Source organism: Sebastes umbrosus, chromosome 4 (genome assembly GCF_015220745.1).
Source record: "Sebastes umbrosus isolate fSebUmb1 chromosome 4, fSebUmb1.pri, whole genome shotgun sequence".
Classification (NCBI taxonomy): Eukaryota; Metazoa; Chordata; class Actinopteri; order Perciformes; family Sebastidae; genus Sebastes; species Sebastes umbrosus.
This window is the reverse complement of record NC_051272.1, coordinates 6,682,950-6,931,645: the sequence shown is the minus strand read 5'-3', so window position 1 is coordinate 6,931,645 and position 248,696 is coordinate 6,682,950. Positions and strand designations below refer to the sequence as shown.

Sequence of the window (248,696 nt, the reverse complement as noted above, 5' to 3'; positions counted from 1 at the left end):
GTCCGTGTGAGGTCCTATATAATAGAAAATAATTCATAGAGTGAATTTTAAGTTGCTAATGCAAAACTGCATTGAACAGGATTACATTTGAATTGCAATTCCTGTTAATTTTGAAGATTTTTTTTGCCAAAGTGTTGGTGTACGATTTATTATTTTAATAATAAATAAGAATTCACTAAATGTATATCTATTTATTTGTTACATTTTGTTTTACAAAGTTCGTAAAGCAATGTTTAAGTCAAGCCTGATGTTGCCTTACACATGAAAGAATGATCCCAGTCACTTCCACACAGTGAGGCATACAGCTTATTAATTAAAGACTGTTATCAGATCGGTACTCGGTAACGGCGAATACCTAAAGCTCAGGTATCGCTATCGATATCGGAACTAAAAAGTCGGATCGGTGCATCCCTATCCAAGACGAAACTCACAAAGAAAAAGCCACAATTACAAATACATCTGCTACTTCAGCACCACGGACAGCGCCACGGTTTCTTCAATACACAGTTAGGCTACTGGTATTTCAGAGCCGTGGTCGAGGTCGTAGATTCTAACTTGTACAAACCTCAGTGAGAGAAAGGATCAATGAGTCAGGCAGGCTAGACTAATATATTCAACTAAACAACCCCTCTGCCCCTGGACTCTCTGCTACTAGGAGATGGAGAGGAGGGGTGGCAGGTTAACAAGGGGGATGCATTTTGGTCATTTTACTATCAAGGAGCATGACATCTTCCCTCTCCATCGTCTACTAGTTATATCTAGCTTGTATATTCTGTACAAATAAACTAGATGTGGGTGAGGGGGTTATGTGCAGGACTATTTCTTGGCTAGAAACCAGAAGAGACTCCAGAAACTTGTGTGTCCTGTCAAGAAATAGGTTCAAAGGGAGTCAGACTGGTTTAGGTCACGGATTGATGAGGGCTTCCAAGGTGATTTCAAGCAAAGTAATAGTCTGCCTCTTTGAAAAAAATGCCTATTGCTAGGCTCATTCTTTCAAATGTTTGTGTTAAAATGATTTTATATTCACTTTATTAAAACATTTTTAACTAAAAATCTTACAGAACATTACTGTTTTCTTGCACAAAAATATATTAAAAAAGTCAAATGTCTAAATACTCCTTTAACTTTTTTTTTTTTTATCTCTCCACTGTCTGACTGAACATGAGCCAAATCCAATCAATCTCCCTTCTGAGCATCTGTCCCAGGACTGTTGTGAATACTGTACCAATGAGTATCTTGAGGGAAAGGCGAGAGGCGTCCCTTAGATGATTGCCTGTATCGACTGTATTGACTTTCATCCTGTAAAATTACCCGGCACTGCTTTTTTATTTGACACCCAGTCACCTCCGGTGATAGATACCCGGTGGAACCTCCCTCTCGAGCTGCAGCCAAACATTATCCCTCTTGCTGGGGACATGAGACCAGACCTATCAGGGGACATCTAATAAAGCACTTTGTTGCTTCATTGCACAGTCGTGCTCTCAAGGACACCAAGCCGCTACAGCAGACCAGGAGTGATGTGTCCTTCCACTGAAATACCACTGCTCTAGTAGTGTTTAGCAGGGCAACAGTATATCAGCTGCCTCAGTCGGACGCTGTTTGCTCTCTACATCACATATGTACAGTGTAATGAGGAATATTTAAGGTAGGCTTTCATCAGCAGGACCAGCTGTGGCCGAGCTCAGCTGTTTGCATCAGTTCGGTTCTTGCTTGAGGACACTTGGCTGTTGGGGGACTGAAATGTCTCTTATCATTTAGTTTTCGTGGTTTGGTTTTTGAAATCCACTCTTGTGCAGAAAATGAGTAATGTCCTTTATAATCTCATGCAAAAATATTAACTTATAGGGCTATTCAAAGAGTGAATATTTTTAAACAAACATTTGAAACAGTTAAAAAAGATTGTGGTCAAGCAGCAAACATCTTTATCAAGGCAGACTTGTCTGTTTGCAAGTCTCAATATTAAAGGCCTCTAAAGGGAACAGTATGCTGCGTAAGAACTGCTTGTCAGACGGTCAAACAGCTGAAACCTCCCAACCAAAACATCAAATGTGTCCAACCATTTCTTTAAACTGTTCACTTCATGCTGTGATCGGCCAGCTGTGCGGAGGTGAGAGGAGTTTGATCTTCTCTCTCTAGCTGTTTTTCCTTCCTTTACACAACATTTTTTCATGTGAACAACCTCTCACTGATGACTGTTTTCACCCCGCCTCTGAGTGTGGCCTCCGGATCAGATATAAACACTCAATTTCCAACACAGTCGGACAACACGTTGTGCAAACCACTTCTTTTCTAGTATGTAAGTCCTCAGGAGAGCCAGTCAGTACTCAAGTTATTACGCCTTGACATAAACCAATCTGTAAACACTGACTAAAAAACACACTTTAAGAAAATGCATTAACTTAAAAATCCACTCAGTCAACCAAAAACTGATTTTGATACCAAACAGAAATGATTGAGTGGGAGTACAGTATACCATAAATACAGTACATATAAATTTGTGTTATTGTGATGGGGCTCCGTTAACGTTTAACTCCGATCCTGCGTCCATTCAATGTCCCATTTGAAGCTCCCAGTTAATATTCTGACCTTCGACCTCTGATCCAGAGGTTTCCACTCAAAAGATTGTTGTTCATTCGCCAAATGAAAACTGTGAAATGGGGTTGAGAGTGCAGAAAACTTGTAAGGGGACCTTTGAACTTAGATTCTCTGTCCTCAGTTAAACGGGAAAAGACTTGATATATAAATAGACGCAACATGGTGCATCTAAGCTTTAAGAAAACATTCTCACAACTGAGTGTAACCTTACCTTTCAGATTGACACGTTAAAGCTGTTTACCACACAGGTGTTTATGTAATGACAGGTACGGTTCAGTGCGTCCACAGATGTACTCTGTCATCATGAATTAGGGCCAACCTGTGTGGGCGGCAGAGTGTAAATCTAAAACATTGGATGTCATAAAAATGCAGCTTTTCGCCAGAACCTTTTTGTAGGAATGCTAAAATAATGACACAAATAAATGTTTAATTATATAGAAGCCACAAAAGCTTGTTTACGCCTAAATAAACAAAACAGGAGGTAGTCACGTTGCTGTGTTTCAGAAATGTATTGGATTTTGTGCTGGCATTTTTACTAGTTGAAAGCCTAAATGTGGGACTTTTAACAATTGATTTAGCACATTAAACTCTCAGGCCACCGTCCAACTCCAGTCCGTCTGGTTGAGTGTCAACAACTATAATTTATGTGCCCTTGAGCATGGCACTTAGCCCCCAACTGCTCCAGCAAAGCGGCCAGCAGCACATGATCATTGTAGATGCGGGTATTGGCAAATGAATAATGTGTAACACATCCTCCCCCGCAGTTAACTTCCCGAGCTATTTGTGTAAATAAGAACATGTTCTGGATAAATAAAGGTTTAACAACAGTGATAAAAAGAAGACACAAAGCCAGGATAAGGACATTTTACACCAGAGATAACATTGAAATTGTTTGATAACTTGCCTTTGATCAAACGAGTGACGGCGAGAGACTCAGATGGTGATTCAGTGCCACGGGGGCTGCTGCCATGAAATCTGAGTGACAGCATCATGTCTCATCTGAGACAGCCTGTAGCCAAACAAACAGCAGCTCATTACAGCATCAGTTTGGATCGCCTGCTCTGAATAGAAGAGAGGTGACATTGGCTCATAATGTGTGTGTGGAGAGGAGGGGGCGGGGGAAGTGTGCAGCCATAAATTGTTTAATGTTTCTTTACGTCTCAGCGGTCACGATGTCAAACCAAAGGTACTTGAACTTTGGATGCACTGGCTCTTGAGTATCAGATTAAGTCAACCTCATGAGAAGCTGCAGCCAAGCAATCTGTTTGTTTTAGAGATGTGATCCAGACACGCAAACAATTTCCAAGAAGCAACACTTTACCACAACAGGCACTCAGCTGACAAGTGAGAGGACCAAAGTGGTTGCTTGAAAGCATCGTAGAGGCCTACACGGGGCTGCATTGTGCTGTTTCTCCATTTGTGAACTGTAATCCTTAAAACATTTCCTTCCATCTGTCTATCTATTTCATTTTTTTTATTCCAAAATTTAATTAGAGGATAAACCCCTTGAGATGCGCCATCTAATTTTCAATGAGGTCCTCAGGCACAAAACATGGAAATTAAACTTTTAAGCACATGAATAATAATAATGATAATAAATCTAACAAGTTAACGATGCAAAACAATCGACATAGCAACAACAACAAGGACACACACATAAGGGCTCTCCCTCCATTTTATCCCAAACCACACCAACATAACATGACAATAATTAACATAATAATAAAATTACACTATGTCAAAGTACTGAGTCTATTTATAAACTGAAAATGAAGGTAAATACAATCAAGAACAAGAACACAGGGATTCAAGATAAACAAGCAAAAAGGCCTTGAAGTTGTGGAAAGAAGTGATTGATCTGAATAATTAATCTATCCATTTACAGACTCTTATCTGTGTCCAGGTCACGGTGGCAGCAGGCTAAGCCAAGTTGACCAAATTACCTGCTTATTGTGATTTGAAGTGATCAAGTTTTTACTGAAAAATTATTATTTTTATATACTTATACTTTTTTTTTACCTTTTTCAGACTTTTTTCAGACTTTTTTTTTTTTTTACCTTTTTCAGACATTGTTTAGACTTTATTTTTCCAACATTTTCAAATCTTTTTTGGAAACTTTTTTTTCAGTCTTTTTTCAGACTTTTTTTCAGACATTTTTTAGACTTTATTTTCCAACATTTTTCAAACTTTTTTTTTAGATATTTTCTTCAGACATTTTTCAGACTTTCTTCAGACATTTTTCAGATTTTTTTTTTTTTTTTTTTTACCTTTTTCAGATATTGTTTAGACTTTTGTTTTCGAACATTTTTCAAACATTTTTTTTCAAACTTTTTTTCAGACTTTTTTCAGATTTTTTTTTTTTTTTTTACCTTTTTCAGACATTGTTTAGTTTTTTTTTCAAACATTTTTTAAACCTTTTTTTTCAAACTTTTTTTCAGACATTTTTCAGACATTTTTTTTGTTTTTCTTACCTTTTTCAGACATTGTTTAGACTTTTGTTTTCGAACATTTTTCAAACTTATTTTTCAGACTTTTTTTTTTTTTTTTACCTTTTTCAGATATTGTTTAGACTTTTGTTTTTGAACATTTTTCAATCTTTTTTTTTCAAACTTTTTTTTCAGACATTTTTCAAATTTTTTTTTTTTTTTTTTTACCTTTTTCAGATATTGTTTAGACTTTTGTTTTCGAACATTTTTCAAACTTTTTTTTTCAAACTTTTTTTCAGACATTTTTCAGATTTTTTTTTTTTTTTTTCTTTTACCTTTTTCAGACATTGTTTAGACTTTTTTTCAAACATTTTTTAAAACCTTTTTTTTTCAAACTTTTTTCAGACATTTTTTTTGTTTTTCTTACCTTTTTCAGATATTGTTTAGACTTTTGTTTTCGAACATTTTTCAAACTTTTTTTTTCAAACTTTTTTTCAGACTTTTTTCAGATTTTTTTTTTCTTTTACCTTTTTCAGACATTGTTTAGACTTTTTTTCAAACATTTTTTAAACCTTTTTTTTTAAAACTTTTTTCAGACATTTTTTTTGTTTTTCTTACCTTTTTCAGATATTGTTTAGACTTTTGTTTTCGAACATTTTTCAAACTTTTTTTTTCAAACTTTTTTTCAGACATTTTTCAGATTTTTTTTTTTTTTTTTTTACCTTTTTCAGACATTGTTTAGACTTTTGTTTTCCAACATTTTTCAAACTTTTTTCTTCAGACTTTTTCTTCAGACATTTTTCAGACTTTTTTTTACGGACATTTTTTCCAGATTTTTTTTCCCAAAAATCCCAATCATCCAGTTTTTGTCCTTTTTGTCCTAGTGGTATACTTACCTGCCAGCTGCCTCCGCTTCCTGCTGTACCTACCTGCTCACTCTCCAACATCATTGCTTCCCCTCGGATCACAAGTGGACTGGAATCACCATCTGGAGGATCATTGGAACCCCATTCCCCATGCTCCTCGCTCCCTTTAACACTTTTAGTCTTAATCCCAGCCACGTCGGACTCTGAGAATCCCAGCTCTGTCCACCGTTCAAATGTATTATTATTAATAAATTCTTATATTGTTACAACTTTAAACTTGACTAGTGTGTGCTGCTTTTGGGTCCATGTTTTGTTTACCAGAACATAACATATACAATATCTGTTTATCCAACCTTATCACCAGACTAGGACATTAATATTGGATAATTCTGTAAAACTCCCCAACATGTTCAACATTGTTTGATTCTAGGCCAATGCCAACATTTCTTTTTGTTTTTTTTATTGCATTCTTCCGTATTTGCGCATGGCAACTACATTATTGTTACGGTTAAGGAACCATTGTAATTATAGTAATTTAACTGGATATAGTATAGTAGGATTAGTCAGAGACCATGGTTGTGGTTAATGATGGGGAAATGGCTTTTTTTCATAACAGACATTATTGTCTGAAATTAATAACATTAAAAACAACTCCATTTAAGGTGAGGTTGTTCCAGGGTGATGGGGCCAGTTGCATAAAGATAGACCAAGTCTTTGTCTTAAATATAACTTTAAGTCAGAGTTGCTATAGACACTTAAATGTACCTGTTGTATAAAGCTTCCCTGTGAGTGACTAATGTAAGACTGACTTAGAGAGCCTGTTGCACAATGCATTATGGGTGAAATAAGATACTTCACAGAGGAGATCAAAAGGCGGATGCAACAGCAAAAGTGACAACCACACCAAGTATCAAGTTGTGGCAGCTGCCAATTCTCTGGTGCTTGCTGTTGTTTCCCTTTTCCCTGGTGTTTTTTTGGTTGAGTTGCTGAGTGATTAGAGGGTTATTCAGTTCACCTGTTGCGCAGGGTGTGGGGACTGGCTCTTAAATGATAGTTGAGAGCAGCTTGGTGCATTCCCCTCTTGGCCAATCAGGGTGTAACGACGCCCTTTCTGTAGGGCTTAAAAGAGGAGGGAAACTGCACACCCAGTGTCATTCTGATCTCTCCTTCACTCAATACAACATGTGTTATCAGCTTTACCAGAAACTCTGGTCTGTTTTGGGCCCTTTTGGGATTCTGTGATCTTTGTGTTTTGTTTGTTGAGAGTGTTGACTCTCCTAGTTGGGGAAACAAGTTAAGTGCCAACCAATTGGGTTACCTGCACTGGGACGTTTAGGTACTATTTGTGCAATGATCTGGCTTGCCTTACAATAGCCTAACGCCTGCAGGCTGTATTTTTGTATTCTATTCATTTGTTGATTTTCAATGAAACCCTTTATACCCATTTCTTTTAGTGTATTTTATTTGGGAAAACTTTAAAGGAGGGTAAAAGGAAAAACACAAAGCAATATTTCAGTTTCCTTAATTGTTTGTTAATATAGAGGCATTTGTTCATTATTGAAGAGGCATTTGTTCATTATTATTATTAAGAAGGCATTTTATTTTATATTATTATGTGGATGGGAACTGTTTTTCAGTCTTCTGACTGAACAACTAAAGTCTGGGGAACTCAGTACCGCCACAAAGTGTGAGAGAAAATAACAGAAAAGGTTAACAGCATAAATGCAATGGTTGTTGAAACAATTCAAGAAGAAGGTACTAGAATCCAAAAAAGGTTATAAGGTTAGTTGAAAGTTAGTTAGCTAAAAGATAAACGTAATGGATAATAGTTGAAATAGTTGGCTAATTGACCTTCTAACAGATTGTTGCCATGCTGTAGCAACAAATCTCTCACCTCAGGCTTAGCCAGGTAGAGAGGTGGCTAACTTTCCTACCTCAAATTCAGTCAGTGTTAATATTTATGCAACAACGCTTAATTAGATTAGTCTAAACTGACAATCTAAGACCAAGACTAGTCTTAAACTAAGTTTATGCAGCTGGTCCTTGGTATTGTGCATGCTGGCTCACTGTCATTGTTGTTAACTAAATTTTGTTTCACCTGTGCTTTTCCTGTTGTGACAAGTCAAAAATGTCTGCCGTGAAAAAGGTCTATAGTTGTGTGAAGGATGACAAAAGATTGCTTTAGGGAGAAGTTCACATCCACACCTGGCTAATCGCTACATAAAGTCGCCATGATGGTTGGATTGATGTTTTCAAAGTTACAAAAATTGCCAGACGCAGCTCCTCCAATTCCTCTGTTGGTGAGGTGGTTTCGGATATTGTGAAATTACTAGACAAGCACTTTGTGTGGGCCACACCGAGGCCTTTACACTAATGTGGTTAAAAAGACACTTGGTTGTGTGTGCTCAAAGTTTTTCTCCGAAAAACTAAATGTGTCATCCATAATTCATAGAAGAGTAAATGGAGGAAACCCGGTGAGACGAGAGCCACGTCCATCACCGCTCTGTTATATATTACTCGCTCAGATGAGTGAGTCAAACAAGCCGCTGGGAGTTCTGCTCTCTCGCAGTGCAAAAGCTTAGCGTTACTTATTGTAGGACATTTTCATTCAGGTCCCCGAGCTCTGATGTTTTGCTTTTTCAGCGTACAGTTACAAATGTGGCTTGTTTACAGCATCTTTGTTTCATCATCTTATTGGGTGCTTTAAATGAAACATACATGAAATATTCATTACCGTCAGCGCAATACACAAGTAGAAAATTACCCTAATGTGAATAAAACACAATAGTGTTATTTAAGTTGTATGAAATGCTATGTTTTAGGCAAAAGTAATACATGTTCTACAATGGATTTACTCAGAAATAGTAAAATGGGTCCTTGATGTAGTACAATGGTGATACATCTCAAACAATGGCTTCATTCAAGAGGGAACACGTGCACTGCTTCTCTTCAAACAATAACAAGTAGGAGGAATTCATTATTCGCTGTTATTCATATGCAAATTCAAACTTAGCCCCTACAAGAACGCCCTCCTCTTCAGTCTCCACTTTGCCGGGTGCTCCAGCTTTGTGTATGTGTGTGCTCGAGTCTAGGGGGAAAAAAAAACATCATCACATCCCATATCAATTATGTTGAGTGGTCTCTTCACATTGATTACCAGATAAGAGGTTGAGCCAAATGCTTTGTTCCAGAAACATACTGTAGGCAGATGAGTTGGTGTATGTCGGTGAAAAGGCTGTGGAGGACCCTCGAGGTTTGATGAGAACAGAACTCGGTGAAAATGCGTCACCCTCGAAGTGAAATGTCCTCTGTGTTTGGCTGTTTCCTAAACTTGGACAGTAACTTGCTTTACCGAATGTCACTTTTTTACACATTCAAAGCTTCAATTGAGGTATTCAAATTAATTTTTATTTATTAATTTCTATTTAAAAAATGGGCTTGAGTGCTCTTTAAAAAAAAAATCTAAATGTTCAATGTTTATTTTGATAATAAACTCATGGATTCAGATGTGTAATCAGCAGCTCATTTGCGTTTTCTCTCAAATGTTCTTGCCTTTCAATGGAAATATTTTTTGATTCATGAGTGAGAATTCAGGTGAAAATCAATCGAAACCAAAAACCTCTAAAAAAATTCCTAAAATATAATCAAGAGCCTTGTGTATACTTGACATTTCAAATAATTTCCTTTCAGCCATTCCTTTCTGTTCATTTACAAAAGGTGTGAAAACCTTGAGTCAAATAAGCCTTTACAGTTAACATCATGACAACACCGTCAAATACACTTGTGCAGTGATGATGGTGAAAGTATCGGCTGATTAGAAAGTCTGTTCTGTATTATTATTATAATAATATAACATTATTATATAACACAACAGAATATGTTCACAGCAATGGCTGCTAGAAAGAAGGAAACAGATTTTTTTAAAAGTCTGAAAACAAAGGCATGCCTTAGAAAATGGTATGAGATTTATAGTAAAAGGGATAAAACATACAAAACTACAAATGGAACAATGTATGAATTACAACAATGCATGAAAGCAAACTATGATGTGCCAGTGAAGGCATGGTGAGCCTCAATTCATCAGCAGCCAGTTACAGTTTGTCATCCTCAAATATATGACTCACTCGAGAAAGACAGAGCTGGTATTATGGTAAGAAAACATGATATTTTTCTATTTGATTAAGGTTATTACACTGGAGTCAAGTATGACTGGAGTGTCAGATGCACCAAGCTGGAGGCTCCACAAGCATTTTTGAAGCTATAATGCAGCATTGCCGACTATTCATTTACTGTTTGGAGTCAGGGTTACAGATTCGATGGGCGCTTCAAGGGCAAATTTGATGAAAATCACATGCCCGGTGAATGTAAATGGAGTCTCTGTGTTAGTCAGAAGTCTGTTTGGTTTGGTGGTTATATCAGCTCACACTGCTGGGAATTCATGTGGTCAGAGAGCTACGGTTAAAAATGGTTTAGGTTAGGTATGAGGTTAGAGATTGTTAAAGGGACTCTATGTAAGAATCAGAAATTGCTTGTTAACAGCGACACCTGTGGCCGTTAAGCCAATGAAAGTCAGCATCCTGTTGCTCGCGCTTGTGCTCGCTCTACATAGACATGAACGAGCATCGGTCAAAACTGTGAGGCGACACACGTCAGCTAAAACCACAATATCACTCTATATTTCACCTGCTTGGCCGTAATGTTAGCTGACCAGACAAAGGTCTCTCCATGAATCAATGCTGATACTGTGATGTCCTGCTTCAGACTCCCGTCTTCTGCAGTGTGTAGTGTGGGCGCATGCACGTGAGAGGTGGAGCGAGTGAGAACGAGCGCGGTGTGTGAGTGAAGGCAAGCAGGCAGAGGAGCAGAGCAGCATCGACTCCGGCCCTGGAGACCAAAGCTCCCCTGTGTCTTCTGCCTGCGGTCGGGGGGCTGGAGCAGGAAGAGTTGGCACTGTTTTGCAAGATGGGCTTCACTAGATATAACTTTTTGGTTTTGGTGCTTCCAATGTAGTTTGTGTTGGAACAGATTACAGCGAGCGCGCATGGGAAACCGATTTATACGTGTAAGAAGTTACAAACAGTACCTTTAAAGAGGGCCTATTATGCTTGTTTTCAGGTGCAAACTTGTATTTTGGGTTTTGTACTAAAAGATGTTTACATGCTTTAAAGTTCAAATAATGCTTTACTTTTCTCATACCGGCTGTGCTGCAGCACCTCTTTTCACACGAAAAGTGTTTCTCAATACATAAAGGAACAATTCATCCTTCAGTTTATCAGAAAAAATCAAATTCAAAATCACCAAATTTGGAGATACGTGGTTTTCACTGGACAGGAAGGGTATGAAAAACTGTAATCTGAAAAGTAACTAAAGCTGTCAGACAAAGTACGGTATTTGTCTCTGAGATGTTGTGGGGAAGTGAAGTATAAACCTTGAATTTGTGCTTATAAGTACAATGTCCTTATTTACATTCCACCACTGCCTAGTAGGCTTTTCTGTCACAGGTTGCTGGAGCCGATTCAAGCCTTCATTATACCAGACTGAGTGCAACATGCAAACTGCACCAAGAAATCAACAAGATTAATACACTGTGGGGCCAAAGCACTAACCACTTTGGCTGCTGTTCCAGTATTATGATAATGTGAGACTTTATTAATACCTCCGTCTAAGGAGGTCAATGTGAAGGATGAGCAACCAAATGGTGCGTCCAGTGCAGAGAGAGACTGAGTGACTTGCTCAAGGATGCATCAGAAGAACGTTCTAGCTGGGTGTTGGTCTCTTTAGTAGTTTAAAGTCACCATCGCCAAGATCTCCGTTTTGTTCTCTTTGAAGCCACCTATGGCGATAAGCGGTGATTGCAGGTGTGTTTTTGGGGTCTCGCTTCCTAGAGACCCAAACAGTGTCTACTTTCCTTTGAATGTCGCCATAGACACCCAGTTCGTAATAATGCAAATGCAAAGGGCTTTCATCAGTGGGCCTTAGGCTGAATCGTCATTGTGTTACCTCATTCGGCGATAGATGGTGACTTAAAGGGACTATTTGTAACTTTCAGAAATGCTTGTTAACAGCGACACCTGTGGCGACACACGTCAGCTAAAACCTCAATATCACTATATTTCACCTGCTTGGCAGTAATGTTAGCTGACCAGACGAAGGTCTCTCCATGAATCAATGCTGACACTAGTGTTGGCTTTTCCTGCCTTAGCCCCGCCGCTTCAGCCCCGGCTAAGGCAGCGGGGCTCCGCAGCGAGTCGGAGGCGATAACGTTTCTCGCTGCGGAGCCCCGTCACTTCACAAGACACGGGAAACCTCTGTTGGTCTGGAGGAGCTGCAGCAGTTATTTCTGCACAAACGTCCACTGTACATTCACTAGATATTCTCAGAGCTAAACTAACTCTTCTGCAGTGTGGAGTGAGCGCGCGTTCACGTCTAGAGGTGGAGCGAGCTGAGCGAGAACGCGCGCGGTGTGTGAGTGAAGGCGACACGCGAGCGCGCCTGACCCGGTACATTTATACGCTTAAAAAGTCACAAACAGTCCCTTTAACAGATATTTATTTAAATGAGAATCTTTGAGATTATTACTGTAATGCAGGGTTTCTCTGTATTTTCTGGCCTTTCACAAAACCTTTCAAGCTTTGGCTTTCACACCTGAGTTGTAGTTTTTTAATTGTAATGCTCAAATTTGTCAAAGAAACAAGGACATCATTTCCACTGGGGATTGGGGGCACACAACACTTTTACTATAATCCTGTTTTTGTCCCCTTCAACTAAGAACGTATATTGCAAAGAAGTGAAAGTCAATTGTTTGTTCCATTGCAACATCAGCAGCCAGCGGCTACGCTTCCGCCATATTTGACTGAAAGCGACTTCCGGACGTAAAAGCAGTGGCTGTTGTAGAAACCTAAAGACATTCAATTTACGTGATATAAAAATATATCTATAATTTCTAAAACTCAAAGTGTTTTAGCATTAAAACTAATAAATTAATATGTCTGCATATCAAGTGCACCTTGAGATCCCCCCCTGAAGATTTAGAAACTCTGGTATAATATTGACCACTACTATTAACATCAATTAAAGGTGTTTTAAATTCATTACTGAATAATTTATCTCATTTCAGAAAACCTGACCCCGAGAATCGTCACAGAGGGAGTTCTGGCCGGGCCTCCAGGTGAAGAGGAGCGGCTCACGTCTCGTCTACGACGCTGCCTTTCATCCCGTTCCACCGGGTTAAAATGTGAGTTGCAGTTCACTGAATATTTAGTCACGCTGGGAGCGCTCGCAACCCTTCAAATGATCGGTTATGAAATATTCAGACCTCATCTCTGTGGGGACGGAGCAGGAACACAGCAGGAGCTTCGACAGCTGATTGGGTGCCAGAGTTTCCCTTTAGCTTGTGTTATAACTCTGCATTCACCTTTTACACTGACAAGGCTGACATTAATGGCTACCCTTCACGCCTTTCAAGCATGTAATTATGGTGCAGGCAGTTAGAAATACAGCAATGGGCAGTATAGAGAGGGGGAGCATTGTAACCGGGCGAACAGTTATTATACCTGTGATAAAAATATCACTGAAACAATTGTAATTACAGTACAGGGCTCAGTCCTTTAATCAAAATGGAGTTATTCACAATGTTTGAATATCTCTTTATGCTTATCTGGTGTTATATATTTGTTTTTAAAAGCAACTTTTGGGGATTAAATATTTCAAAAACAAAAATAAAGTACACGGTGTAACAGCTTTGCCAGCTGGTACGCAAATCTTAGCTGCTCAACATCTCAGAACTACATCTTTTGCAGAAAAACACTTTTAATTCCAAGTCCAGCCTTTAGTGATCTATAATTAAACATACAAACAGCAGTTTAATTGACCACATTTTGAGAAGAATTTTATGTGTAAATACAAAGTAAGTTCATTGAAATGTTCTTAACCCACTTTAGCCCCTGAAGCAAGCGTACTTCACTTCAGTATCAATACATAGAAATCTTTAATTAACGGCCTTGAAAACTGGTGTCAGATTTTCCCTTTCAGTCAGACGCTCTGCAGAAACATCAGATCATATATTTGAGAGCGAAAAATATGAATTAATCACAGTGTAAGTCAACGGTTCCAAAACTTTGGCCCTTTAAAACAGTGTCTATTTGTAACCCATTATCACCGTAACGTATTTTACTCGTGCATTTATCCATTCATTCATTCATTCAGTGAAGGACTCACAGTGAGTTTTGTTAAGAGGCAGATAAGTTAGGATACATCCTGCCGCATTGTCTGCAGACATCATTCATCCAGGATCATTCACTCCTCCTCCTCTGCGGTGCTGCTGAACTGTGTCATCTACTTCACCTCCGTGACACTGTGTCCTTGTTTGCTTTTGTGACAGTCTTTTAGATCATCACCTACTGTTTCACTTTCTTAACATGATATTAAGGCTCGTCTACCTCCATTTGCTGCCACTCACACTTCCCCTGAGTGACATAATCCATCGTAGTAAACATATAACTGCTGTTTTTGGTTTAGTTTTTTGGTGAGTGTTTTTATACTGCACTATAACAATCACTTGTCACCCACTTAAAATACCAGAAGTCTCCTCCGGGAAATAATGCCTCACAAGCATGTCACATTAAAGGGATAGTTTGGGTGTTTTGAAGTGGGGTTGTATGAGGTATTTAATCCATAGTCAGTGCATAGTCTCTCCTTCTGTATATACTCATGTCCCATTCATTGTTACTAACTTCATTCCTTCCCGGGAGTCCTTGTGCCTCCCTGTCTCGCAGGTAACCGTGGAGCGGGGTCACACCTGGAGCGAGGTCATACCTGGAGCGGGGGTACACTTGGAGCGGGGTTTCACCTAGATCTGGATGTCTCCGGTATTGTGGCTGCATCTGCTACCGCGTCCAGTGCATGCTTGACACCAACTGCTACCATCATTAATTAACTACGTCTGTACGAGGGACTACCAATGCTAACGAGGGATTACCAACACTTAGTGACAAAGTGGCAGCCTGGAGAATAACACTTCTCGGTCACTGCCAAAGACATCAAGAACTCCAAGCAAGCATGCCGATGCTGCGGGAACCAACGCACGGGCATCGATCACAGGAACGTCCCACACCAACTTACATGGACGTACTAAGCAGAGATGCTGGACAGTGCTGGCGAGCTAGCCAGATGTATGGTGGACTGAGATAGCTGGAAGCTCCGCTTGAAAGCCCGTCTGAGGACGACCCATTATATCAATTCCGATAGTTGTATTATCACTCTCTCCATCCACTACTATTGGTTTTGTGTTATCAGTCCTACTTGTATTAGCTATTACAGCTGCTAGGCTATTATTGTGGCTGCTTCCCTCTCTCTCTCTCTCTCTCTCACTCTCTCTCTATCTATCTATCCCCCAGCCGGTCTCGGCAGATGGCCGCCCGCCCTGAGCCCGGTTCTGCTCCAGGTTTCTTCCCACTAATCGGGGAGTTTTTCCTGTCCACAGCGCGCTTGGTGGATCTCGTTTGGTCTCTAAACTATGGTGTACGGTCTAAGACCTGCTCTATATATAAAGCGTTGTTGTATCTTCTGTGTTGATGCAGTTGAAGATGTTTGAAGAGAAACTCCGCCGACACTGTCTTAGTTGTATAACAAATTTATTACAATAAGTTCAGTATCGTAAACAAGTAACACGTTACTTGGAGAGCCTCCAGCCGAATAATGAGAAAAACTCTCTCGAACTTATACAGACAGCTCCTTAAATACCGAGCTTGTTCTGGTCAAACACTTAGTTTCCTCATATGGTTTTAGGAGAGGGACAAATAAAAATAGAAACACCTCTTTTTTGCCACCATATGTCTCTTCAACTCTGACCCAGGCCTCCCAGGACCCTGCTGACTTAGCATTTGGTCTATCTTTACCTTGACCAGATGTCTCTTCAACTCTGACCCAGCTCTAAATCAGGAAGGCCCAAACAACAACCAACATTCCAATAAACTCTCCTAATACAAACTATCTATATAAATATGCTGCATCTAACAGCAGACACCTCAGCGTCTTGAGATAACTTCTGTTGTGATTTGACGCTATACAAAAATAAATTGAATTGAATTGAACTGAATATTACCTACAGTAGATGACAGTCGGCACGCCCCCAGTTTGGAGAAGCAGACAGGAGTTACAGCACGGAAGCAAAGCAATGTACTGCTGTGAACGGGGCCTGCTTGCTAGAATGATTGTCCACTGTATCTTCTAGATGCTGACGGAAACGTTAACATTGCCGTTGCTTAGCAACGGTGTTCTCACGGCTTTACCACTTGAACGTCAAGCATATTGTGTACACGACTTCCCATGTTGTAAACACGAGCTCTTGAGTTTCATTTGAAGGCACCATATTACACTGACTATGGATAAGTGCCTTATACAACCCCACTTCAAAACAGCCGAACTATCCCTTTAAAGCTAATTTTCCTCCTTTTGCTGCCACTCATACTTCCTTTGAGTGACATAATCAATTACAGTAAACATATAACTGCTGTTTTTTTTAGTTGAATGTTTTTTTTTTTGGTGATTGTTTTCATAATCAGCGCTGCATTATATACGCTGTCAGTCACCTGTCAGAATTCTCCTCCAGGAAATAATGCCTCAAAAACATGTTGCCTTAAAATCTCAGTTGTCGCATCCTTGTTGTTTTATTTAAGCTGTTTTTGTTCACTGGAACAGCTACAACAATGACAAATGACTAGAAATGTAAGAATACCAAACATGTTGTTAATCAGTTTGGGGACATGCAAACCAGACACACTAAATCACTGATGTAAATTAATTTTAACCAGCTGACTTTTCCCCCCAGCTGTTAGTCCAGACAGATCTGTATTCTGGTGTTTTTGGGGTCCGTTCACGCCTTTGTCTGAATTCTAATTCTGCACCCAAAAATCAAAACCCAACACAAAAGCACCGACTCTATTGTCACAACAATAAATAATCGAGACAGATGAAGAATTACGGCAAGGGGAATCAATTTCAATTCAAAGTTTCTGACAAGCTAATGGATTGAGCTCCGGTTCGGCCGTGGCGGTGATGTAAAGTGCCGCCGGCTGCCGGAGATGAAGGCAAAATCTCAACTGCTGCCATGATCCACTACTTTCCCTCTGTGATTGGAAATCTCATGATGTATGGAGGAGATCAGGGAAAGTATTGACTTCTTTTTTTTTTTTTTCTTGCACAATCATCGCTCTCATTGCATACCTCAAGGTCTCGTATTAATCATTTATCGCCTCAGGAATTAATGCTATTTTCAGAGGTGACAGAAGTACTCAGATCCTTTATTTAACCACGAAATAAAATATTCCATTACAATTAAATGTCCTGCATTTAAAATCTTACATAAAGGTTCTCTATACGATATCCAGAACATTAATATAGCAACAAACAACTATTAAGCTATAGAGGAGTAATGTCTACCTGAGCAGAGAATGAAGTCACTCTCCCTCTGTGTGTGTTGTAATCAGAGCTTCTCTGTGCTTTGGTGATATATAGCTGGGCCAGCCGTGTGTGCTCTTAGTGCATGTTCTTGCATGTGAACCTGCCCCGCTGGCTAGCTCATGGACGCCGCTCCGCACTGCTCTCATACGGCGATTACAGCTGATAACGTCGTCCCGACCGACGGTGTCGTCACGGAAGCGTAGCACCCACCAGCCCAGTTGCTCGAAAAATCGTATGAATGACACGATAATGTGCAAGGCAAAAGCATGCATTAAGAACTCTGTTCTTGCTTTTGGCGTGCCATTTGTACGTCATGTAGTCTGTACTGACTGTACTGTTTGGGCAGGAAAGGAAGGGGGTGGGGTCCAACAAACAAAGTACTTTCAACCAGGAGACCGTTGTTCGAGACCGATGTTTGTTTTTGTAAGTTACGTTAGTGAGGTTAGTGACGTTTGTGACGTGTTTTCTGTACTTATGTAACATTGTTTCCGTACGTATTTTACTTAGTTTACGTACTTATTTTAAGGCCAACCATGACGTTTTTCCTAAATTGAACTAAATGGTTTTGTTGTCTAAACCAAAGTGAGTGGTTTTGTTGCCCACTGGTTGTACTGCACCTTCATACATGCGTGTCATATTCACGCCTCGGCGAGGCAAAACGTGCCACTCACAAGCTATCCTCGCTATCCTTGTCTTGATACTGGGTTTCACCCACCCTCCCTCACTCCCCCCCAGGTTAACACTGTTAGCTCTGTCAGCACTGTTGCCGTTGTTTTCACTGTTAGTGCTGTTAGCTGCGAGCCACTGGCTCAGCTGTCGCCGTCAGCTGTCGTTGAGAACCGTGCGGAGGCAATAGAAATGCTCCCAATAGAAATGCTCCCAACAGTGATAATACTCATTCTGCAAAAAAGTGGCCCTAGTAACTGATTTATTACTTTATATTACATTAGTAGATTGTTAATACTGATGCAACAATGTGTAAGCAGCACATTTCCTGTTGTAGCTGGTCAAGGTTGAGCTAGTTTTAACTATTTTATAATTTAGTCAGGGGTTCCCAACCTACTGCAGGAGTCGAACCCCCCTCCAAAGATCACAAGATAAATCTAATCCGAGGGGTCGGACTGAAGAAACGTTTTGCTACACAAATCTATATTCATATTCATTTTTTTACAATCTCTAATCTTTTCTTTTTTGTGGAGAGTTTTACCTCTTAGGTGCCTCAAACTGTTATTTAAATTAAGACATGAGACATTTAGATGGGAAATATCTCTTTCTCTTATCTCTGGCAAGGAACTATGACCAGATGCAAGCCAGAAAGTTGGGAAACACTCATTCAATCTTATATTCTCAACTGAAAAGTAACTCCTGCTGTCAGATAAATGTAGTGCAGTTAAAAGTATAAAGTAGCATAGAATGTAAATACTCAAGTAAAAGCACTTAAATGAATGCACTCAGTTATTTTCCATTGCTGGTTATTTTTTACATGTGAAAGAAAGAGAGCAAACTGGGAACAAAGTGTTTTGGGACAAAGGTTTAAAAACTTGAAATCACTCAGCGATGACATCAATCAGACATTAGATTGGACTTTGACACTTGTGTGTTTGTAACTGTGGCTTTTACTCATTCTCTATCTGGCTGCAAGGCTTGCCATGCACCAAGTTATAGTCATAGTCCTAACTTTGTTTGGCAGCTAAATATGATAGGATCTTCTTTTTAATGCGTTCCAGATGGAGGAAATAGTAATTTGCATCCGTTATCAGCGGGATAAGACGAGGCTGTGTCAAACTGCTAAAGAAAATTCAATCTCTTTCTCGCTCCTCACCCTCCTCCCCATCTCCTGTATTTACGAGGGTCTAAAGTGTCATCTGTCGACCTCAGAATGCTCTCGGAGCAACTCGAACTTTTAAAACCGTTAATTAAGACTTGTTCTGACACATTCGGCGCTGATTTCTCAGGCAGGAAATCCATATTCATATTTCAGTGAGAAGAAGGTCATGCAGCGCAACGCCAAGAGACCAGTCACCCGTGGATGTCTTTGAGCAGGACTTTGCGTCGCCTCATCAATTTTTAATTGATTTATTCATCTATTCATGAATTAGCTTAGCTTGTCTCCAAAGCACACATGAATATCTAAAGTACACACCAGCCCCCTGATGTATAATTGCATTCCCGCGGTGTATCAGTAGTCAGCTGACTGTCACTCATCATCATGGCTGCTAATGGTTCCAGGTTATTTGCCGCTCAGAGAAGCTGACGGGGAACTTTTTCCCTTAATGAAGTCGTTCCCAAGAGAAGATTGTTGAAATTAGAATCAACATCTAAGTTCCCAAGACAGAATACAGTAAATAATGGCTTCAATCAGGCGCGTGGAGAATATCGAGGCATTGATGCGTCCGCTGAAGCCTGTTTTCTGTTTGACTGGACTGAACATTGACAGTTGCTTTGGGCTCCTGATATAATCACCGTGTTAACTTTGGCTGCATTATTTCCCTCACAGCGATGTTTGTTCTCGGTACCAAACAGCATTGCCTAAATAAAAGTAATTATTTACTCTGTAACTTTTGCTCGAATGTAACATGCTGCATTACAAAGTTGCCCTTTAAAGGAACAGTGCGTAATATTTAGGGGGATCTATTGGCTGAAATGGAATATAATATTAATAAGTATGTTTTCTTTAGTGATTAATCACCTGAAAATATTAATCGTTGTGTTTTCATTACCTTAGAATGGGCCGTTTATATCTACAGACGAAGCGGGAAGAAGCCGGCCGCCATGTTTCTACAGTCGCAGCAAAACACTGATGCAATGATTTAATTATAACATCCACCATCTGTTTATATGTGGCCATGCACAGCAGCATTATGCAATAAGAGATCAAATAAAATGTTAACTACCAACAATATTTATCTTGATAAAATGTTAAAAGAAAGTTTGAGAGTCAGTCAAATGTTTAAATCACACACTAAATATGTAAACCATGCAGCCCAAGGTTATAAGATACAATTGTAAAAAAATATAATAATACCACATTGTTAATAAAGTACTAGTAAATACACCCGTACATACCCAAAGCAGACCATCTGGCAGTAGGTTGTGTTGTGTTTATTCATAGCTGCAGAGACTTAGGCGCTGATTGGTGCACTTGAGGCAACGTTTTCGTCTTCACCCTCTTGTTGTCTTCCCGTCGACCATGCAACTTCTGTCTTCCCGGGTCAAAATTGACCCGGTCTGGTTTGACTGTTTTTAAAGCATACATTATAAATTATTACCCAATTCTGTATTACACCTTTTTGACCAACTTCATACCAACTCATTACCACAAGTTTTACACTTTTTTTGTAATTCATGGTCAATATACCTAATTTATATGAAATTAAACCTCGTTTTTTTAGGAAAAAAATGCAGAAATTATGAATTATTTGGACTATACTCAAAATTGGAGGAATAATTTTGAGGGATTATCACAGACCGGTATATGTCAAAGTTAAGTCCGAATATTAAAAATATTATAATATAAAAAAAATATTTAAAGGGACTGTTTGAAACTTTCTAAGCGTATAAATGTACCGGGTCGGGACACATGCGCGCTCGCATATGCGCGCTTGCGTGTTGCCGGCGTCCCTGCTCCTCTGCCTGCTTGCCTTCACTCAGACAGCGCGCGCGTTCTCGCGTACTCGCTCCACCTCTAGACGTGAACACGCGCTCACTCCACACTGCAGGAGAGTTAGTTTAGCGCTGAGAATATCTAGTGAATATTCAGTGGACGTTTGTGCAGAAATAACTGCTGCAGCTTCGCCAGACCAACAGAGGTTTCCCGTGTCTAAGGAAGTGACGGGGCTCTTCAGAGAGAAACGTTGTTGTCTCATTACCGACCAGGTGCCGGTGTCTCCCTGTTCATTCCGGCTGCGGGCGGAGGGAGACGAGTTTCTCGCTGCAGAGCCCCGCTGCCTGAGCCTGTGCTGAGGCAGGAGAAGCAAACACAGTATCAGCATTGATTCATGGAGAGATCTCCGTCTGGTCAGCTAACATTACTGCCACAGGTGTCGCTGTTAAGAAGCATTTCTGAAAGTCCCTTTAATGACAGTGTGACACATTGCACCACCGGGTCAAAATTGACCCGGGAACACCACAGGTGCTATAATTTTGAATAAAATACCCATAATGCAACAAAAGTAGTGGTCATTATTTCCTTTTGCAAAGACCATATAAGGGAACCATCCATGTAATTTTGGGGCAATTAGGTGAAAGACATCCATATTTATGATATAATGAAGTTTGAAAATGGGTCAAATTTGACCCGAAGACAACGTATGAAGTAAAGCGCTTTGAATTGCCTTGTTGCTGAAATGTACTATATAAATAATTTTGCCTTTACATTGAATATATTAGGAGTCATTAGAGTTATAGCACTTTAACATTTTTATTTCACTTTAAAAACATACCAGAGCATTAAGTGTGATGTCTATCTTTTATTAAAAAAAAACTGTAATGAAAACAAAAATATAATAAAATTGCTTGGGTTATGTCACTCTAAAAGTTTATGACTAACATCAGATCACAGTTTAATAACGTGTTGAAGGGCCATAAAGTGGTTTTGCATATTAACTACAAATTGCATTCACTTTACATCACTGCTGATATCTTCCTATACGACACCTTTGTTCATAGATTTTTATCACTGCCAGGTTTCAGCTCATTTCACAACAGGATGATAATCAACTAGCAGTGACCTAAATGTGCTTTAGATACATAATCCATCTCAGTGAACATTTATCAGCTTTGTTTTTTTTTTTTTACACACATCACACATTATTGCCTGGTAATTGTGTGGTGTGGGATGCTTTTTCTTCAAGAGCGCTCTGTCATCTGAGATTTGAGTTGATATTTTAATTTAAGAAACGACTAAATTGACACTGTGGTTTTCACAGCATCTACAATTTCTTATTATTTATCTTCTAGGTTTGATTTTCTAACACTACAGCCTCTGAATGCAATGTGTTGCGTTGTGTTGTGACTCAAATATGAGTCACAACACAACGCATCACCAAAGCATCACCAAAGACAGTTTTCAAATAGGTCCTAGTCATGAAAAAACGATGTCAAGCTCATTTTAAAGCACCAGTGTGTATCATTTAGGGGGATCTATTGGCAGATATAGAATATGATATTAATAAGTATGTTTTCTTTAGTGTATAATCACCTGATAATGAGAGTGGTTTTGTTTTCGTTACCTTAGAATGAGCCGTTAATATATACATAGGGAGCGGATCCTCTCCGTGGAGTCGGCCGTGTTTCTACAGTAGCCCAGAACGGACAAACCAAACACTGTTAGGAGTCAATAACGTTACTCGCTCCCGTCGCTCCCTCTCTCTCTTGCTTCACCACTCACTTCCCACATACACACACACTCTACGCACTGGCTCTGCTCCGACTGGCTCTAGAGAGGGACATTCACGTTTTCGCGTTGGGCCACCAACACGCTTGGCACACGGGAGAGTCTTCACTTGGTTGCAATCTCCTCAACTCACTGCTAGATACTACCAGATCCTACCCACTGGACCTTTAAGTGTCTTTGAGTAATTTAATTAATAGATACAAGTGGCTGCTTAGAAGGTAGGAAATAATTCCAAAAACAGGGTATTCTATGTAATGTTTTGTTATAAACAATATAGTTAAAATGTGCAACACCACAATCTTTGTTCAATTCCCCAAAAAACACATTTGTCACTGGAACTAACTGTGCTTTTAGGAGGATGAAAAATTATTAATCTTTCAAATATCACACAGCTGCTAGAAGTCAATAATAATTGTACAATAATGGTTTTATTACAACATCTACAAAGGACAAAATGTTTGTTGATATCTGATATCTGTGATATCATTTTCAGAAATAAACAGTACATGGATAAAAAAACATGAAGCTCCGCATGTTGAACCTTCGCTCCAGTGCATAAATGCATCTCATGACTAAAAAATAAAGATCATATAAGGCTACAATTTTCCAGATCGAACTCTGGATCTCCACTAGGGAAATCTGTGCACCAAATCTCAACTGAGTTTAATTGTATTTTTCTTGAGGCTAATAAACAGACCAGCAGACAGAACATCATATAAACCCCACAAATAAAAGCTAACAAGAAGGACAGTGAGATGACTTCTGATTACGACAGACACTCCAGTTCCCAATAAGAGCAGGACAGATGTTCCAGCGTTCCTTTTTAATTTCCTGTTCATATCAAAGCTGCTGCACTTGAATTAGGCTAATGCTTACAGGAGGATTGTAACAGCGGGGACTCTGTGTTGGTACGTGGTGTTACACGGTGTGATCTGAATGATTTAGGACCACTTACATTTTAAAACAGCTGCAGCACACTTTCAGATACGCAAACACGACAACACCGAGAGCACTCTACGCCCTCAACTCAAGCACATCTCTGTTTTTCATGCTGAATTAGAACGAATATCACATGAGGACATGGCGGCATGGCGGATATATGTAATCTACATTTTAAGGGGCTTGAAGGCTAATTATAATTGCAAATTGGGAACTTGACTCCTGGCTCTCTTTCTGCGCAGTCCCAGTTTGAACTGATCATTAAAGGCTACATCCACTCAAAATTCACACTCCTCACAGCCTCTCATTGAGGACTGTTTTGCTTCTTCTTTTTTAGCTATTTAGATGTCTGCATCTTATACATTGCAGTACAATTTCACATCTTTACATCATCTACCTTTTTAACATAAATGTCTTTCATTATAAATACTTAAAAAGCAGTTATGGAGATACAGTAATAGACACAAATGTGGGAGGGTGCAGACTTTTGGAATCCATATGCTGTTTGAGATATGAGGGAGGGTCAGGTTTTAAACACCTAATTCAATATACTTAATGGCTGCCACTAGTGGGATTTGTAACAAGCCATTTCCCTCAAAGCCATGTGAAATTACCTCTGAAATGAAGGGCTACTCTAAAACACATTTTAGGATTTTAATTTTCCTTCTAAGGAGAAGGCCCCTTGCGCTTGCTTTTAGAGTTAAGGCTGGTGTATGATTGAAACAAATTATAACATGACGTCCGACCACGTCTGAAGCCGAAAATGGCCACACTTTAAGGTGGGATGAAAAGCCATCATCACAGAGAGGGTCTAGACATAAAAACTGCACAAAGAGGATATTGGCTGCTCAATTAAATTTTTATCTAAATCGCAATATGGTCTGCTTCAATTTTCAAATCGCAGGAGTTTTTGTTAAAGAAGAAATGTGTATCAAAATACCATTTTAAATTGTATAGTGTCGTGCTGCAGAGATATCTTGGCCTACACATCATATTAATACATTCTTCATTCCCTCTAATATCGCAAATCATATCACAATTGACCCTTCGCTAAGTCCCGCCCCTCTAACGCAGACTGGCCAGTCATAGCGTAGCATCATTTCAATCTAGTCATGGTTAAACATTGTGTAATGGTGCCTTCAAATTAAACTTGTGAGCTTGTGTTTACAACATGGGCAGTTGTGTACACAATGTGCTTGGCATTCAAGTGGTTAAGTCGTGAGAACACCGCTGCTAGGGAACGGCATTATTAACGTTACAGCGGGGGTCTTGAAGCCACAGAGGCTATAACATAGTGCAGGAAATGCAAAGGTCTAATGACAGAGGAAAAAGATGAGGTCGTTGGGAATATCAACATTTTGCTCAGACATGTTATAAAATTACGAAGAATTACAATATACGACAAAAATTACAATATGTTCTCTTATTATGTACCGAAAAATGAACTTCCATGGCCTCTGCCATTTCTGACAACGTCAACAAACGCGTCACAACTCGTGAACTCGGAGCTTTCAGAAACTTTCCACGAGGTTGTGAATACCACAAGAGGGAGGCGTTCATATGGACTCTTCTCGTGAACACGGTAAACACAACCCCATTTGAAGGCACCATAATAGTGATACTCATTACCCGGAGAGGTTGGAAGGAGATAGACGTTTCTAAAATGGTTTTACATAGAAAGCGTAACGTTTTAGAAATGTATATGACCAGCTCGAAATCCACAAAACCAGTCTGAAAATGAAGAAAATCTGAAACGATTCCATGAGAGTCTCTGGAGCAGAGCTGTATAGCTGTCAGAGCTGGCCGATGCTACGTTATGATTGGCCAGTCTGCAACAGAGGGGCGGGACTTAGCGGAAGGTCAATTTCAATATCAGTCAAAATAATTGCAATTCGATTTTTTTCAAAATCATTCAGTCGTAGTCTCTCGTCAAAGTCATTCATGCCATTATACTCAGTTGTCAAGAAGTGAAGAATGAAAAAAATTAAGAAGTTCAAATCTCACCTACTTTCTCACCTCTGCACACCTGAGTGATCGCTGTGTAAAGTTATAAAAAGTTTCCAAAGCACCCCCCCCTAAACTGACATCATATCCGACAATAACTTTGTTTGAAGCGCTCTGATCCCTTAAGCCAAACGTTTCCACTCCCAAAAACCAAATTGGAAATTGGAAAAGTGTGGATGGGGGAAACTGAACTTTAGGGAAAATGATGGCATAAGCCTGCTCATACACGGTTGGGAGCAATTTTCTGTTGCCTCTAATCTAGTCTTGCATAGCCAGACCTCCACAGCACTGTGTCAGGAGTAAAGAAAGGTCTGGCTCATTATCATACAGGTATACATGTAGGGGGAAAAACGCTCTGGCTTGTCCGTATTTCCAAAATGGTGGAAGCATCACGTTTCACAAGTGATGTTGCTTATAAATGCATCGGTTGCAGATACAGCGTTGGTTTTGATTAGTGAAACTTCAAATAATAAGTACACTTTAAAAAAAAAGTGTAAAATAACAGAAATTTTCCGGCAGCAGGGGCGCCAGAAAATGTCTGTTAAAAAACGGAAAAATACTGTCCGTTAATTAACATAAATAAACTGTAAAAAACAAAAAAACAACAGTAATTATCTTTATATAATTAACCCTATTACTGTAATATTACAAGAAATATTTTACTTTTAACATATATTTATTGTTAGAATAGTCATACACCGTAAATCTAAGACCATTTACATATAAATCACAAATGAAACATGTAATTTTACGTTGCAAAAGCCCAAATTTACATTAACTCTCAGAAGTTTTGCAAAACAAATCTGTATTTTTACAAGAAATATTTTTAGAATTTCATGAAATCCTTTTCTTCTAACATAAATTAATTGTTAAAATAGAGTCATAAACATCTAAAAAACTGAATAATTATCTTTAAAAATGATCAAGAAAAGCTTAAATAGAGATAATTACGATTTTGATTACAAAAAATACTGTAAATCTAAGACCATTTACATATAAATCACAAATGAAACATGTAATTTTTACATTTATTTTTCTGTCATTTTGAAATACAGACAAAAAATGTAAAATTTCTTGAAAAAAACTGTAAAAAAAACACTTTTTTTTTACAGTGTACTTAACAGATAGCGTATGTGACCTGCAACCAAATCACTATTTTATGCTCATTCACTTGTCTGAAAACAGAAACAACTAAACTAAATTGTGATTTCAGCTGTATGAAAACACAATGAGAACCAACTGAGACGTCGGAGATGTGTTTGTCCCACTCTGATCCAGATGTTCGCTGTGATCAACAGTTTTGTTGTTTGTCAAACTGAGATAGGAAAAGGAAGAACAGATTTAGCAATTTTCCTCCTGTTTATGAGCTTTAATGTGGACAGAGATATTTACGATAAGGACCCTGAAAATGCCTGAAAACACTGTTTATGTGTCGTCGTTTTTTAAAATCTAGCTGTGGACGTACAGCTGTGTTGTGATGCATTGCCTCTTTAAGCCAAGGCAATCCAAATAGAGGAGAGTAAGAGCGAGAGAGAGAGAGGTTGAGGAGAGGGGAGGGGGGTTAGAGAGGAGAGAAGTGAGAGCCAATAAGAGGCAGTGGGTGCAGACACACTCTGTTTGTGACACCTTGTGGTGGAGAGTGAGGGGGTGGCAGAGATGGAGAGAGAGCGGGGCACCACTGGATAGAGAGAGAGAGAGAGAGAGATCAAAGCAAAGCAAGAGACAGAGGAGGAGGAACGAGGATGAGAGATAGCAGCTCTGCAGCGAGAGCGAGAGCCCTGCCTGCCTGCCTTTGCGACGAGTGTTTACTCCACTTTTCCTGAGAGCCGGTTATCTTCCCTCTGCGTGAGTCATGGAAGTGATTTAGGTGAGTGGAGCGTCGTGGAGCGGCAGCAGAAAGCCACAGATCTGTTTGTGTGTCTGCGCCGTGGGCAGGTAAGCTCGCTCATGCATCTCTCTCTGGGTGTCAATTTCACTGTTTTATCTGCTTTTTTCTTTCCCGTCCGTCTCCTGTGAGGATGAGCAAACAACTTCTGCAGAGTTTGGGTCTTGTTTAATTTTTCTCTATAGTCCCCCTTTAATTCACTTAATTCTCCATAGTTTGTGCTCATGCAGGCTGTACAGTGGGACTGTGCAAAGTGTGAAAGGCGTGCTGCAGCTTCTCTCTGACAGTCTGAGCAGCATTTAGTGTCTCCATGCTGACAGCCGGGCTCAGTGGGGCTGATGGTTGGAAGAGGATGAGAAGGGAGATGAGTCAAATCTCTGCTGGAGGGACCAGGAGAGTAACAGCATCAGCTGATGATGATCCCGATCTGTACGAGAGCAGAGAAAGGACAGAAAAAAAAGATAATCCTGCACAAATAAGCTTTGGCTGCTTGTCAGATTTTACACTGCATTTCTTTTTTGTTTGGTTTCGTAACACAGCTAAGGTGAAACGTGTGCATCTGGAAAAAAAACACATTTGCACAAGAGCTGGATCTTTTCCCTGGGCATCGCTTCACTTTCACGTCTGTGTTTTCTTTTTTTTTAGGGAGGTTTAGAAGGCAGGTGATCAGAGATGTGTGGCTCAGCCCTCCTGAGTGACAGCTGAGCTCTATCACAGCTTTCATCATGACTCAAGCTGGTAAACTGCAGCTCAGCTTGTGACACAAATCCTCGTCCCCTCAGCGATGTGGGAATAACCTGCCTTCATCTCACGGCTGGATTAGACTGATTTACTGTTGCTCCCCATCAGCCCGGGTGTGTTTGTGTGAGGTTTGACCTATAATGGCACCTAATGGCATCATATGTTATTTCCAAGAGGACACTGTCAAACGTGACGCCGTCGCCAGCCACATCCAGTTGTAATATGGCAGTTGTTATTAATGCTGGCTCTCTTCATGACCCCCCATCAAAACTACTACTGGCAGAGGTGCTGGGCAAGAATTAATGGACCCTTTAAAATTAGAAATTACATTTATTGTGGGGTGGATTTACCGTCGGCGAGCACCTCCATCACTCACTCTCCGTAAAGGACAACTCCAGAGGATATTTACTTTGTTGGCTGGCCCACAAAATAGTGCTCAACACACTTGATTGAATGTGCAAAAATATTGGGGTTCAATCAATATTCAGCCCCTTTCTCCACATCCCTGTTAGAAACCTTTGGCATTGATTTGTCTGCTTACCTGCATCCCCTCTGCTGTGATTGGCATAGATTTGATACGAGGAATCAATGAAGGAAAACAGCTTTTACCTGGATTGACCTCAGAGAAAATTATCCCTGACATGTTTTTTAGATTCTGTTTACTGATGTTTTACTTGCTTTTTTTGTGAGCAGCCTTGGACTCAAAAAACCGTAATCACCTCCCTTTAAATTTCTAGACATCATATTAAAGTTTCAGTACCGCAGCTGGGTGAAATAGCTCACACTCAAGGATCAATAAACAGGCAGAAACAATGTGAGGGGGAAGCAATACAGCTTGTAAACACATTTAACAACTTGTGTAGCAGCAGGTAGGGCTTACAAATCACTGTCATTTTGTTAATGTCAAAGCTAAATTGGAGAAATAAACATTTCAGAGCATGCAGGGACAAGTAAACTCATTTTGAGCATGCAGTCCTTAAATCTGATCCCACTGTTTTCTCCATAGACAACGAAACTTAGACGATTGTGAGTAAGAGAAGCCATATTATTCGCTCAAATTTGCAGGCACAAATCCTCTTGTTGGTGCAAAATCTGCATTGTGAACAGGAGTCTCAAGATTAGTTTTGTTTTGTGCTTCTAGATGTGTCCCTGTGTGTATTCAAATCTTGACATCCTCAAAATCATGTTTATTACTACAAAGAGTGCACGGATTTGATAGGTGGGATCGGTATTGGCACCAATACTGAGTGACCTTTCCAGATCTGACCAATCCACATTGAGTAAAGTTTCTTTGTCGATGTCATCTTACGGTTAAGTTTTTCTGCTCTCAGTTACAGAAATTCAGTCACAGTGGGCCACTAACTCGTTTTATAGCACAACAGATATCACCGCTCTTATGTTACCTAAAATAAAAATGATTCCAAGGACTTCCCCGCAGTGAGGTAAACAAGAAAGAAAAATCTGGATGATTGAATTGAAAAAGTAATTTGCAACAGAAGATATGTTTTGAGTAGGGCTGTCAATCGATTAGAATATGTAATCATGATTAATTGCATTATTGTCCATAATTAATCGGGATTAATCACAAATTCATCACACATTTTGTATCTGTTTTCGAGATTTGCCAAGTATTTAATACTCTTATCAACACGGGAGTGGGCAAATATGCTGCTTTATGCAAATGTATGTATATAGTTATTACTGGAAACACAAAACAATGACAAATATTGTCCATAAACCCTCACAGGTACTGCATTTAGCATAAAAAATATGCTCAAATCATAACATGGCAAACTGCAGCCCAACAGGCAACAACAGCTGTGTCAGTGTGCTGACTTGACTATGACTTGCCCCCAAACTGCATGTGATGATCATAAAGTGGGCATATCTGTAAAGGGGAGACTCGTGGGTACCCATAGAACCCATTTTCATTCACATATCTTGAGGTCAGAGGTCAAGGGACCCCTTTGAAAATGGCAATGACAGTTTTTCCTCGCCAAAATTTACCTTATGTTTGGAGCGTTATTTGACCTCCTTGGCGACAAGCTAGTATGACACGGTTTTGTGCTGTATGACATTCTTTAGGTTTTCTAGTTTCATATGATGATTTCATATCTTTATTGTAGCTTTGGAATTGAGCCTGCTACAACCTAAAAATCGAAAGTTGCATCAATGAAATTAGTGGCGTTAAAACTAATTTGTTAATTAGTGCGTTACCTTTGACTGCCCAAGTTTGAACACCTTTTTTAGGGATTTGACAGTCAAAATATGAAAGGAAATGAGGGGAGAGATGCGAAACGACATGGAAAAAGGGATGCTGCAGTTCATGGTCAACACCTTAACCACTAGAGAGAGTACGTAGCTCATGTTCACAAATATTGATTAAACTTTCCTAAGCCGTGGAAATACAAGGTATCCTCATACAACGGTTCGTATGATATCTTATGAAAAGTTATTCCTCATGTTTTGTGCGTTTTCCTACGAATGTCCAGCAACACGTGACGCAAGTGTCAATTTCCACTCTTTACTTGCATAGGTTCTTTTCAAAATAAACTTCCGTCTTCACAGGAAACTACTTGGTTATGTTTAGGAAAAGATGGTGAACCACCGAAAGTGGCGTAACTTAAGTACAGAAGTTACGTGACAAATAAATCAACGTTGAGTTCTGGTTTCACACGGGACACAAACAGTAGTCTCCTGGGCGAAAGTCTGGTGTTTTTTTGACCCAATCATCCCCGACCTCCTCCCTCTGCAGCGTTTGTTGCTCTTTACACTTCCTGGTTCATGATTACATGGATTACAAACAAATTGATTTTGTGGGATATACACAAATTACAATACATTACTTTTCGTAGGTATAGCTACGAACGGTGTATGAGAACAACCTGGGAAATAACTTATTGGAATTCTTAATTTAGGTGTTGTACCTCTTTAAGTTGCTCTTTAAATACTAAACAATGTGAAAACTGAACTTGAAGCACGAAGCAGGACGTGTTTACTTCAATATTTAACCACAATCGCAATCTTTTCCAAACCTAACTACCTTAACCAAAGTGTTCTTGTTGCTCAGGATCTGAACCTTGGTCTTTGATGACCCAGCATCCACCTTGATCAGCTCCCTACAGCTTCTGTTCTGTAAAATGTTGCACAAACACAGCCAGTAAACAAACCTCAGGCAGCAATTATGCTTCTTTAGCAAAAAACAAATTGGCTGTATATATTGTTATTTTCCAGGAGACTGAGTTGCACATTCAGTGCTGTTTAAATTTGTTAGTAAACCTCCAGACAAATCATGTTCTCTGAGATTCAGGTCTTAGTCATTTCTGTATCAACAAATGTACCTTCCAATCTTCCAAAAAGTGATGTTTCTCTTCACTAACAAAACAAAAAACAAGTATAAACCAACATTTAAAGGTCAATTCTGATTTTAAAAAAAATCACCATAAACATAACTCAAAAATACCCGTCCTCGTTGGAACAATGGAGAGTGTGTTTTCCTATTTTTTTGGCCTTCAGAAGTCTGTCTCCCTTTTCAGCTTTCCCCTCGACGAGATAAAGTGTGAGAAATTTGGAAGGTGGGTGGACAGCCTACTTTTAAACAAGCAAGCAAAGTCTACACGGCCATCTGCTCACACCAGAATATTTTTTTTTAATCAAGGCTGCAGCCTCGCAAGAACCAGCCTCTCTCTCACTCCTGCAATTTAGCATCTTGTTCTAACAGCGAACAGCACACACAGTATAACATGTTAGTTACATCTAATTCGAGTTGAAACCCGAGTGTTGCTTCGGTGCGGTAAACAGATGCTGCGTCTGACAAATTAGTTTGAGATTTTGCCACAAGTTGCTGGGGGGCCGTCGCCTCCTGAGCGACTTGTTATTTTCTTGTTTATTTTTAGAATTTCTCTAACTTGGTTACAAAAAGGAGAATCAGAAACACACCGAGAGGTCTTATTGAAATACTGCTATGCTTGTCACACATATTAAAGCAAATTACTGTTATGTAAAAATGAAAGGTTGGGGGTATTTTGGGATACTTACTGTACTGTGCAGCTGTTTTTGTTATGTAGTTTAATAAAAGAGAGATTTCTAAAGCATAATCTGATAGTGGTATTTCAAGTTTTGTTCTCAAAATGACGTATTGTTTGCATACTTTATAACATTTAGGGGTATTTATTGGCAGAAATGGAATATAATATTAGTAGGTATGTTTTCCTTAGTGTATAATCACCTGAAATTAAGAATTGTTGTTCTTTTCGTTACCTTAGAATGAGCTGTTTATATCTACATATGGAGCTGCCATGTTTCTACAGTAGCTCAGAACGGACAAACCAAATACTGGCTCTAGATGGGGCCATTCACGTTTTCACATCTGCCATCGTAATTCTCCTACACACTTGGCACATGGGAGAAGTTTCAGTTGCAATCTGTAACCTCACCAGTAGATGCCTCCAGATCCTATACACTGAACATTTAAGGCCCGCACACACCAACCCGATATCGAAGATCTAGCAGCGACGAAGACCTTACGTTGCCTTTGTCTTGGCCAAGAAGTTGCACTCAAACACACCGCAAAGACTACAGCCAGTCAGCACGTTTGTTCTGCGCCTACGTGAGATGAAATAACTCTCCACACCAGCAGGTCGTGGTAGTCTGTATTCGTCATTCAAAAAGTGAAACCGGAAGACCGAAGGCGGCTGATATACAAGTCGTTGTTATGATATGTACATGAAACAAAGCAGCATTTGCTGACCATTTTCACACCACTCTCACTCACCACTTGCTTCATTCCAGATGGCCATGTCGCTGTGAAAATATCCGTGTATTGGAATGATCAGATGAAGAATGAGAAGAGCCTTCTGTGTGTGTCCTCTTGACTTTGGCTTGCTTTCCTCACTTCCGTTTCTCTTCTCGTGCACTGACTCATTCAAACTGAACAGCCAATCAGAGTGATTCCTCTCACCGACGGGCTCCGCCGCTGATTCAACATGCTGAATCGGCCGAAAAAACTCAGACACTAGAGCCGACGATGCAGTACACACTGCAAAAACTAGGCTGACGGACGCTCACCGACGGTCCCAAACTGTCTGACAGCTGGCCATTGGCTTGGTGTGTCAGGGCCTTTAAATGGCAATGATTGACAGCGCCAAACTAAATTAAATCAAGATCCAAAGCTTTATTTATCAATTGCTAGTACAATATGTGCAGTGAAATGCAAGGTTGCATAGTCTAAAAAAACTAGTGTGCAATAAAAATATACTAATTAGAGTTAGAAAAATAAATAGATAATGACTCAAAGATGAAAACTTATAAATATACGTATTGGCCTGGTGTTTAGGTGGGCGGTGTAATTTTTCTGTATGTAAAAATGTAACAGGAGAGACTTCAGAGACCAGGTCCTAAGTACACTGGAGCACACAGATTTAAGGCAATCAGCTTTATTAGAAGACCAACGTTTCAACTGCGTCTTCATCAGAGTCAAACCGATCTGAGACTCTCCTCCTCTTAAATAACCTCCCCTAATTGGCAACTGATTGAGCAGTAGGCTGGAAAAAGGTTGAGGGAACAATAGGCCACATGTTGGCAGGGTAAACAATCATATCACAGTGATAAAGGTAAATACATCCAACATCCAAATATCAAAAATATCTTAAATATATCTTAAATACCACTCCTTAATGAGGAGCTCCAGTCCGCAGTGGGAGAGTGGGCTTTCATAGACAATGATAACATCTCCTAACAATAGTAGATAGCCTGTGCCAAGCATTATGGCTAAGTGACAAGTAAGGCTGGTTTAGGCTGTAAAAAACACGTCAAGCTTAGTTCTTCATTAAGTCCAAAAATGTAAAATGTATTTATGCAATAGCTGTAAAGAACACTATACTAAAACATGGTGTACACTCTTGAGTGCAGATATACAAATGTGCATGTTTGTTTTTAGATGATAGAAAGTAGCTCAGATTTGAAATGAGATGGACGATAATGAGGCTGTCTAAACACAGATGTAGTGTTTTTAGAAAAACAGCACAGCGCTCTGTTTGTGAGAGTCTGATGCTTGAGTCTGACTGAACATGGAGTCTGTGGTGGCCAGACAGTTCATTAGAGGATGTGTGGGTGAAAATGCATTACAGTCTTTTGAGTTATAAAACAAAATGCGTCACCGTACATTGTTTATCTCCCTCTCTCTTTTCAGGCCGACTCATTTTGTGATTAAGGATCAATGCCAGTCCGCCGAGCAAACAGAAGAAACCCTGACAACAACCTCACCGCATCAGCAGGCAGGTAAGAGTTTAGGATTGTCAGAGTTTTCCAGTTTTTAAACATGTTGAGATTATGAAGCTCTTTGTCGCGTTGTTGTCCAATTAGTTGTGATCGCACATTTTCTAATTCTTGGCACAAATTCTTGTCACCAGAACAACAGTAGCGCCACTTATCAGTCTGTGTCATCCAAATGTGTCAGTTCTCATTTTCAGTTGTATGCAAAATCTATGAACACGCTTTGTGTTGAAATGATTTACTCATCAGAGCAGCAGGCATTCACTTATTCAGGGTTCCTACGCAGTATGGAAAAGTATGGAATTTGATTTTAGTAATTTCCAGTTCTGGATAAGTATGGAAAAAAGAGTATGGAAAAATATTTGTGTTTCCAGATTAGGCCTATTGCCCCTATTCTGTTTTCTAAAATATAAAATTCAAATTTTCTAAGAATAAATTGATCGTACAAGCAGAATGTTTTTCATGGCATTTGGAGCAGCCAGTTCAACCAAAAAGTTTACTACTATGTGCGACAGCGCGGGCCAGAGCAAGCTTGAAGTCGTCGAAAGCAAAGCAATAAGTAAGTAATAGCGTACGACTGAACGTACACTCCTACGCAGACTTGCCTGTACGTCAAAGTCAGGGCCGGCGCGTCCATATAGGCGAAAGGTTGCTAATAGAGGGGCGGCATAATTGTTTTTCCCCTAGAGCGGCATTGCCCCAAGTGCAGGATGTTTGACAGAGGAACGTCGTCAAACTTTCTGTGTAGAGCTGTGGACTGAACGGCCACAATAAGAAAAATGCAAGTTCTCTGAGGGCTGGCTTGACAATCCCAGATATAAAGCCTGGTTGGTTAACTATTCCAAATGTGAAAAGAGAGCTGGATGCAAACTTTAAAATCGTTTGACATCTCAACCATGGGGGAGGCGCCGAAGCACTGTAGTCTTCTCACAGCATCCTCTGCACCCCGAGTCACAAAGTCAGATAGTGGTGGTCTGAAAAATCTATCGAGAAGTCTGGAAATTTGAGTCTGGAAAAGTAAGTATTTTGAAATGGAAAATGTGTAGGAACCCTGTTTATTCCTTTGACTGATCGATAGAACCTCTGTTGGACTTTCTTTTGCTTTACGTGTGGTTCTGATCAAACTGAGGTAAAACTTTTTTAAATTAAAAAAAAAAAGTTTGCTCATTTATCACTTCCCAAAAGGGAGGTTACAGAGAAGTCAGTGCAGCTTAAGCACAACCTCTCAGAGTTTCTTGGAAAATTAGACAAATCACTTGTGTTGAGCTCATAACATGAATTATTCAGAAGAACTTGCTTTTTTCCTAAATTGCAGCAACTTTAACAATTAAAAAGTTTCCCATGGTTTGGTACTCTGCCCTGCTGTGGAGCGATCCCTACGTACATGTGCATTAAAGATTCATCTCAACAGCTGCTCCTGGATCAGGACAGCATGTGTTCACATTCCAAACTGTGGTTCTGAGCAGGTAAAAAAATCACAGGTACTTCTTTTGATAAACATCCCCGGCTCAGTAAACTTGAATTGATCCGGGGAATTGAGTGGGGAAAATACGTTGTTGTCACTGACGATGACGTGATTTGAGAGTAAAAATTGTGTTGGCAGGCATTCGCTCTGCTGATGTGTATGGAGGACGGAACCTGCCATAATAAAAAATAAATGAATAAATAGATAAATGACTTGATAAATAAATAAATATGTCATTAAATGTAGCACACGTTGAGTAACAGCCCCCTCATTTGTTAACATATGTTAAATGTAAAAATAAATGTGTAAAGAAAAGAACACAGAATTAAATAAGTTTGGGGAAATAAATAAGGGGTGAAATGCAAAGGGAAAATCATTCGTAAATAAATACATTTATACATTTAAAATAAATATAAAATAAATAAAAAATAAATGAAAAAATAAATAAATACATTTTAAAACTAATAAATACTAAATATATAAATAAATAACAGGGAAAATTAAACAGAAGAATAACTGAAAAAGGAAATTAATACAAAGATAAATTAATTAATTAAGCAAATTAAATACAAATATCAATTTATGTCACATTTTATCAATTAATTAATAGCTACATTTATTTTTAATATTATTTATTTATTTATCAAGTCATTTATTTATCTATTCATTTATTTTTAATTATAACAGGTCCCGTCCTCCATAGATGTGCCCTTTAGCAAAACTCTGAATCTCTACAAGAAGAGTAGGCTTGTGCTGATTTGTGATCGGATCTTATATCGACAATTGGAGAGATGATTGCCGATTGCATACCCTGCTTTATGGTCTATTTGACTCTAAATGGGACCATAATTTACTAAATGAACATCATGCTGTATTGAAGAAGACTTAAAACTAGCGATTGAGACCATAAACTCATGTTTACAATGTTTACTGAGGTAATAAATCAAGTGAGAAGTAGGCTCATTTTCTCAGAGACTTCTATACAATCAGACTTTTTTTTGCAACCAGAGGAGTCGCCCCCTGCTGGCTATTAGAGAGAATGCAAGTTTAAGGCACTTCAGCATTGACACGGAGGTCGCTGCCAGGCTATGACGTGTCCATTCTTAAATCCGGCCAAAAAATATTTTTATTGTTTCTTGATCGCTATCAACGATTTTACTACTACTATGACTTTGTTGAAATGTCTGGATTCCAGGTATTTCAAGTTTTTGTCCGATGCTGTAAATCCAAACTCTGATTTATGAGATTAACTATATTTTAGACATATTGAACGAAGATGTGCCGCAACTACTTCTACTTAACCTAACGATTTATGAACTGTTCAGTCTGTAAAACTGTCGGAAAAGAGTGAAAAATTGTCACAAGTTCTCAGAGCCAAGATCGAGGCCTCAAATGACTTCAACAATTAACCAATTATCAAAATTGTTCTTGATTTATGTTCTGCGATTGAGTAATGGATTAATGGACCAATCACTTCTAAACTCAATTTCTTAAATGTATTTCAGCATTAAACTCTAATGTGTCTTCTTCCTGTTAGTTGTGAATTTGTTTAGAAGTCCACGATTTCAAACTCTGCCCGGAGTTTGAATTAACTTTTATCTTGAAGTGCAGGATGAGAGTCAAAGGAAAACATCTCCAACAATACGTCTGTTGTCTCTGGTAGATTAGCTTTTTATTTTCTCTTGCGTTTCAAAGGCGTTTGATCTGCCTCCCTCTAACTTTTGACAGCTTAGAAGAGGAAAGCCTAAAGCAGTCCCACAAGGCTTAATTATCCCTCAGACTGATAACAACCTGGTAAGAGGGGAGGCCTGGAAGAGAAAGGGAACTAAGAGGAGATAGAGATGCTAGGAAAAAATGGAGATTGTCTGATATTACCTGGCCTCTGATCAAAAGACTGTGTTGGCAGGCGGAGCACATAATCCTCTCCATTTCTCGTGTCCATGCCAAAAAACTGCTGGTGCTGTGTAGCTCAATGGGAAAGAGCAAGACATCACTGACCGGCTTGTTCCCAATGGGAACACTCATTATCCTGTAAAATACAAATCTGAATGCATGAATCGCATTAACGCTTTCATTAAATAGTATCGGTCATGGTGATAAACTCACAGGTCTGCAGCAGGGTGAATTTTTGCAGCTGTGTCTTTTTTTTTTTTCAGAGCTTTTTGTTGCGTTTTAATAACCAAGTCCATTCTTACATTTTGTTCAATTTTAGTCATATTCTCTGTGGATGTTTAAGTCCATAGAGGCACATTTTCTCCTTTCATCATCATCTTTTTTTCTCTTCTGAAGTGCATCTCGGCTGCAATAAGCCTCCTCAAAGTTCACAGAATTGTTATTAGGATTTTTGCTCAAGGACATTTTAACAATTTGTGTCAAAGGGAAAAATATGAGCCATGGTTTAAAGAGAGAAGTGCTCAAAAGACAAAGCTGGGACAGAGATTTAGATCATTTGTAGGAGTATTAACTTTTGTATGATGTAATTGTTTTTTGTCACATGGTTTCTTCTCATATAAATTACAGAGCAAATAAGTAGTCTTCTATTTTTCATCCATTTTTCCCTCCCATCCCCGACAATAAAGGAAATAACCAATATAACACTAATGGTTATAAGGCTTAAGGCAGCAATGACACCAAAATTAGAAACACACTAAACACATGAAATAATAAAACACATACAATATTCACATATACACACAAAAAAACACAAAAAACATAAATAAATAAAATAAAATAAAAATAAATTCAGTAGTAAAAAAAATAATAATAATAAAAAAATATTAGAGATTAAAAAAAAATAACAATGCCAATACAACAAAACAAATAAGGAGGCTCAGTTGTCACAGCCAGGCAAGGAGGTCAGAGATTCAAAATGGTTTAAAAGAGGTTTCCAAGTCTTTTCAAAAGAATTGAGGGAACCCTAAAGGGAAAATCTAAGTTTCTCCAAACCAATGGACAGTAACATATCTTTCACCCACCTATTGTGAGTCGGAGGTAGAACATGTTTCTATTTAAACAGAATAACTCGCCTTGCCAACAAGGTGGTAAAGGCGAGAACATGTTGCATGTATTTGGAAATATTGGGCTGAAGGGGCACTCCGAAAAAAGCCAAGAGATGCCAGTTTATGTTTTTGACCCTGAAGAAGGTTTTCAGTACACCTCTGTCCAAGTGAGGAGTAAAAACTGCATGCATAGTAACGCACACACTCTCGGGCTTGGCATCGGTGACAGCGTCCAACAAAAACTGCCCACGCTGGCTTTCATTACAGCAGAATGATTCTGTTTCTGTTGGCATCGGAGCACAATTTGAGCAAGGGCACCACCAGTCGGTGTTTGCTCTCGGCAGCCCATCGGCGGTCATATCCTCCCCGCTGCAGCTCCGGTCTCTCTCCGCTGAATTTCTTTGGCTGTATGCTCTGGCTCGAACAAATACATCTGATTATCCGAGTCAGAAAAAAGAATATAAAATGTATCCTTGTCCATAACATCCCCTGCACATTTTGGGATGCCATTTTCGCTGCTGGAAACGTAGTTAGTGTGCAATGCAAGCGAAGAGAACAAGGAAGTTCCGTTTTGTTTTTTTGTTTTTTTTTAAGGTGCAGTGTGTAGGATTTGGCGACATCTAGCGGTGAAGTTGCAGATTGCAACCAGCTGAAACTTTGCAGGCATGTAGGAGAACTATGGTGGCCATTGCAAAAATGCAAATGTCCTTACAAGTACAACAGATTTTGCAGAAGGAGACTTCAGCTTTCTCGGTCAATATAGCACGCACTAAGTAATTACTTCAATCGACTACATTTACCATCAACACTGATTGGACATCCGCATAAAAAGTGGTAAATTTCTCTTTAAATGTCGCCCAGAAAATATGAACAGAAAAGTGTGGTGCAGTGGTTTTGAAGGTGTTTGAATCTGCAGAGAGGAACAGACACACGATGGTCATTGTTTCCCTCTCTCAGTTTTTATTTAGAGGACACCTAAACCTTGTTAAAGCGTGAAACTAAAATCACTCTGCTGCAGCTTCTCACTCTGATAAAAACAGTCGAACGGGGCCAATCATAAGAAAACGCCTTCAAAGCCCACAATAAATCCAGCTCTCAAAAATGGGAACCTCACAGTGCAATCAGACGCGTCTTTATGTCCTCTATCGGGAAAAAAGATCACAAACTATGCTCGCTATCATCTCTTATTGAGTGTGGGCTTTTTTGCAGAATTGACTGGCGCTGGCACAGATGTAGCCAAGAATAGTAAAGTCAATACAATCTGATGGAAACTGTGTTTTGCAGCCCTCTTTTTATGGGTAGGAGCTATACAGTTTTGGGTGTGCGTCCATCTTTCTGTAAAACAACATTTATCCTGTTTTTTTTAAGGGCCTAAAGCACATTTGGCTGTTTAAACCCAGTGAGGAGCTACAGCAGAGTGTCTGTGAGGTTGTTTTGTGCAGATTTATAAATCCGGGGAAACATCATTTCTACAAAACAGCAACTTTATCCTTTAACAGAGATGTCATAATGCTAAGCTGCTTAGCAGACAGAAAAAGCTATTTGGGTTTGCACTTGACAGCACTAATCTTGTCCCAAAAATAAATCTACTTATAATTTCGGGTTATTGTGAAAAAAAAAAGTTAATCTTCAGTTATTAGTGTCATAATTGATATTCTTGAATGTTTGAATAAATGTTGAATGGGTTCATTTCCATGGTGCGATCCTCCTCCACGCTGAAGGTTAAACTTGTAGAGACGTTATGAAACGATGATATATGATAACATCAGATGTGAGAAGAGGTGAGTGTCCGTGTCTAATGATTCAAATCTCCGCTCTCACCTCTGTTGGCAAAAGTAATTATGACAAAGTCATGCGGGGCTGGAACGAGTGGACGCGTAGTACCAACGTAAGAGAAACGCACCATCCAACAGACTGAGGAGGAGATTAAAATCAAACGTTCAGACCCTCTAACTTAAGTGACTGCTGTGTTGAAGAGATTTTCTTTATTATTCTTCTGATTAATGATGTTTAAAGTCAGAGTGAAATGGTGTTTTAGAGCATCTTGCTTCGAGATGGTTGTAACAGGATGTCGGGGCTTTTATAGCATAAACTAATGGGATATTGGTTAGATAGGGAAAAGCAGTTTTATTTTAATGGAGGAGCAGAGGGGATTGTTCTATAATCTGCAATGTTTTTATTGATTATTGGTTTTGTTTGAATCAAGACAACAAATAGGCTAATATACGCATAAAAACACATTTGTCATTATCGTCATTATCATATTTTCTAAATGGTGTGTCGTAGTTGGAAAGATAAAAGTCTCAGTAGTACTTTAACACAACATACTAATACCACAATAACACCGTTTGTCAGTGGTAGAAGAAATATTCAGTGTTTTATTTAACCTTTTTACCATCCACTATTCACCTGCGGACGCTTGCACTTTGTAAAACTTTCATGGATTGCTAGTTCTATAAAACATTACATGAATATGTGATATATTTATTGATAAGTTGGACTTTCATCTTTTTGGTAATTTTCCAAAATAACATCTTGTTGTAAAAAATAATTCAGATAATAAACAGCAGAGTTAACAATTAAAAACAGTTGCTTTGTTTTAATTTAGGCGGCTGACAGAGGTTAAGTTGCAATATCACATTGTAAAACCACTGCACAAGTGCACAAGTACTCATTATGCAGGCAGAATAGCCCCTGTCAGTGTATATTATAATAATGGATTATTATTATGAATGTTGCATTACTGTGTCAGCAGCATGTTCATGTTGAAGCTCGTCAATATGAAGCTAATGTAACGACTCAATCTACTTATGGGTGATTCTATCAATAACGATGCATTGTATTTTATAAGATGATCTGTATGTCAAATCTTAATCTGTAATATAATTAGTGACTATAGCTGTCAAATAAAATAGTAGCTGGGGTAAAAAAACATGAGGAAGTATAAAGTTGTAGAAAATGGAAGTATCACAGTAACGTACAGTTAATCACATTATTTCAATAAAGTATATGTGTTGCACTACTGCTACTGCTAATTATTATCATAAATGATAATTCAATTGAATTTATTTATATACCGTCAAATCATAATAGAAGTTATCTCAAGACACTTTTCATATAGAGCAGGTCTAGACCGTACTGTATAACAGTGGTTTCCAACCTGGGGTCCGGGTCCCCCTTAGGGTAGCGCCAAAGATCACAGGGGGTGCGCCAGGATTCGTCACCTCTGAGGTTGTCAGTTTTGCTCATGTATAACTAAAATCATGATAACACTTAATGGATAATGTATACAAAAGTCTGTATATAAAACTATTTAAAAAGATAATTTTTTTGCTACTTAAAATCTAATAAAATATTCTACTTCAATCTATGTTTGTTGGCGTTTAGCCTTTCAAAAACAACATTTTCACTGCTTCATTGCTCTCCTGCTTTATGCACACAAAATTAGACACGTACCTGTATTAACGGGGCAGTCTGGCAGCAATCTAACAACACCATAAATGACATTTTCTTTACAATTTTTGGCTCTAAAACTATTAGAATAAATTGATTAAGTTGTTACAAAAAAAGGTTCATATTATATCTCTGCATTCACTTTGCAAATCCGTCAAGATGTCATCACTTCTGAGTTATGTTCAATAAAGAAAGTTAATTAAATAAGTAAAGACTAACCCTTTTAATACAATGAATCACTTTGTTCAAATTGAGGATTTTTTTTCAAGGATTTGTAATTTTTTTTAGGGTGATGACGTCGAGGGGGGGGGTCAGTTTTTCTTAAATACAAGTAGTGGGGGCTTCAAGAAAAATAGGTTGGGAACCACTGCTCTATAATACTATACTATACTACAATACTACTTATAATAATACTAATAATCATAATCATCATCATGGTAGTCTTAATCTAATTCAAGAAGTTGTGCATAGCTGCCAGAAGAGAAAACAATGTAACAGTCAAACTGCACCAACATTCATCTAAATAAATACTAAGCAGTAATATTACAGTTCATAATGAGCAGTAACCAAATCAGCCACTTAACAGTTCAGTAATCACTAAGCGTGTCATCAATTTGGAGCCAGAAGGACAATCAGAAGGGAGCTTATCAATCCTCCATTTATATCAGCAACCCGGTGAACTGTGAAGAGCACAGAAATTAAATTCCCAACACATGCTCCGTGCTGCGCTTCCGACGGCGATTCAGATCAGAGATTATTTCACTAATTAGCGGGGATATGCTCCTCTTCTTTGACACAAATTGAAGCCCGTCAGTGATTGGATCAGATAAGCGTTTGACATTCAATGCTCGCTTTTACCTTGTTTTTGCACATCCCAGAGAGGATTTCATCACAGCCTCCTGCCCGCCTGCTAGTGAGCTCCCAACTTCACTTTTCTTCTTTTCTGTTTCTACCCTGCAGTTGTACCGAGCTGCAGCAGTGTTGGTCCTACCATGGTTATAGTGTCATCATCCTTTTGTTTTCCACTGGAATACTGAGCAGTACCACATGGGTGGGATGTCCATGCTTGCTCTTCATTTGAAATATAGCCAAAGAGTATAGAAGCAAAGAGACGAAACTCTGTTGTTTTTTTGACAGCAGCTGCTGCCGCCATTTTGGACTGAAAATGTTTACTATATTTATAATACTTTATGGTTCAACACAGGCCATTTCGGTCGAATATGACAATAGAATAGAAATAATTTTGTTTTACTTTTGTACGACATTTTTTAGGTGGCTGTTTTACTGGTGTCCGCTAGTCGCTTTCACTCCAAAATGGCAGAAGCATAGCTTTGCTGCTGGGCGCTGATGTTGCAATGGAACGAACAATTGACTTCCAATTAGCAATATACGTTCTTTGATGTAGCTGTAGTGCAGTGGATGCTGGTGGTGGTGTGAGAAGCTTCCAACTGTCTACAAAGTGACAGTTGCTGCTCGTCCACGCAAAATACGTGCAGCTGAAAGCTTGGTGACATAGTGGCTCCTCATAGGGCTACCTGGTGAGCTGCTGTAGCTGGCAAGCTAGCTGATAACTTGGTAGCCAGCCCTGTCGGGCTTCTCTCTACTATTTTGTTCACTTCTTCTTGGCTTTTTGTTAACTATTGCACAACATCTTGTTCCATAAAAAGCTATTCAAGAGAAGGAACTCCGGAGACGCGCAATGAGTGCACGGGCAGAGTGCGATCAGGAAGGCGAGTAGGTAGACACACAGGTAGCCTATCCCACTCATTCGTCCGAATGAAATGACTGGACAGGCTACTAAAATGTCAACAGCTTTCATTGACTAAAACTAGACTAAAATAGTTATGGTTTTCTTTGAGATAAGACAAAAATGCCCAGACTTTTAGTCAAGTTTTACTTGACTAAAAAAACAGCATGAGGTTGACTAAATATGATAAAAACTAAGGACATTTGACACAAGACAAAGACTATAACAAAATAAAAACATAGCTGACAAAATTTCCACTACAGTAGATTATGGAAATATGTTTTGGGTTAAAATGACTACTTTGTTAAGATTAGGTGAGTAACGGTAATAAATACGTGGTTAAAGGTGCTGAATGCAGAATTGGCAGCATTTCTATTGCCTCCACACAGCTCTCAACATGGTGACAGCTGAGCTGGCGGTTTGTAGCTAACAGTGTTAACCTGAGAGGGAGGGTGGGTGCTATGCTTCGTTGGTCGGGACGGTGTTATCAGCTGTAACCACCATATAAGATCAGTGCAGCACGGCGGCCGTGAGCTAGCCAGTGAGGCACACTCACATGCACGAGCATACACTAAAAGCATGCGCGGCCGGCACGGCTATATCAACAAAGCATGGAGAAACTCTGATTACAACACACACAAAGGGAAAGTGACTTAATTCTCTGCTCAGGTAGACATTACTCCTCTATAGCTTTACATATCGTAGAGAACATGGTTTTCAAAGTGTGAGTGAATAATTTATTTTTATTCCATCCATAAGTAACACAATGACAGAATGTATGACTATTTTTGTCATGGGTTTCATACAATTTCTGTAATAAAACATCTAAAAGCAAAAATCTTATCAGATGAGGGACAAGCGGTCTAATTTATGTAAGTTTAGGGGTCCTTGAAGTGGAAAAGTTTGGGAACCACTAGTATAGAACATCTTTAATGTCAGGGAACAATGTTGACTTTCGTTTGGAAAGGGGAAACTAACAGCGGTCTCCCTTTTTCTCCTGTCTTAAATTACTACGGCCAATAGCGGGAACTTGAACATAAACATATGTTGTTTTGTGAGTTTGCTGGAGCGGCGAGTTACATGGATATACTGAACACTATTTCCCCTTAACCTGTACACTGTTAAACAGACGGTCCATCAGTAGCAATATCTAGGTTGTTTTGTAGAAAAAAAAATCTTTAAAAATAGATTTTTGGAAGTTGTGGATAAGAATCTTGATTCTTACGTGAATCGATTTTTCCCCCCCCACCCTACAGGTATCATGGAAGTGCTTCAGGGCCACAATATTTGACGCTAAAAGTGTATGAAGAGCGCCTGAATATACCTTTAGTTTTGCTGTCTTTGAAGCCGTTTCATTTGGCCTTCAGGTCGCACAGAAAGAAAACCTGTTTTCAAGAGCTGTGTCCTTCTGAGGATTCACTCTCTGAATTTGTTCTATAGCTGTCAGTAAACTGAACACAATATCACTCTTGTTTAACTTCTCGCCCGTTTGTGTTTTTACCAAAGAGGTAGGAATAAGGTCAAAGGTGAAGCCTTTCTGTGAATTGAGTGCTCACTTTTTCACTCTGCAGTTTCAAGCTGAAGACAATATCCTGTCAGTGACTTTGGACATCACGATTCAATTTGGGAAAACTATTGTATCTGTGAGTAGGTGGGACAATCTGCATTATTTTAGCTCTACTTTGTGATTCACACTAAATAGACGGCAGCATTTTTTTCAGTTTCGATGTCGTGATGACATTCCTCCCTGCAGCTTTTAGAAGTGGACTAAATGTGCTGAGATTTCCTACGACTCCATTGCATAACTGAACTCCTCAAAACTGTACAAAAAAAGGTAAAACACGAAGTTTCAAATAGACATTGCAGCAGCAGACAGCTTTCCTCTGCCAGCTTTAGCAGGAATGCATAATATAAAGTAGATTATATATTAAATTGACAGGGAATGTGTTTGGTAATTTTGCGAGCTTTGTTCAACATCTGTTAGAGTTATCGTGCAGTCTGCTATGTTGAAAGTGTCCCGGCAGACAGCGACGTACAGTACACAGCTCCTCACGTCTTAATAAGCCGAGTCTGTCTCCTCTGAAGGTGGCAGACGTCCCAGACGTCCCCACCTTTGGAGGACCCAGTTTCACAGTTTCCCGACAGAAACCTTTTGATCATCTGAGCATCTGTGTTATTTTCTACCAGCACTCAGCACTCTCTGGTTCACCTCGTTCTTGGAACAACTTGAATGTGGAAGAAATGAACCTCCCGACAGACTTTAAAGAGATAACGATGGGAATTGTACTTTAAAACTCTTCTTCGTCTATCTGTTGGTGGGGATCCAGTTGTCTTTAAGCCAAGGTCCCCGGAGAGAGGAACAAAGAAAATGTTTACATGTGAATATCTAAACAAAATGTTAACAAAAGAACAGATGATAGATGGGAAATATATGATTATGAATATACTTTATATGCTAAACACCAAACAAAACAACACATATTTCTGAATTGTGTTTGTGAATCGTGTTTGAAAAGTAATTCAAGCGGACATTACTACATAATATATTGTGATAATATCCCATTACACTTCAACTGGTATTTATTTCTTCAGTATTGACTCGTAATGCAATCCTAGCTCATAGGAATAAAAACACGAATTGGTGGAGCATCGTGCTGCTGCCAGTGTTGGTGTTCTCACTCTATTTGGTTCTGTTTGGGTTGGCACCATTCTGAGTCCAGTTTGATTATCCTCGGGTCTATGATGGACTGATTCTGACTTCTCCTAACGTCCCTTTCAAATCAAGACTCTCCTTTTGAAATTAAATTGTGCATAGTGGTTTCAGATTGGTTTTCCTCTATAAATGTTTTGACCTGTGAAGACTCTCTAATCACAGGTAGCACAGACTTTCCCAGACCAACGGTGGGAAGAAGCATTTACATTCTTAGGGGGAAAAAAGGTTTGTTTAAAGCAGCAGTGGGTAGAATTGGACGGTCACTATATATCCTGACAGTAGTGCATGAGATGGGTAATCTGAAAAAAATCATGTTCCTCTGTGTCCTCCGGTGTCCCTCGGTGCTCCTAATGGCATCTGCAAGATTTCACAGACCGGAGGAAAACAACCAATCAGAGCCGAGCTGGAGCCTTGACGTCTCTGAGCAGCTGTCAATCCGTCGCGAACTCCGATCAAACGGTCAAACTAGGCAACGCTGATCAAATATGAATCAATATTCTGTTACTGTAATGCCTATTTCTCGCCTCAAATGTTTTCAGAAACATCTTGTAGTGTACTGTTTAGCTGTAAAATGAGAAAGTTTGTGACCCAGCAGCATGTTGAGATCGGAAATACCAAGCACCGCCCACCAGCCGGAGAAAACTCTCATTAAACATGATGGAAATATATTTATTTATTTTCATTTATTTTGGTTTAAAAGGACTGTGTGCACAGACATTAGTTATTTCATAGAAACAAAAAGATGGGTGCACCAGATTTAGCTAGAAAGCTAATTTCCATCAGTAGTCCTAAACACAGACACAATAAACACACTACATAACATCACAACAGGATCACAATATAACATCACAGTGTCAAGTACAATCCAAAATACAATAAATACAAAAAACACAATAACAAATATGACAGACTTCAGTCAAGCAGTCATATCCCATTTATCATGTATTGACTTGAGGAAGGTTACAGTCTCTTTTTTGTTCTCACCACGTTTTTTATCTTCAGTAGACATTTAAGTTACATGCTTCATGAACGTAATGATCTATTCGCTAAGTCTGTTTCTGTTGCACATTTTCTTTTTATCGATATACCATCTTTTCCACCAAAGCCAAGTGTAAAAACATTTTTTGCGATATTTTGAGATCTTCTTTTTGAGTTTTTGGCATTGAAAATGCTCATAAAACAGGTGAATGGAAACACACTCTATGAGTGGGATTTGTGATTTTGTCTGATTCTGAGCATTTCTGTGCAACCTGCAACGGTGTTTGGCAAAGTAGGTGCTCCTGAAAAGAGACAAATCAAAGTGTGTGTGTTAATGCCCCAGTAAGAGGTGAGAGATATAGTATCACAGTGGACCAGACAAGTACATCACTGCAGCGTCTTTGAACAGAGAAGGTGTCAGCTCCAATCCCACAATAGAAGTGAAAAACTGTTGTTATGAAACAATGTACATCAGACATGATCTCAGTCAGAAAATTTTAACTACATATACGCAATGGTCCGATAAATACGGTGGAGAAGCGTATTGATCTGGTGAGCTGAGGGAAGATTGTTTACACTTCCTGCAGTGAATTGTTATGCTGGTAGTCGGCGTAAACCGCTGGCAGAGTCAGCCTCATTATTCTTCCAGGCAGGCATGCGGTCCTCAGATTGGAAATGAGAATGACTTCAGATGGCTTACAAATCTTAATTGATGAAGATGAGGTTGGTGTGGAGGTCCTTCTCCGGTCTCTCAGTGTGTTCTCATCAAAACATATTGTCCGTAAAGAAAAACAGTCACGGAGAGATGTGCTGCTGCTGCTCTCAGCCAAGAGAGAAATTCAACAAACAAAGTGAAAAATCTTTTCTTCAATCACATCCATACCTCCACTTTAAAGGCTGAAACTGTGAGACTGCGCACAGTCCTCAGCTAATACGTTTAACAACACAAAAAACAAGAAAAATGCCCTTTTTATGAAGATGAAATTCTTTAATGGCATAAATTAAATTTGTTTTTCTGTAGCAGGGAGGCTTACAGCAGCTAATCGTGTATTAACTCACAGATAATGGAATAAGTTTACAAATTAAAATGTTCCTCTTAATAGGTTGGTGCAGTGTTAATACAGTACATTTCAGATTATTAAATACCACCTCGATACTGATATGTTATTAATTAATTGCTGACATTTTATGATCCAGTTATTAAATGTGTTTGGTTAATCATGTCAAGTTGTTTTTGTCTTTGAGGACCAAAGTGGAAACAATGGAAGTTAATTTAATCATCTTGGATAAAATGAGATTTTTTCTTTAGGTTTTTTTTTTTTCCCGATACCAATTAAATGTATTTCAGTCGAGTCCAATCTCATCCAATCCAATCCACTCCAGTTCTATCTAATCTAATCCAATCCAATTCAATTCAGTCAATTTCTATCAAAACATATCAAAAGTCTTAATGTGACATTTTCACGGCTCATTTTGTCTTATTTGTGACAACTTATGACATCACCTGAAAGGAACCTGTTTTAAATTCCCATAGAATCTGTGTCTACTGATGATTTTAATGATTTTAAAGGCCTCGTGATGACAGTCCGAAACCCTCTGGTGGACGAACATTTTAAGCGAGAAATAGGCTATGCCACTGCTTAATCTCGTTTCATTTTAGAACTAGATCACCTAGTTTCACAGCTTGCTCCCAAGTTTCGTGAGCCGCACTCGTCGTTCTGGACTGGCTCAATTGCATAAAGTACTGTTCCCCGCCTTTTCATTTTGAAAGAGCAACGGCCAATGAGGAAACTCCAATACTTGGCCGAACAATCGTGTAACTTCATCACTCAGTGACAGACTTTGTGGAGCTGGCCCTCTGCGGTCCAGCCAAAAATGAAGGGATCATCAAAGTTAATTCAATTCTTCCTGAGGGGGGCATGGCAATCCATCCAACAGTCGAGAAAACTAACTTAAAACCAAAAATGTCAACCTCATGGTGACGCTAGAGGGAAAGTGAGGGGATCACCAAAGTCGTTAGGATTGATCCTCTTGGGATAATGAATGTCTGCATGAAATTTCATATCAATCCATCTTATAGTTGTCGAGACATTTCAGTCTGAATCAAAGTGGTTGCCCGATCGACTGACTGACATTGCCATCCCTCATATGGCTCAAAATTGCATTAAACTGCATTAAAGTAAGCCACTAAAGACGTACAAGAACAGCACTGAATATTCAAACCTAAACATTTCAGGCACAACAAGACAAAACGGGATAAGACAGGAGAAAACAGACAGTGACAAGTTGGAGGCAAGAAGTGCTGCCAGTCTGAGTAACAGTGAAGCAGTGAAAGATTGTAGCATTACTCATCAAATGACGGTTATTTACATCAAACTGAGATATTAGAGAAAAACATGAGTGTGGGTTGTACTCTAGACGAAGCGAAGCTGTGCTGAAACAGAACGCCTTCCAAGAGCAAGTCAGCCTCTCGCTCGTCTGATTGATGAGCATTCTGGGAAACATCATTTTGAACTCCCGGTGTTCTCCAGAGGATTTATTAGCATCCTATTATGTTCATCTTATAGTAGCAGCTTCTCTGGTACGCTCTTGGCAGGCACCTGAGTAATGATGATTTTGTTGCCCCTCACTCTCGGGTTACATTCACAACATGGGCTTTTGGGCTCGGCTCCAAATTTCTGACTCCTATCTGATTTTTTTGGATCACTGTTCACGACTCTGCTTGGAAGTAATGAATATCTGATATCAATATGAGCTGACAGCAATGTCAGTAAGCGTTCAGAGGGTAAGAGAAGCCTCCACGCTTCCACTGCTGCCAAATTTACACCCAAGTTGGTGATAACCAAAATTATGACGGCATGTCAAGCGGCAGATGGATGAATAAGAGTGAAACGAACATGAACTCTGACGTGCAGACTACGATATTGTGGACTAATTATATGAAAACTGTGTCTTCCACCATGAAAGGATCTTCATCCGTAGCTTTGAGTTTTATCAAACACTAAAAATACTGCACAGTGGTTTATGAGACTGATATTTAAACTCTGGAAAGTAATCACAGAGGCAACTGTGTTCTGTTCTTTTAACCATGATCTTTCCCCAACCTTAACACCAAGTACTCGCTTAAATCTACTGCAGTAACATGAACATTGTCCTTGTGGAATTGCCATCCTTCCCTTTCTCCAACCCGTTCTCACTCCCAACAATTTGGTTAGGTTTAGGCAACAAAACTACTTAGTTAGGTTTAGGAAAAGATCGTGGTTTGGGTTAAAATAACTATGGAAGTGGCGTTACTTAAGTACGGAAGTTGTCAAATAAATCCATGTTGATTTCTGGTTTCACACGGGACACAAACGCCGGTGTCCCTGGCGAAAGTCTGGTGGTTTTAGACCCACCCATCCACCCCGACCTTCTCCCTATGCGGTGCTTGTCGTGTCTTTTTACTTCCTGGTTTACGATAACGTGGATTACATACGAATTGATTTTGTAGGATATATGTGAATTACAGTGCATTTATTTTCGTAGATATAGCTACGAACAGTGTATGAGAACAGCCTGTATGATTATTCCCAATAGAAATGATGGCCAAAGCCACTCAGTTATGGGGAAAGTACCGTTTCTTCTATGTGAAGCTTTCATTTTTTGCATATTGAGCACATACATCAAGAGAGAGACATTTTCTTTTGATATTCTCTCATCTGAACTTCCAACTACATGTCACACATAGACAACAAAGCTGCTTTCTCTATCGTCATGCTGTTCACATGTTGTCTCAAATTATCTCCTTCTCCAACACCCTCATAAGTGGGGAAAGAGGATCTGAATTGGGACACGTTCAGCTGTAGTGCGAATCGAGCTCTGCGTTCCTTAATTACCATATCTGTGGATGGTCGTCTCGTGGGAAAAAAATCGGGAGAATTTTAGCGACTGAGTGAGCTTCAGAGCTTTGTGACACCTCTACTTCCTGCTCTTTCTCTCTCTCTCTCTCTCTCTCTCTCTCTCTCTCTCTCTCTCTCTCTCTCTGCAGAGCTGAGCTGTGGGATGATTTTTACAGCGAGCGGTATCGTTTCAGAGTCACAAAGATTCTGGGCGTCTCAATGCCACTGATGTTTCCATTACACACTTGTCGCCATGGAGACCAACATCCTCTCCCCCCATCATATTCCATTGCATCTCTACACTAAATCTGTTTCCCACACATGCACCTCCCAAACTAGTGGCAATGAGACGGCACCCTTTTTACTGCTGTCTGCTTCGACGTGGATTTCCCCGGTTCCTGCAGAGCTGAGAGAAAGCGATGGGCTTAGAGAATACTTAATGACTTCTGTATTTCCCTCTCAGGCAGTTTCATTTCAGATGTGAAATCTCAGTCCCCCCCTACGGGCGGATAGCACATATTTTGCATTTATCCGACGCACATTGTCATGCGTCCGGAGTGACAAATAGCACGCGTCTCACCTTAGGGCATTGTTGACTTCTCACAGGAGGGCTGTTTGTTATTGAAAATGTGGTTCAGACTAGGTTAACACTTGCCAGTAACCTCCTGGTGCTTTCTCGCTGATAGAATTTTATTATTGGCAAGTCCTGGGCGATATCATATCCCTTCGCCCTATTGCCCCACAGCAAGTGAAACGCAATAACAGGAGAATTGATTATATGTGGACCATAGAGCAGCACTCAGAAAATGTGTTTACTGTAGTCTCCCTCCCGTCTAAATGCCAAGAATCAGCTCTCAGCAGACGCTCCTCCGCCCGATGAATGATTAATGAGTCAGAGTGCCTCCATCACCGGCCTCACAAACAAATTTCCACCCAGGTAGATCAGCAGCGTGTCAATCCTTTGGCAGCGAAAAGAGAAAATGCAGGAACTTGTGTTCCCAGAATTAGATCAGAAAGTAGAAGATGAATCTCTGGCCCAACTGGGAAAATACATTTTGTCACTGCACAGGTAGTACTGGTAAAAATGTTGTGTGTAAGAGATTGAATAACTGCTATGCTTCACGGTTGTACCAGCTACTAACAGGCCACAACATACACCAAAGGATGCAGGCCTTACCTGAACCCGGGCGAGCTCGGCCTGCTCGGCCCGCTGCCTTCTCCCACAGGGGCTCTGAGCTCGGCATTGATCCCAGTTCATTTAGGGTAACAAATAGATGCAGGCAGAAAGTAAACCAAAATACTTCAGGGATGAGGTTTATTGTTTATTGTCCATCACAGTCTCAACACACCACTCTCTCCTCTCCCTCTACTGTCATCTCCTGCCATCTGCACACTTAGTTAACAACATAGAGAGTATATATAGAAGGACGACGCGTCTCCACTTCCTCCCACTGTGCAGAGGTGATTTGGTTGTTTATATTCGGATTCTCAGATTAAATGAATGTCTCCAGAACCGAACGTATACCATTTTTAACCCTCATGCCTCCGATATTGGAGATTTTATTTTATTTATATCTCCAGTTTTGGATATGTTCAGTATTTCTTTGCACCCTGTAGATGTTAATGTGGCAATAATCAAACACTCTGACAGGATACCTCACTGAATCAGTGCTTTTATTTCTGTCACTGAATTACAGATACAAGACTTAAGTAAAGGATCTGAGTACTTCTTCCGCTGCTGGGCTCAGTTGACGCTGACTAACACTCACATGCAGTGTGTCTCCAACATATAAACAACCTCTTACCGTCTGTCAAGAGCACGCCGAGTGAAGCCAGCAGCAGTACAACTTAATGGAGCTGAAACCATGTGTGTGTGTGAAATGAAACACAGAAACAACTCTTTTCTTTCTCTTATCTCTTGTCAGCTTTGAAATGTTCTCACGTGCCTTTGAGCAAAGCACCTGACTCTAGCTGCACACCTATCCCAGAATATGTTTCCCTGGATAAATCAACACAAGCAGAAAAAATGTTATCCAAGTCATCATGTTTCACAAAATGACCCAATTCACCAAACACGACACCACCCACCTCCTGTCCACCGCTTCTCACCCAAATCTGTCGTGTTTTTCCACCATTCAGTTCGGCTTTGACGTCACACAAATCTAGTTAGTCATCATGGCACACCACCGATCCTGAACACTACATAATAGTCAGACAAGCTGTTTGCCTAGAATAGACGGAGTGACACACAAAGTCAAACACTGTGACAATCAAATCACTTTCTGCGACATTCAGAAAGGAACATTTTAAAGGACCAGTAACGTTTAGGGGGATCTATTGGCAGAAATGGAATAAAATATTAATAAGTATGTTTTCTTTAGTGTATAATCACCTGATAATAAGAATCATTGTGTTTTCGTTACCTTAAAATGAGCCGCTAATATCTACATATGGAGCGGGTCCTCTCCACGGAGTCTGCCATGTTCCTATTGGCTGTGCTCCGGTTGGTGGGCAGGGCTTGGTATTTCCTCAACTGATCTCAACATAGCTGCCGGGTCACAACCTTCCTCATTTTACAGCTAAACAGTACACTACAAGATGTTTCTGAAAACATTTGAGTCCTTATAGTAAAAGAATATTGATTCATATTTGATCAGCGCTGCCTAGTTTGACCGTTTGATCGGAGTTTGTGAGTGATTGACAGCTGCTCATAGGCGGCAGGCTCCAGCTCGGTTCTGATTGGTTGTTTTCCTCCGGTCTGTTAAATCTTGCAGATGCCATTAGGAGCACAGGAAGACACAGAGGCACCTGATTTTTTTCAGATTACCTGTCTCATGCACTGCTGTCAGGATATATATTTTCATAAAAATATATTTTTTTAATCAAATTTGCTCCATTTTTACCCACTGCTGCTTTAACTGGGGTTTTGAATGCAGGACCTTTACTTGTAGTAGAGTATTTTCAGTGTGCTATTAGTACTTTTACTTAAGTAAATTATTTGAATACTTCCACCACTGTTAAAAAACAGTATAATAGTACCACTATTTTATCTCATATTGTGATTTCTGCTGTAACTTTGAAGCCAGGACAGATTTCCCTCTCTGCATCACTTATATTTAATATATTGTCAGCAGTGTTGTGCTGACTGATGAATGATCAAAGCAAATATATCACAGAGCATTTTTTAAGCATAAAAACATTCTTGCAATCATTTTCATGTTTTTTCAGGAGATTAATTGATTTATCTTGAAACTTCTCTTCCTGTCTAAACTTCACTTGTATCTGTGTTTTTCTGCAAGTTTAGAAGCAGATGTTTGAATGTTGTTACAGTTTGTTACCAATTAATAAAACAAGTCAAAGTTGCTGCAAATTATAATATCTTTGAAATATTATATAATGATGTAAAAATAATGAGTTTTAGCCCATGGCAGTGCAAACAAACGCTGACAACTTCTGCTTCCCATAAATTCCCATCACTGGTATAAACGCTTTCCAGACGAACGATGAATATTTCTTCTTTATGATGATTTGATCAATAGTGTTGAGCATCTATCAGAGTCACTGATGACAGGCTGAATGACATCACCAACCAAACCACTTAAAGGCCGGCTTTTTTTTAGGTTTTTATATCATTCAGTAACTTCCCAGTGGTGTTTCTTATGTATTCAAATCTGAACATTCAAATTCTGGTCAAAGTACGTATGTTTTAACGTCAAAATGATATTCCCCCAAGCCCTTTTAAAAACTTTTTTCCCATGTGACTTAATAATTAAGAGTTACCTTTACTTATACATGATAGAATATACATCGGAATAAAAGACCAATGGAGCCTGAACATATGGCATTTAATTTGACATTAAAATATGAATTTGTCATTTGAACACCAAAACTTTTTAATTTAATTAAAACTGCTTTTTAAGAGACTTTCATTTTCGTAGCTGGCTTATGATTATCTCCTAAAAGTCTCCATCAGGAACCCTCACCAATCACGCGCCCAACATCACTCATAGCCTATAAACACATTCACCTGTAATATCTCATATCTATCCTCAAACTGCTTTCAAAGAACTAAAATTAACAGGATTATTTTAGCATGAAAAAAAACATGTTAGCCCAAGTTAGTCAAACCACATTTTAAGAAAAACGTTCCTGGAGTAAATAAATCCTCCAATAACAAATACAATTTTTTTCTGTTTGCACCAAATCATTACCTGCACAAGCAAATGGAAAAACTTAATTGAATAAATGCTGCATTATATAAAATCACTGATGGCAGCTCCAAAATAAGCAGAAAAATGTTGCAGATTATTACAGTAAACGCTCATAAACCTGGAAGGAAAATAAACACGCTGCAAGTACAATTTGCTCAGCTACATCCCACTGGAGCAACCTTGAACCTTTGAAGGCTTTTTACCACAGTTTTGGTGGAGAGGCTCAGTGGCTAACGGAGGAATATGGTCATAGCTGTAGGCAATTTTATGCTTTAAATGGTGCTGAAAAAATTTACCCGTGTTGAGACCTTGCTGCAGTTTGCCACCAACATGTCATATCCCACGTACTTATACAAATCAGAAGGTCTCTACAGCTGTAGCGTTTGTTTCATGTCAGTTCAAGTCTTGTTTTGATTGCCGATATCAAACGTTAGAACTGAAACTTGCATCACTGCCTCCCTGATGTGATTCCTTGTCTTCCCTCGGCTACAAAAGAAATCAGTGCTGTCACTGAAAGAACCTTCAATTAACAGTTTGCTTGCCTCTCTCTGCTTTCTTTCACTGTATAATAGCAGCATTAATGAGAAAGGAAATACTGCTTTTATCATTCTTTAATGTGTTTTCAACTTTAAGCTCCTTAACTACAAATCATGTGTGATTATTTTCAATTGCACACAAAACAGGTTTAGACTTTTGTTGTATTTTTCTTACTGTTCCTGGAAACCACTGGTTTCTTTTCACTGATTTCAGTAAAACACTAAACTAAGTGTTGTGTAGTCACAACTAACATCAATCTGCATTTATTTTTGTCAATGTTACATCGTTGTTTCAAGAATCTGCTAACTGATTTTCATATAGCATGGATAATAATGGAAACCAATGAATAAACTGTTAGAAAACAACGCTAATATTTGATTTGCATGATTTGAAATTATATCAATAACAGCAGACTTATCAACAATAGCGGGGGACCTGCTGGCTAGGCGTCTTATTTTACTTGAATGGAAGTACTTTTCCACCCTTCTTATGACTCACTTAAAGGTTCTCTATTAAATATTCAGGGCATCAATACAGCAGTAAACAACGATTGTCTATGTAAAGATATAGAGCAGTAATGTCTACCTGAGCAGAGAGTGAAGTCACTCTCCCTCTGTGTCTGTTGTAATCAGAGCTTCCTCATGCTTTGTAGACATAGGAGGGTCACCCATGCATGCTTTAAGTGCATGTGAGTGTGCCCCACTGGCTTTAAACGAGACCTGTTTGCCTTTTTTAAACCACGTCAATAAGGTTTTTTGCCACATGAGCAGCATGGTTCTAGGGATGGCGATGTCGGTCGGTCCAACCACTTTGATCCAGACCGAAATACCTCAACGATTATTGGATAGATTTCAATGAACAGATTTCAACATTTTAATTTATCCAATACTTTGTTTTATGACCAGATAGTTTCAAAACTAATCTCATTAAGCCTCAGTTGTACTTTGTATTTATTGCTAATCAGCACATATTAGCATTCCACTCTTTCCATGAGACCTTTTATTTTAAGCTTTTACAAAACGACCTCTCATATTCTTTCACAGCCTGCGGCAAAGAGTCTCTTCTTTCCCCAGTGTGTTGCCTATTTCTTTCCAAGAATTTAATGTCATGTTACTGTTTCTCAATGAACAGTTGTAGAGATGTCTGTATAGGCGAACCATGTTGAAATGAAAGGCACAGGCGAGTGGTTACAAAAATTCAGAGGTGCACGACCAAGCGCCGCGACAACTTGCGGAGCCTTCGCGCACCACACGAAAGCCTCGATGACGTTATTTTCTGACTTGCGTACCTTGCGCCGGCTTCACTACGGCGACCATAAACCAGGCTTTGGTTTCTTTTGTGAAATTTTGCTAGGGTTGGTTTTTGCACCTTGTACTTCCATTTAACTAAAAGATCCTCGTTACTCCTCATTTCTTTTTGAATAAAATGTTACAGGTTCCTTTTCTTTTGTGCTTTTGAACCTACCTGCTCGTGCTTGTGCAAAATTAATGAAAACCGTTCATGTACATGATTTGTAGTAAGTTGGCTAAAACATGCAAAACCACTTCTCTTTGAAGAACCTTTCGCAATAAAGACGATATGCTGCATCAACTTCAATACCCTCTCTGCTGAGAGCGTTGCATCAGCTCTGCATGCCGACAAGCAAACATGCAGCGTGGGTGCATGAATATTTGGCAAAGCTCTTGCAGCCGCGCCTGTTCCCAATGCATTTTTAATGGGGTCTGCCCCTCTTGTCCAACAGCAGGAAGAGGGTAACTGCTGGAGCCTGGAGTCTGAGAAACTAGCTGGCCCCCTCCACCTTGATGAATAAGTAAACACATCGAACCAGGCAGAGATGCAGTCGGTAAAACTCCCAGCTTGAAGCAAGAAGATTTGCTTTCTTCTGGAAGAAATGCTGTTTACTCGCTGATGATTCCACCGCCAGCTCCCTCTGAACTCTATTAACATTTTCCTCTGAGTCTGGATCCGTGCTTCAACTTTAATTCTGGCCATGGAATTGCATTTCAGTGCCTCAATCAAACTCGCAGCAACCCTTATTAAGGTACATAGAATCTTGCCTCAGCCTTGATATCTGGCTGTTAAAGTTGTGATTTCAAGCTTTTACTTAAATGACGTTTACCTGAAATGATTTTTACATGAAATTTATTAAAAAAAAATTTAAACCCTGACAACCAGTTGTCTTATTCAGCAACAGAGGAAGTAGAGAAGGAAATAGTTATTGTTATATTTAAGTTTTTTTGTCTAATGCCGGGATCAGACTACACGATATTTTTGTCTTTGACAATGGTCACCATGTCAGATCTAACGATCACAGTGCCGGCTCGTGGCACGTCGTATTCCACGATCATGCGCGAGTTCAGACATCATCGGGATGCGGTTGAAGCAACTGTCAATGCTTGGGTAACGATAATTTAGCATATTCCTGCAATTAGGATCGGGGATATGCCGGCATAGCTAGCATATCATAGCATATCTACTCACCTGGTTGATGAAGTGCTTCCGCTATTTCTCGCCAACATTTGTCTTTTTTGACTCTGTCATGGTACTCCCTCGACGAAACGTCAAATAGGCAGGAGTACAGTTGCCACAACTCAATGAATATTTCGTCAGTTTCGTCGTCCCACCTGACAGCAGCAAACTCGGCATCCCTCCTCCTTTTCGCCATGTTTGTTTATTACCAAGTGACCTGACTGCGACTGCTCGCTGGAGAGAGCACCTGATTGGTCAACGCAAAGGAACACGTCGTTGGAGATGTCACACTAAGCGTGTCAAGACGAAAAATTTTGACAGGCTAGACTTTTCCTCGGGGTGTCGTTGGGCGTCCCAGACGTGGCGTCGGTTGTCGTGTATTATGACACACTACACGAGATAAGAGGATCGATTTTCGCACACGACACTATTTGTCGTTCCCGATCCCCTACGACGGCCGTGTCGGGCTATAATCGGGCTGATATCGTGTAGTCTGATCCCGGCATAACTGCTGTTCAGGTCAATGAACGTTCAGACTCACATATTTCTAGGTGCTCTAAAACAAGTGTTCCAGTCAAATGAAATCATAGTTAAAGCCACTTAACTATGATTTAGTTTCATATTGCTTACTCATATTATTCACACAGTGTTCCATAAATTCCTTCAGTCTCATCTTCTTCTCATTTATTGACAGATTAATCAAACGGTGTAAACAGACTCTGCTGAAAATACATACTCAAGGTTAAAACATTTAAACGAACAGCACCAACACGTTTTTATTGGTGACACTTCATCAATAGTTTTCCTACCTCACCCACACACTCAAACAAACAAGCACAAACACTCAGCAGGGTCCGTGTGGCTTCATACGCTGCCTGGATGTCAACAGACAAATGAACAACAGTGTTCACCAAATGGCATTGTTGTTCAACACACATGCTTATTAAAATGGCATCTCATTAGAGGCACTGAGTGACCATTTTATAAGAGATTAATTGCATTTATTGAGAGCATTTTCCTCTTCATTATTATTCTGCGTTGCATATGGATTCACTGCGACTGTACCAGTCCTACATATTCATGTTACTTATTACAGGAAGCTTAGAAACAGTCGGGAAATGAGCCAAAGGCAGAGTTGTGTTGGTGTGCAGACTGACGCTGAATTTCAAACACAAGCTTTTGTGCTCTGTGATGTAAAAACAGGCTCAGTGTGTTTCCTGCTAAATTAATGAAGTGTCCGACAGTCTGTCCAATCCGCTGTCTGTTCACGCTGTTGGCCTGATGTCCTTCCGTTTGTACAGTCAGACTGTGTGTATTCGTATGCTGAGGTTCAAAGTTCATCTTTGACCGTCTATTTAGTGGCTGTTCTGGAGCTTCTGATCACATCACATGAGCTTCATATGAATATATAATAACTAACAGTATGCATCTTCAGTCAGTGTTCTTCACAAAGTGCTGAAATTCTGCGTCATGTCTAAATAAGATTAACTTCAATAGGCTACTGCTTATAAAATACAACCACTCTGTAGGTAGTTAGGAACAAGACTAAGAGCCTAGCAGCTCTGTGAGGTCACTCATACTTCAGGCACAGTAGTGCTATGAGGTAAATGTCAGCATGCTCACAATGACAATACTAACATGCGGATGTGTAGGAGGTTCCACGTTTGCATCTCAGTTCAGCATTATGTAAGGGATAATGTACAGCCAGCCGGCCATTCGCGGAGGGGTCTCTCATCACCCTGAAGGGGATTCTTTCACAACAATGACCCGCTAGCTGTACATTATCCCGCTTATTACACGGCTACTTACTGAAGAAATCAATATTTTGACACAAAAACGGTCCGCCAGAGTCCGACATCAGAGCTGCGCCCATAGCAACGGTCTGTTATACATAGCAACGGTCTGTTATAGAGAAATTACAGACCGCAGAACGCCGTGATTGACCAATCAAAATCGAGTATTCAACACAGCCGTGTAATATAAAGCATGATAACATTTGAGTACTGAGCGGGACATTTTACAGATGAAAAATAAACTTGTTACCACTCTTTGGTGGACAAACTACAGTATGTAACAGCGACAAGTTGCCTTAAAGGGGAATTTACACATCAAAGTCTGTTTCCTCCTGCTAAAGGTTCTCATTCAACGCTTCATATGATATCTTACAAAAAGTTATTCCTTATTTTTCGTGGACGGGACACGAACAACAGTCTCCTGGGTGAAAGGATGTTTGTCGCTCTTTATTCTACGCCACCTGTCCTGGTTCACGATTACGTGGGTTATATACAAATTGATTTTGTGGAATATATATACGAATTACAGTGCATTACTTTTTGTAACAATAGCTCCGAACGTTGTATGAGAAACAGCCTGCATGCTAACATGCACGAGCATGCACTAAAGCATGCTGCGAAAGAAGTGAGTTCAACAGACCTTTTAGTCCGCTCCTCATCTCTGCTTGAGGCTATAGCGGCTTGAGGCTACATTAGCAACTACTAGCACAACACACCCAAATATCCAACCGAACTGTGTCCATGGTCTAGTTGCATTGTGGGTAATGTAGGCGCCAGGTTTTGACAAGAAAGAAGAATGCCTGGAATAAAAATAGATGATATTTCTGGTTCTGCTGAGTCGATTTTTATATTTGTTTTTAAAAAACTGTTCATTGTGAGACCGACATTGTTATAGGAGTGCAATGCTAAATCTGTGGAGTACTCTTTTAAACATATATTTGGCATTTCTGTACTTCAATTTGTTATGATAGACATAAACACATATATGATATATCTGATAAATTAAAAAATAGCTTCTCACTAATTGTTGGTCACTAATGTCACTAATGTTTCCCGTCTAGCTTCTTAAAACTCAAACTTAAATCCAAAACAATACAATATACTACTGCTGCATTAAACCTTTTTTAGATTATCATACACCATTGTTTAAAATAATCCGATCTCTGTAATCAATGATCACGGTTGCCTGTAAAGTGCAGCAGCTTGTGATACTCATGATTAAAGGAGTCAAACTCATCTCTCTGCTTCTGAAGCGTGGCACTGGTGCGCAGCGCGGCCCTGCGGTACATGTAAATTGCATCTGGAGTGTATTTACCTTTCAGGTCAAAGACGAACATGAAAGGCTTTTTCAGTCCCAGCGGTGGCGACTGTAATGAGGATGGGCTCTCCTCAGCAGTCAGTGCTTTGACCCACATTAGCTCTCTGCCCGAGGCCCGCTGAGGCAGGATGGAGATGGAGAATAATAGCTGGATATAGTATCTAAGACGCGCATTGTGTATTAAATTATATTCACAGAGTTCCACAAGGCTCTGTGAAGTTCATAAACTAGAGGGGATTTAAAAAAAAGCCATTAACAGCCTTTGGCACAGATTCTAGAGCACATCTCAGCGCCACGATGATCTATTCCAAAACATCTTATTGCAGAGGCATTATCATTATTACTGTTGAAGTTGCAGTGGGCGCTGAACTTTCAAGAAATTTGAAGGAAAATCACTGTCAGTCTGCTTTTATTTATTCAAGGTCGTACACTGAAAGGCCCTTTACGCAGCATACAAAGATAAAACAACAGCGAGAAATGTAGAAACAAGAATTCAGAATAATGACGAAAGAAAGTCAGAAAAACAAAATTATAAAAAAGGAGTTGATGAAAGCAAAATTAAAGTGATAAATGTGCTTTAAAATGTTAAAAGATACTCCCACACAGGGTTCGAGACTAACGGCGTCCTGTCGAAACATTTTCATATTTCATATTTTAACTTTCATATTTCATATTCATATTTATATTCTAATGTTTCATATCATACAAACTATTGATAAAATAACAGAAATTATAGCATTACTAATAATTAGTAAACATTAATAATTATAATTTCATTGTTTTTTACAGTAAAATAACTATAAACTAATTTTAATTGACTTTCAATTTTACATTTATAAATGATGGTTATTATAAAGTGTTTGTTTATATTTTATTTTGAACATTAAAAAACAAAATAAAAGATAAAAACAAAACTAAATAACGGTAAAATGAAATGAACGATAAACTTAAACACATACTCAGTAAATGATTATCATAGACTCAAATTAAATCTTACATGTTCAAAAAGGAGTAGGAGGAAGGATACACTTATTTTTTCCTACCCCTTCTTCTCTACTAATTCATAAACTAACTTACTAACTATATATATACTCGATATATGTATACACACACACACACACACACACAAACATATACAGTATATATACACACACAAATGCACTTACTCAAGCATACACATATGCAGTTTATAAACAATCATCCAAATTCTACACTATGTATCACCCAGTGTCAATAAACTCAAACTTGACCGTCAATTTGATCAAAATGTATTTTCATATACTCTTTCTATATCTACACCATCTATCCTCACTTGTACCTGCGTGTTTATTTTACAATTTCCAAACAACATAATCTTTGTTTTGTCCAAATTTAATGATGATTTGTTAATGACAAACCATTGTTTTAATTTACTATATTCTGATGTGATCACCTCCAGAAGCTGCTGTAAATTCTCCCCAGAACAAAAAATGTTAGCATCATCTGCAAATAAAACAAATTTCAATATTTTTGATACTCTGCATATATCATTTATATACAGAATGAACAGTTTCAGTCCTAATACTGACCCCTGAGCTACTCTACAAGCAATTTTCAAGCATGTGGAGTGTTACCAAAAGTACAAAGTTGGAAAAACTTGAATGCAGTCAGGAATGCCTTTGCATTCACTCTTCACACTAGAACACAAGTTGGATTATCGGATTCTCACCTCTGTTAGTATTTAAAGCCTCTTGTGCTCCGATCACATAACACGCAATTTACTGCCGAGTTTGTACAGGATTTAAGTGTACTTTGAAGGAAAAATGCAGCTAAATTATATTTCTGAATGACTTATTTACAGAGCTCACAGAATAATCAGCACCAGGTCAACCTAAAGTTAACGCATTAACTACTTCATGTCTGTTCATTGAGTCAATAATGTGAAGCAGCTGTCATGTAGATTCATCACTGTGGAGTCTCGTGGCGCTGCAGCAACAAGTATCCCATCCATCTTTTTTATTTCTTACATTATTCAGGGAAGGTTTTCGCTGAGAAAGCAGACAATGTTTCAGCATTTCATACCGTTACACACTCGGGAGCCTCCCAGTACAACCACTACAGTCTTTTACTGGTGGAGGCTTTGCTGCTGCTGCTGCTGCTACTGACGCAAATTGGGATTAAGTGCCTTGCTGAAGGGCACCTTGATGAAAGTTGTTGAATTTAAAGCATCACTCATTCATTCTCCACAATCAGCTGGTTCTAGTTATTGACTCTGAGAGCCTCCAGCATCAAGCTCGTCTCCTCTAACTTTCAGACCGCAGCCCGTCAATTCTCCAAATTACTGCTCAAATCAGACTTTTTTTTTTTTGAGGTGTTAATTCCACGATCTGTTTCCGATACGCACTGACAGAGATGTTTGAAAAAAAAATCTATGGATGTGCAGATTCACACCAACAAAAAGACATTTTCTAACACCTCAGGTTGTTCTGCTTGTTCTCAGCTGTGTTTGTTGCACCCTGACAGCTTTTTCTGTTCTGAGGTTTATATCATAATGGGCTGAAAACGTCAATGTTGGATGATCCTGCAAAACCCCAGACTACGTCTAATGCCAAAGCCCTTAAAGGGGATGCTCCACTGATTGTAAGTATGAAGATCAGTTTACTCATCACAAGTAGTACTACTCAGCTTGTGAAAACAGTTAATGTCCTTTGATTCTGGAAGAGCTTTCTAAAGTCTTACAAAATCACCCTGATGATGTTATCAAAGTTATCTTGGATTGAATAGAAAGACTGTGTTACAAACTGGATTTTGAAAGATGTGGGCGACCTCCTCCCTTTGCTGCTCTTTATACTACATTACCTGACTTCCTCCTTTGCTCCAGTCATAATCTAAATACCTGCGCCATGCTGAGTGACAGTCAGCGGGTAACCTTCGTTTCTGAAAAGTGAAGCCAATGCTGAAGTGCCTTAAACTTGCATTCTTTCTAACAGCCAGCAGGGGGCGACTCCTCTGGTTGCAAAAAGAAGTCTGATTGTATGCCTGCTTCTCACTTGATTTATTACCTCAGTAAACATTGTAAACATGAGTTTATGGTCTCAATCGCTAGTTTCAAGTCTTCTTCAATACAGCATGATGTCCATTTAGTAAATGATGGTCCCATTTAGAGTCAAATAGACCATAAAGCAGGGGATGCTTTAGGGCGTGGCTACCTTGTGACTGACAGGTCGCTACCACGGCTTTGTCTGGTCTGGGAGTTGTCCGTGTTTTCGTCTTAGTACTTTAACCCTTTCGCAGTGTGTTTTCAGTTCATGAAAATTAATCGTAACATTTTGGTCGTCTTAAAAATGTCTTATTCAGTGTTCGGTTGTACTTAGCTCCACCCTCTCGTGTCACTTCTGGTTGCAAAAAGCCCCAAAACTCAAGGCTTCAAAACTCCACAATGTCGCGGTGACTACGTCCACGTCTTATATACAGTCTATGGGGGCAACACGTCCTTGTAGCTCTTCTATTGTAATTACGACGACCACTAGAGGTCGCCTCCTAACAATAAACGTAGATATCAGTCATAATAAGCTGCTTGTACAAACAACCTCTGGGGTCGTGTTTTAGGGGAGGACAGTCTCAAAATAAACTATGGTTAAGATAAGATATGGTAAGGGCTATAAGTACTGGGTTGATTCCAGTTTTAGTTGAAAGAAACGTGGCTGTTCAGCTTTTTGCTCTTCAGACTAATCAGAAAAAACATCACATTTATGTCACATGGGAGGAGAAAAAAATCCTTTGTGCTGCGGTATAACCAGAGTGTGTGACTGCTGGCTGCCTTAATGTGCAATATAAGAGTGCCCCTAATTTAATAAAATCTGCTGCAGTGCTCCAATGTCTTAGGACAATTTAGTCTGAGCCTATAAACATAATTTGTCCACAAGCTATTGTTGAAGCTGCTTAGATGTAGATTCTGGAAATGTTTGAATCATCCAGCTTCATTTTACTCACTTCATTTTTCATCCATGAAGATTCACCTGTAAGCCGTAAGAGCCAGGCTTGTACTTACATTAAAGTCTGCTGTGATTTACTTTTTCATTTATAAAACAAAAGATTAGTGGACAGGGCAAATCTCCTCTCCTTCTCTGCTCTGGAGAGACTGTTGTTAATGTGCACTGGTAAAGATAAACCCTCCTATAGGACTTTGATACTCATTGGTATTCCTCCCTACCTGTTACTATTTTACTCTAATCTAAAATGACTTCAGTCGTAGAAATGAGCTCACGGGGCACACTCGCTGATAATTTGCTGAGGAAAAACAAAAAAACAACTTGGCAGAGAGGCATTTTAAACTAAAGCAAACAGACCCAACAAATGGTGCTTATTTATTCATAGACGTACCCTCATTTCCATATAAATGTACGTGACCTATGGGAGGCTTGTTTGTTGTTTAGATTCACTCGCAGAAGGCAAACAAAAATTAAATTTCTTAGCAGTATTTTCTCTCGCAGACGAAGCTTGTGGCCATTATTTTGCCTTGTTAGATATTCTTCCGTCGTCTGAATATCTGATTTTGCCGGCTGCTATCTCAGATAATGGTGTGTGTGTGTGTGGAGGTGCTTTTTATGAGGACTCATAATATTGACTCACAGCTGTCATTGTGTTTCCACTTACTCTTACTCCGCTCCATCTCTCAGGTGGAGCTTCTTTTTTTTTTTTTTCGTGGCACAAACACAAAATGGCTTACTTCTCTGGCAGATGGTAGATGATACCACAATGAATAATAAGTTGTTTATTGAGTTATTGGGCCCAGCGGCAGCCGCGCGGGCCTATGCCATAATTGTCCCCGTCACCGGGGAGCTCACGGTTTCTCACATCGAAGGCTTGGTTTTTGTGTTACGCAACATCAGAATTAGGGAGGGTGTCGTGGGATCAGTAGTTTTTCAGATGAGGTGCCAAATAGGACAGATAGTGAGCAGAGTAATTCTTTTTTACTTTAAAAGACTGTCAACACTACGAGTAAAATATCACACTGAACAAGGCCGGAGGCATCTGTTTCCTATAAAGAGATGTCACTGGCGGTTAATAAGTTTTGAAACATCATGAGCGGTTAGATTAACGACCAAAATGATCCATTATTAGCAATCATTCTGCTTAATCCAATGATAAACCTTGAAATCAGCCGTCTGTATCTCTGTGTCAGTGCTGATGGCCACATCTGTCACACTGAGCACCTCATCACAACCCAATTAAAGATGAATATCCATCCGGCGCTGTGATTGATACTTCAGGGCTGCGACTAATGATTCTGTTAATTAAAGCTGCACTAATCGATATTTTTATATGAACAATGGATCAAATGAGTAATGTGGAAGGATGTGAGAGTTATTATCCCACTCTGCAGTTCCTCTCAGCTCTGCTGTGCGTTTTACCATCTTTTAGCTCATTGTTTTGTTTTATTTACGGCACACAACTTTATTGTTTTTGGTTCTCTCTTACAGCTCTCATCAACCCTGTTTCTAGTGGAAAAAGCTCTGATTAACCCACTGTACACTACCTGCCCATCACAGACACAGTTAGCAACTAGCTGGTGAACATAGAGGAGCATTTATCAGCTAAAGAACCAAATATCTATCTCAGAAGTTGGTAGAGACCAAAATGGATGGGTCCAACAAACACAGGGCTTTCATCCAGGAGACTGCTGTTCGCATCCCGTGTCTTAGGTTTCACTTTCACTTTATAATCAGCTGATTGTTTATGTCTCATGTTCACAACCTCAAGTCACATTTTCACTCTACAAATTTAGTAGTTTTAAGCCCAACAATGTTATTTGTTCCTAAACCTAACTAAGTGGTTTTGTTGCCTAAACTAAGTAAGTGTTTTTGATTAATTCACAACTTCAAGCACGTGTTTACCACGACCATAGTGTCATACCCTCTTTCTCTCTCTAAATCTACTAACTGTGTTCATTTCATTTTCAAAACTATTACACAAATTAACTTCTTTGACTGTTATATGTCTTTTTTTTTGCTTTTGTTCTAATCTTTGTTTTTGTAAACACGCAAATTCCTCTTAGTTCATAATACTGACTCACTCTAATTTGGTACAATGGCATTTGTTGCTTGATTAAATGACTTAAATAATTAATGTTATCAAAAAATGTTTTTTGTTTTAATTGACTTGCTTCAGTATTATGATACATGACGTCTTTTATCACTTTTTGTTTCAGTAAAACATCAGTTCCGTTCTGATAAGTGATGCATTTTGATTAAAGCAGATGTTGAGCTCTTTGTCATTCGACTAATCCTTAATACTGATGTCATAACCCAAATGTTCACAAGGATTAAATAAAAAATAAATATATATATATATATATATATATGTAGCTAGCCATGTGTACCAACTCTCTGTTTTATCTCTGATTTCCTGCAGTCATCTTGATGCTCATGTGGAAGTCCGTGGACAAGATGAGGTGTTTCAGGAAACGATCCATGTTCCCCTTCCTCGGCTTCCTCATCACCTTCCTCCTCTTCTTCAACCTCTACATGGATGATGGATTTGTGCTGGTAAGATTTCTCCCCTTTGACAGCTTCTTACTTAATGATGGCCTTTGGATGCTTAATGTCCAATCAATACAAGTACTATAATATCAATCAATAATTCTAATATCAATAATCAATAAGTAGTATACTTAAATACACATTTGATGTACTTGTACTTTACTTTAGTATTTTCTCCTCATGCCACGTTCTACTTCTACCCCATTACATTACAGGGGGAAATAATATTGTTTATACTTCATTACATTTATTTGACAGCTTTAGTTACTTTTCAAATTAAGATTTTTGCACACAAAACATGAAAATGAACAACTACAGCTGAAATGATTAGTCGATTATTTGATTGACAGAAAATTATATGGCAACTATTTTTGATAATCATTTCATGTACACTACTGCTCTGGGTAATTGTGACGAACTTTTATGAATCTGAAAACTTCCTCCACCACTGGCTTTTACTCAGTGTGTTCTTGTCATTTGTAATTTTAGGAGGCTGAAAAAAGACAGCTGGGAGAGACACTGATGCATCCTACAAACTCTGAGAGATACGTGCACACATTCAGAGATCTGTCTAACTTCTCTGGATCTATTAATGTGACGTATCGCTACCTTGCTGGAATTCCTTTGCCACGCAAAAGTAGGTATTTCCACTCAAGGTGATACTGCTATGATGTTAGTTTTTGTTCCATAATGAAGCGACTAAAGTGGTTTCTGTCCACAGAGTATCTCACCATTGGTTTGTCGTCTGTCAAGAGGAAAAAGGGGAATTACCTTCTAGAGACGATCAAATCCATCTTTGATCAGTCCAGTTACGAGGAACTCAAAGAGATAGTGGTCGTGGTCCACCTGGCAGACTTTGACCTGGTCTGGTGTGAGAACCTGGTGCAGGATATCACCAGGAAGTTCGCCCACCACATCATAGCGGGACGCCTCCTGGTGATCCAGGCCCCAGAGGAGTACTACCCATCTCTGGACGGCTTGAAAAGGAACTACAACGACCCGGAGGACCGGGTCCGTTTCCGCTCCAAGCAGAACGTGGACTACGCTTTCCTCCTCAACTTCTGCACGAACCTCTCTCACTTCTACATGATGCTGGAGGACGACGTGCGCTGCTCCAGGAACTTCCTGACGGCACTGAAGAAGGTGATCACCTCCAGAGAGGGTTCCTACTGGGTGATGCTGGAGTTCTCCAAGCTGGGCTACATCGGCAAGCTGTACCACTCCAGAGACCTGCCGCGTCTGGCTCATTTCCTCCTCATGTTCTACCAGGAAATGCCCTGCGACTGGCTCCTCATCCACTTCAGGGGTCTGCTGGCCCAGAAGGACGTGATCCGCTTCAAGCCCTCGCTGTTCCAGCACATGGGCTACTACTCCTCTTACAAAGGAGCCGAGAACAAGCTGAAGGACGACGACTTCGAGGAAGACTCCATAGACATTCCCGACAACCCTCCCGCCAGCCTTTACACAAACATCAACGTCTTTGAGAACTATGACGCCACCAAGGCGTACAGCACTGTTGATGAGTACTTCTGGGGGAAGCCTCCGTGCACCGGAGACTTCTTTGTCATAATCTTCAATAAATCAATAAAAATCAGCAGAATTAAAATCGTGACGGGCACAGAGGACAGACAAAATGACATTCTCCACCACGGAGCTCTGGAGGTCGGACAGAAGGCTGTGGACACTAAACAGGGACGTCAGTGTTCGTCCTACATCACGTTAGGAGAGTTTAAAGGCGGCATTATCGAGGTGAACAACGTAGACCACAAGATCGGCTTCGACATCGAGTGTGTGCGAGTCGTCACCACCGCCAATCAGAAAGAATGGCTCATCATAAGAACTATCAGTTTATGGACCACGCAACCCGTGAGTCAGTTTTAAATGTAACAGAGGACATTTTTAAATTATCATGTGTGTACAGTATTAATTTTGGATGCAAGTTCATTTTGGACTACTTCTGGGAAATATGTGTTTATGGGATTCAAAGCAATCCATATTTTCTTGGGTTGTTTTCAATGTGATTGTATTAAAATGACAAATCTGTACAGTCTGGAGCCTTTATACGTATGTTCATTTTCCTAAATCTAAATATAAAATTGTTCATACATGGCTGCTTTCCTGTTTGTTTGTTTGTCATAGCACCTTAAAGGGGCATTGCATCGGTTTTCTTACATTTTTATAACCTGGTTACAGACGTCTTGAATCACAATTGTTTTTTGTCGGAAATCAAAATTTTATAATGAAGTGAAACAAAATGGTGATTCAGTCCGATCATCCAGTCCGTTCTCATTCCCAGGGCGTCAAATACTGAGGCTTTGTCATGGCGTGTGATACCGCTGCACAAGGCACCCTTTAGCGTCAGTATGAGACGCACCGGGTGTTCCATTAACTACAATGTAAACACATCCGCAGAAACAGTAAACTCTCAGACAAAATGCACGGGGAGTGTGGCGACGTAGTTTAAAGAGTGAAAAGAGACACACCGAGCGGGAGGGCTGGTTGATGGGACCAACAAACACAAGGCTTTCATCCAGGCGACTGCTGTTCGTGTCCTGTGAGTCACGTTACAATCAGCTGTTTGTCCCGTATTCCCAACATTAAGTCTCATTTTCATTGTACAAATGTAGCTGTTTTAAGCCCAACCGTGTTGTTTTTCCTAAACCTAATTAAGTGGTTTTGTTGCCTAAATTTAAAGTGACGCCAAGGGATGTGAAAAAGCGGCGCTATGTGACGATTTGGGATGAGAACGTGTCGGACTATCAGGACATTTTTCAATCAATCAACAACTGCATTTCCCACTGTGTTTCTAAGTCTGAACATGAACCAGGATGGGTTCAATGCTGCACTGTTTCCTACAGTACATCTAAAATTAAACACAAGCTTGAAAAAAATATGAAAGGAAAAAACTAAGGAGGAAAAGTTTAAATGTCCCATTAGACCCGTCTTCATGTGAAATTCTGATTGATTTAGCCGAGGTAGAGCCATCAGAACGAGCCTGAGGACGGATCTCAGGAAGAAGTGTCCCCCGTTTGAATGTGTGAGAATATGATATAAAATCCTTTTAATATCCTCTAATATGAGTCCACTGTGTCATGTGACTTCTTTCTCCTACAAAGCACAATCAACTGGTATTATCTTGTCAGTAATTACCTGATTCCTTGAAGACTGGAGGTAATTTAACTTGTGTTGGAAAGAGCTTCCCACTAATATCTTTATTTTTTCTTAATGGGAAACTGGGAGTTTGCAGGTTGGCATGTCACCAAACATCCTGTTGACATCGTCAACGGCTTCATGTTATTTTTAACCATTTTAAAAGCTTATATTTTATATAATTTACAGAATTAGTTTGAGCTCTGACAACTGATTTATTAAAAGAACTTATCTCTCTTAATGCATCTGTGTCTCTGCCTTTAGCTTCTGCTTCATTTTGTTTGTTTATGTTTTGCTACCATCTGCTGGTAAACTTAAACATTGACACAAAAACAACTTTATAACTCCGCAATTGAACCAAGAAAGTTTCTTGTTTTAATGTAATAAAATGTTAAAATTCTTGGTTTGAAAGTGTAAAAACAAAACCTCATATAATGTTTTATAAATTGTCTGAAAAAAATATAGAATCACATTATTGCGATATCTGCAAATGTTCACTTTATAAGGCTTGTAAAGTACTTGTAATTCATGGTTGACTACCAGACCATTGTGAATTATTAGTTATTATATATATTATAGCTCCAGTTATATCATGGTAAGTTAGTCTTACTATTACAAACTATTAAAATAGCTGACAGCTTGTATAAGTAACATGTTGCAGTAAATGAAATAATATGATTTTACATATTCATTTATTATAACTTATAAGATTAAGTTCTTATATTTATTTATATTATTTTAATCTAATAACACCACACACAAAAAATCACTGGGTTAAGATTTGTCCCAGAATGCGTCAATATAGTACCAACGAAATAGTGTTAACTTTAACCAGAAAACCACTTAAACACAACATCCTCTATCTTAGACCCTTGATTAGGAATAACTCCCCCAACAAAACCTTTAATTGTAAAAAATTAGAGCAACAGCGGAGAGATTCCTCTTCCAGGATGAACATCTGCAACAGATGTGTAAACAGGAATAACAAGAATAATAGAACACTATGGAGAAGCAGAGTGACAATATTAGGTAACTAAACAAAGTGCAAACATACAACTAGGGCTGTCATGATATACCGGTATTGACGATAAACATGATACTTAAAAAATTAATCGTGAATAATACGGTAATATTGTGTAATAATCCAGCACCTCTTAAATGATTTCTTTTCGTTCTCGCTTTTTGTACAGTTGTGTTTACAGACTTTCTTTCACTCATATTTCAGTGTAATTCATTTACCAAAAAAACAAAACACAAAATGCACAATAAACAAAGTTAATGATGAATTTGACTGATTATTTTTTCTCCAAATTATCGCGATAATAATCTTTATCGTGAATTCTTTTGGCCGCAATAACCGTGAAGTGAAAATCTGATATCGTGACAGCCCTACATGCAACATATGAAGAATATGAAACTGGAAAAGACATTGTTCCTGTTCTCTTCAGGTCACAGAGAGTTACAGGTTTCATTTGTTGCTGCAGCCTCGTCTCTGTACGAGTCTCCTTCAGGTGTCATCAGTATAAAACAGATGGCCTTCCTGCACATAGAGCCAAACCCACAATGAGGTTTCAAGTGAAGAATTGACTTTCTGCCAGAGAACTAAGTACAACCAACTTCTCTAACTATGCTGACACTTTCTAACGCTTCATTGGGATGCATCACAAGTTTCTTTTCCTCCTGAATCTCTTTATATGTGTCCCTAAGTGGCCTGTTCTGCTCCCGGCCTTCCATCCTATTTCTCTCCTCTTTATATTCTCTACCTCCTCTTGTTGTTTTACCACCTGCTGCCTCCTCGACCTCCTGCAGCCACATGTAATCTGAATCAATCTCCCATCATCTTCCCCCTGCATTCAGGTTAAATTAAAAAAAAGGATGGTAAACTTTTCGCTCTCCAGTCAGAGAGTATTGTGGCCTAAGAAAAAACAAACATCAAACATTTGATTTGTGTTCTTATTCTTATATTGTGTGTTTATTTGATACCACTTAGTACCGTTTGATAGCGGTTTTATCTGTCTGAGGCTTCTAGAAACGTTGGTCGTGGATTTTAAATTACTGCAAGAAATAAAAGTGCAGATCTTGAGTTATATATAGGGATGCACCGATACTGGATACACATACACATTACACATTATACATAAAAGAATGATCCCAGTCACTTCCACACAGTGAGGCATACAGCTGATTAATTAAACACTCCTCTATTTTATAACACGAGGTTCATCCCCACGCAGTGACTGCAGTGATTGTTTATTGTACTCTTGTAAGTCGTTGTTTTACTGCTTAATAAGAAAGTAGAGATAAACCCAACCCAGCTGACTCCCCAGTATGAAGAAAGGAAAGGGCATTGTTTTGTTTTGTTTTTTTCAATGCTTTCTCTATTGAACTCATGATCATTAACAAAGGTACAGATACATAGACAGTTGAACAAGAAAATAAAAAAAAACAAGACAAAAACAAAACAAAACAAAAATAATTACATATACATTTCATAATGCCAGGGTTTGTGTTTATGTTATATATATCACATTATAATAATTTAATCATTTATAAGTCTTAATGGCTTTTTTTGTTTTTAATATAGGTTATGATGGTGCTATACTGTTTATATTCATTAATAAAATGTAGGAAAGTTGGCTCGGTTCCTGACCATTTTTTCTTATGGATATGAAATTTTCCAAAAAATGATAAATAATTGTATTATATACAGCATGTTATATCCAATCTTATCTTGACTAAAATATATCATTACATCAAACATATCTATTTCAACACTCATCTTAAGTTTCTTTTGTAGAAAGTTGGCTACATCGAAAACAACAGCTTACTCCTTTGGTTTAACAGGCATTTTGAATTTATCAAGAAATTCTTTATAAGATAATAAATAATCATTTTTATTAAAGGGACTGTTGGTAACTTCTTACACGTATAAATTAATCCGGGTCGGTGTCCCATGCGCGCTCGCGTGTGGCTACGCAGTTCAGACTCAGACTCCAACACGAACTACAAGGAAGCACCAAAACCGCAAAGTTATATCTAGTGAAGCCCGTCTGTTAAACAGTGTTGGCCACGGTCGGAGGACGTGGGGGAGACCGTAGCTTTGGTCTCCAGGGCCGGAGTCTCTGCTGTACTCTGCTCCTCTGCTGTACTCTGCTCCTCTGCTCCTCTGCCTGCCTGCCTGGCTTCACTCATACGCCACGCTCGTTCTCGCTATTACGCTCCACCTCACGTGCATACGCGCACACTCCACACTGCAGAGGAGTTAGTTTAGCTCTGAGAATATCTAGTGAATGTAGAGTGGACGTTTGTGCAGAAATAAATGCTGCAGCTCCTTCAGACCAACAGAGGTTTCCCGTGTCTTGTAAAGTGACGGGGCTCCGCAGTGAGAAACGTTATTTTTTCCGACCAAAACCCCGGTGTCTCCACTGTTCCCTTTCGGTCGGGAGGCTGAGGCAGGAAAAGCCAACACTAGGATCAGCATTGATTCATGGAGAGACCTTCGTCTGGTCAGCTAATATTACTGCCAAGCAGCTGAAATATAGAGTGATATTGTGGTTTTAGCTGACGTGTGTCGCCTCACTGTGTTGAGCAATGCTCGTTCATGTCTATGCAGAGCGAGCAAGCGCGAACCCGACACTGACTTTCGTTGATTTAACGGCCACAGGTGTCGTTGTTAACAAACAATTCTGATTCTTACAAACAGTCCCTTTAAACCAAGTGTGATAGAAAATAGTCCTATTTTTTTTTTTACATCAAATATCTTTATTTTTCAATATGTATGGTAATAAAATCAATAAAGAGTGGCAGCAGCAGCCCTGGGATCAGGAGATGAGGGGAAGACATTTAAATTACATTCAAAACAAAGTTGGTTTTGTGAGAAATAAGGGAAGGAAATGGAAAACATGACATGCTGGACTCTCCAGAAGATGTCAGCAGTGCAACAAGCTGCTGATAAAAAACCCAAAGAAGAAGAATATAAAACAACTGTGACGTCATCAAGCGGCGCCCGTGTTGTTGTCAACACAGACTGAAGCTAACAGCGAAGCTCCTGCTGCCTCTGATATCTGACTCTGGTGATTCTGGTGATACTGTTCAGTGTTTGGTGAGAAAATAAGCTTCTTCATTCCCCTCATGTCACGACAGAGGAGCACATTAATGTCTCTAGTCTTTCGTGACTTTATTTAATGGTTATTTACGTGTAAATAGCTGCTACTTGTTAGCAAACTGCTGTTGACAAGATTAGTAAATCGTGATTGAATTGAGGTTTTTGGTGGATTATATCTCAAATTAAACGTGTTTTTAAAACAAGAATAAGGCTATCATTCACTATAGTGACATGTAAACTATTTAACATCCCTGTGGTGGTCAGTTGTTATTACATAATGCTAATTTAGCTAATACAGTCGAGGTGCAGCTCGATGTTATGATGCATTTGGTTTGTTAATCTGAGTTTCCATCAAAGATTAAATCCTAAATCCTGGTTTCGATTTGTTACTGAGGTTTGTTTAGATGTTGTTAGTTGTTTGTTAGCTGCTTCAGGAAGTGTTACAGTTACTTTAATTAGCTCATCATGTGACAGCTGGTGTTTGTGTACTTTAGTTAGCACCTGACTGGCTACAGTCGCTTAGAGCTGAAACAATCAGCAGATTGATTGATTTGTTGATCACAGAAACATATTTGTCAACTATTGTGATAATTGTGATTAATCGTTTCAGTCATTTTTCATTAGATAAGATATTCCTTTATTAGTCCCGCAGTGTACAGCAGCAAAGGGGAAAGTGCAAAAAACAAGAAGCATCAGCTAACACAGTAAAAACAAGAGCTAAACAAAGTGTAACAAAATATGACCCATTTAAATAGAAGAAGTATATACAGTACTGACAATAAAATATGCAGAAGTGGAAAAATTATATTGCACAGTATGAATTTCACCTGAGTAGTAATAACGATAATGATATTGCACAGTCAGTATACAGTATAGTGCAGTTATTGTCAGTTTTTGGTGTGTAAGTGGTCTACTGGGAGCAGTGCTGGTTGTGGTCTACTGGGAGCAGTGCTGGTTGTGGTCTACTGGGAGCAGTGCTGGTTGTGGTCTACTGGGAGCAGTGCTGGTTGTGGTCTACTGGGAGCAGTGCTGGTTGTGGTCTACTGGGAGCAGTGCTGGTTGTAGAGTCTGACAGCTGCAGAAATAGTGAAACAATTCCAACATATTCTGATTCCAATATATTGTTTAAGATTTTTGGCTCGTAATCTCTTACAATAAATCTGTCTGCCTGACCCCTACAGTAGGTTGGGAACCACTGCACTAAACTCTATATAAAGTAGTTGTTTAAGTTAAAACGCTGCTTACATATTGATGAATCTGTATTAACAATCTATAATTTAATATACAATATAGTAATATGCCAGTAAATGGCCACTTTTCTACAGAACGAGTACTTTTACTTTTGATACTTTACTTTTGAAGAAATAAAGTTTGGATTATTATTTAAGAAATGATTTATTATTATAAACAGGAAAAGGGCATGGTGAAGACCTGAACACAAGTTATATTGATGCAGTTAAAACAACCAAAGAGTTAAGTCGGCGGCTGTGGCTCAGAGGGTAGAGCAGGTCGTCCACTTATTGGAAGGTCGGTGGTTCGATCCCCTACGGTCAAATGTTGATTGTTATAGATATTATTAGATATATGATTAGATCCTGATGGGCAAAGTTGGCACCTTGTATGGCCATTAGTGTATGTGTGTGTGAATGGGTGAGTGCTGACATGTAGTGTAAAGCACTTTGAGTGGTCCGAAGACTAGAAAATCGCTATATAAATACAAGTCCATTTACTATTTACCATAAGTATGCATGATTGTTAAAATGAAATAAAAATACATAATACAGACACAGAATTGTATTAAAAGTTCCTAAAACTAACAGAAAAACTTCTCTCTGATGCAATATTCACAGGAAATAATCTGCTCAAAATTCATCCAAATCGCTCATTTTACACAAACGTCTAGCAGTTATTGTATTCACTATTTGGGTTAATTGGACGGTTTATCAGGTGTTCTGTACTGAAAAGGGGTCCCTTATGAAAAATAGTCGTGAATTACTGCTTTAGGGTATCATGTACCAAAAGATCTAATACGTTCTCTCTGTACGTGGGACTTGTGATTCATTATTTTTCTTCATGGAGGACAAGGGGGGTATGAAGTTATTGCAGGCAGAAATATTACATATTTCCCTCAGTATTCCACCTGTACTCATTGTGGTTGAGTCATTTGGCAATTTAATTTAATGGGAACACACTGTTGAGTTAGTGGAGCACTTGAGGGATAATTTACATACCAGCTATAACTGAACATCCATCAGAAAACGGAGAAATAGATAATTGATTTTGGTTTAGCAAATTAGTTTTCCAGTTTACTATGCTAATTAAATACTAATTAAAGTAAGCAAATCAAATCTGTTCATATTGTGATGAGATTTTACAAATCATCTTTAATATGTATCCCATGTTCTCAAGCCTCTTCTTTGGCTGTTTTTATCTGTTGAGTATAATTTTATCTTTGTAGGGTGTCCTTGGGTGTCTTGAAAGGCGCCACCGAATAAGATGTATTATTATTATTCTGTTAGATTTTTAATAACCCTCTGTTAAGTTTCATGACTTCTAATGGCATTAAGGCCATTTCTACGAGACACAACAACAGTTTTAAAACAGAACGACATCTTCTGATCTGAGAGCAGTCAGGTTTAAGATACTATATTTCAACTGTTACTTATTTGCTTTTGCATGGACAGTGAACAGATAAACCAAGGCACATGAGTATGCAAAGATACAAAGAGGTAAACACAATTGGCAAATAAATATAAATCAATAATATTAATATTAAAATCAATAATAACAGCAGCAACAACAACACAGAAAGATTTGGGAACAGGAAATAAATAAATAAATACAATAATAATTATTATTATATATATATATAATACTTAAAATAATAAATAAATAATAATATAAATATTAGATTGTTAATTATTATTATTATTGTTATTTATTTTATGTATTTATTAATATTTTTAAGTATAATATATATAAAATGTGTGAAGGCTTTAATGAGTCAGACTGGCATATTGGAAGGGGGGTTTGTTAAAATACTCCAGGAAAGGATGCCACGCCTTGTGGTATCTTTTAATAACGCCTTGGTTTAAGATACTATATTATAAATTGCTCCCTCACAACTCAGATGTTTTCAGTGATTCTAATACAATAAGCAAGTAAAGGCTAAATTGTCCTAGAGAAAAAAAATACTGTCCATATAAACAAAAAAATCTGACTTTTATCGGTTTATTTCCCACCAGGCTCTGCAGAACTGAATGAGGTGCAGCCTTCTGCCAGTGCTGTTTCATAAGTGCTGCTGCTGCTAGGATGGGCCAGCAGCTCTCAGGTCAGGCGTTGATGACCCGTCTGCCTGAGAAGCTGGTGAAACACGCCGGACTGGTGCGTGACAGCGGCTACCTAACCTACGAAGAGTTTCTGGCAAGAGTGTCCGAACTCAACGACGTGTAAGTCACTGTCTGTTCTGGATAAATATTAGTAATAGATGTTCAATTGTGCAAACATACAGCCAGTTAATGTAAATAGGGTTGCTTTGGAACAAATCAGCGAATGACTGTGAGGAATCTTGTTGACTTGAGTTATCTCACAAAGATTGTGAGACCTGAATGCTTTGGATTTTTAAGTGATTTTCTGTTTTGCTTTATGGGTGGGCCTTTCTGATTGAGAGATAAACTTTGACTCACAGCTAGCTTCAGTACTAGTCCACCGTCTAGAGGTTGGCCCATCTTATCCCCCATCCCACACTAGGCCCTGCTTCTGCCAATTTAATTTGAGCTTACTAGCTCTCAGAGATAGTATTAGTATTAGTATTTTACAGTGTATTATTCTTCTACTCTGAACTGCTGCTGCAACATGAAGGAACATTTTTCATAGGCTGCAGGGTACAGTTTGCAAGCAGTGAGTATGACAGCTCCCCAAAAGTGAAGCCAAAACATCTTGATCATCCCCTGGTGGCTGGTTGTTAGTTTAGGAAGTTTTCTATGAGCGGAGCACGCATTTCAAACGTCAATATCGCAGTCAATCATATTACTTTAAATGTGGGAAGCCAAAATCGTGATTGCGATTAATATTTTTGATAAATTATGCAGCCCTAATAAGTGATTATGCAGTACATCATCACGTCTATATATAATAACATTCAGTGCCGATCGGCAGGTTTGGGATCTGAATCAATCCATATTTTGACGGATCTGTATTGTCTCTATAAAGCCGAGTTCACAGCAGAGCAGAGTGAACAGCATCTAAACTGAAAAATACAACACAGCATTTTGGCCAGAAACATACTTTAAATGTACATTTTACATTGTACATTTCAAGAAATTAATTTCTTATGTATACCATTCTGGCATTTATATTAACACACTTAATAGATCCCCCTTCTCAACATTTTGTATTTACTTATTTGCACTGTGGTTATTTGTTATATATTGCACGTCTTAATGCAAATATTTGTACATATTTCATATTTCTTATATTCTCATTTTCTTATTTAAAATTTTTAGTACTTACTGTATATTTCTTTACATATATTAGGTACTTATTATAGCATTATGTACATAATTGACATGTTACATACTCCTTATTTCTATATTTTTTTTAATTTCTTTATGTTTATACAAGAGCAACTGTAACGCCCCAATTTCCCCCCCGGGATCAATAAAGTATTTCTGATTCTAATTCTGATAAATTTAGGAAGAAACTACCAGCTAAATGTAGCAATGACAATAAATGGGCATTACTTTATGTGTGTTTGCATGTGTAGCTTTGTTCATAGTAAACAGCGGTAAAATGTTGCAGAATGGTTTATTGAGTTGAACATACCCCCCTTCTCTCTCTCTCTCTCTCTCTCTCTCTCTCTCTCTCTCTCTCTCTCTCTTCTGCTGGCTCTCTCTCAGTACGGCCAAACTAGCATCTGGACAGCAGAAGCACCTGCTGTTTGAGGTGGAGCCAGGGTCCGATGCCACGGCCTTGTGGAAAGTGGCTGTCAGGGTCCTCTGTACCAAGGTGAGACCAAAGATCACACATCGCATGCCAACTAGAGCGTCTGCCCACACCTTTGATGTTGTGTAAGAGAGAGAGAAACAGCTGCTGGTGGAGAAAATGAACCCGTACAATGTGTTTATGTCCGGGAGAAAATGTGGTCAGGGATATTATGGGGTTTTAAGTTTTATCAGCAAGTAGAAACGACTCTCTGACCAAGAAATACAGTTTTTCAACCTTATTCATTCTGTCCAGTTTCAGTAACAGCATTTTCTGTTTCCTATAGTTTCCTTTTTATATTGCACGGGCTATCTCTTGGCTATTATCTGACAGGTTGTAGCTCATTCTCAAAACTTGTTTTAAACAAGGACTCTATCAAATAAATCGTGTATGAAGGAAAATACAGCAATAAACCTAGTAGGTTTTGCCTCTAAAAATGTGAGTGGCTGCTAAAGAATGTAACTAAAGCCTTTAGGGTATCATGTACCAAAAGATCTAATCCTTTCTCTCTGTACGTGGGACTTGTAAGTCAGTATTTTTTCTTCATGGAGGACAAGGCGGGTATGAAGTTATTGCAGGCAGAAATATTACATATTTCCCTCAGTATTCCACCTGTACTCATTGTGGGTGAGTCATTCTGCAATTTAATTCAATGGGAACACACTGTTGAGTTTGTGGAGCACTTATTATGTCCGCTATAACCAAACCTAAACTGAACCAAACGGAACCAAAACTGAGCTATGAGTTTTGTTCCACTCTTAATTAATACTACACTGATTAACCATGTTTTACCGCCCCAGGGTGATCAAATGCTATTTCAGATGGGTTCATTGACAGTGCTTTGAGAATTTCTAGACATTGAAATCACCAAATTGAAAGATTCAGCAGCGTGAATTAAATAAACACTTGTATTCATTGTAAAAGCCCACACTGGTTAAACCCAACTATTTTAGAGCAGTGTAGGGTTGTGACTATATCCATACAGTATACTATACCAGTGTCGTGTATTAATCATGTGATTGGCTTTGCCTCCCCCCAGATCAACAAGGAGAACGGTATGGTGGAAGCGTCACGCATCATGAACCTGTACCAGTTCATCCAGCTGTACCGTGACATCACCAGCCAGGCTGCCGAGGTGCTGTCTACAGAGGGCGCCACCGAGGGCCCGTCTGCCCAGCTCCCCTCCACAGACTCCTGCCAGGCCAGCATGTGGATGGGCAGGTAGGTGCACATGAGGTGGTCCCTAAAACAGCCAAAGACCCTGTCACTGTTTGTATCTTTTTCCACATTAAAAGGAGAGTTTTCATTGGAAATGAACGGTTTGATGACAGTGCAGCTGGACGACAGAAAAAAAGGTTATTAAATGTCCAACAGGCTGCTCAAATGAAGAATTTAACAACTTATTTTGCAGCAGAATGACTGTTTATCCTCCTCGATAAATTCCCATCCATAGGAGGAGCTGTGGGAGGCTGAGGGGATCATTTTTACATTTTCATGCATTTTTTATAACACTGAAGGATATTTTTCTCAGGCAAATCCTTTGATTGCAAGCCATCAAGATTCATCCAACATCAGGCATTTCATTCCAAAGTAAGATTTTCTTTTTGGAAAAAGCGATACCTTCCTCCTTAGAAAATGATTACAACTTTTCTGTTTGTGTGCCGATGCAGAGTGAAGCAGCTGACTGATGAGGAGGAGTGCTGCATCTGCATGGACGGAAAGGCCGACCTCATTCTGCCCTGTGCACACAGCTTCTGTCAGAAGTGCATTGATAAATGGTAAAGTGATGGATTTCAGTAATTCTTCTATTGCTTTGTAAATCTTGTTAAGTTGTCAAAGACACTGTTAAGGGCCCCCATCAGACAGAGTGTGTTTCAGCAGCCGGGGGTGGCTTTCTATAATTATTTTCAATGAGATTGAAGCATTTTGCGTGCTGCTTTTGCGTTGCTAAGCACCTCATGTTTTTCTGCTCTGTGCGCCTCGCGTTTTTACAGGAGTGCCCTGAACGCCCTGAAAAATTCAACTCGGAACGGAAAAGCACACAACCTCGTGACTTTTGCTGGATACCCGCAACTTTATGACTTTACCAACAGTAGTTACCATGATCTGAACAGAAAACATCCATCCATCCATCCATTATCTATAACCGCTTATCCTATTTAGGGTCGCGGGGTGGCTGGAGCCGATCCCAGCTCACATTGGGTGAAGGTGGGGTACACCCTGGACAGGTCGCCAGACTATCACAGGGCTGACACATAGAGACAGACAACCATTCACACTCACATTCACACCTACGGGCAATTTACAGTCAACAATTAACCTAACCTGCATGTCTTTGGACGGTGGGAGGAAGCCGGAGAACCCGGAGAAAACCCACGCTAACACGGGGAGAACATGCAAACTAACATGCAAACTCCACACAGAAGGGCTCCAAGCCTGAGGCAAATTTGTGCAGTACTTGAGATTGCGGTTAAGTTGTTTTCATTAATTTAAACTTTACTATTAACTATTTGGATAGCGCACAGTTCATGGTTTGCATTAGTGTTGGCTAGCAACAATATAACATTTTAAAAATGCAGCAAACTGCAAAGAAACGCTCTGTCTGATCAGGGCCTTAGTCACGATGTCATGATAACAAACACTAACAGTAATGATTACACACACTCTTCTGTTCCTGCAGGAGTGGGCAGAGCCGAAACTGTCCGATATGTCGCCTGCAAGTGACTGCTGCCAATGAATCGTGGGTAATGTCTGATTTCCCCACAGAGGACGACATAGCTGGCTACATCCTCAACTTGGCTGATGAGGCGGGCCACCCACACCAGCCTTAACACACAGCTCACCGAAACCAATTAGATGACAAGAGAAATCGACCCGCACCAACTAGACAAAATGTCACTTTCACTGAGGAGGTTTTTCCTAAAAGGCTAACAGCGCAGAAGGAACCAGCAGGGTTTCCTACTCCTTTAGTGACAGGTTCGGAAAATGAAACCGTGTCTATTTTAAGTCCTAAAAGATCCCAGGATGCTCTTTGTAACCCAAGTATTGTAGATGTGGTGCTTTATGGGAACTGTGTGTGATAATACGTTGTCTGAAGTAAACATTCAGTATTTGTTATATATGTTATAATAAATTATAATCTATTGCTTTAACACACAGAATAACCAAAAGCACAGGTCTTGCGGTAATTTTCAGGTTAATTTAACCTGTGTTGGGATTAACCAGGCACTTTATGACGGGAATCCTGATCCTCTCATGTTAATATGAACAGGACAGAAGCTGAGACAAAGGAGGCGAAATAATGTCAGCCCTCGTATTCATAGAGGGTCGATAAATGTGACTCATATAATCATAGTCGTGGAATTTAAATGAATAGTTTGACATTTTTGGAAAATACGTTTATTGGGAGAGTTAGATGAGAAGACTGATACCACTCTCATGCTTGTACGGTAAATATGAAGCTGCAGCCGGTTAGATTAGCTTAGCACAAAGACTGGAAGTGGGGGTAAACAGTTAGCCTGGCTCTGTGAAAAACATAATCATCCTACCAGCACACAAACAAATTTATGACGTGTTAATCAGTGAGATTTAGAGGTGGTGGTAGGTGGATTTTTGTTACCGATGGACAGAGCCAGGCTAGCTGTTTCCCTTCGTTTCCAGTCTTTGTGCTAAGCTAAATGGCTGTTTTTAACAAGTTTCTAATCAGAGTAGGCCGGTGTGAAGGTGATTCATCCAGCTATTAACTGTCTTCATCGTAAAGTCTTTCCCACTGCCTTTTCACTAGCACCCTTAAGCCAGGTCTCCACCAAACGTTCCAGGGACTTTTAGTCAGTTTAGAGCTGTCAGAGTGAACGCGATAATAACGTAACGCAAATTTGTTTTAACGCCACTAATTTCTTTAACACATTAATACAACTTGCGATTTTTAGGTTGTAGCGGGTTCAGATACTGTCATCATGTGAAACTAGAAAATCGACCTAACTTGGTAACAACCATGTCATACTAGCTTATCGGGAAGAAGGCTAAATAACACTCCAAACCTACGGTAAATTTTGGCAAGGAAAAACTGGCATGGCTATTTTTATAGGGGTCCTTTGACCTCTGACCTCAAGATATGTGAATGTAAATGGGTTCTGTGAGTACCCACGAGTCTCCCCTTTACAGACATGCCCACTTTATGATAATCACATGCAGTTTGGGGGCAAGTCATAGTCAAGTCAGCACACTGACACACTGACAGCTGTTGTTGCCTGTTGGGCTGCAGTTTGCCATGTTATGATTTGAGCATAATTTTTATGCTAAATGCAGTACCTGTGAGGGTTTCTGGACAATATATGCCATTGTTTTGTGTTGTAAATTGATTTCTAATAATAAATATATACATACATTTGCATAAAGAAAGCATATTTGCCCACTCCCATGTTGATAAGAGTATTAAATACTTGACAAATCTCCCTTTAAGGTACATTTTGAACAGATAAAAAGTGTGCGATTAATTTACGATTAAATCATGATTAACGATGGACAATCATGCAATTAATCAGGATTAAATATTTTAATCGATTGACAGTCCTGATAAAAGATTTCATCAACGTCCGTTTCTTGATCCTTTTCTACACCTTATATTTAACAGACTTACATGAGAGTGGTATCAATCTTTTCATTTAACTTTCCGCCAGAGACTGAAAAAGCGTTTTTTTTCCCCAAAATGTCGAACTTTTGCTTCAAGTGCAAATCTAAGACCCAGAGTTCCTGGCCAATATTTATTTTCCACCCGTAAAGCTGTTCTGTAGTCCGTGCAACGTAACCCTGCATGTTTATATCCCACATGACATGCCTAATGAGCCGTGTTATGTGAACCTGTTATAAACTGATGCTCTGATCCAGAGCCTGAGGTAGTGGCTGGTTATAGTCGTTCGGGTGTACAGAACTAAATAGTTTTATATGATTTTAAATGACTTGCCTCGCTATGGTGTCTTCTTCACTGTTGGAAATAATCACTATTTGTCATCTATGCTATTCTCATCTTTTTATTTGTATATATTTTTTTTAAATTTACTATAATTTTCTTAAGGTTATTTTAATCTGATTGCTGTAGAAGTACTGTAGTTTACAACCAGTTTTCTCTTTGCTTTGCTCTGTCATGCATATAATTAAAGATAATCATAGTCACTTTTCAGTTACAAATGAACCCTTGTATAATTAAAAGTATGTTGATTTAAAAAATATATATTAAAAAAAATAAATCACAAAATGTTTTTATTTAAAATAAAAATATTTTGTGATTTATTTATTTTTTAAACTTAAAAAATTAGACCTTATATAATGAAGATAACTTGTTGTTTAAGGCAAAAAATAAAAATATATTTTTATTTTAAATAAGTACCTTTTAACTGGTTTGCTGATTTCACATAAAAAGTTGTAAAGATATGGAATGCTAATTTAGCATTTTGTTGTGACATTCAGCGAGTTAATCCATTTTACATTTGATCACATTTAGATAATTTAACAGATTTTTACCAAGTATGGGACAATAACTCAACAATTATAACACTGACGTGATATAGGCATTTTCATTTTACAGAGTAGCCATTTGCCTGAATAGATATTTGATTTCTCTTCATGTAATAGACCATAAACATGTGAATTTTAAGTTGACCAGAAGTAATTTTTGGTTGTCGTTGCTGAAAAATCGCACTTTGAAACCTCACCGTAGCTTTCTCTGTGTTTGTGCACAACAACAACAGATGATTTTATCTCTGTGATGGGAAATATTATCTGACACTGTAATCCTTTAAGAGCTCTACAATAAATAATGTGCAGCAGTTGGAGACTTCATTCATCCTTCATTACCGCGCAGGTCTTTCAAAATGTATAAAACAAAGTTGTAATATTTAAAGACTGAGAAAAGGTTCGACTTTCATAATAGATTACTATAAAGCATCTGATCCTGCATACACACATTGTATGTAAATTTGCTGAAAGGACGGAGATGTATTCAAATTGAATTGATTCGTACTGTATTGTATTATCCTTAATAAAGAGATACTCACTTTTTGCACTTTATGCCTTTCTGTTATGTTGGATTGAAAGAAGGATGTCTTTTGTCTTGAATTTGTTTTTTAAAAAGTTGTATTGCTGATCATTAAAATACATTTATCCATCTCATTTAAAAACATGCTATTATTATATATTTTAATTTTTATGTCTTCATTTCTTTCATTTCAGTTCTGTGTATTGCATTTTACACCACATCAAGGAATAATTACAGAGTGTTCAGTGATTGTTTTTATTATTATTGATTTGGAATCACTGTGTCACATTACATGAAAGCTATTGTGAAAAAAATTCAATAATTTTCCCATAAAAATATTTCTACAAAATAGAAGAAGCACTGAAATCCAACATAAATAGGTATGTCACATGTATCCAGTGCAGTAGTATGTTTTAGTATTAACGTGTAATCACTGGGTCACATTACATCAAAGCCATTGAGAAAAAAACAACTATTTTCCATAAAAATATTTCTATAAAATAGAAGAACCACTAAAATCCAATATAAAGAGGTATGTTGTATTTATCCAAATTGTATATATTTTTTTGGTATTCAATTTAAATCACTTGGTCACATTATATGGAAGCTTTTGAAAAGAACTGCCATTATTTACTATCAAAAATATGTATGTAAAATAAATGGTCGTGTCTAAAAGGTAACCCGCAAATTACGAAAGCTGGTTTACACCACATCACGGAATAATTACAGAGTGTTCAGTGATATTGAATTTTTATTATTATTGATTTGGAATCACTGGGTCACATTACATGAAAGCTAAAAAACTCAATAATTTTCCATAAAAATATTTCTACAAAATAGAAGAACCCCTAAAAACCAATATAAAAAGGTATGTTGTATTTATCCAAATTGTATATATTTTTTGGTATTCATTTTAAATCACTTGGCCACATTATGTGGAAGCTTTGGAAAAAAAAAACTACCATTATTTTCTATCAAAATATCTATGTAAAATAAATGGCTAAAAGGTAACCCGCAAATTACAAAAGCTGGTTTAAAAACTCTCGCGAGACTCGCTGCCCGACGACCTATCCTAATTCGAGAGATCAAACCCTAACCTTGGATATCTCGCGAGAGTTTACAGTTCCAAGAAGTTACCATGGTTTCCGACCACCAAGTGGAAGGAGGAAGAAACCTAACACCGACACGCACCTGTGAAGTCATCATGGCGGGATTTGTGTCTTCTTAGCTACTTAGCTAACGTTACTGGAGCTAACGTTACTCTTTTTGTTTTGCTTTTTTCCATCCAACATGTAAAAGATGTTTAACTACATGGGATACATTCGTTTAATACAAACTTTAGCAAGCTAGCGCCACACTTTAGCTATAAAGATCAAACCAAAGAGGAGCTGGAGGACTGGATGCTACATCCCAATGAGCAGATGAAGAAGGTCAACAACAGGTTAGTGTCCGACATGTCCCCTGTTAACCCGATTTACAGGTGGCCATAAAGTGTATTATATTATATGAGTCATTGATTAGTATGTGCAGTGCACTCCAGTTTTAAGACAACACTTTCACAGCTGGCGCACAGCTGCATGCCACTGATCTTGTCGGTTAAAGGTTAATCGGTTAATTAGCATCCCTAGTTTTTATAGAATACCAATTAGGATGCAATTCAAAAAGTTGAAATGATGGAATTAGTCTTTTCTCGTTTTAAGATGTAGGAAGTAAACCCTTGTAATGAAACTAATGATATAGCACTGTGCTCATAAAAGTTTGTGGATGGAGTTGAAATGTTTCTTATTACACATATCCAGCAGATGTCTACTTTACCTTTAGTTTCTGAGAAGCTCTGCTCATTTTATATGTAACCTCATGATGATGATACACAGGTAAAAAAATGCTTTTCAACAATATTATCGACTGTGTTGCAGCCTTTATTTACATATGAAAAACTATTAGAAATGACAAATATAAAAAAAGAAAATAATTCTAATCATTTTTTCACAGTTGTGAGCATAACAGGGGTTTGTGATACTGATTTCACAACAAAGCTTCTGACAGCATCATGCAGTTGACTGAATTTAATTCACATTTAATTCAATCTACATTTAATTTCAAACCCGTAGTTCAGATAAAGGCCTTTGTAACATGCATAAATGCAAGTGACAGAAAACATTGAGCAAGCAGTGCCAACTTTGCGATTGTAAGAACTAAAAGTAAAAATCATTTTATTTTCTGCTTCTGAATGAATGTGCCAATTCTAAATCAGCTTTTGAGGCTAATAATTGTTCATATATCCAAATCCACAAGTGCACTTCACACCCTTCAAAAGAAAATAACCCAATACAATGAGACACACAGTGAATGGCAAAGTTAATAGATGCAGCGTTGAATACAGTCTAAAAATCAAGGAGGCCACGGACCATTTCTGCACCGAGGTCCACATAAAATTGTAAGAACCCCCTTAAAATCTGCGTCATAAAGTTTTATAAGAATATGTATAAAAATGATGTGCCGTCTAACGTATCATGCCTCTTTATCCCCGAGGTAATATTCAGGCACAGCTTCTGCTGGCGTGGTAAATCACTCAGGTGGGTTAGTGCCAACATCCGTCTTCACTGCGTCCACTATGAAACTGAGCTCGTTGCACAGCGTCTCATGGCGGTAGGCCATGCGGATTTGTGCCACGTTTGTTCGCCGAATGTCGTTGCCCTCGGGTCCGTCCTGTAGGTAGTTGGAACCAATGAAGTGTTTCTTCTCCTGTAAAGATAAAAGATAGAGAGCAGATGTTGCACAAATATGAGAATCTTTTCAGTATGAAGGGGTAGATAGGTGTTCAGTGACCTCAACATGAGATACATGGCTGATAATGTGGTTGAATTGTTGACCTTTCTCTTAGTCAGCTTACAGCGTGACTGAGTTTGCTCTGTATTGGGACACAGCAGCAATATGAGCTGCGGGGATAAGGTTTCATTTTGGACCGTTCTATAATCAGTTAGATTTATTATAGCAAGACTTTTATGGCGCTTTGGATAACCAAGGCCGGGATTGTACAAAAGAGGAAGTGCTTCTCATTATAATGGGCTAATATAATGTACTCATGTGTAGTTTGACCAGTAATTTGCTCAGTCAGGGAAAGATTGTGAGAGAACTCAAACACTAAATTTGCATTGGTCAGTATTAGCTTATCACAGGTATATCTGTATTGACGAGAAGAAACTGTAATAATGCCAGTGGGTCTGAGAAGTGAAGCCAATCCTGAAGTGCCTTAAACTGTCATTCTTTCTAACAGCCAGCAGGGGGCGACTCCTCTGGTTGCAAAAAGAAGTCTCTGAGAAAATGAGCCTACTTCTCACTTGATTTATTACCTCAGTAAACATGAGTTTATGGTCTCAATCACTAGTTTGAGGTCTTCTTCAATACAGCATGAATGTTCATTTGGTAAAATATGGTCCCATTTAGAATCAAATAGACCATAAAGCAGGGTATACTTTAGGTCGCTACCACTGAGTTGGCTGATCTGGAAGTTGTCTGTGATTTCGTCTTAGAGCTTTAACCCTTTCACAATGTGTTTTCAGTTCATGAAAGTTAATAATAACCTTTTTGGTCGCCTAAAAATGTCTTATTTAGCGTTCGGTTGCACTTAGCTCCACCCTCTCGTGCCACTTCTGGTTGCCAAAAACCAAGATGACGATGGCCAAAATGACGAAGTCAAAGCTTCAAAAGTGGCTGACATCACGGTGGTGACTACGTCCCCTTTATATACAATCTATGAGTAAGGCTAAAAATATATTTGAGGCTATTTAGAAACGGTGTCATCATTACATAGTTTGTCCACCAGAGGGCACTGTGTGATGTAAAATGTCTCTCAGCTATTTAAATTCTCAAATATTTATTGGTATTGGCATTACTCATTCACTCAGAGACATATAGTTCTGAAGACTAGCTTTGTTACACTGCCAAAAAAGTAAAATTCTTCAAATAACATGAGATTTGAATCATCGGTCAAGCCCTCCAAGTTTTATAAAGCTAGTCTTTTCAGCCTGTAGTGGAAATAAGTAGAAGGGTGATGGAGAAAATATGTAGAAAGGTCTGTCACAATTTCTCCAGTCTTAAAACCCAGTAATGTAACCATTTTGAGTTTTACCTGATGTGAGAGTCCGCTCTGCAGCACACTGTTTCTGGCTATCTCACACAAATCACAGGTGCTCAGCTTCCACAGCTGGGCTGCAATGGCATACTCCTCCATCAACGCCTCCTGAAAGGGTTAAAAGGAACATTTCATTTTAGGGATAATGTACATTTTAGGATCTGTTGTGAATACTTTAAAGTGGCTTACTTGTATGACAGTATTTTCTTTTTTTTTTATGTATGCCCTACTATTAGCTGAAATGAGTCGATTGACAGAAAAATCATATCAACTATTTTGATAATTGATTATTCCTTTCAGTCATTTATTTATATTATTTTATTTAGCAAAAATGGTGGGGAAAAAGCTTACACTTCTCAGGTTCCAGCTCAACAGCAAATGCAAGGATTTGCTGCTTCTCTTTGTCATATAATAAACTGAATATCTTTGGGCTTTGGTCTTTTGGTTCCGACAAAACAAGACATTTGAAGACGCCACCTTAGGCTCTGGGAAAGTGTAATTGGCATTTCTTTTCACTTTTTATGACATTTCATAAACAGAAAACAATAAATGAATAAATCGAAAAAATAACATTCTTATATCTGCCATATTCAGTGATGAAAGGGATCCTGATGTGAGGAAATTAAGTTGTCATGTGATTGATTCTCGTTCCAGATGTTCTGACCTTGGTGTAGTGGAACTGCAGGGGGTCGTCAGTGGACAGCGACACACACAGGCCCTTCTGGAGGAACTCTCGTAGAGGGTTCTTGGAGTACTGCAGGAACAGGCTGTTGTTGCTCAGCGGGGACATGGCGATCGGGACCTGGGCCAGGTAGTACAGGTACTGCAGCACTGGACTCTGGGGAGAGAGGGGGGGTATAAACAACAAAGTATTGCAAATAATGCTACTGGAGTTACTGGAGTTACTGGAGAAAAGTTCTCTCCAATCATTACGGTTGTTGTTGAATTATTTGTTTAGCTTGATCTAACGTAACATTTCATTTTCAATGAATGAAAGTGTGACTCCCGTCATGCGGTGAGATGCAAATATCTGTTGTCTTTTACTATTTGATGTATTCAAATTTAGAATATTCATTGAAAGCCCTAGTTAGTCACCATGTCTGAACACAGATAAAGAGTGCCACATGCAGAAATGCAGACCACATTTAAGTGTGGTCAGAATTTAGAGAACATTGCCTTCTCATAAAAACATCCAAAGTGTTTTGTGATGAGGTTATTTGTCCTGTGGAGTGATTTAGGGTTTAGGATTGTTTCTGCATCTTTCTGTCATTATTTTCAGCCAGCATTCTTTGTGAGATGCCAAAGCAATGCTCGCTATTGCTTCTGAGTTGAAGTGTAAAAATGAAACCAAGCAAACCCGTGTGGGTTAGCTCTCCACAAATTAGTATCTGTGTTGTTGTCAGTAAAGCTATAGGTATGATGGTAGTCATACTTTAATGCTGACAGCTCAACACCTTAAGCTGTCAGCATTCAAAAGACCTTGAGTATCAAACCCCAGTATAAATTCAGGACTGCACCTTCTTGAGGTTGAGTCCGTGGGAGATGTTGTCAGCCGTGAGGAAGGCAGAGACCAGGTGGGTGATGGAGCCGGCCTCGCCACAGTGGGGACGAAACTGGAAGGTGTTTAGTCCTCGCTCCCTGGGGAGACACAAATAATGAGGCTGTTTCGTCACCTGTGCCAAAAAACTTTCAACAATACATTTAACATTTCTGGTGTTTACATCCAGACATGCAGATCAGGTTGGAAACTATGAATTTTCACTAAAGAATCGGTGTGAACATGCTTGTCAGGCCTGTGCTTAACCTCCAGTCTGTCCAGGTCACCCCACCACCCATACCCCACCCCATGTGTGACTGGAAAACACACAAGATGGCTATGATCCTGGCAGCTGAAACCAAGTACATTACCAGGAAGACTTTCTTGTACCCTGGCGAGTAACACGACTCTGAGATGTTAATTGGATTGGCTTCGCACCATCATGCAGGACATACTTGCGCAGGTTGTTGAGCACCATGATGTTGGCGTACATGTAGAACAGGTAGTAGGTGTAGGGAGGGTTGTCATCTGTGGTCCACGTCTCAGGCTTCGGGCTTTTGTAAGAGAACATGTGGTCGCTGTGTTTGGACTCGTCATCCACGCTGTCAAATCCTGTCACCTACCGGACAACAAAGATACTGTTGTCAGCACATTTCCACAACAAATAATCTGCAACCATGTATGTTTGTTCATCGGTGCAAAAAAAAGATGTAGTTTAACTTTTTGTAGTTTTACTGTTTGTCTGATCCCAAAGAAGTTTCACTAAATATTACAGAATAATCTGGGCAAAACTAACTGTTATGGCTGCTGTTTCACTTTAAACATAAAAGTACTTACGTATTTCAGGAATACGTGTGTCGCTTTGTGTTTCTGCGGATTGACTGTAGCCTCAAAGAGGGGGAGGAAGATGTTCTCCAGCATCTTGGCGTAGTGCGGTATTAATTTCTTTGACTTGAAAATGTCACTGCAAGACAAAAGGAATCAAATCAACTCATCTCCCCATACAAACAGCACAAACATTTTAGCGTTTCTTTGCTTATTCAGAGCAGCCCGTTGAGTAATGTCATTATTCCTAACTTAATTGTGAACTGAGTGAGTTTACAAGTTTAGAAATAATCTTCTCAGGATTTCTTTATTTGCGAAGAGCTGCAACGATTAGTCGACTAATCGATAGGTCGATCGACAGACAAATAATTGCCAACTATTTTGATAATTGATTAATTGTTAAGGTCATTTTTCATAAAAAAATGGCAGAAAATGCTGTTTTCAGCCTCTCAAATATGGAGATTTCCTGCTTGTCTCTGTTTTATATCATATTAAACTGAATAACTTTGGATTTTGGTCTGACAAAACAAGATATTTAAAGACTGGGATGGACATTTTTCATTATTTTCGGACATGTTTTACAGACCAATCAATTAATCTAGAAAACAATCAGCAGATTAATTGACAATGAAAATAATCGTTAGCTGCAGCCGTAAATCTATTACTAAAAAAAATGCTAAATTGGACAAGATATTTTGGTTTGAATTAAAAAAGGGTAATCCTAAATAACCTACCTGAATTTCATCACTAATTGTTTAGAGGAAACGATATAACAATTGTAAAGATGAGTAACCTTATACTATATGACTCACTGTCACATTCAAATGGACCCAGCAGGCCCTTTTGCGTTAAAACAACCATGATTGTTTAATAAGGATTGTGCCTGCTGTCTCACAGCTTTCACTGAGCACTTACTAGATCCTGGGAATTTGGATCATCCATCTCATGTTGGGCGAGTGGACTTTATGCTGGATGAACCAGGTTGCGAGGCTCTCCCACTCGCTGGCAGAGCGGCCGTAAATCGACAGACGGGGCTCAGCGTGCTGGTACTTACTCTCCTCCAGCTCTTTGGCCACTTCCTGCAATAGACACCAAACCACAGAACGATGGTGATGTTTCTTGTTAAAACAGAAGTGACTGTTTGGTAATTGTTTACCGGACAGATAACAAGTGCTATTTCTAAATACCAACAGAGGAAGTGTACTTTATGTTCCAAAGAAACATTATAGATATGAAAAAAACTTCATGTACTTCTAACATTTCAGTCGTCCACCAGCAGTGGGTGCAAGGCATCTACAACCTATCCCAGAGCAATTATGACAGATGGTTCAAGTCTTTGTCCACAAAATACACTGAAGATGAACCACATTCACGCAAAGACACACATACTGTATGTTTGGATGAGGAAGAGAAATCCTACTTTAAATAATACACAAAAAAAATAAGAAAGTGAAAGGCCATACACACCGTTGCTGTGTAGAGATTGTTTTATATGCACACACGCACTCTAGAGTTTACTTATATCTTGATGAATTATTGTTTTTTTGTGATTTGATCATGTAAAAATATTTAATGTCAGCTGTAATGTTTAGTTAAAGTTAAATAGCAATTGAATTAAACTTGAGCTTCAACTTGGCACACCCAGAGAGGTTTTGTTACATATTTTGTATGAGCCGCAGTCTGTTTGACCAGTCCGAATCAGAGTGAAAATGACACTTTTGGTTCCTTTTTCTCTTTAGTCTGGTTCAGTTTCAAAGTGCACAAATTTAAGCTGACCAAATAAAAAAAAATAATTTGCTGAGGGGCGTGTACGAAGGGACAAATTTATCTTTTTCGTCTTGAGAGCTGCCACTTCTATGCAGGGAATCACAGACTTTTAAATATTGATGTCAACGTTTTTTCACTTTGACTCGGCACTGATCTACTGCACACAAATCCCCTTCTCATCCACTTTATCTCGAATGACTTTATAATCGTCACTGTTTTTGAGGACTTTATTTTATTTATCATATTCTGTATGTTCTCTTCGGCCCAGATGTCAAGCAAACATCAGACTTCTGCAGAAGAAGTCCAGGTCGGTCCTCTCCCACTCCTGTTAACCTGTCGTTTACCTGTGTCCATCTCAACAAATGCCTGCACAGGCAGCCTGCGTTTTGGTTCGCTTTGGAAACGGTCCGAGACCACGTCTCGGACCGGTTATTTTGGTCTGCACCAGACTTCGATTACTGCATTAACAACTGCCCAAATGAACCGCACCAGAGTTCGATTTAAAACAGACTAAATATTGTCTTGTGAAAGCGCTTAAATAGGCCTTTTTCACTGCAGACATTTTGGAAAGGAAAAGCACGATAGCTCTGTCCCAGTAATTCGTGACAGTAAGCCGACATGCATAAGACCCTGAAACTGAAGCACCGAAATGGAGTTCAGCCATCATTAATTTCATTATTTACAAATGTGCTTTTTCTACTGTGACATGTCAAAATGTCTTCAGTTAAAAAAATCCTATTAGACCTTTTTGGAAGACTGTACTTCATTGATATCTCACTGACCCTCATAATCATTCTTAGTTCGTTGACTTCTCATAATTCTAGTTTAGCTTCAACCTGAGCAGCAATCTTATTAGACCAGACTGTTGTGCAGGGCCTGTAAGTGCTATTAGTATTTAAACTCATACTCCACCTTGATGAGACGAGCGAAGTATTCTCCTTTGATGTAGTTGTCTGTTTTCAAGTAAATCTCTCGCAGTTCGCTGGCTCCCACTGGGTTGTATTTGGAGTTGAACTTGTCAAACCGATGAAATGTTTGTCTTCCCTGTGAGAGTAATTCGTGAGAGAGGAGGGTGAATCTTGTGATCACAATCTCTTTCCAACAAAGTGACTGCATTGATTATTGTCAGATTACACATTAAGAGGACCTTGCATGGAACATAAAAATGATTGCATAACACCACATGAAATGCATGAACACCCATAATTGCATCCTTGTGTCGGTAAGCACAGGTTAGTGAAATCTTCCGTAGTTATTTGGAAAAGACAAATTAATTCTTGGCAGGCACGTGGAGTTATTATTGTAATTACATGATCCATTTGCCTCAAGGACATTGTATTTTTAGATAAATTAAGGCAAACTTGATGTATGACCGTATGGCAGAAATGTTACTGAACTTGTTTTAGTTTTTAAAGAACTTTGAACATCATGAATTTGTTCTTACAGCGTGCACGTCCAGAGAGTCCACGGTGAGGTCGTAGGGGTCCATCTTGAGGTTGCTGAAGACTTCCTTGAGCTTGATCTTCTGACCGCCCTTCTCCAAGATGACGCGATCCGCCTCGGTCTGGTAAGAGGTCTTTATGAATTTCAACAGATGCTTCTGGTTCATGCAAGCAGCAGCGTGTATATGTGTGTCCACCTGTGTTTGACATAAAGCGGACGGTGACGACGTGCATGACTTTATTGGACAAGTTACAGTGTGTCCATAAACTTAAGTTTATTTAGAGGGCACTAAAGTTAAAAATAACTTCTGCTGTAGTGACACAGCCCTTCAGAGTTTCTACTAATTTATTAATTGTTGAACTAGATGGAAAAATACCAACCAACCTTTCTGACATTGTAGAAGTCTCTGTGTGGAACACATTTCAGCTCTTTTAGCTCGGCCATTTCATTCATCATTTCATGGAGGTAGAACTTAGAGGACAAGAAGTTCAACCGTCTGTGACAGTAGGTTTTCCTGTAGGAAAAATGGAAGATATTTCACTTTTTAGAAACTACTTTTCAGCCTCTGAAGACTTTGTGATATCAGCAAATATCGTATCGTTGTCCAAAGAATCAATACAATATCGTATTGTGATGAAACTTGTGATGTACACCCCTATAAAATATTAGTTAAAATCTGTGTAAAACTTCCATTTTCCCTATATTGTTGTTAAGAACATTTAAAAAGTTTTGTATCCTCACGTTGGGCCGTCGATTATCATTGCGAGGACGTGACTCAGGTCTATGGCAAAGGTCTCGAGGTCGGGGTAAGGGAGGTTGTGAGGCCGCTGTTGTTCCAGGGCCTCGGCATTGTCATAAACATGAACTATACCGTCCTTCATCTGCAGCTCGTAGTTCAGGTTCTCAGGAATCGCCTCCATGGAGTACGGGTCCTCCCCTTCATGAGGGCAAGGCCAGATGTCTGCAGACGATGGGAGTAAATAAACAAAACGGGAAACGAGGAATAATCATTGAATGCTTTACAGTAGGAGTTATATTAACAGTATCGTAACATCTTGAGAAATAATTAGACTCAATTTATCTTAGTCATCATTAAATTGTGTATCATAATCAGTATTTTACCATGATGCAATTGTTAAAAGACAATTTACATGTCATATTGTTTTGCACAAGGGGAGCTGTGGAGTAATCTACATGTTCAGATAACAGAGTGTGACTCATGCTCTGTAAACAGCCCAAGAAAGGATGTTAATGCTAAAAAGTCATGGGTCCAGTCATGTTTGTCATAATAAGCATAACTAGTTTTGCCACTTTAAACTTTGTGAGAAGTTATTTTTTAGATTTTGTAGACAACTTTGCCCCTGAGGGAAGATTATGGTTGTGTTCCTGACCGAGATCACCTGCCAGTTGCTGAAATGTGACTTTGTTCATTTGGTCATTGAAATATCTACCCTGTTGCTAATGCTATCTAACCGGTCGCCTGTTTATTATTTATTTCAATGTTTTCTTTAATGCTATCCTTAATGTTACTTAACATAGAAACATGAGGCTCTCCTGGATGAGGTAGCAATTCTGTAGGTTTATGTTATGGCTGCCAATTTAAATCGTTTTCTAAATACTACAACACCCATGAGCCTCGGCTGCCATTGCCATGGCGAAGAGGCCAGTCAGAAGCGTGAATCAGAACGGTTGAAAACGCTTCATCATTACAGTTCAAAGAAGCTTTGATAAATGATTTAACCAGGAGAGTTTTATGTCCATCCAAAGCCATAGAAGTGCTCAAACAGTTAGTGTGGACACTATTGGGTGTAATAGTAAAGACTGGACTAAAAGCAGGAGTATATTAACTTAATTACGTTATTTAAGTTCTCTAAATGCCACATACTGTACCTGGCATGACCTCATCCTCCTCCCGCCACTTCTCATTTTTGGCGTTGCTGAGGAATCGGGCGGTGGTCCTAGGGAAGTGATGGTAGGCCAGCCGGGAGTATTTCTCTCTGATGACCAGCGCCTTAAGGAGACTTTGAGCTGCCTGCTCGTAATCTTCAACTGTGATCTATAAAAGTCATGGAAAAGTTACTTTACCAAGAAATTATTTTAAAATCCTTAAAAGCTATTTTGGAATTTTTATAATTCATTGGTACACAGCGTGCTCTTTGTGGTGTTGCCTTACGTCACCTTAAAGTCAACACCTGGCAGCCATATTGGAGGTCCTCAGCTGTTGAGCAATACTGGCCCTTAACAGCAGATTGTATTTCAACAACCACACAATTGGCAGTCTCAGCAATATTGAATTTACATTTATATCTGTCCCTTTCTAGGGTAAATAACTGTTATTTTACTCTATTGACAGTTTTATCATTTTGGTATTTAGATATTGTCCTAAAATTGCCAAAGTACAGACGATAAACCTTTACATTTTGTTGCCTTTCCTCTGACACCCTTTGACGAAAACTTTTTTTCCCCCCAATCTTACAGCCTCACTGGGTCTCTGCCATGGCTATAGACTTTAAGTCTTTGTCTTTCTTGTTGTTGCATGTGTATCTTTGCGCACAGCCACTTTTTTTAATAGTGGTACTCATTTACAGGGAGTGCAGGGAGATGTGTGAAGCTACATTTACATGTTCATATTATGTCTAGTTGCGTGTCAGCGTGCTGGAGTGTTAATCCCGTTTACCCCTGCGCAGTAATCTCCACTGATGGTTACTCTCTGGAAGTCTGGAAAGTCCTCCGGGGGAAAAGGTTCTTCTTCGGTTGGGCTGAGCAGTGGGGAAACCACAGACAGGGCCCAGTCACCAGGGACTTGTATCTGTAGAGCTGCCGACTGCGAACGCTTCAGCCTGAAACTCTTCTTCCTAGTGACACACGAGACAAACGTTACACTCCTGACAAAACTAAAAGCTCACTAGAGCTATGATGCAAAGGCTGTGCAGAAAGAGAGGTATATTTGATCAAACACATTTCCTACTTCTTAGCAGACTCCTGAGACTGCTGCGATGCCAGCTCCTTCTGCAGCGCCCTCTCCCTGTCCTCGTGCAGACCGATGGGACAGTCCTCCGGCACGTTGAACAGCGCCAGAGCATCCTTGGTGTCTTCCTCTTTCAGGGCCGAGGCGTACACCTTCTCTGCTTGCAGACGCACCTTCTCATCCACCTCACTCATCGACAATCTTGGGAAAAGCCGTGGCATGTCTGAGGGAGGCCAGGAAGATTTGAGTTTTAGTGAATGCTCTTTTTTGTCAAGAAAGGTTGGGCTCTGACTACCGTTACTCTCTACTAGCACCGCACTGTTGTTGTTTGCTATCGTCACGTGACAAACTACCGGCAATCAGTTCTTCTACGCTGCTCTAAAACAGTAGTTTCCAGTGGCAGCCATGATACATCTAGGGCGACAGCACAGTGAAGGCTACTGTTTTGGAGCGGTGAAGAAGAATTGATATCCGGTTAAACAAGTCGATTTTTTACAGGGTTAATAAATGATGGTATCGGATCAGTGCATAGACCTGCGTACTCGTCGATACTCAATACCGAATTTTGGGCAGTATCTGACTCATTTCTGAAACTGGTATCGTTTCCTGTTGGGTTATGCCAAATGAGAGGTCATACTAAGAGAAATTACATGCTTGCTCCATTGTGATATTGTGGAATAATTGCGATTACTAGGGAATTGGTAAGGAATTATTACCCGCCACAGTAGTTACTGAAGTAGTTTTATGTTACGATTTGTGTACATGAAACTGAGATTGCAGTTTTGATATAGTGACATTAGTAGTAGTAGTAGTAGTAGTAGTAGTAGTAACAGTGACAGAATCTGAGCAACTTGCTGACATGTTATATTTCTTGTCATAAATGTGTTGAAATATTGCAGCACTTGAAGAGGAAATAACATTATGTTAGTGGTGGCTGTAAATACCAGCAAGAAAAACATGAGACCTACGAATATGAGCTTGAGGTAAGGGCTGGCGGGGGGTTAAGGGATGGACTTGGCATGTTTTCCAATACCGCATCATAACTCGCTAGTAAACATGTCTTGAGTGGCTACGTGTTCTGCCAACACGTCGGGCAAATTACAGTCAACACAGTTAATCACTGTCCCAGCAGTGTGACCTCTCAACCCCTGGGGGGACTACAGGTCACCCTTTCTGAGATTACAGCACTGGGAATGGTATGCAGCACAGAGGGAACCGAAAACATGAAAAGATCTTGTTTCTACAGGCCGTGTTATTTGTCTGCTGGTGCATCACTGTGTTTAGTTGGCTTGAAACATAATGCAACGATTTTTAAGTCATTTTAAGTCTTTGAAAACAATAGATTATAATGCAATTTAGGTGCTATATAAGGCATGAGTTTGTAATTTATCTGCATTAATGACTGCTAAACAGGGTTATTATAGTAAACTAACACTGAACCTAAAACAAAAATAAGCAGTGGAAAATATTTTTACTAAACTGAAACTATATTTAAACTATATCATTTTAAGAAAAACTAAGACTAAACTGAAACAATAATGCCTGGTTAAAAATGAAATAAAAATGAAGGTAAATTCGTTTCAGTTTTAGTTTTTTTAGCTATAATTAAAATTGAACGGTGCTAGCTGCGTTAAAAGGAATTTTCCATTAACCCGTTGCGTTATCACGTAAAACTATTAGAAAATTAAAAAGTATTATAACCTTGCTGCTATATTGGGAGCATAGTATTTAGAAGCTTGATTGCCAGTTTATATTGACTTTTCATGCTTTTCATTGTGGCTGCATTTTGCCATGCCATCTTTTAAGTCAGTCAAGATTATTTTTCTCTACAACTCAATTCACAAGTTAGCATTTTTGCAGAAACTCTAAACCAGATCAGTTAAGGAACAGCAAACATTCCCAAAGAATCTGCAGATAATTCAGCTGATAGTTCGGCTTTTACTGTAAATGGAAAAGGAATGTCTGACTCTTGTTGTTAGACCCACGGTTATTAGGATACCATCATTTTAGTTCTCTTGACCTTTCGGTTGGGAAAGCAGTCATGTTTATTTGTATTGCGTTGATTCTCTTACATACCCATGGCATGAACCAGGGTCCTATTTTTAAACTTAAGACCCTGTGAATTCATATTTTGATCAGGACAGCAGGGTTGTTTTTTTTAAATAGCTTTGCCGGCTTGCTTAATCCCCCTGGTGTGAAAACTACTGTTGCTATCCAACATCCCATCAGCAGTGGAGATGTTTGGCTATTCTGATCACCATTTCATCACTGTTACTATTAATATTAATGTTGCAGACAGTGTAGGTCATTTGGCCAGTTCCAACATCAATCCCCCCCCCCGTGGAGGTTTTTAAATCAACATGTGCGAGACGGGATGTGCTGCACCATTATATCAAATAGCAAACAACTTCTCTACATGCAACTCTATCCAATGACCTTGGCTCCTTCACAGATGACACCGTTAACATCTGCCCCTCACATTGGCTCAGTTTCTCCTGCCTGTTCCTTGGCGAGCATATTTCGGAAGCCAGCATTTCTGACGAGCCTCTCGGCATGTGTACGCTCTCTCTGCTGGAACAGCTGAGCCGCCTATTGGATGACCTTGACCTACATCCTTCTAATATAGAAACCTGACCCACAAAAAGTGGCCTGGGTATGTCGGGAGGGTGTTTTAACACATGTAATAAAATTTAAATGAATATGCTGATCCCCCAGTTTCTTTACCGTCTCCTCCTGGCTATGCGGGCATCTGGCTGCTGTTGCTGTGAGCAGGCCAGAGTGCACCAGAGGACGGATGGACATGTTACCAAGATTCGCCATTTCAAATTTCGTTTGGGGACGTTTTGGAGGTGCTTCGTCCACCAGCACCGACTGTTCTCACCTCAGATCCCAACACCGAAAGCACACCACGCTGCACTGTGATTCGTTTATTTCTCTAACGGGACTTTTCTCGTGTTTTCTCTTGAGCTGAAAGTTGTGCGCTCCCCGTCGTTCGGACCTGTTAGATGCCAGCAAACCTCCAAAACGGCATCGGCTGCTTTCCGTCAATTTATCTCCAGCATTAGGAGACGATAAGGAAGAGAGCGAGTGAGAGAGACAGTCAGTGTGGTGTGTTAATTCTACCGGTGGGATTTCATGTAGATAAAATCCCATGTGTTGATTGCACCCGTTCACCTCACACACAAATGCCATTGTGAAAATAGACACACTAAAATAAGGTGGAGGAAACTAAAAAAATAAAATGAAACCCCTCAGGTAGCTAGTGCAACAAGTTGTGCTAGTTACACCTAACTAGTTGACCAACTAGAAAGACAAACTTACCGATTAACAGATTTATCAGTTTGCTGCTGCTTAGACTCAAACGAGCATGAGTGCGCCTGCGCAAGCTTGGATGATGACGTCTGACTTGCAGTTTCTACTACAGTCATACGTGATATTCCCATTTCAGCAACAACCTTCTCTTTGAACTTTGAGCACAAAATTAAGTTATTTGTCTAAATAAAAATTGTCAAACTGTGTGGCTTATCAACTAAGTCAGGAAATGACTCAAATAAATATGAAATATCATAGAAATGGCAAAATAGACTGGAGGGGGGAGCTTTAAAGACAGATCTGTAAGTTTCTCCACAAAGAAGCACCACTTTAAATCTTGTGTTTACCAGAGATGTGCTCATACGTTTCTTGGAAATAAGTCTTTCAGCATGAATTAAAGCATAAAAATGACTAATCAACTAAGAAACCGTAGTCTACTAAGACCAAAACGTCTGATTAGTTGACTAAAACGAGGGGGCAGCTCTATATTGAATGAACCTCTGAATAACCGGTAATTGTCATCACATTTTATGTCAGTGTCGCTACAGAGCTCCATAATCAGTAGAGGAAGCTCTATCTGTCTCTTACCTTCTGCTGTGATTTTGGCCATGTTTGGCTCTCTCAGTCTCTGCCTGTTGAGTCAAGTATTTCAGCTTTCATGTGTCTGCTTCGTCTCTTTTAAACTCCCTAGCTCTTAGCTTTGGCTCCACCACTTTTCATGTGCCACTCGTTGTCGCGTCTCAGAACACTTTAAAGTGTTGCTGAAACCTCTTGACACTGTCAAGACTGTCCTCGGGTCTGGTATCTGTGTCTGTCTCAGATTTATGATGCCTCTCTTCTGGGGTTTTCACTCCTGGCTGCTTCAGTCAGGCTCCGTTCTGCTGTTTATGTGGTCCGGTGTCTGTTTGTATAATGCAGCTGCTAGTTGTTGCTGTCTTGAGTGTCCCTCTCTGTCTCTATTTTAGGGTATTGAGAGCGTCATGGCAACAGGGGCTGCTAATCCAAGCTGGTATGTCACAACTGGCTGCTAACATGTGAGCGGCTATCTGTGAGATGGTGGGGCAATGAGGGGGGAATGAAATGCTGTGGCTCAAAGGTAATATTAAAGCCCTGGGAAAGTACATTTGTTAACAAATGTTAATTTTTCCCAGATGACTGAGTTAAGTATAGCTTCATCCACTGGCCGTGCATTTAAAGACCAGAAAGGCCATTTACGGAATGTAAACGATTTTTATTGAGGCAATTTAAAGAATTCATTATTTCCCAAAAGCAAACAATCCCAGCAATTCTCCAAGGTTGAGCGAGCATGCTGCTACAGTCCAGGGGTCAACTGCAGAAAGTCATGTAAACAAATTTCTTTAACAAAATATTGAATTTCCTTAATCTGGTAAGGGATCAAGAGAAGCACAGTTAATTCCCAGTACCGTACATGGTGTACTGTGTTTTATGATGTGATTAATTCATGCTAGCATGTGCAAGACTTTTTATAGGGAGAGTATCACTCTGACTGCAGTGCTCATCCTTGTATCCCAAATAGGACTGTCAATCGATTTAGAATATTTAATTGCGATTAAATGCATGATTGTCCATGGTTTCGCGATTAATTGCAAATGAATCACACTTTTTATCTGTTCAAAATGTACCTTAAAGAGAGATTTGTCAAGTATTTAATACTCTTATCAACATGGGAGTGGGCAAATATGCTTGATTTATGCAAATGTATATATATATATTAATTATTGGGAATCAATCAACAACACAAAACATTGACAAATATTGTCCAGACCCCTCACAGGTACTGCATTTAGCATAAGAAATATACTCAAATCATAACATGGCAAACTGCAGCCCAACAGGCAACAACAGCTGTCAGTGTGTCAGTGTGCTGACTTGACTATGACTTGCCCCAAAACTGCATGTGATTATCATAAAGTGGGCATGTCTGTAAAGGGGAGACTCGTGGGTACCCATAGAACCCATTTTCATTCACATATCTTGAGGTCAGAGGTCACGGGACCCCTTTGAAAATGACCATGCCAGTTTTTTCTCACGAAAATTTAGCGTAACATTGGAGCGATATTTAGCCTCCTTCGCAACAAGCTAGTATGATGAGTATGGTATAATACAGCTGGCTTCAGACTACACTACATATAACTTTGATTTACACTGGAACAACATTTAGCTTTTATTATATTGATGAAAATTCTGCAAGTCATTGTAGTATGACATGTTGCCAGCTGCTGACACTCAAACTGTTTCCTGCTCAGTGTTTTGTAATATAATAAGCCAGTGGAACCAGAATATTAAGCAGGGTTGTACAGTTTAGTCCTCGTCCAGCATCAAAGATGAGAGGTGCATGTTTTAATAAGTGGAAGTGAGAGTTGAGTTACTTTAGTGAGACCATTGTCAGTTTGTTATCATGTATGAAAGTGTATGTGCTTCTGCTTGTGTGTATTATATATAAAATTAGATTAATTACTAATTAACGCCACTAATTTCTTTTAACGAATTAACGCAACTTGCGATTTTTAGGTTGTAGCGGGCTCAGTTTTAAAGCTAGCTAAGGTGTCATACTAGCTTGTCGGGAAGGAGGCTAAATAACTCTCCAAGCTTGCGCTAAATTTTGACGAGGAAAAACTGGCATGGCCATTTTCAAAAGGGGTCTCTTGACCTCTGACCTCAAGATATGTGAATGAAAATGGGTTCTACGGGTACCCACGAGTCTCCCCTTTACAGAGTAAGCAAGTACATGGTATTGGAATGGACTACTAAATATCTGTTATCGTGACATCCCTACTAGTGTAGGCTGATGGGAGCTGACAAAATGTTTGAAATGCATTATTGTGGTGCCAAAAGGCAAGGTGAACATTTTTGGATGCACTTAAATTAAGCACTGGTGCACCTAAATAAAAAAGTTAGGTGCATGAGTGCAACCAATATAACAAATTAGTCTGGAGCCCTGTCTCGCATTAGAAAACAACCAGTATTTACTCACCTTTCCCAAAGCAGGGCGTTGACTGCTGCTTGCAAAGGGGCGTATCCCTTTTCTTCATTTTGATCTGTATTGACCGAAGCAAAGCTTTAATTAATAATTGACTAATTCACAGTTTAGTGTTGTAAAAACTTAGATGTGACTACTGAGTGAGCTGGTACAGTTTTAAATCTACAGAACCAAAGTAAGGTAGTAAAAAAGTGGCTCCAAAGTGGTATAATATGTTGACTTGACATTTCAAGAGTGTGTGTATAGGGAGTCAAAAGTCCTGCACCACTTCAGGGTTATCTTCCATTTCACTAGCTTTTGTTTATCAATGTATTTTACCATAGAGGAGTCATTTCACCTCTTTTCTGAAAAGCTAAAACATGATACTGTGTAGTAAAATCTGAGAACCTCATAGTCAGTTAGCATTCAACAACTGCTGCATTTAATAATGTTCATATGTTCAAGATTGATGTTAACTGTAGTTGTTGAATGCTAATGAAATAATATTTGTTTGATCTTGGTTACAATTATGAGGTTTTCAGATTATACTGCCTTGTGCAGCACTGAACTTATAAAATATTTAAAGAAAACTACTGTGCCATATTTTGGCTTCTCTCTAGAGTACACTAAAGGAAACCATCAATGGAACAAGATTTTGTCTCTCTGACTGTAGTGGAAGAGACTTGAAACCAGCTTCAAAAAGGTGTTGAGTCCTCCGCTCCTTATTTAGGTCAAGTTTGGCTGGTGCTGAAGTTGTGAGAAGATTCAGACTTCAGAAAAAGTGAAACTATAAAACCGTAGCAGAATGCAGCCAAGTGTTGTAAGAATAACAGATTTATTCCGTGCAGGTTGAAAGTGCAAGTGAGAAATGTCTGTTATTGCAGTAGTGTTAAGTTGCCAAAATGCTAACTTAACTGCCACGACCCTAATGCTTTACACAGCACTAACCCACGCAACATGTGTTTGTAATGATGGACCTGCTGGGGAGGGTCAGCGGAGTTAAAGGAGATTAAAGTGCAGTTCAGGTCTCCTAAGAACTCAGAAGCAGAAGTACATGTTTTGCATGTATTTTACTGCATTGATTACTCAGACATTTAGAGAAAAAGTGTATTTTTTTTTTACCAAGAGTGATGAAATTCTTCTAAAATATTTAAAGTTATTAGTCCTCTTAAAAATAACAAAATTGATATGATGAATCAAATCTCTTGATCGTCATGCAGCAGTGACCCAAACAGTTATTCTCTGAGAATACAATATCATCAGGTCAACAAAAGATTCAGTGAGTCATTGGCCCTGTTCAGATCTGGTATTAACATGCGTCCTCAGTGAATGGATCACAAGTGGAAAGCTTTAAGTACGTCTGTTCACACCTGGCATTAGAACTAAAAAAAACACACTGTGAAAGGGTTAAAGTTGTAAGACGAAAACACGGAAAACTCCCAGACCGGACAACGGCGTGGTAGCGACCTGTCAATCACAAGGTAGCCACGCCCTAAAGCACACACTGCTTTATGGTCTATTTGACTCTAAATGAGACCATAAAACTCATGTTTACAATGCTTACTGAGGTAATAAATCAAGTGAGAAGTAGGCTCATTTTCTCATAGACTTCTATACAATCAGACTTCTTTTTGCAACCAGAGGAGTCGCCCCCTGCTGGCTGTTAGAAAGAATGCAAATTTAAGGCACTTCAGCATTGGCTTCACTTTTCAGACCTGGAGGTTGCTACCTGGTCTTGAGGAGTTGTAGCATTTATTCACAGACAAAAAGCCTAAACTGTGCACACACTGCACTTCTACATTCAGCTATAATGTTACGGAAACCCTGACAGAGTACAACAGGCAGACACACAGCTGACAACCTCGCAGCTAAACTAATTGATGCAGGGGAGACTTACTGGGAAAGTGGCTGTATGTGTCCACAACCATACACACAACATCGTGGCTGCTAACTCTACTGGATGGGTGAACTATAGGGACTGCACTCAGTTGCCTTTTTTTTGCGCATACACTGCAGCTGGTGGTAAATTATGAATTTAAATTTAATGTTTGTGCATCGGGTCATCCTTGCAGTCGGGTGTCTTGTTAGGCACTTCAACCACAGCACCCTTGCATGCAAGACACTAATCTTGTCGGTACAGCTGCACCGATTAGTCGACTCATCGAATGTTTTGATAATCAATTCATCGTTTCAGTAATTTCTCATGCAAAGATGGTTCAATTTTCAGCCTTTCATATATGGAGATTTCCTGCTTTTCTCTGTTTTATATCATATTAAACTGAATATCTTAGGGTTTTGGACTGACAAAACAAGACATTTAAAGACGTCACCTTGGACTTTGAGAAACTGCGATGGACATTTGTCACTATTTTCTGACATTTTATAGACCAAACGATTAATCTAGAAAATAATCGGCAGATTAATCGATAATGAAAATAATCGTTAGTTGCAGCCCTACTTGTCGGTAACAGTTATTGATCGGTTAACAATGGTCAGCTATATGTCAGAAAAAAAATTGTAAATTAGCATTCCTACTATAAAAGCATGATAGTGTTGGTTTTCGTGGCTATTTTTCAGAAAGTGAGCAACTAATATGCAAATTGTTTGACTTGACCTACATATGAAATATAAGCCTTGTGTTTAACTCTACCCATTTTACCCCTAGTCCACTAGTGCGACTAAATAATGACTAAACATTGGTGGATGTTAGTTGTCTGATCAAGGGCACAACTTTGATGTGACGGACACTTGTGAGAGTAAATGAGGTAGAAAAGAGCAACCCAGTCTGGCAATTGGTTGAGAAAGTTTCACATTAGATGCTCTGTTGGTTTTGAAATTTCCTGTTTTTCTTTTCTGTCAGAGAGATTATGTACACACAGCCAACGATTACAACATTGACTCACTTTTTTTGCATGTGTTTGTTTGATTTGTGTATATTTAGATATTTAAATGTTCCTAATATGTATTTAAAACTTGTTACAGTTGCAGCTGAGGTAGAACGAGGGTAGTATGAGCAGTTATCCCCTGATGTATGGTGAACAGATCTGCGTGTCTTAGCCTTGAAATGAGTCATTTCTGATCAGAGGATGTCGCAGACATGAAATGTAAACACGAAGATGCAGACAGCAGGATTTGACCACTTTTTGTGATGACTTCTCCATCCAGTAAGGCAGACTCCTACAACCAGTCTCTGGCCACTTCTTTTTCTTGTGCACAACTGGCGTGTTTAGGCTTGTTGCATTTTTTGGGAACTAACTACATAACAAGTTGAATAACTTGGAATGCACTGTGTATGCTGCTTTTTGGTGTATTTGTTTTTTTTAACAATTGTACCGTGTATTATAATCTGAGTTGAACTGTTCAGCTCAGTGTATGGCTCTTATCTTGTCAGTATTGTCACTGAGATAGGTGACACGGCTGTTTTTAGATGCTTCCTTGTTTTTTTTGTTGTTGTTCAAGTTTGGCACACTAAGGATGAGTGTGCATTTGTAGAAAGCGTAGAAAAAGTGTTGACACAAAGATAACCAAGAGGCCACTGTAGCAAGATTTGTGGTTAAACATAATTATTACAATACGAAAAAGTGTATTCTTTCCCAGGGAATCTAAACTTTGTTGGAAAGGTATTCCATTTTGCAGTTGTAATGTTTTTTTTATTTTAATTAGATTTAGGGTAAAATTACCACATTCTATTTCCTCTGATGCACATCAACACATTTTTAGCTGTGCTGAGGGTGTCAGAGGTTTAGTTGGTCCACCACATCCTCATCTGTGTTTAGAACTAATTAGCACAAGCTAACATGGTGAAAAATGGTGAACTTAACATTAACATTATACCTGCTTAACATTACATGTTAGCATTGGCATGCTGAGCATGTTAGCATGTTTACATTAGCTCAAGTGCAGCCTCACAGGGCTGCTAGCATGGCTGAAGACCCTTAGTCTTGTTATACTGCGTATTGTGTTATGGTTTATTGTCAGATTGCTAAAGGCTACTGTCCAGCTTTTCTCACTACATGCCCACACTGTAAAAGAGCTCAACATGACCCCAACTCTGCAAGATAACTTAAAAGTGTTCATGGACATGTCAACTTTAGCCACTGAGACCACAGAAAGGAGTGACTTGTTTATTCATAAATCAACTGATTGCGGAAACCACATATTACCTGAAAAACTGGAATTGGTTTGTCAATAGAACTGAATGGAAATTTCAAGTTTCAGTCTCCGTCGTTATTATCCTCCCAACATAGCCATTGTCTGCTGTTTGTTTTGCAGAATGCGCTTAAACAAACACAAGTGCATTAAACTCAAATAATCAGTCTTGCTCTTACAGTGTTTTATTGCCACTACGTTACGGTTAACAGTATAAATTGATTGAATGTACAAACAATTTAAGGTCATGTTCACACTTTGGCAGTTAAGGGGAGTTTCCAAGGATAGAGTTCTAACTTTCTGGTATACAGAAGGTGCTATTGGCTCATTTGCTAGAGTACACTGTTGAGATATGCAAAGAGTGCCGTGGCACATCAGTTTTATCTTTATAGCCTTGTATCACGCACAAAGTCTCAAACGGCTTCACAGAGCACCACAAAAGTAGGGCTGCTCGATTACGGCAAAAATCGTAATCGGGATTATTTTGGTCAATGTTGAGATCATGATTATTCAACACGATTACTCGTTGACTTTGGAAACATCTTGGGCTGTAACTTACAATTATTTCTTTATTGTTGATTAATCTGTTGATTATTTTCTTGATTTATCGTTTAGTTGTTTGGTCTATAAAACGTCACCGGGCTTTTCCAAACTGGCCTAGAGCCGGTCGTGCCGCACCACCAGATAGGTAATTCGCCAGGGAGTGGCACACTGCCACCACTTTAATACAAAGGGGTGTGCTGGCTTTATAACTCAAGATAAAACGAGAGCATCCTTGCAAAACGGAATGCGGCATAATAATCGTTTTATCTCAATTATCTTACTTTCATAATCTTTGTAATCCCAAATCGTAATTGAAATAGAATTTTATTAATCGTCCAGCCCTAAACAAAAGCGTTCCTAAAAAAAAAAAAAAAAAATGTAGCATGTAAAGGCAAAAAAACAAGGTGGAAAAAGGTCATTATGAAAGATTAATACAAAATATCTAACATTGGGTAGAATACACAAAAACAATAATCACATAATAATCGTATATTGTACAAGTTCAGCACTATTATATTTTCTCTACTTGAAACAGAGATGGTCTGCCAGTCTTTGTAATTTTGTGAAAATACAAATATGTGCCCCTCAAACAAACAAAAAGACAAACAGTTTTTCCTGCAACAAAAGATTCAAAACAAGCTGCCATTAGTAGAAACTGTAGTCTAATGTAGTGAAAAAAATATTGTGGGAAATAGTGTTTCATTAAGGGAATAGATGTATATTTGCATTTTTCCTCCAATTCATGCTAGGATACGTACTGTAAATCTAGTTCATATTTTTTTTCTATTTCTCTAACTCTAATCACTGTTGTTGTTGAATTTGCATGAACACAAGTGTTAACCAACAGTTTAATGTAATGAAGCAAGTAAAAATGTGTAAGTTGCCTTCCCATCACAGCTGATAGACACTCACATTCATACCTGTGGGAAATTTACACTCTCAAATGTCCCTGACCTGGTTTTGTCTTTGGACTGTGTAGAAACAAGAGTGCAATAATACACATAATAATATACATGCAAAAAACGTGAGTAGAGTAAACAGTTGAGGCTGAGAAATAAAAAAAACTTAGTTGTGACTGTTTATCACAGCACATCTGTCACTCTTTAATTTTTAGTCTATGAAATGAAACAACTTATATATTAGTATTCTATTTCCTCTATTATTATTATATATCCTATATGCTTTCTGATCTGGAAAACAATTAGTACAGGACTGAAAATCATCTGCCACTTTTCATAAATGTGCACCTTCCTTTACCTAAGGTAATTCAGCTACCAGATACCACCACACAAAGCAGGGCAAGTGCAAGAGTGATGGAAATGATAAGATGTGACTATTGATAGAAGAGCTAAAGAAGAGAAGTTAAAAGTTCAAGTGCAAAGAGTCGTTATGACAGCAGTGTACTTACTGTTTGCAGGGCTGTGCAATATGTTTGCACCTCTTTTGATTGTAGAGAACCTTATTAGGGTTCACGGGACAGAGGACAAGTCTTGTAAGAGCAGCCTCTTAGTAGCATGTAAACACCCAGCTGCTTTACTCTTTCACTGCTGGTCTGAACAAGTCTAGCTGATGCACAATATGAATGCCTCAAGTCTGGAGCTCAGGGTGAGTTTCAGGAAGTGATTTATATCAGTGATGCTCAGTGCAGTAGAGGAAGTGCTGGAGGAAGCTTGTATTTGCACCAGTACTTCTGCCATCAAGAGCATGGAAACTATTTATAAACCACACCCATCTTTGTTTACTTAGGATGTGTGTGCAGTTCATTGTGCAGGCAAAATCTCTGATTGCACAAACATGTGCACGTAGGCTCTGTGTCGGATACTATTTGCGGATAAATATTACGTTTTATCTCAATTTAAGGCTGAGCTAATGGTCAGCGTTTACCCTGCCCACTTAAAGAGAGAAGAAAGTGTTGAAAATCACAAAAAAAGGAAGTTACATTCATCTTTGTGCTCTTGTGACACAGGTCAGGTCTGATTCACCCTATCCGGGTGGCCTGGGCGAGGATGACTGATGTAGAAAGACCCAAAACACTCAATGATGACTAGTTATATTTCTGATGATGAACAACCAGTTACCTTACCTTATCAGAATTATACAGTAGTGTTGAGGAAGGATATCACGATACCAGAAATTTTAGTAGTTGATACCAGTGAAATTCTATGGTTCTTGATACCAATTCAATACCACAGTAAAAAACAACAGTAAAACAATAAATCCCATGTACTTCAACATACACTTTTATTACCATTTGCATACTGGCTTTTGTTCGGAAGTTAAACAGGTCGTAACTTCCTCTCTATTATCTATTTCATATTGCTGTGAAAATATCTCCTTCAAGTTTCTCGCCAAAAACGACTTTTTACAAGATAACATTCGAACCTAACGTGATTAAGTTATATTTTACCTTTGCCGAATATTTCTTTTTTACTGAATATAGCTTGAACGCATCATAATATAGATCAATGGCACCTCCCATGTTGAAATCGGCGGGATGAGAGCTAGTTAACGTTAGCTGTTAGCAGCCGGTAAACAGCACAGTCCTGCACGGAGCTAACAGCTACCGTTAACAAGCTCTCATCCTGCCGATTTTAACCTGGATTTGTTGTCCACAATGTAACATTATCAGTCCCCTGGACATGTCGATAGTGAGTTTACTGCATCCCAAACACATTTTTCTATTGTTCTTGGAACGACAGGACACCGTTAGTCTCGAGCTTGGACTGTAGAAAAAGGTATACAATCACGTTTTCAAAATTTTGGCATCGACTTGGTTCCAACGTATCGGTTCTTGTGACATCCCTAGTGATCTCACCTCAGTCTCAATTACCTTTTTGAATTCTCATCTACTTACAGTACAAATTATACTGGTGCTTCTCATTCAGAGAAGAAAAAAGGGATACAGCAGAAAAAAAGGGATCATCATTAAAAGAGGAAAAAGGTATTTAGAATAGCAAAGTTACTGTCGATGTAATGAATGCTAATGAACATCAGTGGTACACATTTGTCCCTGGACAATACAGGATAGAGTATCCTCTGCAAGTTGGGGCTGAGGTGGATTCAGATTGGTGGAGTAAAGCTTACAACACCACCATCTGGACAGTAAAGGAAAGTCTACCATCAGTGAAGTCCCTCTTATGGCCCCTGGATGGCTGGATCAGAATTTAAATTCTGTGTACTTGCGCTTTAACTTTTCTGTTGTTCTGTTGTAATATTTCTTGAAAAATAATATTTAATATTATAATGTTTTATATCACATTTTAATAAAGACACTGACAAATTAGGATTATGCCAAAGAGACTGATTTAGATTGTTACAATTATAACATTTGCTTTATACTCTGTAGAATAATTAGTGTAAGACTTTAAGACTTGATTCCTCCTCCCTCCAAGGCTCGATTTAAAAAAAAAAAAAAAATTAATTTATATATATATATATTTTTTTATTTTCTGGGAGTTCAGCACATGTCATGCAGACATTACATATGAACAGACGACTGGGGAAAAACATTTGTCACACTTTTAGTGTATGAGTTTAGTTATGAGTATAGCCCAACTAATACTGGATATTTAAGGCCAATATTGATATAGATATTTGAGAGTTTAAAATAAATACTAGCAGCACATATATCATCAATCTTGTCATGGATCCCTTACATTATTTTTTTTTTCTTTTAAAGAATTGTGACCAAGAGAGATACTCAGCATGACATGTTGCAGTTGAATACTCACACTGTCAGCGCTCTCTGGTGGACAAAATATTTAATGGAGACAGTTTCTAAACTACCTCAAACTTAGTTTGGCATTTCTCTACTGCAATTTCTTGTTGCCTATCCCTATATCTACTGATGTATCGTCATGGCAGATTTATCAGTGTACCTCCTAATTATGAGTGGCAGATATCTGGAATTTCTGAGGGCTACAATATCTCCCACTTGGGCAGAAAGAGCTTAGAAAGTGTTGAAAATGTGTGGCATTAAATGGTGCCCTGTAGATTATATGTATATGAATAGGAATTGTTCAGTTGGCCCAAATAGTTCTGAGAAGAGCTGCATTCATTTTGTTTTAGTTAATAAAACAGTGACATTAAAGCTGCATTTTAAGTATCACAGAAAACTGCATTTTATTGCAAACAAGAATTGGTGAAAAGATTAATGATTCTCATTAGAAGAAATTAGAAAGTTATGAACGTAATCCATTAATTTTATATAATCTACTCATTCCATTAGGGAGGTTTTGATGTTTTAATGCAAATAACCATATTTATGGTGAAATTGCTTCTAATTTCAGGACAGTGTGACCCCTCTGTCTGCACACTGTCAGTAGAGGTCAAATTCCATAGTGATTAATATCTTTATCTAGTCCTCCATTGAGCTCCTTTCTCTCCATTCATCAAAACTTAAATTCTTCGCCGAAAGATAATTAATGTCGTTGAAATGCCGTGATTACACAATATCAGGAACATGTTGACCCAGGACAAATTTAGCTTCAGTACATGTGTTTCTTTGGGATCGTGCAGCTGATAAATCATGTTATTTTTAGAATGGAATGTACACCAATGTGGACTTAATCATATTTTACTACACATACCATCATAAAATGACAAGGCACATAAACTGTGTTGCCTCCCAACACTATCACACACATGCAGAATATTTGTTATTAGGTCACCAAAAGTTCTTTTCATTGTTGCATTCATTCATTTATTTAAAAATCAAGGACGTTGCAGCCAGCTGAAAACTATTACAGTCCCTGCCACGTTCACCACAACAAGACCATAAATCATGTTACCTAATACCATGTCAAGTAATTTCAGCTGAATTATGAGCAAATTAAGATTTATTACATTCAAATAAAGAAGCAGATACATTTCAAAGCTAAGGCTTTTAAGACAAAACGTGTCGCATAACCACAATAAGTGCTTTGTTGAAGCTGCATTTGTTATATGTATCCTACTGTAAAGCTAGATGGCAGCACAACACTTTTATTAGCTCATCAGTCCTTCTACTTCAGGCTCTCCATCACTCTCCAAGGCATCCGAAGTCCTGCCAAAAGCTAGACGACTACTATGCAGTTGTTCTTAAGCTGCTATGTAAGACTTTCACCAACCAAACAAATGTCTTTAAAACATCTCTAATATGATTAATTTCCAATAATGTATAATCATCACAATATTGTTACAAAAATATAACGCATAACTCCGTGAAAAGATACTTAATTCACATGAAGAATACAAGATAAGTATTTGCACAATTAAGTTACGTACTTCATTGAAGTTAAACATTCAAAAACAGACGTGTTTAATATGCATTTTATAAAAATATAGTTGTATGTTTAAATATAAGGGAGCTTTATATGTCCTTATTATATACAAGCTGATAATTATATATTTTGAATATAGTAGTACATATTGTTTAAATTGCACTTCATAAGCAGTCCACCACATCCAGTTCACTTGTGAAAGGATCCTGCATGTGGCAGTTTGGGGTCCAGTAGTGTCCGTTTCTTCAAGGAAACAAATCCTCCCCTGTCACGGCCTCGGTTCCTCTTCGGTTCATGGGCGTTTCAGAGAAGATCTTCAGGAATTGTCTTCTATCTCTGCTGCCAAGCTCACTTTGGAAGCTGAAGAAGAGACACATTCTTGTCAAGTTGCACATGTCCGACTTGAATTCATCCATGAATCACATACTTGTTCAGACACACTGAAACCTGCACCTAAGCTTGAATAAGCACAAAATCTATGATTGAAATCATCCAGAGTGAGCCGAGCAAATGTTCCTCTGTTATAGTAGCCGCTCTTTCTGCATAATCTAGTTGTAAATTTGTGGTATAAAACCTCTGAGGGGACTTATCTTGATCTGCTGTGAACAAATAACCCCAACGAGGATACTCCTTTTGCCTTTCCATGTCTGTCTTTAGGCCACTGTGCGTGTGCTTTTGTGTCTGCGAACTCGCTGACCAGCTTCAGTGCTCCGTCTTTGTCTTCCTGTCTGGAGGGCGAGTTGAGCGACGTCCAGGAGTGAGCGGCGGCGGCGTCCGTAGCCTTTTGAGCTAATCTGGATCCTAGGGGCATTGAGCTCTTTTTCCTTGTTGGTTAACTGGTGCAGTTTGTGGAGCAGGTCGTGGTATGCACATGTGAATAGGGCGCAGCCGGATTTGGTTGATGACGACCTCCTGGGTCTGATATGTAGTCCAGAGCTGGAAGAGGAAAATCAATATTTATGCTCTATTTTCAGACTGCTTTCCATGGTTGTTAAATCAGACTTGGCAACACATAATATGTTGACAGGGTTTGAACCCAAGTCATCAAGTTTTATCTAAATTCACATAAATTTATCAGTGCAATAGAGGATAATAAATCGTCCACATTCTTCAGTTATCTTAAAAATATCTCTTTTCTCACATGGTGGACATTTCATTTTGAATTCATTTAGATGGGTAATTCCTGTAATATCAGACTGCATCTGGGTCTCTCAAACTAGGGCAGTTGATAATTAACCGTTAACCGACATTAAGAATTTTGACCTATTAATGCCATCAGGTATACGGTTAAAAGAAATATTAAGAATTGAATAAAAACAAAACTCAGAGGAGCGGCTTGTCACTTAAAGGAGAATATCTGCTCCACCTTAACAGCCCACCTTAAATAAGCCTGAGCCGGTGTTGTTGCTAGCTTCGGGGCTAACCCCCTTCACTTTAATCAGCTTGTGGCTGTCAAGACACGGGGACTTGGCTTGGGTCTTGAGGAGTTGTAGCATTTATTCAACGACAAATAAACTGTAAACACACTGCACTGCAACGTTCACAGCTATAACGTTACTGCTAAACTAATTGATGCGGTGGAGACTTACTGGGAAAGTGGCTGCATGTGTCCTCGACAATGCACGCAGCATCGTGGCTGCTACAGTAACTCTCCCGGACGGGTGAACTGGGGACTCAGTTGTCCGTTTTGCTCATACACTGCAGCTGGCAATAAATGATGGATTTAACCTGTTTACGCATCGGCTTATCATTGCAGCTGTGTGGCTTGTTAGGCACTCTAACCACAGCACCTCTGCATGCGAAGCACTAATCTTGTCAGTTAACAGTTAATGATCGGTTAAAGAGTGTCGGCTATCGGTCAGAAAAAAAAACTAAATTAGCATCCCTAACACTTTTTAAATGCAGAGCTTCAGCTATCGAATGAGGGCAAAAATACCCTTAAAATTAATCTTTTCTTATCACCTTGATGGAGGTGAGACAAGTGTTGCATTCTCGTCCTGCTGAGGTCCAACATGGAGTTCAGAGTGCTGCTCATCAGCTGTCACCAAGCTGTTGCACAGGTCTCTCTTCATGCGGCTCTGCAGCCTCAACCTGCCACAAAGAACGAAAGAGGTTGTGAAAACAGAAACTGACACTAATTCACACAAATTGAAGGGTACTAACATCAAGTGATAATATCATTACTACACAGCATCACACATTTAAAATAGAATTTTAACAAAAATTGATTAATTTGATGCCAATGTAGCTCAAGACATTAAGCATTATCATCTCGGAAAATATCATTTGGTGCGAGCACGAGAAAATTGCCTGACCGACAAATCTGCCAGGGTGACATGTCGGCCGATTTTGGCTTATCACAGATTAGGGCTGTCGGTTGATTAAAGTGTTTAATTGTGATAATTGCATGATTGTCCTTAGATAATCGCAATTAATCGCAAATTATTCACACTTTTTTTTCTGTTCAAAATGTACCTGTAAAGGGAGATCAAAATGGGAGTGGGCAAATATGCTGCTTTATGCAAATGTATGTATATATTTATTATTGGAAATCAATCAACATCACAAAACAATGACAAATATTGTCTAGAATCCCTCACAGGTACTGCATTAAGCGTAAAAAATATGCTTGAATCATAACATGGCAAACTGCAGCCCAACAACAGCTGTCAGTGTGCTTACTTCACTTGCTCCAAACTGCATGTGATTATCATAAAGTGGGCATGTCTGTAAAGGGGAGACTCGTGGGTACCCATAGAACCCATTTCCATTCACATATCTTGAGGTGAGAAGTCAAGGGACCCCTTTGAAAATAACCATGTCAGTTTTTCCTCGCCGAAATTTAGCGTAACTTTGGAGCGTTATTTAACCTCCTTTGTAACATGGTTGGTACCAATGGATTCCTTGGGTTTTCTAGTTTCATATGATGCCAGTATCTTTACTTTGACAGCCCTATCACAGATATATCGGTATCGGCATACATCTCTAATGAGTAACAAGTAATTGCAGTACAGAAAGGCCAAATTATGTTTGAGGTAGTTTATAGACAATGTCTCTATTACATAGTTTGTCCACTGGAGAACAGTTTTATCTAGATTGTAAATTGCCTTTCGCAACATATCTTAATCACTATTCTCTAGCAACCAATTTAGGGGTTCTTATCAAACATGGTTTCTATGTGTTCTGTCTGGTCTGGTTCAAAGATCGATCAGTATCGGCCTCAAAAATCCAGTATCTGTCAAGCTATAGCGAAACAGAAATTGACTGACTTTTACAGGGATATTTTTCTTCATTTACTAACAAACATAACTTGATATGAATATCTCTTGTGTTAATAAGGGCGATAACCTAATTTGAATGTTAAAGGACAAAATGATGATGCTATTTTTGGCAAATGAACACAATGTTCTCTCAGCTCACCTTTTTTTCAGGCTGTTGTTGAGCTCTCCTGTGGCACCTTTCACCAGTGGCAGGACAGTGGTGAAAACGCAGCAGCAGATGACCGTGTACAGAGCTAATCTCATCTTGGCTGGGAGCTGTCAGTGATAAAGATAAAAAAATTATGAATAGAAGTTTCAACTCTGGACTGCTGCCACAACTGGTGATTGATTAAGATTAAGACAGCATTGACTAGGCTTTGTAGCTGCACAACAAGGTGGTTAAGAATCACAGTCTGTTGGTTTGTCAATTACAAATCATTATTATTGGAGAAACATCTGTTCATCAGTACACCCAAAACCACTAGATAAAAAGTCTTAACTCAGCTCCTAGTCCTTCAACCTAATATCCAAAATTTAAATTTCAAAATTTTTAATTCAGTCAATTTACATTATTAAATACCTGAAGAATTATTGGGCAATCTTTTAAAAATAATCTTAAACTTCAATTAAAATTGTGGAAAAAGTCACTTACCTCAGGCTTGAGCTTGTAACTTAATGTAGAGAATTTATGATGCACATCCAAGTGTGTTATGTTCTGTTTAGCAGTTGGATTTTTTTCCAAGGTTGTAAAGAATTTACCATGAGTTGTAGTCTGAAGTTTACACTGCTAACATGAGAGGCTTTATAGAAGGAGGGAGGGAGCTGTACCTGAATGCCAGAGCCAGTGGGAGGGACTGTGGGACAGTTCATGTCAACCCCGTCCACCCCACATGTAGAAAGTCAAACCAAAAGCATGCAGAGATTATAATCGAGTCAGCAATCCTTAAAACGACGTGACTAATGCTCATGAGTTTGTGTGGATCTTAATGCTGATTTAATACACCTCTTTTCTTTGAGAAACAGTTGAAAGAATTGGTTTTGTGCATTTCAGGGTTTTGTGAATTGACTCAAAATAAATGTTTTCCTCTCTCAAAGGTTTATTTTTGGCTGTGCAAATGGGACACTTATGTGCACTCACGCCATTTATATATTTCTTTTGTCTTTTCTTTTAATATTTGTCTCGAAACTGGCCGGTTTGGGAGTCTTAATGGTGCATTCATGGGCCGTGCGTGCTTTTAGGCAGTTAAGTTGGGTGTAACTGTTGTTAATGGCTGCATTAATTCTAAAGGAGATGTGTTTTTGGATGACTCTGGTTCAGTCTGAGTCAGCCATCTGTGATGTAAATGGCTACAAAAGGTTAAGTATATTTAAATTAACACCGTGTTGTTGTGGCAACTGCATGAACTGAAAATTTAAGAAAGCAACATGTGCTTTTTACTGAACTTGTGCGCCTCCAGATGACCAGTTCAATCATTCTGAGTGCTACTTACAGCCAACGGTAGTTACTTCCAAGCATTAGAAATAAGGACAGTGTGTTCTGCATGTGTAAAGATTAACATGCGTTAATTAAGGTCTTCGTCGCTGGCTACAGAGATATGGGAGGCATCAAAAGTACGAAAGACACCATATTTTTAAAAATACATACATTTTTTTAAGCGTTTTCAATGCATTAGTTTGCCTCACAGTTAATCTCAAAAGTCAAAGTTCACCTTGACTCCTGCCACATTAAGAAGCCACAGCATCCCACCTCTGCTACAGGTCTAGTAGAGGCCACGTTTAACAACAGCAAAAATTTATCAAAACATCTGTTTACAAACTCTCATGCAGTATAATCACAGTCTCATTTACTGTATCCACTCGTATGCTCAGTACTTTCCAAACACATGCATTTTCGACAAAATCGTACTAATTAAAACACTTCCTCAACTACCGTCTCGTGCACAGACTTGCAGTGTGCATGTTTTCAGATGATGTACACCACCTCTATGTGGCATATACTGTTGACCTTTTATCTACCCCTGAACGTCCCCTGTCCCCCGCCCTACTTCTCTAAAAAAAGAGGGAGAATGGTAAAAGCCGTTTCACACCAAGCACGAATTTTCGTCTGAAAAATCTGCATTTAAATTTGAATATTTTAAGGGCATGGTGGTCCATTTAAAATGTGTCCAGTTTCTACCTGTTTGTCATTATTTATAACATGCGGTGGATTTGCAGTCTAATAATACTAATGACGCTCATAATCACTCATTTTTTGTGAGACACAGAACATAAATATACACCTAAGAAGCATTCAAATGCTGCATGACCTGCTGTCTGTCACTGCTGGGGGTCCATGTAACACTGATGATACAAGATGACGGTTGATCAATGAGTTACCTGTCAGTCTGTATGACTTAATTTAAACAGCTCTTGGTTCATTTGTTTAAAAAAAAAAAAATGTGCAACGTGTACAAGACCCGAAGTAAAAGACAATAATATGTCATAATTCCCCCTTGGTACCGGACCAGATCAATTGAACTACAGGCGTGAAAGCAGCCTAGGAAATCGTTTGAACGTTTCACAATTAAAGTCCCGGTCTTTTGACAGTTGACAGATTAAAAGTACTGGTAGTCCCTCCCAGTTTGTTTCTAAATCTTTTGTCTCCAACTTGTGTTGACCTGCCTACAGCTGATGCAATCCCAACCCACATTACATCCACTACCAACCCCCACAATCATCGTTCACACCATGTCCGTAGGCTGCATTTCTATTAGCAGTTGTGCCAATGTGAGGTCTGTTTTGATATGACTTTACGAAACACAGTGGCACCAAAAGGTTTTGATGGGTGTATAGAAGCACATGAGTAATTCATTTGGATGCCTCGAATAGATAAACACAGTGCCGTCATGGCAACAACACAGCACGCTTCATGGGCCAAAAAGATGATTCAGTGGTCTGTGTTTTAACACGATCCTTTCCCGTTCTTAAATTAGATGCCTCGTACTGCAGAATTTCATCATTCCAAAACAAGAGTGTACTCATGATCAAAATCTATCTAGCCATAGGTGGTCACTGTGGCTTTGATAAATGTTTTTTGTGTCCATATCAGTAAGCCAAGATCTTTTTTTCCTCTTGACATGTTGCTGCAAGAATAGCTTTTGCATTACAAATACAAGAAATGAAGACAATATGGTGTTTGGTTAGGGGAAGGATAAAGCTGCGATTGATTTCCACAGTCAGGGGTCAGTAGAGCATGATGTGAGCTCAACGTTGGCAAGCACCTGTTATATGATATTATTAGATATTCAGTGTCTATTTATAGTTTTATATTTCATGCTGTGTTTTTATTACTATTAAGATAGAAATGCAGAGACTATAGGGGTTTTATGAACTCTGTTCTTCATGGGTCTGAAAGAGAATACTCCCTGGAAATGCAGTGAAGTGATATGCACTTATGTCTAAATGTGAGGTCTGCTTACCTCCTTTGCAAACAATGGAAAATCACAGTATGTGTTGTTTTGTATGGAAAAATACAGGATCAGATATTTAGCAATTACAGGTGGAAAATTTCAATTTGCCCAAGGGGAAGACAATGTTCCATGTATTCGTTACCGATATGTTCAGAGAGAAATAACAGAACGATCTGAACTGTTGCTCTTTATTTGGCACAATGTGATGTAAACAAGCACTTTGATGAAGTATGTATGTAGAGTATTTATGAAGACATACAGACAAGACAAGCCTGCAGATGACAGTGCAGCGTCAGTTGGATTAAAATTCTCTAATTTATTAAAAGAAAAATCGAACATCAACTTCAAAGGGTGAGGAAGAGGAGGTGTAACAAGCATACATGGCAACTCTGAAAAGCTCAGTTTGAAGATCACATAATCAACATAATTAACAGCTCTGGATTTGTTTATCTACTGCAGTGTTTCCCAAGGTTTTTCTGGGGACCTACTTTTTAAAAATGACCATCGTGACCCAATTCACAATAGGCCTTATCTATACAAATTTGTGCATAAATGAACATTCCTGACCATTTTTACTGCCATTTCCACATCATATTATATTATCTTGAATGAGTAAACCAGCCATTTGATAAATCAAATAAATGCATTTAGATGAATTTAGCAGATATTTGTTTTTTTCCTCTCATTAGTAAAACAAACAATGTACGCTAGCCTTTCATATTAGATTCATTTTTATAAGTAAGCTACAATTATCAGAACAATACGAACATTCAGGCTCCCTCGTGTGGCTCATAGGTGTACTGCAGATATACATCTTAAATAAAAGAAGAAATTTCACAAATTTATTTGGCAAACCTAATAAAATCTCCTGCGACCAACCTCTGGCTTTGGGAATGACTGATCTCCAGTACATGTTCAATATTTTACTATCTCAGAACCCATCAGTTATCCGTCCAATCACTTCCAATACCAAAAATTCTGTCCCATTGCCTACAGATTCTGCATTCATATGCAGATATCTGTTTATGGAGATATTTTCTAGCCAGACAGCTGGTTCCGGAGGATGTTCAAAAGTAAAATATTTTGGAAGTTACCAGTAGATTACCACAACAGCTGCAATTCATAAACATTTTGTCCCATCGTCCAATAAATAAATAATCTAAAAATCTGCACCGGCCTTAGTGATGACAAGAGATGTTAAAAAATATCTAAAACTTTGTGTATCACGATATTCTGTTTTGTGATACCGTATCGATTCTCAAAAACACTTTAATTAATAGTTTACATGCAAGGATTAATTAAAGTCAATACTTAATTTAATTTGCAAAGGTATGCGCCGTCTCAGTGTATGTGCCTTCTCAAAGTAGAGCTATGACGTTACAGGAAAAACAAACTTTTTTTACTCAGTGTTTTATGCATATTTTCCTAAAAAAAATGTTTGAAAATCGCAATATATCGCCTTTTTTACAGTATCGCAATATATTAAATCGTAACCCCTGTATCATGGTACGTATCGTATCGCCAGATTCCTGCCAATACACAGCCCTAATGATGACTGTCCGTTTAATCGTTGATAGTCAGTATGGTCGTCATTCGGCATAAAGTCATTAGTGTCAGTTTGGTTTGTCCTCTCTCAAACACCAAGTTTACAAAATTCCGAGGATGTAAAGTCTTCCGTCTGATGCACAAGGGAAAATCTCTTTTGTACCAAAACTAGTAAAGTGCACTGGATTAAGAGCCACAATATAGTGCCCCATTTTCTTCTTATCGAATCAAGGATAGTTTTGTATCGAGATTGATTCTGAAGTGAATCGTGACACCAAGAATCAGAATCGAATCGAGAGATTGCCAAAAGATTCCCATATTGCTTTTCCTGCCCAGTGAGAGCCCAGTTTATGACTTTGAGTTTCAGATTTACACCATGTGGGACCTGAGAGTCCTGAGAAGTTTGCCATGGGAATTCCAGCACATAAACTCAGAACGCCATGTCTCAGCTGCCCTGAGAGACCAGTCCATCAGAGCCGGATGACGCAGGGCAGAACCTTCTGTCAGAATACAAACTAAATCTTGCGTCAAGTGATGGATGTGTGGAGAGTCCAATTTTCTGTTCCAGTATTGTTGTGACTGAGTTCAGAGAAAGATTTGACTTTGGCACAGAGATCAAGGTCTTGATCATTCCATCCATGACCCCGCAGGACATGTTTGTTTTTTGTAATGTGGTGGATGACTGGAAACACCCACATTTTCTTGTGTTCATTTTATTACTCAGTAACTCAAGCGTCACTTACTGGCTTCATCTACAGTTACAGATGGATTTGAGGCTTTTTGAAACAAAAGTGAAAGAGTTTGAGTATTTTGGGAAGCTGTTCTTAATTGCTTGATATTGACAGGAGGCTTTGTGGTGTCACCGGCGATAAGGGCATTGTATCCGACTGATGGTGACTCTTGATTTGTCAGGCTATCTACAGGCCATCCGCACAAAACACAAAATGACGGACTATCTTATGGAAGAATTGTGTTCATCCTTCCAAGTCAGAGACTTGGAGAATCTACGCCAAGGAGCATTTAATCTGCTCTAATGTCTCAACACCTTACTGAGACACTTAAAGGTTGTTTTTTCCTGTAACTTATCATCCATCTGTATGTTTGAACCCTCCCGTTATGGTCATGAGTCTCGTGTAATGACCAAAAAAGCGACCAAAATGAGTTTTCCTCGCAGGTTGTCCCAAAGGTTAAGGAGCATCTTGAAGGAATAAAATTGTTGCTCCTATGTGTTTCAGGTATCTGATTAGAATGCCAGCTAGATGTCTCCATGTGGAGTTGTTGGTAGATCCATAAGACATTGGAGATATTTCATATCCCACCTGGTCTGGAAAAGCGTTCGCCCAGGAGTAGCTGAAATAACAATGTGACAGTGTGAAAGGGGTCGTTCGTAGTGATATACCTACAGAGAATTATCACCCAAATCTGCAGCTCCCTTCTTATAAGGTTTACGGCGCTTTATTGAAAGTTTCTGCTCACTGTTTTGCTCTCTGACCATCAATTTTACTGTTTTGGTTCACTCTCACTGCTCTCATAGCGTTGTTTTTTGGGCCATATAAGGCAGCGGTAAAGCTCTAAATATCTAAGTATTGCATTGGAAAAGTTTGATGAAAATGGCTAAATTTGATCAAACTCCCTCAACTGCGCAAAAAGTTGAGGCTGGTTTTGCCTTTGTCGATGCGCTAAATGGGATATAGAAATGCCTTTGCCGAATACATTCTGACATAGTGAACATTTAACTCACATGACTGATCAGCTGTTTTTGCTGTTGGCAGATCCTCGGATATTCTCATAACGTGTGTCTTCGTCTCCGGACAGCATTAAACTTGGCCAATACTAGCTGACATGAAAGAACTATTTAAACTTGCCCAATTGATACAAATTCCTGAAGACCTCTCTCCATTATTCTATCGTAGATGGGTTGGATGGCCGGTTCACAACCTGTTCTTCTTCTTCCACTTTGTTTACTGGTGGATTACAGCCAATCGTAGCCTATAGCGCCAGATTCTGACCAAACTGCGCTATAGCCAAGTTTATCCCTCCAAATCAGTTGATGGAACGCGCCTAATTAGCATTTATTTTTTTGCGCCATTCCAAAAAAGTTCGCTTAAAAGTCGATTGACAATTGAATGGCAACACGGCTACTAATAATTGAAATTTCACACAGCTCATTGCATTTTTTTCTTGAATGTAGGGCTGTTTTTGGTCTGAATTCCCAGTAGTACATACCCTCATGGCTAGATGGTCTTCATGACTTTTGGCAAACCGTCAGTCTTGTTTTTTTTTGTTTCATGAGAGTAATTACTGAATTAGATTGTTTTTTCACTGTACTACTCTAAATTTACTCTAGATTTTTATCGAAATATAAATCCGTCTTATCACCCTCCATCAAAAACTGAGATGTGGTAGAGATGAGTGTCCAGATGCCAAACTTAGGGCTTAGTCGCCTAACACTCTGATCTGTAAAACTGAGTTTCTCCACAATGAATCACACAAAAGCACCACTTCTTCCAATCTTGTGTTTACCAGAGATATGCTCATAAGTTTCTTGGAAATAAGAATTGACTTATCGACTAAAGAAATCTTGGTCGACTAAGACCAAAACGACCGATTAGATTAATCGACAAAGAGGGGGCAGTCAGAGGTTTTGGCAGTCAGTTCTCACAGCCTCTAATCGGTGGATCTCCACAAGATGACATGCTATGTGCAACATTTTGATGCTGCGTGAGAGCTGACAGTGTTGAATTTTTGAACACTAAGATCATACAAGGCTAGAATGATTTGTTAGTAGCTCCATGGTAGCACGGTTTCCATTATTAGGCAGTTCAAAATGTGAGTAGCGTGTCAGAATATTTGAGGGTGCGGGGGCGGGGGCGACATTTTGTTCCAATACAAACCAGATAGTAACTTTTGTTGGCCAGAAATTTCAACACATTGTTAAGCCACAGATGTTAGTTAATCTGATTTTCTGACCATTTTGTAACCGGCTACGACATGTCCCACTTTAAAGCAGTCAATATTTCCCAAAAGAGTGGCGTCTCTAAGTTTCAATGGTGCTGTTCCTCCGTGTTTCACAAATTACACAGATATCAACACAGATGACAAATGGTTAAGATTTCAGTGGTTTATACTCTACCCGCAGTTTCATACCTTTTGACTTAGTCATACACCAGATGTTCAGAAATTTGTAAAAAAAACATCAACAAGAGTTTTACTATTACTATTGCTTTTTAACCAGTCTCTGTATCAAATTATTGGCAATGAATGCATCCAATATTTTTTTTAGATATTTCGCTAAAAGCCAAAAATGTCAACCTCGTGGTGGCACCAGAGTAAAGCTCAGAGAATCACCAAAGACAGTGTGATTCATCCTCTGGAGACCATGAATGTTTGTGCAAAAAGTTCAAAGCAATCCATCCAAAAGTTGTTGAGATATTTCAGTCCGGACCAAAGTGGTAGACCAACCGACCGATATTGCCATTTATTGAGCTATGAAGTTAGTATAGCTAAAAAAAATCATTTCCATTTTATCCATGTTCTCAGCTCCATCTACCTACCAATCACAATTTTCCAGAGCCCAATTTGACTTATTTAGAGCAGCAAAGATGAATCAATTAGTTGTCAACTATTAAAATAATCACCAACTATTTTAATAATCGATTAATCAGAATTGAATATTTTTTTTCCAGCTTGTTTAATGTGAATATTTTGTGGTTTCTTTACTCCTCTATGACCATAAACTGAATTTCTTTGAGTTGTGGACGAAACAAGACATTTGAAGACATCATCTTGGGCTTTGGGAAACACTGATTTGACATTTTTCAAACATTTTCTGAAATTTTATATAACAACTAATCGATTAATCAACAAAATAATTGATAGACTAATCGACAATGAAAATAATCGCAGTTCTAGACTTATTGATATTGCTTGTTTTGTTCGATCAATACTTCAAAACCCAAATATATTGAGTTTACCATCATGGAAGATGAAGAAAGATTTGGAAAATTAGTAAATATTCTCATTTGAGAAGCTGGAAATAGTGAATTTTTTGCTTAAAACCTATGACTTAAATGACTTTGACTTAGAAAATTGGTTAGGTTAATTTTTAGTTGATTAATTAACAAATTGCTATAGTTTAGCTGCGTCTATTTTTTAAACCAATTGCAAACAAAGGTTGTGTAGTTTTTGCTCATGTAGTCGGTGTTATGTTTCCTTCTATGTTAGATAAGTGTACGAGGGTATTAAATAGTCATTAGACAGAGCTTTCACAACCCAACGACACGCACACGTCACATTTTCATAATGAAGAGAAGTTACTTTTCCAATTGCTTCAACAAAAGAGGAGACATATTTACGTTTTACAGCTGTCGTGTCTGGTGATATTGGTTTCTCACTTGTCTTTCATTGTTGCGTTGAAAGTTCAAATACGTCAGGGATCGTTTTGGAGGAGTCCTGAAATTCCAGGGGGTGGGGTGCGGGATGGAAAATGAATTTGAAAAGCCAAAAATCTCAGCACCTGGTAGGGACGTCATCGATATTGATCAACAACACTGTCAACCCCCCACAGATATATAGAACATTTTGTACTGTTGGCCAATAAATATCTTAGTTCTTACTCCTCTTAAATATTTAAAGAATTCTCTCTACTCCAATCTGTTCTCAGTATGGGTGTAGTGCTTCTACTTATTTCCAAAACACCTCTGTGTAAGTCACGCTAACAAATAATGACATGCAAAAGATGCTTACGTAACAAATTGGCTTTAAAACCCTAATTTCTTGAAGATTCGTCTGAAATGTGCATCTAAAAGCAATAAATTCCTTGTTCTTTGCCAATAAAACCCAAACTGCATGCACAGACGTACACAGTATAACCCGCGAGGATATATTGGGCGCTGGCTTCAATTGTTTCTCCTTTTTTATTTTTGTACTAAGGCAACAAGCAGAGCAAATGTAGATCACATTTTCAAGATGTTTTGGGGCTTTATTCCACATTGTCTTCTCCAATTCCAGCAGATGGATGTCCCTCAAGTGGCCCATAAACGTGTTTCGAAAATAGCATGTTTACTGTAGTTATCCCCGTGAAGTTAACAGTGTAATTGCAAGTGATGTTTCCTGCTCCATCACATTCTGCTGCCATGAGTCATCTGTTGTCACGGAAGCATCGCACGCTGAACTCACCGCAGTCCTCGCCCAATGCTGCGTTGATAGTGGATCAAAAAACGAATCTGGCGAGCGTCGCTGCCCATCACTCACCCCCGGTCTTCCCGCTGAGTGATGCAGACCCTTTGAAATGTGACTCTGGCACTCTTGTGAGCTAAATGATTGTGTAACACTTCATTAGAATTGGGGAGTATATCTCCACCTTTTTTGGAGCCAAAGGATTACTGTCACATTGTCCTCATTAGGACTCTGTGGTTTAAGGCATGTTTCATCACTTTCAAATTAAGGGGGGAGATGGAGTGAGTAACTCGAGGAATTTATTTACTTTTTTTTTTTTTTTTTTTAGACAATGTTCTTTCAAATGGTTGTTGTAGAGGTTGTGAGGGTTTGTTGAGCCCTTTTTAGACATGGAAAACATGACTGCTGGCTTCATCTGTGTGTTAAAGTGACGGCTTTTTGTCACTCAGACATGTTTGTCAATTATGTAAATGTTTGTCACGGCTTTAAGCAGACATGACAGGACATAATGCAGAAAGAGCCTCAGTGTTTCTATGATATTTCTCAACTGGTGGATGAGATGGAGCGCTGTTGGTGACTTGAAATGTTATGATATGAATGAATGGATTTCAAAACCGATTTTTACCATTGATGTTTTAGGGGCCCTAAAATCCATTGCGTTGCGACACAAAATCGTTCCCTAGCGTCTAATTCTCAGGGTGCGACAGCAGCGCCACGAGATGAAAATAATTGAACTCTCGGAATTCTGCATTGCGCACCACATGTCACGTGACTGAGGAACAACCAATCACAGCCAGCAGATATCTTTTCTTTCTTCCGTAAATATAAGTCTACAGTAAACATATGGTGGAGAAATTAATCATTTTAGTGCAGGGCTACCCAGAGCCTTATGATTTGTCCCACGGACTATTTTACTGGCTTCACCCTTTCTATCCAAGGACGTCACAACATCCGGTTGGTAGGTGAGCCAAATTGACACAGAGAAATCGAGCAGTAAAGCTACTGTGAGGGATTTATGGTGCTGGAAATCCATTTATCTTTTGTTTTGACTTTGTTCAGTTTAGTCAATGAAGCTTACTGCCAAATTACCGCCGCCCAGGACGATTGTGATCGGTTTAATGAATTACAAACCAGCCAAAACATTTTTTCCCCTACACCAGAATGATAACGGGTGCAGCCAGACACTAAAGAAAGGTCTGGTTATGCGAGACTAAGTTCGACCAAAAGTCCAAAACACCAAAATGTTCAATCTACAAAAATATACAACCAAGAAAAGCAGCCAATCCTCACATTTGTGTACCTTGAGCTATCTTCTTTTTTCTTTGCATTTTTTGCTTGAAAAATGAAAAACAATGAATTGTTTATCAAAACAGTTGCAGATTGGTTTTCGTGGTTGATACATGTTTTTTGTTTTTGGTAAATACATTATGAACAGCTCCCATATGAGTACAATCTTAACTTGAAATTGGCTCATTCATGGTGTTTTGCGGTTGATTAAACCACTTTTATTTTCTTTGTACATAACCGATGACAGCAGTGTTCTTAATAAGGCTAACAAGACAACCATTTAATTACTCTTTGTCCACATTTAACCTTGTGCTGCTGTAGCCTTCCGTGTTAATTTGATGACATTCAATTCAGACGTGTGTAGTGGAAATGTGATTAGGTTCGAGCTAGTAAAATTGCTGTTGTGACGTTTATGTAAAAGTGATTTAGGAGCTCATCCAGACAGGGTTTTATATCCTCAGTGACTTGTTACCAAAATGTTCTTTCTCAAATGATCTAAATAATTATGACACATACTTTTTTGAGAAGTCACATTAACTCAGAATGATGTTCAAGATGAATTGCGGCACATTGACAAAGCCAATAAGGGAGGCAGTGTGGAGGCGGAGGAGTGGTGAAGCTCCAGGCCGGTGTCTTCACTACAGGACGATCAAGACAGTTAAGATTCGGTGCCATTCCCTCCTTTGACTCATACGTCTTCATTTTGACAGGAGAACAAAGCAGGTAGTGTTGCTGTGGTCGTAAATAGCAGTTGCAGTTTTACCCTGATGACACGCTTATCCCGGAGGAAGAGAAAGGGTGTGTATTTAGGGAAGGGATGATGATACAGGAGCGTGCAGGTAATTCTACCCTAGGCGTCGCCTCATCAAGCACTTGGCCTTTCACCCGGTAAAGAAGAACTCTGCTGACTCGTTCACCTGCTTCCTTTTAAGCCTGCTGCCACGGGGTATTTTTAGCATATAGCTAGCATATACTCTGTTGCAATTAGGTAGGATGCTGGTAAACAATGCTCTGGTAGGAGGCCAGCTCCAAACTTGGCTCAGTCACGAGTCAGACGCTTTCAACTGAAAAAAGGAATAACTTCATGTGCTGGCAGGAGTTCCAGCGAAGTCCATGGGGGTTGCAAGGATTTTTTTTTTTTTTTTCTTTTTCACAGAAACACTTGTGTTTTATATTTGCGCCTTGCCACACATTCTTTTGTGTTCATGGGGGAGGAAAAGGATGAGACATTGGCTTTTGAAGTCTTTCTATCTTGTCACGTAAAGCATTCCTCACAGATGGAGTAGGACTACATAGTCACCCCTCTTCTGTCTTATTACAGGTCATATCAGGCTGAATTAAAACATAAATTGTCTGTGCATCTGTGTGTCATTAGCACATTTAGGTAAAGGTATTTAGTTGTGTGTCTTGCTGCATTTATGCGTTTTTTCGGTGTGTAAATGTAAACACATTTAAGTGTGGGCATTCATGCATCCAGGTTTGGACACTATGCATGCGTGCAGGTGTATGTGTTTCGTGTGTGCATGCATTTGCACATGATTTACAGTCGGTAAACGTGTATGTGCATGTTCTTTAACATGTATCCACAGTAACCTCTGACTTGTGAGGGTAAAAATACAAATGGGAGGTCAGAGTGGCACACGGCTCACCCTTACTGCGGCTCTTTGCATTGTCAAAAGATATTTATATCTGGAATGAACAATTGAGAAAGATGGGTTTGATTTCCCCGCTTTGGCCTCGGGCTCGGCCTTCCTGTGGGTGCAGAGTCAACCTCAGTCAGATGCGCTGATTGGAGCCAGATCCTTTGTCCCAAATTCCGTCTCCTTGCACCCTTGAACCTCACGAAATCTCTAAACTAAAACCTTCAGTCATTGGTGTAAGTCCCACATTACACGAATCCAACTCTAATGGGATGTTGTGAAATGTCATGAGGGCGATGCGGAGAAACATGTGCTGGTGGACGAGAAAGGGATGACTCGCAGGTGAAATGAGGTTGAAGCTGACATTCCACCAGAGCAGCTCTTTACAGTAATAGTCGGCGGCGTTGGTGTGAAGTGGAATGCTGCCGTTAATTTCTCACTCTCTGGACCCACTTTCGGTGTTTTATGAGGAGGAGGGAGGACATCTGTTGGCGTCGTTGAACCTTACAGGAATCCTCCGGGGACCTTTTAATCTTCCGTAGAGATCTATAATGTGAAGATGCAGTGATATGCTATTTTTGTCTACTCTCTCGCCAGATGCTTCTCTGAACTCTTAATACGCCCGTATCACACCCCTGGGGTCCATGAATTGTCATATGCGATACTGTGAAGGAAGGTAAATGTTCTGCAGACGTTTTATTTTACTGTCCCAAGAGTACCCCTCTGCTCCGTAAACCTCTGCAGGCCCCGGGGCTCCCGAGAACCCCATTCGCTGTAAATACCCAGAATTCCTAAAACTTTCGAACCCTATATATTTTGAATTCCTCAGACGTCTTCAGACTCTTTGTATCTCAGATGCTCTGATACTCGAGGGGGCAGTGAGACCCCTTAACCCCGTCTTATCCTTATTTTCCAACCTAACTCCCCCCCACTGCCCTACTCACACACACACACATTTTACACACACACACCCCCTGCGATGGATTCCAGATCGGGAATTTAATGCATTTCTGTTTCGCATCACCTCCCAGGAATGCAGCACGCGTGCCACAAGCCTCATAACCTCCGGCTGATGAGTGTGAGGATGTTTAAAAGAGAGAGGAATGATGGGATACAGACGCTGCTGGGGGTTATGGGGGGCTGTGGAGGGAGGAGGGGGGTTTGACAGAGCGCATCCGGCGCGGCACTTGGCGGTAATGACCATCTTGTTGCATAAAGCAATGTTAGTGCAGCTGTGGTATGTGCCGAGCGCATCTGGACGGCAGATTTTTGGGAACGTATTTTGTGTGTGTTTGTTTGGTCTGTCCCGTCTCACTCAAATTAACGACTGTTGCACGATACGGAGGGAGGATGGAGTGAATTAACTTAGTTGGGGATCTTTGGAGCGGGGGCTGATCGAGAAGTGCAGGTTTTACAAGGCGGTCTGTTTTGCATAACGTTCAGATACTGTTTTTCTACTCTGGCAGCGTCGACACATTTACGCGTATTGAATCATGTCAGGATTAGACGCTCATTGTCAGGTTGCTTTAAGGGGAGGAAAACTTCCTGACCTGCAGATTGCACATCAGGTCTTTGTCAAATACAGCCTCCAGTTAATTCTCAGTTTGAGTTAACCTGCACGGAGCACCTTCGCAGGGTAGTCTGATAAAATACCTGCTTAGTTCATCAATGGCAGCTTTATTTGTTTCATGTTATTTACAGTCTCAGTTGCCCTGATGCAATTAACTTCCCAGTTGGAACTCTGAGCAATAAGCTAAGCAATTTTGATCCAGATCATGGACAGATAGGTCTTGACAATATGGATGTAATAAGTCATTTTTTTCCAATTTTGATGTAAGTCAATATCAAACATTAAACTAGGGCTGTCATTGGATTACAATATTTAATCGCGATTAATCACAAATTAATCAAAACTTTTTTATCTGATCAAAATGTACCTTAAAGGGCGATTTGTCAAGTATTTAACACTCTTATCAACATGGGAGTGGGCAAATATGCTGCTTTATGCAAAGGTATGTATATATTTATTATTGGAAATCAATTAACACAAAACAATGACAATTACCCTCACAGGTAATGAATTTAGCATAAAAAATATGGCATGTCTGTAAAGGGGAGACTCGTGGGTACCCATAGAACCCATTTTCATTCACATATGTTGAGGTCAGAGGTCAAGGGACCCCTTTGAAAATGTCCATGCCAGTTTTTCCTCGCCAAAATTTAGTGTAAGTTTGGAACTTTTTGGAGCCTTCTCGACAAGCTAGTATGACATGGATTCCTTAGGTTTTCTAGTTTCATATGATGTCAGTATTTTCACTCTAGCTTTAAAACTGAGCCCGCTACAACCTAAAAATTGCAAGTTGCGTTAATGCGTTAAAGAAATTAGTGGCGTCAAATCGATTTTGCGTTTTTGCGTTAACTTTGACAGCGCTAATTAAAACACAACATAATATGGTTATTTTGTCACTACAGTTAGGTATGAATTTTTTGGATGAAAGCGTTCATCGAATTTGTGGCTGGATTTGTAATCTTGTGAATACCTGCAACTAACAATTATTTTTCATAAAAATTAATAATTTTAACCATTTTTTAATTGAAGTCTAGTGAAAAATGGCCATCACAGTTTTCTCAGAGCCCAATGTGACGTCATCACATCGCTTATATCCAGAACCCAAAGTCCTCACATTTGACGTTTTCGCTTGATAAATGATCTAAACAATTATTCTGTTTAGGGCTGTCGCAATATTGCAATACAGCGCTATTGACAAGCCAACCACAGAGGATGACAAACAACCGCTATGTTCATTTTTTTTTCATTTTTTTTTTAAATTCTTTGCAATGGGAGCGTTTACACTATGCTGCAAATGCCAGCAGCGTGACGAGGCACTGAGCGTCTATACTTCACTGAGCGCTGCACGTATGGTGTTTTTTTTTCTGGTCGCCAAGAGTTGAAAAATGTTCAACTTTGGGTAAAACACTGCGTTCGTCACTGTTTTAAAGGGACTGTTTGTAACTTTTTAAGCGTATAAATGTATGGGGTCGGGACACATGCACGCTCGCATATGCGCGCTCACGTGTGCCCGGGGCCTCTGCTCCGCTGCCTGCTTGCCTTCACTCACACAGCGCACGTTCTCGCGTACTCGCTCCACCTCTAGACGTGAACGCGCGCTCACTCCACACTGCAGAAGAGTTAGTTTAGTTCTGAGATATCTAGTGAATGTACAGTGGACGTTTGTGCAGAAATAAATGCTTCAGCTCCTCCAGACCAACAGAGGTTTCAGGTGTCTTGTGAAGTGACGGGGCTCCGCAGCGAGAAACGTTATCGTCCCGTTACCGACCGGGTGCCGGTGTCTTCCTGCTCTCTCCGGCTGCGGGCGGAGACAACAACGTTACTCGCTGCGGAGCCCCGCTGCCTCAGCCTGCGCTGAGGCAGGAAAAGCCAACACTAGGATCAGCATTGATTCATGGAGAGACCTTCGTCTGGTCAGCTAACACTACTGCCAAGCAGGTGAAATATAGAGTGATATTATGGTTTTAGCTGACGTGTGTCGCCTCACTGTTTTGAGCGATGCTCGTTCATGTCTATTTAGAGAGAGCAAGTGCGAGCCCGATGCTGACTTTCGTTGACTTAATGGTCACAGGTGTTGCTGTTAACAAGCATTTCTGAAAGTTACAAATAGTCCTTTTAACAATAAATCGCTGTGCCACATTGTTCATCTGTGTTCTGTATTGAACAAAAAACAAGTATTTAATTCGTTTTAAAACTGTCATTTTAATCATTTCAAAGCAACTATGTACGTAATAATAGCCTAACAATAAAGCTTATTTATATAGCTCTAAAATCAGGATTAATTAAGAAAAAGAAAAACATGGCAGTGATATTGCATCTCACGCTGTTGAGCCGATCATTATCACCGCAGGGGAAATTCCTTCATTGAGACAGTCCTAAATCTATTCTATAAATAGTTGCCGATAAACTTGTCATGTAGTTGATTAATTGACCAATCATTCTGCACTTCTCTCATTTGCATAATCTTTCATCAGATAGTTGCTGATTTCAATCAAATCCATTTATTTGAGAGACGTTCTTGTATACGGCATAATTTAGTATTGAGAGTGAAATGAGAAAAATGTTTTGTAAAAAACATGTTCATGAAATCAAACATTAAAAAAAACATTAAATATCTTGAATACATTACACATACCCACAAAAATTCTTAGTTTGATAATTAAGGAAGATTTCATTCTCAGTCTCTGTTAAACTTCTCTGCATGCCCCAAAATTACTTGAAGTCCCTTGTCGACCAGACATTACAAAAACAGGATGATAGTTCAGTTGCACATTAATACAATTATAGAATAGCACATGATCCTGATGATAATGACTATATCGTACATAGCGAGACAGAGGACAGTGATCAACTTTATTTTGGAAAATGGAAGGTCTAGACAGTGAGGTCATGGAAATGAAGTCACCATTTCTCTATAATTATTTTGTCCCCTACACTTTACACATTTATTACTGTGTGACAGTAAGTGTAACTCCCCATGCTTCTGTTGTCTTTAGCCATCAGAATTACACAACTTCTCTAACCGGTTTCTGTAGTGGTGTGGTGTTTGTGGCACTCTAGCGCCCTCTGGTGAACATATGAGGTCAAGGCAACAGTGCAGCTGGCCGTGGGTTTGTGCAGCACTGTTTTCTTTGATTAGGGTTTATTCAAAGACAAAATACAGTCAATACAGTGAGCCTGTTAGTCAAGATGTGTTTTATTCCATAGTTCAGTCTTCAGCTTTTTACATATATATATAAAAACATAAAATAGAAATCACAATGTTCACTCATGACAGTATCAAAGGCACTGATGGTTATAGTACAACAACACAGTACAAATGTTCTGCAGTTAGCATTCTTGTTCGGAGTGAGACTTTGGCTAAATGCCCTATTTCTGACACTGTGTTTACAAGCAGGAAATGTTTAAGAGCCAGTTCTTTAGACAGATATAAATCTAGGTCAGACAAACCGGAGAAAAAAAAAAGCACTTTCATGATGATGAGAAAATGTTTAGTGAATCGTGTACATGGTATTTCAATTCAGGCTGTTTTTGTTTTTTTATTTAGAAGACAACTTTGTTAAACATCATGGACTTTACATTAGACATGTCATCCTCAAGTGCTACTGGTGCTGCCCTCATGCAGCTGAACTTTAGTAAGGAAAACAAAAAACATCGTTAATATATGTACAAAAATCCCTTATATTTATATTTTCATGTAAAAATGGTCCCAAAGAGTCAATAGGAAAATAGCAACAGGAAAGAGAACAGTTTGTGGCAGTTTCAAATAGATTATGCTTTTTTTTTAAGATATTACAACTTAATAGATTGATGTGGTTCAACATCTCTTAACTTTACAACAACTTGAACCCAAAACACACTCAAACAATTTATGTTGGACAGGTCCGACTCTGGTTAAAAAGTAGTGCATTTCATAGATATAAATCAACTGTCAGGACAAAATGATACTAGGTAGTGGTGGGCACTCTTGAACTCATGAATTTTAATAACCTGCACATTTTAAAGTCAACAGATTTAAATTATGTATGTATTGTTAGCTCAGTAGGATTTTTAGCCATGGTCAGCTCTTATATAATCGACTGTGTCCACTGTTAAAGGAACAGTGTGTAACAATTAGGGGGATCTATTGGCAGAAATGGAATATATAATATTAATAAGTATCTTCAGTGTATAATCGCCTGAAAATAAGAATCGTCGTGTTTTTGCTACTTTATGGTACATAAACTTTTGGAAACTTTCTTCTCTTATATCACAAAAATAGTTCACTGAAATGTGTTTCTGAAAATATTTTATGTGAGAAATAAGACATCCAGTTCAATCAAAAATTAAGCTGTCTTTATTTTTGCGTATTTGCGTTAAAGTAGCCTAGACCTCAACTTTATGCAAATGAGGAGCGGCCAACGTGGCGCCCCGTGTCTCGAATCGTGCCGCCACGCTACAAGAATGCATCACGCGGCTGCTTACATGGATAATGAATGGGAAGCGTGGAAAAGATGTAGGCTGTGGACATGTACCATTAGAATGTGCTGTTTATATCTAAATACGGAGCGGGTCCTCTTCACGGCCGCCATGTTTCTACAGTAGCCCAGAAAGGACAAACCAAACACTGGCACTAGATGGGGCCATTTGCGTTTTCAAACTTTTGCATCGGCCACCGTAGTTCTCCTACACGCTTGGCACATGGGAGAGGTTTCAGAGGGCTGCCATCTGCAACTTCATCGCTAGATGACACCAAATCCTACACACTAACAAAGGTTGTTTAAAACAGACCAGAAGCTTCAATAGCGAGCTTGCAGTTTTCCTACAGGAGCCCAGATGGTCTAAAGTAGAGTCATCTTTCAAAATGTGTCCAGTTCCTGTACGTTTGAGTGTACTGTAATGCTCGGACTGGGAGTCATTAGCATTGGGTAAATGTTGGATCAATGCTAAACTTTTTAACAATTGTAGATTGCCTGCTGAGTAGCCCAAATTACTGTAATATACTTTTTCTGTGGTGGTTATTAAGCGTGATTTATGCTTGTCGCTTCCGCAAGTGTCCGCTTGGCCAAAGAGACGTCACACATTATGCCTTTGCTTTACTGCATTATGTTACCCACTTGCTAGCCTCTGTGGCTTAATGGAGATTTATGAAGTGAGTTCTTTTACCTTTATAACAAATTGTATGTCCTGTACATCATTTTGGAATGAAAATTCCCCACTAATTGGACTTTAATCACACTACCAATCTACATTTTTAGCTGCTTTTTGCAATTATACAAGACCAAGCAACTGACATGGCAATCAATACATTTAACAACAAAGCTTTTATTATTCCAGCATGTTTCCTGATGTTATCACTCCTTCACTTAGTATTTTTGTTGGGTCCCTGCTAGAATTAATGATCCTCATGTGAAAATCTTTTAAATGTCTTACAATGACAGACTTGTTCAAAGGTGTACCAGCTCAACCAGTGCTGGTTCCCACTAAATATTCATAAACGGGATAAAGGTCATTGATTATTGAATGCCCCCTAATCAGAAAATGCCTCATATTATCCTGATAAATCTTGAATTTGGACTCCACTGAAACATCCAGTTACCAGAGAACTCCTCCCAGTCACTAGTTAGACATGTTGTGTCCCGGACAGTATATCCCAGCAGCCCTCTGTTGTCTTCTCCTCTGTGTTGTGGACATTAAGGTTCAGGGCTAACGGGGTCTCTACTGGGCCTGGGTCGTCTGGTTCTTCATCTCCTTCCATTGCTTCTGCCTCAGGCTGAGCTCTGCGTCAGAAAAGGCTGCTGGGCCCCAGTTGGTGATCAGCTGCTGTCCCTTGGAACCTGGAGGAGAGAAATGATCAAGAGACTGTTCACCATAGAGGTAGGAATGTTTCATTCTAGTGTTGTCTATAAAATGCATCGTAAACGACAAGTCAAAGCAACAGACATCGAGTCCCATTTGCAGATGGAAAATTGAACTGTGTCCTGTGTGTTATGTTGCAGCAATGCGACTAGGTATGGCCCTCGCTATAATATCTCTTTCTCTCTGTCGCTCGATGTCTGTCTGTCTGTCGCTCACTTTGTCGCTCTCCGTCGCGCTTTCTCTGTCTCTCCCTCTGTCGCTGTCTCGCTGTCTCGTTTTCTGTCTCTTTCGCTCTCTCTTTCTCTCTCTCTCCAACTGTCTCGCTCTCTGTCTCTTTCTCTCTCTCTCTCTGTCACTCTCTCTCTCTCGCTCTGTCTCTCTCTCCCGCTGTCTCGCTCTCTGTCTCTCTCTCTCTGTCGCTGTCTCTGTCTCTGTCTCTGTCGCTCTGTCTCTCTCTGTCGCTGTCTCGTTTTCTGTCTCTTTCGCTCTGTCTCTTTTTCTCTCTCTCTCCCGCTGTCTCGCTCTCTGTCTCTTTCTCTCTCTCTGTCTCTCTTTCTCTCTCTCGCTATGTCTCTCTGTCGCTGTCTCGCTCTGTCTCTCTCCCTCTGTCTCTGTCGCTCTGTTTCTTTCTCTCTGGCTCTCTGTGTCTCTTTCTCTCTCTCGCTGTCTCTTTCTCTGTCCCTCTCTCCCCCGCTCTGTCGCTGTCTTGCTCTGTCTCTTGCTTGCTCTCTCTCTGTCTCTTTCGCTCTCTCTCTGCCGCTCTCTCTCTCTCGCTCTCGGTCTGTCGTTGTCTCTCACTCTGTCTCTCTCCCTCTGCCGCTCTCTCTTTCTGTCTCTCTATCTTGCTGTGTCTCTGTCGCTCTCTCGGTCTCTGTCACTTTCTCTGTTGTTCTCGCTCTCTGTCGCTCTGTGTCTCTTTCTCTTGCCCTCTCTCTCTCTCTCGCTCTGTCTCTTTCGCTCTTTGTCTCTTTCTCTCTGTCGCGCTATTTCTCTTCCTCTCTCTGTCGCTGTCTCTTTTTCTGTCGCTCTCTTTGTCTGTCTGTCTCTCTCCTCCTCTGTCTGACGCTCTTGCTCTCTGTCTTCTTGTGTCTCTGTTGCTCTCTGTCTGTCACTGTCTCTCGCTTTCTCTCTCCCTCTCTTTCGCTTTCTCACTGTAACTATCGCTTTCTCTCTCGCTCTGTCTCTGTGTCTCACACTCTCTCTGTCTCTGTGTTGCTCTCTCTCTCTCTCTCTCGCTCGCACTCTCTCTCTGTTGCTCTGTCTCTATCTCTCCCTGTCACGCTCTCTCTCGCTCTCTTGCTCTGTCACTCTCTCTCTGTCCGTCTGTCGCTCTCTGTCTCCGTCCCTCTGTCCGTCTGTCTGTCCGTCTGTCTGTCTGTCTCTCTCCCCACAGCTGCTCCGCTATGACCGCACACTCGCCAACGTTTACGCCGGGCTTGCAAAACACTGGCGGTAATCAAACAAAGTTTTAATGATAATTAAAATTTTAAAAGGTAATACTAACCACCGGGAATTTTACCGTGGTTTATAGTGAAACTGTTAATCGTTACATCCCTATAAAGTTCATAGAAGTTGGTCTTTATTACCTATTTGAGCCTTCTTAAATATTCGTATGACAATTTCACACAAATGTCTAACAGGATAAAATGATGAAGTGATGACATTTTGGACAGACATGAATGTAAACTGCAACTTGAGTGGTTGGCAGAGGCATACAACCACGAGGTAATTCTAGTTTAGTAATATCTTTGTTGTCACAGATATAGTAGTTGAAAATGGATGCAATGGAAGTACGGCCGTTAAAGCTATTAAAAACACATGTTATTAATGGATGTAAAGGGGTTGAGCTGGCTGAGCGTGATGGTAAAGCTACTCCTGTGGTGTATGTAACACATCTATTCTATCCAATAGAAGTATCAGGTTCAAATCCTGATGGGAGTTTCTGCCTTTAAATGGTCATTTCTGTATTTTTCGACGCTGACCTTATTTTCCCATGTTTTTGTGTCTAAGTGACTAAAGGGAAAACATTTTTAAATTGGTCCAGTATTGAGCCAGAGCGCTGTAACCGGCAGCCGTTAAACAGGCTCTTATAGTGCAAAGTGCTTGTTTTTTTGCCACTGACAGATTGTTATTAGTGTCTGTAGGGTCATTTCCATAATGTTGTCAAACACATAAATAACAACCTAAGCCTGTCAGTGGCAAAAACAAGCACTTTTAGTGAGCGTACATTAGCGGCGGCGCTCTCCCTCAATACTGGACCAATTTCAAAAAGCGTTGTCCCCATTAGTCACTTTGACACAAAAACATGGGAAAATAGGTTCCAAGTTGAAATATGCTGAAGATATCCTTTAACAACGCTTTTTGCCAGTGTTACTATCTTAGGTCCTTTGAGGAGTATATTTATAGTAAATTTCGGCACAAGGTAGAGTACTTCCTCTCTCGCCAACCAGTAAAAAAAACACAGAACGTGCAGTGCTAACCGCAGAACCGATGCGGTATTACGGTTATTGCGACAGCCCTAAAACTAATTCTACCCGTAATCCTAAAGTCAAGTCGTACCCCTCAACCAGTCACAAAGATACAAGTACAAACAGTGTGTGTGTTGCCGTTACCTGGTTGAATGAGTCGTAACATGCCCTCGTGTTCAGCCACCTTGTGCTTCCAGGTCCTGGTGTTGTTGGTTGCATCTTCCAGCTTCTTCATCACCGTCTGGTTCACGCAAGAAAACACAGAGACAAAGTTATTTATAGGTAGTAAAATACAAGGGGAGGTTTTTCTTTTCTGAAAACCTAGTTTAATGACAGCACTGTTTTGGAATACTGTCAACAAATAAAATGTAATTATTATTGAGTTTCTTGCATAATTTTCTATCATGTCTAAATAGCTGCCTCCCATCCAGCAGTAATATTAGTGACACCATGTGGTAAAGAAAGGTACAACTTAACTAAGAACTAAAGATTTTTATTTTTTAGTAAATGTAGACGGATACAAAGTCATAATGTAATATAGCTCTTAATTATTTACTCTGTAAAAAATCCTAAATAACAGCAATGAGGGGGAGTTTCTGTGTATACCTGTTATCACTGTCATAACAGGTATACAGTGCAAGAACACATTGTTGTTCATTATATATTGTCGCGAAAGAGGTTAAATAACACTTCAAAGTTACGCAGAATTTTGGCGAGGAAAAACTGTTATGGCCATTTTCAAAGGGGTCCCTTGACCTCTGACCTCAAGATATGTGAATGTAAATGGGTTCTCTGGGTACCCACGAGTCTCCCCTTTACAGACATGCCCACTTTATGATAATCACATGCAGTTTGGAACAAGTCATAGTCAAGTCAACACACTGACACACTGACAGCTGTTGTTGCCTGTTGGGCTGCAGTTTGCCATGTTATGATTTTAGCATATTTGTTATGCTAAATGCAGTACCTGTGAGGGTTTCTGGACTATATTTGTCATTGTTTTATGTTGTTAGTTGATTTACAATAATACATATATACATACATTTGCATAAAGCAGCATATTTGCCCACTCCCATGTTGATAAGAGTATAAATCAGCTGACCTGGTACTGCTCCAGCGCCCCCTGCCTCTCCTGCTCCAGCTCCTCCAGTTGTTGCATCGCTGCCTGCAGGGCGCTCTCCTTGGCCAGACGGTCCTTCTCCAGCTCCTTTTTCTCAGCCTCCGTCTGGGAGATGGCGCGCTGCTGCCGCAGGTGGTGCTCCTCCAACTCTGCCCTCTTTGTTGCCTCCTCCTCCAGTAACCTGCTCCACACAGACATTAACATGGGTGAGTACAATCATTCTGTATATAGGCTTCTCATTTCCAGCTGGTCTGAGCCCTGCATTGTCACATAAAACACCATCTACGCTGAGGCATATAATAATAAATAATAAATTGAGCACAGTGTGTGCATTTTCCTCATTTATTTTCATTGACATTGACATTCTTTTCTTGTTAAAGACATTATGAGCCGCAATACAATCCCAACATTTTTTGCAATTCCCATCATTAATACAAACTGTATGTATATTTTAACTCTGTTTGAAAACATTAAATGTCTCTAGACTGTAAAAGTTTAAATTAATCAAAAGTATCAAATGTCAACCCTTATCTAAATTGAAAATGTGTGAAAGAGGATGTAGCAAAGATTTCCTCATTCCAAGTAATAAAGTTAAGCAACTAAAGTGTAAATCAACAGTAAGGTGGAGGTGGTTGTGACATGTCAGTGTGTCAGCAGGTGGTGCTATAGTGCAATTATGGACCATGTATTTAAGATTATGGTTTGATAATGTGTTTATATTCTTTATCAAACACACTTTATATAAAAGGCAGCCAAAGATTCATTGAACCAAAATGTAAGGCCACTGTTATATACTTTTATGAATGAATGAAATAAAGTAAATTAACATTTCATTTGTTTGATTTTTGACTGCATTAATCTTGCATCAAATATAATCTGAAAGAAATAGAAAATCATTGCACATTGTATACATGAACTAAAGTGGTGCTACTGACAAAATGTACAAAAATCAAGTTGGCATTATGATAATGACTACCTTACTGGGAAAGAAAAGTTGCTAAACTATTTGCTACATCTCTACACACAAGTAACTCAAATCTGCCCTAAGCCTACCCTCCAACCAAAAAACCTCTGTATGGTACGACGTTAATTGCCCGACATTATCTAATGATAAAGGACCGGTCGCCGTCTCTTTAACACAGTGGTTTAATTTAAGCACCGCAGTCAGTACAATGGCGCTGACATGCTCACTACTGGTTAGTCAAATGTGAGGTGGAAAGTAAATGTCAGCAGAGAGGAAGGAAAGACAAGGGAGGAAATGTGGTGGACAGAGGGAAGTACAAGTTGAATGTATGGCTGCGTGAGAGACTCGTGAAAAAAAAGAGGAGCAGACTCGGCCCCATGTGGCTGTTTACAGATGGTTTCATGATAAACTAACAGCGAATATGAAGTAAGATATCTCATATCTGAAGTGGACAACTGGGACTAGCTGATAAAAGGAGGCGACTAGCAGCTCGATACATCCGCAGAACTTGATATTTATCATCTCATGCATGTGTGTTTTTGTTCATACAAACTTTAAAAAAAAACCTGTTGGATGATATGATGCATCTTCTGGTGGTTTTAGCAGCTGGTTATGTTTTTATATAAAAAGTGTTCAACTTGGGTATCTCATCATAACTCAATAGATTTTAATCTGAACACGTTTGTTATTGATGCATGGAGTTTAATTTCAGCTTTTCAGTTGGCCTTTAACCCTCTGAGACCCGTAACCGACTTTACTGTCTTTATAAGGCTGTAGTCGGCTTTAGAGCTAGAGTGAAGGTACTGGTATCATTAAAAACTAGAAATGTAGCTGTTGCAACCGGTGAGTTGCAAGTTGTTGCAGCAATTTTTGGGTTGATAACATTTGTTACACAGATTTGGTGCTACATTTAACCATTTTTATCACTTGATAATCCCTCCAAAATACCACATTAAGACACCAAGACCTTGAGGAACACCATAGAAAAAGCCATGCTGCAATTTGGTATCAAAAACTTTTGACATTTGTAGATTACTGTAAGAATTGCATTTTTCAGCGATTGAATGGCGAGCACTTCTTTTGTGTAAACTGCTCAGAAACCCCCTTGCTGTCAATCTACAGTACCTAGGAAAATCATACATCCTCTTAATGCTCTAGGAGTTTCATGAGGCTGTGATTATCCTAGAGGTCACCACAGGTCATTTTATACAGGGATTAATACAGTTGGGCTCATTGGATCCACAAGAGTCTCAGCTTTACAGTGATACCCAATTTATGTAATTCAAAGACTGTTTAGTGACCCCAGTATGCAGAAATATTCAAATACACTATTTTTAAATAGGCGATAATAACACATTTATACTGCACTCAAAAAACTGCATGTTTTTTGCCCCAAACTGCATGTGATTATCATAAAGTGGGCATGTCTGTAAAGGGGAGACTCGTGGGTACCCATAGAACCCATCTTCATTCACATATTTAGAGGTCAGAGGTCAAGGGACCCATTAGCAGCATTATTTAGCATTTTTCCCCAGAAGCTAACATGACATGGTTGGTAACAATGGATTCCTAAGGTTTTCTAGTTTCATATTATACCAGTGTCTTCATTCCAGCTACAGCTTCTTAAAAACAGTAATGTTGGACAGGATTGCACTCAGACAAATGACTGACCGTGCCTGCAGCCTGCGGACGGCCTCCTCGTCCTGTCTGGCGCGCCTCTCGTTCTCCAGAGCGTCCTCCAGTTGGCCGTACATGCCCTCCAGCTCCCGAACCCGCTGCAGGTACTGTTCCAGCTCAGTGGACTTCTGGGCCACCTGCTCCTCCATCTGCTGCCGTACCTGTTGAACCAGGAAAAATACAGAGAAACACTTTATTCATCACTTTTTTAATAAATGGTCCTAAAGGAGTACGTCAGGTTTTCAAAGACTTACATCTTACCGTTTAAGTGAGTATTCCAGCCCAGCCTATGTTAAGTAGTGTCATGTGCTCTATGTTAACTCTTTAGCACTGTGATAGTGGGTGTAAAGTACACATACTGTGTACAAAAGTACATTAGCCTGTGATTAATCAGCAGTTTACTAGAATCTAGATTAGATTTTCTGCTAAGGAGTTTATAGATTAGCACAGAGATGAACATAAACTTTATCAACTATTTTAATAATCAGTTGTTTTGGTTATTTATCAAGCAAAAATGTAAAACATTGGCCACTTCCAGCTTCTAAAAAGTGAGGATTTGCACCTTTTTTCATTTTATTTCACGTTACGTTGAACTATCTTCGGGTTTTCAACTGTTGGTTGGCCAAACAAGCAATTTTGAGAAATTATAATGTGCATTTTTCTAAATTTTCTGATATTTTATAGACCAAATAATTAACTAATCATAAAAATAATACAGAAATGAATTGCCAATGACAAGAATCACTTGTTTTAGCTCTATGATTTAAGGATGTTGTGTTTGTATTTTTAAATGTGAACTTTTAAAATGTGAAGGTACAGGTGAGGTTATACACAGTGTTTAACCCTGACAATGTTATATTTAATGTATAAATATGTGCACTAGATACACGTGTTGAGGCTTGGTTGCACTTTACCGGTTTCACTCATTAAAGTAATAAAAATCTAACTCAAGTTGTCTCTTCGTGAAAACAGCCCACCAAGACACTGATGGATGTTAAACATCATCTAGCTATCACCAGAGGCAGTGAAGCACAGTGTAGAAGCCTTATTGGTGGTTACATTTACCAAATAGACCTTACAGTAACCAGTACGGTTCTACAATTACTATCAAGCAGCGAAGCATGTCAATATTAAGCTACGTAGAGATGTCTTCACCACCTATTGCGTTATTAAATGTAGTGATCAACACAACTTAAAACAACTCGTCTGCTGTTTCAGCTTCACTCTGAGCTGTAGTGTGACTTAACTTTAAATCTATTCCAAGTTGTTCTACTAAGAATCTTTTTTACATTTCATTTAACCTGACACCGGTAGATAAATGTCACATGACAATATTGTACTTAACTAATAAAAAACACCTACAGTACAGTATACCAAAAAGAGGAAGCTGTATTTAAAGGGATAGTTTGGGTGTTTTGAATTGGGGTTATAGGAGGTATTTATCTACAGTCAGTGTATTACCTACAGTAGATAACGGTCAGCACGCCCCCAGTTTGGAGAAGCAGACAGGAGTTACCACACACAAGCAAAGCAATACAGTGCTGTTGTATTTTGCAACCAGACTCAATTGAAAAAAAACAGTCATTTTCACCTCGCAGAACACAGGAGTTGCTGGTCTACCACTGTCTCGATCAGTTTGTTTGTTTGTGTTATTGTGTGACTTTGGTTAGTTCGGATTCACCAACGTCGCTCAATAACACAAACAAACTAACCGATCGAGACAGCGGTAGACCAGTAACCCCCGTGTTCTGCGAGGTAAAACTATAGTTTTTTTCCAATGGAGTCTGGTTTTCCTTGGCAAGAGCATAGATGGATACGACGGAAAGAGCTGTCTGACGGCAAGATAAAGCGCAGAAAATATTCTAAATATAGCGTACACTTAAACTGATATTGATTTTTTTAGGTGTCTAAAATACGTTTTGCTGCTGCCCCCGTCCACAGCAGTACATTGCTTTTCTCCGGTGTCGATACTCCTGTCTGCTTCTCCAAACTGGGGGCGTGCCGACCGTCATCTACACTGACTATGGATAAGTACCTCATACAACCCCATTTCAAAACACCCAAACTATCCCTTTAAGCTGCTCTTGCTCCACCGCTTGCTCTGACATAACTCTGTGGAAGATGACGAGGAGTGACGTACCATTTTCTCTCTCTCCAGGTCAATCCTGTAGCGGTCCTGGAGTTCAGTTTGGGTCTGAAGACGCCTTCGTTCTTCTTCTGTTGCATTAGTCGCCGCCTCCTCCAGAGCCTGGCCAAAAGAGAAACAAAAAAGGTCAGATATTCCCAGTTGATAAAAGCACCTTTTTACTTTCTGTCAACTGGGTTTCACCTTTAAATTCATGTGAAATATAAAAATAAAGAAGGCAGAAACATCTAAACAGAGAGTTTAAATGGAGACCATGGCCCTATCAGGGGGAAGGGTTACAGTCTGCTTATTTTAGTTTGAAGGTCAAGAAGCAACCTGTAGCCTACAGTTTATAAACAGAAGTGAATACATTACATCTAAATAGTTCTTGAGATGTAAAACCTTTATTTAACAAAGACAGAGATGCAAGCTCTGAAGAGGAATTGAGAGTGAACATAAGTAGTGTCCACTGCTAAAAGATTTCTTGCTAAGACATGCATATTGAAATAAAAAACGTACTGAAAAGGTGACTGCATGAACTGCATAGTGACAGACAGATTGCAATGAATTGTTGTGGATCCAAGTCTAGATATGACTATGAGAGATTAAGACATTTTATTCCAACTCAGAAAGGGATTTTTGCAGCATTAAAAAATAAACTAAAACTTATATTGTCTGCTCCTCCATATTCCTCAGAGATCTACCCTCCCCTAACCTTCACATTCATACACAACTCATGTTTGCTTTAACCTCCAAAGATGACAATATTATAAAACTAACATTACTAACACTTAACAAAAATAAAAACTATAAAAGATAAAGTTGTTGGTCACTGCTCATTCTTCTCCATCAGCCCTTTAACACACTCATAGTCTGTAAATCTATGTATAACTCTACCTTACTCTATATTTGAAATGGTAAAGAGTGAACTCAGTTTGTCTTCCTTTAGTTGTCGTCACCTATTTTTGGATTGTTTTGTGTTTTTTCTTTCTTTTTTTAATTAAAAAACTTTAAATGTGAGAGAGAGGAATGAAACAGCGAGTTAAGTAAAGGCAGTTTCAGCAGACGTTTGGTCTCTGAGTGCCTTTCAGTTAAACATTATTTCTATTTCATATTTTCCATTTCTATACGAAAGTTAAGACGTTGGAGCACGTCTCCATTGTTTTGCACATTAAAGCAGATGTAACAGGAGAAGTTAATCTTCAAGTTAATCGAGTTATGCGGGTGGTCGATCAGTAACCTCACCCAGCTGTGAACCGTCTTAAGACTGCGACAGTCTACTATATATAGCAGCGTAGTGTGAGAGCCAGACTGCCTATTGTGTGTGTGTGTAGCCATACATGTGTGTGTTCATTGTGCATTGATGCAGCCATCTATGCGAAACAGGATTTTCACCTCAATGGCAGATTGTTGTGCATTCATGGAGAGCAGAGTCGTCCCACACAAAGACAAACCGTTATTCTCTGTTCCAACTGTATGTTACACAACGACTATGTGAACTAGTGACTATGGGACCAGGGACTATGGTGGAAATACTGTACGTCCTGATGCCAGATGTATAAATGATGCTCACACGCACACACAAAAAAAACATTTCCTCACACATAAACTGTTACTTAGAAAAAGCAGAACATGCAGTGAGAGCGTGCACACGTGAGGAATATAACTCAGACAAGGTCTACACATGATAAACACGAGTGATATGATGAGGTGGAGACAGAATCTAAATAATAATATGTTGTGGGTTGCTTTGTGATTTAAGACTAACCCTTTATTTCCTGTTTTACGCTTTTCATTGTATCCTGTACTGTGAAACACTTTGTAAAGTTAGTTTCGATACCATTACTGTAAACTAAGTCATTGATTATATATCTGGCATTTAGTAATGACGACTGAGATATCACTGCCAATGAGGGTTGACAGGAACATGTGATGAATTATTAATAATGGTGCCATAAATGTCCACGGCTGTGTGTAGTGATAGCTGCTCTGGTGCTGCTGGAGAGCCTTTCCCAATGTGGCAACATGGAGCTTCCTCTTTGCTGTTATTGTTAATGACTGGTATAAACACTACAGTAGTGGAGCAGGCAGAAGTATTGATATGGAAATTAGTCATTAAGGGCATCTACATCCGTTTATGGCTAACGGTGGGGGCAGAAACAAGGCTATGCCCAGTCTCACAATGATTGAGATTTATAAAACAGAACCATGCGTATGTCCAGCTTTATGTTTTAGTTCACACAATTTGAATCATCTGGCCCTCAGGAGGTCATCGTTCTATACCTGATAAACTGATATATTGTCACTCAGTGACCTCTTTATTAGGGACACCGGTACAATCTAATGCAACACGTCAGCCATAAATTCTCAAACAAAACTCACACCCTTGCCAAAATGTGTGCCATATGCATTGACAAACCCAAAATGACTGAAAAAAAAATGTCCCTAGTTTGGCACAAGGGTTAACCTCACGGCCGTTTCCAGTGTTAACAGGAAGCAGCCATTCATCATCAGCATTTCGAGAATCCACATAATCACAACCAGTGAGTCAGCGTGGTCAACAGACAGAAGTGTGAATCAGGTTTAGGGAGATTTACTGGAAAAACATGTCTAATGGAGACTAATGTCGCTCCCTCCGCCTCCTTCCTGGTTCAATACACATTCCTCTGTTTGTGACAGACTATTCATCAGTCGGGGGCCGCGGGGCGGAGCGGAGCTATTATTGGTATTCATGAGCTGGAAGTGAGTTTCAGAGAAAACCCACCAGAGCTTTTAGGTGACCTACTTTAATTGTTGTGTGAACCGTGTTTGTGTTTGCGAGCCTGAAACCAGCAATTTGTCATTTATAGAAGCTCTACAGGTAATACACGTTACTCTCAGTCTGTGTTGTTTTAAAGGTGTGACATTACCTCTGAGGAATGTTGTTTAGTCAGCTTTGAGACTTTGTGTTGTGATGACATCATCAGTATGTACTGTCACTACAGCGATGATATAACTGATTGAGAAGATATCTATAAACAGTATCTCCCTCTAGGAAAACATACTTCCTCTGATGTCCAACATTAATACGCTCAGTAATAACAAAGGAATTCTTACAGGACATGATACAGTCGTGGAATGTAAATAAGTACATCTACGCAAGTACTGTACTTGAATACAATTTTAAGGTACTTGTACTTTATACTTCTACTCCACTACATGTCAGAGGTAAATATTGTACATTTTACTTCACTACACTTATTTTAAAGCTTTAGTTATTTTACAGATTCAGATCATTAATACAAAATCTAATCAACAAATACATAATGATGTGTTAGATTAAGCTACCCGGCAGTATATAAAGTAGTTAAAGTTAGCTCCACCTTCAGCAGCTGCAACATTAAAGTGATGAACACATGAATGCATCAATAATTATTTCTAATAATATAATATACATGAATCTGAAATGGACCATTCTGCATAATGAGTTACTTTTACTTTTGATACTTTAAGTATATTTTCATGCTATTGCTTTTGTACTTAAAGGTCCCATGTTGTGCTCATTTTCAGGTTCATTCTTTTATTTTGTGTTTCTACTAGAACATGTTTACGTGCTTTAATGTTTAGATAATACCTTTATTTTCCTCGTACTGTCCGCCTGAATATACCTGTATTTACCCTCTGCCTGAAACACTCAGTTTTAGCACATTTCAACGGAATTGCAATGGAATTGCATTGCTAGGCAACAGTTTGGGTCCATATTTACTTCCTGTCAGTTGATGTTACGTACATACACTGCAATAGGAAATAAACTGGGACATATTTAGAATGTTTACGTTTAAAACCGTGTAATGGTCTAAATATTGTATATTTGTGACATCACAAATTGACAGAAATCCTAACGGCTTGTTTCAAACGCAAAATTTCTGAATACGAGCTGTGTGTATTTCTCCGTATATTGAGCATTTTGATAGTTTAACAGTATTTATATAGCACTTAAACCTGCTTTATAATGTAAAAGACCTGAAAATCTCACTTTTTACAATATGGGACCTTTAAGATTTTGAATGCAGGACTTTTACTTGTAGCGTGTAGAGTTTTTTTTTTACAATTGCTATTTTTACTTAAGGGACATTATGCTTATCAGACGCCAAAACACTGCACAGCCCTTGATAATATTATAAAGACGAGAAAGTTATCATGGCGGCAAATTATTTTATCTTATCACGAGGTAAACAGTAGAAATATGGTCTTGATGTTACAAAGTAATCTAACAGGAATGTGTTCTTGATTGTACTAATTAATGTTTTTCCCCCACAAGGCTAAAAGTCAGTCTGAACTTTACGGATTCAGTCAGCGATAACCAAACCAAAATTGAGATTTCTGTCCATGTAGACAGAACAAGAGCAGACAGAAACTTTCCTGATAAAGAACAGAACATCCAAACAGCTGAGTCAGCTATGAAAATGAACAGTTGTGTCTTAAATACACACACAGCCTGAAACACAAAGTCATTTTTAAACTAAAACTGTTTGGGAACAACGTGTCTTCTTCCTCCAAGTCACTTTGACTTTGATCCTGGAAGGGGAATGCCCGCCCTTACTTCCCGTTGTTAAACTCGTCTGACATGTGTGCTTTGATTACCTTAATTATTTTTTTTTATCTTACATGTTTAGACATTCCCTCTGGGGGAATCCATCCGGTTTCATTCACAAACAAATTCCAGTGAATTACTTCCTGGATCGCCCTTTCCTTTTTTTTCCTTTTGCTGATAAGGCTGTAGGTGTAGCTCGTCTGTCCCAATCCACCTGTTTGTTTGGTGTTGTTTGTCTTGGTGTCGGGTGTTTTATGCAGTGGTGGAAAGTAACTTAGTACATTTACTTAAGTACGATTTTGACGTACTTGCCAGTACTTTGACGGCAAATATTGTACGTTTTACTCCCCTACATTTATTTGATAACATTAGTTCCTTTGCAGATTCAGATTACTAATACAAAATATAATCAACAAATACATTATTATGTATTAGATTAAGCTACCCAGCAGTACATAAAGTAGTTAAAATTAGCTCCACCTTCACCAGCTGCAATATTAAAGAGATGAACACATGAATGCATTGATAATTATAATCAAATTATATAATAAATATGAATCTGAAATGAGCCTTTCTGCCTAATGAGTACTTCTACTTTAAGTATATTTTAATGCTAATGCTTTTGTGCTTTTAATCTACTTAGGTGAGATTTTGAATGCAGGACTTTTACTTGCAACAGAGTATTGTTACACTGTAGTAACGTTACTTTTACTTAAGTAAAAGATCCGAGTACTTCTTCCACCAGCAGTTTTATGAGCTCTTTATCTTTATATGTTTGATTTTGCAGAAATTTTAATCACTTACGTTCAGTGTTTTTCTTTTATATTAAAGGTATTTTACATTATAATAATGGAAACAACCTCCACAACTGATGCACATTTTTACTATTGATGCACTATTTTTGGCCCAAAGAAAAAGGAAGTGCAGCTTAGATCAACATGCAGAAGTTACAATCTCTGAAACATAGAGGATAAATCTGGAACAGGTTCAGTCTTCACTATATCATGTCATCATAGATCCGTCCCGCCGTTCTCGTGTGAAACAAACACTTCCACGCTGAGCTATTCTTAATTACTACAAAAAGGAACAGATGTTGCACCAGACGTTTCCTGACCAGACTGGACTCACAGAGGGAACATTTAATGTGTGTTTTATTTTTTCCTCACCTTCCTCATGTTCTCCAGTTCGAACTGTTTGACCTCGTTGGCCGTCTGCAGCTCGCTCATCCTCAGCTCCAGCTCCTCCTGTTCGGCCTGCTGCTTCAGTCGAAGCTCCCGCCGCTTCTGTCGAGCCTCGCGGTGCGGCGCCGGCCGGCCCTGACGCAGCAGGCTCACACAGGTCTGAATGGCTGAGAGGAAAAACATGAAGGAGAGACATTAAAATCATGTCTGTAAATGTATGTGCACCAAAGTAGAACTAATAAGAAGGTCCAGATAATCAGTGAAGAGCTGTGACGGTTTGGATTAATGTGTCTATACAATTATGTGACAACAAAAATCATATGTTTATAAATATCTTTCATATTAGAGCTGAAACGATTAGTCGATAAACAAAGAATTGCGACTATTTTGATAATAAATTAGTTGTTTTCAAACACTTTAAGTAAAAATGCCAAATATTATCAACTTCCAGTTTATCACATGTGAATATTTGCTGCTTTTCTTTCTTGCTTTGTCATTTATGATTGTAAATTGAACATATTTGGGTTTTGAAATGTTAATTTTACAAAAAGAGACATTTGAAGACTTCAACTTTGGTTCTGAAAAGTGTATATTTCACTATTTTCTGACATTCGATAGAATACGCGATTAATTAATTAAGAGTAAAAATAACCTGCAGATTAACCAATAATGAAAATAATTGCCCTACTTTGTATCATAAGAGGAATTACTGTATGTAATGAAGAAGAAGAAAAACATGGGCGGTTATTTCTAATTTACCTTTTTGTGAAATTAATTTTTATTACAATTTGGCCGAGTTTTTAAAACTGCAATGTAGGACAAGTATTCTGTATTTAGACCTAATTTAATTTCCCATTTTTCCTCAATTTTCCATTGAGATTAACAAAGTATTCTTTCTTAACTTGAAACAGCTCAAATGAAAAAAAATCTTTTAGGTAAATTTTACAGTAAAACTTCACCATCACTGATGATGCAGCAAAAGAAGTTGTCTTTCATTCAAAAACAAAAGGTCAGAAAGTGCTCGTGCAGCAGTAGGAAGTGAAACGAGAAACATTATGAATCACCACGTTGAGGCTTGCAGCTTCAGCATAAAATAATGATAGTCTGATAATAATAATGGTAATAAGAGTTTAAGGTAAGGAAGATAGGGGAAGAAAAAGGTTGAAATCAATGTTCTTTTTCTTAGATTTAGATTTATTTTTATATATTATATATATATATAGATTTATATTTGTATATACACATTTATTTGATCCCTTTTATTTTAATTTAATTTATATATTTCTTTTATTTAAAAAATGTTTTCCTTTCTCCTATTAATATGCTTATTTTTTATACTGTTCCAATCTCAAAATATAATCCTATATATTTTATATCATCCATTTTATATCTGTGAATGTACACCAATATAATTTTAACTTAAAGTCTTTCATATAAATGGAAATGAGCATTGACACAAGAAAATACTGTATGTAAAAATATAAATATTTATAATGGCTCAATAAAACCATTTGAAACATGATAAATAATAAGAGGAATGATGGCTGAAGTTGCGTCACTACTCACCCTGGATCCACTCCTGCTTCTTCTTCTTGTCCGACGCGCTGATTTCAAAGCTTTTATGTGACGACTTGATGAGGAAGAGACACTTCTTTCCGTCTTTGTCTTGTAGAGGCTGCAGAGAAAAACAACAGATTAAGATTATACCAGTTGATAAATACAGAAATGTAAACAAACATGAAGAGTACACCACAATAATTCAGTCGCACAATCAATATCTTGTGTTTTCAAATGTGCTGACTGGACCTAAAGCTTAGGTCTGTGTATTAGTCACAGGTGATATTCCTGATATTTTACACACCCTGGTCTCAGATATGAAATTGATCACTATGAAGGCAAGGAGGCGGAGAGATAAGTGGGAGTTTTGTTAAAAAGCAGCAGGTTCTTACCTCCACAGTGCAGTTTCCATCCAGTAAGATATCTCCTTTCTTCTCAGCTTGGTCCTCGCCAACGTAGTAGAAGATGGCGTTTGGCTTCAGCATGAACCAGCGCTCCGTCCAGTTCTTCCTCTTGTGACCTTTCTTCATCATGTAGCCCTGCAGAGAGGCGAAGGAGGACGTGAATCGAGTTAAATTAAACTCAACTACTACTCTTAACATTACTGATTTTCATTATAAAATTATAATTTACAGAACATTCAACCCTTGTGTTCTTTCTTTAGCTCACTTTGACAATAGTGAATGTTTTCTGCATCAACTTGCTTTCTGTTTAAGTCTCTACATAACCCCAGAAACACAAAAATAGAGAGACCTGCCACACATCACCACAAACTCTCACTTCCTTATCTTGTATATTATATGTATTGCAAAGGGCTGTTTTAACTCAGATTTCTTCTGTTGACAATCATTGTCTGTTATATATATGTTTGTCTTGAGGAGAAGTGTTTAATTATTATTATTATTATTTTATTTGCAGCTTTTTACATATTTTCTTTTTGTGCATGAATCTTTTTAATTGGTGCACTTTTACATTTTATTCTTGCAAAATATGTAACCAGCTGATGCACACTTTTATGCATCAGCACTATAATGTGTCTCGCGTATGATATCATGTCATTTACTATGTATTTCTTGCGTGTTTTCGTGACAAAACATAGTTTGGAGACCTCATCTGGGATTCCTCCCAGTGAAAGATCTTGTAGTGTGTGACCCCCCCTGTCTCCGGTAGTGTGAAAACCACGAGACTTAAAGATTCCCGATGACAAGACAGCAAGTTGTGTAGTGTGAACAGTACAGCGATCTGACGACTTTGAAAGTCTGGTAGTGTGAACTTGGCTTTAGTGAACCTTTAAGTTGAGACTGTAAAGAGCCATAGTGTTTGTCGATGGCTAGAAAAAGAAGCCTGCTTTTGTTTACTTCTGTGTGAAATCGAAGACAGTCGTATATCCCCGTTATCATTGTAAACTGAATATGTGCTGTGTTATAAATGGATAGTTTAACAGGCGTAGTAACAAAGGTGATGGAGCTCAGCGAACAATCATTTACAGAGACCGTATCATCATTCTGTGCAGGTGTGCCGCCCACCTGTTTGAGCACGTCCATGATGAGCTCCTGGTAGACCTCGTTGATGCCCATGGAGAGCGTCTGGCGGTCCATGCCCTTGCTGAATTGACCCGACCCCACCAGGATGATGAGCTCCCAGGGGTTCAGGCTCTGCTGCTTCGCGTTCAGCTGCATCTTGTAGTCCTCGAAACGCTCCTCCACCCAGCTGCCCCCCATCGCCTCCGTCAGTTTACGCAGGAAGTACTCAATCTGTGCGTGGAGACACACGAGGGGTAATAACACATGAGCATACGGTAGAGCACACACAACAAACACAAGCAAAACAACGATACAGCTCCACTTTTTTATTAAAACTGTTCGTTCATATTGAAGACAACTGTCCCGGTTCTGTATTTTTCCTGCTGGTCATCTCTACGTGGGCTGATTGGAGCACATAAATCTACATCTTCTTCCTGTGATTCAGCTCCGATGTTTGTTATACCCAACAATAAATCTTCCAGCGTTTGTAAAAGAACAGGAAGCTGGACACTTCCTTTTCTGCTCTTAAGCAACAGACGTTTTTCAACACTGAATGTACAACAGTTAGTGGCTGTCTGATCTGTATGATATTGAAATGAACAAAAGCCCATTTAAAAAGGAGTTGTGCGTGGAGTGGGAAGTTAACACGGACAAACATGATAATTTGATTATATTTAGAACACTTATATTAATAACTTCCTCCATTCTGATGAGTAACCAACCGTTGCGGAGGAAGTGTTTTCCGATTTAAAGAACTTTTGGTGGAAAATGGACGGTATGTTAAATTAGGAGATGCATCAGCGAGTACGCGGCCGGTTTAAAAGTTAGTACCCAGTTTATCGTGAATGAATTAGGATCCTTTAAAGGCACAATGAGTAGGATTTGTTTGTAAACACAAAATTCGAAGTTGGCTCCTCCTATCCGGCTCAACGGCCAGCGGGTGAACCTCAGATTCTGTCTCGTTTTGGAACGACCTTTGAGCGTTTGGCATTTCGCCTCGCTGTATTTGCATTTTTGCAGCACTGTGTCCGCCATTTTCGTAGCTTCCTCTTGGATATGCGTGCTTATTATCTGGCAACTTGTCACTACGTTTTTTTATTACATGGCTTTGTTGAATACTCGATTCTGATTGGTCAATCACGGCGTTCTACCGCCTGTTATTTCTTTATAACAGACCGTTGCTATGAATAAAAGACCGTTGCTGTGGACGCAGTTCTGATGTCGAACTCTGGAGGACCATTTTTGTGTCAAATTATTGATTTCTTATGCAAGTAGCTGTGTAATAAGTGGGAGGATGTACAGCTAGCGGGTCATTGTTGTGAAATAAACCCCTTCAGGGTGATGCAAGATCGTTACTAATCCTACTCATTGTACCTTTAAATCAGCTTTCTTGTTCTAAAAAACTGACTCAAGATCAGAATTTGTGAAATTAAACAGTTCTGGAGTTTGGAGGACGTAATATTGAAGTGTTTAGAGCAGTCAACAAACTGCAGCTTTCACTGAGAGCAGCATTGGTTTTTCTGAGGTTGGACTGGACGTCCGACTATTGAACATCAAACGTTCGTTCACATTCTTGTTTATTTACTTTACTTTTCGATCAGACATTGCTGGATCTAAATCAGGAAACTTCCTTAAATACAGACTTTGCTTCTTTATTTAACACGGATACATTGAGCTGTTTGGCATAAACAAAATAGAAGAGTTACAGCATGTTTATATTCCCCAAACTAAAGTATTGAAGTATTGTATTGGTATAATGTAACGCTACAGTCAGATATTGTGTTGGCGCCGATATATTGAACAATACCTGGCCCAAGCCCCGGTTATTTAATTGCTGTTGAAGCTAGAAGTTGTAGATCTGCACCGCTTCACCAAATGTTTTGACAAGATGAAATATCATTTGAAGCTGCAATTGATACCTGCAAAACACAGCCTGTTTTGAGGTCTGAGAACTAAATGACATTCTGTTATTAAAGTGTCACCAATAGATTTATTAGACACGATGCAGTGGAGGAAGTATTTAGATCCTTTATTTAAAGTACAATTACTGATACCACACTGTAAAAATACAGTTGTAAATGAACTTAAAGTATTAAAAGTGAAAGTACTCAATGCGGAAAATAAAAAATATTTTAAATACATTTAAATAATTAAACGGAAAAGCAGCGGGATTTGCTGCTTTTCCTTTTATTTATTATTTATTAATTCATTATTATTATTTTTATAATTCATTATTTTCCTTTTACATTTGCAACTATAAAATTCCTGTTTTTTGCACGAAAAAATACTTACACTATTATCAAAATTGCCAATACATTTTTTTGTCAATCGACTTAGTGATTAATCGATTAATCGTTTCAGCTGTACTTGTATAAACTATTGGGTAGTTTAATTTATATTTAAAAGAGTCATATTTTAGAAGCTCCCTGAATGTGTGCAAAAAACTTAATTTGTAAAGTAACTAAAGCAGAAAGTGGCATGTAAAGAAAGTACTCAACACAAGTACCTCAAATGTGTACTTATGTACAGTACTTGAGTAAATAGTTTCATTCCACCACTGCAAGTAATCTAATACCAATTCATTGCATTAGTAGTAGAGTCCTGGTCCGTTAACTCTCACCTCCTCAGTGACGATGGTCAGCGGGTATCTGTCCTCAGACAGGAAGTTGAAGATGCACCAGATCTTGAAGGCGTCGTCGTTGGAGATGAACAGCTGACTCTGATCCAGATTCTTCCTGGAGCACAACGTCCAGCACATTTTGTTGAAGTCCTGACGGTCAAAGTTCCCCGTCACCTGAAGCAGAGCAGAACGACAACGACAACAACTCTGGTGAGTCAGTTTTTTAAAGGAAACAGTTCAGTTTGTAAAGAGACAGAAGACACAGATAGAAAACATCTGGAGCTGGAAAACATTCCCTCTGCTGACGTTTCCATCAGTGAAACATGTTGGTCAGTGGGTCCAAATCTTTTTTGGCTTTTAACCTTTAAAGTGAAGCACACGAGTTTCATATTTTTAGTTATGAGCTGAAGAGTGAGTCTTGGATTCTGCCTTCATTTCGCCCATTTGAATAGTTTTAAAGAGACACAAAGAGATAAGATACTATTCAGTATTTAACGATAAAAAAAAAGATTTTCAGACCTAATGCAAATAATTCAATTGAATAAATCACATGCCAGTTTGAAAATTCAAACCCATCAATCTCTTTGAGCCTATCTGCACCAAATGTTGGTGTTTTTTTTACCTGCAGCTTTTCGATTTCTGCAAATTTCAGATGCCGAAAAAAACAAACCAACCAATAAAATAATAACTTTTGTTCACACGATCAATAGATTTTCTGAGACGTCAATGTCATAATTCTGTTTATACCGTCACACAGTGTCCTTGTAACTAGTAACTATATCTGTCAAATGAATGTAGTGGAGTAAAAAGTACAATATTCCCCTCTGAAATGTAGTGGAGTTGGAAATATGCAAGTAAAGTACAAATACCTCAAAATTGTACTTAAGTACAGTAAGAGATTATAATAAATAAACAGCTGGAGGAATGATATGAATATGAATGTATACATTATCGATCCAATATATACAGTATAGACTGTGGTATAAATATAAGTACTATGTTAGTGATATATTATGTGCGATAACTATTATTACCAAATAAACACCAGCCAAATGGATTTCTTCACAACCTGGCAACCCAATATTTCTTATTAATGTTTACAGCTTATTAAAATGATAGACACTGAATAAAGGGTGGTGAATTAGAAAGTGGTACCAAATTAATATTACTTTTTAAATATGTTAGCTTGTTAAATATTTGAAACATATGCAGGAGAGAAGGGATGGCGAACAAAATGTCTCCAACGCACAATATGCTGAATACACAGAGTGTAACTTTGGCATGCTGAGCCACCAGTGAATACCACATAAACACTTTTATGATATATTTATATATGATGGCAGTATATTTTCCCAGATTGATGGCACGAATCCTGTCAATGCAAAACTGTCAGAACAAATGTGAAAGGAAAGATAAAAAAAAGACTCTCTAGGGTTAAAATTCCAGAGAGAAATGGGAGGAAGGCTCTTGAAAAAAAAGGTACAATCAGTGCTGTGGAGGGGAAATGTTCTCCTCGAGCCGCTGAACAGGAGCGTCTCCATGGAGACTCCTGGCTGGAGGAGCACATCTCGTCCTGCTGGCAGTCACACAAGCCACCAGCAACAAAAAAAACACAACAAAACAACTCCCAACGCTCACCGATCTGAGCATGAAGCGAACCCTGAAACTGAACTCACCGAGCGTCACATTTACTGTCTAAGTTTGGCTTTAACCCCCCCCCACACACACACACGCACACACACACACACACACTATTAGAATAAAACAATGTGGTTGTGGTTTGAGCAGCCATTAATGCAGAACCTAGTTTCATTGCTCGACATGTTCTCTTACACACATGAACGGACACATCATGATAACATAATAGTATTTTATTCAATAACAGTTGAAACAGATAAGTATGCGAGCAGCAATAACATGAATCAGTGCTTAAACATGAACAAATAAATCACCTGTTCATCATACAACGTTTGCTCTTGTATCATTGCACAATGAACAACTTTCTGTAACAGTTTATTTGAATTGAAGCTAGGAAGGTATTGTAAAGGTATCAGGAGTGCACTATTATTATTATTATTATTATAATATCAACAACCACCTCCAGGTTCCCGCACTACACTGAAGATTAAATTAAAGGGTCTTTTCAATTAATTTCTAACTTTTGTTCAGTAAACTTTAAATAAGAAAAACAGAGAATTGTTTAGAGGGTATGAAATGAAATTGGATTTCATAGCTAAAATCATCAAATCAATTAAAGGTGCTTAATGCGAGATTGGGAGCATTTATATTGCCTCCGCACGGCTCTCAACATGGCAACAGCTAAGCCGGCGGCTCGTAGCTAACGATGCTAACAGCGCTAATGGTGCAAACAAAGGCAACACTGCTGACAGAGCTAAAGCTTGATTTATGCAATTGTCTGTACAGCCAAAATTATATCACACCGTCAGACACGTCACTTCGCGGGAGTTCCATGCGGGAGGTTTTTGCACTATATAAGATCCAAAGTCACAATTCCACGTCAGCTCATGTCCGTGCGGCCGTCCTTGCAGAAAGCATAACCGAAGCTTAACAGTGTTAACCTGGGGGGGGGGGGACCGGAGCGTAGGTGCTACGCTTCCACCAACAGTGCCGTCAGTTGGGCACAGTAACCGCCCTTGAGAGCAGTAGCCGTGAGCTAGCCAGTGGGGCACGCTCACATGCACTAACATGCACTAAAAGCACGCGCAGCCGGCCCAACGATGTCAACAAAACACGGAGAAGCTCTGATTACAACACAGACAGAAGGAGAGAGACTTCATTCTCAGCTCAGGTAGACATTACTCCACTATATCTTTACATAGACAATAGTTGTTTGCTGCTTTATTAATGCTCCAGATATCATATAGAGCACCTTTAAGTCTCCATCACAGGGTTCTCATCTGGATCCTTGAGTGAAGACAGCTGAAGCATGTTGATGAATTTGCTGTATATATTAATCTATATATATTTTTTAAGTACAATACACTCAAGGCAATCCAGTTATTTTTAAAAACCTTAAATCTGTAATGTTAATTCTTTTAAAACTGAATCTAAATTTACGATATTTATATGGTGATTGTAGTGTTTTTAGGCTTATTATCTGTGTTCATTGTGTCACTAAGAGTTTCCCAACTTTCCATTTACAGCTGAAGTTCTGACCTGTGATGTCACATCAACGTAAAGCTGCCCAATAAGAAATGAGTTAATTAACCTTAATGAACTCAAATATCCTGAATTCTCTCACGATTGTTTGATTATGTTCTGTGCTCAGTGAGAGACGTTCAGCTCGAGTGAATAAACTGCACTACGAGTGAACTTTTCTAAAGCTACACAGGATCTGATGTAACTCTCTATTGTGTTAATTTAAGAGTGAGTCCCTGTGTGGAAACCTGTGTTGGATGTTAAAGTGACTCCTGTAGTCTCGAAAGTTAGCTGTAAAACATTTCTAGTTCAGTCCTTCAATTATTAATAACCTCCTCCAAAATAAATCTGTAGCTGCGTTCTGCTTGAATTCAGTCAATCAGTTACAATTCATTTTAATTTTTCACAGCACTTCTCAAATCACTCCTGCAGCACAAACTACTTCTCTGCTCTCCGTCCAAATGCTCAGCATGTTCAAAACAAGCATCGTTTCCCCAAAATATAAGTAAATACAGTGTACACAACTGAATATTAGAAACGGTTCAAAACACAATCCAGTTCAACAGCACCACAAATTACAACCTGAATCTGAAACATTATACCTTCATGAAAGTAGGATTGACAGGAAGGTTGTTGTTTCAGACAGGATCAGTTTCAGCTAATAAACTGGCAAGGAAGTGCACAGAAGTTACACTTAGACTTGAGACCGGGACTCAAGCCAGACTTCGGTTACAAAAATGAGAATATTGAGACTTGACTCAAGACTTTAAAGGAAAAACTTTGTGTACTGTGTTGGGCTGTCATTCGATTCAAATATTTAATCATGATTAATCACATGATCGTCCATGACTAATCGCAAATTAAATCACACATTTTTTATCTGTTCAAAATGTACCTTAAAGGGAGATTTGTCGAGTATTTAATACTCTTATCAACATGGGAGTGGGCAAATATGCTGCTTTATGCAAATGTATGTATAAATTTATTATTGGAAATCAATTAACAACACAAAACAATGACAAGTGTTGTCCAGAAACCCTCACAGGTACTGCATTTAGCATTTAGATTGACCAAACTGCATGTGATTATCATAAAGTGGGCATGTCTGTAAAGGGGAGACTCGTGGGTACCCATAGAACCCATTTTCATTCCCACATCTTGAGGTCAGAGGTCAAGGGACCCCTATGAAGATGGCCATGCCAGTTTTTCCTCCCCAATATTTAGCGCAAGTTTGGAGTGTTATTTAGCCTCCTTCACAACAAGATAGTATGACATGGTTGGTACCAATGGATTTCTTAGGTTTTGTTGTTTCATATGATGCCAGTATCTTCACTCTAGCTTTAAATCTGAGCCCGTTGCCACCTAAAGAAATTAGTGGCGTTAACTTTGCAGCCCATTTTAAGAACTTTGTGTCAGCTGTGTAGAAACATTATTAACACAGCTTTAAAAGGAACATGTTCAAGTGTAGTGACATCATAATGGTGACCATCCAGGAACCTGAAAGACTTGCAGTTTTCTTTTGAAGACTTCGATTTAATAAATTCTGAAGTTAAAAAATTCATAATACTGCAGGAGTGTTTTGAGAAGTTTCAACGGATGTTTTGACTCTTTTATTCCGACGTGAAAAACTGTCGGCATCAGAATCCATCGTTACCGCACACTTTAGACGTTTTATGTTTTTGTATATTTTAAACTATTTTTCTTCGTTGGGATGACAAAATAAAACTCGACACCGACATGAAGTCAAGCTGAACACTGCTGCTGTTACATTCCTCTGAATCTACAGGTGGGGTTTGACACTAAAGATAGATTTTGGGTGGAGTGTCACTTTTAATTAAGGCTAGCATGCCGCTGTAAAAACACTCTTCTGTCATCACATTTCAAACCGCTCTGACGTTAGATACCAACTCAAAACTAAAGTCTGTCGTCCTGTCGTTACTCAACAGCATGAATGTGAGGATGATGATGATGATGATGATGGCTGTGTTCAGGTGGCTTGCTGGTTTTAGACGTGTGGTTCTGAATGACTCAACACGTTGGCTCGATGACAGCAGTGAAGCTTGTTCCTCGTCTAACGTTGTTGTGTCATGCTCGTCTTGATTTCCTTTGTCCTCATGGCTCGCTGGCTTTCTCTGTCTTTTTCTATCCCTCCCTCATTCTCTCCATCAATCACTCTCTCTCTCTCTCTCTCTCTCTCTCTCGCTACACTTAAACAATGAGAGCCTTGTCAGCGCTGCCTCCCCTCCTTCTCCACGGCCACATGTTCATTAGGATTCAGGATCCAGCCTTATCTCCTGCATCCCGAAACCTGCGGTAGCATTTTACAGAAACTCCACAGAGCAAAACTAAAAAGAAAACAAAGTGGTGTCGGGTTGGACGACAATTAAAAAGGCTTGCTACCAGTTGAACAGGATTGTCAGCTATTTAATGGGTTTCAGGGTTTGTTGCAAATGAAATATTCACCCGCAGTGACGGGGACAGACGAGTGTTCAGATGTGATTAGGAAATGAAAGTCATTTTTAAAAAGGGGAATTGAGTACAAGTTTTTAAATGCTTCAAAGCACAAAATTAGCAAAACAATCTGCAGGTGTTGGAGCGGTTGTCCTCTTACCACTCTGAGCTTTCAAGATAGAGTGATGGTATCATATGAAACTAGGAAAACCTAAGGAATCCATTGGTCCATGTCACACTAGCTTGTCGGGAAGCATGCGCAATAACGCTACGAAGTTACACAAAATTTTGGCCAGGAAAAACTGGCATGGCCATTTTCAAAGGGGTCCTTTGACCTCCGACCTCAAGTTAAGTGAATGAAAATGGGTTCAATGGGTACCCACGAGTCCCCCCTTTACAGACATGCCCACTTTATGATAATCACATGCAGTTTGGGGCAAAAACCATGCAGTGTTTTGAATGCGGTTTAATGTGTTATTTTCGCCTATTCTAAAAACGATGTGTTTGAATATCTCTGCATACTGGGGTCCCTAAACAGTCTTGAAATACATAAATTGGGTATCACTGTAAAGCTGAGACTCTGGTGGATCCAATGAGCCCAACTGTATTCATGTGTGATGATGTTAGTCCCCATAGTAGCCATTTCATTGTAGTGAGACCATTTTTTTAAACTTGACCTCACTGTATAAAATGACCTGTGGTGACCTCTAGGATAATCATATACAGCTATAGATAGTTAGCTACTCAGCCAATCACATGGCAGCAACTCAATGCATTTAGGCATCTAGACGAGGTGAAGACGACTTGTTGAAGTTCAAACCGAGCATCAGAATGGGGAAGAAAGGGGATTTAAATGACTTTGAACGTGGCATGGTTGTTGGTGCCAGACGGGCTGGTCTGAGTATTTCAAAAGCTGCTGATTTACTGGGATTTTCACGCACAACCATCTCTAGGGTTTACAGAGAATGGTCCGAACAAGAGAACATATCCAGTGAGCGGCAGTTGTGTGGACGGAAATGCCTTGTTGATGTCAGAGGTCAGAGGAGAATGGGCAGAATGGTTCGAGATGATAGAAAGGCAACAGTAACTCAAATAACCACTCGTTACCAAGGTATGCAGAATACCATCTCTGAACGCACAACACTTCGAACCTTGAAGCAGATGGGCTACAGCAGCAGATTATTTGACCGGTAAAATGTTAAACTTGTTGTCAGCTATGGAGAAACATTATAAACACAGTTTTGAAAGTAAAATGATCAAGTGCAGAGTCAGAATAAGATTTGTAACTCGCACTCAAGACTGAATTAGTTTAATTTTTAATATAAAAGAAGAGGATAGGAATATATCAGAAATATCAGAACAACTGCCAAACAAATGACCCCAAAATATGTAAAGAGAAACAAAACGAGCACCACAATGTGATGTTTAAGTAAAGCAGGTCTGCAGCTGGTCGTTGTGATGAGTGATTGTTGGTATTTCAGGGTCACAGAGGATCACTTGTGTCAGCTCCAGCAAACCACAAAGTGCTGAGTCCTGAGCTTCAGCGTCACTGCTGCCAAATCAACAGTCTTTGGCTAAAATGTAGAATGTAGTATGCAAACAAAAGCTAAATCTACAGTATGCCGAAAAATACCCGGATGTTGTACTGATTTGGAAAAAGTCTCCAGTATGCATTGAACCAGTCTACTTCACCTACTGTATCCCACAATGCAAAGGGCTGGAGTGCTACAGGCTGCGGTTACAACAACAACAACAGCAGCCAAAAACTGCTGTTTTTTTATTACATTTTTCACTAAATTCACATCAAAAAAAATTTTGAGGCGAGAAATCAACTGAGTAGATTTTGAATATTGGCAGTTTTTACAATATTAGATAGCGAATCAAACATTTGCTCAAACATTTTCTGACAGGGCAGAGAGATACTCGATGAGACAACGTGACCCTTTTTAACATTACTCTGATATTTGTAGGGATATCATTTCACTATTTTGTTGCTGTAACTGAAAAAGCAGGTTGACTAAATTTTGTCAATCAATGTTTTATATTTAGCGTCTCCCCTTGTTGATGATCCTGTTTGTCTCACTGCACCATGAGCTGTTAGAATAAATAGTTTAAGGTGTGATGGAGCTAAACCTGTCACTATCTTATAAAGTAAACAAACATTGGTCATAAACCCCTCAAAAAAATCAATGTTGTATTTTTGGATGATACTGCAGTCGTGGTACAAGTTCGTTTTTTTGTCCAATGCTTTAAGAGCTGGTTTAGAGGCTAAAGCCTGGCCTAGCATACTGCATACTACTGAGGAACGCAGTATGTACTGTATACTACATTCCACTGTTCATCAGTAGTATGTAGTAGATGGTTTCGAATACAGCCTCTGGACTCAAGGATGAACTGATAAGAGATTGGTCACTGTGACCTCACAAAACCTGTTTTTAGCCATAACTCAAGAATTCATATTTTAATTATGACAACGTCACACAAATGTCTAATAGGATAAAATGATGAAGTGATGACATTTTTGGAAAGACATGGATGTAAACTGCAACTTGACTAGTTGGCGGAGGTGTAGAGATGGTAATTCTAGTTTCTGTTTATATTTTTGTAGTTTTTTTTTAAAGCAACTCCATTCACGTATAAAATAGGACTCCTGTTGTCCAGCCTTTTTTAGTACATGAACACACATACACAGTTTCCTTGTGTGACCGGGTGGAGTTTCCTCAGGAGTGAGAGCAGTTGAATGTACTGACCGACGCCCTCCTCGCTCTCCGCGGCCCGGTCACCTCCACTTCAATGGGTGGGTGGGATGGTTGTGTATGAGTGTGTATGGAAAAGTACGCAACAGTGTGTGTGGTGGTGGCGGTAGGGGGGGTTATTGACGTCTGTACATGACGTCATGTATGTCTTCCTGAACCTATATTTCCTTAAAGAAAGGCGTCCCTGTTAAAGAGGAGAGTGCAGTTTAACCCACCAGGAGTCGGTCATTACAAACTCACGCTGTGCAGACAAATTTAGCTTCAACCTACAGAACTTTATTTATAACTCTAGTGTAGGTCCCAAAGTTTCATAAGAGTAACCATCATGTAGCTTCAGTGAATATTCAGTATATACAATGCTTTCAGACAAGACGATTTAACGACTTAAAAGGGAAAAAGAGGGCACTGTATGTTAAGGAGTTAAATTGTGTGTTGCTGCGTCACACACAGACATAACTCGCGCAATGTCGTTGGCGGTTAAACACGTTGTACAACTTTCTTTGAATCTACCTACTGTGGTAATGTCTCCAGAGCCAGAACAAGGAACTACTGAGGTCACATTAAAGATAACAACCTTGAAGTTGCTCAAAACTTGCTGATTCTTACAGTCTCGAATGAAAAAAAGGGCAGTCGAATCATTTCTGGTTAAAAAGTTTCACCACTGACCATGAGATCGTGACAAACGTCGACAAAATCCAACCGGGGGGAAATTCACACAATGCACTGTTAAGATCTCTCTGAGGGAAAGTTTTATTGTGTAACAGATTTATCGTAAAAACGGAGGCAGGACTAAACCAGGATGTCACATGGAAAGTGCCACAATCCATTTAAAACATCATAAAGGAGTTTTTAGTGATGTCTAAACTTCTGAGAGTACCTGATTAAATAAAGGGTTACACAGCTCGTAAAGAGGACGTCTCTCAGACACATAAATCCTCTGACAGACTTTCCAAACTGTAGCCAACATTTACAGATTAAACTAGAAGATCCATCATTTAAAGACAGAATAAGAAAGTAGACATAGAAATTGTCTTATCATGATTTCTTTTTGCTTTGTAATTATTCCGGTGGCAGATGCTCAATCTAACGAATGATCATAATCATGGAAGGGTTCTCTTTAAAACAACAATCGCTGACTGACTGCTGGACTAAGGATTAAAGCCCCGTCTACACGTATACAGATATATTTGAAACCTTTGTCGTCTCCGTTTAGGGCTACATTTACACTAATACGTTTTCGTTTTAAAACGCATAACGTTTGCTACGTTTATGCTTAGCGTCTACACTACTTCGGCATTTTCGAGCCCCTGTTTGCTGAGTATTGTGGAGTTTAACGATAACGTCATTGATAACCAACTATTAATTCAGGGTCCCAGCAGGAGATATTCAATAATATATTTCAGTAGTGTAACATTTCCACAGTAGCACCAACAGGTCAATAAGGTGTTTACTTTAGCCTACCAACACACGGAGGAAGTGATGTCTGCGTTGGTGACGTTTTTTTAGGGAAGTTCCCTAAACTGACATTCCCTGAACAGGGAGAAGGGAGCAGGGAGTACGGTTTATGTAGATCGACTGTGGATCGAAACGCAGTTTAAGTAACCGGAGTTGGGAAAAATCTTCACCTTAGAAGGCGTCTTCATAAATCTTCCATTTTAGTGACCTAAAACTCCATTTGCGTATGGACAAGAGGCCAAAACGTATACATGTGGACCGGGCAGTTGGACGACTTGTGTCGAGAAAAGAAGTATATAAAACCAAAAGGTCAAAAGTTCTACAACCGTCAGGAGTCTAGTCATGACAACAGATTTCCAAACCGGTTGTCACAGCAATAGACATTCAGCAACTGCTATTTCTGGAACGTTATGACGACACACGACAAGAATTCAAACCAGCCAGCAGGAATTCTACTAGAGTTCATTCGCTGCTTATCACAATCACTCGTCACGATTCATCAATAAACAATCACCATTCATGCAGTGACCCGTTATGACATCATCATTGCGGGACTGACTGAGGCAGCTGAATGAGCCGACTCGGCGTTCAATAACTGGTTTTGTGCTGCTGTCTGAGCTCAGCAGAGCACAATGACTGATGGGACACAAAAGAGTTCGTCACCAGCACAATAAACTAATAATACTGCACGTCAATCAATGGACTTCTATAGTCTGATAACATAGTTTGTTACCAGCTTCGTCAATGAAGATCTGCTGCGTCATGAGACAACAAATAACATTTAAATAGGTTCAATTGGAACATTATTTATGCACTAGCATACTTAAAATCACATTTTACCGACAGAGGTCTGATACTTAATGTATTTGCATCTCTACAACAAAAAAAAAGAGCGCCATCCTTTTCTGCCTCAGTTGCTCAACTCTAGTGTTTTATTAGGAGAATATTATAATTAAACATGGTCACCTGTAATTCATGAAGAAGAATAACACATAGTAGAGGAGGTGGTAGCTGCTTTTTTAAGCCCGAATAGTGATTGCAGAGAATCCTCTCAGCCAAGTTTCTCTTTTTGTACTCCTGATAATGTATCATTCTCCATATAAAGAGATGAAGAGTCACAGATCGGTGACTCACTATTCCCAAAAGAAACCTCACTGACCGTTTCCTCTTATCATACAGAGAAATCAGTGGTACTTGTCAGTTATGATGTACAGAGTGTGAACCTTTTAACTCCAATTTCTGTGGCATTTATTTATGGTATTATCTGACATGTTTCAATACCTTATCCAGGATGAACTTGTTCAGGTACGGCATGTATCCCTGGGTGGAGACGGGACCCTCGTCGTCGTCTTTAAAGTGCTCCTCCAGCGCCACGGGGTCATGTGGGATCCTCATCACTGTACATAAGTTGTGGGACAGCACCTGGAATGATGGGAAACAACTTCTGTTTATCATTGATTAAATTAGCTGTAGTTAGAACTAGGGCTATACTGGCATCAAATGAAACTATAAAACCTAATGAATCCATTGATACCAACCATGTCACACTAGCTTGTAGGGAAGGAGGCGAAATAACGCAATCAATTGACAGCCCGAGTTTGAACAATTAGTTCAATAAACGGATTCATTATTTAGTTGAAAAATGCCCGTCACAATTTCCCAGAGCTCGAGTGTTCATTATTTAGGAAATGATGCAAAAGGATTTCATCTGTAAAGTTTCCTCTTCACCCAAGGACTTAAATAACTTACTAAGTAGCACTGAGATACTTGAGGAGAATAATACCAGTGTTTGTATTTGAGGAACTGATTATTTTCCAAGAAAAGGAGAAAAAGGAAGACCTTGAAAGAGAACTCTAGCGTTGTTATGTTGCAGCAGAGACTGAGATACCCTGACGTTTACTCCTTTATATGGATCAAGCTCCAAAAACACTGGATCCTACATTTCCCATAATGCTACTCAATAGCAACTTGTGTTAAACCCACCCAGCCTGGTAAATGCTCACATCAAACTCCACAGCCAACAAGTTTGTAACGTAGGTTTCCTGTTTAAAGTTTGTAGTCTTGAGCTGCATTAAACGTCAGGCTGCAACTCTTCTGGTGATTATTTTCTCTATGAATCGTTTAGTCTATAAAATATCAGAAAATACTGAGAAAAGCCCACAATCCCAGTTTCCTACAAACTAAAGTGACGTCTTCAGGAGTCTTGTTTTGTCCGACCAACAGTCTAAAACCCCAAAATATTCAGTTTATTATCGTATGAGACAAATAAAATCTGCAACGACTCACATTTGAGAAGCTGGAATCAACAATTTTGGGCATTTTTGCTTGATGAATGACTTAATAAACAAACACTCTGATTAATGTTCTGTCTCTAAACTAATTAAATGTATTGTTTAACACTAAGAGTTAGGATACAAAAAGCAAAAGGACTTAAAGAGGCAATTTCCTCACCATGAGGAGCACCACACATCTTGAAATGAAAAATGTTATAATGTCTTCTCAGTCTTCTAACAGAAAGCTTCAGGATATCTCAGCCTTTGCTTCACCGAGTACGAAACTAAACCTCCTTTTCTTCTAAAATGCAGGTTTTTATGTTAAGTACAGTATGTGTTCTTATCAAGGTTCAGTAACCTCCTCTTACTAACAGGTGTTTATACTCAGCAGTGTTTCACCTGACTGGGCAGAGTAGTTTCAGGTTGCATCGTCTGTCTTTATGGAAGGAGTATCTATCTTAAATAATACATTAAATCAGTGCTACTTCAGTAAATGGAAAGTTATTTAAAAGACAAATCTGACCCTCATTTTGGTAGATTTCCAACACATGTTAGGAAATACTTTGTCAATCAAATGTTCCGGTGAACACACATTTTTTCGTAAAGTATGGTGTCAGCACTAGAATGATGAGGGAGAAGAGGGAGTTTCACCTCTTTCAACACATAAACATGTCTTAGCTTGGTCCAGTGTTGGTGCAAAATAATCCAACTAAAAATCTGCCTTTCCTCTTTAGAGGCAGCTGACCTCAAAACGTTTGACCTTTATTGTTGATTTATTTTCTAAACTGCTGAACAATGTCTGGCTGGCACAGAGCTGGAACTATGTGGGTGTGTCATGAAGTTGTATACACGTTGAGAGTTATCCACAGGAAATTAAAAAAAAGTTTACTTTGTTTTTCACTGATACAGATACCGAATTTACTCCCGATGAACAATACATTTAACTAGTTTCCCCCCAAAAGGCCACAAAAGGTGAAAATACCTGGCATGAATACGAGTCAATGCTCCAATTAGCACGTTCCCAAACTGAGAACACTTTCTGACATGAAGGCTAATTACTGTGTAAGTACTGTACTTAAGTACAAATTTGAGGTACTTGTTCTTTACTTGAGTCACGCCACTTTATACTTCTACTCCACTGCTACATCTCAGAGGGAAATATTGTACTTTTGACAGCTTTAGTTACGTTACAACTTAACATTTTTGCACACAAAACATATCAAAATGTTCAAGTAGAGCTGAAATGATGAGTCTATTGACAGAACAATAATTTGCAACTATCTCGATAATCGTTTAGTAATTTTTCATGCAAAATATCTCATGTTTCCAGCTTCACAAATGTGACGATTTGCAGCTTTTCCTGTTAATTATTTTAATAATGTTGAGGTTGGAGTGTTGGTTGGACAAAGTGAGCATTGTGAAGGTGTCACTTTGGGTTCTGAGAACTTGTGATGAGCATTTCTCACTATTTTCAGAATTTTTACAAATCAAACAATCAATCGATTGATGGAGAAAATAATCAGATTAATCTATAATGAAAGAAATCATTAGTTGCAGTCTGATACAAAATAGTTAAAAAAAATAGCTCCACCTCAATTCACATAATCTAATGATATAATATATAACAGTCACAGTGGCCATGTTTACATAGTGTTTACACAGTTACAAAGCACTTTACAATAAAAAGATAACACATTTAAAACACAAGGATAATGAAATATAAAGCCAATAACTAACCACATAAAAACCCAGAGAATAAAACAACTAAAATGTCATAAAACATAACTATAATCACAGAAAAACAATTCTAAAAAAGTGAGTTTTAAAAAGTGATTTAATACTTTAACTACATTTTCCTGAAGTTACGCTTTCAATGCAGGACATTTACTTGTAACAGTATTTTTTATAGTACCTGTACTTGTACTGTAAAGGATCAGAGTACTTCCTCCAACACTGTTTATCCTGTCATGTTATTAGAAACCATATAAAGAAAGTTTGTACTGGCTACTTTAAGGCTTTTATTATCTCTGTTAGCATCACTTTATCACTCCTGGTGCTGTTTTGCTGCCTCCTGTGATGGTAGTTTTAACCTCAAACACAGACAAAGTAATACTCTAATGACTTCAAAACTCCTACAAACTCTTCATTTAACCTTCAGTGGTTTTACTCCAATATTCCTCATCTAATTTATACTTTTTGTTGTGTTGTTTTTTCTCTCTGGAAACAAGCTGAAGTGGCACTATTTACTTGGATCAATCAGTGTGAGGAGAAACAGGTGCGTCTCTGCTGCTGAGTGCTCAAACAGAAGCTCAGTTGTGATTTTACACCATGAAAAACAGAGATGTTTTTAAATGTAATAAACTAAAAAGATGGCAAACATTAACCCCAGTGGTGGGAGAGTTTCCTGCTCGACCAAACACCATCTCAGACTCCCACAAACACATGCGTAAAAGTAAATAAACTTACCTTCAGCTGAGATTTGGAGACTTTCCCACTTTTGTCCACATCCAGAGATGTAAACGCGTGCCATATAGACTTTAACAGTTCTTCCCTTAGAGCCATAATGCTGAGATTAAACTCCCTTCTGTTCTCTTCTTCTCTCTGTGGTTGTGTGTGCGACTCCTCTTCGCTTCCTCTCTGAGAGTCTGAGCTCTCTGTTGGACACGATGAGGAAAAGTCACATGACGCACTGCGCTGTCAGACACTCAGTGTGATTATGATGGAAGAGCTGCAGCACCTCTCAGCGAGGAAAACACACAAACACCAAGAACTAATGTGTGTTTTCATCACGTTATGGGTTTATGTAATGTCTACAAAACCTCCTGCTGAGCTGGAACTGTAGACCAGAGGTGGAATGAAACTAAGTACATTTACTAGTACTGGAGGATACTTCAATAGGCTACAGATTAGAGGTACTAGTCTTTTTTTAATGCCACTTTCTACTTCTACTCCACTGTAAAAAAGTTATAGTATAGTATGTCGAAAAGTCATAAAAAAGTCAGAGTATACTCTGTAAAAAAAAATGTTTTTAGAAAGTAATAGTATAGTATGTGAAAAAAAGTCAGTATAGTGTGTCTAAAAATGTTAAGATAAAAAAGTCATGTTATAATAGTATGTCATGAAAGAGTCTTAGTATATTATGTCAAAAAAGTTTAACAAAAATAAAAAGTCAAAGTACAGTCTGTCGAATACAATGACATTTTTCAACATACTATACTGTGACTTTTTTTCATGACATTTTTCGACATATTATACTATGACTTTTTCGCAATTAATTTTTTTGACATACTATACTATGACTTTTTTATGAAATTTTTTGACATACTGTAGTTTGACTTTTTTTCATAAAACTTTTAGACATATTATACTATGACTTTTTTTTCAAAGTACTATGACTTTTTATGATTTTTTTCGACATACTATACTAAGACTTTTTTTCATATGAAATTTTTCAACATACTATAATAAGACTTTTTTCATGACATTTTTCGACATACTATACAATGACTTTTTTTTTCATATGAATTTTTTCGACATATTATAGTATGACTTTTTTTAATGATTTTTTTTCAACATACTATGCTATGACTATTTTTCATGAAATCTTTCGACATACTATACTATGATTTTTTTCATATGAAATCTTTCGACATACTACACTATGACTTTTTTTCATATGAAATCTTTCGACATCATATATACTATGACTTCTTTCCATGAAATGTTTCGACATACTACACTATGACTTTTCGACATACTAAACTATGAAATTTTTTCATATGAAATTTTTCGACATACTATACCATGACTTAATTTTCATATGAAAATTTTCGACATACTATACTATGACTTTTTTTCATATGAAATTTTTCCACATACTATACTAAGACTTTTTTCATATAAAATTTTTCGACATACTATACTATACCTTTTTTCATGAAATTCTTCGACATATTATACTATGACTTTTTCATGAAATACTTAGACTTTACTATACTACGACTTTTTTCCCAAAGTCATAACAAAGCCATAGTATATCATGTCAAAAAAGTCCTAGTATAGTATGTCGAAAAAAATGAAAAGGTCATAGTATAGTACTTGAAAATGGCCATAGTATGCTAAGGCAAAAAAATTGTGATACAGTATAAAACATTTTTTTTTTTGCAAAAAGTCCTAGTATAGTATGTCGAAAAAAGTCAGTCATAGTATGTCGAAAAAAAAGTCACAGTATAGCATGTTGAAAAAAGTCATACGATAGTACTACACAAAAAGAATTCAAAAAAGGTCACAGTATAGTATGTCGAAAATAGTTGTAGTACAGTTTGTCATAAAAAGTCATATATATATATGTATATTATGTACAGTATGCTATAATTAAAGCGATGGTATAGTATGTCAAAAAAAGTCATAGGTCGTTTGCAGTCATTTGTGCTCATTCTAAGACAGTGTCATGAAATGCTGAACGACTTTAAAACAGCTCAGTTCGTTGTTTTTTTTTAAGAGGTTTTTTGTTTCCCTGACACAAAAGGGAGATAAATAACAGAAAAAATAAAATCAACAAAAAACCTTGGTATCGGCCAAATTGTTATTTTAAACATCGATATCAGCCCAGAATTTTTGCTATCGGTGCATCCCTATATATAATGTCAGAAAAGTCATAGTATATCAAAATTTTCATGAAAAAGACATACGAAATGTCATAGTGTAGGCTGTTTTATGTATAGTATGTAGTGTAGTAGTATAGTATTTTGAAGTCAGTAGAGTATGTCATAAAAAAAAAAAACATAGAAAGTCCTAGTATGTCAAACAAATGTCATTGTATAATATGACCGGTTTTATGACAGTACGCCAGAGAAAATGTCTTTAAAAGTCACAGCATAGTAAATCGTAAAAAGTGTTATACTATACTATGGCATTTTTGCCATTGGCGTGCAAGCTGCACTTTGAGGAACTATGCAGTACATGTATATAGAAAGCATTAAAACACTGAAAGTGCCTTTACCCAGATCACTTGAAGGCAAAACTGTGAGGAAACCAGTTTCAAAGTGAGGCTTTAGATGTGTGACCGTATTGTATTGACTCAACTTCAGTTCTTTATATACTGTAATCTGGTGGATTTCCAGTGCTTGTGAAAGTAAGATCCTTCAACACATAATCACAGCGTGAACACAACATTAAGTGTAGATGGTGAGAATTTATTAAAAGAACATATGTACAAGGTTACAACAACAGATTTGTTTTGTGTTAAGAGGTTACAAGAACAAAAAAATGACTTCTAAACAATAATTTGAAGATGAATGTTGTAGGAAAGAAATAATCGAACACATGAGAACCTAAAAGAACAGGACAATGATTGTGCTAATGCTACAGGCAGGGTTGGCAGCACCAATCAACAGGGGAAATTAAAACACTATGGATCAGTTCTAACCTCACAGATAAGTCAGCTCACTGGTTGTGGTACTTCAAAACAAAACGGATGATTTTTTTTCCACAAATGGCATGATCCATTCTCCATCCGACCAGAAGATTAAACATTAAATGGTGGGGAAACGGACTCCTGCCACTTGAAAATAAGAGCCTCTAGAACGATCCAACCTGAACTGGGCCAAACCCCGATACACACAAAACATCAATAGCAGCAGGTTTTTTCTTTTTTTTCTCTTTAAAAAAAATGTGGCTGGTGTTGCCTCCAAAGTGCTCCATACAAACACACAAATCGTCAGTTCTCAGACCCTCTGGTACCCAGCATCAGGCATTTGACAGGCAGTAAGGTGCGCATGGCAAGTACATTCACTCTGAAGAGAGCTTCACTGCGGCTTCGATCCGCAGCCAACGGGCTTCGGCTTTGTCGAAGCGAAGTGCAAGGACAGAAACGGAGAGAGAGCCTGACGTCTATGCAAAACTTAAGGAATGACCGAGTGTAAAAAGGTAAAGTAAACTACCTTTCAGGAATGAAAGTTTATTTTCCAAAGTAGAAATCCATCGGGAAAAAGGGCTGAACTATGTTGGCAATGAGAGTCTATCGAGATGAGTTCAAGTTCAACATCTTCCACCACGACAGACATGGTGCTCCTCGTAAAGAAAAACTAAAAGAGACTGATCCATCTGAACGGGTTTTGATTTAAAAAGGTCCATGAGCCTTCGTGTTTCACTTCCTGTCAGAGCGGATGACAGTGTCAGTAAATGGTGAGACTGACGGACCGGTTCATCTTCTTGCCGATGAGTCTGGTGGTTCTGGGGTTTGACTGGACTGTGGAGCGGGTCAGGACCCTGTCGGTGGTCAAAACCTTCTCCTCTGCCGCAGCTCGAGCCTGCTGGGCCTTCTTCAGCTCCCTGAGGAAGATAAAGGGGTATTCATGAGAACCAGAAAGCTAGAGTCAGTTTCTTTGACTGCATTAGGGCTGCAACTAATGATTATTTTCATTATAGATTAATCAGTTTATTATTTTCTCAATAATTGTTGTGTCAATAGAAAGTCAGAAACTAATGGAAACATCACAGTTTCCCAAAGTAATTAAGATTTCATCACAAAACTTTTTGTCCAACCCCTTTCGCCATGTAAGGAATGTCTATCTAAGACACTGGGTCTGACCCACTAATGAGCAACAATGGGTTCAATGTTTTTTTCGTTGTTGTTGAATACTTACTTCTGGAGCAGTGCGTTCTTGAACTTCTCTGCGTTGAGCTCGACTCGGAGCTGGTCGGCACTCATTCTGGCAGCAGTGAGGAGCACCGGGTGTTTGATGAGCTCAGACGTTGATGGCCGTCTGCTCGGATCAGGGTGCATCATCAGCTGAAAGACCAGAAAAGAAATATAAGATTAAGTAAAAAAAGGAAAAGCTGCTTAACAAGGATGTGATAAGAAATTAGGACCGTCTTCGACCAAAGAAATTCTTAGTCGACTAATGCTCATACATTTTGCCGACTAATTGATTAGTTGATTTAATCGACAGATCTGTAAAACTGAGTTTCTCCACAAAGAATCACACAAAAGCACCACTTTAAATCTTGAGTTAACCAGACGTGCTCATGTGTTTCTGAGAAATAAGTCATTCAGCATGAAAAAGCATAAAAAATGACTAATCGACTAAAGAAATCTTGGTCGAATAAGACCAAAATGACCGATGAATCGACTAAGATTAAGTAAAAAGATTAATAGTTTCTTAAAAATCAATTTAATAGCTATTTATTAGCTAAATTTAGTTAAAATAAATTATATTAAGTAACAATTTTATAGCAGAGACAAGCAATAAATGAAAGTTAGCTATAGATCCTTTGATCAAAACAGGATTTATTTGCCTGAAAAAAAACTTTTCTTTAAGGCCTTCATCTAAAACAATCTACAAGAATGATCAACATGCAGACATACTGACAGGAGGCAAAACAAGGCACTCAAAATGACAACACTAGTCCTCACATAGCTGCTTTTATTCAATAGAAACAATAAGATAGAATAAGTATATAGTGTTGATTGTTACCTTGAGAAGACTGAGAAACTCTGGAGAAAGCACTTGAGGGATGGCAGGGAGTTTGCCCTGTCGGATCTCATGCCATTTGTCTCCGTTGGTGGGAAGAGGCTCGATCCCCGAGGCGCTGACGATAGTCAGAGCCAGAGCAAAGATGTCTGCCTTCGTCAACTTACTGTAGTCCTACAAAAGAAAATCAGACCAATAAAAGGAGAAAACACCTTTGTGAAGCTCTAATTATTCAAATGTAAAAGCAGTTTTTAAAGTTAAGATAACAAACCTCCTGTAAAACTTCATTGGCCAGGTATCGGCTGTCACCTTCCTCCACTTGTGGATTGTTCACTCGTGTCACATGACCGAGATCACCTGGAGGGAGAACACGTACAGAACAGATTAAAGTCATGACCATATTTACAGCAAGTAAACTTTGAAAATATCAGTAAAAAGGAACAACGCAACAAGAAGACGAGGTGGAAGCGGCTTACCTATTTTGTAGACGACGTTGGTGGTCAGCGCTTCGTCGTCATCACATTCATCACAGCTGGATGTAGACTTTCGGGAAATAAAGATGTTGCCTAGGACAAAGACATTCAAATTTCCATTAGTTACTGACCAGTAAATGTTCATGTTAAGACTCTATATTTGTGTCTTTTATACAACAGGAGCTAGAGTTGCTCTCGAAAGCGTTCAGGGTTTACGTTAACCGGTATTACGTGTAGTTGTCCGGCAGATTAAATGATCAACGGCCAAAATGCCTGTTGGAAAATATGCAAAATAAATATATAAATAACTTAATAGCATATTCAACAGCCTAATATTGTAAGATATGTTGCCGAGACAACTTAAATATATAAACTTATACTATACAAAAGTTTAAACGCCTCCGCTCTGCTGTGCTTCTAATCCAATACACTCGCTGTGAGTGTATGCGTGCTTGAGAGAGGGAAAGAGAAAGTGGACTGCACGCAATGTTTTGGTAAGGTATTAATAATAATTTGAACGTCAATGTTATGAATGAAGCTTCAAACTATCCGGTAGGCTACAGCCCTGCAAGCCGCACAATACTAGTTTGAATTTGACAAACTTGGAAATCGGACCGACCAGCCTATTATTTTATTTTTTAGACTGCTTCTTCTTTAAACTTATTTTCAAGTTATGTCAAATATATGCTATCATATGGCTATTTAAACATATGTCCATACTGGCCGTCAAAATAAAGACTAAAGCATAAACCCTGAAAGTGTTAACTGTATAATTTCTTCTGTCAGTGGCAGTATATAAAGTCCAAAATTCTATACATACACAACTACAATTATCACTACTACAATTAGTATAATTTTTACATCCCAAAGTACTCACTTGGCTTGATGTCCATGTGCACCAGAGACGTAGAGTGGATGTACTTGAGTCCTCGAGTGACTTGCAGCAGCAGATCTTTCAGCTCCAGCTCAGTCAGGTAACTGAGTCGCCTGTAGTTCTCTGAGATGACGTCTGATAGCGTGCCGCCGTTGCAGTACTCGTTCTGGATGAGCATGTGGTCGTCCTCGGCCCAGGCTGAGTAGTAACGCACCACGTGGGGATGTTGGCCCAGCACGGCATGGGCATACACCTCCCGTAGGGCGTTCTGTCTGTGGAGGAGGGGAACAGACCGTTTTAATTAAGACACGTCTGGGGTAAGCTTTGTAGTTAAAATGAAGGAGAAAATGGTGCCTTAAGTCTTTCCACGAAACAGCTTTTATCGACTTGTATGTTTAATTATGCAATGGAGCACTTGGGTGCATTATACTGCATGTACTCTATAATATTGATTATTGAGGGGAAATTTTCATTAAAAATCGGCATGTCCACCACTTTGAAAAGTGTGACCTTTATTACAAAAATGACTAGTAGCACAATGTTCAACTGGTGGTAGTTTTAATGCATTAAATATCATCTTTAGACAATTTTAAGGTTTAGAGTAGACACTTTGGATGCTGGACTTCAGGTAAAGAGTCCCCATAATAAGACATTATCTTCTGTAAGAGCTTCTCAGATTGTTATAAAGTCAACTTACTCGTCTACTGATCCTGCCAGAGGTTTCTTTGATCGCTTGATGGCATAGATGCAGCCATCGAGTCTTTTCACACACTTGAACACAGCACCAAACTCTCCACAGCCGATCTTCTCCAGCTCGAGGAACTCGGAGGTGTACCTGGACATCATGTTGCTTTCCATCATGGTGATCCTCTGAGGGCAGAAGAACAATTTTATTATCAACATGTACATATCAGTTGCTTCACAGACATTTAGAAAGACCACTGAAACCAAGAGGTTTCCTCAGCTAATTGATTTTAATCAATCTACATATAAAAAGGTACATAGTGTAGTGATTTTGCTAATACATTTTGCACTTACAACTATTTGTGTAATATCTCTACTGACTCTCTGTGTAGTCTTTTTTAAAAATATGACATTATGGTTCAATGACATTTGTTACGATGTTTAAAGTGCTATATACGATATCCAGAGCATTAATAAAGCAGCAAACAACTATTTGCTATGTAAAGATAAAGAGCAGTAATGTCTAACTGAGCAGAGAAAGTCGTTCTCCCTGTGTGTGTCGTAATCCGAGTTTCTCTGTACTTTGTCGACATAGCTGGTCCGGCTGCGTTCTGTCAGGGCATATTCCTGCATGTTTGTGTCCCCACTGGCTAGCACATGGTCGCTGCTCTATACGATGATTACAGCTGATAAAGCCATCACGACCCACGACATTGTTGCAGAAGCGTAGCGCCCACCCTTCAGTCCACTATAAATATACTCTTTATATTGTTTTCCATTCCATGTGAGGGTTTTCTGCTTTTCTCTCTTCTATAGTGTAGTAAATCGAATATGTTTGAGTTTTGGATTGGTGGTTGGACAAAAACAAGAATTTTAAAACGCTCTGGGATTTATTATTTTTTGTACTATTTTCGGGCCTTTTATAGGCTTATGATCAATCGACTAAGCGATAAAAACACCAACAGAATTATCAATAATGCAAATGTCATTAGTTACAGCTCTAAAACAAAGTTGAAACTGCAAAACATAACAAGTTTCTACTGAAGAGAAATAAATGAACTGTATTCCTAACTGTATATGTGCGTATCACTATACGTAATTAATGCAAATCACATTTAATTACCTTAGATGGTGGCAAAGCTTCCTCCTCTCCCTCACCGTCACTTGCCTCCATGTCTTCTCCACAAGAGCTGAAAGATAACAGACAAAAGAGGGTGTTGGTTAGCATTCTGTACAGCAGAGGGCAGCACTGGAGGCTTCACAAGCACATGGCCCAGTTAACCAGTAACCATAAGGTTTTGATTCCCAGCCAAACCCCCTGGCCTTAGTCAACGGCTTTAACGTATCTGGGTTATTACAACAATGAGTTTGATCTGTGTTCAAGATAACGGTTGAACTTGTGAACAGGTTTTGCATTTCCGTAATAACAAAGATGAAAAGTTATTGTACACCAACTGACCAGGAAGTTTGTAACCAAAATATTGACTACAGCTTGTCAACTCCCCCCCCAGCTATTTTGGAAAAGCTTTACAATCTGCAGGTCTTTTAGATTTGGGGATTTATCCCTCTCAAAAGAACAAAGGGGTACTTCTAACAAGACAGAAAAACTTACTCATTCCAGTGTGCTCGCTTCCTGTTTCTCTGCTGTGTGGCAGACTGGATGAGGATTGAGTCAGGGGTGAAGGGGTTAAAGTTGACCAGAGGGGTCTGCTGTCTCTTGATGCTGTCTGTGATTGACTTTCCTGAAGGCTCCACATTCTTGAACAGGGCAACTCTCCTGCTGGAGGATCCCGAGCCAGAGCTCCTGGCTTTGGACAGCAAACTCTGAGGGGAACAAAAAAAAGACAGATTTAGTGCTTTGTTAATTACATGAAAGCCACAGCAGCACAGAGAAAAGAGTACAGATTTAAAAAAGGCAGACTATCTACTTTATAAAATAGTGTGATTCCAAACAAAACCTGGTTAATAAACCATATATGGTTGGTAGTTCTGAAATAAAGTATTGTGGAATATATTAAACTGGGTGTTTAAAAGGAAGTGCAGTGTAATCTGTAAAAGAAAAAACATGCCCAGACATACAACTTCATATCATCTGGCTGGCTGACTACAGTGGGAGCATTATGTAAGAGTACAGTTGTACATGAAGTGGGTCACTGTGGTCAACTGACACAGCAAAACTATCCTCTGGAATTCAAAAATCTGACCTGATTTGTTTGTTTTAGCTTGTTTTTCGTTGATTTTCTTTCCAATTCAACACATGACAAGGTGCAAAAAAGGACGGTCTGCAGGACAGATAATAATGCACTAAAACAGTGCACTTTCATAGACTAAGCTACTGGAGTTACCCTGCACTATACTCATTTTTAACAGTCTCTTCTGCACTATATTCACTTTTTTAATAGTCGTGTATCACCACTGTTACTCTGCAGTATATTCAGTTTTAACAGTTTTCTTCATCTCCTTGTATTTTTATATCTTGTATATTTTTTTTGTACTTTGCACTACTAACTTTTTTCTGCCTTTTTACTAACATGTTTTGCACTATGGAACTGTGATGCTGGAAACTTGAATTTCCCTCTGGATCAATAAAGTTACTATCTATCTATCTATCTATCTATCTATCTATCTATCTATCTATCTATCTATCTAAACATTTATCAGCTTAATATGTGAGCTTGCAAAAAAAACACTTCCACACAACATTTTACAGTGTAATTGTGTTTTCTAAATGTCTCAACCATATGTTGCACATTTATTTGGCTGCTTTTGCATCTTGTCATGTGTTGAATTGGAAAGAAAATCAACGAAAAACAAGTGTTGACAATTTATTTTTCTTATGCTTTTCATTGTATGTAAATACTACTTGTTTCTGACTGTCAACTTGTTGGTATGATCAGTCTCTTTTTCTTTATTTTTTGTATTCTACATGTTCGAAATACATTTTGAAATTAAATGAAATTTACGTTTTATATCAACAAAATACTAACCTTTGGTGTGTGCGTTGTGTCAAAAAGTCTGAGTTTTCTGAAGGTTTTATGTGGAGGTGCAGGGTAACTCCAGTAGCTTAGTCTATGAAAGTGCACTGTTTTAGTGCATTATTATCTGTCCTGCAGACCATCCTATTTTGCATCTTGTCATGTGTTGAATTGGAAAGAAAATCAACGAAAAACAAGCTAAAACAAACAAATCAGGTCAGGTTTTTGAATTCCAGAGGATATTTTTGCTGTGTCACTTAACCACAGTGACCCACTTCATGTACAAATGTACTCTTACAAAATGCTCCCTCTGTAGTCAGCCAGCCAGATGATTTGAAGTTGTTGTTTTTACAGATTTCACTGCACTTCACCCAGTTTAATATATTCCACAATACTTTAATTCAGAACTACCAACCATATATTGTTTATTAACCAGGTTTTGTTTGGAATCACACTATTTTATAAGCACTAAATTTGCACTATTTTTATTTTATTTGTGTGTGGTGTCAAAAAAATAAATAAACTACACTGTAAAACGGTGTGTGGAAGTGTTTTTTTGCAAGCTGATAAACGTCTAAATGTGTCCCATGAAAACATGCATGTAAATTATGCCAATAATCTCTATTTATATCAACAAAATACTAACCTTTGGTGTGTGTGGTGTGTCAAAGATTCTGAGTTTTCTGAAGGTTTTATATATAATCCTACTTGTTTCTGACTGTGCACTTGTTGGTATGATCATTCTTTTTCTTTATTTTTTAAAAATATAAAGAAATATTATTTCTTTATATTTTTAATCTTAATCTTGTCTCTAGGTGGAGGCTTCAGATTAGCCCAGTGTTTTTTGTTTTTTTTGCCTATTCCTGCACTTTATATTATTCATTTATTTTTGTCTTAAAATGTGCAAAACAATTAAAAATACGTTATATATCAACAAATACAAAATATATAAGAAAATAACTAAATGACACTGTTAAATGTTGTGTGGAAGTGTTTTGTTTTTGCAAGCTGATAAACGTTTAAATGTGTCCCATGAAAACATGCATGTAAATTATGCCAATGATCTCTAATAAACAGTGTTTTATATGAACAAAACACCAACCTTTGGTGTGTGTGGAGTGTCAAATAGTCTGAGTTTCCTGAAGGTTTTGTGTGGAGGTGTGTCGGGGCAGTCTGGGATCGGTGAACTGGATGCTTCTCCGTCGTCCTGCATGTAGGATCTCTCCGGTGACCCCCCAACTCCTCCGTACAACCGAGAAGCCTTCCTCGGTGACGGTGAGCATGTGTTGAAGATCACGCTGCTGCTCGGTGACCGCAGGAGAGACGACGGAGACCCGAAGCTCTCCTCGTCCCACAGCTCCACGTCGGACTGATTCAACGGGCTGCTGCTGCCTCCTCCGTCTCCATCCAGCAGCAGCTTGTCCACGGTGTCTCGTCTCTCTGGCATCGGGGAGTCCATCTCCGTGAAGCCGGACTCTCCTCCGGTGCTGTTGTTAACGTCCTCTATGGGCTCATCCTCTCCGTCGCTGGATGTGAACTGGAGCTTCTGTCGGATCGGTGGAGCTTTAGAAGACGCAGGTCCGTGTCGGTGGCGACTGTAGCTCGACATTTTTCAGGATTTAAACCCTGCTCTCGTCGACGAAATCACACGGTTGGACACCACTACTGTTGTAGTAGCGTTACTTACAATAAAAACACACTTTTTACTACCTTAAATGAAAGGTATCGTGTCCGAAAACTGTCCCAAAATGTCGCTTAAAGGTCCGTTAACATGTAACTGCAACACGCCCATCCAGAGCGGAGAGAAATGGCGTCAACGTCGATGAAACGGTGTTATAACTACAATAAAACACAATATCCTCGGTCCAGTTGAGCTCCAGTATCCGTCACTAGCTTCTTAATAAGTCGCAGACGCTAGAAAACGCGTGTTTCCGTGTTAAAATCACACAAAAAACACACCAATGTTTACAAAAAAAGTTTTGAATGAGTCAACTACTAACTGAAGATTCTTCCTATCACGCGCGTGGCAAAAGAAGGACTTCCCGCGACCGTTGGTCAGGTGGCTCCGCGCGCAGCCAATCAGAGGGAGGCTCGGATTTTTTGAAAGATGGGCGTTCTAGAATGGAGTTTTGAGGGGTGGGGGAAGTGGGAGGCGTTACGTCATCCGAGGCAACAGAGTGCGATCTGGCGCGAACCGCCTTTCATCATACAATACAATTAATTACATCAAGTCTGAGAGACAATAGGTCCATTATTGAGGCGGTATGATCAATGAAGCCGCAATACATGAGTAGATTAAAGGTCAAATCTGAATATAGACCACTTTCTGTTCAGTTATACAACACACAATACATATAAAACTATTATTCTATAGTAATAAAACACCATGGTGCATAGTATCTAAGTACATTTACTCAAGTACTGTACTTAAGTACAATTTTGAGGTAATTTTACTTTACCTGAGTATTTAATTTTATGCCATTCTACTCTACTAAATTTCAGAGGGAAATGTAAATATAAATACATAATATGTGTTTACTTAATAGAGTATGTTATATTGATATTAATTTCAATTGAGTATGTTTATATTGAAATACTTTATGGGTAGAATGGTGCCTTTCAGATAGTTTTATCATATTGCAATATTATTACTGATTCTTTAACTTGCATTTTAATGTTACAACTGGTGGAGGTGGAGCACATTTTCATTACTTTTTACACTGATGGATAGTTTAATCTATAGTGCAGTGTCATATTTTATAATTCCATATGTATTTTGTTTATAAAACCTTCATCTGTAAAGTATCTAGTAACTCCAGCTGTCATATAAATATACTCAATTGAAATTAATATCAATATAACATACTCTATTAAGTAAACACACCATTTAAATTCTTATTTAAGATAAGTATTGTTAGAGAAATTTACTTAATTGCCTCATTATGCAGAAAGGCCCCCTTGAGAGTGTTACTTATTGTATTATATATGATATATATTACTAACAAAGTATAATTGTAAATTTGTAGCTGGTTGAGATTGAGCTAATTTTGGCCACTTTATATATTGTTGGTTACTGTAACCTTTACTATTCTTAGTCTGCAAACAAACTAATAAATAAAGCCGTCAAATGACTGTAATGGAGTAAAAAGTAGAATATTTGCCTAGGTGAACTAGGAGCTATGAAGCATAATAAGAAAACTCGTGTTAAAGTGCAAGTACCTCAGGATTGTACTGAATTACAATAGTTGAATACATGTACTTACTTCATTTCAATCACTGCTTAAGTCTAAGGGGGGCTTTAAAACATAAACTTTCCAATTCATGGTGGAAAATTCCCAAATTGCAGAAACACCCGTGTGAATATGGGCCTTGAACATTGTCTCTTATCAGTGGTTTATGATAAGGCTGACAGCTGATAACACCTCTGCTCTATGTGTCATCTACATCTGTAAGGTTATACTAAGGTCGTGTTTTCACAATATCTATTACATGCATTCTTATATAATTTTTCTTTTTTTGTCTCAACTAAGTTCTACAACAAATGTTGCACACCTTAATATTAATCCATTTTCATAAATTACATTTTATGTAACCCTTAATTGAATTTATAACACACACACACATATGTATATGTGTGTGTGTACATACATAATTGATTAAACATAATCGAGCGACTAATCAATATGTATATGTATATATACATATATGTATATGTATATGTATATGTGTATATATGTATATATATACACATATACATATCTATCTATATCATATTTATTTCTGTATCTGCTGTGGGTATGCTGGTTTTGAATGTTTAACAGGGAGATTTGGGTTTTCAAAATCAGCTACAGTCAACTAATCACACTTTTTTCTTTTTTATTAGAAATAGCATTAGCTGTACACTGCACTGTGCACTGTGCACCATAAACATTAGAAAGCAATTTCCCCTCTCCCATCCTTTTGGTTGAGGGACAAAATAGCATAGCAGAACTCCAGTTATCAAAATCCTATGTACACATAAAAGCTAGTTCTTTTGTGAAAAAAAAAAAAAACATGGAGGAAGACTTGTGATTTCTCTCGTTGATATAGTCCAATTGAGATGGTTTTGATCCTAAATCATGGTCCATAATGAGTCCATCAATCATCCAGGCCCGGCGACTCTCCTTGCTGTATTCTTGATGCTATTCTGATGGCTTCCTCCAGCGAAGGCTGATCACTGAGCTACAGAAGGAGGAAAACAATAAGCATTATACAAACAGTGATTGACGTACTGATAGCCGCTGTTAATCGATCACTACGACTAATTTACTCTAACACCCCTTTAAAAGACAATACCACCTGTGACCGGTACTGAATGTGTTAAAGGCTGCTGAATATCAATGAAGACTGTCACATGGTGCGAAAAGTTGGAAAGAAACAGTGTTTGCTTTGTCATTAACATGACAGAGAGAGCAGAAGGGGGTGAATGAAAACAGTGTTTTATTTATTTATTTTTTTTTTTAAATAAAGTATGTAGTTAAAACATGTATTTTTTAATTAATGATTGTCATCTTTCTATATTGTCTTGAGTCAATGTGTGTAATCACATAATGTCACCCCACCAATGAAAAATAATGTATGGAAAATCGAATTTCCTTCTGCTTTTGGTGATACGCTTTTGATCAGATCTGGCATCCTTTTTTGTAGATCGAGTGCTGGTGGTCATCATGAATTTGGATTACATGAAAACTCACACATCCAGTGGTTGTTAGGTTTAGTTTGATCCCTGATCAAATGCACCAGCAGGGGGGCGGCAAAACACCTACACCCCCTGAGCTGAACCCCACCTACCAATGAGTTTTAGTTAAGCGTTTAAGCAAATAGTACAACAGGGTGGGACCTGGGGAGGGATTATTTATGGGGGACTTACTTAAATACCCTCCTGATTGAAGCTAAATGTCAGTTTCATATCAACAACAGAACACTGAGTGTATTTCTCAGCAAAAACAAAAACAAATCAATGCAGAAATGCAGCAGACTTAGAGTCTATTACTGATATCTCTGAATTTAATTGGTCTCTATTGCTGAACTTTCATTCCCAAATGATCCATTTCACAGACTTTCTGCATTTCAACAACAGAACACTGAGTGGCAGATGTATCCAGTCTTCTTCTTCTTCTTCCTCTATAAAACAAACTAAACATATTCACAGATTGGAACTCACCCCACCAGTCTATTCACTCCTACGGTGTCGGTCTACCAACCTGCACAGCAATGTGAGTGCCGTTGGATGTGGCCAGTAACGTGACAGGATGAATGTCATCCTGTACTTGGCTGTAGGCTGCCTCCTCCACAGTTTGGAACGCGGCCATGTCTGGCGTCATGATGGCCACCTGAGGGAGACAGAGACATTGATGTACACAGATCAATCGACTGCTTTGGTGTTTGGTCACAAATCAGATAGTGACTGACAACATATGGTGCCATTATGGAGGTCCAGCAGAGAATTGGTTGTCCACCATGAAGGCTAAAAAATGGGCAGACGCCTGAAAAAGTAGCCTGGTCTCAATGAGGAGATAGACCTCACATGTTTTTTGTATTTTCATTTCTCTGTATAGGCTTCCCTGTTTTTCTTACAGCCTATGTTAAAACCTATATATGGGTACCTATTTTCCATCGATGATGATGTATATAAATAACTTTTTTTCTGTGTAATAGGGTTGGTTGCTGATACCATAAAGGTGAGACCACACCCCTTTTTTCTGTTTGTTCAATGCCCTGACGAAGACCTTCCTTTGTGGAAACATGTTGGTTTTAAATGGTTTAGCCACTACAATAAAGGCTTTGTCACTTGATCTAAGACTTTGGAGTGCCTGTATTGCCTTCCTGTTTAGCCTTAAAATCTCTGTTGTGGTGTGATTGTTTGTCTATTTGTAACATTTCTTTTTTTTTACTTTTTATTAATCTATTTTTCAGTTACTATTACACTGACCAAAATCCATAACAAAATGACACAGACAAAAATAGAAATAAAATAAATAAATAAAAGGTTTACAACCTTTGATTCATTCTTGTCAGACCTGCTGTGAAGACTTAGATGTCCTTTTTGTGAATTATGTCACCGGGTATCAATCCCAGATAAACAACCTGGGGCACCCTGAGAATCTTGTAGCGTAAAATCTGAATTACCTGTCCCGGAATGTTTGTATTTTTATACATAACCAGAAAATATGTGAGGGATTGGCATTCATCTGCCCACATTATCTCCAGCACTGCTGCTGTTTTATTTTTAATGTAAGGTGTAATGAAAAAGCGGATTAAATTCTACCATCCAAATTAGATTTTGGTATAAAAATACGAAGAAATCATTTTTTTTGTAATATATTGTTAAATAGGTGCACCGTATGACCGGGGGAGGTGGTAAAAGGGTTAAAAATGGCAGTTTTCTGCAACAACATTTTTGTACAGTCTACACAAAAACTCTGTCAATTGTTTACCTGTTCTTCTGTGCCGTCTGATGTTACCATGGTAACCGCGTGAGCACCTTGCGTCGCCAGTTCGTGGGCTGGGATGGTTATGGTTGTGCCTTCTTGGGTTACCATGGTGATTGTGCCCCCCATAGCTTGTAAGTCTGCGTCAGAGATACTGACCTGATGTGAGACACAATACAGAGTGAAGAATATTCAGTTTCACATTAAATAATGCTGAACAACACGGTCATGTTTAGTTTTGACGTTTTCTCTTCAAAATATCTATTGAGTATTAGCTTCATAGTTATCCTCGGAATATATCATTCATATTCCATTACCTGCTGTTGTGTTCCGTCCTCCTGCGTTACCAAGGCAACGTGATGCTGACCAATCATTTCCACGCTCTCCACAGGAACCTGCTCTGAGCCGGAGTCGTCCGCCTCAACCACCGCTGTCGTGTAGCTGACATTGGGGTCATCAATGGCATCTGAAATGAGATTGAAAGAGTTTGTTTTGTCACAATTGAGATAATGTCATTTCATGTTATTCATTATGTCATTTCATATTTTGTTTATTTTCATTCTGTGTATATTTCCTGTACACTTTCACATTGTACACATTTTTTTTTAAAGCAGATTTCATGCTGTAGTGTTCGTACACATACTTACTTCTGCTTAATATGGTCTAGTGTTATTATTGTCATTGGTGGGATATTTTACACCTTCATTTTCACTACACTTATGTTATCCTAGTGTTTCTTTGTTATCCTATTTTTGTTGATATCACCCACATTCTCTGTGGATATCATTCAAGTAGGCCTGCAACTAACAATTATTTTTCTTTTTCAATCAAGTGACAAATGTTACAATTTCCCAAAGTCCAAGTTGACATATTCTAATTCCATTGTGTTATTTTATCTGACCATTTGTCCAAAACCCAAAGATATTCAGTTTATTATCATATATAACAAACTAAAGCATCAAATATTCAAATATCCCTAGGAATCAATTAATCTGAAAGTTTTGATCTTGATTAATCATTTGTTTGTTTGTTGATGTCAGAAATGCCCGCTATAATTTCCCCACAACCCAAGGTAATATATTCAGATTACTTGTTGTATTTGATCAACAGTCCAACCCTTAAATATAATCATTTTATTTTTTTATTTACATTTTTTATATATATGACAAAAAAAGCATAAAATTCTCCCACGGAAGAAGCTGCAACCAGAGAACGTTTGGCCTTTTTGCTTTAGAAATGACTGAAACGATAACTAAAATTGTTGCCGATTTATTTTCTGTCCATTGACTAATCGTTGCAGCTCTATATTCCAGTTTGATCTAATCTTAAACATCTCACAGACCTTTATTAAAAAACTGCTTTTTAAAGGAATTTCTTTTTATCATTATATATCCACCGACCTGTTGGGGGTTCAAAGTAGGCCTCCTGCTCCTCCTCGATGGGCTCTGTGTCGTTGTGCGCTGTGCGTTTGTGCATGGCGAGTGTTGAGATCTGCTTGTAGGTTTTCCCACAATGGTTGCAGTTGTAAGGTTTGCAGGGTGTATGAACCACATGGTGTTTGTAAAGGCTGGAGTATTCTGTGAAGCGCTTTTCACAGCCAGGCACTGTGCAGACATAAGGTTTCTCTCCTGGAGAAGTAGAAAAAGAGGTTTGAATTTCATTTTTAATGATAGAAGTTGTGAAATTTTCAGTCCTTACTACAATGTTAAAGTATCTATATATATCTTATAACCATTTCTTTCTTGTAAACAAATCGTACTCAAGCAAAACTCCATCCTCAAGCCATAATTTTTTCTGCAAACTATTCACACAGTTCACTCAAGAAGACTCAAAAAGTACTACATACTTAACTTAAGGCTCCATACAACTGGAGTAGGAACTAAACTACGGTTTCATAACTCATTACCAGTTGGTAGGGACAGACTGATGTAAAAGGACTCACCAGTGTGTATCCTCATATGGTTCTTGTAGTTGGTGGCACTGGCGAATGACCGTCCACAGCTTGGCTCAGAGCAGTAGTACGGCCGCTCCCCGGTGTGTGTTCGGATGTGAACTTTGCGGATGTTGGAGGTGGTAAACGATCTGCCACAGCCGTCGACCGGGCATTTGAAAGGCTTCTCTCCTGCAGACAAGAAATGGGATGTGAGAGTTTAAGGGGGTTACCCATCAGACCAGTTTTACATCTCCATAATGTTTCAAAACACATTGTATGGGTCTGTTGATTTTTTTTGGTGTTTGATCAAAAAGCAATCCTCAATTCAATAATGCTGTGACCAGTTTTATGTGTAAACTAGATTTAATGGGTTTTTGAGGTCACAATGACCTTGACCTTTGTCAACCAACATCTAATCAGCTCATCCTTGAATCCAAGTGGACGTTTGAGCCAAATTCCAAAGAAATTCCCTCCAGGTGTTCATTGTGTTCACAAGAATGGGATAGATGTGAAGTCACAGTGACCTTGACCTTTGAACTTTGAGCACCAAAAATCTAATCTGTTCATCCGTGAGTCCAAGTGGACGTTTGTGGCAAATTTGAAGAAATTCCCTCAAGGCGTTCCTGGGATATTGTGTTCACGAGAATAGGCAGGCAGACGGACAACCCAAAAACATAAAGCCTCCGGCCACAGCTGTTGATAATAATGGAAATGAATCCAGTTGAACTTGACTGCAAACTGCAAAAATCCTGTTATTCAAAAATAAACAGCAGCACCTCGGAGTCATGCTTCTCATGATGACCATGTGCCTGAGAACTCCTCCAGCGCTTTAGTGGCTTTGTGGGGAAATTAGAGCTCAACACATCCAAATAATAAAACTTTGCAAAGTGTTCAACAAATTCTGGATGGAGGCACTGCACCCCAATCTGTGTTGTTTTATAAACCAGTGGTGCAAAACTCTGGTCTGGTAGTTTTGACCTAAATAACATAATTTCAGCTGCAAACACTCTTCTTCACTTCTGTATTAAACAGCCATGAGGCCAAGTAGCAGTTATCAGTTCCCAGCAGCAGTAAAGAGCCGATAAAGCCTGTGACAGACCTTTAACTCACATATAAGACATTTACACACCTTTTCCGGCATATGACGTAACACAATTATATTGGTACCTGTATGAGTCCTTGTGTGCTTTTGAAGGTCTCCGGAGGTTTTGAAGGACTTGCAGCAGTTTAACTCTTGACATCTATATGGCTTCTCCCCCGTGTGTGTGCGCGAGTGACTCTTCAGTCCATACCCTTTAAATCACCATAAAAACAAAAATTGAGAGTCAGTCACATTCAGTCAAGCCCGTTTTCCTGGATAAGACACCTTCATTTTTGTACAATCTTTTGCTGTAGCATAGAGAACACATCAGTCCAATTTTATTTTGATCTCAAAGTGTTAATTTGTGACGTCACTATGGTAATTATAACATTTTCATCAAAGTGCTCAAGGGGAGTTTTTTCTTGCCACTGTCGCACCAAGTGCATGCTCATGGGTGATCTCTTGTTGGGTCTCTGTAAATTATAGAGTATGACCTAGATCTGCTGTCTTGAGATAACTTCTGTTATGATTTTAGGCTACATAAAAATAAACTGAATTGAATCAAAGCATTACAGCAATCAATAAAGAATTCCAAAGCAATCTGCCAAAATGTTCTGATGAAGTGATGGATCTCTTTATACTCTAAATTAAGCAATATGTCCTAAAATTTAATAAATATGACATGATCCAATGTGTAAATTATTTTCAAAAATGTATTAAATAGCTTAAAATGTTTACGGCTTGAAAAAAGTTTTTTTCTCACTCTCTCAGAAGACCGTAAAACCAAAGTTTATTAATTGGATTAAAGAATTGTCCATAACTCTACCTCTGGAAAAAATGTTTTACATTATTGAAGGTAAACAATCGCTTTTTGAAAACATTTCGGGTCTTTTTATACAATATATGGAGAATGTCGATCTAAGTAACGTGATGAATGTGGCGGGTGAGGTGTAAATGTAAGTGGTCCTCTGTAGTTGCATTAATTATTTGAACTCCCTTTAATACATAATTGTTCTGCTCCATGTGAAGGTTGACACAATATACAAATAGAGAATTTATGACAGGAATATAACAATGTGGTAACCCCTTTGAAAAGCAGTGAAACACATTTTTTTTTTCTTACTTTATAACTTAATTATTATTATTTGTTACTATCTTCCAAATGTCTGACATGTAAGGGAAGGCTTCATTTTAATGTTGGACAATAATCTCTGTGCCTTTGACATTCTTCTGGATGAGAACACGTTTGCTTCTTTGTTATTGGAAGTTATTTGAAAAATAATAATAAAGATTAATGAGCAGCTACCTGTTGCAAACTTCTTCCCGCAGCCAGGATAGTCACAGACGTATGGTTTGTCTCCGGTGTGGGAGCGCTCGTGTACCTGCAGGACACACAAACAAAACTGTAGCAAACTAACATCATCATCATAGGAAGATGGTGTAACGGAAATTTTGTCTTTAAACAATCTCACACTTGAGTAGGCGCAAGCACAGCAACACTTTTTTTTTTCATGACCACATATACGCGCACACACAACTATGAAACACCCACACTGACCTTGAGATGGTGGGCAGTGGTGTAGAGCTTTCCACAGCCCTCGTATTCACAGCGGAAAGACTTCTCTCCTACGTTTGAGCCCCTTCCAGACCTGTTGTCTTGACCCTGTAACACAATCTGAAAGAAACATGAATTAGACTTCACTAAACCTGGACAAAGGATATATAAAATAAAGAATAAAAAAATACTGTAGAAATTAGATACCCGCATGTGGACGCCATTGTCTGCTTCCACTCTGCCGAAGGACCCCAAGGGGTTTTCTATATTCTCCACCTGACAGGAAGGAGAAAGGACACATCTTATTAGAGTGTGTGCTGTCAGAGTTATGAACATTCACAACCAAGAGAAATGTAAAGGATAAAAATTCAATCTATATAGTAAGAAAATATCAATACAGTCTCCATTAGCACATGCTTCCCATCATATTATGTATTTAGATTAGGAATGCACCAATACTGGATCTGATATCGGGCCGATACTGACTGAAATAGCTGGATCGAGTATCGGTGACAATTGAGCCGATCTTTTCAATTTATTTCTATGTTTATAAACTATATACATTATAAACTGGAATTTAAAATTCCTTTTGAAATTTAGGTTTTGACCAATTTGTTGCTGCATTGACAAGGTTTTCACTTAAATTATAATTTTGAAGATTTGTTTTTTACCAAGTTACTGGTGTACAATTTATTATGTTAATAATAATTAACAATTTAGTAAATTTATATCTATGAATTTATTTGTCACATTTTGTTCTACAAAGTTAGGAAATCAAAGTTAAGTTAAGCCTAATGTTGCCTTATACATAAAAGAATGATCCCAGTTACACACAGTCCACATAATAAGGCATACAGCTTATTAATTAGTATCGGATCGGTACTCAGTATCGGATCAGTACTCAGTATCGGCCGATACTGAAAAAGGCAGATTGATGTATCCCTAATATATGATTGTATACATTTCAGCTTTTACGAAAAAAAGAAAAGAAAAAAAAAGAAAAGAAAATAAATAAACAGATAAAAGAAAAAATGAACAATGTCAGTGCTGGAAAAAAATAAGTTACAAAATAAGTTTGGGAAAATAAAATAAATATATTATAAGCATATGTAAGTCTAGATGCATTTAATATAAGGTCACTGATATTTTAGAAATTAAAAGGATATACTGTATATATTAGAGCTGCAATGATTAGTTGATTGACAGAAAAATAATCACCAGCAATTTTGATACTCGATTAACCTTTAAAGTAATCAGAAAATACTGTTTTCAGCCTCACAAATATGGAAATTACCTGCTTTATCTGTTTTATATCATATGAAAGTAATTATCTTTCGGTTTTGGACTGACAAAACAAGACATTTAAAGACATCACCTTGGACATGGAGAAACTGGGATGGACATTGTTTCACTACTTTCTGACATTTTATAGACCGGACTATTATACTATTGATTATTCAAGAAAATAATCAGCAGATTAATATTATTATTATGTATGTGGAAAGTAAAAATAGCACTAAAAAGGGTTCCAGTATTATTTGCAGTGCAGTATAGCATCAATAGATTATTCCAAAGGAAAAAGGACAAAATGACAGGTTTGCCAGACTTAGTGCCACACCGGTACAATGATGTTTACCTTGGTGGTGTACTGTTCCAGCACGCTGATGGTCTCCGGGTCGATGGCCGTGGCCTCAGCCTGCAGGTCTGCGATGGTGCCGTCGGCCTGGATGGCCAGGATGGTGTTGGACTGGGGCATGTGCACTGTGTGTTGGATGTAGGCGGTGCTGCCGTCCTCCAGCTGCACCTCCTGCAGGCCGCTCTGGTCGTATGTATCTGCACAGAAACAAGGAGAGGATGTTCATGTCAAGACAGAGAAACTGGGCTCAGGTCCAGTAACGAAACTGAGATGGTTCTCTAGAGGTTGTAAAAAGACATTATGGAAAAGCAAAGGCAGATTGAATCAAAGGTAAACCAAAACATTAAATCACAACAATTTTTTAAATCTTTCCTTACGTTATTTCTCTTTTTCTTCTTTTCTTAAGTTTGTAATATTTTTTGTGTTGTGTGTTGAACTGAGAAAAATAAGCATAAAAACTCTAAACCTACAAAAAAACCCATTACAACTCTTCATCACAAATGACTTGTAGAACGAACTGAATACAACCGACTGATGAAACATAACAATGTTAGTATTTTTATTACGGTTAACTCCTTTACATTGATATGTATTTAAATAAAATTACTGAAGAATGAGATGAAAGGAATTCTCTTATGTGTAAAACATGTTTTACCTTTGGGTGTGTGAATGTAGGCTGTTGTTCCATCTTCTAGCTGAACTGCTTGTCCGTCTTCAAGCTGTAAACTGTCCCCTCCTACAACAGAAAAAAAAACGTTAGGTACAATGACCTCACCAACAGTAACCTACGCATAGCTTGAGTTTCTGGATATCTCCACAATATGTATACAACAGTAAGATGGCATTAAGTCATCCAGATGAAATAAACGATTGCTTTTAGATTTGTGTTTTACCTCCTTTGGGCATCGACACATGCTGAACGTAGGCAGCAGAGCCGTCCTCAAGCTGGATCACCTGGCCGTCCATGATCTGTCCATCTGAAAAACCCCCTTTGGAGTCGTGTTGGATGTATGCGGTGGATCCATCTGCAAGAGTAACGGCCTGCAGGCTCACCGTGTCCATGCTCTCCATCTGATCGCCATCTGGGAAAATCATTTGACAATGACAATACATAAAGTAAGAAGATCATCATGTTATGGTTACACATGGCAACTTTGAACTGAGTTAGTTCATATCCCTTAAAATACACACTGCACGATCATGTTTACCTACTTGATGATCTCATAGCTTTTACACACGGACAAGAGATGACCAAGATCTGATACTGATAAATACAACTCACTGATTATATTTTACTCCTTTCACTGGGCAACTAAAGTAAATTTAAAATTGACTTAATTAGGATGGAATGAGATGTTTTTTTCTATTGCATCCGGTTGCAGCGGTTGTTCACCTCAAGCTGTATTCCAGTCTTATGTTATAACAATGACAAATTCAAGTTTGGGAGCTCACCTGACACAGTCACGGCCTCCGTGAGACAGAGAGTTACCGGCTGCCCGTCTGCATCGTGAAACTCTGCCATTCCCTGGGAGTCCCGGTTTATCTGGGCTAAGAGCATGCTTCAGCTGCTGGAGTGGAGACACACACAGGAGACACATTTATAATTTTATACTGGTGTCCACAGGTCAGTAAACACACACATAGAGACACACTGACACTGAGGATGGAGATGTGACAGCTAGTGGTGTGTTGATGACATGTGCAATGCCTCAAACACATTAATTTAGGGATATGCAACATATAAGTACAAAACTGTAATAACAAAAGCCTTACACCTAGATTTTGACACAGGTACCCACTTCAAGTAAGAGCCTCAAGTTCAGGTAATAAAGCATAATCATGTCAGTAACTGTGCTTTTGTGGTGCATATTCCCATATACATTTCTATTAAATTATAACAAATAACAGTTAACATTCCATTAAATACTAGTGACTCTCATCGTTCCTTCCTTTGTACAAAATCTTAAAACTTTGTCATAAAAACAAATTTGCAATCATACCTAGTCCCGTCTGGTTTTACCTACAGTACGCCTTATGTAATGTGATGTTGTCATGTTTAACTGCCTGTGCCAATAGTCTGCTTAACATAGTTTTGTATTATGTAATTGTCTGTATTGTCCTACATGTACAACATGTCCATACATGTCGTACTTTACATGATGCTTGCCTCACTCCTCTAAGCTTTTTTTATCTTCATGTTTTGTTTTCGCCTGTTCTAATTTGACATGTTATGTGTTTTATTGTTGTTTTAATGGCTAATTTAACATCTGTCCAAGGGACAACAATTGAAAATTACACTCCTAACACGGTCACATTTACAGTGATGTTGATCAATGTGCATTGTCTTTGAAAAATAAATAAGTATACACACTAAACTAGGGCTGACCCAAATGCTTCGAAGCTTCGACTGCTGCCATGGTATTCAATCTCCAAATCACTATTCGAATGCTTCATTTTTTTATTTTATATATATATATATATATATATATATATATATATATATATATATACATGATCGAATCTCTATGTATGTAATATTAATGTATAAATCCCATGAAATAAAGAATAATCCCACAAAATTATGAATTATTCATATTCAACATTCATTATTATTAGTTATTCTCAGATGGATATTGCTGTTTATTGTGTGTAGAAGTGCGTGTGTGTAAAGTGGTGCAGCAGCGGCACTGAAACGGGCGAGATAGAGAGAAGAACATGTCAGCCTGCAGCGCCGCGAAGCTTCGAATACCTTCGAATATTTCTCACCGAAGCTTCGAAGCCCAAAAAACATGGTATTCAGGACAGCCCTACACTGAACCTAGAGTTTTGCGGCCCCCAGGGCAGATGGTAATTCAGCCTTGTTTTCATCTTCATTTGACACATAAAAGTCAGCTGAATTTATTACTTCCATAAATACTGCTTGCAAAAAACATGTTCCCATTATAAACTCAGAGTAGCTGTAAGCAAGATTTGTGTACAGGTTATAGAATGGCAATAGAGTAGTAATAACTAGGTAATAGAAAATCTAAAAAGAAGAGTTTTTATTAAGGGCAGCTTTACTGAGAAGCAGAGACTCCATATACGTATAAACCCAGTATTAGGGGGAAAGTTCTTGAAGACATTTTGACAAGCAAGACTGTTAAAATTATTATTTATCCTAGAATAACTGACTGAACCTAGAGTTTTGGGGCCCCCAGGGCAGATGGTAATCCAGCCTTGTTTACTTCTTCATCTGACACATAAAAGTTAGCTGAATTTATTACTTCCATAAATACTGCTTGCAAAAAACATGTTCCCCCTATAAACTCATAGCTGTAAACTAAATTTAGCAGAAGTGTGCAGGTTAAAGAATAACAATAGAGTACTAATGACTATTAGGTAATAGAAAAGCTAAAAAGATGAAGGGCAGCTTTACTGTAGATCTGGTAGAGTGAGAAGCAGAGACTCTATATACATATATAAACCCAATATTAGGGGGAAAGTTATTGAATATATTTTGACAAGCAAGACTGTTAAAATTATAATTATCCTAGAATAACTGACTCACTGAAAACCAGAGCAGGTACCTTAGATCTAAGTGCTATAAAGTATTTTAATACTTCAGATTATCAGAGACATAATAATATAGCAAACATAACAGTTGTAGTTATAGATCTAACTTTAGACATACTCTACTTTTTAAGCTAATGAGTGCTCATCACCTGACCTGAATGTTCTCTTATTTCATATCAGCTGTGGGCAGTTTTACTGTAGATCTGGTAGAGTGACTCTCTCTATATATATAAACCCAATATTAGGGGGAAGTTATTGAATACATTTTGACAAGCAAGACTGTTAAAATTATTATTTATCCAAGAATAACTGACTCACTGAAAACCAGAGCAGGTAACTTAGATCTAAGTGTTATAGTACAGGGACATAAAGTATTGTAATCAGATTGGAGCTCTGAGGAACCCAGAGCAGTTGGTAATCCAGCCTTGTTTACCTCGTCATCTGACACATAAATTAGCTGAATTTATTACTTACATAAATGCTGCTTGCAAAAAAACATGTTCCCACCATAAACTCATAGTTGCTGTAAATTAAATTTAGCAGAAGTGTACAGGTTAAAGAATAACAATAGAGTACTAATAACTACTAGGTAATAGAAAAGCTAAAAAGATGAGTTTTTATAAAGGGCAGCTTTACTGTAGATCTGGTAGAGTGAGAAGCAAACACTCTCTCTCTATATATATATAAACCCATTATTAGGGAGAAAGTTGTTGAATACATTTTGACAAGCAAGACTTAAAAAATATTATTTATCCCACAACAACAGAGATATAAAAGATACAGAGTGAATAGATGAACATAGTGTGCAGTCCGTCAATAAATAAATGTAGTATGTGCAATAAATAAATGTAATATGTGCATATGTGCAGTCTATAAAGTGGTATATAGGATGTATAGTGTAAAGTGGTTGCAGATATAGTGCATGCTTAAAGTTCTTAAAGTCCTCATAGTTTTCATATGATGGGGTAAGCCTTGGTTGAGGCTACCAGCATGAAGGATATATAATTTAGCAAACATAACTGTAGTTATAGATCTAACTGTAGATATATTCTAGTTGTTAATCTAATCTGTGCTCATCACCTGACCTGGATGTGCTCTTATTTCACATCAGCTGTTTGGCGCTTGTTATTTTGAATATAGCATTTTGTGGGAGGCTAGCCAGCTAGCTAGCTACAAGCTGTTAGCACAACTATGACTTGCACACATGTTGTCACTGTGTAATAATGAAACATTATCTAACATGTACAGAGAAGCTGTTCTGTTTTAGAAACACTGATTGAACTGACAGCATGTTAGATGTCACGTTAACGTTGGAGTAACGTTGGTGTTAGCTAACCATGCTAACAGCTAAACACGTCAAACAGAACCGCTGCTGTCACGACTTCTTCTTAGTGGTTTACTAGTTTCTTGCAGATTGTCGCGTTAATGTGATTATAACTATTATAAATGAATAAATGAGGTGTTAGCGGAGTGTGTGACAGCCGGAGGTGCTAGCTATCTGTCTCCTCTGAAGCTCCTACAACTCGGAAACAACACCGAGCTACTTCATGATAACATAAAGCATTTAGACTCGCTGCATGTCATCAAGTGTTTCATATTAAAACATTATAATATCCATCCTTTATATGAGTCCCAGCTGCAGCCTGTCACTCTCCTCTCTCCTCTCTCTCGCAGACATGGCTGTGGGAATAATGCATACTGGGTAACAAACCAATTTATATACGAACCTCCGAAAAAATTTCCAACAATTCCTCCTGTTCGACCACCATGCACCAGTGCAGGAAACAGCTTCCACCACGCCGGGAACATGTATGACAGCAGAACCCTCCGCTGCTTGAACCCGCCTACTCCGCTCTGATTGGTTGATTCGAGGATGTGCTGTTGTTATTCAGCGTCCCGGGTCCCTCTGAGCGGACGCCATTCCGCGTCAGTCTTCGTGTTGTGGCTCTTCCTCTCTGATTGATGCGCAGCAGCGACGTTTGTTAGGATATACATGTTTAAGCTTTAATACATATATATACCGTGAAAGGACACCGTGGGTTATGAGCCACGGTGAGCCTCAGGAGGTGGTTAGATTCGTTCTGCTGCAACATAAACACAGATGAAGGTTTTTCGGCATCCATGTTGAAAACAAGGTCGTGTGGGTAAAAACAGGAGGGAATGTGGGCAATGCAGTGAAGAAGAGAAGAGAGGCTGATACCTGACAGCAGAAACACACAGAGCAATGCATCAGAAAAACACATTAAAGCATCTAACAGTTTGACCAGGCTGAGTACAAGTAGCAATACTTTGCAATTGTTAAAAAAATAATCTTTTACAAGTAAAATTCCTGCATTAAAATCTTACATAAGTAAATTAAGCCTACAAATATTAGCATCAAAATATACTTAAAGTACCAAAAGTAACCCTAAAATAACAATAAAAATAAATAAATAAAAAATTATAAAACTACACAAAATAAGCAGATTGTATTAAAAATAATGCCATTTTAATAAAATAGAATAAAAGAGATAATGATCAACAATAAAATGTTGATTAAAGGGACTATTTGTAACTTTCAGAAATGCTTCTTAACAGCGACACCTGTGGCCGTGAAATCAACGAAAGTCAGCGTCGGGCTCGCGCTTGCTCGCTCTAAATATACCTGAACGAGCATCGCTCAAAACAGTGAGGCGACACAAGTCAGCTAAAACCACAATATCACTCTATATTTCAGCTGCTTGGCAGTAATGTTAGCTGACCAGACGAAGGTCTCTCCATGAACATGATTTAGATCTGATCCTAGTGTTGGCTTTTCCTGCCTAAGTGCAGGCTGAGGCAGCGGGGCTCTGCAGCGTGTCTCCCTGCTCTCTCCGCCCGCAGCCGGAGAGAGCAGAGGAGACACCGGCACCCGGTCGGTAACGAGAGGGTAACGTAACTCTCTGAAGAGCTCTGACACTTCACAAGACACGGGAAACCTCTGTTGGTCTGGAGGAGCTGCAGCAGTTATTTCTGCACAAACGTCCACTGTACATTCACTAGATATTCTCAGAGCTAAACTAACTCTTCTGCAGTGTGGAGTGAGCGCGCGTTCACGTCTAGAGGTGGAGCGAGCTGAGCTGTCTGAGTGAAGGCGAGCAGGCAGAGGAGGAGGGTACAGCGGCTACACGCGAACGTGCATATGCGAGCGCGCATGTGTGACGACCCGCTACATTTATGCGCGTACAAAGTTACAAATAGTCCCTTTAAACAAAATATAGTAAAATAAACATTATAATGATGATAAATAAAATAAGTATAAACAATAAAATTATAAAATTATAAAACATGACATTAAAGCCAGACTAAATACATGGGTTTTTAGTTGTCGCATAAAAATATCAATATTTTCAGCTCCTCTCAGTTCCTCTGGAAGGTCAATTGCTCCAGCGGCTGGGAGCGTAAAGGCTGAAAGCAGAATCACCAAATGTTTTTGTTCTGCTTTGCAGAACAACTAAAAGAGAAGAACCGGAGGAACTGAGGGGCCTTCCTGGTTCATAAACCAAAAGCATTTCTGCAAGGTAGTCTGCTGCAAGGCCATGTAGTGCCTTATAAACTAATAAAAGAATTTTAAAATCAAAACGCTCAATACACGGAGAAATACACACAGCCCGTATTCAGAAACTCTGCATTTGAAACAAGCCGTCAGAATTTCTGTCCATTTGTGATGTCACAAATATACAATATTTAGACCCTTTACACAGTTTTAAACATAAACATTTTAAATGTGTCCCAGTTTATTCCTGGTTGCAGTGTACGTGAATGTCATCAGCTGACAGGAAGTAAACATGGACCCATGCTGTTGACTAGCAACACAATTCTGTTGAAATGCACTAAAACGGAGTGTTTCAGACAGAGGTTGAATACAGGCATATTCAGGCAGACTATATGAGGAAAATAAAGTTTTTTTTTAACATTACAGCATGTAAACATGTTCTAGTAGTAACACAAAATACAATTATTAACCTGAAAATGAGCACGATATGGGACCTTTAAATCTAATTTTGTATGTTCACAGAGTGGCCAGCTTCCTAAAATGAACATTTGGACATAATTAACAAATTAGACTGCTCATTTTGAGTAAGTGGAACAACGTTCACACATGTTCATTTTTGTCATTAGTAGATTATTTCCACTACATTTCATGTAGGCCTATATTATTTTGTGTTTATTGGATGTTTGTGTTGTGTAGCCTAGTTATAATCGTGCAAAATGACAGTAAAATGATTAATAAAAAAACAAATTAAAAGAATTTATGTGTTATGTTATTTATGTGTGTCTTTTTCCCCCCTGTATGTCAGATTAGTGTATTGCTTCAATATCTCAGTGAGGAAAATTATTATTCCTAAATAAAACAAGTCAGACTTTGACTTATTTTATTATAATTATTTATTATATTCTTATTTCTCTTTCAAAATATTATTTTTTTTTCTTATGGAGTCACGATTCAATTTGTTCCAGGTTGAAGCTGCCACAAGAGACAAGACAGGATACCGTAAAAATAAAAGCCCTCATTTAATACTTTTTGTATTAAACTGCTACAGTGCCACAAAAACAAGGTATTATAAGTTCTTGTGGTCTTCCCTCTTAAACCACTGCAGTTAGTATTTATGCAATTCATTGTTTATAGCGAATCATATTAATAACTTTTTAATAATTTATTTGCATCTTAATAATTATTGTTTTAGGTTTTTTTTAGTAGGGTACTTTGGCTCTTTTATATTTTCTTTTTCTGTGGCTGTATGATATTCCTTGTTTTTTATTCCCATGCAAAGCACTTTGAAATGCATTTGTATGGAAACAGGCTAAATAAACTTTCACAATTGTCTTAAATAAGCACTTGTCTGTTGTTTGGGGGGCTACAATTTAGTTAGTCTGGCCAAGAATGATCAACTACTGGACAATTGTGCCAATTATTAAGAATTAAATATAGCAGATATGATACTTTCCAAGCCTCCGTGGTTCAGCTGTTTTATCTTTTTGTATTAAAGGCATCTTGTTTAACATTTTTTGGCTATAAATATTGTATTCTCTTAAAGGGGACATATCTTGCTCATCTGTTTTAGCACATTTCAATGGAATTGCAACAGAATTGCGTTGCTAGGCAACAGTTTGGGTCCATGTTTACTTCCTGTCAATTGATGTAATTCACATAGACTGCAACAAGATATAAACTGGGACCCATTTAGAATTTTTTTGTTTAAAACTGTGTAAAGGCTCTAAATATTGTATATTTGTGACATCACAAATAGACAGAAATCCTGACGGCTTTTATCAAATGCAGAGTTTCTGAATACGGGCTGTGTGTATTTCCCTGTGGATTAAACGTTTCGATACTTTCACAGTATTTATATAGAACTTAAACATGCTTTATAGTACAAAAGCCATGAAAATGTCACTTTTACAATATGGGACCTTTAAAGGTTTAATTTGACAGAAAGTCAGAGAGATTCAGTTTTTTAATGTCCTCATAATTTTTTTGTGGTACTTTGGCTCATAAATCATTGAAATTCATTCACATTGAAATGTATCAGTGGTCTCAAGCTCTGTTTGCTTGATTCCACTTATGTTGTCCTCAATTCACAAACCTAGAGGAGGAAAATCTCAGATAATTTTATCACATTTTGTTTTAACTCGAGTTTTATTTTGAAGGTTTAGACCGGAAGTCACATTGTTACCTGTTACCTTGACTACCTGCACAGGTCCTGATCATGGTGATGGGGGTGTCTCCTCCTCACTAAAACTCATCACCAGGGATCCCTCATTATTATTACAGACTCAGTCAGACAGCTCCAGAGACACCGCCTCGCTCTGACTCTGGTAGCCGCACCATGTACACCGGGACGCGGACAGAGAACCGAGGAGACTCGGGGGTTCTGGATGCTGCAGCTCTGAGGCAGCAGAGGAGGCTGAAACAGGCCATCCAGTTCCTCCATCAGGACTCAGCTGACCTGCTGCCTCTGGATGGACTGAAGAAGCTCGGGACCTCCAAACAGGGGGTGAGCCTCCTAGAACAGGCCTCATATTATATAGTGACATAGTTATTAATATAGTCTATATTATGTTATACTATATTAGCCTAATACATTTCACCTTGTATATCTAATATATTCCATACTATACTATACTGTAGGCCACTATATTATACAATATTATGTTATGTTATACTCTTTTATTACATTATATTTCCATATACAGACAAACATGTATGATTACTTAATTTAAGATAATTTATATTTTTTACTTCTATTCTAGTTTAGTTTTATATACCTCTTATTATTATTATTATTTTACTTTTTTATTTATCTATTTATATTTATGTAATCTTATTTTATCTTACAGACACATGCTTGGGCTTATTATGCCTCAATCAAATTTCAGGTTTTATTACAGTAGGCTGAACTATTGCAAATTATGATGATGGGGAGTCACTGTTTTTACTATATTTTATTGATTTTATTATTTTAATTTTTTATGATTTTTTATTTATTTTATTCTTAAAAGGATGTTTCAATGAAGAGTGCAGCCTAATATTTGCAGTTATTTTATAGTAAAATAATTGATTGGAAATGCAATTCAATTGTATTTTTGACAAGATATTTCTTAAAACCTGTGAAAATTTAAATGAAGTTTGTCTCCCTTTTTGTTTGCTTGACTCCAGATGTTTCTAGAAATTATGTCTTGAATATATATATATATATATATATATATATATACATAGTAACACTCAAATTTTCTTTTTAGTTTATCTAGCCTAATTGTCAAAGGCAGCATTATTACATTATTATTATTATAATTATAATTATAATTATTATTCATTTATTTGTGTTTAAGCTCCAGGTCAACAGGGATGAGACGAGAACTTGGCCACATTTTCTAACTGTATTTGTTTTTATTTTTGTTTGTATTTATAGCAGCCGCATCATATTCTGCAGAAGCGCTGGCTGGAGGCCAAGGTGTCCCGGGGAAGGATGAACATGTGTGGAGTCACACCGAACAACGGAGGCGTCCTTCTGAGAAGTACTCATTTCAATTCACATGAAGATGAAGAAGAAGAAGAGGAGGAAGATTTCATCTATGTGCCCTGCAAGGTGAGTGATTACATACATATTAAAAATATTTAGATTACTTTGAACATATACTCCAATATAATGACTTCATCAGAATTAAAACCAGTAATGTGTTGCTGCTTTGTTTGCAGTGTTTAGGACGGGAGGTGAATGTGCTGATTGACACCGGCTGCAAACTGAACCTGATGTCTTCACTAACTGTGGAGCGATCAGGGTGAGAAAAGCTCATTATCTGTCCATTTGATGTACATTTGGTCACTAACAGGCTACTGAATGAGTCATTTCTTTTTGTTTCTCTCAAAGTTTGAAGGATCTGGTTGAGGAGAACAAAATGGAGACGGATGGTTTTCCATTTCAGAGGAAGCTCTGCATCGATGGACACATCAGAGAACTTAGCCTGACCATCGGGCAGCTCAGAGTAATGTGCTCCTTTGCCATAGTAGGTAAGGAAGATGAATAAGATTAAACAAAGCACTGATTTTTGTGACTATAACCAGTGATTTTAAGACATTTTTTATAATATTATTGTCCACCAATTACATTTATTTGTTTGCAGAAAGTAACAGACCACTGATGTCCCTGGGCAACAAGACATTAAAGTCACTCAAGGTGAGCATGGCAATTATTTTAGAGACTTCATATTTTACATATAAAATTATGTTTTGATTTCATATCTTGTCCAAAATTAGTGGTCTTGCTGTGCCGACCCCAACATTTTCCTCTAGGCAGATACTTGTCAGGAATAGGGCTAAAATATAAATTATTTGTATTATCAATGAATCTGCCAATTATTATTATTATTATTAATAATAATAATAAAAATAATCATAATCATAATAAAATAATACAAAACATTATTAAATCAATAAATCCATAAATTAATAAATTAACAAATTAATTGATAATTGAAATATATTCAATTCAATTTACACTTAAGACAAAGAAAAGTAACATATGCGACTGAAAAGCTGAACTGGGGAAATGTTAGGCATATTGCAGTTAATTAGTTATTAAATAAGTTAACAATTTATTTTCAATTAATTTACAATAGTTACCGGAGTGACAATAAACACCTTGAATCTTAAATCATCTACTTCCCAACGGCTACTGTTCAGACTCCATCAATCATCCAATCACAGTAGGAACACTTAAAGATCATCAGCAACATAGCGACGTAAATAATTAGGATACACGGCTAAGAGTTCATAGACTTACTAATAGACAAAATTACTTTGCTATTCTTAAATCTTTACCACTAGTGGGGCAAAATAAGTACAAATGTGGTTTCTACCTGCATGTAAATGTGTGATGTGTTGGTATATCATGCTTCTTATTTTTTTGCAGTGTGTAATTGACACTGAGAAGCAGATGTTGGTGTTTGGGACTACCGTGAGGGAACAACTTCAGTTTGCCAAAAAGCCATTCAATGAAAGGTAAGATTTTAGTACCATTAACAGAGTGTATACTGAGAGTTCTGAAAGTCCTCTTTTAGGTATAATTGTACTTCATATACGCGGACCCTCAGTTCCACACTATCACTCTTTTGTGTAGAATGATTATAACATAAATACTATATCATTAATTGTTAACAAGTGGGATAAAGTGCATATTGTTCCACAAAACTCTTTCCATGGTGCAAATATTGTGTGGCCAAATTTGTTTTGTGGACAAACTGTTGTGGCAGTTGTGCATTTCAGGCTGTCATTGAACAAATTGAACTGTTAATCCACAAAAATGCTGCAAACCAGTGCAAAAGGTTATCACACTAAATGCACTCGCAATCACAAAATACTACTTAAAAATAGCATCTGAGATTTGTTTGTATATTGAAATGTTCCAGCAAAACACATTTATTTTCATTGTTGATTAATCTGTTGATTATTTTCTCGATTAATCGATTAGTTGTTTTCTCAAAAAAATGTCAGAAAATGGTGAAAAATGTCGATCAGTGTTTCCCAAAGCCCAAGATGATGTCCTCAAATGTCTTGTTTTGTCCACAACTGAAAGATATTCAGTTTACTGTCATAGAGGAGTAAAGAAACCAGGAAATATTCAGATTTAAGAAGCTGGAATCAGAAGGTTTTGACTGAAAATATTACTCAAACCGATGAATGGATTATCGAAATACTTGGCAATTAATTTAATAGTTGACACTAATCGATTAATCGTTGCAATTCTAATTTATTTGAATCAGTATGTGTAAAACATTCATTTGACGTTTTTGGACAATGGACACTCACTAAGTCCTTTCTGCTTCTTCTTCTCTTCTTTTTGCACAACAGATCTTCTGTCTTCAGAATGCTGTAACAACAACAACAACAACAACACACAGTGACCAAAAGCAATACAAATATTTACTCTTAAAACTAGAGGCCTCGTTGGGGAACTTCAGATTTCTCACCTCATTAATTCTCACTTTCTCTCTGCCTGTGTGTTTGCTGCATCCATGAGTCAGATAATCCGCTCTGACTTCACGCATCTTTACAGAAAGGCAGCGGTTTACACAGCAGCTGCTCCCACAAACAGCTCCTCGCTGCATGAATAGCATTCTTAGATGATCATGTTTTAGCGGTCACTGCAGTAGAGCGTATTGTGCAGCTAGAAAACAAATGATTTACAGAACTTGTAGCGCTGTAGACTTTAAGATTCTGATAGAATTGTGATTTATAGCTCTTGTATCTCATAAATTAAGCATCATTCTGCCAGACATACAGTAGTATTATAGCTGGAAATCAATCCAGGAGAACAAAGGTTGGTATTTCCTGTCAAGTGTAGCTGATAAACTTAGCACAATCTATTGCATACGACTGTTTATCTACTGTATTTTATAAATGTATTTTCTAGTCCAGAAAGGTGTATTTGCATTGAGGTCACTGCCTTTTAATGTTTACAAAATTATACTGACACTTGTGATTTGTTTTATCACACGACTGTAGCAAAGTGCAGCACTGAATATCAAATAAAATCACAAATGATCTGAGTTTTTGCATCAGTTTTCACAGGAAGTTGAGCACTTTTGGAAAATCTTAAATAACTTGGCCTTATTTTATCTGAGAGCTATTTATGAAACTGGGCCAGCCAAAGGTAGCCTGACATAATTATCACTGTTAATAAGATGTAAAACAGAACAGCACCAGCAGAGATAATTTCTCACCCCTGCTTGTTCAAGAAGGGATGGAGAGCAGCTTTAGTTGCTCAGCTGACCTCTGACGGCACCATAGTAACTGTAACATGACAGCAGTGTTTGGTAACGCTCCCCGGTCAGCCCGGGCGAGAAGAAGACTGACTCTCTGGGTCTTTAATGTGTCTCCATGGAAACCAACATCAACAGTGAGGCGAGGTTGTCGTCTGCAGCTGACTGAAAACAACATAAAAACTGAAGGTAATGTACCCAATCAGTTTATCTGCGTATTAACTTTCAGAGCAAAGACAAAGGGAGGATACGTTCTAAACAGTGGTGGAAGAAGTACTCATATCTTTTACTTAAGTAAAAGTAGTAATACCGTTCTGTAACAATACGTAAAAGTTCTACATTCAAGTTTTCACTTAAGAAAAAGTACAAAAGTATTAACAGCAAAATTTACTTAAAGTATTAAACTAAAAGTAGCCCACTTGTTGGGCAGAATGGTCCTTTTCAGATAGTTGTATTATTACTAGGGCTGTCAATCGATTCACATATTTAATCGTGATTAATCGCATGATCGCAAACTGCATGTGATTATCATAAAGTGGGCATGTCTGTAAAGGGGAGACTCGTGGGTACCCATAGAACCCATTTTCATTCACATATCTTGAGGTCAGAGGTCAAGGGACCCCTTTGAAAATGGCCATGAGAGTTTTTCCTCGCCAACATTTAGCGTAAGTTTGGAGCATTATTTAACTTCCTTTGTGACAAGCTAGTATGACATGGTTGGTACCAATGGATTCTTTAGGTTTTTCTAGTTTCATATGATATTATTATCTTCTCCTATAATGCACACCTTGCAATTATGTACAGCCCTTAATATTAAATCCTATACTGGGTCCTGTTTTCTCATGCTGTAAAAGTATTTTGTAGAAGTGAACCGCCATATGTTTTTGCATATTAGATGTTTGAATCTTGCATGTACAGAGCACTTTCATGGTTTAAATTGTATACATAGTGCGGAAAAAACAAACTATAAATGACCACATTTTTTTAGACTCATTGTTTTCAGCAACTTATCGTTGTTTTATTTTCCCTGTCTCTCTTTTTTTTTGCATTTTTTTTCCTGTTACCTTCAATTATTAAATTATGCAAAAGAAACATGAAAATAAAATAAAATTGTGTGATTTCCTGTAGGGCTGCTCCCTCTTAGTCGACTAATCGGTCGTTTTGGTCTTGGTCAACTAAGATTTCTTCAGTCGATTAGTAATTTTTTATGCTTTTTTTTCATACTGGATCATTTATTTCTGAGAAACTTATGAGCACATCTCTGGTAAACACAAGATTTAAAGTGGTGCTTTTATGTGATTCTTTGTGGAGAAACTACAGATAACTTACATAACTTACAGATCTGTCGACTATATCAACTAATCGATCGAGTGTTAGTCGACTAAGTCTTTCTTTGGTCGAGGACAGTCCTAACTTCCTGACATTACTGCAGTACAGGGATGACGTCCAGGCAGACGGCGGCCTCTGAGGCTGCACTGGTTCCTCCGTTTCTGGGCAAACAGAGATGCAACGTCACTTTTGTCGTGGACAGTTCAGAGAGCATGAGAGCTGCTCTGGGGTCAGTGAAACGCCTGCTGATCCAGACCCTGCTGACAAAGGCTTCACTCAGGGACTCTCTCTTCAACATCATGACGTTCTCAGGCAAGGTGAGGTGGGACTGACGGCTCATTACAACACCAACATCAGAGTTACTGAAACTCAGAAAGGCTCTTAGAAGAATATTTACTCTTCTTCCTTTGCAGTTGGCCTGCTGGTCCCACCACATGCTGCCCTGTGCTCCTGACACAGTGTACATGGCTCTGTCCTGGATCCACTCCATCAGCTGCAGCCCCGGCAGGGACCTCCTGGCCGCCCTGAGTGTGGCCCTCACCGACCCCGCCTGTCACGCCATCCACCTGCTCTGCACGGACCTCCCCGACCAGCCGGAGGCCGTGCTGGCAGCCCTGCCCGCTCTGGCAGGCGGGAGGCCTGTGAACGTCTTCTACCTGCAGGACTCAGGAGGTCAGCTGGACAGCAACACCAGAGACTACCTGCAGTGTTTGACCCACGCCACAAGAGGGAGCTGTTATGTGATTCCAGTTGGTTTGGATGGCGTGCTGAAGAAGGTACGGCTGAATTTACCAGATAAAGACAGTACTGGTAAAAAAGGTGGATTGTTTAAATATTGAAACACTTCATTGAACACCAAGACATGATATTCCCTCTTTTTTGACCCTCTAATCCCTCTCAGAAAGGTATAAAGCACAAGTTCAAATCCAGATTTGTACCCTTGGAGCTAAAAGAGAAAATCTTAAATTAGGTGCCGCAAAAATACAAACGCTTTCAGCAACATAATTAGGTTTGAGCGCTGCGAGAATCTACACTAGTTTATAGATGCTAACAACCGTTTTATTATTTTCTTTAAAGCAGAGTTGTTTTGTTTTGCAGCCAAGGAAAAAATGGAGAATACACCAGGGACCCTCATGTCTGTCCTTTACAGTAAAGGTTTACACCATTAACACATTGCTGTGACTGTGTGTTTCCCTGCATGTTGTCAGGTGGTTCCTCTGTATGTGGTGGAGAATCAATCATCAGCAGCAACAATCTCTCCAGTTAAGTTTTGCTGTCCGTCCACTTCAGTCTTAATCCCGCACAACGCGTCATCACCTCTGCTCAGGTTGGTTTCCATGGTTACACAGTTTTTTTTTTAACAATGTGTTGCTCAGGTAACTTCTTTTTTTGATTTGTAAATAACAAATGTCTTACAAAAAAGCCTCCAGATGTCACTCTAGTGTATGTATTTTGTGTCCACATCATTTTCCTACACACTGATTCACCTGGGGCTCTAACATGTCAGCTGCTCTTTAAGATACTGTAAGGTGCTCTGGATAAAATGACATACCTGTATTGTGTTTCTTGGCTTCCTGTGCTCACCCAGGTGCAGTCTGGGTAATCCATGCATGCTGTCCAATCAAACCATGGGCGGTCCAGAGTTCTTCCCAGGATGCCGAGTGCTGGCCAGGAGGGAGGTGGATGGCCTCTACTACCTGGGAACTGTAATACAGCAAGTACAGGTGAGAAGACACTGCATGATTACATATGTGATCATATTACAGGCAGATATTTGGACAGTACAGTGAGTTTAAAATGAAACAATGACCATGAGGTTTATTAGAAGTGCTGACTTTAAACTTTAAGGGTATTTAGATCCTCGGTAGGTCAAATATCGAACAAAATATAGACTTTTTATTTTTACAGTGACCCAATTTTAGGACAACACAACACTGACAATCCTACAGACAAAGCAAACAAGAGGAGTATAATGGGTGTCATTCATCTGATGAAGTGTTTTACTTGCTGAAGATCAAACTGAAGGCAGAAAGCCTGGCAGAGCATCCCCAGGGGAGATTCATGTGGTAGTGAAATGTTTACTGATGTCTGTGGGTCGGTGGCGTACGTTACCGCAAAGGATTTGACACCAAAAATATTCATCATAATGACTTAATTTAAGTCCGTTTTAACTTGTCCAAGTACTCTCTGTTTCCTAAAGTCATCACTTCAATTATTCAATTTCAAATCCTGGAGTAAACTCACAAAATGTGTCCAAGACTACATATTCTGACTAGTAAAGGAGACGCTGTGTATGTTGACATCTTCTTCCCGTGTGTCCATAAACTCAGGGTCGTGGAGGAGTTTGGGTTGTCGAGTTCGACCATCCAGGAGGTGCTGTCGGTTTGGGTGTCGTCTCCTCCCAGAGGCAGCTGGTTTGCTCTCTCGACATGGTGAACCACACCAGAGCTCACACACACTTTCGCCTGGTACCTGGTGATGCTGTGCTGTCGCCATGGGAACCAGATCTGAGAAGATACGGGCCGGGGAGAGTGATGGTCGCCGCCGAACGCAGAGATGGTTTTGGAGGTATGGAGTTAAATAGCGTTTGGGTTTATATTTTTACAGCCGGATTCAGTGGTGTGGAAGTTCAGGATTTGTCTGATCTGATGTGAAATTCCAGTGAGAAAGAAAGTTTTTTATTTAATGAATGAATGTGCCTCTGCGGGTATTTACCCTCTCTACTACAATTTATTGCTTACTTAGAAAATGTGGAGAAATATATTAATAGGTTCAATAGATACAGAATATTACATGATATATTAAAAATGTTCATCTACATTTGAATGTAGCTAACATATTACTATTTATTAGTTCTTTTTTAGTCTCTTATTTTTTTTGTTGTCTTACTTTTATATTTCACATCACTTTATTTGCATTTCCTTTTGGTTTCACATTTTTCCTTATTACTTTTAATATTAAACATTTTAATTGTTACATGACACTCTTCTTTAATGTATCTCTACATTTTAATGTACTTATTCAACTATAAATTTGTTTATTTATTTGTTATTTTCTGTCTTATTTTCATATTGCTCATCTCACTTTAATTGCATTTCCTTTTGGTTTCACATATTTCCTTATTACTTTTAATTAATTTTAATTGTTACATGAAACAATTTTTTAAAATGTATATCCACATTGTAATGTACTTATTGAAGTATTAACCAGTTTTTTTGTTATTTTTTGTGTTATTTTTATATTTCTCAACTTACTTTAATTGCATTTCCTGATGGGTTCACATTTTTCCTTATTACTTTTATTAAACTTAATTTTAATTGTTCTACATATAAGAAGACAATGTTTTCTTATTATTATAAATAGATTAATATTTGCACAAATTTGCACTGAATTAATGCCTCTCCCTGTCAGTAAATCCCTCTTGCTCAACTTTGCAGTTGATGGAGTTACGAGCGTCCGGGTGCTGATGTGGAACCGCTCTGTGATTCTGGTTCCCAGCAGCCTGGTTTGGCCCATTTCAGCTCCTCAACATGACAGAATAGTCCGGGAGCTCCAAACACCGACATCAGCCTCCAGTCGTTGCTGCAGCTGGCTTTGTGCTCGCAGCTCCTCCTGCTCTCCCCAGATGTTCCGCACCGACTGCTGTCCGTCTTCATCGCGCTGCTGCTCAGCCTCAAACTTATTTCCACCCAGCTACAGGTCCAGCTTCGGGAGAATGGATGGAGTAGAAAGGGCAGAGCTGGACAAACATCTGGACCTCAAATATACAGATGTGAGAAGGAGTGACCCCGAGGTGCCCTCCTCCTCCTCCTCCTCCTCCTCTTCATCTCTCTCTGAGGATGAGAGCAAAGCAGTGATGCTGAGGAGTGATCAACAGCGTCCTCCCTGGAGATACTGGAGACAAACTGGTCCAGAGCCACAACACAGACAGCCAGGTAGGAAACACAGACGACGACTAAACTGATGCTTTCCTTTAAGATTCCTACAAAAATACATGCAAACACTCAAAGCTGTGATGCATACATAGTAACATAATGCAATCAAATTCAATTTGCATGGGGATGTTGCTCTGTCAATAGTTTAGCTGTGGTTTAAGGATTAAGACAAGTTTAAACCTGATCACTTAAACTCCATTACTGCGTTCTTGAGAAGCTGCGGTTTAAACTGCGCCTGTGGTTTGGTCTGAACCCTTTTACTGTGTCCTGTAGAAATCACCTAAAGTCTTGTAGAGAAGGTTCAACTTTAAACCTGTTGCTGGTTTGACTAAGGTTTAAGGTCATAAAGTTGAGTATAAGGACAGTTCAGATAATTTTTTCTAAAATTTCAAATCTTTTACTATGTATGTTCTTTCGAAAGCAACACTAGAATTAAGTCAAAGTTATATAAGTGTGTAATTACAATCAAAGGTGCCAGCTCAATGATTTTCTAATGCCAGAAGCAGGGTTACTGATCATCTAATCTGCATTTATATGCAGAATCTGTAGGCAACGGGACAAGATTTTGGTACTGGAAGCTTTATGGTTCCCTTTTTTGTAGTCCGAGTAGTATTGATCAATCATGTTTGAGCGGGCTTTGGCTGAATGCGGGAAAACAGTCCGCATGGAGAGCACAAGAGATGTAAAAATTAGCTTGAAAACTTGCTACTTGTGAATCGAGTCGTATACGTTGTCTCTCAACTCTAACTCCAGTCTTGCATCTCAAGTTGCTAATCGGACGGTAAACAATGAGCAGCACATTTACAAATAAGTCTTGGCCCGGATATCCGCTGGCTACACTGGAACCCAAGAAATATGAGAAGCGTCTGGATGCAATCTTGCAGACTCGCTGCCGTCGACCTATCCTAACCTCATCCATTCAAGGTCAATGCCTAACCTTAACCATCTCGCCAGAGTTTTGCCTTCTAGACACAACATATCCACTTCACTACACGACACCCCTGACATCTATTCCTAATGTTTTCATATCTGGTCATGCTGATAAATTTCTGTATTGATCTGCAGGGAGTTCGGTACCGAGGAGGACATCGCAATCTGTGAGGTTCAGCTTCCCTGTTCCTCAGATCAGTGCCTCGCCCAATCACAGCTCTCTGTTTCAGTCACTTCCTGGTGCTAAAGGAAGAAGAGCGAACATCAGAGATGTTTTTGGAACCACCAGCTTCAAACCTCGACCACCAGCGGGACTGCGGCCTTTCTCTGGCAACAATGCTACTACTGTTTACACATAATATGTCAGTGTGCCAATGAAACCTCAACATTAACAAGAAATTGATAAAAAAAACAACACTTTATTTATATACACTCTTGCGGCATAAGTGCAGGTAAAAATATTGTAAAGCGGATTACATGATGTTCTAGGACACATGATTTGCATAATAAAATATAATATAAATATGGCTTCTCAATGTGGTGCAAATAAAACATTTTGATAGCAGAATAAAATGTAAACTCTTAAAGCAGAAATCAGTGTAAAAACAGGCAATAAACACACACACAGCATTAGCTTTGGTCAGTTTTGGTATTGAAGGTTAAGGGTGACTGGTTTGGTCAGGTGAGGGGGTCAGAGGTCAAAGGTGAGGTTGATACTCTCTCCAGCTTTGACGCTGATCAGCTGAGTCTGCTGATGTAACTCCGGCATGCTGGCAGTGATGGCGTACGTCCCCGGCGAAACCTCGATGAAGAAATCTTCACCTGCCGCCGACACTCGACCCTGAAGAGAACGTGACTTGAATTATAAAGTTTCTTTTTTGTTTTTTGTTACTTGATGTGTGAAGAGTGGATCTATTGTTATGTTCCCCTAATTGAGTTCCCCTAATAACCAATAGAGGGACGTTACAGACACTGGCTCCAAGAAATCTGCAATCCCACAGGATTCAACTCAAAAAGCACCAAAATCTCTAATTTCTTTCCAAAAAATGTGGACTTCTGTCATTTATTTCACTTCTGTTAATGTGCGTTGTCAGAATCACTGTTCCATTTAAGGACATTTTACTTGAGAAGAAATTTTGTGGTTGCCTATCGCTGTCAACTACGGTATTTTTGTCCTATTCTTTATTTAGTTTCATATAATTTCTTTAGCAAGACACCGATTCTTGAAAACCCTGTCAGTCTAACATTAAGACAAATATCTTTAGAGCTGCATTAAACAATATTTTTTATATCAACATTGATTCAAAAAGAGTGTCCTTATGTAAAAGTGCTGCTAGTACTGGTATTCCCACTGAGAATCAACACTTGCTAGCAACGGCTTGCGACTTTCAGCTCATTGTTTCGATTTGCTGTTCTGTATGATTAATTCAAACAACTTTCACAAACCCTGCGTAGTCTTTTGAGGCACAGGCCGAGTGTTTTTAACCTCCTAGGGCAAAAAAAGTGTGTGATGGTGAATAACGTTGAATATTTAGCAAGCTAAAGATACAGGTATTTTTCTCAGAACTGTATCAAAATAAGTCTAAAATGCCAGTAAATATTGAAATTGCACAATGAGTTAAATAGGATTTCCATTTTACTATGTGTCAGCTGTTGGCTGTTTGATTACACATTAGTAACCTGATAAACTGACATGGCTTTGTTCCTCTGAGTTTGATTCTAAGATTTTTTTCTGCATCCTATTTATCAAAAATCACATATGACAGATGAAAGCTTTATATGACTCAAAGAAAAAGCAGCAGACTCTTCTTACCTTGTTGTGTGGAGCTCGTACATGTTTTCTGGCTGACTGTGCAGGTGCTTTGATCCCAACAGCTGGCCGTGAGTGGAACCTGGACACGTGTCTCCTCTCAGTGTCAGTGGGCTCAGTGCAACAGCCAGACTCATAAAACCTCTGCAGCACAGAGAAATATTCACATTTTAGTCTTCAGGTCTGAGCTGAAAGCATTATAGAGATGCAGGTAAATAATCACTGACCTTGCACTGTTGGGTCGTCTGGACCATGAGGTCTGCGATAGTTGCAAAGACGTCATCAAGCTCTGTGTGTGTTCTCTGCAAAAGAGCAAGACAATTGAGTCATAGCAAGTCAAAACCTAAACTTAAATGATGATGGGGTCAATATGCAGAAAACATGCAGGCACCTTTACAGGGATTTGTGTGTCTTCATCTGCAGTAGGGGGGGACTGCGATGGTCCAGGGCTCGTCCAGCCTACACTCCGCCTGGAGGCCCGCTCTAGCACCTCCAGGCCCAGACTGGCAGAGCGCCGCAGAGAAGACTCCAACCAGGCTTGGCTGGCCATGAAGAGTTAAACTCAGGTTCCCCTCACCTGAGTGGAGTAACAAGCACAGGGACCTCAGCCACTGTCCTTTTCCTCACACACTAGAGTTTTATTTCAAATATAGAGCACTTCACAGTTGTAAATGTAAACATTCCAAATGTGTCCCAGTATATTTCCTGTTGCAGTTTGTGTGAATAAGACAGGAAGTAAACATGGACCCAAGCTGTAGTCTAGCAATGCCATGCGGTTGAAAGGTCTATACTTTATACTAATTTGATATGGCGGAAGCGATTACTTGATTGACGGAAAATTTAATTGGTAGCAGTGATAATCCACCAGTTTTTTTAAGCAAACATCATAAACTTCTTCAACTTATTAAAAATGAATATTTGCTCTTTTTATTAATCTTCTATGATATCAAACAGAATATCTTCTGGACTAAACAAGCATTTTAAAGGCATCAGTTTAAAAAACTCTGAGAAATGAGATGGACATTTTATAGACCACCTTAATCGTTTTCTTAAAGAGGACCTAATGTGCTTATTTTCATTTACATACTTGTATTTTGGGTTTCTACTAGAACATGTTTACATGCTTTAATGTTCAAAAAAACGCTTTAATTTTCTCATACCGGCTGTGCAGCAGCACCTCTTTTCACTCTCAACGCTCTGTTTGAGCTCCCCCAGTCTGCTCTGATTGAACCCACTTGGCCCACTGTTGTGATTGGTCAATTGAACCAAACTCTTCGGACTCCGCTCCAGCTCCACTCTAGCTAGCTTTGCTTGAGGGCGTGCTAAACTAGCCGCTAGGCAAAATGTGTTACCTGGTGACCTCACCACCTTACGTAAAATAAGGCGGGACTTCAAGGAGCAGTGTTTTGTAAGAGAGATTAACACCCTTTGGCGTGGACTTTGCAGACCTTTTACATGCACAAAAAAACTATAAAACACACTAAAGGAAAGGGATAAAGCACAAAAGCATAATAGGTCCCATTTAATAAATTAAAAGACGGATTAACTGGTAATAAAAAATAGTTGCAACCCTAATTTTATATCAGTAAATTAATACAATTTGAAACCCAGTATATCAGTGAAATATTAATGTATAATATAATTGATTAAGTGTGATGGTTTAATTTACAAAAATCTGTTCAGAAAGTCTGCAGAAAGCATCTCTTGGCAGTTTTATCAAAATGATAACACTTACAGATAAATCTAGCAGCCTACAAGTGAACGCAGCAGGAACACTGCGCATGCGTGAAGATTAACACCCAACTGAGCCTCTACATTCTAGAAGGCAGGATGTTTGTTACTTTTATCAGTCGCTACTTTACTTTCTGTTTTAAACAGTCAGCCGTTGACTCAACACTAAAACACTGAAACATTCCACGTTCCATCGCATACGTCACGTTCTATTAACGTTTCGTCACGATAACTTCACTGATCACTGACTGCTGTGTCAACAAGTCTCTAGTGAAGAAGAAGAGATTATTTACCTGTTCACTGCACGGGTCAGCAAGTAAACACACATATATTCAAGCTTTCAGAGGAACCAGTGCTTCTTAGTTCAGTTTGCTGCATGTAGTCAGATGTAGTTCTCACATTTTAATGATTTATCCTGTGAAGTTCAGCTCTTACCAGCAGCAGCAGGGCAACAGCAGGGCGATGCTGCGTTCAAGTGACAGGACAGGAAGTCCTGCAGGTTAAACCACGCCCCCTTTATGCCGGGTTCAAACACCCTAAGTCATGTGGAGAGGTTTCACTTTTCTGCTGATTTCTTACACCCCCTTTCATACCAAGAAAGGAAATTAGAATAAGAAATAAAATAATTAATAATAATATAATAAGAAATTGCAGTCCTGTCAATGGTCACTTTCTAAAAATCTTCACATATACTTCACTTTAAAAAACTCACTCACTTTTTAAGAATTGGTTTTCTGTGATTTTATTTACGCTTTGGTTGTTTTTTTACTCTCTGGGTTTTTATGTGTTTGGCTTTAAGTACATTTCGTTATCCTTGTGTTTTTAAATGTGTTCTGTTTTTTATTGTAAAGCACTTTGTAACTGTGTTTTGAAAGCTGCTATATAGTAAATAAAGGTTATTATATACCTGGCGGGCTATCAGGTTTCCATTTAAAAAATAATATATATATTTTTTTAAATACAGGCTACTGTAGTGAAACAAAATTACAGTAGTTATTAAAAGAAAATCACATAGAATAACCTAAATGTATGTGATTTATACATTGTTCAGAGATGCAGTAGTTTGGGGGAATTTTCCATTTTTTTCTGAGTCAAAAACTAATAAATGCCTTAGGACAGACCTTGTTTCTATTTGGTGGTCTGAAGTTATGTCAAATAGCAATATTAGGCTGCCTTGGCTCAACTGTTGAATGTTTCAGGACAGCCCTACTTCTGTAACTGTATCATTAAATCTCTATTAGCAGGTTTCAGACATTTAGCCCATTTTCAAATTCACATTTTGAGGGCTGCAGTAACCCTGAGGTGACTCATTGGCCCATAATTGTGTGAGATGTCTTGATCAAGGTTATCCTATAGTCATAATTACAGTGCATACTTGAGCTCGAGTGTCCCCAACAGTTGCTCTCAGGTGTACAACAATAAACATTTTACCACAGTGTTATAATGATTTAAACCTTACTGTGCAGGACTATTTCATTTGATCATCAGACAATTTGAAAATACTGTCCATACCAAATTTGCACATAATTGAACATGCAACAGATATCGCTGCATTTTCACAGAGCACAAGCTTAAAATGTAGCACATACCAAAACTGCCCTATATGGAGGCATTTAAATTAGACATGACAATTATGTAGTTCCATTTATACAGTTTATTTTTGCAAAAACACACTGACAGGAACATTATGCCATCAGCACACAGGCTCCTCCAACTGCCTTGATCTTCTCCTCGGCCCGTCGGCTGAAGAACTTGGCCTTGACGATCACAGGCTGCTTGGGCAGCTTGCCTTTGCCCAGGACTTTGTAGTAGCCCTGCGAGATTAAAAACACAATATTAGTGCAACCAGATAACCACATGTACACTAAGAACATTATATCTGGCAAATTCTGCAAACCTATTTCCTCAGCAGGAAAACAAAGCCCATAACATTATGGTCAACTACTATCTTCAACAAAATGCATAAAATTAATTGAATGTCCAGTAGCACAAACTAAAGGCCTGTGCAATGCCACAATAACACTACATAAAAAAGCATATGTAGCACAGCACTGAGGTTCTACAAATCTTCATCCAACGCAAAGCTCAGCAATATCTTTTCAGACATTCGAATATGTTGGTGGGACATTACTCTTCTCTACTGTTTGCATTTGTTAGTAATTTTACTTCAAAGTGGGATGGAGTGAAGTCAGTTAATGTTCCATCTATTGTAGCTTGCAACACATTTCAGTATAGACTGAAATATACAGACAATAATTACAGACAGTGGGAGAAAATTACAGTTTGGTCACAAAAGTATTGAGGCAAAAAGTTGTTGCATGTTTAAGTTTTAGGACTAAATTTCTTTAGAACTTTCACTTTGTGTCAGGAATTCCTTTGCGTATCAAAATTAGAGGACTTCATATTGAACAAATCTAACTTTGCATAATACACTTGCCATATGTCAAATGAAAACAGTGACAACAGTGCATCCAGTACAGAGAGATATGTTGAGCCTAGCTTAGCTCAAATACTAGGGCTGCGGCCAAATAATCTTTCTTGCTGGTCAAAATCTCTTGATGCTAAGGAAAGGTGCTTCAATGCTTCCTTGTCTCCTTTAGCATACAGTAAACTGGACCATCCTTTACCAAAGGAGATAATGCCGTCCCACAATTCCTTGCGGCATCACCACATTAAAAGCATCCACCGTCGCATAATTACGTAGCCTAGTTTCAGTGCAGTCGGATTTTCTTAGCACCGCTGTTGTCTATTCCTAGTCCTTCTGAATTCTCCTTCACATCTTTTCTTGACCTCACAACGTTTTCCATCGAGGTCAAGGAAAAGACATAGGACATCTTTTATTTTTTGACTATTGAACAGTCAAAGGACTAGGGAAATGTTGGCATCCCTAAAAATAAAAAATAAATAAAAACTATTTCAACAATCTAAATCCATCTTATCCATATTTTTCTCTTTTATCTACCAAGCTTATCACAAATATGCCTAAGACCCAGCTTTGACTGGGATTTGTTCAATTACCACACAGAAGATACGACAGACACAGCACTGTTTCAAAGTTATTTAAAGGTATTTTTTTCCACTCTTGATAAAGCTAGGTTAACCATGTTCCTTTACTTACAGTCTTGAGAAAAACAATCTTAAACAACAGCCAGAGTAAACCAATACATCAGCTTGTTATTCTTATGGTCAAGACGTGCAGAGGCTCGCATATTCAGGCTCTACCTGACCCCAAACTCTCTCTGCCATGGTTGGCTTGAGACAAAACATTTTGTCGGTAATGACAATGTTGGTAAATACTTACAGCGCGCACGGCATCGATGATGGGTGCGGGTCCGTCGGGCTTCTTGCCGTAGTTGAGCCTGGTCTGCTCGCTCACCAGCGTCCACAGCTTGTCCAGGTTGATGGTGGGGCAGTGGGTTGTGTTTCTCTTAAGATGGTAATGTCTCATACCCACCTTACCGAAGTACCCCGGATGGCTGAGGAGACACAGTGAGGACAGACAAAAAGGTCAACATCTGTCTATCCAGAGTGGGAAATAAACAGTGACTCTAGGACGGAAGCTGAAAAAAATGATGGCTGTGTTTGGCAGCATTATATAAGTTAACACTTTGGCAAATAATCAAATATTTAAAAAGGCATTGCTCCTCTAGTAAATCTCTGTAGACTTAAGATTCCTGCTCTAAGCTTATTATAAATACACCCAAATACAGCATTCTTTTAACCAAAGACATCCAAATCAGTTATTAAAACATACTACATATTAATGTGCAATCATAAGTTAATTTCCAATATTCTGAACACATTTATGCATTAATTGCAATCAAAATTATGCCAAGACAGTTCAGAAAGAACCACACCACTTTTCCAAAGAATGTATCATATTTCTAAAACATCTTTCCCCAATTTTAATATGATGCGATCACAGCATCAGTAATCAGTGAGATCACCGCACAACAGTTTGTAACTGACCATGTGGCTGACTGGCCTACAAAGAGCCAGTCGGTGAATAGGAACAGTTTTCACTCTAAGAGTACTCTAGCACACCAAGACAATGAATTATGTCAAGATGAGACTCTAGTCTCTACAACATTCATATCAACTACTGACTAAAGAGATATAACAACAACAACAACAGATTAAAGGAAGACTACAGACAAACAGTGTGTACCATGTCAGAAAACATTGCAGATCAACTTGCTGATCTTCCATAGCCCAATTCCCCAAAACTATAAACTGAAACTTGGCATTACCCTTGTCAGAGTATTTGTAAACATGAATGTGCATATACATTTTATTTAAAGGGCTAGTTCTTTGCACACATACAGTATAGCTCTAAAACAGATCTAATTAGGGATGTCACGATAACCAATACTTTGGTACCAAAATTCTAAAAATGTGACGGTACTAGTTTTCTTCGGTACCGAACGATGCCTGTAATGGTCATTTGGTACCGGAGCGGAGGTACTGGAGATGAAATTCTTCTGTATCTAATGGGGGCAGTATACGCTTACAAGTGTTCTCATATGCCGTGAAATGAAGGAAGAAGAAGAACGCCGTAACAGCACAGAAGAAAACAACACGAGACGTGAAAGATGGCAGCTGCTGCAGCGCTACCTTCGCCTCAACTCGTTGAGAAAAACAAAAACAAAATAGCAAGAGTCAGGTATGGAAGTACTTTGCGTTCGAGGCGGATTTACAAGGAGTAATAATAGATTCGCAAAAACCAGTATGCGATGCAGTAACGGCGCCGTCGTACTTTTCTTTCGATAGGAGGAAGTACTTCCAATTTAGCAAAGCACCTCAAAGACAGACATCCAGACAATATCGTTTGTTTTAAATACTTGAAGGCTACATGCCACTGTTCTGTTTTGCAATGTTAATAGATGTTTTTTATTTATTTATTACTTAAAGGCTACATGCCTGTTTTTTGTAATGTTCAAATGTTTTAATAAAGGAGTGCATGTTGAATTACATGTTTGTTTGTTTTTTTAACCGTGGTATCGAATATCGTGTAAATTCACTGGTATTGGCATCGACTACTAGATTCCTGGTACCATGACATCCCTAGTTAAACTGTGTGTGTACCATGTCAGAAAACATTGCAGATCAACTTTCTTATCTGCCTTAGCCCAATTTCCCCAAAACAATAAACTAAAACTTGGCATTACCCTTGTCACAGTATTTGTAAACATGAATGTCATATACATTTTATTTAGAGGGCTAGTTCTTTGCACACATACATGTCTAAAACAGATTCAATGTCTAGAGAAATCCTAAAAACTTTGCTCCAACTCATCTCCAGAATCTCATCTTTGTCATGCAGCACTTACTATTTGTCGAAGTTGATTCTGTGGTGATGCATACCACCAGCATTACCACGACCTCCAGGATGCTTTCTGTGCTTGCCTGTAGTGGGGTTGGACAAGTTATAGTCAACCATGTGTCACATACTGAGACAACTTTCAAGTACACAATCAAGTTAAACAACTCACCAATACGACCATGTCCGTGGCTGACGTGCCCTCGGAGCTTCCTAGTCTTGGTCTGCTTGGTAGGCTGTCGACATAGATTAGATATAGATTATAATAACCAGTAAGCAACAACAGTCCTGATCCTATCACAGCCTGTGGAGCTAAATTAGCCTCATAGCCTCTCATGTTACTTAGATGCATTAACAGTCAACTTAAAACAGTTACCAGCAAACCATTCACAGTAAATCAGACATTCACAGGCTGTTATTTCTATTAAAACGAAGGAACATTACAAGCTCTAACCCACAGCTTAAAAACCGGCTGTTTACATGCTGCCTAGCATCCCAGGAAGCTAATGCTAATTCACCTGCATTTACCTGCAGACTTTTAACGCTTAACATGTACAGCAGAATGAACCTTTAGCACTTAACAGGTTAACATTAACACCGGGCACTTTTACCTTTCAAACCAGGACTGTCACATGTCTATATTTAGACTACAGGAGGTTTATAAACGTGGTTAGAACATGTGAGACAGACAGGAGATGCTGTCTGACTGCTAACAGCCGAGGGCCGTGCACAGTAAAGACCTCACAAATACCCATAAATGTCATTAAATCTCTGGAAATAACATCGCGTGAATGACCGTAGGTGATGTCTTTACTATAACCCGTCATCGGATGTTAGTTTACTGTACGAATGAACAAGGATGGGCACAGATTTAACGACATTTCAGAGCACAGATATGTGTGATGGCACCTACCATCTTGGAGGCTAGGAGAAAGAGGAACGGGATTTGCAAACCACGCGGTTTTGTGCGAGATTTGGCTCAAGCCTACAGCGACGCCCAGTGGTGGAGGACAGGAATGACTGAAATACACAACACAAACTACATAGCAGTATATAGGATGAAGTAGTTAAAATTAGCTTCACCTTTACCAGCTACAACAATAAAGTGATGCTTAAATGCATCAATAATTATAATCCAATAATATGTGTTTTTCTGACATGGGCTATTCTGCATATTGAGTACTTTTACTTCTGGTACTTTAAAGGTCCCATATTATAAAAACGTGAGATTTTCATGTTTTTTTATTATAAAGCAGGCTTAAGTCCTTTATAAATACTGTGAAGGTATCGAAACGCTCAATCCACAGGGAAATACACACAGCCCGTATTCAGAAACTGAGCATTTGAAACAAGCTGTCAGGATTTCTGCCCATTTGTGATGTCACGAATATACAATATTTAGGCCCTTTAAACAGATTTAAACAGAAACATTCTAAATGTGTGTCCGTTTATTTCCTGGTTGCAGTGTATGTGAATGTCATCAGCTGACAGGAAGTATACATGGACCCAAGCTGTTTCCTAGCAACGCAATTCTGTTGCAATTTTGCCGTAATTCCGTTGAAATTAGCTAAAACGGAGCGTTTCAGTCAGAGGGTAAATACAGGCATATTCAGGCCGACAGTATGAGGAAAATACAGTGTTTTTTGAACATTACAGCATATAAACATGTTCTAGTAGAAACATAAAATACAAGTATGATCCTGAAAATGAGCACAATATGGGACCTTTACGTATATTTTAATGCTCATACTTTTGTAATTTTACTTGTCCTACAGTTCTTTTATTTAAAAAAGAAGATATATTTTGCATATCTTTTGATATATTTTTTTCACATTTTTTATTTTAAATTTTGTATTTATTTCTTGACTTTTGTAGTACATGTTTTTTCTTTTCTCCTGTGTTTATTGTTACACACCAAATACCAATGCAAATTCCTTGTATGTGTAAACCTACTTGGCAATAAACCTGATTCTGATTTCATGACCATTTGAAGATCATAGTAGTTGTCATTTTTACACATCATCACATCATAAAACTGGCTATATAAAAAAACATGATTGTGATATAGCCTAATGTTTTTACAGTTGTGTTATAAATATTTGTTAAATCAATTTTATATATTGTGCCATACCACATTCATTTCCTAATTTGATTACCAAAATCTCTGTATACTTTTGTCAAAACACAAAAATCCTTGAGGAAAACTTTGATTAAAATTACTTCAAAATATTCCAACTCCCAAAACAAAACGTAGTAATATGGGTATCTCTTTTTTTTTTTTTTAGGTTAGATGGAAACATTGTATTTATAGGATTAGGGTTATTTCATTTAAAAATAAACACCACAAATAATACAGAAGGATATTTCATGTCTTAATTATCTGCCAAGATGTGTGGTGTTCATATTGATGATCCAAATATAATGTAATTTACTGGCATTATTTTTTCTGTATTCTTCTTTTATTTAAAATTTCATGTGAACAAGATATTGTTATTTACTTGCATAATAAAAGTTACTGAATAAATTAATTCATCCCAGCAGAAAGTAAAACAACATTCAGTGGTGCACATATAGATGCATTATTAACATGTAATTGCACAGTCAAACCTCAGTGGGATTGCACTTGTGTATCTTTTATGAGGATTTACAGCAGAAACCAGGTCAGCTGTGATAGAAACAAGCATTTTCAGCATCATCAGGCGTGCTCACACATCACTGTGATGCTGTTAGGAGTTAACTCACACATGAGATGATTTATGTAGAATTTGAATTGATAGTCAAATCATAAGTCAACAGCAGAGCCTTGAGTTTATCTTTGGACGGTTTACAGCGAGTGAACTCTGTTATTCTAAACTTGTTTCCCAAAGATCTTCACTTTGTGTGCACCGAAGGATTTCTGGGTCTTGTTAGTATCTGACTGCATGGAGGGAGTTCCTAGTAAATCACTGAATTACTCTTAACGTCATGTTAAATGATGATGCTCTATTTTGATGATGTGCTTTGTGTGACTGTAGAGTTCAGCAGTATACAAATTATTTTTGTAGCAAACCTCTGAGCACCTTTACAAGTATATCTTAGTATAAGTAATCTATAGTAGGAAAAATCTGTATATTTTTTACATTTATAGAAAATAGTCAATATTTAAATGGATTTTTAATCACAGAAAAAAACTGCACTTTTCAACACAAGTCCTTTTTACACATACACTGATGCTTTGCTGCAGGTACAATTTCTACAGTACATTTTCCTGGTTTTATTTTTATTTATAGGTAACATTTTCAATGCAGGACTTTTCCTCGTAACAGAGTATTTTACAGTGTGGTATTAGTACTAGGGATGTCAATCGATTCAAATATTTAATCACGATTAATCACATGATTGTCCATAGTTAATCACGATTAATTGCAAATTAATCACACATTTTTTACCTGTTCAAAATGTACCTTAAATAGGGAGTGGGCAAATATGCTTGCTTTATGCAAATGTATGTATTTATCTATTACTGGAAATCAATCAACAACCCAAAACAATGACAGATATTGTCTAGAAACCCTCAGAGGTACTGCATTTAGCATAAAAATATGCTCAAATCATAACATAACAATCACAACAGCTGTCAGTGTGTCAGTGTGCTGACTTGACTATGACTTGCCCCAAAACTGCATGTGATTATCATAAAGTGGGCATGTCTGTAAAGGGGAGACTCGTGGGTACCCATAGAACCCATTTTCATTCACATATCTTGAGGTCAGAGGTCAAGGGACCCCTGTGAAAATGGCTTTATTTAACCTCCTTCAGGACAAGCTAGTATGACATGGTTGGTACCGATGGATTCCTTAGGTTTTCTAGTTTCATGTGATGTCATTATCTCTAGCTTTAAAATTGAGCCGGCTACAACCTCCGAAAGATCGATTGTGTTAATGTGTTAAAGAAATTAGCGGCATTAAAACGATTTTGCGCGTTAACTTTGACAGCCTTAATTAGTACTTTTACTTAAAGTAAAGGATCTGAATTCCTTCCTTCCGCCACCACTGAGAATAAACACAGTACAACAGCATGTTTGGATCTATTTTACGGAGTACAGTAAATCTATAGGTCTAAATTAACATATGAACTTGGAGGTTATGAAATGAATGGGTTGGTTTTGCTGCTTTTCCCCCCCAGGTGCAGAGTTACAGTTGATTTACATACTGTCATATCTGTTATTCAAAGCTTGAGTCAATTTTACAGGCTGTGACTTGTCATTGGTTAGAATTTACTGGGAGTGAACTGTTCGTACCTCCATCTTCAGAAAAGACAAATTTACACAGCTGAGACTCATCCGTGAAAGACAGATAATAGCAGTTTGTTCAGTACAGTTCATAGGAAACACTTGCTTGCAGTGACTCAGGGGGCGCTGTGGTTGGATCAGCTGCTCTCCACCAATCACATCGTCCGTGTCCCCCTTGGTACTGGACAACGGTGCCATCCCTCTCATCCTCAGCTCACATCCACCCGGCTTTCTGAAGCAGACATCTTGTTTTTCATTGCTCATATTCACAGGTAAGGTACAATTATGATGCTACTTTAACCTCATTCCTATAAATGTTCTGTTACTAACCGTTAATGTCTTTTTTTCATCAGTCATTTGACTTGTAGAAGATATTATTTTCCTCGTACAAATGAGCAGTTAAAACAAAAGGTACTTCTACTGTTTATTCTATTATTTCTTTGGTGGGTTTCTGTTTGTTTTGATTCTTGTATTTTGCCGTCAAACACTGGGCACACAGGAGATTTCAAACCAGCAGCTTCTTCTATGTTTTCTCTTCTGTTTTTTCACCCCAAGAGGCCTGATCTTCCTGGAGATGGCTCACCTGCCTCACAGACGCCATGGCAACTCTCCCCAAAGGCGTGCCACCCTGTTGCCACTGGTTGCCAAGTGGAGAGTACAGCTGGCACTGGAGGCCATGTCATCCGAGACTGGTTCAAATCCCACAACAACAGCAGAGGAGCCGAGCCTCCCAGCAGAACACGTAATAGCCGAAAGACAGTGTTGAAAATTAACAGTTTCATGATTGAGAAGGGCGGTTATCACAACAGCTGGATGAGTTTCACACTGTTAAGGAAGAGGGCTATTGATACTTAATTCAACTTTTGGTTTGATGAGAATGAAACTAAATCTATAATTATTTTTTGAATAGCTCTGCAGTACTGGATTCTGTGAGATGGAAAAGGAGTCAAACCGGTCCTGCAAGGGAAAGACCAGAGTGGTCTCTCCTTCATCTGGGAAACCTGGAAAAGATGTATCAGCTTTATTGAAGAGAATAAGGTACAACACGGGAACACTAACAGCACAATGGGAAAATGTATTTAAAGGAGACGTATCGTGCTCCTTTTCAGGTTCATACTTGTATTTTGGGTTTCTACTAGAACATGTTTACATACTTTAATGTCTGTCTGAATATACCTGTATTCACCCTCTGTCTGAAACGCTCCGTTTTAGTGCCTGTCTCTTTAAAAAGTCCAGTCTGCTCTGATTGGCTTGCGATAAAAATATGTTTGTGACATAGGAAGGGGAGCCGAATCTGAATGGCTTTTTGAATCACATGTTTTGTGATCTAGGCAGCCCACAAAAAAACTGACTGTTTTTGGGTTGGTATATTCCAAATGTATGTGCACCAGCACTGAAAAAGTGAGTGTTTCATGATATGTCCTCTTTAAAAGGTAGATAGTTTGACATTTGGAAAATTTCTTTTGAGATGTAGATGAGATTTATACCACTTTAGCGTAGCATAAAGATTGGAAACAGCTAGCTGGGCTCTGTCTACACTTTAAAGCTCACAAATTATGTTAATTAGTGGGATGCATACATAAGTCTGTTTAACAATGGGTGTCTGCATACACAAATGTGCTTCTATGATCGTCAGCACATATTGTGCATGTGCTTTTGGGATGCGGACAGTTCGCTCAGGCCCTCAAACATACGGCCAGATGACCAACATATGTGAACAGAAAGTATAATTTGGACTTAAGTGCAATTTTAGTTTCTGCATGAGTCCGTGTGACGTTTGTGCAGACACTATAAACATTTTTTATTCACCATATCTGCACCTTTAAAATGAAGAATTTGTGCTTTCAAAAGGAGTGACGTGAAGTAATATCATGGGGAACAACAGTATTGCCTGGCAACCTCATGGTACATCATTGTGTTAAGTCATTGTTCCGCTTCGTTGTTTGCCAAGATAACAGCACATGACTCTCCCTAAAACCACATATTGTTGTTTTTACCTCACTGTTTGAGTATGGGATTTAACAGACAAGATATAACATGTTGATTAGTGTCCTTTAGAGATGCTGGTGGGTGTGTTTTTGAATCCTGGAGAGAGACAGGCTCGCTGTTTCCTCTTGTTTCCAGTCTAGGCTAATCACTTCCAAGCTCTTAAACTCCATAAAGAAAGAATAAACAAATGTAAATTAAATAAAAGAAAGTGGTATCAATCTTTTCATCTAACTCTCTGAAAGAAAGTAAATAAGTAAATAACTACTCCCTTATTGATATTCCATGTTGGATAGTAGCCTACTCCTGATTTGGTAAATTTGGGATCTGATGAAAAAGATTTTTCCACTGACCAAGCCTTCATTTATTTCCACAGGATTCACCCAGAGGCCCAAAGGATTCTGGGTAACTCCTGCATACCTGTAGTGAGCTTGGAGCGTCTGAACTTCCGGTCCGTGTGCTTCTCATCTCTGCAGCCGGTTGTTTCTCTGGTACGACTGCCCTGCCAAACACAAGTCAAGTTACACAATGACGCTTCCTGTTTGGATCTTCCTCCGCTGGTACAGAATGGATTCAGTCATCATGAGGCAAACATTTTGGAGGTGTCGCCTCAGTCTGATCTCAGTCAACCAGAACCTTCACCAACATCGTGGACTGAACCGTACTGTCCTGACAGCTCCCCTTCCGAGGAACCGGAGCAGGACTCAGGCTTCGACTGTGACTCTAATCCAGATCAGCCGTACATCCTGTTCGATCATGGATCCGATGAATGGGACCCGGATGGGAAAACGGATTCAGAAACATTTTATTTGGATCCGGATCGTGAGCAGACATTGGTGATCGAACTGGATCCAGAACCGGAAGCAGATCGGGATGAAACCCTGGAGGTGGAGGATGAAGTAGTTCAAATGGACGATAGTGAAGATCAAAGACCTGATCTTTGCAGCTCACAGGAGGAGGAGGAAGAGGAGGAGGACTCATCCACGCAGAAACCTGGACCTGGATCAGGGCCTGAGGAGATGGAGAGTGAAGATTTTTGTGCTGTGTGTCTGAACGGAGGAGATCTGCTCTGCTGCGACCGCTGCCCTAAAGTTTATCACTTGGACTGTCACATACCTCCACTCACCAACTTCCCACTGTAAGTGCTGTAAGGACACCCAGTACGAGCACACTATCCTTTATCTGCTACACCAGCTCAGTCGCACAACAGTTCTTGAAATAGTCACGAAATTCAATCTATTTGATTTGTGTACGTAGACACACCTTTGACATGTGTCATAAACAAATATCAGGCTTTGGCTGCACAGACAATACTTGTTTGTGGCATTCATTTGGTTTTGGTCGTTTTACATGATTTGTTAGCAACGATAACAAGGTAACATTGTTTTTAAATCTCTAAATCATGAAGTAATGGAGGTCCTCTGTCTCCTACAGAGGTGACTGGGTTTGTACGCTGTGCAGAACTGACCATGAACCTGTGGAGACCTACGACTGTGAGAACAAGCACTCCTGCGGGGGAGTCAAAGCTCCGTACACAATGACCAACCAGGACCAGAGGGTGAGCTGCGGGGTCGGTTTGACCCTTATCACATCCATAAAAGCTGTTCATTTATTTATTTTGTTTCAACCTAAAAGAAAGCAGGACAAGCAGTTTCTGGTGGTCAAACAGTCATCAAATTGATATAGTGTACCAAAAGTAAAGCAATCATTAATTCAAAGTCAGAAAAAATGGACACAAAATTGTTTTTTTCTTTTTTACAGCAGCATAATCACTAGTATAGAGTTGTTTTCCAGACTCTTGATATGGTATCAGACCCATGAGTAGATGAACATATGTTTTATAGTGACTGTGTATGTGTGTGTGTGTGTTTCCTGTTCAGAGGTGTGAGAAGCTGACTCTGCTGTTGTACCGTCACACGCTCAGCGCTCCGTTCCATGAGCCTGTCAGCACCCTGGTCAGTCCAACAGATTTACATTAAAAACACGTCTATCTTATAGTAAAATCACATAAAATAAATCACCCTGACAACACTGAATATAACATATATCAGTGTACAAATATATAGGTCATAATAGATACATGACAGCCTGTACTTAAAGGTGCAGTGTGTAGGGTTTGGTGGCATCTAGTGGCGAGGTTGCAGATTGCAACCAACTAAACAACTTCAAAGTCGTAGTCGGAGAACTATGGTGGCCGATGCGGAAACGCGACTGGCCCTATCTAGAGCCTCCATGAAGTGGACCCGCGCCCTATGTAGATATAAACGGCTCATTCTAAGGTAACAAAAAATATTACCTTATATTTTTAGGTGATTATACACTAAAGAAAACATAGTTATTAATATTATATTCCATTTCTAACAATATATCCCCCTAATTGTTACACACTTTTCCTTTAAGAAAATTATAAAAAATAGATATAAAAAATAAATATTGGGTTCAACCTACACAGGATTATATTACACAACTTGATTAAATATGAAAAATATATATATAAAAAAAGGTGTTGTTCAGTAACAAAATAAACATTATATGTCTATACAACAGATATTGCAAAATCTTCCTTTGATAATTCACCACATAAACCTAAAACTCTCTGTTGCAAACATCAAATTCCCTTTTTTTTATTCTGATAAATGGCCTTTTTTCAAGTAGGCCCTACAATAAATCAAATGGAACAAAGCAACTTAATAGAAATAAATCATTTGGCAATAATAAAGAGAAGAGCTACACTGCTGGCCTCGTTTAAAACAGCTCAAAGTGATGGCATGTAATGGTTGAGAAGAGAAAACACTGGCTTACTGAACATGTAAAATGTTCCACTGACCTTTCATAACAAAATGTTAAAATAAAAACAATGATGTAATCTGTGTGAATGTGCTCCAGGCCCGAAACTACTACCAGATCATCAAGAGGCCCATCGACCTGTCGGTGATCCGCAGGAAACTGGACAAGAGCAACACGCTCCACTACTTCACCGCCGAGCAGTTTGTGGATGACGTCCTGCTGATGTTCAAGAACTGCGCTACGTTCAATTACGTGAGTGGATTTCCCGCCTTAATCTAATTTCTAGTGTAATTGAATTATTTCTGCACTGTAACCTGCGGGAATAAGTTCCACATGTAGCAGAAAAACTGGGCCACTTTTACACTTTGATTTCTTTATGTAGCGACTGTCAATCAGGTTGTGTCCATCGGCAAGTTAATGTTAAATCTCAGGTGATATCTAACAAGAGCCAAGCTGACAGCTGTGTTCAGACACAGTAGGCTACTTTGAGCTTAATGCTAATGTCAGCACAAGATAAAACTAGAATGGCACTCGGAGAGCGCAGACCTTCGCCGAGCTGGCCGAGTATGATTGCCCCTCCTCTCCGTGCAGCTTGCGCCATCATCCACGTGTATTTTTGTTTATGTTGAGATCAGCTGTATGTAGCGGAGCATCGTAGAACACTTCATTCAAACTCGACAGAAACAAAGTGAAACTCACCTAAACCGTCGTCGTTACTCTTTCCAACAATCACCAAGTGTGCTTTGGTCAAACTGGAGTTTAATGTGAAAAAACGCTGAATCTACAGGTGTCCCCCCCTCACTCCACCCCCTGCTCTCTCTCTCTGTCCCTCTGTCGGTAGAAGGAAAGAGGCAGGGTGACCATCAACACTTAAAGCCTGTGGTGTTAATGCACAGGCTGAGCGGAGTTATTAAAAACAATTCCCGAAGCCGGATAATGATCCGGATCGCCACCAAAATATAATGGATTGTTCATTATGCCACACCCCACTCCTCCAAATTTTTTTTGAATATAGTACATAGTACAGCTGTAGTTTGTGCCAGGACTGTTACTGTGAGGGTCATTTGATTTGACCAACTGTAAATGCTGAATATGCAAAATGCATTTTATTTGCATGGAAAAAGGAAGATGAACATTTTGCGTAACAGCTCGTCTTGGGTTTCAAGAGCAAAATCCTCCACGTGGCCTTTGATTAAAAAAACAGCAGCAACAAAAACTTACACAAATCAAACATCCTCCCACATGTTGTAAGATAAGATAAGATATTCCTTTATTAGTCCCACAGTGGGGGAAAGTGCAAAAAACAAGAAGCATCAGCTCATTGGATCCACAAGAGTCTCAGCTTTACAGTGAATTTATGCAATTCAAGACTGTTTAGGGACCCATCTCTGTAAAGGGGAGACTCGTTGGTACCCATAGAACCCATTTTCATTCACATATCTTGAGGTCAAAGGTCAAAGGAACCCCTTTGAAAATTGCCTTGCCAGTTTTTTCTCGCCAAAATTTAGCCTAACTTTGGAGCGATATTTAGCCTCCTTCCCGACATAGTAGCATGACATGGTTGGTACCAATGGGTACTTTCCGGAGTATCTTCACTCTAGCTCTAAAACTGCGCCTGCTACTCCTAAAATGGAAGTCGGTTGAGGGCGCCGGCGCCCCAAAGGAGTGGTCGCACTAGATAAAAGTCAGAGGATCAACAAGAAGTACTCATCCTCTGCAGACCTCGAATGTTTGTACCAAACTTCATGGCAATCTATAAAATAGTTGTTGAGATATCTACATTTAAAACTCCATCAGCAGTCTGCTCTTAGAACTGTCTCAACTGGCCCAAGTGTGCAGACCTGTGAAATAAAGTGAACTAGCCTGTTGTAAGTCCACTATCTCTGGATAAATACAGTTTTAAGGTATAGAAATAGCCTCTGATCTTTGTGATTTTTACGTTCATCTCTTCCTGCCGTGCAGCCAGACTCAGAGGTGGCCCAGGCCGGTCGAAGCCTGGAGCTGTTTTTCTTGAGCAAACTGAAGGAGATTTTTCCCGAGCGGACGTTCCCGATGGCCAGCCAGGACCGAACGGACAGCGCTCGCCTCCGGTGGCTGAGCAGGAAGAGGAAGGAGAACCACAGGAAGAGGAGATTCGTCTTTAGTGGGAAGGGATATTACCTGTAACTAGTTTAATAAACAACACATGTAGAGTTGTATGTTGTTGCCTTAAAGCCCTTTTTTATAGATGGAGGATTTTGAAAAAACTAGACAATCCTTTTTGTACTTTTTACGTTTTCATGAAGGAGAGCTCATTATGGGGAAATCTTCAGGTTGAGTCTTTTTCACATTTCAGGTCTTTTCACAGACTTTCAGGTGGAAACTTTTTTTTTTTTTTTTTTTTTTTAAAGGGATTGATAACGTTAGAATGAAATCCATAAAATGCAAATGAATCACATTATTTTTGATCTTCTGAAAGATGTAGAGCAGGAAGTCACAATATTAAATATCAACTTTTAGAAAGGTTAATCTATTTTTTAATTGTACTGTATGTTTTTTACTTTGTGTGATGGCTTAGATTGTGCTTCAGTACAACTCTAAGTGATGTATATAATACATGGTCATATAAACATTGAGGAAACCTGGTTTTCCACTCTTTCATAATATTGCTAACTGTAATATTGTATGTAATATGTAATATGTTCGGTCACTATTACGGTTCAACGGATTTCTAAATGCTTATAAAAAACTGCATATAACTCAAATTGGGAAACAACAAGTCCTTCCATCAATCAGCGAGAAACAAAGTGAGAACAAGTACAAAGAAAAACTCTACAAAACACAACAGAGGGAAAATGTATAGGCTATTATATATAACACATATTCCCCAATTTGAACCTTTTCAGAGACTTTTAAGACAGATTCTGTCTGGTGTTGACTGACAGATGCATGGACTTCAAATATGTTATGAAAATGTTACGTGCTTAACTGTAATCGAACGCTTTGTGGACTGAAATTCAGAATTTGCATGAGAAGTTGTGAAAGTGCATGCCTGTAAAAGTTTGTAAAACTGGATTTGTATTTCTTTATTTAAATAGATATTTAACTTTACAGATAGAAAGTTTTTTGTTTTTCATTCAGTATAGCTGCCCTTCTGCAGTGAGATACAGTAGATAAATGATCAAAAGCAATATTTGTCCTTATTAGTTGGTGGTGATTTTCCAGCCCAGAAGTTATTAATAAAAGCTGCTTTCACATCTTAATATCACAGCTCAACCCATCAGCATGTAAAACAGGTCATAGCATATGCGGCTGCTGTTAAACAGGCAAACAGAGAGATAAATAAATAAATAGTTCTCTTTCATATATGAAGTACAGCAGGTGGAGGATTGAGGCCCATAAAAAAACTTTTTTTTTGTAATGTTTTAAAATGGGCTTTGAGGTACAATCGTTTTGGTTTGTTCTTCTCCAGGCTCTTGCTGTTATTACACGTCTCCCCCACCAGGGGGTGTGTTTGTATCTAAGACTTTATATTGGATCTTTTGAACATCCAGTCAAAGGTTTGAAATTACAGTGAGACTTTTAAAGCAATAAGTGCTTTCTACTTTCCATATAAATGATCCTTATCGCTCCCTGCTGGTTTCTGCACTCAGTCAGCAGATTTAGAGATCATCAGGGTTCGTCTGATTTGATTTTGTCACTCAATCTTGCTTTGAGGGACAAAATGACCACAGAGCAAGACAATAAATTACAATAAATAGATTTACTCCTTTATTTTTTTGTCCTACATTTTATTGTACCCCAGTTTTGTGTCTTTATATCATTGTGTGCATTTAGATGGGTGGGCATGTCTCAATGTGGACACAGAGTTTTAGACAAAACTGCTGAAAATCTTTATGAAATTACGCTTCTGATCAATCATGTGACAACAACAGCAAGTAAATGCATATCTTGTTCAAGAAACAATCTCTCAAAACCACTCCTTTATCCTCTCATTTCAGGCATCTTAGCTCGGACAGCAGCACCTCTCAAGCTATATTTAACATGCTCTGGATTTTAAAAATGTACAGAAATAAGGAAATGTTGAAGTTTTATAGGCCTATGGCTTGATTTGCTAAATAATTAGGTGAAATGTAAATTCCTCAGACAGTAAAAAGGACCATAACTCGATAAGATTCTCCATCAGAGCAGATTTCCTTGCTGGCATCACCTCAGAGGTCCGCTGATGATGAACTCCATCATCCTGTTTGGGCTGTAATGTCTCAGTGACCTCGATGACATCATGCAGAGTGATGTCATTGAAACACTGTGAAGGTTTAAATAAAATGCTTCATGTCATGAACTGAATGTCTTGTTGTGACTGGGATTCAGTGGGGGAGCGTCACAGAAAGACAGAAACATGCTCACAGTTTGTTGTTGTTATCCTGAATCTGCTATAGTTTGTGTAGTTGTTTGACCCGGAACTCAAAAGCCTAATAATTAGATGTATAGTAGTGTATTTATGGACAATTTTGACTTGAGTATTTCCAATTTATGTTATTTTATAGGGAAATTATGTACTTGTTTTACTCCCTTTATAAAGAGTTATAAGCCTTTTTAATCACTTTATTGATAGTTATGAAATGATTCAATAATACTTAATTTGTAAGCCATCAATAAGAATAAAGTTTGGGTTGCCAGGTTGTGGAAAATCCTCCATTATCAAACTTGCTTTCTCTTTTTAGCAAGAAGAACCCTCCGATATATAGAGAGTTTGACCTGTCTGGTCCAAAAAAACATTTATAAAGAACTTATGACTACTATATTAATTAATTTATTAAATATTAAATGTTATTTATTGGCATTTATAAACACAGTTGATTGACAAACGTTTACCAATGGTTTAGAAATGAGAAACTCAAAAACCTTAATTAATGATTTACTAATATTTTTTTTTCTAACATTATTATAACCAGACCATTCTCATTCCTAAGGGGACAAATATTGGCGCTTTGTCACGCACATATAGTGGATAAATTGGTCGTGCAGCGTGTTGTCGTAGTTTAATGAACAAAAAGACAACTGTTCGTGTCCCGTGTGAAACCAACAACGTGTTGTTTGTCTTTGTGTTCAACGTTAAGTTTCACTTTCACTTTACAAAATTTTAAGCCAAACCATGATGTTTTTCCTAAACCTAACTAAGTGGTTTTGTTGCCTAAACCTATAAGCAAGCGTTTTTGTTTGAATTCACATTGTTAACCTCATGTTTTGTGCAGCAGCAGTGCAGAGTTTGACGTGCTGGGTCACCCAGTGTGTTAGAAAGTGACGCCAAAGGGTCCTGACAAAGCGTCAGTGTGTGACGAGTTGGGATGAGAACGTGTTGCTTTAACTGCAGAGTTATCAGAAATGGAATAGTTTGGTATGTAGTAATAACAAGATGCTTTTCACATTTTCATTGGAATTTCCTCTAAATAAATTATAATGATAAACTGAGCAACTGTTCTTTTTGTCGCGGTGACGCCCGTTGAAATCCACAGGATCCTCACATCTTATAACTTGTGTCAGATTAATCATTTAAAGGAGGACATGTTGCATTTCTTTCACGTTTTCTTTTGAATTATCTCTAAATAAATCAAACGTTTTCTCACGATTCATCTGCTTTGTTTGTCCTGGACTGTGCTGCTGCGGTCCTCGGTGGTCTGCTCTCTGTTGCCTTGTTGCTGTCAGTTTCTGACTGTGGTTTTTCAATTTTCATCTCTTAAATATGATATTCTTCCTTTTTTTTTTTAAACGTTTAAGGACATTTTGTTCTTCCAAGCGCAATTTGTCAAACAAGAAAGAGCACAGAGTGACTGTTTTGTTTTTGCCATTTGAGCCAGAGAGCTCATACTTTCATACACTTTTGTCAAATTGCTCTTCTATGTAATATAATCTATCAAGCAAGCTGCACCATGAGTGCTTTTACTCCCCGAACCCAATAAAAGACTTTCAAATGGACAAAATCTGTAGCAACCACTGATAAAACCCACTCTGTGCCGGCCTTAAACACTTTGATCTGTGCGTACGTCCGCTGGGATCTAAAAGATGTCAGCCATTGAATGAAGACATCCAGAGAGAGATGAGGGGGAGCTTTGAGGCGGCCAGCAGCCCTGTGGCTAATGTTAAGATAAAATGGGGGGGAAATTGGCCGTGAGATGTTTTCAAAGGGAGGTTTATTCCCCTCTTGTGTCTTTTAAACCCACTTTATTCAGCCCAGTAAACCTCAGTCACATGCCTGCTCTCTTTCTTTCTCCCTCGTCTCTTTTTTTCTCTGTGTTGTAATGTGCAGATGTTTCATTTAAGAACATCAAAAGACTCCTGCAGCTCCTCTCTCGCTGTCTGAAGTTTTGGTGAATCACACAAAAAGAAGCTGCAGCGGTTCGTCTTTGAGATAAGACCCACATCTAATGTTTAGACCGAACTCAAGAGCATGCATTAGCCACGATTAGACACCTGATATTCACATTCATCACTTTGGGGACAGTTGTTTAAGATGTATACTCCAAAAAGCTGCCCGCCAACCCAAAAAGAAGTTTATTCAAGTGCTATTAGTATACTTCTATTAAATTTAATATACTTTCAGTTTACTTTGTATGTACTTATCAGAGATATACTTAACAAAAGTATACTTAAGTTTACTTAGCTTATACTGACAAGTATACAGAAAAGTCTACTTGGCTTATACTAGTACTTAATCTTTTGATCAAAATATATTTTAAAAAAGTATAATTAAGTATTCTTGCCTTATAGGCCTACAGAAAGGTATGTACTTGGCTTGTAGTTGTGCTTTCTTTTTGATAGAATAGCCTTTTAAAGTGTATGAGAGTTTGTAAGCGATGGTTTTGATATGAATTTACGTTACGTTACGTTTTTCAATTTCCCGTTCACCGTGGAGGAACGCAAGAAAAACAAATTAGATTTATGTCTCTTTATGTAATACATAAATCATTGGCTAAGTACTAGCAGTATACCTATAGTATGGTTTAGTACAAAATAAAACTCAGATGTAAACTAGTTGCGTACATAAAGTTTACTATTCTTAGACTTAAAGTATATTTAAAGTATATTTTCATAAACTAAAAAGTGGGCCAATTTTTTATTAATTAAGCATTGAACACTTACAATTATACTACTAGTACATTGATAATAGTATACTTACTAGATAAAGTATACTTCGGGGAAATATACTACTATAATGTACATTTTTTAATTTTTCGTTCACCGTGGAGGCATGCAAGAAAAACAAAACTAATTTTATTTATTTATTTATCATCACAAAACGTCCAGTCAAATAGAAAAAGGAGCAAGTCTCTTTATGTAATACATAAATCATTGGCTAAGAACTATCAGTATACCTATAGTATAGTTTAGTACAAAATAAAACTCAGATGTAAACTAGTAGTGTACTTAAAGTTAACTATTCTTACACTTTAAGTGTACTTAAATAGTAGTACACTTGCAATTATACTACTTGTACATTGATAATACTTTCTACATAAAGTATACTTGGGGGAAATATACTTTCCTTCTTTTCATAAGTATACTTCATAAAATAAACTTGATATGCTACTTTTTCATGAGGGAAGATTTGTTGGTACTCTTTGTGTTATTTAGGGTCATTCTGACTCACTTATGGTGTTGATAAGTTAATGCATTATAGCACTATCATGTCTCAGAGTGGGATGAGTGTATGATGTTTTCTTTGGACAGTGTTGAGAGCAGAGTGGATACTGAAAAATATGTACATCCTTTTAGTTTTATGACCAAAGCTGATGTTATAGGGGTAGGAAAGCTGGCTCAGCAGAGACATATTTGACTTTATTTATGACTGTATCTCAGTGTGAAAGCTCTGGGATATATCATACATAAAGAAGATGATGTTGCACATCATTTTTCACATTTAACTTGAGAGAGTTCTTGCGCCGAAGACAGATATTTGGATGCTTTTAAAGCCACAATCCTCAAAATAGAATAAGCTCAAAGACCAGCGACACACCATCAGTCATCAGTCGTTTCCACTTCATCATCTCAACATCTCAGATGTGGAAACATATCAGAAATATGTCGAAAACGACTCCCCGATGCCCACATTTGGGCAGGAAACTTGAGGTGAGATCAGAAGTAGAAGAAGGGGAATGAAGGGTGTCATACAATTTCTTTGTGATCGTACAGCCGCTGCCTCTACACTTCATCAATCCAGCTGTCACACTGACGACGTTGGGTCAGTACAGTAACATGTTCAAGATGTTTGTGTGAATCTGTGAAGAGAACGAACGACTACGACTGACCCAACAGACATGACCGGACAGTAAAAGGACGATCATGAGCATTGGATTGAAAAGGCGACATTTTAAACATGAAAGTCACTCAGATTTCTTGGAACAATTACAGAGTGGGACCTCTGTCGGAAATGATCGATAGCTGCCATCTCAAGTCAGTGGTGTTTCTGTAAAAGTGGCTGAAGATTAAGACCACGTTTTCCCATAAATCCTGTCTTTTCCAGTAACAAAATCAAACGTTTGGCTTTCTTGAAAAAGATAGATAGTTGGGATTTTTCTTTCCATGTATTCACTCCTTCCATCCTTCCATCGTTTTTTACACATTTTGCACAAGAACAACAACGCTCTGCCAGGTTTTTTGGCATAAAGAAAAACAACATTTCCATCAAAAATTTGAAACTGTAGTAAAACATAAGTAAATATTTGGTAGAGATTAACAATCCTCTCTGTGATCACCTGTCTTAAAAATTAAGGTGGTAATTATTTGCTGATTATTTGTAGATATTAATTATTTTTAATACTTTTATTGCAAACTGCTCATGAATTATATATCCACAAAATATCCAATATATATATATATATATATATATTTTTTAACACTTACAGACATACATACATAATACATAATAATAATACATAAATACAAAAACATTTGAGAAAAAAAGCTTTATGATAATAAGTCTAAGTTAAGTCTGATTGTATCTTGTCTTGCATCATTTTGTACCATGTTGCTTATCATGTTTATATGTTTGTTATTTGCACAATCAGTATTTTTAATTTATTATTTTGTTTTTTATTACATAGACTAACTTTTTATTTATTTTATTATTTTATTCAAAAGGGACCATGTACAGTTTAAAACATAAATGTCACCATTTGATGCACCCTACCAGATTATAGCTTTAAGCTAATTCACATCTGTAGTCCTTTGGCAGGTCAAGACAAAGAAACATACTACAGTCATACAAGAAAGAACATACAAAACGCACAATACACAGCTACACACAATAGCACATCACAAAGTATGTTTGTCAAGTAAAAGCAAGTCATGTAGACCATACTATTACATAGACTAACTAAATTACTAACCTAAGGCAAGTTGAACTAAATTAAGTTAATGTTAGGCTACGTTACAATAAACTGGACAACCAAGCTAAGATAAGCCTTATCGTAGTTTTTAAAGATTTTAAAAAAATTGAGATGGCTGAGATAACGGTACAATGAACTAAACAACTAAATAAGCTTCACCCAGTTTTTTTTCCCACTGAGCATTTTTCGTTTATTTTATTCTTAACACATTACTAGGCCATTAAGCTAAGTCAAATCAAACTAAACTTAATTAAGATACATTAAGCTAAGGATAAGATAAGGTACAACAAATGAAACAACTTAACTAGCCAAGCTAAGGTGGTTAATCTACGCTAATGAACTAAACAAGCTTCATACAATTATTATTTTGTTTTTATAACATCACTACTCGAGCACTAAACTAAGCTCAATTACCTAATAAGGCCAAATGAAGCTAAGCCAAGATGGCTAAGTGAGCTTAAATGAACTAAACATGCTTCATCCGATTTACCTTGTTAATATATATTTTAATTTGTTACACACTAAGTAGGCCTATTTCTGTATTATAATTTAGTCTCACGATGTCACTAAGTCAAGGTGAACTACTCTAAACTAAGATAAGCTAAACCAAAACAAAACTAAACTGAAGACACATCAGAGCCAAATGTAAACACAAGTAAATATTTCTTTCTCCAAGATCTCTGAAATAAATATCAGGATCCTAATTGCAGTGACATTCAGTAACAGGAACCATTTAGTTTTGAAATGGCGTCTCCTGTTTGGCTCGCGGCCACGAGGACGTTTCCAGTCCAACATAACTTTTCTCATGTCAAACATGGTAGATAATCTCATCATTCACAGAATAAACAGAAACCTTCCAGACAGATTCCTGGTGCACAGACGTTATGTAATGATGTCGTACTGTGGTGCCCTTTGATATTGATTTGTTGAGGTTTCCTGTGTGTGTGTGTGTGTGTGTGTGTGTGTGTGCAGCTGCTGAGAATAATGTGTGTCTTGGTGTGTGTGTGTGTGTAGTTTAGTGGGCACATGACGTCGTCCCATGTGAAAGCTTCTCAGCAGCCACGTGTTGATCAGCTCAGGAGAAACGGTGTTTTCCTCTCTGCCTGATTAAAAGCTGCCACGGATGGCTGAGTCCTCCGCTGTCTGCACGTTAAACACAGGAATGTTGTTCTTCCTGATTACAACGGGAACAACGGGAACGTCCACTGATAAGCTCTGACGCTTTTCCAAAAAAAATATGTATACTTCAAGTTTATGTTATGATGTAAACTTAAGTATAGTTCAAGTATATTCCCAAGTATACTTTATGTAATAAGTATACTAATATCAATGTACTAGTAGTATACTGGTAAGTGTACTTCTTCAATACTTCTTGGGACTAAACTGGCCCACTTTTTAGTTTATACAAATATACTTTTAAGTATACTTTAAATGTAACAATAGTAAACTTTGAGTACACAACTAGTTTATCTGAGTTGTATTTTGTACTGCAACTATAATATTAATTACGCTGCAAGTGAACTTTTAGGTATACTGTTAGTTTACTAGTTATATACTTGTAACCCACTTTTTAGTTTATGAAAGTACACTTTAAAGAATACTCTCAGTAAACTACTAGTTTAGTTTTTTTACTATAAGTATACTTGTACGTTTTCTTAAGGTTAACTTATAGTATATATACTTAGACTTTTCTGTATACTTTTCAGTATAAGCCAAGTATACTTAGACTTTTCTGTATACTTTTCAGTATAAGCCAAATATACTTAGACTTTTCTGTATACTTGTTGGTATAAGCCAAGTATACTTTATGTAATAAGTATACTAATATCAATGGACTAGTAGTATACTTGTAAGTGTACTACTTCAATACTTCTTGGGACTAAATTGGCCCACTTTTTAATTTATAAAAATATACTTTTAAATATACTTTAAATGTAAGAGTGGTAAACTTGGTAAACACAGCTAGTTTACATCCAAGTTGTATTTTGTACTGCAACTATAATATGAACTATACTACAAGTGCATTTTTAGGTATACTGCTAGTTTACTTGTAGCCCATTTTTCTTTTTTCTTTTATGAAAGTACACTTTAAAGAATACTCTCAATAAATTACTAGTTTAGTTTTTTTTTTTACTGTAAGTAAGTTTTCTTTAAGTTAACTTATAGTACTTAGTTAAATATACCTACACATTTCTGTATACTTTTCAGTATAAGTCAAGTATACTTGGACTTTTCTGAATACTTGCCAAGTACACTAAGACTTTTCTGTATACTTGTCGGAATAAGTCAAGTACACTTAAGTATAATTTTGTTAAGTTCATCTTTTATAAGTACATAAAAAGTCATCTGAAAGCATACTCTCTTATTTTAAGTTTTAAAAGAAGTATACTAATATCATACTTGAATAAACTTCTTTCTTCTTTTGTAAAGGCGATGAGAAGCATGAGAGGAAAAGTGATTTAAATTCTTGTATTGTTGGAGCATAATGTATTTTCTGCAGCTGATGGAGGTCACGAAGCTCAAGAGTTTCAAGGCTGATTAAAATTCATACTTTTCTGGTTAGAGATGAGGTATGATTGGGGCAAACACATTTTCCCAATATACAATATTAATCTCTCTATTTTCCAATATTCCCCTTCCTTTTGATGAGCGAGTCAAATCATTTAAGTGACGTGTTTTCAGTGATTTCAGTCCTCATCTGAACCCCTAAAACGTGGTACCAATTACTTTGCCTCATGCAAGCTGATTTGCAGGGTATAAGATATCTAAACATCGCTGAATGGAAAGAGCATAATTTGGTAAACATTTCAAAAGCCCATCCAGTCGGCATGCCGTGGAATATAAATGGCTTTAGACACACATAATGTGGCCAGGCTGTTTTCATTTCAGCTTTTGTTTTATTGTATTTAAAGATCCAACTCCATGATCCTAAAGTCAACACGAAGGGAGCGGCTCGAACTCCAAAAAAAAGGAGGTTTTGAAACATTTTCTTCATCCTCAGAGTGATTGACAGCTTTCTTGATGCAAAGACTAACATGAGGAATAACGTGCTGTATTCTTAAACTGTAAAAGCCGTGTTTACATTTGTAATGTTTGAAAGGATCGGGCCATGGTAATCCTAAATGTTGGGGTATTCTTTCCAACTATTATAATCATATATAAACTATGTAAACAGACTAAAACAACCCAAAATTAAGGCTTAAAACAGTGTTGTAATTATTTTTGTGAAATGCCGTTAACACCAAGGCAAGTGCAGCCAACTCATGACAGCCGCCTCTAAAAAAACATAAGACTTTCTTTTGAAAGAGGGTCAGAAAGGTGACAGGAGTGCCTACAACGACGCATGCACTCCGTCTCCAACCTGATCTCACGGGAAATGACACGTGGCAGGAGAACATATTTTAGGCTTTTTTGTCATTTGTACGCCACGCAACAAAACGGTAACGTCCGCAATTAGATTTAGGCAACAAAACCACTCACTTCGGTTTAGGAAAAAACATCATGGTTGGACTCAAAATAAGTACGTAAACTAAAATATGTATAGAAACAATGTCACAAATGTCATTAAAAACTCATCACAAAGTCACTAACATAACTCACAAAATAAAACACCGGCCTCCTGGTTGAAGGTCCTGTGTTTGTTGGACCCGCCCACCATAAGCAGTCTATCTTACTTTTCATTCTATGTCACTAGCATTGCATTTACATTGCAGCCAGTACAGATCACATGACGTACAAATGACACGGCAAAAGCAAGAACAGAGGTCTTATTACACGCCATTGCCTCGCGCAGTATCGTGTCATTTATACGCCTTTTCGTGGGACCGGGCTGCCGTCTCACGGGCGTAACCGTAACTTGAAGCGTTTATTTAAGCTTCAAGTCTATTTTTTTCGACAAAACGCAAGTAAAAGTGAGGTTGATGCTCAATAAAAAGGCACCAAATAACTGTGTCTCTGGCTGCAGAGCAGCGGCAATGCAGTCAGCTGTGTGTGTAGTAAAAAACAGTAGAAACAACAGTTGGCGTGTGAATTAATTGCACGAAAAAAACGCTACCGGTGTGTAAAGACCTTAAGAGTAGTGACTGAGGAGTCAGCAGTCAATCAATGGCAGTATCAAACAGGAAATAAAAGGTGTTTTGAGAGTGTGTGAGTCGCTGCAACCACGAGAGGTCCTTGAGCATGCAGCTAGAAATAAGCACCCAAAGAATTTGGTAGTTTGCTGCAGCAGTATGCGAGATTACAAAGATGCACACACGCATGCACACACTCACATGACCGTTCCTATTATCTCCTGGTAGAGATAATAATGAAGATAGTTCGGAAATGGGTCCAAAATGCCGCATGCAGGAGGTTCAGGGGGGACAAAGAAGTGGTTTTAGTCTGAAGAATATTCATTTTGTTGGCTGACGTTAGCGTCTGTGAAATCGAAGCTACTGGAGGATGATTTATTGGCTGCATGTGCCACATTTTGTGTGGCGACTGAAGCTGAAGGAAATGGATTGCTCGTCTGAATCGATTCAGTTTCATGTCAGGAGTTTGACTGATGCTCTAATCAGTGTTTTTATTGCTGGCCTTCTCATGGTTCCCGTTCTACACGGAACTCAAAAGCCTCAACTTTTACTATATTGCTTCAGTCTGGCGAGCAGTACGGTTGATAAAGTACATAACCAAAGTCATCAAAATTTCTCCCCCCCATCATATCACTGCCTTTCCCTCC

General features: G+C 38.6%; 11 protein-coding genes, 1 long non-coding RNA gene and 1 other non-coding gene across 24 annotated transcripts; 6 read left to right on the top strand and 7 right to left on the bottom strand.

Moving 5' to 3' along the window:
- Nucleotides 1-27,232: 27,232 nt before the first annotated feature.
- LOC119487123 (alpha-1,3-mannosyl-glycoprotein 4-beta-N-acetylglucosaminyltransferase C-like) lies at nt 27,233-72,057 on the top strand. The gene is made up of 5 exons (XM_037767783.1): nt 27,233-27,620; nt 34,502-34,590; nt 68,539-68,672; nt 69,156-69,303; nt 69,388-72,057. Exons 3-5 carry the CDS (start codon nt 68,547-68,549, stop codon nt 70,545-70,547), a joined length of 1,434 nt encoding a protein of 477 aa, XP_037623711.1. The 5' UTR covers nt 27,233-27,620; nt 34,502-34,590; nt 68,539-68,546; the 3' UTR covers nt 70,548-72,057.
- A 3,749-nt stretch (nt 72,058-75,806) lies between these two features.
- Nucleotides 75,807-83,746, top strand: rnf141 (ring finger protein 141). Its single transcript, XM_037767784.1, has 6 exons — nt 75,807-75,918; nt 79,167-79,370; nt 80,820-80,928; nt 81,944-82,125; nt 82,575-82,682; nt 83,585-83,746. Exons 2-6 carry the CDS (start codon nt 79,234-79,236, stop codon nt 83,733-83,735), a joined length of 687 nt encoding a protein of 228 aa, XP_037623712.1. The 5' UTR covers nt 75,807-75,918; nt 79,167-79,233; the 3' UTR covers nt 83,736-83,746.
- A 4,407-nt stretch (nt 83,747-88,153) lies between these two features.
- Nucleotides 88,154-156,932, top strand: LOC119486449. Of its 5 annotated transcripts, XR_005206533.1 has the most exons (6): nt 88,154-88,379; nt 91,728-91,893; nt 96,649-96,769; nt 139,539-139,643; nt 148,013-148,126; nt 156,804-156,932. It is a non-coding gene; the product is annotated as an uncharacterized LOC119486449 (long non-coding RNA). The 5 variants fall into 5 exon arrangements; XR_005206534.1 differs by lacking the exons at nt 148,013-148,126; nt 156,804-156,932 and adding an exon at nt 141,019-142,242; XR_005206537.1 differs by lacking the exons at nt 139,539-139,643; nt 148,013-148,126; nt 156,804-156,932 and adding an exon at nt 102,066-102,284.
- On the bottom strand, nt 88,842-112,195 carry ampd3b (adenosine monophosphate deaminase 3b). Of its 2 annotated transcripts, XM_037766538.1 has the most exons (16): nt 112,006-112,195; nt 105,921-105,984; nt 99,614-99,836; nt 99,323-99,500; nt 98,536-98,701; nt 97,387-97,606; nt 97,030-97,159; nt 96,647-96,841; nt 96,115-96,246; nt 94,351-94,514; nt 93,448-93,574; nt 93,066-93,229; nt 92,591-92,711; nt 91,738-91,911; nt 91,071-91,181; nt 88,842-89,683 (listed from the first exon to the last, which is right to left on the bottom strand). In XM_037766538.1, the coding sequence occupies exons 2-16, from the start codon at nt 105,976-105,978 to the stop codon at nt 89,507-89,509; spliced, it is 2,340 nt and encodes a 779-aa protein (XP_037622466.1). In that variant the 5' UTR covers nt 105,979-105,984; nt 112,006-112,195; the 3' UTR covers nt 88,842-89,506. The 2 variants fall into 2 exon arrangements, with proteins under 2 accessions (XP_037622466.1, XP_037622467.1); XM_037766539.1 differs by lacking the exons at nt 105,921-105,984; nt 112,006-112,195 and adding an exon at nt 103,514-103,852.
- Nucleotides 136,964-174,217, bottom strand: swap70b (switching B cell complex subunit SWAP70b). Its single transcript, XM_037766546.1, has 12 exons — nt 173,994-174,217; nt 170,536-170,676; nt 159,434-159,607; nt 156,817-157,044; nt 155,683-155,829; nt 155,300-155,408; nt 153,719-153,900; nt 147,995-148,102; nt 145,849-146,015; nt 143,196-143,394; nt 142,238-142,334; nt 136,964-139,603 (listed from the first exon to the last, which is right to left on the bottom strand). Exons 1-12 carry the CDS (start codon nt 174,087-174,089, stop codon nt 139,485-139,487), a joined length of 1,767 nt encoding a protein of 588 aa, XP_037622474.1. The 5' UTR covers nt 174,090-174,217; the 3' UTR covers nt 136,964-139,484.
- A 2,484-nt stretch (nt 174,218-176,701) lies between these two features.
- wee1 (WEE1 G2 checkpoint kinase) lies at nt 176,702-186,066 on the bottom strand. The gene is made up of 10 exons (XM_037766544.1): nt 185,111-186,066; nt 182,646-182,857; nt 182,157-182,223; nt 181,047-181,219; nt 180,353-180,621; nt 179,479-179,568; nt 179,274-179,359; nt 179,006-179,176; nt 178,175-178,320; nt 176,702-177,860 (listed from the first exon to the last, which is right to left on the bottom strand). Exons 1-10 carry the CDS (start codon nt 185,615-185,617, stop codon nt 177,704-177,706), a joined length of 1,878 nt encoding a protein of 625 aa, XP_037622472.1. The 5' UTR covers nt 185,618-186,066; the 3' UTR covers nt 176,702-177,703.
- A 1,801-nt stretch (nt 186,067-187,867) lies between these two features.
- Nucleotides 187,868-202,109, bottom strand: znf143b (zinc finger protein 143b). Of its 3 annotated transcripts, none has more exons than XM_037766542.1 (15): nt 201,963-202,109; nt 198,136-198,251; nt 197,577-197,765; nt 197,339-197,419; nt 196,684-196,880; nt 195,255-195,323; nt 195,051-195,167; nt 194,799-194,874; nt 193,579-193,704; nt 192,421-192,600; nt 191,879-192,106; nt 190,796-190,944; nt 190,485-190,637; nt 189,212-189,380; nt 187,868-188,229 (listed from the first exon to the last, which is right to left on the bottom strand). In XM_037766542.1, the coding sequence occupies exons 2-14, from the start codon at nt 198,239-198,241 to the stop codon at nt 189,231-189,233; spliced, it is 1,821 nt and encodes a 606-aa protein (XP_037622470.1). In that variant the 5' UTR covers nt 198,242-198,251; nt 201,963-202,109; the 3' UTR covers nt 187,868-188,229; nt 189,212-189,230. The 3 variants fall into 3 exon arrangements, with proteins under 3 accessions (XP_037622470.1, XP_037622468.1, XP_037622469.1); XM_037766540.1 differs by having other exon boundaries at nt 189,252-189,380; XM_037766541.1 differs by having other exon boundaries at nt 189,252-189,380; nt 198,136-198,248; nt 201,963-202,088.
- Nucleotides 202,110-205,936: 3,827 nt separating this feature from the next.
- On the top strand, nt 205,937-210,303 carry LOC119486442 (nuclear receptor-interacting protein 3-like). Its single transcript, XM_037766559.1, has 7 exons — nt 205,937-206,252; nt 207,168-207,344; nt 207,455-207,537; nt 207,627-207,766; nt 207,880-207,932; nt 208,668-208,756; nt 209,606-210,303. The coding sequence occupies exons 1-7, from the start codon at nt 206,085-206,087 to the stop codon at nt 209,628-209,630; spliced, it is 735 nt and encodes a 244-aa protein (XP_037622487.1). The 5' UTR covers nt 205,937-206,084; the 3' UTR covers nt 209,631-210,303.
- A 139-nt stretch (nt 210,304-210,442) lies between these two features.
- On the top strand, nt 210,443-217,261 carry c4h11orf16 (chromosome 4 C11orf16 homolog). Its single transcript, XM_037766545.1, has 8 exons — nt 210,443-210,705; nt 211,949-212,162; nt 212,259-212,621; nt 213,054-213,172; nt 213,434-213,569; nt 214,176-214,413; nt 215,283-215,780; nt 216,846-217,261. The coding sequence occupies exons 2-8, from the start codon at nt 211,956-211,958 to the stop codon at nt 217,067-217,069; spliced, it is 1,785 nt and encodes a 594-aa protein (XP_037622473.1). The 5' UTR covers nt 210,443-210,705; nt 211,949-211,955; the 3' UTR covers nt 217,070-217,261.
- Nucleotides 217,262-217,340: 79 nt separating this feature from the next.
- akip1 (A kinase (PRKA) interacting protein 1) lies at nt 217,341-220,830 on the bottom strand. 3 transcript variants are annotated; one of them, XM_037766566.1, is made up of 5 exons: nt 220,687-220,830; nt 218,912-219,097; nt 218,748-218,822; nt 218,524-218,664; nt 217,341-217,551 (listed from the first exon to the last, which is right to left on the bottom strand). In XM_037766566.1, the coding sequence occupies exons 2-5, from the start codon at nt 219,068-219,070 to the stop codon at nt 217,402-217,404; spliced, it is 525 nt and encodes a 174-aa protein (XP_037622494.1). In that variant the 5' UTR covers nt 219,071-219,097; nt 220,687-220,830; the 3' UTR covers nt 217,341-217,401. The 3 variants fall into 3 exon arrangements, with proteins under 3 accessions (XP_037622494.1, XP_037622492.1, XP_037622495.1); XM_037766564.1 differs by lacking the exon at nt 220,687-220,830 and adding an exon at nt 220,545-220,682; XM_037766567.1 differs by lacking the exon at nt 220,687-220,830 and adding an exon at nt 220,651-220,672.
- A 1,057-nt stretch (nt 220,831-221,887) lies between these two features.
- rpl27a (ribosomal protein L27a) lies at nt 221,888-234,785 on the bottom strand. 3 transcript variants are annotated; one of them, XM_037766563.1, is made up of 6 exons: nt 234,780-234,785; nt 226,485-226,495; nt 225,744-225,807; nt 225,582-225,657; nt 223,553-223,727; nt 221,888-222,065 (listed from the first exon to the last, which is right to left on the bottom strand). In XM_037766563.1, the coding sequence occupies exons 2-6, from the start codon at nt 226,485-226,487 to the stop codon at nt 221,937-221,939; spliced, it is 447 nt and encodes a 148-aa protein (XP_037622491.1). In that variant the 5' UTR covers nt 226,488-226,495; nt 234,780-234,785; the 3' UTR covers nt 221,888-221,936. The 3 variants fall into 3 exon arrangements, with proteins under 3 accessions (XP_037622491.1, XP_037622489.1, XP_037622490.1); XM_037766561.1 differs by lacking the exons at nt 226,485-226,495; nt 234,780-234,785 and adding an exon at nt 226,279-226,413; XM_037766562.1 differs by lacking the exons at nt 226,485-226,495; nt 234,780-234,785 and adding an exon at nt 226,100-226,138.
- LOC119487738 lies at nt 224,208-224,336 on the bottom strand. The gene has a single exon (XR_005206790.1). It is a non-coding gene; the product is annotated as a small nucleolar RNA SNORA3/SNORA45 family (small nucleolar RNA).
- On the top strand, nt 230,200-237,273 carry LOC119486639. Its single transcript, XM_037766920.1, has 7 exons — nt 230,200-230,583; nt 230,752-230,879; nt 232,204-232,965; nt 233,262-233,385; nt 233,708-233,782; nt 234,714-234,866; nt 236,577-237,273. The coding sequence occupies exons 1-7, from the start codon at nt 230,416-230,418 to the stop codon at nt 236,778-236,780; spliced, it is 1,614 nt and encodes a 537-aa protein (XP_037622848.1). The 5' UTR covers nt 230,200-230,415; the 3' UTR covers nt 236,781-237,273.
- Nucleotides 237,274-248,696: the final 11,423 nt, after the last annotated feature.

What these genes read in the sequence shown, in the direction of transcription:
- LOC119487123 (XM_037767783.1), top strand. Translation starts at nt 68,547, where the DNA reads ATGCTCATGTGGAAGTCCGTGGACAAGATGAGGTGTTTCAGGAAACGA. An exon ending in TGGATGATGGATTTGTGCTG is followed by an intron (nt 68,673 to 69,155) that starts GTAAGATTTCTC and finishes TTGTAATTTTAG; the next exon opens with GAGGCTGAAAAAAGACAGCT. An exon ending in AATTCCTTTGCCACGCAAAA is followed by an intron (nt 69,304 to 69,387) that starts GTAGGTATTTCC and finishes TTCTGTCCACAG; the next exon opens with AGTATCTCACCATTGGTTTG.
- rnf141 (XM_037767784.1), top strand. Translation starts at nt 79,234, where the DNA reads ATGGGCCAGCAGCTCTCAGGTCAGGCGTTGATGACCCGTCTGCCTGAG. An exon ending in GCCAGCATGTGGATGGGCAG is followed by an intron (nt 82,126 to 82,574) that starts GTAGGTGCACAT and finishes GTGCCGATGCAG; the next exon opens with AGTGAAGCAGCTGACTGATG. An exon ending in CAGAAGTGCATTGATAAATG is followed by an intron (nt 82,683 to 83,584) that starts GTAAAGTGATGG and finishes CTGTTCCTGCAG; the next exon opens with GAGTGGGCAGAGCCGAAACT.
- ampd3b (XM_037766538.1), bottom strand. Translation starts at nt 105,978, where the DNA reads ATGAAGAAAAGGGATACGCCCCTTTGCAAGCAGCAGTCAACGCCCTGC. An exon ending in GTGGAGATTACTGCGCAGGG is followed by an intron (nt 98,702 to 99,322) that starts GTAAACGGGATT and finishes TGACTTTTATAG; the next exon opens with ATCACAGTTGAAGATTACGA. An exon ending in ACTCTCTGGACGTGCACGCT is followed by an intron (nt 96,247 to 96,646) that starts GTAAGAACAAAT and finishes TTACTCTCACAG; the next exon opens with GGAAGACAAACATTTCATCG.
- swap70b (XM_037766546.1), bottom strand. Translation starts at nt 174,089, where the DNA reads ATGGCTCTAAGGGAAGAACTGTTAAAGTCTATATGGCACGCGTTTACA. An exon ending in ACAAGTTCATCCTGGATAAG is followed by an intron (nt 159,608 to 170,535) that starts GTATTGAAACAT and finishes GCTCTGCTTCAG; the next exon opens with GTGACGGGGAACTTTGACCG. An exon ending in AACTGGAGAACATGAGGAAG is followed by an intron (nt 148,103 to 153,718) that starts GTGAGGAAAAAA and finishes TCTTTTGGCCAG; the next exon opens with GCTCTGGAGGAGGCGGCGAC.
- wee1 (XM_037766544.1), bottom strand. Translation starts at nt 185,617, where the DNA reads ATGTCGAGCTACAGTCGCCACCGACACGGACCTGCGTCTTCTAAAGCT. An exon ending in ACACTCCACACACACCAAAG is followed by an intron (nt 182,858 to 185,110) that starts GTTGGTGTTTTG and finishes TGTTCCCCTCAG; the next exon opens with AGTTTGCTGTCCAAAGCCAG. An exon ending in CCAATGAAGTTTTACAGGAG is followed by an intron (nt 179,177 to 179,273) that starts GTTTGTTATCTT and finishes TTTCTTTTGTAG; the next exon opens with GACTACAGTAAGTTGACGAA.
- znf143b (XM_037766540.1), bottom strand. Translation starts at nt 198,241, where the DNA reads ATGCTCTTAGCCCAGATAAACCGGGACTCCCAGGGAATGGCAGAGTTT. An exon ending in TGTGTCGATGCCCAAAGGAG is followed by an intron (nt 197,420 to 197,576) that starts GTAAAACACAAA and finishes TTTCTGTTGTAG; the next exon opens with GAGGGGACAGTTTACAGCTT. An exon ending in CAGACGGCACAGAAGAACAG is followed by an intron (nt 189,381 to 190,484) that starts GTAAACAATTGA and finishes TGTCTCCCTCAG; the next exon opens with GTGGCCATCATGACGCCAGA.
- LOC119486442 (XM_037766559.1), top strand. Translation starts at nt 206,085, where the DNA reads ATGTACACCGGGACGCGGACAGAGAACCGAGGAGACTCGGGGGTTCTG. An exon ending in TCGGGACCTCCAAACAGGGG is followed by an intron (nt 206,253 to 207,167) that starts GTGAGCCTCCTA and finishes TTGTATTTATAG; the next exon opens with CAGCCGCATCATATTCTGCA. An exon ending in CTAACTGTGGAGCGATCAGG is followed by an intron (nt 207,538 to 207,626) that starts GTGAGAAAAGCT and finishes TTTCTCTCAAAG; the next exon opens with TTTGAAGGATCTGGTTGAGG.
- c4h11orf16 (XM_037766545.1), top strand. Translation starts at nt 211,956, where the DNA reads ATGACGTCCAGGCAGACGGCGGCCTCTGAGGCTGCACTGGTTCCTCCG. An exon ending in TCATGACGTTCTCAGGCAAG is followed by an intron (nt 212,163 to 212,258) that starts GTGAGGTGGGAC and finishes CTTCCTTTGCAG; the next exon opens with TTGGCCTGCTGGTCCCACCA. An exon ending in GCGTCATCACCTCTGCTCAG is followed by an intron (nt 213,173 to 213,433) that starts GTTGGTTTCCAT and finishes GTGCTCACCCAG; the next exon opens with GTGCAGTCTGGGTAATCCAT.
- akip1 (XM_037766566.1), bottom strand. Translation starts at nt 219,070, where the DNA reads ATGGCCAGCCAAGCCTGGTTGGAGTCTTCTCTGCGGCGCTCTGCCAGT. An exon ending in ACACACAAATCCCTGTAAAG is followed by an intron (nt 218,823 to 218,911) that starts GTGCCTGCATGT and finishes GCTCTTTTGCAG; the next exon opens with AGAACACACACAGAGCTTGA. An exon ending in TACGAGCTCCACACAACAAG is followed by an intron (nt 217,552 to 218,523) that starts GTAAGAAGAGTC and finishes CGTTCTCTTCAG; the next exon opens with GGTCGAGTGTCGGCGGCAGG.
- rpl27a (XM_037766561.1), bottom strand. Translation starts at nt 226,398, where the DNA reads ATGACGGGTTATAGTAAAGACATCACCTACGGTCATTCACGCGATGTT. An exon ending in CCACGGACATGGTCGTATTG is followed by an intron (nt 225,658 to 225,743) that starts GTGAGTTGTTTA and finishes ACCCCACTACAG; the next exon opens with GCAAGCACAGAAAGCATCCT. An exon ending in TCATCGATGCCGTGCGCGCT is followed by an intron (nt 222,066 to 223,552) that starts GTAAGTATTTAC and finishes TTAATCTCGCAG; the next exon opens with GGCTACTACAAAGTCCTGGG.
- LOC119486639 (XM_037766920.1), top strand. Translation starts at nt 230,416, where the DNA reads ATGGCTCACCTGCCTCACAGACGCCATGGCAACTCTCCCCAAAGGCGT. An exon ending in CGAGCCTCCCAGCAGAACAC is followed by an intron (nt 230,584 to 230,751) that starts GTAATAGCCGAA and finishes TTTTTTGAATAG; the next exon opens with CTCTGCAGTACTGGATTCTG. An exon ending in ACTGCGCTACGTTCAATTAC is followed by an intron (nt 234,867 to 236,576) that starts GTGAGTGGATTT and finishes CCTGCCGTGCAG; the next exon opens with CCAGACTCAGAGGTGGCCCA.